General features: G+C 38.5%; 5 protein-coding genes across 7 annotated transcripts; 4 read left to right on the forward strand and 1 right to left on the reverse strand.

Annotated features, from left to right (window-relative positions):
- Window positions 1-87,336: 87,336 nt before the first annotated feature.
- lamc3 (laminin, gamma 3) lies at window positions 87,337-194,394 on the forward strand. Of its 2 annotated transcripts, none has more exons than XM_060863065.1 (28): window positions 87,337-88,218; window positions 101,056-101,360; window positions 121,942-122,072; window positions 126,097-126,263; window positions 129,061-129,249; window positions 130,654-130,771; window positions 133,932-134,030; window positions 134,325-134,461; window positions 136,119-136,238; window positions 149,240-149,438; window positions 150,895-150,998; window positions 158,109-158,348; window positions 170,285-170,473; window positions 170,628-170,879; window positions 171,111-171,264; window positions 172,244-172,386; window positions 172,806-172,984; window positions 183,513-183,705; window positions 183,992-184,242; window positions 186,475-186,551; window positions 187,406-187,540; window positions 188,584-188,818; window positions 189,246-189,389; window positions 189,621-189,723; window positions 191,434-191,636; window positions 192,910-193,050; window positions 193,562-193,661; window positions 193,873-194,394. In XM_060863065.1, the coding sequence occupies exons 1-28, from the start codon at window positions 87,840-87,842 to the stop codon at window positions 194,121-194,123; spliced, it is 4,938 nt and encodes a 1,645-aa protein (XP_060719048.1). In that variant the 5' UTR covers window positions 87,337-87,839; the 3' UTR covers window positions 194,124-194,394. The 2 variants fall into 2 exon arrangements, with proteins under 2 accessions (XP_060719048.1, XP_060719049.1); XM_060863066.1 differs by having other exon boundaries at window positions 193,876-194,394.
- A 1,886-nt stretch (window positions 194,395-196,280) lies between these two features.
- On the forward strand, window positions 196,281-213,160 carry aif1l (allograft inflammatory factor 1-like). Its single transcript, XM_060862804.1, has 6 exons — window positions 196,281-196,376; window positions 196,613-196,674; window positions 201,675-201,741; window positions 203,673-203,714; window positions 206,948-207,110; window positions 211,111-213,160. Exons 1-6 carry the CDS (start codon window positions 196,358-196,360, stop codon window positions 211,196-211,198), a joined length of 441 nt encoding a protein of 146 aa, XP_060718787.1. The 5' UTR covers window positions 196,281-196,357; the 3' UTR covers window positions 211,199-213,160.
- A 5,226-nt stretch (window positions 213,161-218,386) lies between these two features.
- gfm2 (GTP dependent ribosome recycling factor mitochondrial 2) lies at window positions 218,387-236,912 on the forward strand. The gene is made up of 20 exons (XM_060863599.1): window positions 218,387-218,584; window positions 218,659-218,728; window positions 219,061-219,106; window positions 219,567-219,664; window positions 221,621-221,746; window positions 222,190-222,278; window positions 222,912-223,000; window positions 224,179-224,239; window positions 224,333-224,518; window positions 225,369-225,449; window positions 227,604-227,752; window positions 229,526-229,666; window positions 229,773-229,872; window positions 230,599-230,791; window positions 231,640-231,716; window positions 231,893-232,031; window positions 232,929-233,117; window positions 234,028-234,143; window positions 236,323-236,505; window positions 236,592-236,912. The coding sequence occupies exons 1-20, from the start codon at window positions 218,549-218,551 to the stop codon at window positions 236,718-236,720; spliced, it is 2,298 nt and encodes a 765-aa protein (XP_060719582.1). The 5' UTR covers window positions 218,387-218,548; the 3' UTR covers window positions 236,721-236,912.
- On the reverse strand, window positions 236,774-254,728 carry hexb (hexosaminidase B (beta polypeptide)). 2 transcript variants are annotated; one of them, XM_060863600.1, is made up of 14 exons: window positions 254,441-254,728; window positions 253,310-253,458; window positions 252,426-252,491; window positions 251,858-251,904; window positions 251,637-251,747; window positions 250,462-250,563; window positions 249,310-249,442; window positions 248,354-248,534; window positions 247,998-248,084; window positions 247,841-247,913; window positions 241,802-241,979; window positions 238,056-238,146; window positions 237,721-237,825; window positions 236,774-237,398 (listed from the first exon to the last, which is right to left on the reverse strand). In XM_060863600.1, the coding sequence occupies exons 1-14, from the start codon at window positions 254,689-254,691 to the stop codon at window positions 237,335-237,337; spliced, it is 1,638 nt and encodes a 545-aa protein (XP_060719583.1). In that variant the 5' UTR covers window positions 254,692-254,728; the 3' UTR covers window positions 236,774-237,334. The 2 variants fall into 2 exon arrangements, with proteins under 2 accessions (XP_060719583.1, XP_060719584.1); XM_060863601.1 differs by lacking the exon at window positions 241,802-241,979 and adding an exon at window positions 246,075-246,249 and having other exon boundaries at window positions 254,441-254,727.
- A 6,302-nt stretch (window positions 254,729-261,030) lies between these two features.
- Window positions 261,031-270,704, forward strand: enc1 (ectodermal-neural cortex 1). Its single transcript, XM_060863241.1, has 4 exons — window positions 261,031-261,298; window positions 262,716-263,015; window positions 263,179-264,688; window positions 269,625-270,704. Exons 2-3 carry the CDS (start codon window positions 262,722-262,724, stop codon window positions 264,658-264,660), a joined length of 1,776 nt encoding a protein of 591 aa, XP_060719224.1. The 5' UTR covers window positions 261,031-261,298; window positions 262,716-262,721; the 3' UTR covers window positions 264,661-264,688; window positions 269,625-270,704.
- The last annotated feature ends 17,654 nt before the right edge of the window (window positions 270,705-288,358 follow it).

Raw genomic sequence — 288,358 nt, forward strand, 5'->3', positions numbered from 1 at the left:
GCACAAGTATTTAAATACGTTTTGAGCTACTGTTCTCTCTGTTGGCTGTGGACATTGGCGAGTCTGTAAAAAACTTAAAAATGATTCTGATCTCTTGGTTACACAATTCCACTTGACTACAAACTGTTGTAGAAAGGACATTATTTACATTTACATTATTTAGGGTCCAGTGTCACAAAAATGAGGATGAGGTTCCCTTCTGAGTCTGGTTCCTCTTAAGGTTTCTTCCTCATATCATCTCAGGGAGTTTTTCCTCACCACCGTCGCCTCAGGCTTGCTCATTGGGGATAAATATTAGACATAAATAGTAACTAAATTTTACATTTAACTTTATTTTTCCCTTTCTTTCACTTCCAAGGACATTCTTCTATCTTTGGTCTTAACCTCATATATCTTCTATGAGCTATTCCAGCCCTCTTCGACAAAAACATCCCTATTCTTTCTTCCCTCTTCGATTATGTTCATCCCCTCCCTCCATCTCTCTTTGGTACATAATCTTGGCTGGCGATTACATTAGCAGCATCTGTTATTTTCTGTAATCCGTCCAGTCTTGGAGCCTAGTTAAGCATCTGTTGCAGAGAATAAGGAAAATGCAGACAAAGGGAGAGAAAAGTGGAAAGAAAGAAAGCAAATTAAGGATTGATCAAAAGAATGACATAAAGTGAAATAGGAGAGAAAGCAGCAACTGTGAAATGCTGTGTATACAAGCGGAAGTTTTCCCTTTGGCTAAGATGAAATCCTCACTGCCATCAGTGGGAAATTGTGATGTGTACATGATATTTATGCTTTATCTTACTGGATTAGAAATGTTCCTGAAGTAAAATCAGACTGTTTTTTGTTTTCTGTATAGTCAAATAAGTACAGAGCCATAACAATGAATTAAAGGTAAATATCTATAGTGGAAATTGGAGGGAAAAAAAGAATCTGAGTCCAATTTTGATGTGTATCCTGCTGAGAAAAATGACCTGTTTTCATACTGTTATTTAACTTTTTTTACAGGTACATTGGCATAATGGAAATCGACGTATCTGATCAATTCAATCTGTATAAACAAACCTTACACAGAGCTTTAGATGCTGAAGATACCAGCTTCAGATTTTCAATGTTTATGAACTAGCACTTAGACCATAGAAGGCTGGGTTAAAAACAGAAATACTTAAGAAATTAATTAATTAGGGGCATGGAAGGCTTTATTATCACCTCTTTTTTTCACACATCCCAACTGATTGGGGTTGGAGCACAGGGAAAAAAGCACATTATCTACATTTATGTTATTTCCTATCCAGTGTCACCCAAATGAGGATGAGGTTCCTGGTTCCTCCTAAGGTTTCTTTTTCATATCATCTCAGGGATTTTTTTCCTCGCCACCATCGACTCAGCAATGAAAGTCAGTCGTAGTAAGACTGAGTACATGTGTGTGAATGAAAGGGAGGGAAGTGGAACAGTAAGGTTACAGGGTGAAGAGGTGAAGAAGGTACAGGAGTTTAAGTACTTGGTGTCAACAGTCCAGAGTAATGGAGAGAGTGGGAAAGAAGTAAAGAAGCGAGTGCAGGCAGGTTGGAGTGGGTGGAGAAAGGTGTCAGGAGTTCTGTGTGATAGGAAAATATCAGCAAGAATCAAGGGGAAGGTGTACAGAACAGTGGTGAGACCGGCCATGCTGTATGGTTTAGAGACAGTGTCACTGAAGAAGAGACAGGAGTCTGAGCTAGAGGTAGCCGAACTGAAGATGTTGAGGTTCTCTTTGGGAGTGACAAGATTGGACAGGATTAGGAATGAGTACATCAGAGGGACAGCCCATGTTGGACGTTTGGGGGACAAAGTTAGGGAGGCAAGATTAAGATGGTTTGGACATGTTCAGAGGAGGGAGAGTGAGTATATTGGTAGGAGAATGTTGGACATGGAGCTGCCAGGCAGGAGGCAAAGAGGAAGGCCAAAGAGGAGGTATATGGATGTAATTAATGAGGATATGAAGCTAGTGGGTGCAAGTGTTGAGGATGCAGAAGATAGGGATAGGTGGAGAGAGATGATTCGCTGTGGCGACCCCTGAAGGGAAAAGCCGAAAGAAGAAGAAGAAGACCATCGACTCAACGTTGTTAATTAGTGACAATTTTTAGAGATGTATAGTAACTTAAATTAAGTTAAAAATGTATCTGTTTCTCTACTTATGTAAAGCTGCTTTTAGACAAAGCAAGTATGCGAATTGTTAAAAGTGCTACACAAATAAATTGAATTGAATTGAATTAAGCCCTGCGTATCTCCTTTCATATGAGCCACTGTCGAGTGTGATATGACAAGAAAATTCAATGCTGAACACAACAAAACGCAGAAATTCCATGTTTGACCTCTGAGAAAAAGGAAAAGAGTTACATCCTAGACATTTTGTACATTTTCTATGTAAATTGTATCCTGTAAGATTTGTACTACATGCATTTGCACTTGTGATCTCCATGTCTAAAGTTGCCCAGACTGAAGTCCAAAAGCTGTTTTGTGTGTTAACGTACAAATTAGCTGATTACACTTGACCACCAATTATTACTTTTGAACGCCTCCGGTGTTGTAAATTGCTTTCCTTTTAAATTGTTTTAAAAATAAGGTGGCATTTTGCATATTAAGTACAGCGTTTATGGCAGAAACAAATGAATTTACACTTGTATAACACGGTTAAAATTTATCTCAGCCTACTTGTGGTTTGAGCAATCAGAATTACATTACAGACAATGAATCAATGACAGGGTTGTGTGTAATGCAATCAGATCCAAAGTGGGGTTTAACCGATAAGTTGACTTCCTATAACTGTAACCTGTAACAATTTTAAAGTGCTTTATTTCTATTATAGTATTTCTATTTATTTCTATTAATATTATTAAAAAGGGTAATCTATTATTGAACATGGTGTCTTGGTTGTTAGCTTGCTTGCCTCTCACCTCCAGGGTTGGGGTTTGATTCTTCCCTCTGCTGTGTGTGGAGTTTGCATGTTCTCCCTGGGGTTTAGTCTGGGTACTACAGGTTCCTCTCCTAGTCCAAAGACAGGCGTTATAGGCTGATTAGCATCTCTAAGTTGTCTGTAACGTGTAAATGGGTGTGTGCAAAGAAAGGCTCCAGGTTCGATATGTGCTGTAACTACACTTTTGGACTTTTTTAACTTTTGGAAGTAACTAGAGGAACGATAATGTAACAGAGTGAACCTGTTAATATAAACCTATTGTTTATATCATAGTTGTAACTGTTTTCAGCAATCTGTATATTTTGAAACTTTTTTTCCCCCAAAAACATTCGCTTGCATTTTTTGAAGTAGTTTATTGTGGAATATCAGGTACAGAATGTTCTAGATTATTATCCTGTTGCAAAAGCCAGTATATTTTCAGCTTAAATTTCCTAACTTACAGAGACCCGAATTTTCTGTTATATACAATGTTTTCCATGTCATGAAGATATCGGACCTTCATTGAGATAAGGCCATCCCTGTGAGGATCCTGAGGCATCTAGAGATGTACCAGCTCCAGTTGGACTTCATGAAATATTCGGACATACTATGAGGAGATGTCAAATACATGTGGTCTTAGAGGACTACAACCTCCTCATCAATACACAATTGTCAGACTGTATACTGTATTTATACTCACACCCTCCAGTGTCACCCAAATGAGGATGAGGTTCTCTTTTGAGTCTGGATCCTCTCAAGGTTTCTTCCTGTTCCATCTAAGGGAGTTTTTCCTCACAACAGTCGCCTCAGTCACCTCTTGGCTTGTTCATTAGGGATAAATACAAGCATGTTTAAATATAAGTCCAACCATAATCTTGTATTTTTATATTATATTAAACTTTTTGTATTATGTTTCTTATGTTGCTTTGAAATGATGTTTATTGTTAAAAGTGCTATACAAATAAAATTGAATTGAATTGAATACTTGAATCCATTCTCTCATCTACCTCGGCAATGTCTCCTGTGCCACTAGTAGCCACACATCCCCAAGACAAGCATAATACCCCCATCTACCCCATTTTTCAGGGTTTTTTTTTTCTCATGAGAAGAGGCCACTTTTTTTGCCCTTCATGGCATTGGGGATTGTGACCAGAGCGTTACAGTTTTACATCATAGCATTTTCCCCCTAAACAGTGTCTGGCTTTTCTATATGTTGGATTTTGATGAAGACCATGGCCCCCAGCACAAGGGCAGTACTTGTTAGTGATGTCGGATTGCTAAATTTTATCTCACAAAGTTTATCATTTTAGTTATTTACCTCTTTTTCTTTAATGTGTTAATTCACCATGATTCAGATGCTTTGTAATTTCATTCTGCTTTGCATCATTTGGTGTGCAGATTTGAATGGCCACAAATTGAACGTGAATTGAATTAAAACTGAATTGAACTGTTATATGGACTATGCATGATAAAGCAAATAATCTAGCTAATGTGCTATTAGTGTGCACATTATCTTCTTATCCTTCTGAGGACCTTCTATAAGGCATAATAATTATTAACGCAGCTTATGATATAAAAGCAAAAAGTTTTTTTTTGTTTGGACCACCAAAAAATAAAAACGGTAGGATATTCCTGTCTATGTTCACACACACACACACACACACACACACACACACACACACACACACACACACACACTTGGCAAGTTAATACTGATTTAAGACCATGCCTCAGCCTTAATTAGTAGTATAAATGGTCCAATTTCCAGAGCTGACAGAGTTTCTCTTTTTTCTCTGTTGGAATATTTAACTATTCCAACAGTGCAGGAATTTCACACATCTGTCTCCTTATCTGGTCTCTGGTATTTGAACCTTGCTAGAAGTTATTGTGTTAGTTCTGGCTGCATGCTGAGTCATTCCATCCCGCTCTGCATTGAACTGGAGCTTTGATAAATATGTAAATTAGACATTTCAGTGAATAACTTAGGATGTTAATGTTAAAAACACATTCTGATCAGTCAGCACAGACACCAAATTTAATCCTTGGGCGTCATCTTTAAAAAAAAAAAAATGTTGCATGTAGCTTACTCGTCCTTCAGTATTGTTAATGAAGACATGACATTAGAAACATTAGGTTCTATTTCAGGAACTGAGATTAAACACTGTTTTGTCACCTGTACACCATCAGACATATGGTACATGTTTTTGTTCAGATGTGAGCCTCCTGTTTTGCAAAATACTGTTATACTTTTTACAGAATGTTATACTTTGCCTTTTAACCATTTAGTACACCGTGTGCCATTTTTCATTTTGTGGGATTTCTTCTGTGTTGTTGCTTTTCATAAAGACAAATGTTTTCACTCACCTCAGGCTGTTTCTAACTGATTCACTGCAAATGCACTTTGTCATATGTTAAACATCAGAAAATGACTTATTGCTATAAAATATTTGGTAAAAGCTTGGTTGCTCTGTCTTTTTCCTCTCTCCCTGTATGTTGAGATAAAAAATTTAAATGTGTGTGTGTTGTTCAGAATCTGAATGAAGGATTTTATCTCTACTGTGTTCAGTGTATAGTTTAGAACCTCACAGACAGTTTCATAAAAGATTTCAAAGTAGAATTGCGATAAAAGCATGTAGAAAAATCCATTGTTACAGGATCACTAAGCTGTTCGATGAAAGGGCATCAAAAAGAATAAGTACTAAGACAAGGAGTCTTAAATATATTCAGCCAATAGGCAGTGAACCTACTCTATGTAGTTTGTCCCCAAACTGGACATGGCTTTGGCTGAACTCCTGATTTAATCTCTTTCCCCAACCACTGGGTTTTAGATGGTTCTCAGAAATTAAGGTCTCAGTGAATCTGTGCCATTTTATAAAGCCCTGACACCCTGTAAAATGAATTGCAGCCCTCTTACAACGTTACTTATATGTCCTTCTGCAGCCCCAAACAGTGAAAGGTGTATTTAATAGAGCACAGTGGCATGACCTGAAAAAAGAAATAAAACTTTCAGAGTCCCTGTTTATGTTCATGCGGATCTCGGTTGTTTTTGGGCCGGCGTACAATAGGTGTTTAATACAGTATGTCTCTCATGATTCCCTGCTCTGCTGATTGTTCATGCCCGCATGTGTTCAAGTTATGTTCCATCCTGCTCTGTGTTTGTTTTCACTGCCACATGTTTTTGTGGTGTTTGCTGTCCTGCCATAGCATTTCCTGTTTCCCCACGTGCCACGATTGTGATTGTTGTCACCTTTTTTTAGTTTAGTTTAGTTTCTGGTTTGTCTGGGTCATGCTTGGACAATTTCCTGCCGGGACATTAGGGGGCATTCTGGCAGTGTGTGTCTCTTGTGCCATGTGTTTTTGTTTATGTTCTGTTCTCATGTATGTTTGCCCTGCCTTAGCCTTTGTTTCTTCCCGCCTCTACACACCTGTCCCTTATGTGTCTTTAATTGTTTCCTCTGTACTGTATATCCTTGTTGTGTTGCATTTTGAAGCACGGAATCCATGTCTCTTGTCTATGTTAGCTTCTTAATTTGTTAGTAAATTGTGTTTTTCTAGCTATCCCTGCATTTGGGCCTGCTTTTTACCCCGAGAGGCAGCAGCATCGTATCTTGCTTGCTTCCTGTCTTCATTCTCTTTGAAATTTTGTTTAGTTTAGCAGTAGCCTAGCAATAGTTCTGTGTATTTAGCCTAGTTTAGCTTCCCAAGCTGCGTCTTTTGCCACGATTTGGATTTTTTTGCCTTGTGTTGGATTTATTTTGTTACAATAAAGAAGAACTAGAATTTCTGCCCTCATGGCCTGCATCTGTTCTTGAGACCAATTGACACAATCTATCTTGTTGTAGTGAAGCCATACTGTATGTTAGTTTATTTAAATAAAGTGTGATGTAAGAGTGAAAAAAATCTGGCATGAACACATTTTCTCCAGGCTTAGTTACCATGTAATGTTTGCAATGTTTCATTCTCATATCTGATGTCAGTATAAAAAAATGAGTCTTATCAAATATTCAGAGCAGTATATTCCATTATTCTCATAGTATATTTTATTTTTATTTAATTGTTTATAATAATGCAGATGACCTCACAATCTGCTTCATCAGTCTACATTTTCTAGCCCCTTTTGGGGCATTTCGATCCTAATTACAATAATCTCCATGGGCCTCTAAAAATATTTATATTTCTATTTACATTTTTTTGATATTTAAGTAACCAGCACTGAATATGGCCAAGTGTATTTATCCTGTTTGAATTCATTAAAATGTTCAAAACGAAAAACCAAATGCATTATTCATGTGTGTAGGATTTAGTCAAAAATTCAGTACAGTGAGATTTTATCTTTAAAGCACCGAAGACGCTGGACAACTGACTCGATGGAAAATTGTCAGTTCAAACACTTGCACGGTCACGCTGCTACTGTTGGATAAGCAAGACCCTTAACCCTCAGTCGCTCAGTTGTATAAATAAGTAAAAATGTAAAAAAAAAGATGTATAAATGAGGTACTGTATATTTAAGTCGTTACGGATAAAAGCATCTGTCAAATGCTGTAAATGTAAGAGTGAAAAATAAATAAATAATGCGAGTCAAGTCAAGAGTCAGGAAGCTTGAGGGAAGAAACATGTCTGTATGTGAGGGCCCGAATGCTTTGGTACCTTTTTACAAATGGCAGGTGGGTTAAGAGTGTGTGTGGGGTCGTACACAATGCTGCCAGCTTGTCCATGATGGAGGGAAGATGATCTTTTCAGCTGTCCTCACTTTTCGCTGCAGGGTCTTGCGGTACGCAATTCACGAACCAGGCAGCCATGCGGCTGCTCGATAGTCCGTCTGTAAAACGTGGTCAGGATGAAGGGTAGGAAATGAGCTTTCCTTACCTGTTGTAGAAAGTAGAGACGCTGCAGTATAAATGTTCAGAGTGTGTTCTGTTATGATAGATTCCTGCCTTGTTTTGAATGTTCCTTGGACAGATTCTGCTTCCAATCGGACCCAATCTGGGATAAACTGAATAGTGAAAATCAATGCATACTATAAAAATACAAGCATGCAAATATACCCCAATAAAAATAGATGTATATTATAACATCTATCAAGAGTATATAATATAGCTAGTATAGGTACAGTATAGGCCTACAGTTGGTTTTGTGTGTGTGTGTGTGTGTGTGTGTGTTTGAGGGGGTTTAACCTCATCTGGTTAAAACATGTCCTTTTTGTCCAAATACAGGTGAAAATATTTCTTTTTTTTATTTTGCAGGTTTCAACAGATTTATTTTCTACAGATTTTTAAACACAAAATAACAACAACATACCAATGCAGCACAAAAGACAGTAAAAGAAAAGTCACAGCTGGATGAATTTGCGGTTTGGTCAATAGGGACAGCATGGCGTGCAAATTGAATTATCAGCAGTGGGAATAAATAGAGCTTACACCAAGACCTGCTGTGTGTTGTGGAACTCTTCAGCTCTATAGATTTGCATGAGGATAGTCGTATAAAGTGCATGTGGTATATCAGAGATGTTTTTAATGCTTCATCTGGACCTTTTGAGGACATTTGAATTTTACTGCACTGAATTTTACAGAAATTAAAAAAAAAAAAAAAAAAAAATATATATATATATATATATATATATATATATATATATATATATATATTAGGGATGAGCGAGTACAGCATTATCTGTATCTGTATCCGTATCTGTTAACCATATGAATTATCTGTATCCGTATCCGTACTCGGAGTGGGTGGGGCCTAACCCGGAAGTCGGCGGGGCTTGTCTTGAAATGGACGGGGCTTTAACCGGTAATAATTAATTTGTAATATTTATAACACTAGCTTACCACCTTTATGTTTTTATGAAATACAGCAAAAACGTGTCAGACACTCAGTGTCTGGTTACTGGTTAGAGACAGCTGAAGGTTTAAAAAAGGACAAAAATCTCTGACAGGCAGAGACGCAATGCGAGTCGCATTCTACCAAGCAAGCACCACGTCTGAACGAACCTACGTTTACCAGAACTCTACTGGTTAGTAAGTACCCTAGTAAGAAACCCTAAACGTTAACGGAAAAGACCCGCGAACCCGAGTGACTGAGGGAGAGACAGAGAGCTGTTCTGTGTGTGACTGTGAGTGAGCAGAGCGAGACACAGCAACACAATACATCTGTATGTGTGTAGGGGAGGGGCACTGTGACTAGCCTATCACAGAACGCTGACACAATCAGATACCCAATGATGATTTTCATTCAATCCGAGCACAGATATTGACTCGTATTATTCGTATAATACTCGTACTCGGCAGAAGTGCTTTATCCATACCGGATACTCGTTTCAGCCAAGTATCCGGCTCATCTCTAATATATATATATATATATATATATATATATATATATATATATATATATATATATATATATATATATGTTTCTGCAAGCATATTACTTTAACACTGCATTTAAATCTTGCATACTTTTGTTTACTTTCTCTGACAGTCATACAAAGAATTTTATATCATTTGAATTATTATAGATTGCTATTTGGACATCAGAACATTAATAGTGAAAACACTGAAAATACTGAAAACATGCTGTCATTGTTGTCACATATTCTATACATATCATAGAAAATGCAAACAATTGCTCGCTAAATTAGCATGCAACACACAGATATTGCATCTGCATCTGTGCCAGTATTCTGACACATACACACACACACACACACACACACACACACACACACACACAAACACACGTACTTATCACATTTGAGGCATCTGTCCCTATGTTTCAAGAACAAATTGACCTTGTTTACATCTTTAGCTGAAATTATTCATGCGGCCATGTGTGGATGTGACCTAGAGATATAACTGTTGATGTTTTACAAACAGCACAAAAAAAACCTGTCCAGTGTTTCGTAATATTCCTACTGAGGAGTTTAATTTGTGTGTATGATTACACATTTACGACATGTATGTTTGTATGTATTTGAGCTCTATTTTACCATCACTTCCTACCTGATAAAACTTTAAATGAATTGTGTTTTATTTCCAGAGCCATAATGTCTGAGTGAGGTATCCTGTAATGCAGAATAATAGTCCTAGGTATGTGGGCCTGAAAAAAAAAGAGATAGAGCAGTATTGGCTTTGCTCTCTGAGTCATTCGGCTTTTCCGTCTTCCTTGTCAATCAAAGTGATGCCAGTCAATCATGGACATCTGTGAGTATTTTACTTCAATGCAGTGTACTCACTTTAAAAAACAAGCTGCAAGAGACGCAGATAAACAGGTAGGGATGGCTGCAGCTAAAGATTTTACTTTTATGTAATTCATTTATACAGCACTGTTGAATGCTCTAAGCTAATTTGTCAGAAGGTATTGACTAATTCTCTATAACGGCACAGCTGTGACAATTGCATCAGCCGCAATTCAAATCACAGGTCGATATCCATGAAATTGTTATAAAACATTGTTTTATTAATAGTAGAATCTAATTAACAATGGTATTGTATGTACATAATGTAAGCCTAATAATAAGCCTAATAAAGATTTCTTTAACGTTTATAGAAAGCATCAGCATTAGCATATTTTTAGTGCTTTACTTACAGTCAAGGAATCTCTAAAGGCAGAAGACAAACAGTGTTAAAATTTTCTTATAAAGACCAAAGAAAGTTAAGGAAATCTGTTATAGCGGCTAAAATGTAACTAATATCAGGTATCTTCCTGAACATTAAATATATCTGTACATAGAATAAAAGGAAAGGCAAATTACTAAAGGAATAAAATACTTATCTCCTGGGATTTTCACTCACAACAGTCTGTAGAGTTTTGGGAGAAAGGTGTGAAAAACAATGAACATCAAGCGAGCAGCAGTTCTGCAGGTGGAAACACCTCGTTGATGCGAGAGGTCAGATGAGAATGTCAAGACATTTTTAAGCTGACAGGAAGTCTTCAGTGGGGCAGTAAAGCATCCAGTTCAAACTCAGAGGTGGTGCACTACTATCTAGCAGAAAATTACTAGCTCTGGATTTCATTTCTTCCATCCAAGAACATGGATCTGAATTTATATTTATACTGGACACAATGTGTTTTATTAAAGGTGCCAATAAATCTGGAAAAACAGTGTGAACCTGCATGTTGATACAGATATCTGATCAGCCAATCATGTGACAGAAATGCAGTGCATAATGCAATGCAGAAACAGGTGAAGAGCTTCAGGTAATGTTTATATCAAACATCAGAATGAGACGAGGATCTGTAAGATAAAACATCATGTTGATTAGAGAGAGCAGAGAAGATAGAGTAGCTCGGTCTGAGCTGACAGGAAGTCTATAGTAACTTAAATAAACACTCTTTACAAATGTAGTGAGGAAAAAAAATTATCTCTGAATTCACAGCACATCAAACCTTGAGGTGGATAAGCTACAACAGCAAAAAAAAAACAAAAAAACAAAACAAAACAGCTCAGGTTCAACTTCTATGAGACAAGAACAAGAAGTCTGGAGTCTCCCAAAGACTGGAAAAAGAGAAGATGATTTTTTTTCCTAATAATCAGTTTGACTGAGTCACTATTGTCTATTGATAGCCTCCAATTTCTGATCTTGGCTGACAGAAGAGGAACCTGATATGGTCTTAAAGGTGGGGTCTCTGTTATTTGAGAAATGCTTCAGAAAACTGCATTGTTAATATAGGATCAGCTTTCCAGCGCTGGGCAGAACTAGACATCTTCCGCATCAAATGGAGATAAACCTTTCACTGTACAACACACAGTACTACAAAAACACATTTGTATTACCATAGTATTAATCATTGAGTTCATTTATTGATAAAAATACATCCTCGGTCAGCTGCCCCAACAGGTTCCGCCATAATACTTGTCTGGGTTATACTTGGGTTATACGTGTCTGGTGTATGTGTTGGGCGGAGCTATCAAAACAGGGGTGGGACCTATTTAGGTTAGGGGCGTGTTTGTTTTCGTGTTTTCAAATGTCAACATTGGCTTTCAAACAACGGAGAGCCCACCTTTAATCAAGGCTTGACATTTTTATAATATCCTTTCTGGCAGCTTGAACTAATCTGACCATATTCCTCTGACCTCTCTTATGAACAAAGTGTTACCACCCACAGAACTGTCTCTCAGTCTTTTTTTAAATTTCACAGAATTTTCACAGAATTTTCTTCACTGTAAACTCTGGAGACTTCTGTATAAAATTCCCGAGAGATCTGCAGTTTCTGAAATACTCAAACCAGACTATCTGGTATAAACAACCATGACCCAACCGTGAAAGTCACAGAGATCTTTATTCTGATGTTTGATGTGAACATTACCTGAAGCTCTTCACCTGTTCCTGCATGATTTTTTTTTTTCCACTGAGCTGCTGCCACATGATTAGCTGAATAGATAACTGCATGAATGAGCAGTACAGATGTTATTAAAGACTACGGTGAGCTTATATAAATATGTATATCACAGTATACATATAAGCTCTGTAGCAGCACCTGAGGTGTTTTTTAAGCTAGATATAAAACTCCAAGTTTGGCCTCAATGTCTAAATTCTGCTGCCTCTTTCTGAGGCAGCACACTGACATGATTGTTGTTTCGTGGCCTAAGGGTCACCAAAATAGAAACTATAATGTCTATTTAGATTCAGATAATTACAGCAGATATGATGAAAGACATATAAGTAGGTATTGTCTCTAGACCTGCATCATTTTAGTCTCAGCATGCTTCTGCTGTTAGCATCTCAGCTGTTGAAGCTGTTAAAGTGGATCAAAGAAATAGCTTTATATAAGTGATGTGAAACTGACATGTTCATTGAACCACTTAAAGCAATCTTGAATCACACATAATCACTGCCATTTATTGAGAAGTTTGGCCTTCTAACAAATACTAAGATATACACTTGTATCTAAAGTGGAGCTTTAAAGATACGTCTTTACAAGTGAACAATACAGTTTACTTACATCTGTAATGAAACTTGGAAAAAAAAACTGGCTTTGACATTAACAGTAAGTGCATTAAGGTTCACAATGAAGACAGGAGTAAGTAATTGATCGTAGGCTGGTATGAATTTGATGTGACTTCCTCTACCTATTACCTCTTAATTCAAATACCTTGAATATCTTACATTAAATCTGTATAACAATGTATGCTATAAAAAGTAAGCTATTAAGCGTTATTTACTGTTATTTACTCTTTAATACGGGATTATGGTGAAGAATCATATTGTGTGGCAGAAAGCCATGTCACTGGGGCACATTCATGCTGGAATAGAATGGAACTTCCCCAAACTGTTCAGAGTTGGAAGCATAGCATTATCCAAATTGTCTAGGTATGCTGAAGCATTAACATTTCTCTTCACTGGAAGTAAATCATTATCATTATCCCTCCTCCAACAATCTTTACAAATGGCACAGTGTTGTCAGGCACAATGTTGTCATCTGCCAAACCCAGACTTGCCCATTAGACTACCAAACAGAGAAGCATGATTCGCCATTACACAGAACACATTTCCATGACTTCAAGGTCCAGTGATGGCATGCTTTACACCACTCCATCCTAAGCCTAGCATATCACTTGGTGATGTGAACATTGTATGCAGCTGCTCGGCCATGGAAACTGATTCTGTGCTGAAATGAATGCCAGCGGAAGTCTTCAGCTATGGAATCAGCAGAGCATTGGGGACTTTTACACACCATGCACCTCAAGACTCTGTGACTGCTCTGTCACTTTACATGGTCTTCTGCTTCATGGCTGAGTTGCTGCTGTTCCTAAACATTTCTACCTTCCAATGATACCATTTGGAGTTGACTGTTAAATAGCTAGCAGGAATGAAATTTCATGAACTGACTTATTAAGGTGGCATCCTGACACAGTAGCATTCTTGAATTCACAGAGCTCTATACAATGACCCCTTTTTTAATGGTTGTGAATGCAGTCTGCATGGTTTGATTTTATACACCTGTAACATTGGTCTCATTGAAAACACCTGAATTCAATAATTAACAGGCGCATCCCTGTACATTAGTCTATAGAGTGTATATATCAGTATTTCAATCAGACTCATTGCCACAGGTGTATAAAATCAAGCATACAGCTATGCAGCCACAACAGCAGTGACCATGGGAAATCTAATGTTTTTAAAATTAATTTATAACCCTCCTTTGATTGATTCCTTACAACAAGTAAGATCGCATGCATGCTTTGTAAGCTGATTGTGGACCATGGCTAAACAGATAGATGAAACTAAGGAGATGAAATTAAAAATTTTACAGAAACAGATGATCTATTTGCAGTTAATCAAAATTATTTAATTGATGCCAGCTGTATGATCATTACTATAAACCTAAGATTAAATGTGATTGGTTCATTCTAAATGCAGCCACATCCATTATTATAAAAGGGTGTGCAAATTTATGCACCCAGGTTATTGTAACTTTTTTCAACAGGGGTGTGTACACTTTGTATATCCATATATAATGTACTTAGAGCTTTACTAGGCCAATAGAATACCATATGAATTATCATTACATTAGAATACCATTAGACCAACCATCACCCAACACAATCCACTGATGGAGCAGATAACTAAAGATTAGTTGCTATACTTGATGAATCCTCCTTAGCAACACAAAAACAGGAAAGAACAAGGCATGGAGGATGACACAGCAGAGAGACTTCCTATGTGCAGTCACATCCATGAGGCACTTGCCAAGGAAACTGAATGCTCCACTATGACTAAATGAATCATGTTTTCTTTCATGCAATAAAAGGAGAAAGTCATAAATTAAGTGCAATTTTCTCCTGCTGTTTTCACATCCAACACAATATTAATGGATTCTGCTCAAAGGAAATAGAGTTTTAAGTTATGAATGCTTTGCAACTACATATATGCCCTGTCACTATATGATGAATTGCACTGATTGGGTATGCTACATAAAACCTTTTAAAGAGCACATGGGATTAGAATAATGCTGCCAGTCTTCTAAACAGTAATATGCTGTAACATAGATAACAAGGTCCCATAAAGAAGAACTTGAAGCAACTCTCTGAAGGTGATTGATAATTGTATTTGAATGGTCCCATATTGCGCACTTCATCACTGTTGTTTTGATATGCCCTCTGTTTAATTATATTATGAGATATTGCTAGAAAGGGATAAAAAAAATTATGGTTTGCTTTGATGACTGAACAGCAACTGACACAGTATGAAAGAAGGTATAATTTTGTATTGTTATACATAGTTTCAATGCTATATCAGTGATTTCCAATCATTCTCCACAATGCTAATCTTATACTGGATCACAGGGAACCTGGAGCCTATTCCAGGAGGCTCAGAACACAAGGCAGGGTAAACCCTGGACAGGATACCAGTCTACTGCTGGGCACAATCACACACTCCAGACAATTTAGAGATGCCAATCAGCCAACAATGCATGTCTATGGAATGTGAGAGGAAACCAGAATATACAGAGGAAACTCTGGAAACATGGGGAGAACATGCAAACTCCATACACATGGTGGATCCAACCCTCTGTTAGCCAACGTACTAAATAGCATTCCACTGCTCTAAAACTAGAGCTACAGTATAGTAGAAAGCAAGTTCTTGAAACCTGCCACTTAATACCGTGTTTTGAATAAGATTACAATCAATAACAAATAGCAATGATATCCTTTTTTTTTTACTGTGTTTATATGAACATATCTTACAGGTTTACAAAATTATGTGCCACCAACTAGAAATCAAATGTCATTCCTGAAAATTTGATTCTCCTCAGAGATCAGGGTGGTCTAATGGCCAGTTCCCATCACAGTGAACAAGGGTGCAGGCATGTAGGTTAGATAAGTACTCTAGATGTTTTGTGTGTAGTTTTATTGATATAGCAGGCCTCTTCACTGCCATGAGTAAAGGAGAAGAGCCCCACATCAAGTAGATGTCAGGCATTTGACACCCTAAAGAAATGATTCATCTTGGCTTTCATAATTCCTAATCCATACCTAATTCAGCCCTTCAATGTGAAAGTGTATGTCTCTGACACCAGTGTCATAGCAATACTTTACACCCGAAAGATGCCAGCTATTAATAAGACTTGACACTTTTTTATACCATGAACTCATCCCTCCATAACCAGGAACCAGAAACCCTGTGGCCATCAACCCGACCCTTGTTGCAGTGTGGCAGCCGACCATTTAAAACTGCTCACCAACCATAAGAACCTCCAGTCAAACATGGAGTTCTCTTCTTCTTTATTATTAAATCATTTTAATAACATGTATTTTATTAGCATAAACAGAATATTTTAATGAAATAAAAAAAACTATTCCCATTAAAACTTAACCAGATCTTTCTTTTTACTCTAATTCACATTTGCTAAAGCATTAGCCTTATGCATCTACCTTGTATGCATTAGTCACAATATAATTTCTGGATAATTTGAAGAAGTAATTGTTTGTTAAAACAATAGATAGATATGCGGAAAGTTAAAAAAAGTTATTTGTCTGTAATATTTGTTTTGCGGAATAAAACAAAAAAGCCTCCATGATTTAATTCTTGTACATTCAAGATGGTTACACGACAAAGCAAATGCATTCATACTGTATATTTATGTCTGAAAGTGTTGAAATAGGAAGGCAGGTTCTTCTCATTTTGCTATACAGTAAAGACAATTGGGTTAAAGAACAACAAATGAATAGATAGAATTGATTAATATTTACATCTAGATGTGCTAAACATCTTAGAACATGAGAAGAGGCTTTACCTCCTGAGTAGTTAAAGTTGGTATACATCTGAGCACCAAAAAAACTCAAGGAAATGGTGGCAGGCAATATTAGCGATGAGTAGATGGGAATAGAAGGATTATAAGAAAAGGCACCATACCTTAGATAAAATGGTGGCCTCGGTGAAGTTCAGGAGCCTAGGACCACAGAGGGGTACCCAAGACCTTATTGGGCCAACAAGTCATGGTTATCTAAATGCACAATGGCACACAGACCGCACCCTTGTGCCTCCACTATAACATCGTTCAGGCTTTGTTAGATTAAGGGAGAACGAAGAACTGATGACCTTGTCTATCAGTCCCTTTTATGGTTTCTTGTGTACACAGAGCTTTCTGACATGTGCCTGCTCCCAAAGTATGGGTGGGCAAAAACAGGAGGCATGAGACAATTGGGGTGAGCTAGCACAAAGTGCAAACCTTACCCCATTCAATGTAAGATAAAGATCCCTATTGGAGGAATTATTTGGCAGTGGCCTATTGAACCAGCAAAGTTTACCATTCAATTAAGGAGGAAGTAGCCAAGATGCTGTAGGAGGGAAACATTGAAGAGTCTACCAGTCCCTGTCCCAGCCTCACTGTGATGGTTCTGAAGGATTATTAACTACACTTTTTTAACTATGTCCAAAGGATAAACCAAGTGATTATACAGTATTCAACAACAATTCTCCCAGCTAAGAGCATGACCTTGTGAATCACTTATGGAGATCCTGCCTCATCTATACCCTTAAACTGACAAAGTTGTATTAGCTGGAAATTCCTGGTTATCTCCTGATGAATCACATTTTCCTTTAAATTCTGTGCATGGTCAAACATGCTTGTGTCACTTACCTTCAGAAGAGATGGTATCAGGGTTCACTACAAGAAGAAGACATGCTAGAGAAGGCAATGTGATGCCCTCGGCAATGTTCTCCTGGGAAACTGTGGGTCATGGCATCTATGTAGGTTTTACTTTGAAATGTACCACCTATGCATTTGTTGCTTTACAACAGAGGTTTTAGACTGATGGTATTCTTAGTCCCTGACCAAATGAACCATTATCAATGTATTCATAATCTTCAAAGGACTACTGTAAGTTGGATAAGGGCATCTGCCATATGCTGTAAAGGTAAAGGTAAAAAGGAGAAAAAAAATGTGACTCTGTTATGTTGGGGGTAGAAGGGCAATTTAAACTATTCAATTTAAATATGGATTGTGTAGGTGTGAAGGTGTAGGTGAAGGTATAGTTTTGTGGTATGGCAATTTCTCCTATTTTTCATGTCAGTAAAGTCAAGCTACTCAGTACTGCTCTTCATAATATTTTCCTCTCCCTCTAATAGTTAGCTTCCTGCCAAAGGGGTAATATATAGATGAGAGCACTTTAGAGGGCATCAGGAGTTTATTCATAGAGAAAAATGTGATAAAATAAATGGTGGCTTAGTGGTAGGCATGTTTGTCTAAAACCTTTGCAGTTGTGTAGTTCAATTCCTGACTCTGCCCTGTGCATAGAATTTTTGTGTTCTAACTATGCATCTGTGGTTTCCTTTAGGTAGTCTGGTTTCCTCCCCAGTCCAAATACATGTGTTGTGGCCTGACTGGCATTTCAGAGTTGTCTGTAGTGTGTGAAGAAGTGTGTTGTGTACTGTTACAGGTTGGTACCCCATTTAGGGTGTCTCCTGCCTTATGGGTCCTATGGGTTAAGATCCAGAAACCCTGTGATCCTGTGGTACAGAAATAGAATAAGTGGTACAGAAAATGTATGAAGGCTTTTCCTGCAGCAGAATAAAGCATACCTTATTTATTACCTTTACTGTACATGCCCACAAAATACATTTATTTACTTAAATATAAAGCAAATAGAAATGATAAAAATCAGAAATGGAATTAAGGAAAATAAGCTTAAAAAATAAGAGATATCATGCATGCATTTGCATTCAGCATGCATTGCAATTTATGCAAATTCTATGTGTGAATGCTTTCATTTCAGAGTTCTTTTTATTATGCAATCCTGCTTAAAGCCAGTGATTTGAACCATATTTGCAGCATTTCAAGCACACGGTAAAAATCATTTGCTGGCCCTAATTGCATAGATATTATATTCAGAAAGGTCAAATGAGCTTTTTCTTCTGAGACCCATCTGTCCAATGATCTCTGTGTAATGCGTTCATAATTCTGTGGACTCCAAGTAAAAGTCAGTGAAATGAATCACTGAGTGTAAGAAAAGCACTGATCGCTCTTCTTTGCTCAGGCCGACAAAGAAAAAAAAAAGAAAAGAATAGAGGCAGATAGTAAGGGATTAGGCATTCTATTAAGAGTGATAGAGCAGAAGACTGGATGAATGTGCTATTATCCTCTGTTTAGCCACAGACCATGGAGGAGAGAAAGGGACCAGTTTGACTCAGCTGTCCTTTTACATGCTTGAAGAAGACCATATGTCTATTGCTTTTGTATACTACTACAGATGATCGGACATCTGACAATATGAGATTTGAAGCATAACAATTGAACAATTATAATCCCATCAGCTCCTCAGTTATAAGATTAGTCAGTCATTAGCCAATATCCATTTTCTTAAAAAAGAAAGCATTAAATGTGCCAAATATCTCAGTGCCACTGCATTGACTTTTTATAGTGAAAGAGCAAATGGTAAAGGCATCAAAAGGCCCAATAGTCACTTCTGAAATTCTATGAAGGTCGTTATCGCCGGCTATCTTGTTCTGTCAGCTCGGTGGCGTGTTCTGATGTCGCAGAATAGACATAGATCATGACATCTGTGATCAGGTCAGCAATTCACATACTCACCACTGCGCTCAAAAATAGCAGGTTATCTGACTAGCTGAATAATTAAAATCATATTTATAAATATATTAGATAATGTATTATGTAAATGTATGTATGTAAACCTTAGATAAGGTTTAGTTTCTTCCCACAAGCCATCAGACTTCTCAATAACTGAGCTGAACTGTACTGAGCACAACATACACACACATCATCTGTATGGACTGCACAGACCTACACCAAACGCACACACTGACACATCAAACTGTTTACATGTTGCTTACATCCATCAAACTGTTTACATGCTGTTTTGTTCACTTTTTTGCTCTTTTGCACAAACTGTCCAATATTTCAGTTGTTCTGCACATACTGTCCAATATTTCAGTCGTTCTGCACATACTGTACAATATTTCAGTTGTTCTGCACATACTGTCCAATATTTCAGTCGTTCTGCACATACTGTACAATATTTCAGTCGTTCTGCACATACTGTACAATATTTCAGTTGTTCTGCACATACTGTACAATATCTCAGTCGTTTTGCACATACTATACAATATTTCAGTCGTTTGCTGTTTTTGCACAATTCTATACATTATCTCAAGCACCTGCTGCTAAAAAACTGGGTTCATTCTAGAATTACTGCACGAAATATTGTTTGACCATTCAGTATTCACAGACAGTATTTACACTGGTAAAGTTTATTATCTTTTGTGTATTGTATTTTTTTGTAATTTTTGTATTGTCTTGTAACTTTTTGTCCGCACTGTCTTTTGTCCTGCACTGTCTTGTCTGTTTTGTGTGTCTTGTCCTGCACTGTTTGCACCAGGTTGCACAGATGCACTTTATGTGGCTAGGACTACTTACAAGTCCTTAGCCCTGTCTTTGTTTAATGTAGCACCATGATCATGGAGAAACGTTGTCTCATTTCACTGTGTACTGCAACAGCTACAGTATATATGGTTGAAATGACAATAAAAGCTTCTTGACTTGACTTGACTTGACTAATAACAACAGAATAATTGAATAAATGGAAAATTTTAATGACAGTAGGAAAACGATGTTTTTTAAACTCTTCATAAATGCGTTTGATGATCGTTTAGTAGTACTTATTTGTACTTATTAATTTTGTAGGTAACATCCACAGACCTGAATTGTAAGAAATCTCAACTTTGTTAGTACTCCCAAGTTGGCATTTATATTGAACAATATAGAAGTTAGGGTTAGAAGTAGGTTTAGCTATTATTATCAACTTTATTTGGATAAAACAAATAAATAAATAGAAGAAAAAAATCTCCCTCATTTACAAATTATCATACAAATTATTCTGGACAAGACATTCTGCTTTTTAATATCTAAAAAGTCAATATTTTGTTTGTGTTTCATTCCTAAATTTCAAAAAACTATTTTCAAGTGCTAAGGATATTAAGGACCTCTGTGAACCTTGGGAAGATATAAGATTCAATGTGCAGGAGGTTGTTTAAATGAATACAGTAGTCTACAATCTAGAAATGAACATGAAACAGACCAAGGTCTAACATTATATTCTAGATTATAATTTGAACCAAGGAGCACTGAAAGAAGCAAGGCAAAGCTTTGGACAGACAATAAACATGTGGCTTACAGAGACTAATGAAAGTGAGTCCTTGGTATTCAGGAGGCAAGGTCGTAAATTGTCCAAAAGCGATGTGAAAATACAAGCCAGAAAAACAGAAAGCTCTACAGCAGATTGAGGGGAAATGGAAAAAAAGCTATCTAAGAAATTAGGCAACTCAAAACACAGAATACAAATGCAATCTTTATACATGCAGAATGTGAGAAACAGACAAATATTTACAGGTTAGTAAATGCTAGTAAACAATTGCTAACACTGCTCAGGTGCATACACAAAGCAGACAGGGAGCAGGAACATCTCATTTATACTGTAGGTCCTTATAAAGTCCTAAGCACATCATTTAACTGAAGTAGTTTAGCAAAATGTTTTGAGAAATAATTACCATACACAAAACTGTCTCACGTTAACCATCATACACTATTACATAAAGACATAACGGTAAGATAGACATACTAAACTGTTTTATATCTAATATATTCTTATGTCATATAACATTTTCATTAGATATATAGATGTAGTGATGTTGCAAATACATTTATATAAATACACAACAAATTTCATGAAGCGTCTGAAAAGTTTTTTTTAATTCTCAAAATAATTGTCTTTTGTAATTAATGTGTTCTTTTTTGTTTATCAGTAACATAATAGTAAGGTGCACAAATACTGCACAAATACAAACACAGGCAAACAGCTGAGGACGTGAGAGATATGAAATGTAAAGAAAACCCAACAAGTTGATGCGTCACCATAAGTCGCCAGAGCTGCTTAAATGCACCTTGGTATAAATTATGCCAATGTATGGAACTGTAGTGGAGGTACAGAAGACCAAAAGTAATTTCCTCACTTCCTCATCGTGTTTTGACGATGACATCAGTCGAAATAATCTCTCACTATGCTGAGATCTGATAACTGTAAAGTCCGTAGCACATTTGGATCAGTAGTGATATCATTTGCATATTCATTAACCAGTGTTCTTCAGTCCTGGTCCTGGAATGGTCAACCTGAAAGAAACCACCCCCTGAGGATAGAAATATCAATTCATTATCTGCCCTTAAATTCTTCTATTCTTTCTCTTTATCTCTCTCTGACTCCATTACTTTACTTCTGTGGAGTGTGAATAATCAGCGAAGGTCTCGTGAAGAAATTGTTGCTTCTCTTTATTTATTCAAAGCTATGTGAAAAGAAATTTTTGAAAAAAAAAAAAAAACCTGATATTTGTTTATATTCAATTTGCTGGGGCCTGATTTTGGCAGAAAGTATTAATGTGAAGAGAATTTCAGTGAAACCACTTTAAAAATGCAAATTCAGTGCCGTGTTTTTTTTTCCGCCCATTTGTTCGTTTGTTCATTCATTCAGACATCTTTTTTCTTGTAAGGGTCATGGTGGATTCAAAGCATATAATAAAATAATTTAGTGGATACTACCAGTTGTTTTTGGACTGCCTTTTCTTTTTTGTTCTGAGTTCATTCTTTGGCTGTCTGCTTTGATATTTTTAATAAACCTGTCTGTATCATAACACTGTGTAGCATGTAATTAAAACGGTTTTATTATTTCATTACTGATCAAAATGAGTTTTTTGTTTTTATGGTTGATAGCAGTTCAATGAAATTGCAAAAAATATTTTTTAAAAAGTTTCATTTATTTAAAAGTATGATATACAATCACCAAGCACCCGTTCATGTACTCATTCATTCAATTATCTAAAAAGCCAATCATGTGGCAGCAGTGCAGGATGTAGGTAATGTTACATCAAACATCATAATGGGAACAATACATGATTGTTTGTGCCAGATAGACTGGTTTGAGTAGTTGACTATAACTGCTAATCTCATAGGATTGCCACAGACAACAGTCTGTAGAGTTTACTTAAAGGATCCAGTTCTGTAAACAGAAGCACCTTGTTGATGAGAGAAATCATTGGAAAATGGCGAGACTGCTTCAAGCTGACAGAAGTCTACAGTAACCAGGATAACCACTTTGTACAGTTGCAGTGAGCAGACTACTACTGTACGAACCTTACGAAGGGCTACAACAGAAGAAGCCCATGTTGGGTTCCATTTTGTCAGCCAAGAAAAGAAAGTTAAAGCATTGGGCACAAGCTCAAAACTGGACTGGAAAAAACTTGATATAATGAATTTTGATTTCTTCTGATGCACACAGATGGCACCGACAGCATGACCTTACTTGCCTTGTGTCCACTTTTAATAGTCCAGGTGCTGGTGGAGGTGGTGTATTGGTGTCATATCACATAGCAAACTGTGTTAGAATTTCCAGTTTGATGCAGTTTACTACTTCTCTACTATGTTTTCTTCTTTTTCACCAGAAATACCTAAGCTAGCCATGTATGTTGGTTTAACATAACATACAGTACGGTACAGTTTACTAGGCAGCAGTTGAACCTTTCAGGTCTAATTGAATCTGAAAACATACATCTGGCCCAAGAGAGGGATACTAGCCATGAGATGGCTTACATTTAAATTGGAAATCATTGAAATGATTTTGTAATAAAATTAAGTATAGATTATTTACATTCACTGCAACATATAGCTTGAGGTCATGTCTATTGAGTGTGCTCACACTGGTCTCCGAACCCTCAAATTTACATAGCGACAGCTAAAATGGCAGTATATGGATCCATAAATCGGAACTCATTATTGAACTACATCTTTGAACCTCTTTGCTGCAGTCAAATTCCTCACTGATGTATGGATTCTTCCTTTATTCCTACACTCATATTTGACCTTTATATTTTCCTTTCTTTCCACACTGAACCAATGACATATTAATTCCATCTTCAAACAGAAAATGGAAGGATAAAACTGCTGATGGATTAGGGCTCTAGACACACATTTGACCACATTTGTGCTGAGTGAGAATCTGGTGCATATGACAAAGTCACAGAGAATTAGATATACTGTACATTCCATTATTCCATTCCCTCCTCTTTTCATCTCCTTTCCTTCTCTCTCTCTCTCTCTCTCTCTCTCTCTCTCTCTCTCTCTGTCTCTCTCTCTCTCTCTCTCTCTCTCTCTCTCTCTTTCTCTCTCCCTCTCTCTCTCTCTCCCTCTCTCGGACACACACACACACACACACACACAGACACACACACACACACACACACTGTCACATGCATTTGACTCCAGGTGCACTGCAGCATAGGCAGAATGTTTCCTGAACTTTCTGAGGTTAGGCAATTTGTTGCCAGGATACATAGATTGGCCAGAATATTTGTATTCAGAGAAAGTGCTCAATAGATGAATGTGTGTGTGTGTGTGTGTGTGTGTGTGTGTGTGTGTGTGTGTGTGTGTGTGTGTGTGTGTGTGTGTGTGCGTGTGTGTGCGAGAGAAAGAGAATCTTGGCTACAAACACAGCTACTCCCTGGTGTTAAGACAAGAGCTCAATTAGCTTCCAAGGGCTTCACTTCCTTTTATTTACAGGCAAAATCATAAGGTGGTTAAAATTAGAATTCATAACACTGTGGTTGTAATCCCTGCATACCCTCATGCATACCCCTGTGTCTTCAGAGCAGTCTACATTTCCTTTCAGAGTTTTCTGTGTTTTCAATCCATTATATGATTCAGTGTAAACTGATTTCCTAATGCTACCAAAAGTAACAAGAATAAATTACAAAATAAATTAACAGTATTAATAGCACATGCATTCACCTTTATATAATAATCATACATTCTTATTTAACTGGTCTCTCAGATGAGCCCCAATAAGTTCTATCTGGAACTATACATGGGCCCCTGTGTATGAATTCACACACTATAAAAATTCAATAAATCTTAATTTTGCTTTTGTGGTACTTCTGGTTTGAGTCAAGTATTTACAATATAACTTTCTCTTTACCTTGGAAAGCCGTGAACCTCAGTTTTTGCACAGCACCAGTTTGTGGCAACAGTCCACATACTTTGGCTAAATACTGTATATATGTTATAACTTGCATGAAAGGTGTACAAGACAGTAGTGAGACCAGCTATTCTGTATGGGTTAGAGACTGTAGCAGTGAGGAAAAGACATGAGGCAAAGATTGAGGTACAGAGATGAGGATGTTGAGGTTCTTTTTAGGAGTGGCTGGGATGGACAGGATTAGAAACAAGCACATCAGAGGGACAACTCAGGTTGGCTGTTTTGGGGAGAAGGTCAGGGAGGCTAGACTAAGGAGATTTGGACATGTACAGAGGAGGGAGATGGTAATATTGGTTGAAGGATGTTGGAGATGGAGCTGCCAGGTAAGAGGTCAAGAGGAAGGCCAAAGAGAAGATATATCAATGTGTTGAAAGAGGATAAAGTTCAGGATACCAAAGATAGATCTAGGTGAAAACTGATGATTCCACTTTGGCATGAACGGGAAAAGCAGAAGGTTGAAGAAGATATAACTTGACCAAAGAATTGGTTAAGCCTAGCAAACCAGCCTGGGGTTTCTGTAGCAGAAATTCAATTGTAATGTGATGTCAAATCTAAAGATATATATTTTAACTATGTCCCTAATCAATTAAAGGTTAAGAGCTATCCTGGAAGACGATAATTTATGGCAAAAAAATGAGGTGGAAGATCACCCTTTCTTCTTAAATACCATCCATTAGAAGTATGTTTTCTCTCTAATTAAGTCCATGTTACGCTCGAAGTCTTTCATCAATCATGGATGCAAAGACTAATTAGGATCACCAGCACTGGCTACCTTTGCCTGGATACTGCTGAGATTTTTGTGCAGTGGCAACCAGATCTCCCAGCCAGCAACGATAAGGCAATGAAGAAAAACAAGAAGAGAGAGCTAGAATCTGGATTCATGGATTGAGATAGATAGATAGATAGATAGATAGATAGATAGATAGATAGATAGATAGATAGATAGATAGATAGATAGATAGATAGATAGATAGATAAAAATATCCACAAGGTCTTCTCTAGTATTAAACTTGGTCTATAAGTCAGAGGTTTCTGCTAGGTCAGGACAAGTTCAGCAGTTTCAGTTTGTGTTGTCTGGTTTGCTAACTCATTACAGGTTTTGTGACAGTCAGGACTCCTTGAATTCAGATCTCCATTGTGTCAGGATATAGAATTTTGTGAGGACCCAAGCAGCTAATGCCCAGAGCTCTGGGGTTATGAAGAGATTGTATTCAAGTGCATTGGAGCAGTGATTTGAGTTACATTGCTCTTTTTCAGACATCCATCCTGAGCATAGATACTGTATCAAGTGAACATTCCAAGAGAACTGGAGCATATTAAATTGTTTGGCTATTTTTTTTATATCAATGAGAGATTTCCTAAAATTTGGTAATGGACATCATTCAGGTTAACCTATGTTGAATAGTGAAAGAAGGTCAATTTAATTAGCCATGACTTGATAATGTTTGCATTTGTTTTGTCACACAGAATAGCTTCGGTTATAAAATAAGTTACCTGCAAGCGAAGATCAAAAAACTAACTACAATTACTTAAACCACACCAATTCACTCTATAGTGAATTTTTTCAATAATCAGTCATGGTGTGGAATATCCTGTAATAGCATATTCCTGTAATTCCACAGTGCACTGAAGTGGCTTAGTACTCAAATGACTAATTATCAGAGGTTATCTGATTATTTAAGTCCTGTCCTCTATTCTATGCAGATGTTGCCTTGTGTTGGAAAAAAAAAAAACATACATTTAACTGCTGCTAATCCACAAGATATAACACTGCCCAGTTATAATTTGTGTTGAACTGAAGTAAGAGGCAGCATGTACTAATTCTCTACCGCATTGCCTCTTCAACCATTTGGACACCATGTTGTGAATGAAGAATGATTGTCTGAACACATCTGACACAAACATCTGGGTTCATACAAAACACAACCCACTAGAAAGTCACTCCTCCTGTGGTAATTTTATTGCATCTGGATGCAAGAGCACCAGAGGAGACTTGTAAAAACCTTATTATAGACTTCCACCTGATAAACAAATCTAATTCAAATAAGCCTTCAGACTTGCATATGCTTTAAGCGAATGTATACATTGCCTCATGCTTGGTCACACAGCTTGTGTGATTCCTCAAGGCAAAATACCATGGAAAATATAAGCATAATGTTGTGCTAATGTAGAGACAACAATAAGCTATTCAAGTTTATATTGTGTCTGAAGAATTAATTAACATTCATAAGTGGTGACCAATGCAAGATTTTTCCAGAGGTTGAAGACATGTTCCCTCAGCTGAGTTGTGTCAGGTTAGTTACCTATTTTGAATAAATAATTACTTCAGCAGACCTACCAGTCAAATTGTTATTGCTGCTGTTATACGGCATCTTAAGACTGAAAAGTCTCAGCTCCTTTGGTGTATTCATTGAATTAGGAAGTTAACTTTGCAGTTAACTTAATAATAATCACTCAGATCCTGTTCACGCTTTCAATGTCTGTCTGAGCTTCTGAGACACACCCTGGGATTTATCTACAAGGTAGATATTATCCGACTAGCGAACTCTAGGTCTCACATAGGCTTGTACAAAGTCTTGGCATCTTTCAGTAGTTCAAGTAGTTCAACCCAATTGATGTGACATCATCTACTAACATCAACACAGTCTTCCCTCTAAGGACAAAAGCTTATATGAAGTAAACATGATCACATCTAGAGATTGTATACAATGCATAGGTCCAGCAGATCCAGCTCTCCACACATTCTTTTTTATTATCACCATCATGCAATGTTAAAGAATTTTAGAAACATGTCTTTATCCTCCAGAGATGTCCTAAATAAAAAAAAAAAAAGGTTACAATAAAAATTGGAATTTACCTTTACAGCTAGCCAGTATAAACATATATTTGAATATGAATTTAGATCACCATGGCAATCGTATTGAATTTAAATGCAATATATGCAAGATGTGCTGTGCACCATGCGGTAGAGGTAATGGGTATCGCACAGACCAGAAAAGTCAAAGTTATATGTGTTTTCCTGGTTCTCATTCTGTCAGTGTTTTTCTTCAAGGAGCGGAAGTGCTTCCCTGATCGCAAAAGTCCATGAATGCACCACCCTCTATAAGACCTATCCTGCTTGGTGCCGTTCCCAAACCAGTTTGTGATGCTTCATGTCAGGATGCTCGAAATGGTGCAGGTGTAAAAGTTTCTTAGCACCTTAGAGGTAAGCTTAAAGTCTCTTAGGCATCTGAAGTGAGAAAGATGTTGATGGGCCTTCCTTACCTGGGTGTTAATATGACAGGATGATGACAGGTCCCATGCAAAGTGAACAACAAGGTACACGGAAATCATTCTGCAAGTCCCAAGACTCATTTAGTCAATAAGAGGAGAGTAATTAGCAATGGCATCAACCTTGGCTGGGTCAACAGTTCCAAGAAACGTAGTGTTCCCATTTAACTTAAACTGTGAATTGAAATTGTTAGATGTGGCACTTCTTAATTCTTGAGGACTGATAAACTTTCTGGAAGACCTGCAGATTCAGTTTGTGGTACTGAGAGAACACAGATATATAGTCAATGTTCCTCCAACACATTCTCAATTATTTACTGAAGGGAAACTCAACAATTTGATACTCATTTAGGCCATCATTATCCTTTCCTCATTCAAGGCTACTTGCCAGTTACCACTCTTCAAACATGTGCACCATGGACTGACTCTAAGTTTATACAGACACCTAAAAGAAGGTTCTTTCCTTGACCACAGGCACTACCCAGGTAGACCGGTATGCATTAATGACACGTAACTTCTGGTTGATGTTTTTGACTAAGATGGGTCTATTTTGTGCTATCTGTTTAACAGTTACAACAAAACAACGTAGCATGTCTGACCGCTATTTTACACAGTGTGTGGTAGTCAACTGTAAAATCCCTCACACACTGTGATGGAGAGTGTAACATGTGCTGTCTGGATACACAAAGTAGTAGTAATAATAATAATAATAATAATAATAATAATAATAATAGTAATAATAATAGTAATAATAATAATAATAATAATAATAATAATAATAATAATAATAATAATAATAAAGCACTTGTTCTTGCTCTCAGTGCCGCTGCCCAGGTTCAATTCCTGGGCAGGGAGCTAAGCCAGCCGCTGAAGAGTTAACTCTCAGTGCTGGTCCCAAGCTGGGATAAAAATGACAGGGTTGCATCAGGAAGGGCATCAGGCATAAAACCCGTGCAGGGAGCAGCCAATAGAAGAAGAAAAAATGTTACATAAAATATGAAATTTTAAGGAAATAGGCAGGTCTCTGTCATGTGTCCATGGATGTGCCATGCAGAAGGAACACTGTATTCCTTCTGGAATGTCATATTCTTTAAAAGACTGACTGAAAATGTCTCACAGTTTTGCCAATGTCATTTTCAGTCATTTGCCTGGCAAGGACATGGTCTCCAAATCTAATAGTAAGGAGAAAGAAAGGATTTATATAATTATAAAGGGGTTGAAGCCAGAAAATCCAAAACACAGTCCAGAGAATACTCACACAGATATCAAAACAATAATGCAAGCAAGATATCAAGTAAAAGAGTCTGAAAACACAAAATGTTTTCATGAGATTCATCAGAATCTATGAGGTTTGAAGACAAAGCTTAATGAAAAGCCCGTGTGTTTTTTAAAATGTGCAAACAGGAAATGGTTAAGATGGAAGATTTCTGGGGAGTGTGGATGTTGGATGTTACAGGTTGGATGTTACTGTACATGCATTTTGAAGCATTTAGACAAGATGGGATTTCAAAGCTGCCGTGATGTGAATTTAAGGCTTGGGAATAATCAGGTTCCTTCTTGATCCTTCATGAACAACAATAATGTTTAATTAAACTGTAAATAATATGTATGTCTGTTTTTTATTCAAGAGTCAAGAGAGATTTCAACATTCACATTTCAAGCATATAAAGCTAATAAAGTACACATTAAAATGAAACAATGTTCCTCTGGGTCTCTGGTGCAACATACAGTATAGACACAGAGCTACATAAGACTACAAAGAATTAAGGGCTAAAAAGTCATATTAACCCAACCTAAAGTGCATGTGTGGAACGTTGTGCAAACAGTGCAAGGCAAAAGACAGCACAAGACAAGAGACAGTGTAATCAGACAATACAATATGCTACAAGTCAGATACATAAAATAGCACTGACTAGTATACAGTCTGTGTTCAGTCACATGCTACACACTTACACGCATTCTGTTAATTGCTGTCATAAACTAAATGCTTTTGTGTACATTTAAATTGCAGGGCATATATACAACACCAATCTACCACTTTTGGGCCCCTGTCCAAGGCCCCTAACATTCAAATGCTTTGCTGTATAAATGAGATAAATCTAAGTCCCTCTGGATTTGCAAAATGCAATACATATTTTGATTTATAAGCTATAGCTTAAACTATGTTTAGTATAGCTTTAGAATGTTGTTGTCCTTGAGCTGCTCCCTTTTCAAGGTCATCAATACAGATGAATGAATTACTTATACATACATAATGTTGCCTATTACCATTTGTGCCTCTACAAGTACTGTAAAGTGATAAATCAAAGCATTTCTTTTTATTAACAAACCTGAAATATTAGATAACAATACAATTAGATAACAATAAAATACAATTGATAAGTAGTCCAATTTATTTATATGTTTATAAGGGCCATAAGTCAATGCTTTATCACATTAATTTAATATATAAAATAATTAATGCTTCTCTACTGAAAAAGTACTGATTTACATAGTAGGTGATTATACTGTAGTAGTTAAGTGAATGAGACTTGTGAGTAAGACTGTTAATTTTGCCAGGACTAAAGCATAAATAATGAACGTGTATAAATGAGTACTCATTTTATTGACGTCAGTAACTTGCAATTTATAACTTGTCATTTTAGTAACAAAAAAAATGTGTAATTCTGGACATTTTACACCAAAAACACGTTGCTGATTTGTTACTTTATAATATTTCGAGGCCTGCACATCCGTACAGCATCAATGGTGCCAATTTAGTCATTTCATGCTTACTGCACTGGATTCAAGGTCAAGTGTAAAAGCCAAATGCCAGAATCATTTTTTTCCCTGTAGGCACAGAATTAATATACTGACAAAAGAATTCCTTAAGAGAGACACTTGGCTCTTACTATTTTATCTCCATTTCTCAATTTCAGCCTGTAAAAACGAGGACAACATTTTATTAAGAGCTTCTAAACTGACTTGGTAATTCAGTGGCAGCTGAAGAGTGTCAATGATGAATAGCAATGAGATATGGAAGAGCATGCGGTTTTGAAAAAGAGTGAACAAGAGAGCATGAAAGCAAGAAGCCAAGTAGGGGTGCTGCATTTGATTCGAAATATTCAAGGTTGCATTATCAAACATGATTTGTGTGTTTGTAAATTCATGTTGACACTTTCATGTTGAGCTAAAATTATTACCACTAATGATCAGCAAGATGCCTAAAGACAGTGGAATATTAATATAAAACATCTTAATAAAAATCTTTTTTTTATTATTTGTTTTATTAAATCACTGCAAAACCAGTATTACTATGTGCTTCTAAAATGTAAGCAACAAGACTGAAACAAGACTTTCTAACAATTCTAAATTCTCCCTGTGCTGAAAGTGTTGGTCGTAAGACCCAGGATGCCCAATAAGGCATCGACGTTAGCATGTATCTGTTTATAAATACAAAATAACAATAAAACGTTTTAGAATTAGTCATGGATTGTTGATGCCAAGAAGTGATTTTCATTAGAAAGATAATAGAATAGAAATTAATTAGAGATTTCTAAGTCTTAGACACTAATTTAAGAAAACAGCATAGAAATGCTATTACTAACCAGTAATATGCCAAATGTTAAAGCTACTTAGACCAAGTAAAGTATGATGCCCACAGTGAGATATATCCAGTTGTATCTCTTTGTATTAAACCACAATGATGGTCTGTTTAAGCTTTTGAATAACAGCAAATTACACAAATTGTATTACCTTTGTTGTCTTATAACTCTTTGTACTCTTATGGACTGGAAGTAAGAGTCCAGGAGTGATCCACGCCAAAACGACACTGACGACACTCCACAGTTTTTGCTTGGATCTCAGCATGTCTGGCAGACATATCATCATGAATGACAGCTGATCATTTGAAACTCAATCCCATGAAAACCGAACTGCTGGTCTTCCTAGCTGATTCATCCCCAGGTCATGATCTTGCGATATCCCTGGGCAACTCTCTGATCTTCCTTTGGGCCACTGCTCCCAATCAGAAGCTGTGCTTTTCCTCATATGTTGCTAATGCAACCTGCATCATTGGCCATTTCCATGTTCCATGTTTAGTCTCTTGTCATTTCAAGACTGGACCACTGCAACTCTCTGTTGGCAGGTCTACCTCTGAACACATTTTGACCATTGCAAATAATCTAAAATGCAGCTGCCTGACTTGTTTTCAACCTGCCCCACCCCACTGCTGCGCTCCCTCCACTGGCTTAGAGAAGCTGCATAGATCAGATTCAAAACACTGATGTTTGCCTACAAAGCCAAAAATGGACCAGCTCCCTTTTACTGGAAATCTCTTATCACTCATCGCACTGCACCTCGCTCCCTCTAATGTTCTAGCACTGCTCGACTGGTCCCACCGTCTCTCAAAGTATATTGTAGGTACTCACTGAGACTCTTCTCTGTTTTGTAACTTAGGTGGTAGAATGAACTTCCAATAGATGTCAACAGAGTTACTGACTGACCTCAAACAACAGGTCAAGACCTACTTCTTCCTGAATTGCTTAAACATACTTATTTACTTACTTTCTTTTTTCCCTGTTTGTTTATTTAAAAAAAAGCTCTATTTCCTACCAACAGAGTTTTCAGACTGATGGTTTCCAGGGGAAGTCATGGCCTAATGGTTAGAGAGTTTGACTGCTAACCCTAAGGTTGTGGGTTCGAGTCTCGGTCCAGCAATACCACGACTGAGGTGCCCTTGAGCTAGGCTCCGAACCCCGGGCCCACTGCTCCGAGTGTGTGTTCACGGTGTGTGTGTGTTCACTGCTGTGTGTGAGCACTTTGGATGGGTTAAATGCAGAGAACGAATTCTGAGTATGGGTCACCATACTTAGCTGTATGTCACGTCATGTCATTTTGGTATGTCACATCCTGAGTCTGTGTCCTACTGAACTAGTATTGATGTCATTCTGGACTATACCAACTGCAATCCTTAGCTAAGTCACTATCTTTTTGGTTGTTGTTACCTTATGCTGTGTTTGGCATAGTTTAAAAACACCTGTTTCCTTTGTTCTCTACAAAGTATTCGTTTTTTTCCTTGTGTCTGTCAACATATAATATATAACAATACTATATAATCTCCTACAAAACACAGAGTAGATACAATAGATTATATACATTGCTTTTTAAAGGCATTGTGGCAATAAATAAAGGTATACATATAAAGAAACATAAAGATAAACCACAATTATAACAGTTATTATATTCATATCTTCTCTTATATTTATTAAAGGCACAGCGGTGCAATAGGGCTTTGAGACACCTTACAACTCCAGGGTTGTTGGTTTGATCTTGAGCTTGGGTTTCTGTCTGTTGTCAGGTGGCAGAGATTCTGTACAAGTGGAGGGAAACATGAAGTAAAATTCAGATTAATACACATGCAGTAGTCATGCAATTGGCAGCGTCAGTTGTGTGTAGATTGTGCAGTGTCAGTTATTAAGCCCGTGTGATCAGTAGGAAAGGTGTGTGTGATCAATAGGATAGTGGCAGTGAATGTGTTGGCAATTGTAGTTTGTGGTGGCCATGTTTGTAGGGAACATTGTGTTCTGGGAGTTTTAGTGAGATGCCGATTCCATCATAATATGACATCTATGTGAGGTGTCTCATGTTCTTATGCGAGGGTTTCCACTGGTTTCTCCTTTTAAATTGTACAGTACCTCACAAAAACACACCAGTAAATGGATTGCTACATTGACCCTTGGTGTGAATAAGTGTAAATGAGTTTATTTAAAATGGCAAAAAAGACGTTCTTATGATAGAATCTGGATTGATCCTGATCCTGCCTATAATTATTTATCATTTGAATTCAATGAGTTTAATTGAAACAAATGGCAACCTCTGCCTACCATGTTTAGTTACTGTATGGGAATTTCATGTATAATACATTTCTTGGCACCATTAAATAGACAAAATATCTCATCCAGCCATCTATCTATCTATCCATCCATCCAATCTGGAGTCTATCCCAGGAGACGAGGGCACAAGGCAGGGTACACTCTGGATAGGATACCGCAAAAAAAACACTCTCACACGCTCATTTACACAATAAATGAGATGCCAATCAGCCTACAACACATGTCCAGGACCAGGGGAGGTAACCAGACTACCCAGAGGTAACCCTGAAGGAACGGAGATAATGTGCAAATCCCTAATCCTGAAGGTGTGAGGCAAATGTGATAACCACTAAACCTCCATAGACAAAATATTCTTACACATAATGTACACATAACAAGGGAGACTGCTTTCCTTCAAGTGTGTTACACCGACCTATGATGCATCATGAGCAGCAGTTCAGAGGCTGGTTTAACGTTTCCCAGAGACTTCACTTTCCTCAGCTGTTAGTGTGATATTAGCTAGTAGATGGGTATTGTCAAACCCCAATATGAGGGAAAAAAAGAACAGAAGAGCACTTGTTTAACCATCACCTTTCAATGTTGACAGCTTCTGTGATACCCAGAATCCTTGTCGCATCTCTGTGGATCAGAAATGTGGAGATATTCTGATTTCTGCTATTTTTAATACATAGACAATGGCAAGATACCAGACATTTTAGGTTAACACAAACGAACACACTGCTCAACCACCCACGTTGCAGTGTTTTGTGCATGTGGGTCTTTAAATATGTATTAAATGAAATTGTATTTGAATAATGACATTACGAAATGTAATAATATCTTGCCGAACATGCGTTACACAGCATCCATCCATAGCTCCATAAATGAATTCTGTATATTCCATTAAATGTATCAATGGTCTGTGCTTGTTATGATTTCCTCTATAGAACTGAATATAGCTGTGGTCATCATAAAAATAGTATCCTGTATTCCTATAGAGCATTAGCTTAACATGCCAGACTCGCTCTCTCTGTGTGTGTGCGTGTGTGTGTGTGTAAGATGAGAGAGTGAGATGAAGAGAATGAGAAGTGAAATGGATGAAGCCTTGTCAGCATTCTGTTAGTGCTTGAAGTTTTATAGGTTGCTCATTCGCTTCACGTTAGCACTGACCTCTCCACTCTAGCTCTGTAGGGTATAATAGAGATACATCACAAATATTCAAAATATCCAGATCCACCTATTTTCTTGCAGGTCATGGAAAGGATATCTGTTCAATTGTGCAGGCATTATTAGCAACAAAAAAAAGCCTGTATATTTTCAGCCTCCAAGCACATTTGCACTTTTTTTTAACTCAGATATTTAGATATTTATAAATTGATTGATGGTTGATTAATATATTTTCAGACAGGCTTCTTGGAGAACAACTTGGTGATCGTCTCTTCAAAAATGAGCAAGATATGCTTTCGAAGCTTTGCTGTCCTCCACACAAACGCTTCAGTGTGTGCAGGAAAGTGAACGTGATTAGAACTCAAATCTGGCTGTTCACAGCTCTTCATTATAAGCAGTGACACTAATGAATGAATTAACCACACAGCAAAGAGTCTGTCGGAGCCGTTCATTCACACATGTCTTTGTCAGTTTGATGTGGCTGTGGTTGTTTCTCTGAATAACTTTCCGATTTTGAGACACTGACATAAAAAAGAATTAGATATAAGAAGGCAGAAGAGACAAAAATCTGTATGCCTGTAAGTCACAAATTCATTTTTAGTATATTTCTTCTGTTCCCAGGAGAATATTTTTGGTTCTTTGTCATGCTACGAACATACCTGAGCAAACTGGGGACCCTCTGTGCTACCCTGCCATCTTTTTATGTTGTATTTATGTTAGATTTCTGTATCTTATCCCTCTGAGAGGTTTCTAGGGAACCTAGAAAGACCTACAACTGCAGGAAAAACTGAAGAGTTGATTGGATAAGTTGTGTCAGGCATGGCTGGCCTATGTAGTATCTGAACATCTTGAAGCACATTGTAGAAGTACACTGCTGAGATGGGAGCATTAGATGGACCTGTAATTCACAGTGTCTGAGCTTTGGTGAGGAAATATTCAGAACCTTAAATTTCTATTTCAGACCTTGCGGCCATGTCTATTCAACTTCTTCAGCTGGAGGATGGTGGAAAGACTAGCATGCACACTGTGATAGTGGAGAAGGACACCGGAGCACATTCTCAGCTGCTTCCTGAAGGATATAGGAGATCAAAGGTGATGAAGTTGGTAGCCGAATCCATCTAAAATCTATCTTTGTCAGAGAAGGGGAAAACCTCAGAAACAGAAAAGCAGAAAAAGGAAAAAAGACATCTCTACAACCATTCTTAGGCCAGTTATTATCATTGTGTCCAAAATATCAACACAGTTGGAAATACGATAGAATAAAGATCGTCTCATTTGGAAAACGAATGTAGGAGGTCGAGATTCATTGTCAAGTCGTCATAAAGTGCTGATGTAAGCAGGGGAAGGCCAGATCTGTTTTCTTTCTTGCTTGCTTGCTTTCTTTCTTTCTACTATTTGTTACTATGTTATCATTCTATTTAGAATATTATAGTATAATATCAGAATATAGTATTAGGATACAGTAGTTTTAGGTGGATTTATTGTTTCAGTGCTAGGCTTAAAAAATACTATTTATTGAATTAAAACAAGAAAAACAAACAAACAAAAAACAGCAGCTCTCGGGGTAGATCACAAAACAGCCTTCAAAATTACAACATATTCAAGCATAACATAACTCAACAGCTTAACAATAATAATAATAATAATAATAATAATAATAATAATAATAATAATAATAATGAAACCTTGCTTAAAGCAATCAAAAGGATTTTATGGAAAAAGTACGGTGGCCGAGAAGTGCAAAACAAATTAACAAATCCGAAAACACATTAACAAATCCAAAAACAAAACAACAAATCCGAAAACACATTAACAAATCCGAAAACAAATTAACAAACTGAAAACAAATTAACAAATCCAAAAACACAACGACAATTCAGACAACCCGGAAAAGGTAGGTATAATTTGTGAATGGAAACTTACCGATCATCGGACGAGACACCTTTCATTCACCTGTATATCTTGAATGACAGGTGTCTTGTCCAATGATCGGTAAGTTTCCATTCACAAACTATACCTACCTCTTCCGGGTTGTCTGAATCGGTGCACAAAACACATTAACAAATCCGAAAACACAACGACAATTCAGACAACCCGGAAGAGGTTGGTATAGTTTGTGATTGGAACATGTACCGATTATTGGACAAGACAGCTGTCACTCAAGGTATACATGAAGTTCAACTGTCTGCCGCAGGGAAAAGTTGTAATGGATGGATGGAATGGATTACTGTGGATTAATTTGTTATTTTCTTATATTTAAACGAACTTTACACATTACACATAAGATTCCACACCTGTATATCTTGAGTGACAGGTGTCTTCTCCAATGATCGGTAAGTTTCCAGTCAAAAATGATACCTACCGTTTCCGGGTTGTCTGACTTGTCGTTGTGTTTTTGGATTTGTTAATTTGTTTTCAGATTTGTTAATTTGTTTTGCACTTCTCGGCCACCGTAAAAAAGTAAGCAGAATTGATTCCTGTAATGTTTGTGTAGTAATATACTTCATGAGTGAATGAGTAAATATACTTCACTTGATACTGAATCTGTTATATTAAATTGTATGTGGTTAAGGTAAATGCAAAAATTGTTTGTTAAGCATTTTTTATAGTAGACCTTACATGCATTCTGTTCTGTGTCTGTTCCTCTGTTGTAAAGGGTTTCTCTCTCTCTCTCTCTCTCTCTCTCTCTCTCTCTCTCTCTCTCTCTGTCTGTCTGTCTCTGATAGCAATATAGTTTAATAAAATAATTTTGTAAATATCTTTCTATACTAGAGATTCTGCAAAAGGGGTAAATGTAAATATAAATGCAATGCATTTTGATTACGAAAAGCAATATATTTTCTTTTTAATACATGTCTACAGTGCACATTGTTTGGATGACCCGCATCTGAGTCTTTTTCACAATGTGACATTGTTTGCTCACAAACTAAGGCAGATGTTTATTCTGATTATGCCTGTACCCATTTCTAGTTGCACTTTATTGTGACCTCCATTTCCACTGTTATGAATGTCCATGTGATAAACTAGTCTAACACTATCAGACATTTTTCTCAGGGTTTATTTTCCTAGCCTTGGGAATTCTTCATTCATGAACTGCAGCTGCGGTGCACTCATGCATCAGTAATTTCATAAAGCATTTTAGTGTGTGTTGTGTTCACAAAAAAATCAATTACCAAAGTTAAAATGAGTTCATAGTTAGGTGAAAAAACTTTTGGATATTCAGATTTTACTATACAGATGTTCAGCTTTACTTCCAAGGTAGTCTATTAGATTAAATGACCTGCATTTATTGCATTGATTTAACACCTCAGGGGTTGTTAAATGTTAAGGAATTGGGTGACAAATAAATAAATAAATCATAGATCATCCAAGCATTGATAAAGCAGGGGGAAAAAATCAGATAAAGCAGGAAAAACAAATCAGGCAACAAGTCCAAAAGATGCTGCAGTATTGAATATCTTATAATAATCATTTAAGTAAACCTTTATATTAGAAGAATCCTAGCTATAATAATCACATTCATTTGCAATATTTTTAAATTTGCACTAATTCATCCACTGTAGTGTCTATTAAATAGATTTTAATTTATTGGATTAGTGTCTATTAAATAGATTTTAATTATTAAATTTGATACCACCGCGTTATACAACAGATTCTAAAGATAATGGAAGTAGGCCAAACAAAGAAGGTTGAACAAGAGGCTTTCCACACATTGCTGTTACCAGCATTGAGTTCTCCTAGGAGCAGGGAATACTTGCATGCTAGTGCTACATTTTCTAAAAACATATTGTTTAATTGCTGTAAAGCTTTTGGAGGTTGAAAGACACTGACTGCTGTTGCTGTTGCTGTTTAAAGTGTATGAAAGATGAAATAAAAAAAGAATAATAATTAATTCATTTACTATGAATTAATAAGCAAATGTACTGTATTGCTAGCAACTTTCTGTATATATCATTTGCTGGTAGTTGAACTATTTACAAGTGTATCAGTGTCAGGATTCAGCCTGGACTTTTGGCCATGTTCTGTGTCACGTGTCTGCAACCCCCTTGTTCATTCCTCCCTGTCTCTGCACACCTGTTCCCTGTGTGTTAATTGTCATTAGTATTTCCTGTGTAGTTTCATCTGTGTATTTTATTTAATAAACCTGTTTATTTGAGCTATCCTGTATCTGGGTCTGTCTTCCTCCTCCCATTGTGACAGAAGGATTCCGCCTAAACTCAGACCCAGCAGGATAGCTTCCAGCTTGGACTGACCTTTTTTAAAAGTAAAAGATAGAATACCGTAAATTTAGGTCCATAAAGGCAAGGTTTCCCAAAGCTGTAATAAAGGAACTTGAGTGGCCTACACAGAGCCCTGACCTCAATTTGAATTGAAACACCAGCTCCATGCTGTCCTTACCCAACATCAGTGCCAGACCCCACATAATGCTCATGTGGATGAATGAACAAATCCCCATAGTTACATTCCCAAATCTTGTACAAAGTGTAGAATAGGATGTTCAACAAGCACATATGGATAAGCTGTCTATATATACAGTGATGGGGGGGGCAGTGGTGGCTCAACTGGTTAAGGCTCTGGGTTGTTGATCTGAGGAATTGGGGTTCAAGGCCCAGCACAGCCAAGCTGCCACTGCTGGGCCCTTGAGCAAGGCCCTCAAACCTCCCTGCTCCAGGGGCGCTGTATCATAGCTGGCACTGCCCTCTGACCCCAACCTCCTCAGTTGGGGTATGTGAAGAAAAGAATTCCACTGTGCTGTAATGTATATGTGGCAATAATAAAGGCTTCTATGCTTTTATATAAATTTGACCATATAGCTTATATTGGCTGTGTATTATATTAAATATAACCAGGTTTCCATACCAGGTTTAAAAGTTCCCAGTCCAGGTTTGCTTTTTTTCACTTAGTGTCAGAATGAGTTGACATATTAGCAGCAATGAATGTTGAATCAGTCGAATCTTCCAAATAGCCGATGAGATGTAAGATTTTAAAATGTCAGCCTCACTGGTAGAAAATGCTATGGCAAAATACTTGTGGAAAGAAATGTCATGGTGAGTCCTTCTGCAGCACAAGGATTAATCTACACACATTCATTCAGTGTTCATGGTGTTCCAAATACCACAGCACACAGGGAGTAAGGACATGCTATTTAGTATCGGTAGCATGCGGTTTAGGATGCCTCCTTCTATTTGTGCATCTGAGAATATATGTATATATACTGTATATATAAGAGGTTTTGTGAGAACAACGAATCTTACAGTCAACAAGAACAACAGCAAAAAAACAACTCTCCAACGGGGTGTCAATACAAATTCCACAAGAATAAAACAAATGACTAGTTTCCCTTCGCTTCACAGCAATTTAGAGTACAAATAAATATAAATAAGGATGAAAGATAAAACTCTATCACACTTTTTTCCCAAACTGCACTCTTACTCTCATTCTACCCTGATTAGTTGCTAGCTCATGCCTATTAACATTTCGTCAGACTTTTATAACTGAAATAGAGACAATATGCATAAAACATTCCCAAACATGACACATTAGTATTACAAGATTGTTGGGGTGACTTACAGCAGCTCAAGAACCTCATCGTATGCTTTTAAATAAAACACATGGAACAGGATACTTCATATTAAAATAGCAGTGCTCCTGAAAAATATTCATTTCATCATGCATTATCACTCCCTAAAAAGGTTTGTAAAAATAAACATGTACTTCAATGATGCAATGAACGTGTAACATGCAAGCTACAACTTTTTTTTTTTACTTTCTATGTATGCAATGATATGAATAAGCTAGAAATGTATGAGCTTGAATTTATGAGCAGGGAAAGAATTGCATAAACTATATACATGACTGAATAGAAATAAAGATTAGTACAAGGTGCAGTCACATAGTTTAGACACAGCAAGAGAAGCAGCAGTATTAGTAGTAGTAGTATCACAGGTCCGTAGCCAGCCTATTGAAAGGGGGGGCTCTTTTTTCAAAAAGTGGAGTGCAGTTTTTCTCCTCCTTTTGTGTTTAATTATGAGGTTCAAATACTTCATTTTGGTGACCTTTTATGCACTAATTTGTGCTGGATTAGCTTGTCTGCTGGTATCTTAACGAGCACGCTTTTTGATGCACCTAAATTATTTACTGCATTTTATCAAATTGCTTCCTCATGTACCATCTTGTCAGTCCATACACAGTTCATAAGTTTAAAGACCACACTAACAACAGAATAGATTTAATGAACTTTACTAAGTATTAATAATAATTATTTTCAATATCATTTCTTGACTCTCTGCCATTTCCATTGGCTCCAGTCTGCCGGTATTGGCCAATCACAAAAGTTGATATTGCACAGCCAATATCAATGAATATCCCACTATGTTTTATTATCTACTACATTTATATGGATATTATATTGTAGACTATTGAGTGGATAAAATATAGAAATCCTTTTGATTAAAATATATATATATATATATATATATATATATATATATATATATATATATATATATATATATAAAACCCCTCCCCGTCATTCAGAGGTGATGCTTCACCTTTGCTTTGAAAGGTGTATTGCGAGAACTCTTGCTGAATTGCACGCGTGGCACACACACACACGTCCAGCTACAATAATATATCATATTAATTTGAAACAGCAACCCAGAATATTTGTCACAAGCATTGATTAAAACCATGATGACAATAATCACATGAAAAAAACGACGTAAATTCTGGACCTTTGGCAGTGAGGGGGAACCCCCCTGCCTACGGGCTTGTATTAGTAGTAGTAGTAGTAGTAGAGGTAGTAGTAGTGTAGTAGTAGTAGTGTGTTTGTGTTTGTTTCAAATTAAAATTTTGTCACATCATACACATATAGAACACATACTACATATAGAAATAACCAATTAACACTAAGGTAAATAATAAAAATAAGGTAAATGTTGTAAACTTTTTCCAGAGAAGACCAGGAGACTTGGATATCCTTGTGCAGTAGTCTTTATTGTAGATACACGATGAAACGAGTCTGCAAGTCAGAGTGTACTGGCACGGGCGCTGCAGTCATCAAGTCTGACTTAAAGTTGTAATACATTGTAAATATACACATTCTGGGGGGACAGTCCCATCAGATAGAGACAAAACACTCAGGTGACAATCAAGGATGTAACAGCCCCACACCAGGTCCTGGAATTTCACCCTTAATCCCATTAACATAACAGTCTTTCTCAGACCTTGAATCAAATGGCCACCTTAAACAATGGGACAAATGGCACAAAGAAACAGATGATATCCTGAGTTACCTTGCCCCTTTCCTTTCATATTAATGAGATACAGGAACCACAAGTCTAATGTAAAGTTTGAATTTAACTAGCATTGTAATGCATGGTGGCTTAGTGGTTAGCATGTTCGCCTCACACCTCCAGGGTTGGGGGTTCGATTCCCGCCTTCGCGTTGTGTGTGTGGAGTTTGCATGTTCTCCCCGTGCCTCTGGGGTTTCCTCCGGGTACTACGGTTTCCTCCCCCGGTCCAAAGACATGCATGGTAGGTTGATTGGCATCTGTGGAAAAATTGTTCCGTAGTGTGTGATTCTGTGAGTGAATGAGAGTGTGTGTGTGCCCTGCAATGGGTTGGCACTCTGTCCATGGTGTATCCTGCCTTGATGCGCAATGACGCCTGAGATAGGCACAGGCTCCCCGTGACCCGGGTAGTTCGGATAAGCGGTAGAAGATGAATGAATGAATGAATTTTCCCCACTACTGTACTTTGTAATTTTTGCCATTACTTTGCCACTACCCAAATGGCCTCCTGCACCCAAAACATGGAAGACGCATGCAACTACCCCACACTGAAACAAGAAATCCTTGTATGCTGTGGATGGTCCCCAGTAAACACAAAGAGTTCCATAAGTGAAGCCAACCAAAGAGCGCAAAAGGCCTTGTTGCTGCATAGCACCCCACAATGTCTCCAACCAGAGCAATTAATGCCAAGTGAGGTGGTGAAAAGGCTTGTCATGGATTGTTTCCTGTGTTTCCTGTGGGTGCTGCTTCCAGCGTCAAAGCAGCGGTCGAAGAGAGGAGTGGCGGTAGCAAGAGAGAGCTTTTTCAGAGCTGTCAGTTAGGTTGTTTTGACATGGAAGCTCTTGGCCAGCACTTGGGTCTCCATATGTTGCTGCATACTGGTCTCAAACAGATGCTTGAGTAACATACATTGAGTGAAGATCCTTGAGCGACATAAAGTCTTCGAAAGGTGGCACATGTGCTATGCATTTGCGATGACATTTTCATCAGTTCTATCACACTGAGGGAACATATCCAGCCTGTTTATCAAACTCTGAGCTCAATAAACTGGTGTGGATCCATGTGCAAAACACAAACATTATCAAACTTGATGAAACATATCAAAGCCAGGAAACCCGACTAGAATCAAGGTAGTACTTCTCTAATGTTTAATGTTAACACTTCACAAAAAGCTCAGAAACCATAAGGTAAGGTAAGGTAAGGTAAGGTAAGGTAAGGTAAGGTAAGGTAAGGTAAACGTTTATTGTCCCCAGTAGGGAAATTTGTCTTGGGCCATCACCCATGCTGCAGCCAATGTACACACATTATCCATCCATCCATCCATCCATCTTCTACCGCTTATCCGGGGCCGGGTCGCGGGGGCAGCAGTCTGAGCAGGGACACCCAGACTTCCCTCTCCCCAGACACTTCCTCCAGCTCCTCCGGGGGAATACCGAGGCGTTCCCAGGCCAGCCGAGAGACATAGTCCCTCCAGCGTGTCCTAGGTCTTCCCCGGGGCCTCCTCCCGGTTGGACATGCCCGGAACACCTCCCCAGGGAGGCGTCCAGGAGGCATCCGGAACAGATGCCCGAGCCACCTCAGCTGACTCCTCTCGATGTGGAGGAGCAGCGGCTCTACTCTGAGCTCCTCCCGAGTGACCGAGCTCCTCACCCTATCTCTAAGGGCGCGCCCAGCCACCCTGCGGAGGAAACTCATTTCGGCCGCCTGTATCCGGGATCTTGTCCTTTCGGTCATGACCCAAAGCTCATGACCATAGGTAAGGGTAGGAACGTAGATCGACTGGTAAATAGAGAGCTTCGCCTTGCGGCTCAGCTCTTTCTTCACCACAACAGACCGGTATATCGACCGCATCACTGCAGAAGATACACCGATCCGCCTGTCGATCTCCCGCTCCATCCTTCCCTCACTCGTGAACAAGACCCCAAGATACTTAAACTCCTCCACTTGAGGCAGGAGCTTTCCACCAACCCGAAGGGGACAAGCCACCCTTTTCCGGCTGAGAACCATGGCCTCGGACTTGGAGGTGCTGATTCTCATCCCTGCCGCTTCACACTCGGCTGCAAACCGTCCCAGTGCACGCTGAAGGTCCTGATTTGAAGAAGCCAACAGGACAACATCATCTGCAAAAAGCAGAGACGAAATCCCGTGGTCCCCAAACCGGACTCCCTCCGGCCCCTGACTGCGCCTAGAAATCCTGTCCATATAAATAATGAACAGGACCGGTGACAAAGGGCAGCCCTGCCGGAGTCCAACATGCACCGGGAACAAGTCTGACTTACTGCCGGCAATGCGAACCAAACTCCTGCTCCGGTCATATAGGGACCGAACAGCCCTTAGCAGAGGGCCCCGGACCCCATACTCCCAGAGCACCCCCCACAGATCACCACGAGGGACACAGTCGAATGCCTTCTCCAGATCCACAAAGCACATGTGGACTGGTTGGGCAAACTCCCATGAACCCTCCAGCAACCTGGTGAGGGTATAGAGATGGTCCAGTGTTCCACGACCGGGACGAAACCCACATTGTTCCTCCTGAATCCGAGGTTCGACTATCGGCCGAATTCTCCTCTCCAGTACCCTGGCATAGACTTTTCCGGGGAGGCTGAGGAGTGTGATCCCCCTGTAGTTGGAACACACCCTCCGGTCCCCCTTCTTAAACAGAGGGACCACCACCCCAGTCTGCCAGTCCAGAGGCACTGTCCCCAGCCGCCACGCGATGTTGCAGAGGCGTGTCAACCAAGACAGCCCCACAACATCCAGAGACTTGAGGTACTCAGGGCGGATCTCATCCACCCCCGGTGCCTTGCCACTGAGGAGCTTCTCAACCACCTCAGTGACCTCAGCTTGGGGGATCGATGAGTCCTCAACTGAGCCCTCTGCCTCTGCTTCCTCAGTGGAAGACATGTCGGTGGGGTTGAGGAGATCCTCGAAGTACTCCTTCCACCGTCCGAGAATGTCCCCAGTCGAAGTCAGCAGATTCCCACTCTCACTGTAAACAGTGTGAGCAGGGCACTGCTTCCCCTTCCTGAGGCGCCGGACGGTTTGCCAGAATTTCTTCGAGGCCAACCTATAGTCCTTCTCCATGGCCTCACCGAACTCTTCCCAGACCCGAGTTTTTGCCTCTGCAACCACCCGGGCTGAAGCTCGCTTGGCCCTCCGGTACCTATCAGCTGCCTCCGGAGTCCCCCGAGCCAACCAGGCTCGATAGGACTCCTTCTTCAGCTTGACGGCATCCCTTACTTCCGGTGTCCACCACCGGGTTCGGGGATTGCCGCCACGACAGGCACCAGAGACCTTACGGCCACAGCTCCGCGCGGCCGCGTCGACAATGGAGGTAGAGAACATGGTCCACTCAGACTCAACGTCTCCAACCTCCCTCGAGATCTGGTTGAAGCTCTGCCGGAGGTGGGAGTTGAAGATCTCTCTGACCGGAGACTCTGCCAAACGTTCCCAGCGGACCCTCACAGTACGTTTGGGTCTGCCAAGTCTGTCCAACTTCCTCCCCGGCCATCGGATCCAACTCACCACCAGGTGGTGATCAGTTGACAGCTCCGCCCCTCTCTTTACCCGAGTGTCCAAGACATACGGCCGGAGGTCAGATGAAACAACCACAAAGTCGATCATCGACCTCCGACCTAGGGTGTCCTGATGCCATGTGTACTGATGGACACCCTTATGCTTGAACATGGTGTTCATTATGGACAAACTGTGACTAGCACAGAAGTCCAATAACAGAACACCACTCGGGTTCAGGTCGGGGGGGCCGTTCCTCCCAATCACGCCCCTCCAGGTGTCACTGTCGCTGCCCACGTGAGCGTTGAAGTCCCCCAGTAGAATGACGGAGTCCCCGGTCGGAGCACTTTCCAGCACCCCTCCCAGAGACTCCAAGAAGGTCGGGTACTCTACACTGCCATTTGGCCCGTAAGCACAAATAACAGTGAGAGACCTCTCCCCGACCCGAAGGCGTAGGGAAACGACCCTCTCGTTCACCGGGGTGAACTCCAACACATGGCTGCTGAGCTGGGGGGCTATGAGCAAGCCCACACCAGCCCGCCGCCTCTCACCGCGGGCAACTCCAGAGTAGTAGAGAGCCCAGCCTCTCTCAAGGAGTTGGGTTCCAGAGCCCAAGCCGTGCGTGGAGGTGAGCCCAACTATATCTAGTCGGTATCTCTCGACCTCCCGCACCAGCTCAGGCTCCTTCCCCCCCAGCGAGGTGACATTCCATGTCCCTAGAGCCAGATTCCGTGTCCGGGGATTGGGTCGCCGAGGCTCCCGCCTTCGACTGCCACCCAATCCACATTGCACCAGCCCCTTACGGTTTCTCCTGCAGGTGGTGGGCCCACAGGAGATCGGCCCCACGTCACTCTTTCGGGCTGTGCCCGGCCGGGCCCCATGGGGTAAGACCCGGCCACCAGGCGCTCGCATGCGAGCCCCAACCCCGGGCCTGGCTCCAGGGTGGGGCCCCGGTTGCGCCATACCGGGCGACGTCACGGACCTTGTTTTATTGTTCTTCATAAAGGGCTCTTGAACCGCTCTTTGTCTGGCCTGTCACCCAGGACCTGTTTGCCTTGGGAGACCCTACCAGGGGCAAAAAAGCCCCAGACAACATAGCTCCTAGGATCATTCAGGCACGCAAACCCCTCCACCACAATAAGGTGGCGGTTCAAGGAGGGGTACACACATTAGACAAATACAATTCACAAAATACACAGAATATTGAATAAATAAAAGATGTATCATTTAAAAAAAATAAAGGCAATCACAAAGAATGGGATTAAAGTACCAAAGTAATACAGTGTTTATGGGGTCTTTTGGTTAAGCAGAGCTCAGAGCAAGTGTAGTAAATGATCATGATTTTATTTAATATCCATCAATCTCAAACATTTTAATGTCTAATTTATACCCTGTGCTTATAATACCTTTCCAACACATAGTCTTCTATTTTTCTATCTCCTTCTCTCTATTCAGAGAGTCTGGAAGTAGGATGCAAATGCAAGGCATTTTAATAACAGAAATTTAAAAATACCAGACACTCTCTGGTGAAATAGGTTAACTTACAGTGTATATATAAGGGCTATTAGTTTTAGTTCTAAAGAACATGCCACTAGGCAGGTAAACTGGTGATTTATCCTGGATATATATATTATTTGCATTAACAAAAAGTACATGTATGCATGCCAATAGAAAGATCTCCCCCTCATATATTTTATCCTGGAAAGTCTTGCTACAACTGATCTGTTACAAACCACTTATGCTCCAGCAATTTAATTAACGGTGACCGTGAGAAGATGGCCCTTGGGAAACTTGTTTTTCTTTATCTTAGTCTTTTCATTTTATCATAATTTATTGTTTACTGTTGTCACAACCGGGGATGGAAGGAGACAGACCCGTACGCAGGATAGCTTCAAATGAAGGGGGTTTAATAAATAAAGAAGACATAGACAAAATGACGATAACTAAAACAATACAATAACGACATTTAACAAAGACTAGACATGACGAAGGGGTAAACGTAACTAATGATCCGCGCTGCATTCAGCAACGTGGCTAACTTAAATACAATTAAGACAATGATGACAATGAGGAGCAGGTGTGGTGACAGGGAGGAGCAGACGAAGGCGGGGCAGACACGTGATGAGGAACGACAACACTGGCACATGGCCAAAAGTCCGGGCTGAATCATGACAACTGTATAGAAATGTATAGCATAAAAGTGGCTCTGTTTTTATACTGCAGATTATTTCTTGTATTTCGTTTAGCTTTTCATTTTAAGCACACTAACTAAAAGTGTGTCAATTTATACTGCAGCAAACATTTTCCTGGTTGTAACTCCTAAATCAATTTTTTTTTAGGTTGGTAGATAGGTAGCTGCACAGTAAAATTAAATTAGGGGAATTAACTTAATTAAATCTGTATCCTGAATATAATAATATACTTGATTGCATGCTTAGGTAAAAATATCAACGTGGACAATAAATGGATCTGAGTATGTAGCATAATAAAATACGTCTCATACCTTTAAACATTTATACATTTAAGTACTATATACATTACAGACACAAACTAAAATCATAGTTAACCTCTTTCCATGTATGTGTTATATAAATGTAAGCATACGTATAAAGAGTAGAAAAATCCAAGTAAATGGACTAGTACAAATGCAAATTGTGCAACTCTTTACAATATATTAAATCTATAACAATAAGGACTTACCAGGTGAGTTTGGATCTATGTGTAGTGTATTTTATAAGAAAAAACCTAAATAAAAACACAGAAGATTTAGAGTTTTGGTTCAACATTTAGCCAGAAGATAAATACACATGAAATTTTGCAACAATAAACCGATAAAGAATAGATCATAAAACATCTGAATATGATTGAGACACAATTTGGGAGACAGTAAGGTAAGTGACTGAATGCAGTTATATATATATATATATATATATATATATATATATATATATATATATATATATATATATATATATATATATTTTTATTTTTATTTTTTTTCTAAAACAAGGGGGCTAATTGTGACTGAATGAAAATGTCATGATGGTATGTAACCTCAGCTCTCTGAAAGAATAAGTAACATGCTCTGATGATGCATTGTCATGAAGGCATGTCTGGACATAAATGAACATAATTGACTGTAAAATCAATAGAGAAATGCATTATAAATCACATAAGTCTTCCTTTGTGGAGCCTTATACTGTATGCCAATTACTTCCTGACTTCATACTAAAGAAAGTGATAGAACTGTTGAGGCACTCACTGAAAAGAAATGGAAATTCTAAACAAATTAGTTTTAAACATGGACATTCAGCAACATACAAAGAAAAGGATCAAGGACGGTTAAGAATGGTATTTAAACACTAAAGATGTTTCGGAGGCAAGTCGATGGGTGTTCTGAAAGAAATGGTGTAAGTTTAAGAAAATAAAAATTGCATTCTTGCGTGTGTCATTCATGCTGAATGCTAAATGAGGTCATGGTGGGAGATGATGATGATCAAAGCAGTTACTTTAAGGAAATCACACATGGATGACTTGAAACTGCCTACAACGGGGAATATAGAGTACCTTTAAAATTGACCCAGCCGCTGATACACGTCTTGTAAGAAAGACTTATAGAGCCACACTGTGATTGCTTGTGGTGACATTAGATGAGGTTAAAGTGCTAAAGTATAAATAACTATAAATAACTTGCCAATTAAACTATTAAGGTTGATTAACGCATTATTTGCGGTAGATACAGACAGATAAATATATAGACAAATGCATAAAGAGAGCTGCAGTATTGTTTTATCATGTTTGGTGTGTTCCATAATTCTCTAACGGAAGGGTTTCTGCTTTCTTGAAGTTTTCTGTTTCTGTTTTAAACTAAAAAAACTCTACACTTCCAGTTCTCTCATATGTCCTTATGTGTAATGTGTGCTTTGAATGGATAATGTGTGCTCAGTCTATAAACTTTCTTCTTTTAGGGCAAAGTGTAGTAGAATGCACAATCGACCTCGTTTGCATTTAATTACACTCCCGACTGAGTCCATAACAAGACATGTTATGGACGTGTTATGTAGGTGTCAATGAAGTGGGCTGAAAAATATCAGCCGAAATGGAGATCAAATTTAGTGTGTGTTTGATTCTGCGTAATCACCTGACATGCCTGTCACTTATAGACTCCTTTTAGCTACTCTGACTTTGTCCCAGTCTAATTTTATTTTCCTTATGACTGTTGGTGGTGCTGTTTTACTTGGTTCTACAAAATCTCCACAATAACTTGCTTCAAGACATTTATAAACCATAAATAATCTGACACTGGCAAAACTGACACTGCATATCAAAGTTGCTTTTTTTTATCTTTAAAGACAGGGGATTAGCCTGCTAACCCCATGATACCAGCCTTCCTTGTGTCAGAACAAATAAATCTAAGCTGAGGAAGACTTTGACAAGAGAAGAAGGACAGCCCCAGAAGTAATCTTATAAGTAAACACATTATTTTTATTATCGCTATTTAGTGGAAAGGGCTGCAGGTCCAAATGATTAAGAGTTGACGTAAGAGTTAATATGGTTGGTGGCAAGGCAATCAACTTACAAGGGAAATCAATATTTGTTCAACAAGCACAAGCATAAAACAAAGGGATTTCTAAATTTGTGATATTTTTGTGCAGTTATTGATCTCCCAGTTCTCCACACTAGGCCGGGCATCCACGTTCCAGCATGACCTCACCAAATAGAAGATGTTTAATGGACAATCAAATGTTTGAGCTTCGAACAAAGCTGTTTTTACTATACAGTACATTGGCAACATATAAGATGGCAGCATGAGCAGGTTACACATTGTCACGGAGTCACCAGGTCCTTCTCTCACTCACCAGCACTCACATTCCCCTGAGTACTAATCAGCTTCACCTGCTCCACATTCGTCAATCAACACACACACCCTATATAAGCCACTCTCAGTCACTCAGTCTTTGTCTGGTCTCGTATGAACGAATGAGATTTATCCCCGCAGTCATTCAAGCTCCAGACTCCCGTTTGCTTCACAAACAACCGGCTCTCCTTCCTTCTCGCCCGCCTTCGGGGTGATAGGATTACCCTTCTGCTACCACTAGTTCCCGTCAAGGATCCTGACTCTCTTCTCATCTGTGTTTTTTCCCCAGCGTGTGTGATCCAGCTTGCTACAACTTCGTTGTGCTTCATTTGCGTGCTAAGTGCGATACATCTGTTCACGGACTTCAATAAACGTTACTTTGGTTTCACTTACCCCGGCCCGTGGCGTGTGTATCATTACAGAAGACCAGACCATAACCGGAAGCACGATGAATGTTCCCGCGTCAGATCCCATTCGCGAATTGGTGCATCTTCTGCGCTCCTCGCTACAATCCGGCACCACCGCACCAGTCACAGCACCGTCTTCTTCGGTGGCCATAGTCGCATCTCCCATGGCCAGCCCAGCGCCCTACTCTGGTTCGGCGGAGAATTGCACCGGATTTCTGCTTCAGTGCTCCCTAGTATTCGAGATGCAACCTCACCAATATCCCACCGAACACTCGAAAATAGCCTTCCTCATCTCTCATCTCCGAGGAAAGGCTCTCCAATGGGCCGACTCGTTGTGGCAACAGAACTCCCAGACGGTACAGTCATATGATTTGTTTGTCTCTCATTTCAAAGAAGTATTTCATATTTCTGATGCTGATTCCTCAGCGCGTGACGAGCTGTATCACCTGCGACAAGGAAACAGTCACTGACTATGCCTTGAAGTTTCGCACCCTAGCAGCTGTGAGTGGCTGGAATGAAGCGGCGTTGATTACAGCCTTTCGTAATGGATTGGATCCATCCTTACGGATACATCTCGCCTCGTACGATGATCAAATGGGATTGGAGCGATTCATTCAACTGTCCATTCGCACGGATCATCGCCAACTGGGGTGCCTAACGACGGAAGGCTCACTACCCAGATTTCCCAACCGACCAGTGTTCACTCCTCCGGAACCCACACCCATGCAGGTGGACTCCATGCATCTCTCCCCGTCAGAACGTCAACGGAGGTTTAATCAGAGATTGTGTCTGTACTGTGGAGCTTCGGAGCATGCGGTCTACTCATGCCCCATTCGCCCACCACGACACCCGGTGAGTGCTATCCAATCTGAGCCCCCCCTTTACTCACCCTTACAAACTCAAGTGTTGATAGCTTTTCTCCATCATTCTATGTCGGTTTCAGCTCTCCTCGACTCCGGTTCGGCGGGCAACTTCATCTCCTCGAACCTCTGTCACGCCCTTCAGATCCCCAAGACCAGAATACCGAGGACACTCCAAGCCCAATCCATCACCGGCAAACCACTAAATAGATCCAACATCCACCACAGCGCAGGACCAGTGACGTTGACCGTGGGAGCGCTGCATGTGGAGGACATCACCCTTCTGGTCTTGGAAAATTCCACTTCAGACGTCATTCTTGGGCGTCCATGGCTCATACAACACCACCCGGAGCTCTCTTGGGAAACCGGTGAGGTAAAGAGATGGAGTTCTCACTGTTTGTCGACCTGCTTCCCTCAACTGCCTTTGCTGCGTAGGCCATCAACATCCAGAGTACGAATATGTACCACCTCCATTGAAAGCCCTCACCAGAACATCCCCTCCAAGGTCCCGGTCCAATACGAGGAGTATGCCAACGTATTTTGTCCCAAGAGGGCTTCTCAGCTACCTCCACATAGACCATGGGATTGTGCGATCGAGCTCCAACCAGGAAAACCAGTGCCCAGGGGACGGATCTACCCGCTCTCCATTCCTGAACAAGAGCCCATGGAGGAATACATTCAAGAGGCTCTTGCACAAGGCTACATCCGTCCCTCTACCTCTCCTGCTGCTTCCAGTTTCTTCTTTCTAGCTAAGAAGGACGGGGGCCTCCGACCCTGTATTGATTACCGATCGCTCAACAGTATCACCACCAAGTTCCGTTACCCCCTTCCACTTGTCCCAGCGGCCCTGGAAGAATTACGTGGGTGCAGAATCTTCACAAAGCTTAATTTAAGAAGCGCGTACAACCTAGTCCGAATCCGTTCTGGGGATGAGTGGAAGACATTCGTGACTCCGACTGGCCACTACGAGTATTTAGTAATGCCGTATGGTTTAGCGAATGCGCCCTCGGTCTTTCAAGACTTTATGCACCAGGTGTTCCGGGACTTCCTGAACCGGTTTGTGATCGTCTATATTGATGATATCCTCATCTATTCCAAATCCATGCCAGAACATATTCAACACGTCACAAAAGTCCTAGGGAAGCTCCGGGAACACCAGTTATACCTCAAGGCCAAAAAATGTGAGTTCCACACCTCCCAGATAGCCTTCTTAGGTTATGAGGTATCAGCGTCCGGAATCTCTATGGATGAGGAGAAGGTAAGAGCGGTTCAGAACTGGCCTATTCCAAACACCATCAAGGAGCTTCAACGCTTTTTGGGATTCGCGAATTTCTACAGACGATTTATCCACAACTTCAGCCTCATAGTCACACCCCTCACTTCACTCCTCAGGGGCAAACCGAAATCCCTGAGATGGTCTCCCTTGGCTACAAGAGCCTTCGATGAGCTGAAGGAAGCCTTCACCCGAGCTCCAGTCCTCATCCATCCCAATCCACAACTCCCCTTCACCGTAGAGGTCGATGCCTCCACTACAGGTGTCGGCGCGGTTCTTTCACAACCTCACAGTAAGACCCAGGTACTCCATCCATGCGCCTTCTTCTCCCGCAAGTTCACCCCGGCAGAGGCCAATTATGACATAGGCAACCGCGAACTCCTAGCCATCAAGCTTTCTCTTGAAGAATGGAGACACTGGTTAGAGGGTGCCAAATCCCCATTCACTGTTTTCACGGACCACAAGAACCTACTATATCTCCGAGACGCTAAAATGCTGAACCCTCGTCAAGCCCGATGGGCCCTGTTTTTCACCCGCTTCAACTTCTCCATCACCTACCGTCCAGGGGTAAAGAACAAGAAAGCTGATGCCTTATCCCGCATCCACACGCTTGATGAGGAATCTGACCAACCCGAAACCATCCTTCCATCCTCCATGATCGTCAGCCCAATTCAGTGGGCACAAGACAGAGCGAACACTGTCCAGCCACCACCAGAATGTCCGGCTGAGGTTCAGTTCATTCCTTCCTCTCAACGTATGCCCCTCATCAACCAAGTACATGCCTCAGTTGGCACTGGTCACCCAAGCATTAGCCAAACCCTCTCCCTCCTCCAGGGGAAGTTTTGGTGGCCCGGTATGGCCCGAGATGTCAGGAGGTACGTGTTAGGATGTTCAGTCTGTGCTACCACCAAGACCCCTAATCATCTACCCGCGGGCAAACTTTATCCTCTTCCCATTCCTAACCGCCCATGGTCACACTTGGGGGTTGATTTCGCAATAGACCTACCTGCCTCTGAGGGTAAGACCTGCATTTTCTATGGAAAATGGAAACGGCAGGACTCCTCTTTGAGCATGTATTCAGGTATTTCAGTGTTCCTGAAGACATTGTCTCTGACCGTGGTACTCAATTTACCTCCAGAGTCTGGAAGGCTTTCCTCAAACGCCTAGGGGTAGCTGTCAGTCTATCCTACGGATATCATCCTCAGTCGAATGGTCAGACGGAACGGAAAATTCGAGACGTCAGCAAGTTCCTTCGAGCTTTCTGTCAGCTCCACCAGGACAGCTGGGGTCGGTACCTCCCATGGGCCGAGTACGCACAAAACTCCTTGAGACAGCAAACCACTGGCTTGACGCCTTTCCAGTGTGTACTCGGTTACCAGCCACCTTTGTTCCCCTGGTCTGATGAGCCTTCAGATGTTCCGTCGATTGACCACTGGTTCCGAGAGAGTGAGAGGGTATGGAACTTGGCGCATCATCAGTCGCAGGGACCCGTCAGGAGACACAAGAAGGCTGCCGACACCCGTCGTTCGTCCACTCCGTGTTACCAAGTGGGTCAGAAGGTATGGTTGTCCACGAGGAACATCCGTCTTTCTGGGTACATTGGGCGTTTCAACTTGAACTCGTAATCGTATACACCCTGTCTTTCACGTGTCTCACCTTAAACCGTATCACTCACCAGTCTCTCTCCCCTCTCTCCCAGGTCCTGGTGCTGACGATGTACCCCCCCTACCTACCCTGGAAGAGGACACCAGGATCTACTCGGTGAAGGAGATCCTGGATTCCAGACGCCGAGGTGGGGCTCTCCAGTATCTCGTTGATTGGGAGGGGTATGGACCTGAGGAACGTTCGTGGGTGCCCCGGAATGATATTCTGGACCCCAATCTTCTCCGGGAGTTCCACGAGTCTTGCCCGGACAGGCCTGCACCTCGGCCCAGGGGCCACCCACCTCGGCGCTCTGGTATTCGTCGGTCCTCGGGAGCGGACTGGGGGGGGGCTACTGTCACGGAGTCACCAGGTCCTTCTCTCACTCACCAGCACTCACATTCCCCTGAGTACTAATCAGCATCACCTGCTCCACATTCGTCAATCAACACACACACCCTATATAGGCCACTCTCAGTCACTCAGTCTTTGTCTGGTCTCGTATGAACTAATGAGATTTATCCCCGCAGTCATTCAAGCTCCAGATTCCCGTTTGCTTCACAGACAACCGGCTCTCCTTCCTTCTCACCCGCCTTCGGGGCGATAGGATTACCCTTCTGCTACCACTAGTTCCCGTCAAGGATCCTGACTCTCTTCTCATCTGTGTTTTTTCCCCAGCGTGTGTGATCCAGCGTGCTACAACTTCGTTGTGCTTCAAGTGCGATACATCTGTTCACGGACTTCAATAAACGTTACTTTGGTTTCACTTACCCCAGCCCGTGGCGTGTGTATCATTACACACATTCACCCAAGAATTCGAACTAAACAAGTTGAAAATGTATCTGAACAAATCTTTAGGCCAAAAAGATTCAGTTGAATTGAACTGAGGAGCAGAACAAAATTTTCAAGTGCTCTATCACCATATATCAGCATAATGATATCACCATGCCAACACACCCACAGCCATATCATCAGCATCATCCAGCTCACTAACTGTAGCATCTACAAAGAATTTCTCCTTAAACGCCAAAACACAATGTGGATAAAATTATGCGATTCTAAAATAGCAATACTTTTTTGCAATTAATGTCACATTTTATGTTGTGTTCATAGAATTTTTATGTTCTAAACGAATAATATTATATTATGAACATTATCACTTCTGGATACCAGATTTTATATGTTAGAAAAAAAAACCTTATTAAACAGTAGAAACACTGTTCCAATGACAATGTCCAGAAACACATCCGTGTTTCTTCTACATTCTTTTTCCAACTTATTCCATTCTCACCTTTTTATCCCCGCAGCCCTCTCTATCTTCCTTCTCATCTTTGTCTTTCTCTATGATCACAACCTCTCTCTCTTTCTCTCTCTCAGAAATCACAAGCCTTCATTTTTTGTTTTCAGTGAAAGTTTCTCTTGCTGTTTTTCTCACACTCTCAATGATCACAGACTTTGTCTTTCTCTCATTGAACAGTGATCACAGCCCTTCTTATTCTCTTGTTCTCAATGATTGCAAGCCTTCTTCTTCTCAGCTCTCTCTCTCTCTTTCTCTCTCTCTCCCAGATTATTTCATGTACTGCAGCTTTCTATTTTATTTCTATCAACTTCCTTGCTGATCTCCCACAGTCCACCACTATCAATGATCATGGATCATACAGTAACTCTCTATGCTTTATCCATCTCCCTAGCCTGCTCGCACATTTGACATGACCAAATTACTATTCAATCACATTTTCCTGTACTTTGGCCTAACTGAGGCCAAAGTTAGTCATTGTGAGATACTGGTAGTAAACAATACCTCCTTGAATTCAGGTCTTGCAAATCAGAAGATTAGTTTTTTACCCAAAAGGCTGGTCCCAGTTTCCAGTTCCCACTTCCCTGAGAAGAATTTGCCCAAATTTTCCTCTGTCACTTTTTTAATGTGTTCTCGCCTACCAGCTGACTGACATAGAGGACCTATTACACAGTTCCAGCAAAATTACCGGGTAAGTCTGGCAACTTTAGACCTCAGGCATTCAGACACTCAGCCGCAGGTATGTTGGTCCTTTCTGGATCAGTAATCTCATAGCTCTGTCATTCCACATTTCCCACCTAAAACCAGTGGTAACAAGCCCCCTCACTATTCATCAGCATGTAGCTGCTCCTCCTCCCCTTGACAGTAAAGGACATCTGACCTTCCTGGTAAAAACCCTCTCCTGCCTCTGCAATGCAAATATTCTATACCTCCTCTAGTGGAGTGTCAATGGCAGAAGAACAGAGTTTGGTTCTAGCCCAGAATGTTCTTTCTCATCCTCCACCTCTGTCAAAATGCCCACCAAACACCCAGAACACACTCGGACGTCCTTATTCACAGTCACTGTCATACTAATCACACACCCCGTTCCTAATCACCTGCACTCACAGCCACAGCACAGAAGGACACAGTTTCACTCAGTTCTTCACAACATATAACCTCAGTTCAGGATGTAATTTATATATTTTAATTCACATTGTTTTTCTTCACTGTAGCACAAGTAGAAAGACAGAAAAGCATTATCTGTTGATAAGATTAAGAAGGATGAGATGCAGAATTTGGATTTACTCAGTCAACCAGAGCAGGAAAGGACAATCCTGCCAGGCCTGTCACATTCTTTTGTTCCCCACCTCACACATACAGTAAGTATATAGCATGAAATTTATATGTACTATATATATGATAAGAAAATGTTTTGCTAATTTTTTTGCTAAATCCCTACCAATAGTGTCTTTTTGAGTAAATTTCCCACAGAGTAAAAAGTAATACGGTGACTGTAGACGTCTCATATATGCTTTAATGTTGAAATAGTAAATTTCTAATGTCAACCTATTATTATTTTGTCTAAGAACAATGCACTGTCACTTTAATTCAGCATGTGCAGCGTAGCAAAAATAGACTCAGTGCCGAAACAATTGTGGCACTGCTTCTTCTTCTCTACTCCTGCTATGCGCTGCCATGCCGCCTCTGCATGTAGTGTGAATGCACTAACCTGTTAACATAGGCGGCAAAAAAAAAGTGCTGTTTCTGACCTGCTCACACAGCCAGTGTGAAACCGGCTTTACGCACAGCTTACTGTCTTTCCCTCTTTGATGGCTAAGAATTAAATGTTATGAGAATGTTAGGCTCATAAAAAATGGTTGGTAACCCCAGTTTCATGTCAGGTTGCACATTTTCCAAAAGAAAACTGCAAAGAAATCTGCCACCAGATTAAATCCTTCAACAAAATCAAGCTTTTCTCACTCTGCGATTGTCTACATATTAGTTCTGTTCTCCTTTAGAAATGTCAATTTTACTATTCACTTCCATTACGCAACAGTTTGCTTTTACTAGAATATATACTATTCTATTAACTGCTATTTAGTCTCTTAATTTGGATTGACTTTGGACTGAAAAAATGCCGTCCCATGCAGTTTAAAGCAACTACTTTCTTACGTCTAAGACCAAGAAAGAGGGATAAGGAGAGGGAAAAGGCATCTCTTGTTCCCCAAGCCTTTAAAGACACTGTGTCATTTGTCATTAGTTTGTCGCAACAAACCTTCGAGAGCAATAAAAGAATTTCAATGGAAAGAAAATGAAGTAAGAAAAACATTTCCACATTCGATAGTAGATGCATCCAGACAGTTTAAATAAAAAGCATAAGGTCACTGCTGACACAATCATAGAAAATATATATTACTTAGGATATGTATTCACCAATGCATTTTGACTAAAATCAACAGAATATGAGGACTATTTTGTCTATTGATGTTATGATTGATGTGAAAGTGCTTTAAAGGAATCGCGAGTATGATTGTTCATGTCTGTGTAGATATGTGAATGTATTCTCCTGTGTGCTCAGTAGCATATTTATATAATCTTAACATTGTTAGAGATTTGGGACTATAGTTCTAGACTATATCTCTAGTCTCTTACAAGTGTAATGTGTGTTTGTACGAGAGCGTGTAAAATAAAGTGTTGTTATTTAATATCTGTTTGCATATGTTGCTAAATATTAACCTGGGCAACATTCCACTTGCTGCAATATTGCCTTGCAGAGCAAGTACAGATACATTCAAATGGTTTAAGATTTAATTAAGGAAAAAAGATCTGTACTCTAAACAACAGGAGATTTAGGTGTGATACACAGCGGGCCTCTTGGCTCTTGAAGACAGGACGCTTAAGAATAAATTTTATTTGTGCACACATGGAGCAGTTTAATATCTGTAATAGGCATACAGAAAGACTATCTCACTATCTCTACCTTCACCCAGCATCTAATTATTCCTCTGAGATCTGTTTATTAGCAGGTTTACACAAAAGCTTTGGCTCCTTTCTTTGAAACAGATCTTCATGCATTAAACAAGATTACACATTTGAATTATTGTAGATAGGTACGATAATTGTAAAGGGGAATAATATCGCATGGTACGATTCAAAATCATGCTTACAACTCATGCTTACATTTTCAAAGATAATGGCGTGCAAAGAGTTTTAATAAATTATGTCTGAACGGATGACAGACAGATGCAGTTCGAGATATTTATTTAAATAATCCATATTAGAGAAACTAAAGGATCTGGGCAATTACCGACATTGTTAGAGAAAGAAGTCTAACAATCTTTGAACAGGCAGTGTGGGTAATTGGAAAAGAAAGGTCAAAGCAACTAGACTAAACTGGTATGTATACAGTTCAAAAAGGTCACAGCCAAAAGCCGGAGCAAAGACAGAATTAAAGTCAGAAAGCAACCATAGAAAGTCCATACAGACAGTAACTCAAGCTCAAACCATTTACCCTGGGGCTTTGTGCTCTGGGCTATTTTTTTTTATTTTATTTTATTTTTTTTAATAAAAACCTGATGTGGTGCTTGTTTGTAGCAGTAGTGTGGCAGGTTATTAAAACCGTGTAGGCAAATCTCTCGCCATTATTTGTAACATAAACAGTATTTAGCATAAATGCCTCACAACCAACTCTCTGGGTTTGGGAGTTTGATTCCTGCTTCCACTCTGTGTATTACTTCCTCTGGATACTCCAGTTCCCCCCCCAGACCAAAGACATCCATTGCTTTGAGATGGTTCGGCACCTTGTCCACCCTGCCCTAAGTCCCCAGGGCTCCCTGTATAGGATAATCAATACAAAAAATAGGTGGATAATCTTTGAACATTCCAGTATACAGTCACATTTACACAAACACACGTACAGGGATTGGACAATGAAACTGAAACTCATTGTTTTAGACAACCATAACTAATTAGTATGTAGTAGGGCCTCCTTTTGCAACCGTCAATTTATTTTGGGAATGACAGATAAAAGTCATACACAGTGGCCACAGGGATTTTCAGTGATTTCTTTTGCAGAACAGTGGACAGGTCAGTACCTGATGCTGGTGGAGAAAAATGTTTCCTGACTCGCTCTTCCAAAATACACTAAAATAGCTCAATAATATACAGAACTGGTGACTGTGCAGACCAAGGGAGTTTCCTTTGTTTCGTGTTCATCAAACCCCTCTGTCATCACCTCTCTAGCACTATACGTAGTGGGCCTAGGGAATGCCATGATATTGCAGCCCAAGCTGTCACTAATCCACCCTTGTGCTTCACTCTGGGCATGCAACAGTCTGGGTGATAAGTTTCTTTGGGCTTTTCCACACCGTAACTCTCGCAAATGTGGAAATCAGTTAAGGTGAACAGAGAACAAAACATGTTTCACATTATTCACAGCCCAAGATTTCTGCTACTGGCACATTTGAAACCAAAGTTTTGGCTATACTGTAGCAGCCCAACCATATTGCAATTAAAGAGCTCTAGACAAACAGTTTTGGGTACCCTGGGTACCATGACTCTCGATACGCCACAAAAACATGCTTTCCTGGTCACAGATGTACCAGTGATATGTGTGCCAACAATCATTTAAACTCTCAAATGTTATGTTGTGTGGATTGCAATAATTTATTTACAGCTGTGCTATTGAGCTACTACTATCTCACACACTCTTTTTTATGGAATGTGAATACAGTGAAGATTGGCCACTGGTGGTTGCGGGGATTTGGGGGTTTCTCTTAAAAGGGATCTACAATGAGTGATAAAGTGTTAACCATGCTTTAGCACTCACCAGAGGAATGAATAAAAAACATTGCAGCCAGAAGTAAGCTTTCTGATTGCATAGTAACACTGGATGGCCTTTTTATATAAACATGTGCAGAAGTAAAAGACCTTGGTGCAATTATTAACTCATTTGAAGCCGATGTAGGTAATATTACTAGGGTAGCCTTTTTTATTTCAGAAATATTAGCAAGATAAAAAATACAATGTCAACACATGATGCAGAAAAACTAGTTCATGTATTGTTAACTCTGGGTTCGACTATTACAAAGCCTGACTTTCTGGGTCATAAATAAGCTTCAGTTAGTCCAGAATGTAGCAGCCAAGATTCTTTACTAGAACCTGAAGATATGAGCACATCAGGGCTGTTTTATCAAAACACTGCACTTTAACTTCTGGTCTTTTATGATTCACCATACCTAACAAAATACACTGCCTACTAAAAGCTACATACTGTAAGGGGGCAGAGATTTTTCTTACACAGTTATAGAACAGACTTCCAATTAGTGTTTAGGACTCAGAGAAAGTTTAAGCCTATTGGGTTCTAGAGTGTCTTGGTATGGGATGGGATGTTTTAATGCTGTGGTCCCCCACTCCATCTCTCGCATGTTCACTAATATAAAGGCACTGCAAAGTATCACCCTGTGTTATCTGCCTGTCTTTCCAAGCATTAGTTACACTGCCTACTTCTCTGGTTCATGGTCTTATATCATATGTATCATATATCAGCATGTCAGGATTTAGTTTAACACTGGAAGGACAAATAGCCATTGACCCTTATTTAATCTGCCAGATGGGCAAAAGGAAGTAGGTACAGTAAGTGTCTGAACAATCATACAAAGGACTTACAAATGGAATGATTTACTCTGGGCACATTTTAATGGGACACAAATCTTCTTTTCATCTGGTCCTCAAGTTTCTAGTGGCATTTTTATGGCATATGTCAAATAGATCTGTAGTTTTTGTATATCAAATAGTTCTGTAGTTTCTGTGTGACCTTTAAAAAACAGTAACCTCAAATTGTTAGAGACAGAAAGGCAGCATCTCCGTCTTTCGGTTATTTGGACTTGCTGTTGAGGAAACATTTATTGAATGACTCATTCAGAGGTCAATATCAACCTTCAACTTCCCATCCTTCTATTGAGAGAGAAAAGACAATGTTGAATAGCCCCTAGGCATGAACAGAAGATACAGTTCTTAAAAAAGTATGCTTAATGATAACCAAAACAGTAATTATGTTGACAGTTGAATAAGCAGATTACTATAATTAACAGATGAAGCTAAAGTTATTTTGCTAGCTAGCCAGTCTTACAGTTATTTCAGCAAATACGGCAAATAACTCCTGAAATAACTCGACACTGCACAGCACTGGGCTATCAAACATCTAGCTAATTATAGTAAGATTTAACTTTGTTCCAATGAAATTTAACTTAGCTTTGTGCGTTGATATTCATCAAACAAGATGCTGCCTTAGAGTATTCAGTGGTATAACATAACACAAACAGTTTACAGGATATGGATGTTCTTGTGTATTTATTTTCTGCATAAGGTGAAAAGAACAAACGTACAGTCACTTCAATGGTTTCTTTAGATACAAAGGTTTTAACCAAAGCCAAGGAGCTTCTTCTTTTCTAGGAGACAGATGAAGATCCTCTGAGGCATCATAATAACATTAAATATGAACATTCACAGGGGGGCACGGTGGCTTAGTGGTTAGCACGTTCGCCTCACACCTCCAGGGTCGGGGTTCGATTCCCGCCTCCACCTTGTGTGTGTGGAGTTTGCACGTTCTCCCCGTGCCTCGGGGGTTTCCTCCGGGTACTCCGGTTTCCTCCCCCGGTCCAAAGACATGCATGGTAGGTTGATTGGCATCTCTGGAAAATTGTCCCTAGTGTGTGAGTGCGTGAGTGAATGAGAGTGTGTGTGTGTGCCCTGCGATGGGTTGGCACTCCGTCCAGGGTGTATCCTGCCTTGATGCCCAATGACGCCTGAGATAGGCACAGGCTCCCCGTGACCCGAGGTAGTTCGGATAAGCGGTAGAAGATGAATGAATGAATGAATGAATGAACATTCACTATTAGCATATAACATTAAATAGCATACATGCTATGATAAAGATAAAGAGCATTTTTGTAAACCTTTCTAACAGGCTGAGTCCTGAATGCTGAAAATGTTGATACACAAACAGGACAACAATCAAATGGTTTGGATCTAGTTTTGCATCCTGATATATCTGATTTCATAAATTGCTGTGAGCAACAAACACATATAAAATATAGTGTGGTTGTTATGCATATGAAAATCTGCAGAGAGAACTTTCGTTTTTGGGGCAAGATGGTACGCCATACCTCACACCAAGACTGAACCTTGCAATCTCCTACTGATAGGATGGTTTTCAGGTGGTGGATGCTGTATGTCAGCCACAATCTGTTGGTGAGAGAGAGTAAGTACAGTACAATCAATTATCCAAAAGTGTTTCTGCCCATCAGGTGGGTGTTCCTCAACCTCCAATACTATCTCCTGGGATGGGACTTCACTTTCTGCTCCAGTGGATCCACCCCATGAAGCATGCCAACAGACAGATCGCTTGTTGGTATCTGGAACTATAGCTGTTTAAGTTCGAGGTGGTCCATGACCTGAGTGGGGTGGTGGAGGTATGTGGAGGAGAAGCGTGAAGGCGTGAAGGCTTCTATTGTGGAGGTGGACTGGGAAAAGAGAGTGCTTATTATTTACTACTTCTACAGGCTCGTGAGAACGTGTGTTTCAGTGAGAGGAAGTGAGAATAAAGTGGAGAAAGACAAAGAGCGCTTGTGTGAGTGTGTATTTATATATTAGTTGGTAGTAAAATAAGTGCTGAAAATGAGGACAAGAGTTTTCCCAAGCCTGCATTCATCACCTCATTTCTAAACCCTGTGATGTGAGAATTTCTGCCTACTCGTCATATTCTGATGATTTTACCATGATTACAGTTAATTAGCAAAAACATAAGTGTCAGCCAAAATAGTCGTATAATCTGTGCATAATTCCTGTTTTTTCATCATTTCTAATTTTTGTCATCATCCGAATGACTTCTCTAGACATAAGTAATAAATCTCTCTCTCTCTCTCTCTCTCTCTCTCTCTCTCTCTCTCTCTCTCTCTCTCTCTCTCTCTCTCTCTCTCATTCTCTCTCTCATTTTCTCTCTCTCTCATTTTCTCTCTCTCTCATTTTCTCTCTCTCATTTTCTCTCTCTCTCTCTCTCATTTTCTCTCTCTCTCTCTCTCTCTCTCTCATTTTCTCTCTCTCTCATCTTCTACCGCTTATCCAAACTACCTCGGGTCACGGGGAGCCTGTGCCTATCTCAGACGTCATCGGGCATCAAGGCAGGATACACCCTGGACGGAGTGCCAACCCTCAGGGCACACACACACTCTCATTCACTCACGCAATCACACACTACGGACAATTTTCCAGAGATGCCAATCACGTGCTAACCACTAAGCCACTGTGCCCCCCTAGTAATTGATTTTATTTCTAATAATAAGAGTACTTGGGATATCTTTAATCAGGTCAAAAACATTATTTAAAACCTTTGGTTGTCATGGTTAGAGGCACAGATATAGTATCAGTGTTGATGAGCTAGAGTGTATTCCTCATTACAATGATATATGTACCATTCCTTATCGGCTAGAGTAGATTGATGTCTGAAGAGTGTCCTCCTTTTGAATTACAATTAGTGTTCCTTAGACTTTAATTGAAAAAAGTGCTGATATATAAGGTAGCCTATCCAACCTAATTGAAGTTTTTGAGAAGAAAGTGTTTCCAGATGCATTTTACGTGGATGTAGTTTTCAGGCAAGAAACCACTGATATCTCTTTCATGTAGTAAATGTAAATATGTTCTATTTACCTATGCTATCTTGCCTTATTGTGTGTCTCCACTCACATATAACAAAGTCATGCCCATGCTAGTTTATGTAGACCATCATGATGCAGTTTTATAAGAAAAATAACTGGTAAGACTTAAATCCTCAATTGTTGTTCTGGTTTCTGTGTGTGTGTGTGCGCCCGTTTATTTACACACTCTGTACAATTCCACTGCAAAGATGGTTTCTACATTAATTTAATGCGTTTATGTCTCACAGAAGTTCACAGAACCAATATTTGCAATTCCAATTAGGGACAACAGGCAAGGAGATTATATCCTTAGGCTAGTAAAGACCCAGCTCATCCCTCTTCACTAGAAAAAAAAACAAGAAGTTAATGCTTTTGCTTTATCTGGCTTTACTTGCCTTTCCACCTTTCCTGGCAGTCCAGGACCATGTATATTTGCTTCTAATTACATTATGCTCTGTTCATGTGTACTCTCATGTACTGCATTGTGAGTTGTGTTTCCCAATTCCCAGCATGCATTTGAGCAAATTCATTTCTAGTGCAGACTTCACCACCTTGCATTAGGCAGCTTGGGATTGAAATGCACACTACAGCGTTTGATTCCATAGCACAATTTCAGATCCAAACTGCAGGACTGAATAGTATAGAGTACACTTGTCATAAATGCTTCCATAAAGTAGATCAGTCTCTTTTATTTTTGCCAAAAATAAACAATTGACTGACTGTAACGATTTCTTTATTTGGATGAAACAGCAAGCTGATCAGAGATGTAGAACGAATCAGACAAATATTGCTCTGTGTTTTAAAGAGTTTGCTGAAAAGTTCTGATGTCAAACATGTCATTTATCATGCAGATTTCACAATATCTGTCTCAAATCAAGCCTCCACTACTGATCAGTTATAATTACTGGATTTTGTGCTCTTGCCAAAGCTGCCTGAGGCTGTCTTTCTGTGGACAGCAAAACATCATTTACTGCTCTTCAAAAGTTTTGAGTGAGAAGAGGAAAAGACTGTTGTGCCAGAAAGCAAAAATGTTACTCTTCAGAAAGACTTTAAATCTCAAGTCAATGCCTGTGAGTAACCCCTAAAGGCCTACATCAAAATAAGCCTGGTGGTTTATTTAAATTTTCCCCTTTTTATCTGCTTCCGTTTTTTTATTCGTAGCTATCATTTTTAATGTAGATGTGATGTGTTCATCGTGTAGAACGGAGGTGTGAGGCGTCACTTTGAAAATCAGTAAACACAGTCAACATAGCAACAAGACCAAAGAACACAATTCAATACCAGAGACCAGAAACACGGAACAGGGTCAAAAACACAGAAAAACAAGCACACTGCTCGGTATGTAGTAGAACTAACAGTATTTCGCAGTGAGTTTGTTCTTTTCCAGTATGTACGTGATCCCGTACGTAACTTTGACCCAGAAATGAATCCATATTTAAGTGAGGGCTCTCTCTGGTGCTGTGGAGGAGGAACTGCAGACAAATCTGTTACAGTCTGACAAAAAGTATTTAAAAAATATTTAAAACATTTAGCTAGTTCCAAAAAGTGTCTTAACTGGAAGAACATTTGGTGCAGTTGGTAGCATTGTTGCCTCACAGGCCCATGTTCTCCCTATTACGTATGTGCATTTCTTCCAGGTTCTCTGATTTCCAACTACATCACAAAAAGCTATATAAAAAAAGTTGTAGGTGGAGTGGATAAATTGCCTCTAGGTGGGAATCAGTGTGTGGATGTGTGGATATGCCATATAATGGACTAGATGGGGACGTGGTAGCCTAGTGGTTAAAGTGCTGGACTACCAGTCGGACTATTGTGAGTTCAATTCCCATGTCCACCAGGCTGCCACTGCTGGGCCCCTGAGAAAGGCCCTTAACCCTCAGTTGTATAAAATGAGATAAAAATGTAAGTCGCTCTGACTAAGAGCGTCTGCTAAATGCTGTAAATGTAGATTGCCTACCTCACTCCCACTTTTTACAGGATTCAGTGCTTCTTTAAATCCATTGCTTAAATCCATGACCACAATAAAGTGTTTAATGAACATAAATTACTGAATATAAAACATATTCAATTTTGTAAAGTATTTGTGTATATATGCCAAATGTATAGCATATTGTTGAGTTGTTATGCTTCACAACAACAATGGGAATGTGGTAGCCCAGTGGTAAAGCTGATGGACTACCAATTTTGAATCCCCTGTCCACCAAGCTGCCACTGCTGGCCCTGTAACCCTCAATTGCTCAGATGTATAAAATAAAATAACAAAAAATGTAAGTTGCCTGCTGAATGCTGTAAATGTAAGAATGGCAATGATTTTGTTGATTTTGAACATTATAAGCATCAATTACATGCTTGCTTTATTAAATGCATTTCCAGATTGCTCACACGAACACACATGATAAAGTGTTGTAGGTCTCATGTATACAGCCCCCATATGCCTTTGCAATTGTGAGTTCTAACAATTTAACTGTTTTAGTCTTACTTTATGATTCTGCTTTCTATTCTGCTCAGGCAGCTAAGGTACCATCAACATTGCCTTTAATTTACTAGGAAAACAATACAAAAGTACAATCCTTTTGTTCACACAACCCAGCTTGGCAGAAAGCTGTCAGAGAAAAGGATCAGCCATAGTCCAGCACCCACAGAAAAAAAAAACAGTTGAAGGCTATGCTCCACGACCCAGCAGTGGCAGCTTGAAATTGCAACCTCAATTTTTGTAGCCCAAAGGCTTAACACCTATCATTTCCTTCTGAGTGATTGTCACTAACAATCAGCATAAATGCAGTGCTTTGTGAAAATGATTTTTGTTGTCCTCCTGTACACCTGTAGATATTGGCATTTCATACCTGTACCAGTCCAAGATGACTGATAAAAGGCAAAATCCTGAAGCTTTATTATAGCTTGGATAATGTGAGTGATCTTTGAGAGTGGATGGAAAAATATTGTTTATATGTCAGTTGGCAGAACAGAAAAGGTTCCTAATTGTCACTTTAAGTATACAACTATACCTTGTGGTGGACTGATTGATTGTATGTAATGTGTGAACTAAAAAGATGTGTGCAGGTTCCAAAATAATATCCCAGAAGAGCACTTAAAGAATAAAGCAAACTTTTATATATCCTCAATCATTCACCCTGTAACCATGCGTGGGAACATTGCAAGGGTTGGGAAATTAGTATAATTTTCAGGATGTGATAATGAAGTTATGAGAAAAGAATCATCAAATACAGCAGGAGTAAAGGCTGAGCTAGACTATGGAAAAGATGTTTTCATTCATTCTTTTTTAGCCATGTGGCATCTTTCAAAATGTATCTTCGAATTTAGAGCTTCTCCTTTTCTTGTGTTTCTTGGGCTTCTTTAAAAAAAATGTTTGAATAGAGGGTTGGGATGAAGTAGAGAACTGTTTGAATTAAAAACTTCCTGAGCACTGTTTCTTCAGACACCCCAAAAAATCGATCATTAAGCTTTGGCACCCTGCAGCTACAAAACCAAGAAAGCTTGTCATTAACATAAAACAATGAAACCCACTTACTAGAGAAGCTAGCGGTTTTGAGTATCAGAGGATGTTGCAATGTGATGTAAATTTAACATTCTTATATCTTGGTCCTTGTTAGAAAGAGCTTAGTTTTACATCCTGTGTTGATATTGCTGATGTTAGTTTTAAAGATATCATATATTGTAATATTGAAAGTAACTCAGGTTTGCTGACTGTGGAGAGGTTGGATGTCCCAGGATGCCCTCATGTCTGTGTCACCTTCTGGCTCTTCCTTTTAGTTATGTTGTCGTAGCTAGTCTAGACGGAGTCCCTGTATACACTTTGCACATAATGTACATTGTTTTTAACCATGACATGATTACAAGCATAACTAATACATTTCTCTCTCTCTCTCTCTCTCTCTCTCTCTCTCTCTCTCTCTCTCTCTCTCTCTCTCTCTATACTGAGCTTCCAGTGTTCTGAGTTCCTAGTCTGGTTGCTTCTTCTTTCTGGACCTACCTGATCCATCCTGATGTCCTACCACTGGTTGGAGTCTCATCACCTGGTGCTGGTATAGATCTACATGGACAGAACATGTGATTGCTGTTGATAGACCCACATGGAGACCGATCTTTGAACTGCCACCGTGTCACATCTTTAAACTGCCACCGCGTCAGGCTGCTTTGTGCTCTGGTCTTTTGAATCATTAAAACATTTGAAGACCTCAGCAAGAAGGAATTAGTGTTAAGTCTATAATGAACTCAGAAATGACATTATTTCTTGTCTAGTGTCACAAATATGAGGATGAAGACTTCCGAGTCTGGTTCCTCTCTGGTTCCTCATATCTTTTCAGGGAGTTTTTCCTCACCACCGTCGCCTCAGGCTTTCTCATTACGGATAGATAGGATAAATACTTAATACTTAATTGTAAATTTATTCTGTTTTTATACTTTTATAAAGCTGTTTTGAGACAATGTACATTGTTAAAAGTGCAATACAGTTCAATTTAATTTAATTTAAAATTGAATATAAAAACATGACATGCATACTCTTCATACTACTATGACTAATGGCTCAAAGGTGTAATAGGAGGCAAACAGACAGTATAGTACCACTTTAAAAACAAGGCATTATGTGCTCAGATGTTTACACAGATAATATCAGCCTCACTCATTAGTCTTTTGCCTTTGGTAATTGGTTTTTCGCCTCTGGTAATTAGTGTTTTTGCCCAGAAATCCTCCAATTAGCCATGTAAGCAATCTAGAAATAATCAAGTCAATGGTAGAAAGGAAGATAAATTAGAAAGAAAAGCCAATGCCAGGGTGTCCATATTCCTTTAATATTTTACACCATACTGCTTGTGATTCATAACGCCAGTGTCACAAACAACATAACATTGTCATCATCTCTTATTGCTTAGCCTTTGTCACAGTCCGGAGACTATCCCAGGAACAGCAGACAAGTCCATCACAAGGTATGCAAATACATTTCCATGTAAGGACAATATTAACAAAGCCAATCCACCTACCAGCATTATTTCAGGAAATTAGGGTATGGGGGAAAAAATTTACTCCAGGCTCCACACAGATATTAATCTAAGCTCAGGCTTAAAAAAAAGACCCTGGAGCTGCACTACCATGTCATCTTTCCATAAAACATGCAGGCTCAATTACTCAGCAAACTAACGCCTGAGAGCTTTCAAGAAAATGTTAGTCAGTAATTGAGGGGCTATGCAAGATGGGTTTGATGTAGAAACTCCTCTAAACTCACTCATTATTCAGTAGGGTGAAGCTGAACTATGGTTAAATGCAGAAATTGGTCAATATAAGTGAATACAAAAAGGATATAAATGGTAGCTAACTGTAAATCATAAATTTACATGGAGGTCATTGTCTTGGGGAATTGTGGCAGAAGGTGCCTTTTCCCTTTCAGATAGGCTATAATAATTATTTCATGAGCCCCTATAGAAATTTTATAAATGATATTATAGTGAACTGTAATGGCTAACACATACAAATTAAATGTAAATGGGGACATGTTGATGGCTAGCAGACGCTAAAACATGGAACAGATTTCACTTTAAGGATTGCATGACCCATGAACTAGGGGCTTTGGTTTCAAGAGTTTTCAGGACTGCGAGGTCATAATCATGTGTGTTTACTTGCCACTGGTAAAGAGGTTTCCCTGAACCATTCCAGACAAAGGCTAGATTTTGGCTACCATATTCAGGTGCAGTTGTTTATCCTAACAATATCTAGTGCCATCTTTTATAGCCCTGGCAGATGAGTTTGCTTTTGCTTAGGCTAACTTTGGATGGGTTAACTTTCTATTCAAAATTCTATTCAATTTTATTTATAGAATAAAGTGCTGATGTACACTGTCACCAAGTAGCTTTCAGAAATCCTTATATGAATTTAGATTTAATGAAAAAATATCTCTGAGATGACGGAGAGGAACCAGATTCAAAGCCAACCTATACTGGGTGACACTGGATTGTGTAATTATGAGTGGTTATACATGCACAACTGTATACTATGAAGTCAGGCAGCGCTGAACGTGCTGTCATTTTTGATTTTGAGTTTTTAGATGTAAGTCTATAGAATAGAGGTAAGGGTTTCTACTGAATAATGACTGAGATACAGTATGAGCATAGACTGTTTTCAGTAGGTGCAATTTTTAGCTAGCTAGACAAACAGATATACAAATAGACAAATAAATTTACAAAACGATAGATAGATAGATAGATAGATAGATAGATAGATAGATAGATAGATAGATAGATAGATAGATAGATAGATGAATGCCCAGGGGCTTTTGGTGAACTCTGTAAATATGCATATGTAAACAGCTTAGCCATGCTAAATATGGCTATGCTGGTTGAAAAGTAAGCAGATTTTTCTGCTTTATAATAACAATGTTAGAATTTACATTTTTCACACCTATTTAACATTTTTATTAAACCAAAGAAGTGCTCTTTTTTTTGGTTGATATTGTTTAGTACAGTAGATTGCCTAATAAGTATACTTAACTGATATAAACTATAAATTTGTCTGATATTTTTGTCTGTTATTACTTCTTTAACTACTTTGACAGGTTCTCCACCTAATAATTGCTCTGGGTCAAAAATAAACTGATCTAATTTAGCCATACTAATAAACTCAAAACTTTTTTATTTACTTCGACAGAACATTTCTATTTCCGCATGTTGATAGACTCGTCTGTTTTTTTTAAATACACAGAAAAGAAGTTCCTACACAAAATATGTCAAGGTTGAGAGTTATTTGCTAATTACAGGTGGAGAGAAAATAAATAATGATTAATGAACTATTTAAGTAAGACTAATGGGTGCCATGGTTGTTATGGTTTTATGGTGTACTCTATTTATTTTGAATTCACTTTTTTAAACTTCTATCTTAATTTCATTCATTGGTTTGCCTTTAACTTACCTTACCTTACCTTACCTTACCTTACCTTACCTTTCCTTGCCTTGCCTTACCTTACCTTACCTTTCCTTGCCTTACCTTACCTTGCCTTACCTCTTACTTTTATTTTTTATTTTCCCAAGATAAAGCATTCCAATTTCTCTTCAAAGTAACTAACAGGCTTAGCACAAACCTGTTCAATAAGACAGTGTCCCTGTGCACAGTGCAAGGTTAGTGTTGAAAAACCTGAGTGGGCTGCACAGATCTATTCAAGAGCCATGTTACATTGTACTTCATCTCTATGAGGAATGAAATCTTCTTTTAACCAAATGTTTTCACAATACCAAAAATAATAATAATAATAATAATAATAATAATAATAATAATAATAATAATAATAATAATAATAACCACTTATTCTTTTTCAAATGTTTCTCAAGGATTTTAAATTTCTGTTGTTATTAACCCAATTAAACCATCTGATCTATAAAGACGGGAAGAATTTTTTGGAACTTTTAGTTTGTGCTTTATTATTTTTTTAGGAGTTATAAAGAGTTATGAATTACACTTCATTACATTATGTTATCTGTTATTTTTATAGTTTAAACACGATTTAAGTGTCTCTAAATTCACAAATATGGTTTTGTCCTCCATCATTTGTTATACTAACAAGTTCCTTTTTATGTTCATCCCCGGATGACGTGCTATAAAAGAAGAAACACACACACCCACACACACACTCACACACACAATGTTCTATGAACCCTTAAATAGAGTATCTTTCATTTAAAATGCCAGTCAGCGAGCAATGGCACTGTTCTGAACAGCATGCATTCACCCAGATACATCTTTTATGTGAAGAAGTAATGAATAACCTTCTTACCTTGGCCATTCTAAGAATTTTAAGCATACTAGCTTTAATGTATTCTCTGTCCGTTACATACACAGCTATCAAAGATGCATTAGTAAGGCTTTAGCGTTAAAATCCCTATGCACAAATAACCAGCAAAGAAGTATAAGTGAAAAATACGCAAGTAAAATGTATAATTGAAATGATTTTGTATTAAATGTATTTCATGTAGGTTTGTGTCTTTGTATAAATGTACATGTTGTAAAGCATTTTATGTTATTTTATATAAACAATATGCCCATACAGTCTATATTCTGAATTTTTTAATTGACAAATTTATTTATTTTTTTTTCAAGTTTCAAATGACTTTTCTTTTACTTTCACACGTGAGAGTACATGAACATCATGTGGTTTGTGATACAATTTATGTTCTCTAAGTGTACAACTGTGGCAAATTGGATTTGCAGTTTCCTCTGTGAATGTAAGTCTCAACAGAGTAATAAATATCATCCAGTTTTACTTGTCACATGTAATAGATTCTGGTAAACTGTGCAACCAGCAACTCCGAGTAAGGTTATACAGTGTTGTAAGGTTATACAATGTTGTGATGTTGTCGTAGTTATTCACATTCCAATAGAAATTGCTTTGCAGTTAATATATGGTGTGTAGGGCTGTATGAATGATCAGGATTCAGTTTCATATGAATCTCATTTGCTTATTTACATATCTGTCTAAAACTGTATGGACTTAAACATTAATAGCAATACCGACTACAATAACAGCAATAGCTGACATGAAAGTACATTTGTATTATGACTAAGACATACTAAGACTAAGACACCTTTCAGGTAATGATATGAAACAGCTTCAAACTGTAAAAAGTGTAACTATTTTTCTTAATGTATTAAAACAAAAACATTATAAATGGGTCTGTTTGCATTCACACGTACTAGACCTAGAATGGACATAAACGCTGTCCAATAACCAGGTTTTAAAATCATAATGAAATTCAGAATACAGCGCTGAGGGTGTGTAAATAGAAATTAGTGGAATTGACTGGATAGACTAATGTTGGTATAAAATCTTCTAATGCATGGAATTTATGTCAAGAAATCTGTGATACCTAGAATATTGTTATACTGTAATTAATTGTGACCCTCTCCTCCATTGCCAGTTAGAAAAGACTAGCTTCACATAACGCTACATTCTCATTTGCTTTGATCCACATATCTGTTAAACAGAATACATTACAACTTCCGATCTATAAAATTTTTATGAACAATAATTAATTTAGATGCAAAAGATTTAATACAGTATATAACCATCCTAGCGTCCTATTAAAGGTTCAGGGTGTGCATTCAAAGTATAATCAAAGTGTCTCTACATTTTTATTTAGCTCAGGGAAGAGAAACAATCTCAGTATGATGAAACTTGAGTTACAACAGCAAGCAGGTGGTTGGTTTAACCTGCTTGACTGCTCCCTGGCCTTGCCTCTGGATTGTCACTTATTAACTAGGTTTATAAGTAATGCTGCAAGAAAAGAAAGCAGCACCTTCCCAATTGGGGTGGATATGGTTCCACCCTAGTAAGACAGCCTTGCTTCTAAATCTACTCCAATTATTAATAAAGTCTACAATTTTTTTTATTACTGAGCACCACCTACAAGGCCATGTTTGTAGGCAGTTCTGTTTACATTACATGGCTCAATTAGTAGATTTCTGTTTATAGCTTAAATTTTCTTACAAAAATGTAAAAAATACTGATTTTCCCACATCCTTTTTGTGTATTTATTGACAGCCTCAAAACCCAACGTGCTTAGGTGCATTATGTTAATTATTAGAGCTAAAAGGCAGAAGTTTAAATTATTTTGTCTTGATGAAGGATGATGGGAAAAGCTGAAAGACAGAAATAGATGTTATTTTGACTCACCATAGGAGGTACTAGTATGTGGCTATTGGTTATTGACCATCCTCTGTATATATAGTTACATTTCACTTGATAGGCCAGTGAAATGAATTGTGCTTTCTATATATTTTATATTATGTAATTACAGACAATAGTATAAAATAATTGATTTTCAAAAAAATAATCTTGACCCTATTTACCCAATGCTTAGTCACTGAGCTAGTGAACAAGTATGTAAAGACTACATAACACTTCTATAATTCACTTTGGATGTCTGCTAAAAGTGTTAAGCATAACAAAAACATTGCTGTGCAGTAATCTATGAAAAATGATATGATCTGAGGTCAATTAAGTCTTGATTTACATTAGTTAGTACTCTTATGCATATATATACACACACTTAAGAGCTCAATGTAAGATTGTTTCTGAATTTACATGATGTATATGCATACAAATTTCTTGTGTATGTTTGTATATATGAATGAATTACAAATAAATCCATCAAGCTTGACGTAAGAGTCCCTTTGTATTTAGTAGTGAGAGTGTGCGGTGAGAAGTAAGCTCATGTACATCATCTGAGCCCTTCTTATACAGTAGCTCAGGATTGAGGATGCTATGTTTACAGCAGTGTATGGGAGTTTTATGCACAAAGATATTAACCCAGTCATGTTTAACTCCAGCCTTTGAGTACGATACGAGACCGGATCAGCGTCTTTGAACTGTCACGTGCTGCTGTCATGCTCTAGATAAATGGGATTAGATAGTGATTTGCCACAGTTACAGCACCACAGCACACTTTTACAAAGATCTGGTCATAACAGTCATTATGCTACAGTATAAAAAATTGTTGCAAAGGACAACAAAAGTAGCTTTGGCAGGAATTCATTTATGAGTAGACAGGAGACAGATTCAAATAAATTAATTAATGAAAATAAATAATGCAAACCAATACCCTTCATACAAATTGATGCCAAACAAACACACACAAATTCTTTTTTTTTATTAAGGGATAAGAAATATAAATTGACAATGAATAGAACCAGAATAAAAAGGAGAGTGGGTTTAAGGCCACAGTTTTCCTCTATGCTGAGACTAAACAACTATTGAGTCAGCTTGATTTGTGTTGCACATTCAACACAGCTGTCTGATAGCACTTCTTTTAAAGTGCTGCAACTGACTCATTTTTTTTTACGTGTCTTTCTGTTAACAAAGATGTGTTTTTGTTACTTTTGTTTGCCAGATTTTTGCCTCCTGCAAAAACATATAATTCCTATTACTGCATAGCTAGACAATAAAGCAATTGCTTCACCTTGCAGATGCCTGAACCATTTTCACAGAGTAAAATGAGATTTTTTTTTTTTTTTTGCCTTCGTGAAATTGCCATTCCAACATTCACCTATTCAGTTAAATGGACTCAACCCTCTTTCTAATGCAAGTAATCAGAGACCCCGAATGACCTAGCAGTCAATTCATTCGTTTCAGCATACCATTTTCACTCTCTTTTGCCTTACACTTACTCATCTATCAGACTCAGCTGGCATTCCAACAAGGCTCACCTGCAGGATTGGATAGATCGTGCTTTTATACTAGAGCTCTGCCTTAAAGCACTTCATCATCATTTGTCTGAGGCTACCATAGACACCCAAATAAGACAGATGAAGATCAGAAAAAAGGTCACCTGGTCTTTTTCCAGTCTTCAACAGTTCGGTTTCTTTAACTCTGTGACTCAGCGATAAACCTTAGATTCTTGTTCTTTGCTTGCAGGAATAGAATCTGATCTGGTAGCTCATCCAACTTTAGGTGTGTTGTGAATTCTAAGATGCTTTTCTTTTCACCACGCTGCTTATTAGAGTTACTATAGACTTCCTGTCAACTTAAACCAGCTCATAAAATCTGCTCATTCTCCTCTGATCAACAAGATGTTTCAGTCTGCAGATCACAGGATTATATATATATATATATATCTTTATGTGTAAACTCTCGAGACCGTCATGTATTGAAATTCACAATTCACAATAGAGATCAACAGCCTTTGAAATACTCAAACCAGCTCATCTGGCACCAAGAACCATGTTTACAGTCAAAGTCACAGAGGTCAGACTTTTCCCCCATTACAGTGTTTGATATAAACATAAAACAAATCTCTTGGCATGTATCTACATGATTTTATGTACCGTATTTAGTCATTGCCACCTGATTGGCTGATTGAACAACTGCATAAAGAGCTTGTTTTGCTTTGAATATTCCAATTAAATTCACTCCATTGTAGTGAGCTACTTGATCTGAATCACATTGTCTGATGCATCACGTGCAGGCTTCTTCAACTAAGTTATTTTAGCTCCCACATGTGACATATGGCATTTTCAGAACAAGGAACATCTGTCTGTCAGTGTTGAAGTGTTAAAGTGTCTCACCACTGGAAGTGTCTGTCAGTGTTGAAGTGTTAAAGTGTCTCACCACTGGAAGTGTCTGTCAGTGTTGAAGTGTCTCACCACTGGAAGTGTCCGTCACTGAAAGTGTCTGACCCTGTAGAAGTGTCTCTCCACTGGAAGTGTCTGTCAGTGTTGAAGTGTCTCTCCACTGGAAGTGTCTGTCACTGTTGAAGTGTCTCACCACTGGAAGTGCCTGTCACTGTTGAAGTGTCTCTCCACTGGAAGTGTCTGTCACTGTTGAAGTGTCTCACCACTGGAAGTGTATGTCACTGTTGAAGTTTTTTCACCACTAGATGTGTCTGTCACTGCTGAAGTGTCTCACCACTGGAAGTGTCTGTCAGTGTTGAAGTGTCTCTCCACTGGAAGTGTCTGTCACTGTTGAAGTGTCTCACCACTGGAAGTGTATGTCACTGTTGAAGTTTTTTCACCACTAGATGTGTCTGTCAGTGTTGAAGTGTCTCACCACTGGAAGTGGCTGTAAGTGTTGAAGTGTTGAAGTGTCTCACCACTGGAAGTGTCCGTCACTGAAAGCGTCTGTCACTGTTGAAGTGTCTCTCCACTGGAAGTGTCTGTCACTGTTGAAGTGTCTCTCCACTGGAAGCATCTGTCACTGTTGAAGTGTCTCTCCACTGGAAGTGTCTGTCACTGTTGAAGTGTCTCACCACTGGAAGTGTATGTCACTGTTGAAGTTTTTTCACCACTAGATGTGTCTGTCACTGCTGAAGTGTCTCACCACTGGAAGTGTCTGTCAGTGTTGAAGTGTCTCACCACTGGAAGTGTCTGTAAGTGTTGAAGTGTTGAAGTGTCTCACCACTGGAAGTGTCCGTCACTGAAAGCGTCTGTCATTGTTGAAGTGTCTCTCCACTGGAAGTGTCTCTCCACTGGAAGCATCTGTCACTGTTGAAGTGTCTCTCCACTGGAAGTGTCTGTCACTGTTGAAGTGTCTCTCCACTGGAAGTGTCTGTCACAGTTGAAGTGTCTCTCCACTGGAAGTGCCTGTCACTGTTGAAGTGTCTCACCACTGGAAGTGCCTGTCACTGTTGAAGTGTCTCACCACTGGAAGTGTCTGTCACTATTGAAGTTTTTTCACCACTAGATGTGTCTATCACTGTTGAAGTGTCTCACCACTGGAAGTGTCTGTCACTATTTAAGTTTCTCACCACTGGAGGTGTCTGTCACTATTGAAGTGTTGAAGTGTCTCACAACTGGAAGTGTCCGTCACTGTTGAAATGTCTCTCCACTGAAAGTGTCTGACCCTGTTGAAGTGTCTCACCACTGGAAAGGAGAAATCCTTCATTCTGATAATGCAAAGTTGTTTAAAGGTGCTTTTTTTGGTTTCTCTGATGTACAGATTGATTACATTTCTTATACTATTGGGAAAAAAACAACTGTTTTTTGCACAAGGAGAGCGATGAGGCACTATATCTATGCATGAGTAAAATATAACCACCCCAACCGCTGAGGTTAATGTGCTGGTTACAAGCCTGGATAAACAGAAAGTGAATTGCATCCAGCGTAAATCCTGTGCCAAGTCAAGTATCTGGATTGGACGATCTGCTGTGGTGACACCAAATGATAACAACATATCAGTCTCAACTAAACAGATTATTTTTTGCATACCTTTTAGAAGTAAAGTGTTGGTTATTAAAGGATATATTTCAGGCTGTCTTTTCCATGCAGTCACATTCGGGCGTAAATGGGGTGAGTGCATTCGGCTAATGTTGCTTATTTTAAGTCCCTACACTTTCCCTCAACTAAATGAATACTAATAAGTTATACATACACAGACTCAAAGTAGAGATTTACACATAAATCTGTCATAAGAATATGTTCCAAGCAACTATAGTCAATAAAAATAATAAATATCATCATAAATATTTTCTTGTTACTACTGCTGGTGGGCTGTACCATAATGTCAACTCATAGTTGGAGGTTACAGTTTTATGTGCAGCACAGCACATTGTCTTCTGAAACAAGGCACTAAGGACTAATGACTGCATAGTAGCGACATCTATTTCCAATAGTATTCTCCAGTGGACCTCTATAAGTGTTTATCTTCACTTCATATTGAACACAATCCCACAGCCCACTTTGGCCTCTACTCTTCTTTAGTTTTGTGCACCAGCCTCCTGTTATCTGTGTGTGTTTGTGTCAACTGGATTTTTATCCAAACCTTTCTTCTTTCTCAAATCTATCTGGTTCAATGAACAGTCTTAAGTAAGTGTCAAAGATCTGTACCTGTAGTGTCAAATAAAAATGTGGATCTACTTTTACAGGAGCAAATAAGGACCTTCGATCAAGAATATCTACTGCTAGCATAGTTTTAGCAACTCTGTTTACAGAAATGCTGTACAACACTGTTATGAATTTGCCCAAGTCACTTAGGCTTTTCACCTTCTCAGTCACCATTGAATTTATTATTGGTCTCCTTAAAGGTCATACAGTTTTGTTCTACACTAGGTCAAAAGTTTGATTCCTGTAGGCTTTTACATACTTTAATTGAAAGATTCGCCACACTCTGTGTACTGTAGGAAAGATAGGAATCTGTTAGCTCATGTATACAAAGGAGAGCAGGTACAGCTCTTGGATTTCAGTTTGATTTTTACATACAGTAATGTATGTATCTTGCATCAGCAGTCCATGACCACAGATTTTATTGAAGCAGGATAAGACCAATCATGAAAACTAAATCAAAAGGCTATCATGCTTTTGCTATTGGCTATCTAGTGACCGATAATCAGTAATCTAACAGCAGGAGATACTCCCCAGTCTACATCAATGGAACTGAGGTAGAGAGGGTCTGCAGCTTTAAGTTCTTAGGAGTTCACATCTCTGAGGATCTGCCCTGGCACCAGAACAATTCAGCTCTGGTTAGGAAGGCACAACAACGCCTGCACTTGAGGAGTCTTAAGAAAGCTCATCTTTCCCCAGAGATTTTAACGATTTTCTACCGCTGCATCATCGAGAGCATCCTGACCAACTCCATCACTGTATGGTATGGAGGGTGCATGTGAACGTAAAACCCTGCAAAGGGTGGTTAAAATTGCCCAACGCATCACTGGCACCCAACTACTTGTCAATGAGCATCTTCACCACAGCAGATGCCTGCGCAGAGCTCACAACATCATCAAGGACTCTTCACATCCCAGTCAAAAACTGTTTAAAATCCTTCCATCAAGAAGGAGATACAGGAACATACACACCAAAACAAGCAGGTTCAGGGACAGCTTTTTTTTATCCACCATCAAACTACTGAACTCTACACTACACTGTTAGAACACTGTAAAATTACTGTATATAACTTCTGTATAATTATACATACAATGTACATATCACATATTGCATTTTTTATACTCCTCATTCTCTACACATATTGTGCTTTACATACATCTGCACTATTTCATTTATGTGTATCTTATAGCGTTTATATTCATTCACTGTACATATGTTTACATATATATCTATATATATATTACATGCTGTACATATGTTATATATTTATCTGATCTTGTCTATTTGCACAGTTGCTACTCTTTGCACTTCTGGTAGATGCCAAACTGTATTTTGTTGCTGTGGACCTGTACTATGCAATGACAAAGTTCTATCTATCTATCTATCTATCTATCTATCTATCTATCTATCTATCTATCTATCTATAAGTAACTTATAAGTTATAGGGATTTATCAATATTTTTACATTGTCTATTACTTTCACTTCTTTCTACTTCCATATATAGTCTACATAGTCAATTGCTCTTGACTATATTGTACACAGTCAATGAAAGGAAATTATTTATAAACACGTTAACCTGTGCCACCCATGAGGATGAAGTTTCCTTTTGAGTCTGCTTCCTCTCAATGTGTCTTCCTCATATCGTCTCAGGGAGTTTTTCCCTGCCACCGTCAACTCTGGCTTGATCATTAGGCATAAATAGAAAAAGAATTGTATTAATTATTTATCTGTGTGTGTGTGTGTGTGTGTACACTAGAGACACTCAATTAAAATCACAAGAGGGTGCCTCCATTTCACAGTGCAGGATCATTTGAGTTGGCTTCCATTTTCATCTTGACCTACGGATACTAGCAATCCATTGAGCACATCAATACAGACATTGTCATCTAAGTACAGCTTCTAGCAGGAACATTCTTACAAAGACACAAATTGTTATAAAGAAAAATGTTTGAAAGGTGAATTACATATGGAAAGGTTGTAGTACACTTAGTACAGCACACACACACACTCACACACATGCTCAAAAGTTTTTTTTTACATTTTTTCTCCATTACTTTTCCAGTTATTTTCTTGTCTCCTTTCTTTTCCTCATCTCTCAAAAACTTTTATCACCTGTCTTCATTCAGCCCCTTTCTCTCTCTCGCTCTCTCTCTCGCTCTGTCTGTCTCTCTCTCTCTCTCTCTCTCTCTCTCTCTCTCTCTCTCACTCTCTCTCACTCTCTCTTTTCTCGTTGCCTCCCCTTCAATTCATCTCTCTCTATATCTCTGGATATCTCATTTGTCTGAAACCTTTGTGGCCTTCTTTGAACCACCCTCTTCAGTATGTGACAGTCGGGTAGTACGATTAATACCCTACACACATGCAATCACACACACACAAACAGACACACACAGAAGTGTTCCTGTGCCTGCCTTGCCATATGAAATTCAAATGAACAGGAAATCTTATCCATATATCAAAGCTTCATTAGTCATGCAGCATCTTTGTGTCTGTGTTTGTGTGTGTGTGTGTGTGTGTGTGTGTGTGAGAGAGAGAGGGGATGCAGGTCAAAATTCTCATGGCTCATTTCCCTTTAATAACATAAAGATTGAAAATTTAAAATAGTCAGGTTTACTTTCGCCATTCATCTCCAAGCAAAATGACTACATTACCGTGAACTGTCCTTAGATGCTCTCTTCTCTGCAGTGCCAGCAACAGAGATTCTGCTCATTTAAACATACCTGCGATATTAACAACAATTAGCTGTAAGGATACAGAGGTCCAGACCTCTCCAGTTGTCAAATTCATTAAATAAACAGTAGCATAGTCTTGATAACGTATTGGCAAAATGTAGTCTTCTAGGTGCAAAACCAAGCATATATGCTAAGATCTTACATATCTATTATATAAATGGGAATATATGAGACAAATTCATGGTTTGTTAAATGCAAACTTTTTTCTTTTTATCTGTTTGCTAGTTGTTTGTTAGCTGTTTGGCTTAAGCTACAGTCTCCTTAATTTGCTTCAATGTGTAACTCATTTCAAGTAATGGTGGCATAGACAAATGCAGCTGAACTGTTTTAATGAAACGACCGGCGATGGTAAGGAGAAAAGCAAATGTAAATTGGATAAATTTGTCAGAACAAGCAATGGTGAATATAACAGGTCAGCCTATGATCAATCTAAATAAACAGCCTGGTGTATTTATTTGCACAATACTGTATAAAACTTCGCAATCTGCCTGTGAATGAAAGTCGTATAAAGTCTCTCGAGTTACTGTGTTTGTCTGTGTGATCATAAGCTTGATGACTGTGAATGTGAGTGCTCTGGGGAATGTAGCCTGGAGCATTTAGTTCACATGACAACTTGGTTAAAATTTAAACTGAGTATTTGGTGTAATGTTAATACTACCAAATAATAACAAATAACATATTACATGCACAGTTGTTGTTGTCCTTCAACAGCTCCCTGATCGGGGTTGCCACAAATTTTGATTTTGGCACAGGTTTTACAACAGATGCCCTTCCTGACACAACACTCCTATTTAATCCTGGCTTGAGACCGGCACTGAAAGTTAACCCCTCAATGGCTGGGTTGGTTCCCTGCCCGGGAATCAAATCCAGGCCACTGAACCACCAGGGACTATATTACATAGTACCAGTCTTGTCATTCTGTCTTATAAACAAAAATATTTAACTCAATACCTACATTCAGCAATGTGATAAATTAACTCTGACACATTTCTCATTCAAACTTAAACCCTGCCTGTGGTGTCTAAGGGTGCTAATACATATGCTACATTTAGTCCTTTTTTAGTCCAGAATATCTGTGAGGTGGTCTCAGTCTGGGTTGAATTCAACTCTAGAAGAGTTTGAATGCAGTTACTTATATTCGCGTACTGTATGCTTTCAGACCTACATGCTCATTAGACAAAAGTATGAATTTTGCTCTGATTCATGCTTGGCAAAGAGAACAGCAGGTGTTGAGGCACCCTAAGTGGTGCATTTAAACAATATTTACACACTCACTCACTCATTTTCTACCGCTTATCCGAACTTCCTCGGGTCACAGGGAGCCTGTGCCTATCTCAGGCGTCATTGGGCATCAAGGCAGGATACACCCTGGACGGAGTGCCAACCCATCGCCGGGCACACACACACACTCTCATTTACTCACGCAATCACACACTATGAACAATTTTCCAGAGATGCCAATCAACCTACCATGCATGTCTTTGGACCGGGGGAGGAAACCGGAGTACCCGGAGGAAACCCCCGAGGCACAGGGAGAACATGCAAACTCCACACACACAAGGCGGAGGCGGGAATCGAACCACGTGAGGCGAACGTGCTAACCACTAAGCCACGGCGCCCCCATATTGATACAAATGTTAACTAATATACATGATACAGATGGTACACGGTACGTACTCTTTCCATACAAATGTGCACATTAAAACAACACAAAGTTAAATACAGCTTTTGAAATGAACTTCACAAATGAAGTTCCAGACTGATTACTTTCATGTGGTTAGCAATCCTCTGTGGTCTCTTATGTACATGACTTGATCATATATGAACAATTTGACTATGCATAATTAAAAATATGATGTTACAAATACTACATTCTTCTTCTTCTTCTTCTTCTTCTTCTTCTTCTTCTTTCAATTTCCGTGGTCACCTTGTAGGGCAACAGTGCCGGTGGCGGTCGTTTAGATACATATACTACGTTAGTACACCAATATTAATCAGTACTATTTAAGGCAGTTTAAGTAGTGTGTAGAATGCATTTTTTTTAGACAATTCATTTTTATTGCATTTGTATTGACTTAATATTTATACTTAAATTTGAATATATCAGTTGCCTGAATTTACGTACCAAAAAAATCATTCATTAGAACAGTACATGGCACATTTTGATCAAAGCTAATTTCATGTCCTTGTTCCTTCATGGCAAAGCTGCAAGAGTTTCCGCTTAGTCTGCATCTTAGAACTAAGTGGTTTGGTCCTGACTGGGTCATGACTCAATGGACACATTTTTCTGACCACCTCAGCAATATTAAACCATGCATGCTCACTTATTACTGGGCTAAATTAAAAATATGACAATTATATTGTGAAGCTGGGAATAACAGATGAAAAAAAGAAGTTGAAGATGAGGGTGGGGAACATTTTAATTAAGGCATTATACGGCTGTAATAAGTTCCGCTCTACCGCCTTATTTAATTTCATCGAGTTCCAAATAACCGAGAAAGAAACAACTAATGTAAAAATTGTAACACCAGGTCAGGACATTATCCCTTAACCCCAGCAGGGGTCATCCTCTCCAGAGTTCTAGTGTGACTTCTGACCCCAGTTACCTTTTGACTTCCTTATTTAATGTAAATGACTTCATTCTTGCCAATTCATAGTAGTCAAGACTGTTTGTTTGTTCATTTGAATACTCTTTCTATTATTGTCTGGTTTTGTTGTCTGACACCTAATCATACAGTACTCTAACTTTTGATTGCTTTATAATTGTGGGATTTACAATTAGTACACAAGGATGCATATACCTAATACATAGCTTAGGAACATATTCTACGAATACAACTCCAAAGATTCATACAAATTATTCAAAAAGATCTCAATAAAGCTGGAGACAGCACAACGAGGTATTTGGGGTATTTGTGCCTGGTCTGGGATACAATAAGCTGTATTGTGGGACGAACATTAACATATAAATAAGTATTTATAAAGATCTCACACATGACTAATGCTTCAGTATTGTACTCTACTCATACACTGCTGAAACTATGTTACTGTATTACTTTCCAAAGCATAGTGTAACCGAACCATAATCGACATTCAGTTGGAAGTTAGTTCACTGTTTATTATAAGGACGCTCCAATTAAAGCAGTGCCATAAATTAGTTAAAACACCAGAATGATTTATAACATCAAAAATACATAATACAAAACCTATCTTTAACTCTTTCTTCTCCTCATTGCTACAGTAGACAGATCCAGGGTCTAAGTGACCAACATTTCAAAGTGCTTTCTTCTGCCTTTCATTTTTAGAAATGCTTTTTAAAGAATGATAGGAAGAAAGAAATTAAGCTCAAAATGTGCCATCAGTTTCAACATGAGATCAATACTTAGTGTCCACTCAGCTGCAGAAAATTGTTAGTGGAGCCCCCGTTGAGATGCCAGCTCATTCATCTCAATTTTTTTTGACCATCTTAACGGTTGTGCTCTGATGGACTTGTCAATCTTCACCACCTACAACCGGTTCTACGCAGTAGGGTGCAGCCCATTAGGGAGACATTACTTCACTTGCACTCAACTTCTGCAGTTACTCTAACAAATGAAATAGTACTCTCTCTCTCTCTCTCTCTCTCTCTCTCTCTCTCTCTCTCTCTCTCTCTCTCTAATTATTAGTTATATACACAAAACATATGTTTCAATTGTTTGTGTCATTTGTTGAATTTGTTGTCATCGACCGGAAAATTTGTGCTTAGTCAATTTACTTCTGGTGTCTCGTCCAAAGGAATTTTGGGGGAAAAGGATAAAAAGTCTATAAAAAAAATGTACATTTTTACGTTTATTACACTTGCTATTGTACTGTATTTCATGCTGTCACATCACACTATGGAAATGAAACATTTTAAACAGGCTAATCGGTGTACAGTAAAGAGTTAGTATTTTCTGTCATGTAGCTTCTGAAGTACAGTACTAAATGGGAAAAATAAGACCTTTAAACAAAATAATAACAATTTACACCTATCACCCTATTCAAAGTTTTATATCCCTTTGCTCTGTAGGCAGTGATGGCTCAAGTGGTTAAGGCAGTGGGTCGTTGATTGAAAAGTTGGCGTTCAAACCCCAGCACTCGCAAACTGCTCCTTTTGGGCAATTGAACAAGCCTACCTCCTCCAGGGGCACTGTATCATAGCTGCCGCTGTGATTTGACCCTCCTTTGGGATATGTGAATATATTAGCCAGAACATTTAATATATTTCTAGAAATAACTGCTTTAAAATGTTTTGTTTATCATATCAGGTATTTATTTATCTATTCATTTTGGCAGGTCCCAATATGCAGAGAATGAATGCCATTTCTGCTGTGCTGCATTAACAAAATACACGACATGCTCGGTTCATGTGATTTAAGATTTAATCGCATTCTCACTGCTATCTAATTGTGTTAAGAGTAAACATGGAAGCAGACTGAGACCAAAATTAAACTGCTAGAATGCACCAAAGTATGATTGCCAACACAAGGTTTGAATTCGAAGATTTTGCGTATTTGAGAATTTTGAATTTTAAGATACAACAAACATAATAGGCAGAGTTGCCTCACACCTCCAGAGGTACAGGTTCGGTTCCTTCCTCTTGCATGCGTGTGAAGTAACTTGCATTTTCTTCTTGTGGGTTTCCTGCAGGTATTCTGATTTCCTCCCCAGTCCAAAAACATGTGTTTTAGGCTGATTGGCATCACTAAATTGTCCGTAGTGTGTGATTGTGCCCTGCGATAGACTGGCATCCTGTCCACCTTTTGCCCTGAGTCTCATGAAATCTAAAGTCTCCAGGTTTTCTGCAACCCACTATGATAAGCATTGTACAGAATGAATGCATAATAATAACAATACTGAAAAAAACCTTGTGATTCTGGGGTTAAAAGGAACATTTTAGTGGTTTAGGGACTAAATACTTTGAACGTTCTTAAATATCTGTAGAGAGTAGGTTCATTTAGATGGACTGCGTTTTACTTTGAATGAAAGCATCTGGTAAATAAAATGTGGGAAAAATCAAATGCAGAGAACTGATAAATGAATCTAAAGGTTTAATACATCAACCTAAACTGCAATACTAGTCCATCCAAAAAGGAGGCGCCGCTCCCCCAGACCCTTTTATCTCCACACTTTCATCTCATTTTACCCCTCCTCCTTTAGTCTACACCCCATCATGCTGCCTCTCGCCTAGTTCTCCCTTCCTTCTCATCTGTGCCTGTGTGTGCGAATGCACTCGTCACATTGAACGTATTAGATTGGAAACATGTTTTGAGTCTTCAGGAAAGAAAGGAGGAATGAAAACGGCTCTGCATGAGAGCCAGAGGAAACTTTCCAAACTTTTCACAACTTTTTTTGTTCCTATCACATGCATGTGAGTGTGTGGACCTTATTTAATTTTTTTATATTCCTTTAAAAAAAGCATCACTTGTACGGCATGGCACTGCTCATTTCTAATGTAATGCATGTTATTTAGTTAGAAAGTATTTAATCTTGTTCTTTGTTCATTTTAACATTCTGGGTAAATGCTCAAGCATGCATGCGTGTACATCTGAGGGTGTGTTTGTACTCATAAATATGCTGTCAATCATCAGACATTTAGTTTCATGCGCTTGAGGCAGGTTTAATTATCTTTTCCTTTTCCTATTTCTTGTGTGCACTAATTCACTTACAGTTCTATACCTTATTTGGCCACTTTTGCTGCAGCATAAAGCATGTACTCCACTACATTTCCCTCTGTCGTCTCCATCCTTTTTCTTTTATCCCTCTCATATTCATATGTTTTTGCTGGGATGGACTCCTGCTACAATGAGGAAGGCGCACCAAGTGTCTGCATGCCTAAGTTTGAAAATGCAGCTTTCGACCATACCATAATCGTTTCAAACGTGTGCGGCTCTCCACCTGAGGACTACTGCATGCAAACGGGTTCCACACGCTCCTGTCGCCATTGTGACGCTTTAGACCTCAAAACAAACCACAATGCCACCTATCTGAATGACTTCCACAGCGACGAGGAACCTACCTGGTGGCAAAGCCAGTCCATGTTCTACGGAGTGCAGTACCCCAACTCTGTCAATTTAACACTACACTTAGGTAAGACTATTTCATAACTATGAGCATCTTTGACTATTCCTAGGTTTCATAGAAAGTAATTACATACTCTCTTTATTGGTAGATGATTAAAAGAAGAATCGTATTCTTTGTTAGCCATTCCCAGATCGCGATAGATTTAGAAGTAATGAATGAACTTTGTGCACTATTACTCAAAGTAGATTCTGCTAAACGTTACCACAGGCTTCTGTTCAACGATTCATATTTTTTTTAGGCTGCAGGTTTCATTTTGCAACAGCAATGAACGAGAAATATTTGCTAATCAAATAGTGAAATGAATCACTCCCTGGTGTTATGAGAAGAGTGTTCGCACAGCATTTAATCTAGCCATCCTATTTCTCCTACACTAAAGAGTCAGCTTCAGTTTGAACTTGCTTGAATGCTGCTATTTCAGTTCAGTTCAGTGATGAGTAGAGTAGACTGGACTAGTGAGTAGACTATCAAGCCTAGACTAGACAGCCTAAAAAAAATTACACACTAAAGAAACATTTAGACATATTAAGTATTTGTCTATCCCACCTCCGCCTTGTGTATGTGTAGTTTGCATGTTCTCCCCGTGCCTCAGGGTTTCCTCCGGGTACTCCGGTTTCCTCCCCGGTCCAGAGACATGCATGGTAGGTTGATTGGCATCTCTGGAAAATTGTCCGTAGTGTGTGATTGCATGAGTGAATGAGAGTGTGTGTGTGCCCTGCGATGGGTTGGCACTCCGTTCAGGGTGTATCCTGCCTTGATGCCCGATGACGCCTGAGATAGGCACAGGCTCCCCGTGACCCGAGGTAGTTCGGAGAAGCGGTAGAAAATGAATGAATGAATGAACGAATGAATGAATGAATGAAAGTATTTGTCTACACAAATTAATTGAAATATTGATTATATCTAGAATTTTATCAAATAAAGTTTATTTAAGCTATATTGCTATTACTATTATTATTATAATCGTTCCCAATATAAGACTGGTTCATCCTAATGTCTCTATAACGGAATATTTTGGTGATAGTAGATGCAGATTTTCCGAGAATTTACTGCTGTTGTTTTATGTGTCATTCAGGATTTAGCTGCTTCCTGTGTTGATTTCCTGTGTTTATTGGATCCTGATCTTTCTAGCTTGTTGCAGTTCAGTGTTGTTTCTATTTCAAAGACTAAACTAACCCATATGCTCTAAATGGCTTATTAGCACCTTTTTTTAACCAAACTCAAGCAAGCAAGTATCAAGCAAAGTATCTAAAAATTCGGGAGGTTCAAAGGCATTGTGTATTAACATCAAGAGTCGTATATATCACTGATTGGATTTGTTTGGCCTTGTGACTGGTCAGTTATTTATATTTGTTCTCTGAACATTTTCTTTTCCATAACTGAAAACAAATGAATGCTTGACACGACCTAAGTTTACTCTTAACGTCATTATAAGGTCTTCCTTATGAGTGTTTGATTGCATTAGTGCGCCACGTAACAAAAAGTTTAACTTTGTTCTGATCTAACAGGCTAAACTGTTAACTGTGAGGATGAGGAAAGTGTTGTTTTGTAATAATATCGCTGGTAGTAACCATTATTGCTTTCCTTTTGTACAAGTAGTTGGGATGTGGTAGCCTAGTAGGTAAGGTGTTGGACTACTGACTTGAAGGTTGTGAGTTAAATCCCAGGTCCACTAATCTGCCACTGCTGGGCCCCTGAGCAAGGCCCTCAAGTTTCAATTGCTCAGTTGTATAAAATTAGATAAAAATGTATGTTGCTCTGGATAAGGGCATCTGCCATATACCATAAATGTGCCAAACCCTTTGAACTGTAGTGGCATGCCAAGTATTTTAGAGAACCTGACAAACCTAAACTCTCAAGCATTAACCTTTTTACCAGTGGTTAACGTGGTTGTCTTGCCTGGATAAATGTTAATGCCACAAATCCTAAAAATCTATGCAGAATAAAATTGTATAAAACAGGGCTATTAAAATGGATTATAAAACATGAGAACTGGAATCAATAGAAAGTCTCTTGAAAAATATAATAGTCTTTGACATTTTCCAAACAAATTTTTTTAGATAGATAGATAGATAGATAGATAGATAGATAGATAGATAGATAGATAGATAGATACTGTAGATAGATATCTCTGAGTATTCACAGGATCATGCAATTTTTGAAAGTTACCATCGATTTTCACTATATTTGCACTTATTGGTCGACAACTCACGTTTGTTCAACCTGAGTACAGCTATCATAGAAATTAATTAAATATTCTCTTTATTGGTACGTGTTTAAAAGATGAATCTTGTGCTTGTGCCAATTCAAAGTTTTCCACAAAAAAAGCACCAAAATTTCAAAAAAGCTGCAGCAAAATCAAGCATGCAACAACCACAAAAGAAATGATTATGACTCATTATGGCAAAGAGGTTAAGACAAAGCAAACGTGAGAATATGCACGAACTAAAGCTATTACCAGATATCACTAATAATAAGCATTGTAATCATTTTTGAAAGAATGAATATTATGTAGCAACTTTAAAGCTAGAGGATATAAGATTTTTGTAGGATCTCTGGTAGAAAAATTATACTTGTGAGCTACTGTTTATATCAAATTCAGTTGAAAAATCTTCATTGTTTCAAGTTTGTACCATCCAAAGTAATCTCAGGTATCTTTAGGCTGTCCATGTGGGACCGTCCCCAGCAGCATCGAGTGGTTTCAAAGTGATGAGAATTCCAACCAGAAGTAGGGCATCAGGTGGATTAGGCAGGGAGAGAGAGCCGAAATGGTCAAGATCACTTGTACCTCAGGAGCAGCATGTGTAGCTGAACAGATAGAAAGGGAGAAGGAGAAACAAATGATTAGGTATGCTTATTGTCATGTAATGGCTAAGGACAATGTTTATTGTGTGCAGAGTGCAAGCAGGAACATGGGCAAGACCAGCTATGCCAGCATAACTAAAAGGAGCAAGAGCCAGAGGAGACACAGACATAAGGGCACGCTGAGACATAAAGAGGCCAGTCACGCTACCAGAAAAAAACCTGAGTGATTGCCAGAGAGTGGGGAAGAAATCCAAACATCCCAGTTCACCAAAACACTCTATGCCCATGAACGTTCCAGATCTGCATCTATACCAAAGAAAAAAATGTGAAAAATTGAAAAAGATTTGACTAAACAAATAACTTTTCAGATAGACTTAACCACTGAGACTGTGTCTGTGTCCCAAACATTACTTGCAAGGCTTTTGTACTGTGGAGCTTTGTAAAAAAAAAAGTTGCTGTAGCTTTCACTATTGGAGGTACCAACAAATAGCCTGCGCCTTTTTTTATTAAAGTAGGCAGACCATAAAAAAATTGCAAGACTTTATAGTTCAGTATACTACTATAGTAGTGTTTTATAATCAATGCAAAATATGAAAGAGAGCCATTGCAGTGGGGATAAGATATGAGTGATTTGTACATATCTTCTAGTTAGGATTAAAGCTGTTGCATTTTGGACTAACTTAGGCCATGTCCACACTAATCCGGATATATTTGAAAACGGAGTTTACGTCTAAAAACGCTCCGCGTCTACATTATCATTTTCAAACGTTTTCCAAAAGTTGCTCATCCACACTGAAATGTATGAAAACACTTACATCTACCTACTGCGAATGAGTAAAGCTTCGACCTGCGTCATTTCCGCTAGGTGTTTATTTACTTTCAACTGCATCACATGACTAAAAAAGCATCATAGTATTCAAAAGCCTCTGTCTTCACAGTCCACTCTTATGCGCGAAGACGGCATTTGCAAATTTATCCGCTTTGGAGAGCGTCTTCCAACAGCTACATTTTCGTTGACTTAAAACGCTGTCTCAGTGTGGACGAAAGGCCAAAACGGAGAGAAAAATGGACATGGCCTTAAGCTTGTTTATGCAGCTACTGGAACATCTAGACAGTAAGGCATTACAATTATCAAACACAATTATTACCAAGAGGTACAAAAAGCATGAACTAGTTTTCCCTGCATTGTGTAGTGACTTCATTCTTCTTATATCCTATCAATATTTCTGAGATGAAAGAAAGCTACCCTTATAACAAAAACTAAATAGTAAGGCCATCCAGACTTATGGTATATTCCAACGTCTTACGTCTAGCTGCATGCGGTCATAGTACAATAATGTCTGTCTTGGCAGAATTAAGTAGGAGGAAGTTTTGTCCTTTATAGTGTCTATTGTCCTTTAGACATTCCTCAACTTTATTAAACTGGTGACCCTCATTTACTGGATAGTTGCTCAGGATAGTTTTCTAAAAAATGTAAAGTTTACTGGTGCTCTGAAAACGGTTATGAAGCTGAGCTCCCAGAAGCATGTCAACTGTTTAACAAACCCTGACTAGTACAATATTGTCTTTATAAGTAGCAATAAGCCACTATAGATTTGAGATTTTCTCAAGGAACAGACAACCCTGACGCTAAGACATGAATCTCTGAACAGGAAATCATGAGAGAAATTCTACCACGTCTGTCTCTTTCATCTTAGGTTCTACTTTTTCCTTTTGATCACCGGATGGCTTCTAGTCAGGGGTCTGTGTTCAGCTCTCTCTAGCCTCCAAACCAAACAAATTACTTCCTAGGCTCAGACATGCATCAACACACACGTGTGTGTGAGAGACGGTAAACAAAACACTACGAGGAAGAAGACAAACACAAAAAGCAGCAGAGGTCTCATTGCATAGATTTCAGGTCAGGTCTTTCCCACACACAGACACATACACAAAAACACACACACACGCACAAACTTTCAAAGAATACCTCAACCATCTGGTTTTCATTGTAGTTTTCCCTCAACGACCTTCTAGAAACCAATATGAGACACAGATGCCATGTGGTGCTTTTGAAAAATTCAGACAAAGAAGCAGCACGTTATGCAATCCTGACAAAGTATCATACCCCCCCTCCCCCACAGGCATTGTCCAAGGAACATTTGTTCAGTGGATATCCAAAAAGTCTCCAACATTATAACTTCAGGATACTGTTTTGTATAGAAAGGTGCCAATATATAATGTTTAATAAAAGCATTTACAAGTTTTGATCCCAATTCACCAAATGGGACTTCGAAGGACATGAGCTGTGAAGGATGACTTCGCTTCTGGATGTGCTTCCTTTCAACCTATCACGTATAAATTGGCAAACTTCCATCTTGAGAGTCAATAATAATAATTGTAAAAAAAAAATGAAGGCACTAGTAATTATTATGGATGATTAAGCTAGCTAGCCAAAGATACTAAAGATACATTATCTTCCACATGCCACAATGACAGGCTGCAATCAAGTCATCTAGCGTACAGCATGCAAAATATCTGATCTGGTGTGACAGTGGCCTTTAGATTATACCTAGGCAGAGCTGTGTAGCTGGATGCTATCATATGATCATTTACATTTACATTTACATTTACAGCATTTGGCAGACGCCCTTATCCAGAGCGACGTACATAAGTGCTTAAATCTCTAACATTGAATACATTAATGCTGGATCACTAAGTTACATACTTAAGATACCATGAGTTTAAAACATTTGTTCAAAGTTACAATGAAAGTGTCAAAGGTGTGTTTTTTTTTTTTTTTTTTTTTTTTTTTTTTTTTTTTTTTGATCAGTTAATCTAGGTGCTACCAAAAGGTTATTTCTTGTCCTTAGCGACAGAAATTAAAATAATTCTATGCAGAAAGGTCGAACGTTCAATAATCACAGGGTTGGCACTGTTTTATAAGACTTCATGAAATGTACTTGTTTAAATCATTACCATCTCTGGAGTGGCAGATGTGAAACTCCAGCTTCAGATGGAGCTCAGACATATTTGATGAGTTGGTGATTAATGTATTTGGCAACCGAATATGCCTATAACAAGCAGATGGGAATGAGTTGTAGATGTTTATGTATTCCCTTCTGCTTTAGATATAAAATGAACAATATTATGTTCCAGCATGTGCCACTCAGAAATACTTAGTCTGGTGGAACGCAATTAACGCAGACACTAATATATATAGTAGCTGAGTTCCTCAAGTTCATTGCACAGACAGGATGGTTTAGTCTACTGAATCATAAAAAAGGATTAGACGCTCTGACGCAGTAGTTGGTGCTCGGTAGACTTCAAGTGCTAGATGTTGTAATCATAACACACAAGAACACACAGCTCCCAATAGTAGGTCTCATTTATCAGGCTGGGTATTTATTTGTAAATTATTTCTAGGAGCATTTACACAAGAAAGATGGTCTTGTAACTTCTAAAAAAGTTTGTATCTATGGAGAGATCCTGAGTTTGTGTAATTGTATACATTTAAAAGTAGACTCATGTGAGCCATCGATCAGATTCAAGTCATAGTATTGGCAATGAGTTAGATTGCAATGTTAGACATGGATTATATTGTTGACCCTGGGGTTCATTATTGGTGTTTTTTATTAGCACTACAGGAAAGAACAAACAACAACAACATGGAAAGCCTTTAAACATATCATCTTTATATCTATCCCAAACAATAAATATAACATTTTGGATTAATGTTTACATTTACTAGATTTGAATGAACAATGAAAGTGTCGTTCGTTTTGGGGATAAAGTTCTAATTTGTGTTAATATAATTACATAATACGTAAAATGGATGTGGACACAAGTCAGAATAACTTTTACTTCTGTTTAGGAGAAATCCCTTTTTTTCCATTTTGACCTCATTTAGCTTTTTCAGCCGTCTGTGAGCTTTACCATGTATGGAATTTTATGAGTGTCACTAAATGCAAATGAGCTGTTGGCATTTATGGTCTTAAAGATATGAATATGAAATAAATAAGTATTACTGAATCCCTTGTCGAGCATTTCTACCTGAAACTAACATCCCTCCTGATGAAAACTGGACTGTAAACTAATGCTGTGGCAACCTGCAGATTCTTATTGACTTAAAAACAAATCACTACAATGATAGAAATTCCTTTTAAAGATTTAAAAACCGTTAGTATGTTCAATGTAGGAAAAAAAATAAAAAAGGGGGGGAAATGCAAACACCAAATCAAATTAAAGGCAAAAAAGAAAAAAAAAAATACTTTTTTTTTCATGGCTTCTTCCTTCTGTATTACCAAAAAAGGTCAAAGAATTGCAGAGTCACAAATGACCTTCAGGATAGCACAGATGTTTTAGCCTGTCTGCATCCACTCATCCGTCTCTTACGTAGCCTGAGAAATAGCTGTAAACTTTATTTAGTGTTTATTTAGTGTTATATAGTGTTGCTACACTGCCTCTTAATGTCCTCTGTTTTTGTTGTTAAAGTATTATGTTGTAAGTAAACATGCACGTACACATGCACACTTAAAGCAGCTGCTTTTGTTATTTATTCATTATTTTCCCTATCTGGTTTCGTGATGTGTTTACCCCAAAAAAACGTGTCGTTTTTTTTTTTTTTAATAATAATTTCCAAAAATCATTTGTACACATTCTTATATATCCCATACATATCACATATGACATGTCTTCTTTCACCACTGAAGTCCCAGTTCAAACAAATCGTTCACGATGTATTCCTTCGGTTCCTGCTGAACCACATGTTCAAATTTGTAAAGAATCAGTACCAGTACCAGTACCCAGCTTCATTCAGTAGGAGACATGTTGGCTCAACATCTACAATTAACAACATGCGCATTCAAAGCTCACGGTCAGGAAAAAGCTGCCAAAGCAGTTACATAGTTTACACAGATGGGATTAAAGTGAACGAGAAATATGATTCAGTCTATGAAAGTGATCCAGAACGATACATTCATTCAAAAGAGTCATTCCAAAAAAACGTCACTATCCCTTTTACTCAATTGTGTCTCAATTTATTAATCCTTTCAGATTAGACGTGTTTACGTCTTTCTGTGTTTCCTGTTTATCATTTCATTTCTGATATACTGTCTGGTTTAGACCAGAGTTGTTTTGTTTATTTCTTGATTACACGATCATTGTATTGTATCTGTTATGTGGTTTGCTATCTATTTGTTAGTCATCAATCATTTTTGTAAAAACTGGACAGCACAATGTATACTCGGAGGACATACAGTGGTGTGAAAAAAAGTCTTTGCCCCTTCCTGATTTTTTATTTTTTTGGCATGTGTCACACTTTAATGTTTCAGATCATCAAACAAATTGAAATATTAGTCAAAGAGAACACATGTAAACACAACATGGGGTTTTTAAATGAAGGTTTTTATTATTAAGGGAAAGCAAAATCCATATCCACATGGCCCTGTGTGAAAAAGTGCTTGCCCCTAAACCTAATAACCTAAACCTTGGGCCACCCTTAGCAGCAAGAATCAAGCATTTGCGATAACTTGCAATGAGTCTGTTACAGCACTGTGGAGGAATTTTGGTCCACTCATCTTTGCAGAATTGTTGTAATTTAACCACATTGGAGGGTTTCTGAACATGAACTGACTTTCTAAGGTCATGCCACAGCATCTCAATAGGGTTCAGGTCAGGACTTTGACTAGGCCACTCCAAAGTCTTCTTTTTGTTTTTCTTCAGCCATTCAGAGGTGGACTTGCTGGTGTGTTTTGGATCATTGTCCTGCAGCAGAACCCAAGTTCGCTTCAGCTTGAGGTCACAAACAGATGGCCACACATTGAGATGTTTTCTGGCAAATCTAAGATGAGCCTTTATGTTCTTTTTGCTCGTCTTGTAACTCTGCCATGCAGGCCATTTTTGCCCACTCTCTTTCTTATGGTGGAGTCATGACCTTATCTGAGGCAAGTGAGGTCTGCAGTTCTTTGGATGTTGTTGTCGGGTCTTTTGTGACATCTTGGATGAGTCGTTGCTGCGCTCTTGGGGTAATTTTGGTCAGCCGGCCACTCCTGGGAAGGATCATCACTGTTCCATGTTTTTGCTATTTGTGGATAATGGCACTGACTGTGGTTCGCTGGAGTCCCAAAGCTTTAGAAATGGCTTTATAACCTTTTTCCAGACTGATAGATCTCAATTACTTTCTTTCTCATTTGATCCTGAATTATTTGGAGCTCGGCATGATGTGTAGCTTTTGAGGATCTTTTGGTCTACTTCACTTTGTCAGTCAGGTCTTATTTAAGTGATTTCTTGTTTGCAAACAGGTGTGACAGTAATCAGGCCTGGGTGTGGCTACAGAAATTAAACTAATATATATATTCATTTTTTGTTTTTATTTTTTTCTTACTGTTCCACGTCTTAGGTCTGAGCCGGGGACAGAGGGGTTTAAATTTAATGCTCCATCAACATAGAACAAATTACAGGAACACTTAAACACTTAAACCATGTTGTGCTCCCTTTGCAAGTACAATTTATGGCACTTATAAATAACTTTGAGTACAGTCATATTTTAGGTTGCTTCTGCAATATACTATACATATATATATATATATATATATATATATATATATATATATATATATATATATATATATATAGCAGAAGCAACCTAAAATATGACTGTACTCAAAGCTATATATATATATATATATATATATATATATATATATATATATATATATATATATATATATATACTAAATTTGTGTTGTGTTAATTGTTGTGTCTTTGTTGCCATCTTTGAAAGGTCTCTCTTGTAAAACACATTTTATCTCATTGAGTTTTATCCTGGGTAAATAAAGGCTACTTACTTGCTTACTTGGAAATATGTCTCTTGTGAATTAAACTATGGTACTGACAACGTTCTGAACCTGAGCCTGCTTAATGATCTACATTCCTCTCCCATTCATAGCACCTCCCAAAAGATTTGTTCTGCCCATTCAGATTTTCGAAATGGAGACAGATATATTTAATTTACCATTCTTTCATGGATAACATATAACATTTTGTGAAGCCTGGGAGGATAAACCAAAAAAGTGCAGATGTTCTGTAAATCTTGAAAGAGATTTATTTACAGAGAGGCATGTCCGTTCTTACAGGAATGTAGTTATGAAGCAAAGAACTTATAAACATGTTTTTGACTGGAATTTAAGACTGGAATTTAAGAGGAATTAATAAATGTTTAAACCAGACATTTGCATACATTTTGCCTGTCCTGGTGTATTAAGTCTTTTTTGCCCATTCCATTCACATCCTTGTCAAATCCAGTCTTTCGGAGAACTCTGTTGTTTCAGGCGTCTTCTGTGGACATATAAAAAATTGACTCATGACATTTTTTTTTAAAGGTTTACAAAATAGTGAGTCATAAACCTGTCAATTTTGTAATACCACTGATTTGCCCTGCATGACCCTCTTACATGATGATGTTATGGGAGTTACAACCTCATAGAATGTAGCAATGAACCACACAGAGAAGTCATATATTATTTTATTGAGCTGAGAGCCTTGGGATACAGAAAAAAATTCAGAAAAAAAAGATATTCTATATTTTTAACATAGAATGGCCAGCTGATGTTTGAATTGCATACAAAAAAAAATCTCTTTATATATGTTCCCACTCTGTCCTCTGCTTACAACCGTTTCATGTCAATGGCCACTCACCAGTTAGAAACTCGCCAGCAGTGTTCGGTCAGCAGATAAAGCAGATCAACGTAATCAAAATGCTAGAAACCAAATATAGCAAGTATATTAATCTTTATAATTAACATGCCATCTTCAGTGGACTCAAAGATTTAGTTATGCCTTACTCCATTACCCACAATGACTACCTGCTGATAATGTTGTCAGTGGGAATTAGCCCTCACTTCATTTCTAACTAAAGACAGCAAAGTAGGAACATTAATGTATTTTACCACCAGATCAGGTTCCAAATCTTTGATGCTAATACCATATAAAGCCATCCTGCTTTTAGTTTAGCTAACTAGCCGTAAATCAGTCCCCAAATCACATATCCTGTTAATCCCTTATATTTGAGATCAGTATATACTATATATATACAGGAACTTTTTTCACCTGTTTTGATGTGCTCATGTTCAGCATTGGATTTCTTGTCATGTCACAGTCCAAATAATGTGTTAATGGTTCATAGAAAAGTAAATAAATGGGTCTTTTTACGAATCTGAATTTTTTTTCATGTCTTTCTGTTTATACCTAATTTACTATCAGCAATATATATTTATTGGAAAAAAAAATTTTCTTCACACAAACGTTTCTATCTTCAAAATAAATAAACCACTAAAATTCTGTGTCAGGTTATCCAACAGAGGCAAAAACACTGTTTTCACACTGAAATACAACTGACTCGTTTTATATTGTGGCCATAAAATCATTCTTTTATACAGCTCGAAACTATCCTATAATTCAATTTCATGGAATGGCAGTATACTGGTAAAAAGGATTAAACACCATTGTAACTGTGCTACAAATGTCAGAGTGACAGACAGCCACAAATCTTTCCTGATAAAATTACATCAAGATTTTCACCAGAATCTCAAAACATTACATAAATATTTCACTACAAAAATATTTATATTTTATTTCATGTTTTACTGTGGACCTTTCAAGGTTTTCCCAGCATAGAGTGCAGACAGTGTCACTCGGGGGTTTTTTAGTATAAGGCCACATACAAGAGACATTATAGAAAACTTGTTGATTACATGCACCATAAATTCTGATTGGCTGGTGAATTTGTTATTTTTATTAACAATTAAAGTTGTCTACAATATTCAACACATCAAAGCAATAAAGTGATAACTAGATAAGTAGCAGAACTGAGTTACTAAGCTCTATATCTTAAAGTATATTGAGACATTACTAATACACTTACAGTATGTGAGCTTGTTGAATATCCCTTTCCAGTTATAAGTTATAAAAGCCCATGCCCCTATTATCATGTCGTCACCAAGCTTTACCGCTGGCATTAGGCTTCCCAGTTGGTAGCATCCACCAAACCCTGTTTTTTTTTATCAGACTGCATGATTCATCACTCCAGTTTCCACTGCTCCAATGTCCAGTGGCTGTCTGCTTTAGAAACCCTAGCATTGTGAATAGAGATCTTAGGATTTTGTGCAGCAGCTCGGGCCATGGAAACCCATTTGTGAAACTTTTGACATACAGTTCTTGTGCTGATGTTGCTTCCAGAGGCAGTTTGGAACTGTAGTACATGATACAAGAGCTGAAAGGTGATTTTTTTATGTACAGTAAGACATGCTTCAGCACTCTGCATCCCCGCTCTGCTTTGTGTCTGAAATGTTGTTGCTCTGAGACATTTCCATTTTACAATAATAGTACTTACTTTAAGTAGGGTATTTAGTAGGGTATGTAGTATTTAGTAGGGTAGAAAAGTCAGTGAGCTCTTCAGTATCCATTCCACTGCACAATGGTGCTTGGCTTTTTTGTTGCCTTCTTGACCATTGCCTCACTGGAGAACAGCTACAGTACTGTAATAAGGTGGTTTTGATATGTGTGTTTGCACCATTAGAAAATCGGTGAGCTCAGATCTTTACTCAGAACTTAGTGTGATAATTGTCACCAGGTACAGTACAATAACTTCCTTTTAGACAGATAAAACTAATCTCTGATCTTTTTGACCGTACTGTAAATAAACGACAGTTTATTATTGACCCCAAGACTCTCTCCTTGTTTACTTTTAGTTTGTTGTATTTCTATCCTAAGAGAACATTATTTAAATACTTACCAACATTATTTAAATACTGCTTTGGGCTAATTATGTAATTACGAAGCTTTGTTGGATTGTTGAATCTAAATGCATGCTTTGCTTCACTGACTTCGATAGAATTGAAAATGGTTTACAGGTAATAAGAATCAGTCAGCACAGCCAACCAAATTAAGAACACTCCACACAAAAGAGATAATACCAAAAGAAAAAAAAAGAGACTGCTTGGATTGTACTGTATCCTCTTTGACTCATGGGTCACTTTGTACATATTGTCCTTTCTTCAACAGGTAAAGCCTATGAGATAACATACGTCCGGTTGAAGTTCTACACTAGCCGCCCAGAGAGTTTTGCCATTTACAAACGTACAAATGAGACAGCACCTTGGCAGCCATACCAGTACTACAGTGCATCATGCCTGAAGACCTATGGTAGAGACACCAAGGGCTTCATCAGACCTGGGGAGGAGGAAAGAACCGCAACCTGTACAGATGAGTTTAGCGACATCTCTCCACTAACCGGAGGAAATGTAGCTTTTTCTACGCTTGAAGGAAGACCCAGTGCCTACAACTTTGACCAGAGCCTAGTACTACAGGTTTGCATAATTACATTTGTAATTCCTACATTCCTAAAGCAGGGGGGTCGAATATTGTCAGTTAATGGCTGGTGTGGGTGCAGTTACTCCAGACCAACTGGAAGCAGTGAAGAGCAGATAAACTTTGAGTAGATAAACTTCACATTAGAACTGATCAGCTACATTAATGTTAATGGTAGTTGGACTCTAGAACAATCCTTTTGAGAATGTACAGCATGAAAATTATTCGATTTTACATTTACATGAATAACATTTGGCAGAACTGTTGAAGCCTGAAGTCTCTACTGATGAATACCTTGATTCTGGTTCACTAGATCACTAAGAATACCATCAGTCTAAAAAAAGTCTGTTGGGGGTTGATTCTAGCACCAATAGTAAATTTTTAAGTGCTAGTTTAAGTACTTCAGGAAGAGGTAGGTCTTTAAACTTTGTTTGAAGTCAGGCAGTGGCTTGACTGTTCCGACATTTTTTATGTCCAAGTTTATTCCACCACTTAGTTGCCTAAAGGAGAGTCTTGATACATGCTTTCCTTGTAACCTGAGGGATGGTAGGTTCAGTCAAGCAAAGCTATAAGATCAGAGGAAGCATAGTGCCACGTGGGGTGATAAGTGTGATCAATTGCATGACTTGCAGAAGTATAACAATGCATACAATAACGTTAAGAAACAAATTCAACCAATCAACCTTATTTTAAAGCCGGTTTTAAACTGTATGACTTACTAATGATTGTCACATAAACATAAACATTCTTCAAAGTGAACTTGATGTAATAATGATAGTTTTATTCATTAGCATATTCATTTTAGTTGTTTTACTACTGCCACCACCATATTTGTAGCTGTCTTGTGAGTTTCACATAATCCTATGATACCCTTCTATTGACAATTTGACCATATATGACCATTGTAACAGTGCTCACACATGAAGATTTGAATTTATAATTTCTTCCAGAACATTATTGTTGAAGGTCTTTAGTCATAAATCGTAAAAAAAAAAAAAAAAAAAAAAAAAACAAGGCTGCCGGTTAGTTGTATTATCTCAATTCACAACCAAAATAGTTCTACATTCTTTCTCTTGATGAATTCGTACTGTTTATAGGTGTGTGTATGTGTTTGTGTGTAATTGTTGTCAGGCGTATGTCATTTTTCTCCACCTGCTGTGCAAATCTTTCTCTAATCTCTGAATACACACAAACACATCAAGTTTTGATATGAAATTGAAGTTTTATTTTGTACCTGAGGTAGGCAGTTACGTAGCTCATCTCTCATTTTTCAAAAAATCTTCACTTTGAAATTTCAGAGAAAATCACAGCAATCAGTTTTTTACTATAAAAATTCACAGTATGCAAATGACAGGGCATGGTGACAGTAAATGGTTTGAAATTATAAGTAGTTCTGCAATTGTCGAAACACACAACACGTTTAGTATATGTGAGCAGAGCGTACCGCATGAGAGAGAGATAAACATGTATGTTCGTTGAAGTTAACTCACTTACACACTACATCTGTGATATTTTTCAGTATAAGAGCAGTGAGTTCACCACATAGCAGGTGGATTCTTAAATCTGGTTGATCTGATTGGTCAGATGATTACTTTTTTAACCTCATGTCTCCAGCAGTAAAACAATCAGGTTATACGAATGCACTCGTTCTAATACATTATTGTTTTTTAGTAGCAGCTCATACACAGAGACTCATATGGTGGATAGTAATGAAGCTTTTTGTCTGAAATGTTTACATGCCATTTATGGAAGGAATCTCAGATGTTGGTAGAAGGTTCCAGGACAGAGGAATTTACTTTCTTCTTTCTCAATAAATGAATAGTGGGCATTTATTTCTTGTTTTCATTTTCATCAAGAGAAAGCAAAGGACAGAATGATACATAGGTTAATGTTGTTATGTCACTGTAAGTGACTTCTCTCATGAATATTTAATTAAATACATATCTAACTAAAAACTGTTCAGATGTCTGAAAATGTAATAAATACGTTAGTGTCATTACATAATTTTCCTCTGTTGAACTACACCTCCATCCATCCATCCATCCATCCATCCAATCTGTATCTACAGGTATCTAAGCATTTGTGATCAAATGATTCTTTCATTAAAACAAATTACACAGGTCATAATGAATGCACCTTGTCCCAGATTAAAACTTATACACATCACTTCTAACATGTCAGTGGTAGCTATTAAATCTGATTTTTTTTTTTTTGCAAGAGAAATGTCTGCTCGTCTCTGAACAAATGTCACAACGCCTCGTCCATTGTAAACAACCTTGTTCACTTTTAAAATAAAAATGTAGCTTACAAAACACAGATCAGTTTTTCACTAAGTTGTTATATTGATAGTTAAGGCTGAATGAATGGCGATGAATTAGCTAGCTAGTGTCGAGGAAATTCTATTCTATTGATCAGAAATAATAGTTCATAGTGAACTTTTCCTAAGTTGCAGAGAAGAACGCAGCAGAGTCCTGTGGAATATCAAACTTCTTTATTCAATACACTTGCAAGTGTGAAGTCAGTCTGTCCCGACCTAAGTCTGAACAGACTGAGTTAGTTTGCTTGTAAAGCAGTTCTCTATTTATACAAGATGCTGGCCCCAAGGTTCATAATCATGTGTCCGTGTTGCATCTTCCACTGATCTTGTCATCCTCTAATCTTGTCGTTGCACAGGCAGGGCAACAGTCACTTATTTCCCATACTGTACATCTGCAAAGTTCTTATCTTTTAAGCTTAGTGTGCAGTTTGGAAAACAGATCAGTCCCATTTGTTATCTTTGCTGTTCCTAATTTCAGGTGTGTGTGTTTATTGGTAAAGAATGTTCAATGTTCATTTTTGTTATTCAAAACATTTTTCTATTACAATAGCTACAATATATGTGTGATATATTGAGTATCATTAACTAGATTACTCCGTATTTTCCTTCCACCTTCTGAGTATATTTACTCTCCCTCTCTGACTAGCGATGCAAAATAGTCTGCTAAGAAGCGCTTCTCTTACCCCTGTGCTTCTTCAGTCACATGGTAGCAATCAGGGCGTTGTCTTGCAAGGCAATAGTTAGGCCAATAGTTGGCCGCAACCGAGAGAGGCTTTTAATATTTATTTATTCATTTATTGTGAGAAAATTAATTTGAACAGCAATAATATTCTAAAAGCTGTGCCCCTGTATCAGTCATTTGCTACATTTTTATAATGAACATTGCTGCCAAAAGTGGAATAACTCACTCCAGACTGTGCGGATCCAAATATCTGCTTTTCATTTGGGCCAATATTTTCCACCATGGTCTGTCATGAATTATTCCTTATATCACTTCCTTATCTCATTTGTGTGCATGGATTCGAGTCAGATGTGCTATAATGTTTACCAAAAAATAAGACAAAGCTAGAAAGATTTCTCAATCTTTTTCATGCATACAGAAAACCCCATGTTGCAAACAGTACATATGAAGTAATATGCGCCCCCCGCCGTTCTACCCTGTATTTCTATGGTTTTCAATCTCTTTGCCGTATCTCAAGCTCTTTCTTCTACTATTAATCCTTTTCCTGCTTCTGAAATCCCTATCTCTTGTTGGTCTTACTGCCCCTTTTCAGTGGATCTCCTGTGCATCACAGCTTCATGTGTGTGTGTGTGTGTATGTGTATGTGTGTGAGAGATACCATTTCATTTCAACATATGAACAGCACTATATTATCATGTGTATAACATTTTATTTCTATTATAATAAATCGATATTTTTTTAAAGGGACAGATTAGAAAATAAAAGAAATGGAATGCAGGAAAGAAATTATGTAAAAAAGTAGAGGAAAAAAAGCAGAGCTAAAAACATCAAAGATAGAGTTATCCTGCCATTAATCCTAAAGGCATTTCAACACTCTTGACTTAATGACCTGACAATCTTTAATGTACATCAAAGTTAGAGCTTGTCTTAAAGATAGACAGAGATACTGCTAACCTTTTGCCTTAACTGTGGAAGAAACCACTCTCGAAGAAGGCGGCGAGTCTTAAAGGATCCCTCTAGCATTCAAAAGAGTTTTATTCACATTAGATATTAGTCATTAGTCACGTTACGTCAGTCGGCCGTCCAGAAATGTAATGCCAACAAATATGCGAGATTCTGTAAAAGCAAACAGATCAATTGATCACTTGCTTTGTTTTTTGGAAATAAAATATATGTACCTATAATAAAGATAGCACTCCATCCAAAATGATGTGTTTCATATGATACCATCACATTTCAATAGTGGAAATTGCTTCAGGCTCATAGCGATGAAAATGGTTGTCGTTGGAATACATTTCATTTCCAAATGTCAGATTTTAAACCTTCCACTTTGTTTCTTGTATGAGATTACAAACATTATATACTTATTTAAATGCATTACAATATGAATTCTTCTTCTACTGAAGAAATAGTGATAATGAAGTGTGGAGGCAAATGAAGTATGTAGACTGCTTGTTTTTTTTTTTTCCATTTCATTTCATTCTTTCTTTCCTCTCTATCTGCTCTTGCTTTTCTAAGCCGCCTATGAACAGACACCTTTATTGTGCAATTGCATTTAGGTTTTTAATGCTTTGTTCAACGCATTACCCAAAGGTTTTAGTTAGAATCTACAGTGCGCTAAGTCAACCTTGGTATTAATGTTTTCACAAGAGTTATCACAATATCACTTTTTCTTTTTTTCTGTACTGATAATTGAGCACTTTATCTTTCTTTAGAAATTACAAAGCTGCCAAATGATTTTTTAGCACTTTTATTAAAAAATACATTAGCGTTAGCAGTTCAGACAAACAAAATGGCATACACTGCAAACACTGATTGTTATTGATAATGTTTGGCCACATGTCTACTAAATGGTTCTAATTCTAATGGGGATGTGGTAGCCTAGTGGTTAAAGTGCTGGACTACCAATTGAAAGGTTGTGAGTTCAATTCCCACGTCCACAAAGCTGCCACTGCTGGGCCCCTGAACAAGGCCCTTAACCCTCAATTGCTCAGTTGTATTAAAATATAAGTCGCTATGGATCAGGGCGTCTGCTAAATGCTGGAAATGTAAATGCAATTATTTAATTAATTCCATCCGTTCGCTATGCTGGTTGTCGAGAACCTGGAGATCCTGGATACAAGACAAGGCAGGATACAGCATGGAAAGGATGCCAGTCAATAGCAGGGAACAATCATACTCAGACACTACGAAAAATTGCATACATGGCTTTAGATGGGGCTGAGCAGGGGTTGGGAACAACTTACACACTCCACAAACATGGCAGTGGCAGGAATTGAACCATGGAGGTGTGAGGCTACCAAGCCACTGTGCCCCCTTCATTAATTCAAATACTGGCTGTGGGAGTTCACCCTGGATGAGACACCATGAACTTATTCACACACTCATTCACACCAAGACTAAATTAACCATAGTTAATTATCCTGATACAATTTTTAAAGGAGGTGGGTGGAAACTCAGGACTCTAGAGTAACCCCACACAGGCACTCAGTAACCCGAGTTCGTGTTTGGAATTGGGACCATTAGAATTGTGAGACTTCATCGGTACCCGTTGCACCGCTGTTCCACTCTGATACTAATCAATACTGACTAATTCCCATGGCTGTGTATAATGTCAGCTTGATCTGTAAAATCGGTGTATGGCATGACAGCCTGCAAACAAAGATAGTTTATTGGTGTCTGCCTCTAAATGCTTGCTGAACAAGCAACCACACATAAATAGGTGCCATGCCAATCAATGTCTCGTATTATTATGTTCAAAGACCGCTGATCCATTCAGTACGTTAATTTTTCTGCATCCAGTACAAACTAGGATGAATAAACAAGGAGCGTTGTTTCTCTTTCCCTTCAACCCACAATGCCACATTTAAATTGAGTTATTTTGTTTGATTCTTTGTTTATTTTTTTAATAAATACATTTTATTAAGCATTAATGGTTAAGAAAATTCTTTGAATGAATACTTTACACTTTTATCTTCCTCTAAAATCCCTCTTAGGCTTTTACCTAATAGCCTGCTATCTGTAGAGTTTTCTTAAGCAAGCTTCTCATTGACACACCGATTACAGTGCATCCTCCGATCAATGAGCCAGCCACTTTACACCAAGACATGTGAGTGTGTCCAAGATTTTTTTTCTAATTGCCAAATCATTTAACAAACAAGACAGGAGGCTTAAGATCAGCCATCTACACCACTTTCCAATATAAATGAGAGGGAGATAAGTGAAGTAGAATCTTTTTTTTTTTTTTTTTTTTTAACACACACCCCACTTCATCCCTCTTAGGCTAGATAGAAAATTGCAACGCTTCTATACGCCGATCTGGGGTAACATTTAACCCATTGAGTGGTGAAGTGAATAACAGTGATTATCTTGTTTCATTGGCAGTGAAGGTGATGTGTTAAAAGAAAGAAAATTGGGCAAATTGTGATGGATAGACGACTCGGTCGGAGCATCTCCAACACAACATGTCTTGTTGGCTGTTTCTCCTACTGTATATGCAGTGGTTTGAACTTACCAAATTTAGAAGACATAAACACCCAAGACGTGTGTGAACTGAAGGGCACATAACTACTAAAGCACAAAGTGCTTAAGATGTTAATGCTGGGTATGATGGGCGTATAGAGCTTCATAGCAATAGAATGTAAAATAAACTTATTGGAGGATTATAGACTTTCCTGTGTGTTCAGCTATTTTTTATGGATATCACATAACCTCTGCAGAAGTAACCGTGAGCAACAGGGCAGCAGGGTGTTCGACATGTGGAGTCTGTCCTCAATTTTTCATAATGTAACAGAAAAATCAAGCACAGAAAGAATGTTACTGTTTAAATTATATATTACAGGACAGGTACAAAAGGAAATGATATATGTGTGAATGAAGCCATGAGAACAGCATATTTAAATACATATGCAGTCAATAGCATAATGCAGTCTGTTTTTTTTTTTTTTTGTTTTGTTTTTTTTTTTAGAATAGAAGGGTAGGTGGAACATTCATTCATTCATTCATTCATTCATTCATTCATTCATTCATTCATTTTCTACGCTTATCCGAACTATTCTCGGGTCACGGGGAGCCTGTGCCTATCTCAGGCATCATAGGGCATCAAGGCAGGACACACCCTGGACGGAGTGCCAACCCATCGCAGGGCACACACACTCTCATTCACTCACGCAATCACACACTACGGACAATTTTTCCAGAGATGCTAATCAACCTGCCATGCATGTCTTTGGACCGGGGAGGAAACCGGAGTACCCGGAGGAAACCCCCGACGCTGCAAGTATTATAAGACCTCATTAAAGGTTACATATTTTCTCATCGCTGTGATGTGTACATGTATTCTGGATTATATGAAAAGAATAATTTTTTTTAATTGGGAATTTTTTTATTCTGATCAGATCAGATTTTATTACAATTTTAAGCACATATTTGTATTTTGTCTATAAAATAGCTCTATAAACTCTCAACAAAAGCCAGGAGAGTAGAAAGATGTTTGAATTTGGAATGACAGGATATACAAGACCCCCTAGGTTTCGCTTCAATAACACAGTTATACTTAGTTATAACACAATAATTTTAATTCTTTTTCATTTTGTCCCTTAATATTGTTAATATCAGTTTATTTTTTGACTTGCTGGAGTTCCTGTAATCCTCTCTACTGTTTTTATTCATCTTTCTTCAGCTACTATTGTTTATCTTGAGAAGCTGGGAGTATGTGGGCTAATGCGTGTACTGGGTTTTTTTTTCCCCTCACTTCATCATAGATAAATAAATTGGCTGAAATAACAAACGGTCACCTTGTAACCCGGCGCTTACATACTTCCGGAGAAGTAATGGATTACCTCAAAGGGGACCTGTTTTCCAGTTTGTACGACATTATTATAAGGTTTTTTTATTCCCATCCATAAAAAAATATGCACCAAAGATGAAAGCTGTTCCGTGAATTCAAATTTAATTTGTTCAGTCGTCTATTAAAATGCTGGGTATGTTCTCCCCCTCTGCCTTGTTCTCACTCTCTTTCTGAGTGAGCATGAAGAGCTGGGTGTTGAATTGGAAGGCCAACATTGAAGGAGAATGAAAATGAGAGTGTACAAAAGATGCCAAGGCAATGTGAACTGAAGCAATCAAATTAAAAAAAGTTATTAAGTTTTTACCGAGGGATGAGCCTCTACACTGCACTGTATAATTCAGTTGCTTCACCAAAAATCTAAGCTGGAATGATAACTTGATGGAGAGATTTGTGGTAAAGGAAGAATAAAAAATAACAAGGACGCGAAAATCAAATAATGTTCTTTTGTTATTCATTTATTATAACAATGTATGGTTGTACTTAATTATTATCTGCTCATAAGGTTTACATGCTCATAACATGTCCCTTATGGAGTCTACACCGGTGTGAGGAATTTAAATACAGTAACATACCAATAAATAAATAAATTAAAACCCAGAAATGTCATTAATATTTTTACCATTATAGGTTTTAACATCTACAGCATTTGGATCCAGGGCGACATACCTATTTACCTCATTTAATACAACTGAGCAATTGAGGGTTAAGGGCCGTGTGCAAGGGCCCAGCAGAGGCAGCCTGGTGGAACAGGGTTCAAACTTCCAGCCTTCCAACTTGTAGGCCAACACCTTAAACACTCAGCTATCACATCCCTCACAAACTTAACTTAATCTTTTAAATAACGTAGCTTAATCTTTGCTGACAATGGAATGCAAAGTCCTTAAAAATTACAGGATGATTTCAGTTGGACCAAAATCCCAGAGATACACCAGTAATTATTACATTACTCCACTTCCCTATGTAAATTTAAATTACCATTTAAATGGTTCTTATGGTAGAGATGTTGGCTGCATAAGCAGACGCACTGGTACTGCATTTTTAAAAGGAACCTGTGATGTTTTTCTAATCAATAACTGTCCAGTTTTAGTTAACCTGTGCTCACTGATGAGCTGTTGTAGCCTCTCTGCATCATGGTTCAACATATTATACATTCTGAGATGCTTTTCTGCTCACCATGGCTGTATAGAGCGATTATTTGAGTTACGGTTAACTTGAACCATTCGGTCATTCTCTTCTGATCTTCACCTACAGCATCATTATACCATTCTGTGTAAACTCTATAGACTGTTCTACATGAAAATCCGAGCATTTTAGCACTTTCTGATATACACAAAATTTATGATTTGGCAACAATAACCATACCGCAATCAAAGCTGCAGTAAGGTCACATTTTTTCCTATTATGATATTTGATGTGAAGATTAACTGAAGCTCTTGACCGTTACTGTGAGATTTTATGCTTTGCATTTCTGCCACCTGATTGGCTGATTAGATAATTGCATGAAATGCATGAGTGGTACATCTCTGTGACAATTACTGCATTTTGTTGCCTTGTACTTGTACATGTGTAATGACAATAAAGTTGAATCTAATCTAATCTAATCTAATAGTATAATAGAAAGCTCTGAGGAGAAGAAAAATTAATCTGACATTTCTACAGTACACTTCTACTTACATTAATAAAAGCTTGAATCCTGATAGGTAAGGATTACACCAGAGTCTTCTGTTCCTGTAAATTTTAGCCCGCTCTTGCACTATATTTGTGTACAATCCAGATAGAGAGTGCTTATTTTGAGGTGCTGTCCAAAATAATCCCACAAGTTTTCCGTGAGATTGAGGTCTGGTGATGTTGCAGGCCAGTCAATGTGTCACAGTGTTCCATCATGCTTGTCAAGCAAGTGACACACATATTTGGTCGTATCCATCCTGGAATGTAGGAGAGACACTATTGTGGATGGAGATGAAGCAGAAAATCCAGAATCACAACCTAGACAAAAACTAATTATTGCTTATCTATATGCAAACTATTGACACTGTTGACAACTATATACAGTATGCAAACTATTGACACTGTATTTCTAGTGACTTCTTCAAGTAAGCAATTTACTATTCTTGTTCAGCTCACCCTCTCAACAATTAAACAGGGCTAAATAATGCATATTGGACAAACAGGCTCAGAATTTATTCCAATGGTTGTCTGCAGGGCCTCCTGGTGGTCCAGTGGCAGGATTTTGGGCTCTCGTTGACTTAGCTCGGGTTTGAATCCCAGGCAGGGAGCTAACACAGCCACTGAAGCATTAATTCTCAGTGCTGGTCCCAAGCCCAGATTAAATAGGTCAGAAAGGGCATCCGGTGTAGAACCTGTGCCAAATCTAACATGCCGACCACATGATCTGTTTTGGCGACCCTGAACAGGAAGCAGGCGAAAAAGGGAAAAAGAACTGGTTGTCTGCCATATTTACTTAAACTCTTACCATTGTGTCATCTGTCCTGTCATGTATTTTGATTGAACAACCTGTGCTTAGTTCCTTTTATTCTTATCTTGTTTTTCATTCATTACCAAGTGTAATGATTTCATTACAGTTTCTTGTGCCTTCACAATCACTGCTGATGAAATGTTAAGTATATGTAATTTATCTAAATCTAAAAAAAATATTAGCACCAATACAGCCAATTTATTTGTGTTTTATACTATAAATAACAATATTTATATATATGTATAATAACAATAATTCTCATTTATATACAGTAGTCGGGTTTGTTAAAAGTCAGTAATCTGATGTGAATGCCATTGACGAAACCTTATGAAGTCTTTTTATCTGTGAAAGACAGAGGATAATTAACTGGAGTAGCCGTTCATGCCAGCGTCCACTGGTCTGGGTCAGTATTAGTGTGAACTGAAATAACAAGATTTTTGAAATATAAGCTACTACAATTGAAGCAAAAGTGAACCAAAACCATGAGACATGCAGTTTTCACTTGGACAATATTTCATATTCTTTTGTGTGATAGCTTAAAGATGCACAAACCTAGTCGTACTGTTCTGCTTGTACTGTTATACTCAGTCTCCAAGGAGATACAGAACGCAAGTGAGTGAATGAAATATATAAGGATGGAGGCAGAGGGTGAAAAAAATCAGAAATGTACTCAAATACAATTAAAGGGAAAGCAACAGACAAAATCTGTGTCCTCTCAAGGTTTTTTCACAAATATCGTGTCAGATTTTTTTTCTCTGCCATAGTTACCTCAGGCTTGCTCATTACTGATAATAACTAACAAAAAGTTATTAAATTCAAAATAATAAATAAAAATGTACTGAAAATTGACTAATGAAAATATTTCAATGCTTTAGAACTGTGGTTCTTTTGTTCTACTCAATCTGGCCTGGACAAAAATGATGGCACCTATAACCAAATATTTTGTTGCACAACCTTTTAAGGCAATCACTCACTGCAATCAAGCAATATCTTAAAACCCCTGCACCTCTCGACAGGTATTTTGGTCCACTGCTTTTTTTTTTTAAATTTGTTATTTCCGTTACCATTGTGGGTTTTTCTTTCTTTAATGGAAGAATTTTGTCCATGTGTGTAAATGCTGTGTATTCGGACACCTCTGTGCAGTTTTCCTGATTATAAAATATTAAGTACGTCAGGTACATTGATTTGCATTGATTTGTTCTTAAAGTACAAACATTCCAGGGAAGGCTTTTCAACATCTAAATGCTTATTTAAAGACCTTTCCTTGCCAAATAATTTAATAGTCGGACAGTTGAAAAGTGCAATAATTTTATAACGTTCATCTATCATTTAAGAGTCCAGCGATCATGTTAATAGATTGCACACCAATCATGTGATTTTTTTTTAAAATAAAATTCTACACCTTAATATTTCTATGTTTAAACATGCACTATATTATTTTTCACTATTCCTCCCAAGTGTGTATGCTCAAAAGGAAATCTGAAGTGTTTGCCATCAAACCTCTAGTTGGTGACTTTAATGAACCTATTAGGAAAATGAGCGAGTGAGAACAAACATTAATTAAGCTTTTTGCTGCCATTTGCACAATAAGCCAATAAGGCTAGTAATGATTAACCTTTCAACGATTGCTTTCATTCTGTGTAGTAAATTATCATTTAAAGAGCAACTGGGCCAGACAATTAGATATAATCAAATACAAATGAAAGGATAGGCCGTTTGTTATGACCACAGTGACCTGTGACTTGTTTTTGTCAATAGCATTAAGGTGTAGTGATGAGGTTGATCAACTGCACAAAAATTTCAGTATTTCAAATTAGTATTTCTTTTATAAAATCCCCAAATAACAGAAAAATCATGGACAAACATTTTGCATGGGGTTTCACCTCTTGCTGCATTCTGAAAACGTAGGAGTTTGTGACTGAATTAGATATGACAATGTAATTTTTTAAAATGTCTGTATTCCAAGGGGCAATGGTTTGGAATATGACGGACAAAGGTTTAGAATTGAGGGCTAAGATAGAAAGTGATGTTTAGCAATAAACTTACACTGCATTTAATTAAAGCTAGTAGAAAACAACCCGGAATTCCTGTTCAGAAAGACGGTATAGTCTTCTCAACCCCAAGTTCAACATATGACATTTTAACACAGTTAACAGAAAATGTCACTGCACTACTTTTAAGAATTTTAGTAGTGTTGACGAAATCTATAACATTAACCACACACTTCTCTGTTTTGAGAAAAATCGTTCAGCAATGTTAGCTGACTAGATACAGTAGTTGCTTACAAAACACAAAATGGAGGTGTTTTTCTCCCCCTACTTTTTAACATTGAGGTTGCACATTAGTTAACACAGTAATATACAGTATTAAAATAACCAGCATATAGCCTTATTCGGATTCAGATTTTATTAAACAGCATTTTTGTAGCGCAGAGTCAAAATCTAATATAAAATCCATCCAATCCCATATAAAAAAAAGAAATATCATAGAAAATCATAGACATTTGTATCCGGAATGAATTAAAACAATCAGATAACCTCATAGTTTGGTGAAAAGTATGAGGATTATTTATTTACTGTTCTTTTAATTCCACATCAACATCAATGGCTATTTTCATGGGAAGATAAAAAAGTAGTTTAAACAGGATATACCATTTCTTAAAGTACAGTATACTTAAAGTATTATAGTATTTTCTCACATAATGTAGCACCTGTAACTTTTGAAATGTCCCATGTAAATTTAATACTGTCCAGGTGTTTTTAATTCTAAGGTAGCCGACATTACAAGTAACTGTTTTCTTTGCTGCATGTATATCAAATGACACATGCTAGAACTACAGCTCGGCTACAAGAAGCACTATTGCTTAAATGTTATTAGGACAGCCGTGAAAACGCTGTGTCTCGACATTAAAATAGGACTAACTCAACAGAAATTTGTTTTGCTCCTCTTCATATAAAACGTGGGCTACCTATGTTTCAAGACATTTCAAATAAAGGCAAGATAAAAGAAGGGTTTTTTTTTGGTTCAGAAATCAGGTCATCAATAACAGGCACTTTGAAAAACTTGAAGTGGGGCCAAACAAAATTGCATTGGAAGGAATTCAAAAATGTTTCTGAAAAATTTCTTAGAAACTGCAGAGCACCAAAGAATATCACGCTGGTTAACCAAATGCTTTAAACATACAAAACCATTGGGTGCCGAATAAATTTTTTTTTGTTATTTTTTTCTATTATAATGTCGGATTATTACTGCACAGAACAAAGAATAATTTGACCAAGAATAATTTTGTGTGGAATCTAATATTTAATAAATAAAAATAAGTTTAATTATCTGTTGTTCCTTTCCAGTACCCAAGGTTACTGCTTTTGTTGGTTAAAGATGCACAAACCTAGTTGTATTGTTCTGCTTGTACTGTTATACTCAGTCTCCTAGGAGATACAGAAAGCAAGTTAATGTAATATTAGGACTAATAGGAAATACTTAAAAAATTAACAAAAAAGTTTTTAACTGCTATGATAGTATTCTTTACAGTGCAAGATGAGCACCAAAGTTTTTACGTGAGGACATTTGGGTAGGAGATGTTTGTGGTAAGTGTGATCTTTTTGTGGTCCAAGTGCAAGCATCCAGAGCACGTTTTAGTGTTACCCATGTACGGCCATTCCCAGGAAGTGATTCATAAATGCAGGAAGCTCCAAGCAGAATTAATGCATCAAGTCTGGAGGGTAAATTGAATCACCAAGGCTTCTGATTCTATTTTTATTATACAGTTGTTCATACACAAGTCTGAAAGGTCTTAAAATAATGACCTATAATTCATAAGCAGCAAGTTTATAGATTTTCATTGCTGGAAGGATGAAACATACATTGCCTAGCATGTCACATCTCAAACTCCAGAACCATTTGGTTGTAGACAAAAAAATTGTTTAGCAACAGCCCTGCAACTATATCTCACCTTCCCTGATACCAGTGCATCAGGAGAGCATTTTTTTTCCAAAGTAACTGCGCTTTTATTTAACAGTGGGTCTTTGAAGCTCAAATAGCTTCCAGGAGTAATCAGAATCACCTGGAAACTGCACAACCTTTCAACAAAGTCACATAGTGACGATTCAAAAAACACAAAATGAGTTGTGAATGATTTACATCCCTACCTACCTTCAGAGACCTGCAGCCATGTATGGCATGGAGGACTAGCTGGCTAATGTTTTAGAGAAATCTACCACATTCACACTTGTCACACGCATACGTATGTAAAGCAACTATACTGCTATAGAGTGGTTGACGGAGAGAATATTGAATTTCATTTCCATCCCTTAAAAGGCAAACCTTAGAAAACATTTGTGTTTGGACGTGATAAGTGCAGGAAAATGATAAGTACAAGCAAGCATGCCTTATATCACCTTGCTTTTAAAAAGCCCTTAAGGACAAACCTCACCCCCTTCTTCACCACCTCCCACCACTTGCTTCCTTAATTCAAGGCTCACCTTGTCTGGAAAAGCACCCCGATGCCTTAACATGTTCTTGAGTTTTATGCGACTTTGCGCAACCTGGGCTCAGTTAACGGCCGATGCCTGGTGGTGCCTATTCAGCAAGACATGAGAACCTTTCCGAACCTTCAAACTGATGGTCCATCACAACCTCAATCTAGAAACCAGAAGCAGCCACTTTCAAAAACTAAACCATAATTTGTCCACACTCCTAACCAATCACTAAATCTGTCAGGGAACACAGGGATAAAAGCAGACCCATACACAATGATAACAAATTAAAGAAAAGATTTATTTACAAAGAAACAGACAGGAAAAATAAATACACAATCACTAGAAACTAAAACCACACCACAAACGATGGGAAAAGAGGAACACAAGGATTCAGCAAAAAAAAAAGATACACAAGACAACCGGTATAAATAGGGGTGACAATCATTGAAACACAAGGAACAGGTGTGCAGAGGTGGGAATGAATAAGGAAAGGGTGGAGCTGTGGCACAGATAAACAAAGCCTGCCAGAATGTCCCCCTGGTGCTCAGGCAGGGAAAAGTCCCAGCCATACCTGACACAATCAATCAATCAATCAATAAATAATTTTACTACCTCTTATACCTTTATTTTGCACTTTGCTCCTTTAGCACTTAATTAAAATTGCATAGTCACATGACTTGTATTGTCCTGTTAATCTGCATGTAAATGTGTATCAATTTCCCATCAATGTGAACCAGTTCTGTTGGCATGACTTGAACCACATCTAAACTACGTCACCCAGTGCGCCAGCCTTTCCTTTCTGGTAGATCAGCAGTTGTTTCCGATGATTGGACTAAATAGTCTCAGTAGTACCATGGACCACATTCTGAATACAGTCAGTACAGTCAGTACAATAATTAGTGAGTCTAACCTCACTGACAATTCTAAGTTCTGCTGTGAGAGGTGTTTTGCAAAAAAAAAGGACACATTTTGTGCTATACAGTATTGTGCCAAAACCAATCCTTCTCAGGCTGCCAGAATTGTTTGGACTAGTGACTATTACCAAGCAGGGACAGGCCCAAACTATTCATTCATTCATTCGTTTTCTACCGCTTATCCGGACTACCTCGGGTCACGGGGAGCCTGTGCCTATCACACAGAGATAATCTTTTAAATACCATACACATTTATGTATATGTATATTTATACATATGTATATACATTATTTCTTCATCTATATTTTCATATTTTTATATAGTTTTTTTTTATATAGTTTATACTTTTTATTATTTTATTCTTATTTTATTTCTTGCTTTTTTATACTTTTTATATTTTTTTATTCTTATACCGGACAGTTGCAGAAAGCATTTCACTGCATATCGTACCCTGTATGTATGTGTATGTGACAAATAAAATTTGATTTGATATCTCAGGCATCATTGGGCATCAAGGATACACTCTGGACGGAGTGCCAACCCATCACAGGGCACACACACACTCTCATTCACTCACGCAATCACACACTACAGACAATTTTCCAGAGATGCCAATCAACCTACCATGCATGTCTTTGGACCGGGGGAGGAAACCGTAGTACCCGGAGGAAACCCCCGAGGTACGGGGAGAACATGCAAACTCCACACACACAAGGAGGAGGTGGGAATGGAACCCCCAACCCTGGAGGTGTGAGGCGAACGTGCTAACCACTAAGCCACCGTGTCCCCCCAGGCCCAAACCAATTCTCAGTCAATAGCTAAAGACTGGAAGAATTTCGTGGAAGAATCTCTAGATTCTTAGCACTCTGTTGATAAGGAATGTGAAGGATAACTAATTATTTGGGTAAAAGGAGAGCTTTTTGTAGAGTCCTGAGACGTGCTCTCTCTCAAAGCAAGTATTTCCAAAGTGTTGCACTTTTAGAAGTGACTCAAAAAGGTTTTCATAGATCTTATTTTGCTTATAAGTCAAAGCAGGCTACGGGATTTGACAAGACAGATTCGACTCTAAATCGGGGTCTAAATCTGTATGTAGTCATAGCTGAGCAGTCAGCCCAGGTACTGTACATCTAGTTCTACCATAACTAGTACAGGAATCGAACAAATATACCTCAGTTAAAAAAAAAAATTTATAAAAAACACATGTCCCAAATTATTACACAATTAATCTTCACAATTAATTGAATGAATGTTTGTGGGAATGAATTTTCCCACAAACGATCTACATTATTTGGGCAGTTTGTTTTTATTTTTTAACTATAAAGCTAAATTGTAGAGTCAGCCCTCCTGATTCGTTCGCTCTCTTTCTTTTACTTGATTTCCTCTTCATCTGCTAACCTCCTGAGGTTATTTATCTTTAGATAAGATAGGTTATTTATCTTATCTAGTACGCCGCTCTGGATAAGGGCGTCTGCCGAATGCTGTAAATGTAAATGTATCTTTGTGATTCATGGCATGTTGTCCACCAATCCAAAGAAAGGTTTCTACCTGATGCACAGAGCAACATTCAAAGAGAAAGAAGGAAGCAGGTGAAAAAATAGAAAAGTGAAAGTAGAGAGAGGATGAAGTTTTTTGCCAGGCAGGAGGCAAAGAGGAGATATATGGATGTAATTAATGAGGATATGAAGCTAGTGGGTGCAAGTGTTGAGGATGCAGAAAATAGGGATAGGTGGAGAGAGATGATTCGCTGTGGTGACCCCTGGAGGGAAAAGCAAAAGAAGAAGAAGAAGACACATTGTTTTGAATAGAAAATTTTTATTCTTTAGAAAAAACATTTAACCATCAGGGCGCTATAGTATTGTCCCTAGGGTCCTTGTTTTGTAGCAAGAAATATAAATGGAGTCAGTATTTCTGCTTGTCCAACTGAGTGTAATCTCCATTAATGAGAACAATACAGTGGCTAAAAGGTCAGACAGTGATAAGGAAGCCTTTCTTTTTCTCTGTTCTTCATCCACAGCCCAAACGTTCATATTCGGTTAAGAACGGTTAGGTCGCCGTGTTCCGCCTTTTAAAGGCTAGACCTTGAATCAGCAATATTACTTGAAATGTGGCCATTCAGCAGTAGATAGGCTGGGACATATTCCCCAGGGACAGAATGGTTTCTAGAATGAAGATATGGGAGTTCAATTGTTCTTACTCTGTGCTCTTTGCTAAGCTAAATGCTGCTTCGGATTCACAGTCATGTCAGTGAGCTAAATCACATTATTTAGGGAAAATAGTAGTCATTACTTAGGATTACTTAAAAAATCAATACTGTAAATATTTGTCAAGGGAGCGTTTGGGATTCTTCAAATTGGTGCTATCAATTATCCAAATTATTGGATTATGTTTATATTATGTTTTATTTTTCTTTCTTTTCTTCCAGAAAGCATCACACTGAAACTAGATGCATGCGTCAGGACTGGAATCCTGAAGGAGCAAATAAATACATTGTGCAAGTGAAAGGTTCACTTTCACTTGCACAATGTGTTTCAATTAACACATTTTGCTAATCAGGGACTTAAAATATCCTATCAGTTTTATTTTTCTGTTCTTGTTTTTGGGGCATCATGTAGTACAATTGTGTAATATTATGATTATCTTTTAAAATACCCCATAGATGAACTGCCTACTTTCCAATAAAAGACATCCCATGGAGAAAGGAATCTGTGCAAAAAGGTATCTGTGTCAGCTCCAAATGGCCAGTACAGCTCTAAATAGCTCCTAACCCTAGCCCTAGACCTTTTAGTCACTTTGATTCTTTCCTAACCTTCGTTTTAATGACCCTCCTGAGAAACAAGCATCTCGTACTTTGAAGCCTCTGCGTACTTGCGGTTTAAGACCTTCTCACGATGAGGCCTCTTCTCTGCAGATTCACATTTGAACTGACAAGACATAAATGTTAATGACTGCTCATTTGGCAATTCTTGCCGAAGGACACACGATCATTTGAAATCTTTTCGATATTTATTCACAAAGCTGCCAAATACAGAAAAAAAAGCTTTCAGATCAATACAGGTATTGCATTTGAACAATGGTGAGCCCTGAAATTAATATACAACTCGCTTCTCCTGAACTGGTATGCCGTGTTTCTTACAGGCAACTTTTAAATATTACTTAGAAGATAATTACCACTTACTGCACTTTTTCAGGAAGTACAGTACATGTGTTTGCTAATGTCCATTCAATGCTCATCTTATTGCCAAATGACTGATAGTGTGCTCAATAAACTTGACCGGGAAAGGTAGGTGATAAGACAGAATTGTGTACAGGCATTCCTTTACAAAGACCGAAACAGTTCACCCCATCTCATCCTTTCTTTTTTCCTCTCTTTGCTTCAATCCCTTCATGCCCTACAGTACGTCAGGCATTAATCCAGTTATGCCAACTTTCTGCCCCAGCACCAGCAGCAGCTACCGCATTTCTCTCTGAGGAAGAGTGCATGTACTCAATAAACTTTATTATTGATGAAAACAGACAAAAACGTAAATCCAGAAATCAGCTAACAAGGGTCAGGGGAAAAAAAAAAAAAAAAAACATGAATAGCAAAACTAGATCAAAACCAGAGAAACAGTTAATGACTTAATCAGCTTGGGATAGACTGGCACAAAGAAACACACAATAAAAATACAGACAGATAGTTTATACTCTATATTATACTTGTTTACACAATTTACCATTTAAAAATCTAGTACAATTTAAAGATCTAGTACTGGACCTCTCTCTCCATCTTCACTGTTTTTCTGCACACCTTTTTTGCACTGTCACTTTAACTCTGGACTGTCACTTTAACTCTGGACTTGCACAGCACAGTGCCACTTTATACACTATATACACACCATACTGCACATGGATACTTTAAAGACAATCTTTAAAAACCATACACATTTATGTATATTTATGTATATGTTTATTTTTGTATATGTATATACATTATTTTTCCATTTATATTTATATTTTTATATTTTATATAGTTTTTTATCTCCTTTTGGTTCTGCCTTCTGTTATTTTGATTCTGACAGCTCTTCAGTGCCGGTCCCGTTGCATTATGGGATAGCGCTGCAATCATTGGCTCCATACTGCAGAACCTTAGCAGGTCATATGGGTATTTCTCACCCATTGTTTTATGAATACCAAGAATTTGGACATACGGTTCCTTTGGCGCACTGCCTTTCGCCTACTGTATAGTATGATAGTAGCAATATTCAGATGTAGCTTGTGTGATGTAGCTCTCAGCAGCCATGTTTGTAGGCTGCGCTAAGTTCTGGGAAGCATGATCAGACACTGAGTCAGGCATTACCATGACATCTTTCTTCCTCAGCTACAGCATCAATGCACAAAAGCTTAACATATTCTGATATCAGAATGTTATTATACAGTAAGCAGTAAGGGTTCATTTATTTATCTTCAGTAACTGCTTTATCCTGCTCACGATCAAAAGTGAAAGTGGTAGCTATTCCCTCTTACATTAGCTCAAGGTGGGAGAATTCAGTCCAAATGGGACGGTTGTTGTTTCTATTTATTAAATTATGCTGATGTTCCACATTTTACTTACTATACAAAATAAATTCAATTTAAAATCTTATTCCAGGATGAGGTGAGAGTTAAACCATGACGAAAATAGCACAACAAATTTGAATGTATTCAGCTGTAAACATGTTTATCATAAGATGGCGTCATGCCGCAGAAGATTCCAATCTTCAACTCATCAAGAGTGTATTCATGCCTCATTCCCTGAGTTCTCAACCCACTAGGACCCTCATAAAACCGTGTCTAAAAATAAATGAATAAATTTACATCAAGTTCTCTCGTTTCTGTCTATCCTCAGGAATGGGTGACGGCTACAGAACTGCTGATCTCTTTGAACAGGCTGAACACCTTTGGAGATGAGTTCTTCAAGGATGCCAAAGTGCTACGCTCCTACTTTTATGCTATCTCTGACTTTTCTGTGGGGGGCAGGTGATGTTTCATACACTGACACACAGACATAGAGACACACGGACACAGACACACAAACACAGACACTAACATACACACTGACACACTAACATACACACTGACACACTAACACAGACACTAACATACACACTGACACACACTAACAGACACTAACATACCCACTGACACACACTAACAGACACTAACATACACACTGACACACACTAACACAGACACTAACATACACACTGACACACACTAACAGACACTAACATACACACTGACACACACTAACAGACACTAACATACCCACTGACACACACTAACACAGACACTAACATACACACTGACACACTAACACAGACACTAACATACACACTGACACACACTAACAGACACTAACATACACACTGACACACTAACATACACACTGACACACTAACACAGACACTAACATACACACTGACACACACTAACACAGACACTAAAATACACACTGACACACTAACACAGACACTAACATACACACTGATACACACTAACACAGACACTAACATACACACTGACACACACTAACACAGACAGACACTGCCACAGACACACACTGACACAGGCACTAACACACACTGACACACTAACACAGACATTAACATACACACTGACACACACTGACACAGACACTAACATACACACTGACACACACTAACACAGACACTAACATACACACTGATACAGACACTAACATACACTGTCACACACTGACACAGACACTAACATACACACTGACACGCACTGACACAGACACTAACATACACACTGCCACAGTCAGACACAGACACAGACACTAACATAGACGCTGACACACACAGACACTAACATACACGCTGACACACACTGACACAGACACTAACATACACACTGCCACACACAGACACAGACACTAACATACACACTGACACACACAGACACAGACACTAACATACACACTGACACACACTAACACAGTCAGACACTGACACTGACATACACACTGCCACAGACACTATCATACACACTGACACACTAACATACACACTGACATACTAACACAGACACTAACATACACACTGACACACACTAACAGACACTAACATACCCACTGACACACACTAACACAGACACTAACATACACACTGACACACTAACACAGACACTAACATACACACTGACACAGACTAACAGACACTAACATACACACTGACACACACTAACAGACACTAACATACACACTGACACACTAACATACACACTGACACACTAACACAGACACTAACATACACACTGACACACTAGCACAGACACTAACATACACACTGATACACACTAACACAGACAGACACTGCCACAGACACACACTGACACAGGCACTAACACACACTGACACACTAACACAGACATTAACATACACACTGACACACACTAACACAGACACTAACATACACACTGATACAGACACTAACATACACTGTCACACACTGATACAGACACTAACATACACACTGACATGCACTGACACAGACACTAACACACACTGCCACAGTCAGACACAGACACAGACACTAACATAGACGCTGACACACACAGACACTAACATACACGCTGACACACACTGACACAGACAGTAACATACACACTGACACACACTGACACAGACACTAACATACACACTGACACAGACACTAACATACACACTGACACAGACAGAGACTGACACAGACACTAACATACACACTGCCACACACAGACACAGACACTAACATACACACTGACACACTAACACAGTCAGACACTGACACTGACATACACACTGCCACAGACACTATCATACACACTGACATACTAACACACACAGACACTAAAACTGGCATACACACAGACACTACCATACACACTGACACAGACACTAACATACACACTGACACAGACACAGACACTACCATACACACTGACACTATCATACACACTGACACACACTAACACAGACACTGACATACACACTGCCACAGACACAGACACTATCATACACACTGACACATACTAACAAAGACAGACACTATAACTGACATACACACTGACAGAGACACAGACACTACGATACACACTGACACTATCATACACACTGACACACACTAACACAGACAGACACTGAAACTGACATACACACTGTCGGACACTAACATACACACTGACACAGACACTGACATAGAAACACACTGACACACACTGACACAGACACTAACATACACACTGACACAGACAGAGACTGACACAGACACTAACATACACACTGACACACACAGACACTAACATACATACTGACACACACTAACACAGTCAGACACTGACATACACACAGACACAGACACTAACATACACACTGACACACACTAACACAGTCAGACACTGACACTGACATACACACTGACACAGACACTATCATACACACTGACACATACTAACACAGGCAGACACTAAAACTGACATACACACTGACACAGACACAGACACTACCATACACATTGACACTGACACTATCATGCACACTGACACACACTAACACAGACAGACACTGAAACTGACATACACACTGTCACAGACACTAACATACACACTGACACAGACACTGACATAGAAACACACTGACACACACTGACACAGACACTAACATACACACTGACACATACTGACACAGACACTAACATACACACTGACACACACTGACACAGACACTAACATACACACTGACACACACACAGACTGACACAGACACTAACATACACACTGACACACAGACACAGACACTAACATACACACTGACACACACTAACACAGTCAGACACTGACACTGACATACACACTGGCACAGACACTATCATATACACTGACACATACTAACACAGACAGACACTAAAACTGACATACACACAGACACAGACACTAACATACACATTGACACACACAGACACAGACACTAACATACACACTGACGCACACTAACACAGTCAGACACTAACATACACACTGACACTATCATACACACTGACACACACTAACACAGACAGACACTGAAACTGACATACACACTGTCACAGACACTAACATACACACTGACACAGACACTGACATAGAAACACACTGACACACACTGACACAGACACTAACATACACACTGACACAGACACTAACATACACACTGACACATACTGACACAGACACTAACATACACACTGACACAGACACTAACATACACACTGACACAGACACTGACATAGAAACACACTGGCACACACTGACACAGACACACACACACTGACAGAGATACACTGATACAGACCTTGACATAGGCACATTGACATAGACATACACACCGACATAGAGACACACTGCCAAAGACAGACAGATACAGGCACACACAGTCAGAGACAGACACACTTACAAGAAAACACGTACACAATGGAATACTGACAACACAGAACCACAAAAATCAGTTGTGACTGTGAGTTGATGGCATTTACATGCAAATACACCCACACACACACACATTCTTCTGATTCACACGCAACACAAACAATTATACATCTGTGGAATATGGAGATAAATGTGATGAGAGACAGAAGGTGAAAACCTACAATCTGCTCTGCAGCAGGAACAAAGCTTGTTTCAGTTCATGTTTTTACAGTGTAAACAGGATATTGTAAAGGGGGAATGCTGTGTTTGGTGAGAAGGAGGATGTGTCTGAATTTGTGGGTGTGTTTGTGTGTCTGGGTGGTCGTTTAGTTTAGACAGCTAAACATATGTGTATAATTATCTTGAATTAGTTGTTGATGGCCTTGTGACATTATGAAAGAACAAAAAACCTTCACCAATTACTTTTCCCAATAGTTTCCCAAGAAATGTTTATGCTTGTTCTTCTGTCTCTTTATAAAGAGTGTTTAGCATCAAATGTAATGTTTTCTACTCAAAAAACCATACTATTCAAGATCGTGGTCTCTTTCTCAACCTCCAGATGCAAGTGTAACGGGCATGCCAGTGAGTGTGTGCCAGACGAGCAAGGCCGTTTGGTGTGTGTGTGTGAACATTACACTGCTGGGACAGATTGCCAACACTGTGCCCCTTTCTACCGGGACCGACCATGGGCTCGTGCCACTGCAGACTCTGCTAATCAGTGTGTTAGTAAGTAATCATTAGTGCTTAAAAATAAGCAAATAAAACCAGAAATCATACCATGAGTATATCCAATAAATTGTGTAATCATGATGTCAAACATAAAAGCGTGTTATGAGAAGACTGCAAAATACACTTGATCATAATTTACTATTGTTCTGGAGGAGATTGCATGAAACCTCTGTATTTTCAACACGGAACATGGAAAATTCTCCTAAAGGCTTTTGTTTTATGCAAATGAGCAACTGAAGCCAGTGATTTGAACTCTCAGATTTAACTGATGCTTTGTCAATCTCCTCCTCCCCCTTTTCACATTAGTACTGCTATTTGTCACAAATACATTACACCAAAGTACAGTGAAATTCTTTTTTCATATCTCCCAGTTTGTTAGGAGGTTTTGGATCAGAGAGGGTTAAAGCCTTGTTCAAGGGCCCCAACAATGGCGGTTCTGGGGCTCAAAATCCACAAACTTCTGATCAGGAACCTGTAATCATAAATTTAAAAAGAAATTCAACAAAAAATTCAACGTCGTATGTTTGTCCTGTGTTGGAATTTCTGAGTTGAACATCATACTAATAAAGGCTGTAAAGTTCATAATAGAAAACTCCTTTTAAAATGGTTCTATTTTAGATACTATAATTAGCCAGTTAATAATATACAGTAAAAGTTTGGGCAAATGTTGTGACCTGGCCTATTTTTTTATTATTATTATTTTTTTAATTACAGTAGTTTAAATACGGACACATTTTTGTTGTCGTTCTTCTACTTGGGTAACAACAATAACAGCAAACAATGACTGATCTGATAAAATACGAGACAGAAAGATGCAGCAGGTTAATTATTTTAATTAGCCTTTCTATTAGCAACGTGTTGTTTTAATTGCCTTGTATTACATGTCCAACAGATGGCTTCTTCCAAGTGACAGTTGTTCTCCAAAATAAAATAAGTCAATTACACTATGGTTAACTAATGCACTGCTAAATGACAGCAAAGGCGACAAAGTGAGCAGTTGGTGTATTATTTGCAATATATAATAAGCTTATGGTGACTGCCATATGTCTCTGTTTTTCTGACCAACAAACAAATTAATTAATAAAGAACATTTTGGTACTTTAGTCCCCAGTGTGTGAAATAAACTTAAGCGAATCAAAAACATTCAAAATAAATATATAGGAATGCTTATTTTTAAAGGCCAATTTTAAGAAAGAAAGAAAAAACATACATAGTTACATGTTTATTACATGGCTGCCATACAGGTAATAACAGTAATAATCTGGATGCTTGGCTTCCTCAATCAAAAACAAGATATTGTATTCATCTGACATTGTGTCAAAAAATTGTGTCATTATAGTATTTATTTAAATATATGGTGACATGGATGGTGTAGTCACACTATAATTGTCCTCACACTTCTAAATCATGTCTGCCTGATAAAATACTGGACTGGCTGTATCATGGCTGACTCTGTGCTCTAACCCACCAATAAAAGAACGTCACTGTGATGTATCGTATATGTAACAAATGAACAGGTTGTTATATACTATCGGATAATTTATTTGCTGTATTAACAAAGAAACTAATCTGTCAAATCTGTCATAAATTCACCCTCTAAGCACGTGGCACATTCCTATGCTTCCGACTTAGTCATGTGCATTTATTTATAGTTTCTTGAGTTTTAGCTCATGTTCTTCATTGTTTTTGGCTCATGAATTATGGTCCTTCACCCCAGCTATGCTTCATGACCACATATCTTGACCTTATATAATAAAATACCCATCAATTTTATGCACTTGCATCCTGCCTCCCATACATAACAGTATCTTATAAGATCTACTCTAGAGGTATACAGTCATATTCACTAGAAATACATTTCCTAATTAGATTTGTAAAGTTCGTTGCGACAAACTTTGATGTTGGCTTTGACGGTGCAAGTATTCGCAAAGGCTGAGGCACAACCAGAAGGCCAGTCGGTACACCAATTTAAAACTTTGTTCAGGGTATCACCCTTAAAGAGCTGGCTGAGTTTGGTGTAGATAGTTTGAAAGCTTGCTGAGTTAACAACCTCTAAAGTTTATAATGGGAGTCTATGGGGAAAAAAGGCCATTTTGGGACCCGGTACCGGAAGTACAGGTATTCGGATCACTTAGAAAAGTAATAGAAACAAACTTCAGACCAGGGTCTACAACATATCTGAATTTGGTGCATGTGGCTCGAAAGCCCTAGGAGGAGTTACTCTTGATAAATCTTTGTCTAAGCTTAAATAGGAAAACAGAATGTTGGCTTCTACAAAGCCAACATAATTAGATACATCAAAGACGTTGAAGGAGATATTGTGAAGGAAGGAACCTAAAATACATTCATGAAGTCTTGTTATGATTTATTAAGTACATTAACAATAAGCACGTGGACTATAAAAAACCTTCCGCAATGTAACAAATGCAGCCACGGACATTACAGCACACAGGAGAAGTCATATTTGGAATTACACGGGTCATTTCCCGTAATTCCCCCCAAGGTGGCCGATGCATTTTAAGCTGTTTTTTATTTTTAAGGATTGTGATTGGATGGTGGAGATTGAATCATCTGCGTTTGCAAAAATGTGAGTTTATGAGGTGGGGAACCTGCAGGCTTGTGTGTGTGTGTAAAAGACAGGGTTAGGAACAGTTGTGTGGCATAAAACTGCTCCAGTTGCAATTGCTTCATTTAGTTCCATTATCAATTTTTACCCTTTTTACCTTCTCTATACCTTCTCTATGTCACTGATTTCACATAGCACCTCTCTCTCTCTCTCATTTTCGTGGACCAGAGTGCAAGTGCAGCGGTCGTGCGGACGAGTGTGTGTTCGACGCCGAGCAGTACCGCAGAACAGGTAGTGGTGGACGGTGTATTGGCTGTAAGGACAACACAGCAGGGTCGCACTGCGAACGATGCAGAGAAAACTTCTACAGATCGTCTGCACTGCTTCCCTGCAACAACTGCAACTGTAACACTATGGGTGAGATGCAGACATGTGAACACAGAGACATACAGTAAAATGATGAATAGAGAAAAGTGCTGCATAAAATGCCCCATGCCAACATCCAGACCGAAAGGAAAGTTTCATGGAAAGTTTCACTAAATGACCTGTACATCAACATTCAACATTCATTTTGGTTTCCAGTGTTTGTCTACACACTGATCCATTTTCCAGTAGTAATCATCCATTGCTTTATCCTTAGAGATTGATGCAGCAGAGCTTAATACCTTAAGTCTGTCCATCTCTCTAACCATCTCATCTATAGATCGCTAACTAGCTTATCCAAGTCTCTGCCGTAACTCAGTGCAGTATAACTTTGTCATAGATCCTGTACATAGTTGCACTGAATTCCTTAATGTTGAGTCTAACATCTCTACTCCATCCGCATTGGATTTCCAATTAATATGATATAGAAGAATGCTAATGGTGAGTGATGGTGCGTGTGAAACCTGATAACAGAGAACTAGAAGATTTCTTACTCGAAACCGCTTTGTAACTGCACGAGAAATCAAAAACAACTACGAAATGTCTCCAACGAAAATACAACAAACACTTTACTTTCAATTTCCACTGTATTTAATATGTTGGATTTTTTGCTTTAACCTTTATAACTTGCATGTGTTGTTTGTTTAAGTTTTGGAAAAGAAACCTTTATTTGAAAAGTGTCACTATGTTCCCATAAGACTAAATATACAAGTTTTAATTGGAACATTTCATCCCCACAATACACTAACACACATCCACTAGCCTATATGTCACTGTTGCTAAAAAATTTTATGCCTGTAGGTTTTTTTTTTACTTTAACCTTTTAGGAACTCGTGGCTCTTACCATTTTCCCCCTTGTAAAATCTGTGTTCTGTATAAGAACAAACATGATTTATTACTGGAACCGGCAAAATGACCCTGAAGCAATAAAATATTCATGTTTTCTATTCATTGTGTGCATTTGATTCAAAAAAAGAGTGTAAAGTACACAAAGGCCCCCCAAGGAATTCAGAGGGTTTTCTTTAAACCTCTGCTGTAAGGCAGCACCTGAATAGCAATAACGTTCATTCCCAACATGATCTATCCAAAATACACAACACCACGTCATATCAACACTTGACAAATTAGTAATTAGTATCTGTTTCCTATATTCCATAATACACTTATACAATACTGTTCCATTACTTCCACTGAGCTCCTGTTTAGAATAAATTCTATTAAAAGTATCTCAGAAATAGCGTCAGGCTGTAGGCTATATAAATAAAATACAAATCTAAAATTTGTAATCGAACATGTTTTTGAGCCGATAATCCTGTTTCAGCCGTGGAAGCAGACATCTATGAATTATTTTAGGGGAAGGAAAAAAAAAACACATTCTCCTTCTCTACATTTCTTCAGGCTCTGTGAGTCTGCAGTGTGATGAGGAAGGAGTGTGTCTCTGCAGGCCGAGCGTAATGGGGGAAAAGTGTGATATCTGTAGACCTGGCTTCCATTCCCTCGGACCAGGGGGCTGCAGGTAACATCAATGCTAATATGTCAATGCTGTTACTCAGATTTAAGAACATCTATGGTTGAGTATAGTCAAACGGAAGTACATTAATTCTACATGAGCAATTTCCTCTTATTCCTCTTATTTTTAGTATAAAAAAGAAAAAAATCAGAAGGTTGTTTCTCTTTTGCTGGATTCACAAAGAAACAAATACTAAAATAAAATATCTGCCTTTAATAATTTACCAGCAGTGTCAGTATTTTAGCTGCAAGCTTGATAAATTTGCTAGCTAGTTTTATTTTGTAGTTAGCTTAGCATCTAGTTAAAGAGAGTAAGCAAGGCGCTAGTAAACAAACAAATGTATGTCTGGATTATTGTTCTTTGTTATGTTTAGTTTCTTTATGGATAGATAGATAGATAGATAGATAGATAGATAGATAGATAGATAGATAGATAGATAGATAGATAGATAGATAGATTTAGTTACTTTAAATGCTGATCTTTTTTTACTTTCACATAAGTAGATTTTTTGCCTGCTGGTTGTCCAGCAGCAGGATCCCATGCTCTCATTGCTACGCCCTGGGTTCAATTCCCGGCCAGGAAGTCTAGTTCTCAGGGAAGGTTGCATCAGGAAGAGCATCCGGCATAAAACCTGTGCCAAAATCTAATACACGGACCATGTGATTCGCTGTGGGGTTCCCAAAAGAACAACTACAAGAAACAACAACTAGTATTTTTTAACTCCATACTTTTACTCAAGTATCAAGTACTGTATCTGTACCTTTTTCCTTGATCGTGACCATATCGATATCATTTGTATGTGACATTTCCACGTGGCATTTTGAACTTACTTTACTACAGCATCACTAAGCCAACCGTCACCTTTAATATTTTTTCTATTTGCAGATTCTTCTTGAATCTGGTCCTTAAGGCCCCTTACTGGTCCAAGGTTCATGTGGGTACAAAAACTTGCCAAGTATCCACATATACATGCACATTGCAAGATGTTGCAGCTAGTAAACATACAAAAATGGTTGTGGATAAACATGGATAGCTTTTTGGATTTATTATTTAAGTATTAATTTCCTGGTCCAGGAGTCCAGGAATGATGATCAGGAAACGGATCAAGACAGTCTGGGTTCTTGCAGGCATATACAAACCGTTAGGTCAAATAAACAGAACTTTAGCTATAACGCAAGAAACGATAGAATGTCGCTAAAACACACAGCAGGCACAGACCCTTGGAGGAACAAACCAATGGCATGAAAAACATGAAACAAAAAAAAGAATTGGTAAAACAAACAAAAGCACATGGGGAAATAACAAACACATGCCACTTGCCATGCTAGGAACAGTGCTGCGTGCTGAGGGGGGGAAACGTGACAGAATCAAAGACAGATGAATCACGGAAATGAATGTCTGGATGATAAAAACTGAGGAGTCCACAGCCACGTCACATACTGGGATAGAAAGAATTGGAAGAGACCGAATGTTGATCGCTTCAGGCGTCCGACAAAGAAGCCTGTTGCTTGAATCCAACTCAAGCAGTATCAGACATATCCCACTGAATAAAGACCCCGGGGCAGACTGAAGATCTGCTGAAAAGATTGTATCTCACTGTTGGTTTACAAATGTCTGAAGATCCCATAAGATAAAACTGGAATCTGTGGTTAGAGGGACAGAGAAATCTGAAACTTTCGTGGCATTGTTGCATGAATAAAATGGATGAATTTATAAAAGTTGATCACCACATACCTTTAAAATAAGGTATGTGGCAAACGCTTACTGCTCATATATTTTTGTCTGACGTATTCATCCATGATCCATGCTAGATTAAAACGCTCCTTTTCATTCTCTTAAACACATTTTTCTATTCTCTTATACACATATCGATGCTGCTTTCCCAGACAAAATGTAAATATTTCTTTAAAAAAGAGATTCATTCTGTATATATCCTAATAGTTTTCCAAATAAGTAACTCTAATTTAGAGTTTAGAAGTCGCAGTGAGGAGCTCTGCTTATTTGCAAAGCTTCTTGGGTAAAATCCCCTCAGGAAGCTAGTTGAGAAGATGCCAAGATTGTGCAAAGATTCAACGAGAATATCATCACAAATTTAAAGTTTAAGAGTTTTGTGTATTAAAAATAAAAGTTTTATGAAGAGAAAGTAGTTTTCTATCTATGTTAATGTCTTAATTAATTATTTGTTTTACCATAGCATGAGCAAATGACAAATGTGTGAACTTTTTGTGTAGCAAATCAAACACAAACACTGACTCTCTCTTTTGTGGCCCATATGAGTCAGTATGCTGTGGTGTGAATTAGCTGGTTCGGTGGAGCAAAGCAGAATAGACCAAAACTGAGAAAAGGAACAGAGGTATGAAAGATAGAGAGAGAGACAGAGAGAGGGAGAGGAGAATGCAGAGAGAGAGAAAAGACAAACCAGGCTAGAATGGTTGTGAGAGACAGAGAGAGAGAGTGAGAGAGAGAGAGGAAGCATGTGTGTGATAATTGAATTAAAAGTAATAGAGAGCTCATTGAGATGCTGGATTACAATGATAATCAGAAGGCTTTGTCTGAGTCACCTCAAACATGTAAAAGACACTACACAAATATTATACTATGTTATTTATATTCAAAGCAGCTTCAGCATCCAACTTAACATCATTTCAAATATATGCAGTAAAGCGTAATACATCTAAATCCAGCTCAGCATTCTTTACCAAACAACTACAAAAAAATAGCATGTGTAAAAGTGAACTGAATGTGATTAATAACAGTAAATCTAATAATGAAGAGTTTTGTGGTAATTGAAGGACTATTTAAATATTAGGAGGCATAAATATTCCTCTAATTATACTTCTTCAAGTCTTTTGTTGAAATTGATTCAGTGAGACAGCATTGAAAATCAAGTCTGTCACAAATTCATTCATTTCAAGTATTTGTTATTACTTCTATGCTTCCTAATTGGTGTGTGTGTGCTTGTGTGTGTGTGTGTGTGTGTGTGTGTGTGTGTGTGTGCATGTGTGTAATATATTAAATTGTGGCATGTAGTAGATGTACAAATGTATGCTATTTCACAATATACAGTAATCAGCTTTTTGTGCATGTGTATGATTCTGATATTAAATCTGGGTAATGTGTGTAGATAGTGCAAGCCTTTATATGGGTTTTGTGTGTTTGTTGTTAGGTTGTGTGAGTGTGATGAAAGGGGCAGTGAAGGTGTGTGCTCAGCAGGAGATGGGAGATGTCACTGCAAATCCAATGTAGAAGGACACACATGTGACAGGTGACCTTTTCTCTCACTCTCTCGATCTCGCTCTCGCTCTCTCTCTCATCCACAAACACACCATGCTAATATAATAAATATATGCATGTCACAAGCCTATAATTTGACTTCCTGTTCATTTTTTTAATGGTACAACACCTCTAAATTTTAAATAATGTATTTGTTTGTTTTTCCTTTATTCATTCCTATATTTATTTATTAATTAAACTCGTTAGTGGACACAGGTGTACACTACTGTTTCAGATCAAGATGTGATTTTACTTTATGTGATGTTTGTGTGTTTGTGACTGTTAGGTGTAAACCTGGCTCTTTCAACCTCCAAGCTGACAATCCACATGGCTGTCAGATGTGCTTCTGCTTTGGCCACTCGCTGGCATGTTCGTCCTCCCATCAGCATGTGGCCTTTAACATTACCTCCAGCTTCCTTGAGGGTAATCCATCAGGCAACATCGGCTTTGATCGGCTAGGCTACAATATCGTGAAACGATATATAATGATAGAATCAAGTCAAAACTTAATTTTAGTGAGGTCAATGGAGACATGACCTCACTAGACTCCAGTGTCCTGCAAAGATCCATGCCCTTAACCCCACTGCACACCTTTGGGATGAATTGAAATGCTGACTGTGTTTCAGGCTTCATCATCCTACACCAGTGCAGGACCTTATTAATGTTCTTGTGGCTGAATGATCAAATCTCACAACCACACACTAGTGGAAAACCTTCCTAGAAAGTTATAATGACACAAACAGGGACAAAATGTTAAAAAGGATATAAAAAAAAAGGCTGAAATGTTATAATCAGGAGTCCACAAACATTTGTCCATAAAGTGTATGATTATGAAATAGTACAGTGACCTTTATAGTGTTCAATTATGATTCAGAATTGTTAGAATATTTATTTTTAAATATAATCTACCAGTATGTTTATGCTTCAGTGGCTTATCTAGATGATGGAAAAAATTCTGTGATACACCTAGAATTTTTGTTTTCTCAGTATCTATATAGGAATAGATCAATATTTAAAGGGGAGAAGTATTAGCTCAGTGGTAAAGACGTTGGACTACTGATTAAAAGGTCATGAGTTTGAATCCGAGGGTCACCAAGCTGCCACCCCTGAGTTCCCAAGCAAGGCCCTCAATCCTCAGTGGCTCAGCTGTATGAATGAGATACCATGATAAAGATATTTTCGGGCATAAATACAGCTAGGAGATCTGTTTTTTTATACCTTTTTTAGACTTGAAGTAGTCTTGAACACTAGCCCCTGAACAGTGTCATACTTTGGTCAACCATTTCACACCAAAATGACATGAGCTCTTCCTATAGATCAATCAATGCAATAAAGTCAGGTCACTTTCCTGCCAACATTATTTGGTGCGGTCCTATTGAACTTCTTCAATTTGACACATTTGGAGACTCCACCTGGACTCGCATGACCTATCGAGGTGAAACAACCTCTCAGAGAACCAATAAGAAGTGGCCATCAAAACAAACAATCATGACCAAACAATCATGTGCAATCAGTTTGGTGCTCTTGAAAATCTTTGCAATATTGCTTTGTTTTATGACCTTTCCATCTCTAACAAAACTTGTGGTAGCAAACTGCCTCTCCCCAAAGACAAATATGGATTTTTTAAAATTGTTTTATTTAAGAATGTCTAAAGCAGATCAATGTGCACACATTTTTTTGTTTGCATTAAGTAGCGTAAATAAAATTTAAGGAATATTTTATTATCCTAATAGACAATAGCAATGGGTCTAAAAGACCTCACATAATTTTACTTGACCATAAACTACAGGTAATATAGCATTTATAAGTTCCTTAATGCACTTGCATGACCGGGTGGGGATAAAATATAAACTTTATGTGAGCCAATAACAAATGTTAATCAATGCACAATTTCCAGCCAAATCAAAGATAATCTGGGTGAGCAAACGATTTTGTGTGCAATGGGAAATAAACCGAACCAAGCAAAAAAAAAAAAAGAAAAAAAAAGTGCGATATAATAAAAGAGGTACAGCAAAGAAACTAGCCACGAAATCAACCGTATACAGTCATACAGTATATGTGTGTGTGTGTGTTTCCTAAGATACTGACGGCTGGCTTGGCGAGTTCTCAAGACAACAAGAAGCCTCCTTGATATGGAAAGAGGGAGAAGTCTATCTGCTACCATATAGCGAGAAAGATCTTGGCTACTACAAAGCACCAGGTAGATCATCCCATTCACTGTACATTCAACCGCAGCTATAACTGGATTCTAGAGAGAATTGTGATTCAAAATTGTGTGATTCAGTTTACGTGAACTTTCTTCAGACCAGATCATGATTTAGTATTACAACATGCACCAGCATTCAAATAAAAAGACAAAACATGTCAGTTATGAAAATAATCTACAATTGTGTGATTTAAGCAGTAAAATGACTTGGCCAGAAACTTGGAAAAGAAAAGCACAAAAACCTAAGCAGTACATATGCAGTAACTAGGGTGAAATGAACTAGTAAATGTCTAGTAGTTAATTAATTGAAAGCATTTTTCCAAACAGCCTTCATGTGGCATAATGTGGCAGCAGCACAATGCATAAAATCCTGCAGCTACAGGTCAAGAGCTTCATTTAATGTTCACATCAATCTTCAGAATGAAGATAAAAATGTGTCATGGTACTGTAGTTAGTACCAGATGGGCTGGTTTGAGTATTTCACAAATAGCTGAGGCCATCCTTAAAAATGTTCTTGTTAAAAAATTCATTAAAACAGCTCGACACCGCTTTAACTTGGCACGAAGTTCTGGAAAAACTGTGCCCAGCATCAAAAGAAGGTTTGCAATGATGCACCCGAAGACACGGGTTGAAGACCCAGTCAGTGACTTCACAATATGCTAATTTGTTTAAAGTCATACCTACGTAATCACCATCACCAAAATTGTTTTATTGAAACTTGAAAAAAAAATATAGACCTACCTACCGACCCTTTTTTTTTACTGTTACTGCAAACCAAAGTATTTTTAAGGATGGCCTGATCACCTGGAGTCAGGTCAAGTGAAGTCAAGAAACAAGAAGCTTTTATTGTCATTTCAACCATATATAGCTGTACACATTGAAATGAAACAACATTTCTCAAGGATTTGTATCCGGAGTGGCCGCCGCATGCTACTACCGTATCACCATTTGGACCATCAACTGATACATTAAGAGTTTACGTACACCGAGTGGTGCAAAAAACAAAAAACACTGAGTACGTAACAGTTTTGTGGGTGGAATAATGGCCAGAATTGTTTAAGGGAAGGATAAAGCCACTAACTCACTTATATTCACTCTTTCCTCTAGTGAGCAGAACACTGATGCAAGGTCAATAGGGCTGACATGTCCACTGCTGAAAAAAATATTTTCAATATCAGCTTTAAAATAAATGTGGATTTACATTCAATTTTAGAATGAGGATCTTGGGAATAACTCTCCCTAGAATTAATTACATACTGCTACTAAAGTAATGAAAAGGGAATGCATCACTTCAGGGCACTTGAATAATTACAGTCAAGAGACTGCAGAGCCAAGTCCAAAACTGTCTTAGAGTGGATTACATCCACTATATGATAAACATTATAGGACAAAACAAAAACACTGTATTCACAACAAGTGACAAATCACAATCAACTCAGTTTACATTTACATTAACCCTGTTTCACTAGGTTACAGACAGGATACCATCAACCTAACTAAATTCAGGGTTATTTAATATACACATAAAACAAACATGGAAAAGAATTGCTAGTTTGTGTTTCTGGAAGAGGTACAGTAGGTCTTTATTACACCCCATAACAAAAAATTATCAGATTTCAGAATCAAAACAGTGATTTTTGTCAAAAGGTGACAAATTTGCAACCATGATAGAAAACCACCTCGGCATACACAAAACATTGAATCTTGAGGTGGATGAGCTGAAGATCACATGCTAAAGATCACAGCAGAAGATCAGGTTTTTGTTTTGTTTTGTTTTTCTCCAGTTTTCGGCTGTTCAGTTTTGGCTGGCAAGAGTAGAACTGGATGGTTCTCAAGTTTTGATGTGTTGATGTGATACTTTTTTCTCCACATCACGGTTGTAAAGAGTGATTTAAGTCAACAAGGTGTTTCAGCCTGCACATCCTGTTTTTCCAACCATCCAAAAACTCAAACCAGTCCATTTTGCACTGACAAGCACACCATGGTTAACTGCTGATTGTGTAAAGGCAGAAATGGGCTCTATTTTCTATGATGTCTTTTTAATAAAAATCCCTTTTTCCTAAAATCTAAGGAATTTCCCATATGATGTTGGGTTAGATCTAAACAAATTAATTGAGGCAACTAACCAGGAAAAGCTCTAGGGATGTAACCACATGCAATTTTTTTTACAAATAAAAAGGTAGGCAGATATGAGTTGCCTTGGACAGAACTACTGTGGTTTAATTAGGTTAATAGTTTATATTGTAGTAAGTAAAATCAACTAAATTCTAATTCTATTGGGAAATGTGCAAACAAAAATAATAAGTGAGCAAATAGGATTAATCAGTTATAAGCTCCAATGATGTAACTGAGGCTGAGGATCTGTCAGAATTCACACACTAAATTTACAGTGCTATAATTCCTTATCTGTTTTTTTTTATTATCATTTCCTGGGGCATAGAATTAAATTTAGTAATAAACTAATAAGCATGATACTAAGAAATAGTCAACAACCAGGGCCTAGTTTCAGAACTTAAAATCAGCTTTAAAAGTGTAGACATTAGTCTAAAAGGCTATTTTAGAGTCCCTGTCCTCATTGTGCAGCAAGTGCTAAACAGGATGAGAAACTTGGCTACCCTGAATCAGTTCCTTTAATACTGTAATTTAGCGTTACTGTGAAACACTTGCAATCATCTCAGGCTGATCACTGTAGGAGCAATCCTGTTACAGCATATCTCTAAAGCTTCCAGTCCAAAGTATGATCAAAGCACATCCTACTCAGAGATACTGCTCCAGGCTAAATGGCTTCCAAATGTGCACATCAAAAAATAAAGCTTTTGGCATGTGCCTTAGTGCACAAGTTTAAGGACAAATGATTAAGAGAACTCTTTCTGTACATGGTCAGCGTACATCTGTGCTGCAGACCCATCCATCTCTGTTTTCTCAATCCACCAGTCTGTTTTGCAGCAGTTTTGCAGCCTTTGGAGCACTTTGTGGCATTTCTCCTTATCACCAAGCCACAGGACTCACTTGTGTTTCTCTGGACGCCAAAAAATGGCAAAGATCAATTGCTCCCACACCGCCATTAACAATCACATTTCTCTCATCACCTCCCTCTTATAACTCCCTGTGCTCAGTTCTCCTTCCCTGCATTGGTTTTCTTCAAAAGATTAGACTACAGTAGCACTTTTATCCTTTTTTTTTATTTCCTTTCATTTTTTTTTTTTTTTTTTTTTTTTTAACCAATTTTTAATTTGCTTCCTGCGCTCCCATTGGTAAAACTCCTTAAGTCTCCTCATTTTCTTTGATATTTTCTAATCTGCATATAACATATTTTTAAGGTGGGATTTATTGAAAGGTATGTTCATATATACTGCATTGGCACTTTATTCTTTTTGTTATCTACCATAACATGTAATACATTTATTAGCAATGACGGAATAAATTAGCAGGGAATGCAGTGAGGTTTTTAGTTTTTGACACTAGCTAAGCCCTTTCAGTTCGGATGCTGCCAAGAGAGGCAACAGGCAGAGAGACACCAAAGCATCCCAGCCAAGAGTTCATTCTCTTCTGGCCAAATCAATTTGTGCATGTGTGTGTGTCTGTGTTTTTCTGCAGGTCAATGTGCCCATGTGCCCTGTAGTGAGAAAACAGAGTAGAACATTTATCACAAGTAGAGTCATTAAAAAAACATGCACACAACTTGTGCTAGTCACACAAACAAACACACTGAATCTAGTCAAAATCTGACACAGCCCGAAAGAGAGGAGTGTGCTAGGGGGAGGATGGGAGAGAGGGATGAAAGGAGGTTGAACAGAGAGCTTTTACTGAGACCCTAAGGTTAGGATTCTCGATCCTCTTAACGTTGGCCATGCTTTCAGATATACCCATAAATCTCAAGGCTGAGAAATTTTTTTTTTGGCAGCAAGGATATTTACTTACAAAACTGCTGTTACTTTTATAATACATATAAGAAACAATATTGCACTAGTCCAAAATCAGGGACACAAGGATCATACATACATACACATTACACACACACAGACACACACACACATACATATATATGTCTTTACATTTACAGTAAGTTAGTAAGTCTTCATCATATAATCTGTTATATAGTTCCTATTTTGTCTTGATGCTTTGGGAACAAAGATTTGCCCAGAAATATTTAAAAAAAATTAAAACAGAATTGAAACACACAAAAGCAATTGGAAAAGCTCCCTGAGATGACATAAGAAAGAAACTGTAAGATGAACCATGTATAAATGTGTGATTGCCCATAGACAGCCACAAGTGCAGAAAGCTTCAAACAGAAGTAGAGCATTCGAATGAAACAGGATGAAAAGGTCCCGAGGGCATAGAGCCACAACAATAGAAGTATGTCAGGAACCAGCATCCCATCAAGCAGGTCTGAGTTCACATGCAGCTTGACAAAGCAACAGAGCACAGATTCATTGGTATGCTATTAAACCTTAGAAATTGTGATCAGAGTGCAAGCACAGACTCTAGCAGCATTAGCTCTGACAGCTAAATGAGAGATCCAGGGTTGAGGGCAGCCTCAGACATAAAAGCACCACACTAGCAGTTATGCTGCTCATGGACATCATAGATCTGCTAATCGACACCCTTATCTAGAGCGGCAGCTTGGTGGCCCTGGGATTTAAACTCGCAACCATCTGATCAGTAGTCCAACACCTTAACCACTGAGCTGCCACTTCCCCACATTTACGAAAGAGAACAACTATTTAACCAAATACCAGAATAAACAAATATGTTTGTTTACGAAACCTATAATTAAAGCTGTCTGAATCCCCACTCACTTTGAGTGACAGTACAGGCCTGCTGAGCTGCAGTCTTCATTATTCTAGATACTGATAAAGAACCTTCACCTTTTAATTAAACCAGTCATGGTGGCTCATAATAGATAAGATGTCACTCAGTCTTCAGAAAAGAGGATATGCTACTTATTTATCTGACCTAAAGTCCTTCAGTGCTGTATGTGATGCAAACGACACTGTCATTCAGGTTACTCCATAATGAAAACACAACTGCCTGGGGCTCAATTAGGTGTTCTTAAAAAGTTTGCTGTCAGCATAGTGGTGGAAATTAATACAATTGTAGTAGTAAGTAGTAGTAGTAAGTCATTTACCACTTTAACCAGTATTCTCAAAGTACTGTGATGAGGACAAATCCAGAAACATTCAGGCTACAAAGGGGGAAAAGTAACTGCCCTTTAGCTAACTGACGATAGGGTTCAGCTGGACTAGGCACAGTGAGGCCAGTACTACTAAATTTAAACATCACATAATTAGATCTTTCCTGCAATATATCAGTCTGGTAAGGTTTAATCAAGAGGCTCACCTCACAAACTGATGACTCGCAAGACTTTTGGAATATGTTCTGTGGACTGATGTATCAAAAGTGAAACTTTTTGGAAGACAGAGGTCCCAATATATCTAGAATAAAGCTAGCACAGCATTCCACAACAAGAACTTGTTACAACAATCAAACATGTTGTTTGCAAGAGCAAGTCCATTTATTAATGGTACAAAAGAAACAAAATCAAGATTTTGGATTGGCCTAGTGAAAGTCCAGACTTGATCGTCATTGAGATGCTGTGACAGTACCTTACAGTATATGGGAAAGTTCATGCTAGAAACCTATTTAATTTGGTTAAAGTATGGCAATTATGCAAAGATGAGTTGACCAAAAGTCATCCAAAGAAATGTGAAAGACTTATCTTGAGTTAATAAAGGCATTTTATTGAAGTTGTTGCTGCAAAATGTGGCAGTTATTAAGTTACTTTTCCCACATGGGTCATATCAGAAGCATCTTTATTTCCCAAGTATACTCAAGTGTACAAGGAATTTCAATGTTGATGAATAAAGCCTCAGACACAGAAAAACACAGAACATTAACATTAAAAAATATACTATAAAAAACTTTTAGATGTTGTGTGTTTCCTCATGTTTTTCTCGTTTAAGAATGTGAATCCATTTAGTGAGACAAAGAATACAGGATATCAGGAGGGGGCAAATATGTTTCCACTGCACTGTATTCACTATAGAAAATGTCAGAATTAGTTCATGCATGTGTCCTGTGTTGAGTGGGCCATTTTGTCCTCTATCTTGCCTATAGATACAAATGCCATACACAGGGCGCCTTGTAGATTTTTTCAGCCTCCAAATATGACTGCTGTTTCTGGAAAACAACAAGATTTGAGAGAAAGACTGGATGGATAGTTATCACACCCTGTGCTTGCCTAATACACTAAGATTACAGTACATAGCTAACTACAGCTGCGGATGTCCCCAATGGCCTAGCTAATTTGATGTTTGATATTTAACAAGCAACCCAGTAAGCCTCATTAGTTTGGGGCAAATAGTTTCATTGTGTGGACCAAATCGGTTAGACATGTGAATCAGTGAAAACTAGTGCTCTGGTGGCCGGGACTTAATGTTAGCATTGGCTTTTCAATGCTGGTTCTAATAGTTCTAATGCTGGAGTTGGGGGTCACTTTCTCTACCTAATGAATTCAGAATGTCCTTTATTGAATTTATACTATCACCTCATTATATTGGCCATGCCGAAACAAAATGAAAAAATGTTACTCACGTTAATGGCAACTTCACAAAGATGGATTCAAATCGAGTAGCCTAGCAGATAAATTATTTATCTGTTAAGTTTAAAACATAAAAAAAGTCATTCTTAAATAAAATAAACCGAGCTCTTAGACTTAAGAGAATATATAAGTAGTTTAGAGAATTATTATAAATCTTTATTCTTAAATCATGGTTATGGATTGAAGGGCTAGCAGTAAACAACATACCAGTGTTCTCTTGAAACCAGTCTTTGTGATGTGGTTTGAGACCCAGATGTGTCCAGTGTGTGAGCACTTGCTTCAGGCATTTGCAGCAATGGCAGCCGTTAAGGGTGAACAGCTCGAGCCAGAAAGAATGATACCAAAGCAAACCTAAAGAAAAATCTTTGGGATCACAGTTGGGACCGTTAAAGTAAAGGCTGATTCAGGCATTGGAGATGGCAGTTGCTGCACAGCACATAATCTTTAATGCATCACTTTCTTATGAGGTTTTTCAAGAGTCTGTTACCAGCTCATGAAGCACTTTTCTAGCCAAAACAAACCAAAGGTAAAAATCCATTAGTTAAAAATTTGGTAATATACTGTAACAGTATTAGACGTATTTTTCCAGCAAATGACACAGTTTAGAAGAATTTGTATGATTAATATTTTTTGTTTGTATACATAATAGACCATGAATTTAAATTGATGGATCTGTATATTGAATCTTTCTTTTTTAATAGGGGCCAAATTTTAATTTACAACATATATCATTTTGTGTTTAAAAAAGAATGGTCAAGTGAAACAATTTTTATAATTTGATTCATATTTTGCATTACTGTGAGTCACTGACACACAGTCAGTGTTGTGTTAGGGCTGTCAGGTCAGAATTGGCAGGAAATCTAGATATACAGTAGGTCATACAACAATTCAAATATGTCAAACATTATCATGCGCAAATTTCAGGTACAGAAATCATGGACTATATTGAAGACTTTCCCAACTTATCTTCGAGGAAGGAGTGCAGCTTGAGACATGGCCTTGAACAATTTTAACTGCGGTACCACTGTTATGAAATGTTCTGGATTTTTATATTTTATGTGGTCTACTAGGTATTTCAAATGCATATAAATATTCTGAACCTTCACCATTGTTATTCAGTGTCCTTGCACATGTTAGGCCTTCAGCTACATTTTTGACACACATTTACTACTTTCCTGCACATGAATATAAAATGCTAAAATGAAAACTTTTAAAGGCCAATTATTAGCTATGCATACAAAGACAGTGTTATTATGGCCACCATATCTTGCCATCAGGTCAGCAGCTATAATAATTGAGATTACATTTTGTGAAATTATGATAATTATTCTGAGCAGTGTACATGAATTTCACAACTGTAATATGATTTTGGATGAATATGTGGGACACATAGACCAGTGAAAGTGAAGTTTTGTCCTTGGCAACTTGAAGTTAGAAGGTTCCTTTTTGTCAGAATTTGCCTTTGATTTCTTGCTAGACTTATTTTTCATACCATCTTGTCTTGCCGAATAACACTTTCAAACAGCACTCTCAGCAGAAAAGTATAGCAAAGGACTCCTTCAGCAGGATTGTTTCCTAAGCTACATGGTTGTTACATTCCCCAGTAACCATCTGCATTTTATTTCCTCTTCTGCAGTAGCTGGATTCCTTAAAGTATTCTACAGATAGCAGATTGTAGCGGACAAAAGTAGCATCTATATGTACCTTTGTGCTCTGGGTTTCCAGGGTTTAACTAACGACAGGTTTGTACAGATTGTTTTCTAATATCACCCACCGTTAGTTGTGAGTGATATACTAGGTTGCAGAAGATGGCCTCAAAATTGAAATTACACAAACCTATTTACTCCTAGGTGTAGTGTCATTGGCAAGGTAAGCACAGATCAGGTCAATTTATATGTCTACCAATTTCCAAAATATTCCAAGAGAAAAAAAAAGCTAGTGTTATCTTGTAGTGATAAAACAGTTATGCAGAATTTTCTCTAGCCTAGATGACCATAAGCTTCATGTAGATACCCCTGCAGCTGAAACAGTTGTAATGACAAATTTCCAGTCATATTTGGTCCACATAGACATTTACTCTGTCACTAGAAAATCCCAGATGATGCTTGATACCCGAGAGACAATCCCAACCACACTGGAAATGCTAGCCTGAAGGTAATGGGGTGAGAAGACTTATGCTTTCTAGAGTATAGAAAAATAGAAGCAGATCCAAAATATGAGTAGATTATTAAACCATGTAATTCTGAGTAAGCTATTATAGGAAACGTTAATGTAAGTTCCACATACGAGGAATTTAGCTTTTTAAGAGGGCATGTTACATACAAAAAAAAAGATATATTTATTCTTTATATCAATATTTGAAAGGCTTCTATCAGTAGAAGGGGCTGGACATTATCACATATTTCTTTGAGCAAGAGTAAAAACTACTCTCATAAGCAAATTATATTAAAGAGCCACTTCTGCTTGATATGTTTTCTACAATACTTTAAACTTCAGGAAGAAGTGGCTCTTTGTCAAACATTGCTTTGGGTCTAATTGCTCAGAATAGCAGTGTGTTTAGCTGTCAACATGTGTAGGTTATACTTTTATACTTTTGGGGTTTGTATTTTTCACTGGACACATTTAGATGTCTACAACCCAAGAGTATAGCTTATGTGTAGTTATACATTCTGATATTTCTTGATGGTAGGACAGAATTCAGGTTTTTTGGTACAAAATCATGATAATGTGATTGTTAAATGTATTGAAGAATTTGTTGAAACCAGAAAAAAACATTTAAATCAGCCTAGTTATAGAACATATATTTTAACTATTATCTTTTATCAGAGGTTTTTAATTAAAAAAATAATATCTAGACAACGTACACCCTCAAGCAGCAGTGTGAAAACTATATCAATGAATTTGCTGCTAGTGAGATTGCAGGCTAAGCTCAGACAAAGTTCAGTAAATGTCATCAGGTTTCATCACTTTGGTGACGGTTAATTTGTCTGATGAAGAGAAGGTCAGCACCTGTGTTTCATCACATTTGATCTTGAATAGCAGAGAGAACAGAACGTGCTCGAAGTCAAGGGCCTCTTCGGTTCTGTTTCACTCTCTTATCTTTCAGATAAAGTTTTAGTTTTTTTTCTTCAACCCCAATGGCTGTAATTTCTTTTTTCTGCTCTACCTATTCCCTGTCAAACCCTACGTGCCATGAAAAACCAAATAACTACCCTCTATGCTAATGGCCTAGCAACACAACAGTGCAGACATAGATATGATGGTATGTTTCATTCTGCATGATTTTACAATTTTACATCATCAAGATTGCCATAGTTGTAGCAATTTAAGCAATATTATTATGTCTATTGTATATTTATATTCAGCTTTGCATTTTAGTTTTGGTTTGGTTCGAACTGGTTAATGTTCAGTTTTTGTATGATACGTATATTTACAGTGCATTGTGTGTGGCATTTTCCAAAAATTCATCATTTCTTAAAATGGCCAAACACTGAGGTTAATTAAATGTGGGTAATATCTGCCACAATGAAAAAACAGTTCATTTTTTTCACTTCATCACTTTACCTAACCTTACATACCCAATGTGTCCAAAAGTTTTTGCATAACTGACCATGCCCTTTTTGAAATCCGTTCCATATTTAGTCTCCTGTTGCTGTATTCTGCACTTTTCTTAGCAGGATTGCTATAAGATTTTGGAGCATGGCTGAGTGGACATGCTCATTTAAACTCAAGAGCATTAGTGAGCACTGACTGAGGACTGGGGTGCAGTCAGTGTTCCAATTCAACCAAAGGTTCAGTAATGTTGAGGACAGGGCTCTGGGCAGTCCAGTAGTCCAAACCTATCATGTCTTTATGGTTCTCGCTTTGTGCACATGAGCATTATTGTGCTGGAATGTGAGTTGGCCCATTTTTAGTTCCAGTGAAGAGAAATTGTAAGTGGTAGCTCAGTAGTTAAGGGTTCAGACTACTGAACAGAAGGCTGCCACTCCTGGGCCCCCAAACAAGGCCCTTAACCCTCAGTTGCTCAATGGTATAAATGAGATAAATGTACTGTATGTCGCTCTGGAGAAGGTTGTCTGCCAAATGCTGTCAATGTAAAAGGCGTCCTATACAGTGGAATGTCCACAATACAAGTTTGCTGGCTTGATGTCAAAATATTTTGGGCTATATAGTGTATGCACAATCAAGCATAATTAATGCTAGTCTATAGGTAATGCTTAGAATAATGTGAAAAAGGCATCTTTGCTAGACTGGTAACTATGGAGCAAGAAACATGCATTAGCTAGCTAGCTGACTAAAAAATCCAGAATGCTACTGAAACCACATCAGCATTTGGCTGCGCTAGTAGAAATATTTTAGATTAGATTAGAATGCTTCCGATTAGTTGTGTCAGTTGTAGACACGTACAAAAGAAACTAAAGTTGGTTTATTTACTCTATCCCTGACTTGAGTAATGTTACTGCTATTTTAGTGATGTAGTAATAATGCACTTGAGAAATGTAAAAGAAAATGACTTGTTTACACTCCTGTTTAAACTTAAATCTTGCATAAAAGTATTTTGGGCTGCTTGCAGCATTTCTGGCATTACTATTCATCTCTATGAACTAATTTACTCTGTCGTAAGGAGAATTTCCCATGAGAGATGTTTGCTTTTCAAGTAGAAAAAATGGTCTATAAAGAGTGTGTTTAGGTCAGATACCATGTTCCAGTCTGAGAGCTCTGAAGCTATGAGGTGCTCAGTCCCATCCTCTTTCATTTCACAGATGAGTCATGAGCCTCAGTTCCTCAGGTAGAGCAGCTGGGGACAGGAAAGAAAAACACACACACACAGTATGTGTTTAACAAGACTTTGTTTTGTCTTTTTGTCTAGGATGAGAATGTTTTGCAGCGTTTTGTCTCTGGCAAGACATTTCACAAACTTCACTAAAAGAAATTCTCAGCTGTATAAGATGAAGAAGATCAGATCTGATATTTCTGGTAGTCTCCAGGACTGTCTGATCTGGTGCAGTCTCAGTCTTTACTGATTTGTCAGCATAGAGTTGATTGATGGACTTTATAATGAAACATTACTGACAATATTTATCAAACTTGAATACATAGAAGACTTCTATGCAGCACTTTGCATGAATAAGTACATTAAATCCAGTTGGGTGAAGCAATGAAATCAAGCCTAGTTCATTACTATAAAAATGGGATTCTTATCCAATTATATGTAAGGTGAGCATTTAGCATATATAATATTTTTATTATATATTTTTATATATAATATATATAATATATATAATTGTGTGCCAATGTTTACAATTTTTATGTATTAGAAAATGGCTTGACGTGACTTAACTGTTTATAGTTAATATTTCTGTATTTAATGTTACTGTAAAACATAGCTTCTGTTATTGCTTACATTATAGCAGCTATAAACACTATAGTCGCTCTAAGTCATCGCATTCTGTTACATACAGTAGTATCTTTTCATTCATTATGCTATTTGTTCATGAACATTACAAAATGGATTCCTGAAATTCTTTCTTACAAATAATCTGGCTGCTATGTAAATGGCAGATTAAAGCGACGAGACATTTTAAGTGCTCCCTGTGTGTTGTTTAGGACCACCAAGCTGTAAATGTTGCCATTTGCTGACTGAAGTGAACGTTAACAAGAGTCTGAAAGTCAAAGACAATAACACAGACAACTGCGTTTTCAATTCTAGTCATTACTTTTAATGCCACCATAAAGACAGAGCATTAGAAGTAATGAAAAGCTTCAATCTCATCAAACGGCTAAATAAAGACAGACACTGTATTGTTACCCAAACGGATTTGCATGCTAATGAATAAACAATATTTCATATAATGAGTTATATACGTTTGTGTATGGCCACGGTTTTAAGTCTTAAACCTCAAATGTTTTCAGAGGAATATGAATATCTGACAATTTTAATTTTGTGGGAACATTTGGGTGGTCTCAGAAAGGATAGTCAAATGTTTGTGTGTGTGCATGTGTGTGTGTGTGTGTGTGTGTGTGTGTGTGTGTTTAAGAGCATTCTGTGGGGGCTTTTTGAAGTCTTTAATGAGGGGAGATGAGATGAAAGCCAATTACAAGACTGTCCACATACACTGCTGCTTCAGCAAACATTGAGACTGAGACAGGACATCAGAGAACCCTTCTACTTGTCTTCAGAGCAAAGATGTAGCCTTTATTCCTAGTCTTTCTCTCAGTTGTGGGATTTAGATTTCCTGATTAAAGTCTTTATCACACTTCTATACTTCAAATCTTCCGGCATACATCATTTCCCTACTTACAGCTACATTGTGCTAAGAACAATCTCTGCTGAAAATAAGTCTCTTGAAGAAGCTAATGAGGAGGATTTTTGCTTTGTTTTGTCTAACAGCAAAGTTTCTGGGGAACCAACTTCTAAGTTATGGCCAGCATCTTACCTTGTCATTTACGGCTGAATCACGTGAGCTGTTGCCTAAGATTGTCACCATGGTTCTTGAAGGATCTGGACTGTCAGTCAGAGCTGACGTGTTTTCGACGCAGTATGAGGACAGCGAGACTAGCCACAACCCTCATAACTTCTTTACACTCAGGTAAGTGTCTAAGAGTTTATATTATGTATGTGTACATTGGGCTTCATATATTAAGCAAGATATGAATGAATTTATTTGAAAAATCAGTTGGCATTCCTTAAGCTTGAAATTTACACTCAGATTATATTGTCAAGCATAAGTTAATTTCAATAACACACATTTAATAAAAACTACTAATCATGTGACCAAGCTGGTACTTCTCAAGCTATAATGTGCCCTTTTCACCCTACTGTTCATCACATAGTGTGATTTTTTTTCACTGCATATTCCAACATGAAGAAGTGCGGTTCAAGTGCTAGATTGATGCACTTATTTAACCAAAAAAAAAATAAAAAAGTGTGGAATTTTAAACACTTTACGCACCCAGAAAAGGGGCGGGGATACCAGACACCAACAGCTATCATTGATAGTTTCCTACATTTACATAAGGCTTCTGTGCACATAATTTGGTCTTCAAGAGCCCGCTTTATCACATCCATAAATTCAGAAGTTACTTCTTTTCTGTTTACTCAGACTCTTTACTTCCGACCATGATCGCAAAGCATTTTTGGTACATTATATAAGTTAACCTTCTTATTCCGGTCTGAATTGAAGTGGATTTCAAGGCTATCCCAGGAATGCTGAGCATGAGGGAGAACTACACACTAGAAGAGACACCAGTCCATCACATAATACAACATACCCTCATTCACAAATACATTCACACCTAGGGGGCATTTAGACTGGCCTGAAGCAAGAAGTGTATTCAAATGCTGAGGGAGCAGCTAAGAACTCCAAGAGTCAAAGAACAACAAACCAAGTGATAGTGTGCTAAGCTTCTCGTCAATCTTGTACTGAGATCAGGACAAATGTTTGTTTGTCTATAAAGTTAATTTAAGCACAGCAGGAAACAAAAAAAATTATGAAGACTATAGACCTTTCCCCAATCCAAGACCGTCATAGGTTTGCTGCCTGATTGTGTTTAGCTGTTTCTGTCTAGATTTTTGTTGATTGTAGTGACATGCTCTTGTGTAAATATGCTTTCCATTCATTAGTTTGTTGCCTGATTGTGTTCACCTGTTTCATGATGGTTCTTGGTCAACGTACCATTTTATATTTTCTGAACCACTGATGATATGATAATCACCACTAATTCCTTATGACGCATGAAGACTTATGCTTACTAGACACTGTAAAGCCGAGCTTTATTGTCCATGTTATAATGCATTTCATTGCACTTTCTCTTTTGCATTTCTGGTCCTTAATTCTGCATTGGCCAGTATTAAGCCTGCCTTAAATTCTATACAAAAACACAACATCTCATCACCATCTCAAATCTCTTTTTATGCAGTCTCTGTATGGAAGTACTTTGCAATAAAAGCATCACTGTGTATCCTACGCATGGACATGAACACAAACCACACACTCATGGCTATATGAATTTTCCAGATTTTAATGTTCTCTTTTTAACTGATAGGTTAACCGAAAGCAAGGTGAATCCATCTCTCACGCCATTTGAGTTTCGACATTTGCTCAGCAACATGACTGCACTACACATCAGCAATGTTGGAGGACAAAACTGTGAGTGTTGATTTCTTTTTCTATTGAGTGTCTGTTTTTGCAAGGGTTTCCAAACATAATAAGAAAAAACAATGCCTACATGTGGTATCCTAATAGATATATTAATAAACTATTAGGATCATTTAAGTCTATTGGAATATAAACATATTTTACTCGAAGCCTTAAAGTAAATTCTGTGTTGTTTAATATAAAATGAGCCTACATTATTTGTGCATTAAACATTTTCTAGCGAACGTCAATAATCTGGAAATGAATTAGAACATAGAATTAGAACTCCTGGACTAAGTTTGGAAACATAAACAGATTCTGCAGTAGGACTACAAGCTGTAACATAGCCCACTGGCTGTTTTGTGGTCGGTCTGCACATCATTGCATTTTGTAGTGATTTCGAGCGAGAAACCACCAGCATGCCGATTGCAACAAGCAGCAGAATAGACTCAAAGGATAAAAATACACACGAGCATGCACAGAGCTAGTCTTAAAGGCTCCAATGCCTGATATAGAAACTTGCTATAAGTAGCATTGTTTCTAGTTCTGAGGTAAAAATGGCTTTAAGGCAGGATCCAAGCCTTTAGGTGAGCGGTGGATGGTCAAGCTCTTGATCAGTGGTCCAACAGTGGCTACTAGCACCTGTGAGCTAACTCAGAGCTTGCATTTTGATCCAGCCTTAATATACAGCCAGTTGCCCACAGACATGCCTCAAAGGTTGTGCCTCAATAAGCAGTTTCGAATGTAGTGTAGGGGCTCTCAAACCTTTTTGAGCAAGAGACCCTAACTGATTGAGAATTCTGAACTATGACTTCCATTGCTGCAACTACAAAAAAGAATAAATAATACCCCCATCCCAGACCTCACTCTGAAAAATCGTTGGGATACAGTTACAGCTCAAGTATTTTTTACATTCTCAGCTGTAAAAGATGCTCCGTTTACACCTAAATGTAAAACTAAATTTCTTAATAGAACCTTTTGACTCAAGACCAACATTTGTGCCCTTGCTCACTCTGAACTGCACTAAAAATAAAGAGAACTCATTGTCAACAAATAACAGAAATATGTGCTTCATGTGTTCACACACAGAAACACATAGATGTGAGAAGGAGGAAAGTACTAATGGCGCGTGTCCCAAACAAATCCTTGAACAACCTTGTGAGTTCACATACCACCCAAAGGCTTTGGAAGAAAAATAATATTAGAAAAGAATAAGCTTCTATGTCTCTCCCACTGGAAATGGATTATTAGGCCATTATTATTCATTTGTCAAATGTCCCATCACAACCCTGGCTGCTTTGTTTTTCAACACACACATGCACACTGACAGCTTGAGGTATTGCTGCATGAACACTTCCATAGAGAGATGTGCTGCTGTGTGTGTGTGTGTGTGTGACTTTCTCTGCGAGTTCCTATGTGCAGCAATGTCTAGGAACGATCCCCTAAAGGTTAGATATAGCATAGCATGGTAAAATGGCTCCACAGAATGTGTACATCTATGTTGGTATGTAGCCATATGTAAACATGGTGTGTGTGTGTATACCATAGATATTAATATGCATAAGAGATCTGGGTACTTGAGGGAAAAAATGTCTCTCCTCCCCTATGTTTCTCCTCTGCTCCCCTTAGCCTATACTGATTAATTGATCTCCACTTCTTTTATTTATATACATGTTGAAAAATTCACTCTGCCAGCATCAGTAGGCTGAACGAGAGAGAGGTAAAAAGAATAAGAGGGTTAAAAAACAACAAGAAAAGAGAGAGTTGAGAGTTGGCATGTTGGTTATTCAATAAAGGGCAGAGATTTGCAAAGACTGAAAGTTAGAGATAGGGAGGAATTATAGAATACATTACAGAAACTCATTAAAAAACCAAACAAATAACAGCATTGAAAATGGCTGTGGATTCCTGCTGCTTAAGTGAAGTTTCAACATATAGAGAAAATTCACAAACTTAATGCATGTATCATGGAATACTAAAGGATTTTTTTTAATTAATTACTATATTTTTGCTGTTATATATATATATATATATAAATTATATATTAGGTTAATATATTAAATTTCAAAAACAAATTTCAATATGTAATCTAACCAAATGTACCAAACAAAATCTATAATTGTTTCATAAATTGAAAACGTGTTAAGAACTTTCAGGCAACAATATCGTTATTCACAATGTTTTGCACTTAAATGAGTAAAAGGGGTGAAAATAACAGAGATGTTTTTTTGCATGAAATATGGCTAACTAGCATCCATGCCAAGGGGGCATATCGGCTTGGTGATTACCAATTTTGCCCCTCTCCTTTGGTGTTGTGGATTAATTTCCTCCTCTTGTCAAGTTGGCATGTTCTCATACTTCTGGATTTCCTCCAGGTTCTCTGGTTTCCACCCCAGTAAAACCACCTTATAAATATTTCACTTTCCTCTATTTTACCAGTGAGGAAAAAAGCAAACTTCAAATATTTGAACTTACAAGATTCAATCACTTATTCTTTTAACAGAAAAAAAGGTTTTGTAAATAATTTAATACCCGACAGTAAAAAGTGAGGGTTCAGGTATCATCTGGATATGTATCTGTATTTGCTGTTCCACTACCTTCTGTTCTGGCTTGAGCCGTAGGGGCAGCCATCATAGTTGCTCAAGTGGGAGTCAGTTTATTTCCCTGCAACCAACAATTGGAAAAAGTCTGGAGGGCTACCTGAAAGGGGGCCTAAAGCCAGACCTTCAGTCTTTGGTCTGCATTTTCTTAAATTTAGCCTGTTGGACTAATGCTTTGTAGAGTATTGAAGCCAATGTTTCCATGTACATGTGACTGTTGGTGAGACTGTGTTTTTGTCCATTGAGGTATGGATGGCTTATGGATTAGCTTATGATTGGGCTATGAAATTCTGTTGTTGCTGTTTTCTTTATAAGAGGGGCTGAAATATAGCGTTTAGCGTCAGTTCAGGCAGGCCACATTGTCAAGCTCGGCTATCAGCTGATGTCAATTGTATAACCATGCCCATCAGCTGATCTGATTCCTAAGCGCGCTATTAGTCCCTTTCAAACAGGGCACCCTATTTAAATGCTTTTTTTCAGTCTGTCTGGTTGGCTGTTTCCTCTGCATTGCTGCAACCCACCTCCTCCCCTAGCTCCTCCTTGAAACTTTGTGTTTAACTTAATCAGTGTCATTCTGTTGTCACTCATGCAGGCTCTGTTCTAAATGGGGGATTTTATCTTGCTGCTTTCCCAGTTAAATGGGAGATTGTCCCCCCACGAAGCTGCTGCTGTTCCCTGACTAGCTTTCATGGAGCTCGTGAAAAGGATGGGGAATTCAGAACAGAGCCATACCGCCAAATGTAAATTTTATAAGCTTGCAAATCAAAATTTTAAATATGTCAAAGAATTGTCTTTATTTTGACTCAAGTGGTCCTGACTGAACTTACATTAGATGCAATAATTGCTTTTGGTTAATTTATTTCTTGGTTCATATTTAATCATTTGCAATGTTTGGTGTTCTGGAGTTTGAGCTATGTTTTGTACTACATATATAAGAACCCTAATGGTAACATGGAATAGGCAGTGAAACCTGTTACTGGCTTTTATCTTGTATGCTAATACCACTATCAACACTATCATCCTCACCATCTTGTAGATTACTAACTAGTTGAGTCAAGCCTGCATCATATAGATGTAGTGCATTCTGGAATTTTTTCTGGTAGTGTGGTTCTTCCATGTTACAATTTTCCGATAGGAAAATGGCGAGTGACAAAAGGAGGATGTACGCGTTTGAGCATATGCGCAGTTGCAGACCATCTGGAACTGAACAGACCAGTTCCAGACCATCAGGTACAAATGAGTACTAAAAAAAAAACATACACTAAATGGACAAGTGTATGTGGACATGATCATCACACCCATAATTGGATCTTCCCCAAACGTCACACAATATTGCCTAGAATGTCTTCAAAGCACATATCACGTGTGTGACGCTCGAATGTCCAAACATTTGACCATACAGAGTGCTTAAAGTATTACCACCCTGAGTACTCCACCCTGATACATATAAGTTTTAGCAACTGCACATTTTCTGATTCTTTTTGATAGCAAAACATGATAGCATTTCGAGTACCAAAATAAACATGTTGCCTTAAGGGACAATTACACATATATGCTGCAGTGTGCGACTCTACTGCATTATCATTATTAGAATCATTATACCTGGCTATGACTTACATGCTTATTCAATTATAGTAACACAGCTCAGGTCTGATTGTCATTCACATAAATCAAAGCTGCCGGAGTGTCACTTTTGTTGCTGTTACCACGTCAGCAGCTTAAGAGTTTACGCTCTTCACGGTCGTATCACAGCGTGACATTTGGTCAAGGTGACTAGTGAAAAATGACCTAATATTACATGATTGTTTAATATTCTTTCATACACCCTTCTACACCACCATCACTTCTTTACACATTTATTCACTCACTACCATTCACGTTTCAGACATGCCAGCAGGGGTTTGCTGGCTCTTGTACCTACTGTATTTCTTAGAGAACCTGCAGCCTATTTAAACATATTACATCCCGTCATACAGTAGTTCAAAGGCACAAAGGTCTGTTGTAGCTCATGGCCTTTATGACTAACTACAAAAACACAACTGTAAACTGAACCTAGTCCTAACGTAACAATTAGTTCTGGTTATCAGAGAAAAAAAGTTTTCGCAAGATACAATTTGGCTTTGATAAGCTCTTAAATCAACTTTTCGCAAAACATACTGACATTTGACTTTTTTCCACAGCTGCTAGAAATTGTATGAGCTGTCATTTTAAACTGTAATGAAATTACTTTTGAATTTTTCAATTAAATTTTTCTGTTACAGACAAGTTACCAACTAAACGATTGTTGGTTTTTAAATACTTGGACGGACAGAATATTTATTATTAAAAAATAATAATTGTTATTTAAAATTGTCAATCAAACCTCAACTCAGCAATCATAGGCATTTTAGTATTTAAAGATGGACTTTGAATTTCTTTAATAAATGTAAATTCATCTTTCTTTAATAAAGAACCAAGATTTGTTCCCATCCTACTCAGAGGTAAGGGATATTGGGCATTGGGGAAGCCAGTATTAAAGAATGTGACATTTCTGGCCATCGTATTGATGTGTGAAAATCAAATCAATAAACCCATCTAGAAGATGGTTGTAATTCTTAATACCCTCTGCCACTGAAATGTAACATGCTTGAGTAGATGATATTATCCTCAGTTGGATTCATAGCATAAAGAGTGATGTAAGGTTGACTTTGTGGAAGTTCTGCTGGATTTCAGCAGCCTAAAGTCATATTTTGATCTTTAGAGATAATTCTTTCAACTTAAGTGCTTTTATAGACTGCTTATGAATGTGGCAGATTTTTTTCATATTTGTCAAATTAGATTGTTTTTAAAAATTCTATGGTTTATATTATTAACGTTATGTAGTACATCACCTTTCCTGTAGGATTGGAATGTTTTATCAGCTTATAAATTGTGGGGAGGGGAGCATGTCAATTTTACATATAAAAGATGTTAGCAATCCCCCAGTAAGTTGGCACTTTGAAAGAAATATCAATGATAATCACTAATCTAATTTGTTTACTTGGTATAAGTAAACGCTAGCTTGACTGCTGTATCTTATGTTAATGCCTTGGGCTCTTTAAATTTTCTGCCCTGTATGTACTTGCTTTTCTTCATGGGAAGGATCAATATCAAAAGGGACCAAACTGGTCCAAAGTCAATTAAACTCAAAATGTCTGTCACCGCACCTGAGACAACCCAACCATTTAACCTTTACTCTGATGTATGAATGCTTTTGCTTAAAGGAATGGCCTAATATATCTTCCGCTACACCTCGTCAAATGAGTGTCATTAATCTTTGAAATGTACATGTTCTAAAAACATGTTAGTTTGAAGGTAGTGCTTTGCAGTCCTCTTCCGCAAGTATCCCCATACTGCTAACACGTCTGAATAACCAGCAAATAAATGATGCTTATATAGAAGCAGGAAAATGTGTGCTAGTGAATCAGCTCTGGGAGTTCCTGGTCTGAAAGGACACATCAACATTTTTCCATTTCCTTTGCTTAATTAGATTTTATGAAGCAAACTATAGCTGCGTCCCATAGACCATGCACTTAATTGTCTAGTGTATGAATTTTAGAAGGGTAGTACCATCTGGATCACTAATATGAAATCACACACAACGCTGGCATCTTGACATTTTTTCCTCATAAACAATGTCAGCTCTTGGTAGCCTTTGAGTGTCCAACTTTCCACATATGTGAAGTGCATCATCCAGGTACCTCACACTATTTATACTACAAAATGCCAAAGAACAGTAACTTAGTATGTAAACTGGGATGCACTTTGAGCCTCTGTATGTGTGTGAAGGTGGCTGACATAAGCACACAAAGTATATTCATTAAAAACTGTAATTCTAACCGCCATTTCAGATCACAGAACATTTGTCCACCAAGCTAGGGGGCAATGGTAGCTCAGTGCTTAAGGTGTTGGACTACTGATTTGAATGTCCTGAGTTTAAATCCCCAGGCCACCAAGCTGTCACTCCTGGGCCCCTAAACAAGGCCCTTAACATTCAATTGCTCAGCTTTATAAATAAGATAAATGAGAAGTCACTCTGGATAAGGGTGTCTGCCAAATGGCTTAAATAACAGAAATATGTCAGAATCGGCAGTGCATTTCAGCCTGCATAGCTACAGACCGGTCCAAGTGTGCATGTTGACCTCTGTCTGTCAACAAAATGGGGACTTAAACAATATTAGGTGGTTGGATTGATGTTATGGCTGATCAGGGTAAATAAAAGAATTAAAAGTAAAAGTTCTACTTTGTTTATTTCTGATGCTGTGAGCAGCCATGCTGATTTGACATCACAGCGTTAATGAAATAGAAACTTTATTATCTCAGTTGCAGTGGCTAATATTTAATGAACATACTGATACTGTTTAAAATTTGATCGTCTTGAAATTTGAAAATTTGAAAATTTTGAAAATAAAAAATGAGAATATTATCAGACTGAAAGGTAAAAGTTGTCTGTTTAACATTCTGTTTACATGATAAATACATTTGACCTTCTCTCCATCCACAGATACCTCCCAGCTCTCTGGTGTGACATTGAACTCTGCGACATTGGCCGAGTCCTACTCCAACACCCTCCTCACACCACCTGCCCCCTGGGTTGAAGTGTGCACCTGTCCACTGGGATTCATGGGACAGTTTTGTGAGCTGTGTGCACCAGGTTTTACCCGAGATCGTCCTAATGGCGGACCATATTCCCCCTGTGTTCCATGTGACTGTAACCAGCATGGGACTTGTCATCCAGAAACAGGTCTGTGAGAACAAAATCCTTTAATTTTTTTTATTAATTCAAATGACTACTTTCAGGTCAAAATGACCTGAATATAATCTTGTGCTTATTTTTGCTTGTTAATTAGAGAGCATGTGACAAATGCTGGAGCTTTGTTCCAATTTCAGTAAAACTTTAAAGTGGGTCAGTTTGTCCAAAACAGGACACGGGGTTAGAGGCTTTCAGATTGTGTGCAAGCACGTCCAATCCGTCAGCTAAGTACAGGATGTCATATATTCTTTTTTTTTTTTCGCACCTCCATCCCTGTCTAATTTCCATCTCATTTTGCCCTGTCATCTTGTCTTATTGTTTCACCTGCACTCCCTCCCTTTACCCCATTTAATGGCCTGCATAGCAAGATGATTGCCTGCGTAGGTGAGGCCGAGTTCACTACCACCTCTATCTTTCTCATTAGCTCTGTTAACCAGCCCCTGGCTAATTAATGATAATATAGGCTAGACCTGTACATGTGCGAGAGTGTGAAGCGTACATGTGCGAGAGTGGGAACAGTACGGCCAACCGCTGCACCACACTGTCGCCCTATTTTTCTGACATTAAGCAAACCTTTAAAAGTCTTGCCCCATTTCCCAGTTATTCAGACATGCCGTCTAAATCACCCGCATAAACCTACTTCAGTACAAACAGGGTACTTCACCCAATTAAACTGACACAATTGATAAAAACGACTCTATATATATAAAGCCACATATTTAGCTGTAGTAAAGGAGTACTGTAGTGATGGCAAAGTGATTACTTAAAATATTCACAGAATAGAGGCATTAGGATACGGATACGGATCAATACAGAACCAATATATTAACTACAAAAAATAGATAAAACCCAAATAAATACCAGAATAGCTTATCAAATTTAGCCAGTGAATGGCATTAGAGGCTATGAGCCTCTGTGGAATTCGTCTGTGTGCTTGAGTGAGCAGCAAAAACGGCATAACTTCAGCCAGAAACATCAGCAAGTGTTATTTCTTCAACTTAAATTTTAATGTGGAATCTATAGAGCATCAGCGAATCTGAATCGGATTATGAAAATGTCACCGCACTGGATTTGACAGAAGATTGAATATGACCTAACCATAGCTCTTGATAATGTATTTGCTGGAACTCATCCACATTTTACAGGTTACTGCTTGCACCAAATGTCTGAAAAGTACATCAAATATAGCTGAAAATGTGACACGTGCCAGTTCACTGAATTTTATACTTTGTTGTGCTTGCATTATGCTGGTGAAAATACTACCTTAACTTCCATTAAATTACCACAAGTCTGTTCTCTTATTAAAACCGGGATCCATGGCTAGGAGTTAATTTAGTAAAAATTGGCAATGCTTGCCATGCATGGGTGGGAGAGATGGCATTTCACAGAAGAAAGACTCCTGTAAATAATAGTGACAACACCCAATCATTAGCTCATGTATGCGGACGAGGGCTGATAGCACTGTGTTACGCTGCCCTGACATGCAGCATAAGCAGCAGTTAGCTGCATCCGGTTAGCTTTAGTGATGTTTAGCTCCTTCTGAGTGAAAAAGCACTTGAGGTTCGAGAACAAAACCAAGAAACAGGTTATTGACATTGGTGAACAAATGAGAACTTGACTCACCGATGTCGGCTTGGTCAATAAAGGTACATCTTTCATACAGTTCGTAAGGTTACTGTAAGAAAAAGACATCAAATCTATCTGATTATGTGTCAGTGCTGTGATTTTGTGACCATTTGTTGTGCTAGCATTATGATTGTGAAAAGACTGTCTTAACTTTCCAAGGTCTTGATTCACCTGTGAGTGTTCTTCTTTCAAAACAGGTCTATTTGAAAGAGAAAGAAGGCGACACTGTAATGATGAAACTTACTGAAAAGTCAGGTGAACGAATCAGTGAACGAATCTCAACGAATCAGAGTAAAATGACTTGACTCACTGGAATGAATCAAAATGTCTGTATATAGTTAGTGCTTATATGAGAGCTGAATGGTAAGTGGGACGTGAAAGGTGACCAAAAAAACCCACATAGCTCCCTGTTCCCTTTGTCTTCCTAATTGTTTTTTCTCCCCTACTTTCTCTGACACTTACCAGGAACTCAGACTCTTTTAATGTGTTGCAAATTAAACCTTCATAGTTCCCTTATGAGCATAAAAAGCGATTAGTTCAGTGCAAGGATTTTACGCTGCAAATTAATGTCAAACACGAGCTGATATGCTTTAAAAGAGAGAGATAATTGTGAGGCAAGAACCAGGGAGGTGTTTAATAAAGCACTTTGAGCAGAAAGGAGGAGAGGGGCGATGGAAAAGGTCAGGGCACGTGAAAAAGAAAGTTGTAAGAGGATCAAAAGCAGAAAGACGAGCGAGGGAACGAAAGGAAAAGCCTTGGTCAAGACATTTTTCCGTCCCAGGAGAGGAGGAGGAGCTCAGTGCATTTATTTATTCATGAATCTGTTTAACTTCAAAGTGCAATTGAATGCCAGTTGCAATAGGCGCCGTTCAGGGCCATTTAGCTGCTTAAATCCTTTTCAGGTTAGTAAATAGAATTAGGCTTGTGACGAATCCCTGCTGAAAGTAGCTTTGCTCGGCATTAGCACATACACATGCCATTCTTCATTTTCCTTGTACTACAAAAGTTTTTCAAACTCATTCATAGCCTATTAGAATTTTAAGGATTTTTTTTTAAGGCTATTCAGTTTAGTTCTCCCTGTCGGAAAAGTTTAAAGTGTACAAGGAGAGCTGAAAGAAAACACCTATTTGATTTTTATACGCATGAGCTGGGTATTTTGCTGGACTTGCACATGAGGTGCAATTGACTATTAATTGGCTAATAGCTAATCAATTCATTCAGCCGAGACTAGCAGCAAGAGCAGAGAAGCTGTGTTTCTGCCTGAGCGCTGCACTATTGTGCTTTCATAATTGTGATTTATTAGATGTTCTCCAGATTGTGTCACTGCCAGCGACAGAACAGATTGCGAAAACGTTAATATTTGTGGTGGGGAAGAAACAAAAACGGGACGCTGCTCATCCAACAACGAAGGACTAATGAAGTCAAGCATATGTCCTTCAGATGCGTGTACGTTGCGCTTGTGCCTCTCTTTTGCTGTGTATTTTTCTTCTCAAGTGTTAATTTAAGACTTGCCATCCATTAAATTAGAGTATGCAGGAAGGCGTGGGAGGGGTGTTTGGGGTGGAGAATGATGCAATAAAACACGGCATAGAGAAAACACCGACTTATTATGTGAACGCCTTCGTTAACGGCAGTGTGCACACGTAAATTTATCTTTTAGGTAAATAGTTTGTGTCAAGCTCTTTTTTCAGTCCCTCCAGCTCTCTAGACTCCTCTTTCCGCCTCTTTCCCGAGCTCACGAGATAATTCGATTATACTCCATGCACGTGAATTAAGCCATGAATTATAGAAAGTTGCACTGTATAGATAAACACATCTTCAAAACAGCCATGTATCATTTTTTCCCTGTCATAAATCTTTCACGCAGTGTTCCTTGTAAATACGCCTAACACTTTTTTTAAACCATAGATGCAATTTCCCCAGAAGGTGTAGTGTTTTACCCTGACGGCCACCAAATATTGATGTCGTATAATAATCGTGGAGACCAGCCATGCTATATAATACATTATTTTTTCCCCTCCATATTGTGGCTTCATATTGTTAGTGCTTACAACAGTATGTATTTATGACCACCATGTAGCTTATTGAAACCCTTTCCTTTCTTAAGGACAGGTTGAAGGGCAACATTTGCAAGTAAAGCAAGATGAGAAAGTACGGAACGGAGAGGAGGCGAATGGAATGAGAGAGCGAAGGCCTTCACAACTCATAAGTCATAGAACGTCTGTATTTTTATTTCTAAGGTTAGATCTAAGGGCGAAGCGCACAGCTTTAGAATTATGTGCAATATGCTGTGCGGTACAATCGCTCATTCCTGAATTTTCAAACTTTAGGCTTTAAAACAGCCATTATCCATTCTGAGGGAGGAGAAGAAAATGAGACTATAACCTAGTGCAAATTACATTGAATCTTTCATTTTTCATCGAAATGACATATGGAATGAAAGAGAATTTAAAAAAAAATAAAATCACAACAAAATGAAAAAGAAAGTAGGTAGTCTTTTGTGGCCAAACCTTCAAACTGACAGCAGAAGGTCTTGACTCCATAGCAGCTTTTATTGGCCACAAAGGAGCACCCAAGAGGATGTCTGACTGACATGTACAGTAACCAATCACAGTTTGGTTTGTTCAGCATCATGTTTAGGGGTGTGAAAGTGTAAAATCTATGTCCCTACAAAAACAGACCATAGATCGTTCATTTAAGAAAGTTGTGCAAATGAATGAGTCTGTACCATGAACTTCACATCATTTAGCGTGATCGTCATAAGCGCTCAAGGTCACAGTTCCTGTAGAATCTGTTGAATTAGAATGTAATAGAATGTAATCCTGTAGAATTAGATGACTTGCCATATACATCAGACATCCAAACCACACATTGTGTAGCTGAAACTACTACAACTTTGTTAAATATATATGTAGCACAATTACTTGCACCCATTTAGTCAATACACACAACACACAAACAGAGAGAGTAAAACCAGTGGTAATAGGAAGCAGGTGAGCATATTAGTGCAACAACATAATGAAGGACAGAGGCCGGATCAGGAAGTAAATAAAAATAAAAACGTGCCATAAATCCAAACAAAAATGAGAGCAGCACTGGAACATCCTGCATTGTGTGTTGCTGGGGATTCGTACACGTGACCAATCAGAAGTCCCTTCTCTTAAAGGGCACAAAATACCTCCAAGAGCATAGCAGCTCCACCATCATTATTCGGATGAGTCCCGAGTTTCTACAGTAGCAGAATTGGAGAAAAAGAAAAATTAATTGTTAGATAGTTATACAAAGCATCTTCGTGCACAAGTTAACACAAAATGGTGTAGAGCAAGAAAATAAAAACAACTGCAGGTCTTGTAGACGAGAGAGGTGGAGATCAGAGGAGATGATCAGAATGGTTCGAGCTCTAAGGAAGGCTACAGTATGTCAAACAAGCACTCTTTACAGCCGTGGTGAGCAGAAAAGTTTATATATAGAAGGCTTTATACATTACTTTTTTTAATTAAAAAATTGAAAACGTGTATTTAAGGAATAAATTAGCCACTTTTTCATAATTGTAAGTAATATGTCCATTATTTTGATTTCAAAAGCCTGCAATAAAGCAGAATGATGTATGGGGTTTTCTGTGGTATGTGCGTAAGGAATCGTTCTGTCGAACACACAGAGCCGAAGTCTGCGTTCCTGTTATCAGGACACTAAACCCAGTAGTCCCTCACATCTGCATTTTCAATGATTACTTTGTATGAGAGTAGTTCAAAAAGAAGCAAATGACATAACAATCACAGGTTCGTATTATACAGAGAGAGACACGCTTCCTGTTAGAGCACTGGTTCAAAAGGCTAATGAAAGTGCTTGATTCTGTTGCCTTGAGGCGTAAACATTATGGCCATGTTGTCTGTGGAGAGCAGTAACTTGTTGATTAAGAGGTAAGTAGCTGCTCAGAACCAGTTTGAACCTGGTGTGATTGATGAAGTACAGTATGACATCTCAAGCTGAATACGAGTCTTCAACGTCAAAAAAGGCAACTCATCCCATGGAGTTTACTTTTAAACAAAAATTAATTCTTGAGGTCTAACAACAACGTAGCATGAATTTCAGTCTATAATAATGATAAGAAATGATTTGTAATTTATTACAAATATATTAAAGAAGGCTTAATATATTATGTTTTAAGTAATAAAGTGTTCTGTATGACACAATAATATAGTATTGTTTAATAAATAAATGCTAATAGTCAACTAGCATCACTATAAATGTGCGTATAAAAGGAAAGAGCATTGTGAATATGCTTTCTGAAGAATAAAACATATTTTTCACTCCTCCATTTACTGCCTAGCGTCATTTTCCTTTTCTCCGTTTTTTTTTTCTTCTGTTTCTCTCGACTGAAAGAGCTGCAAACAATAAGGAGCTGTTCTGAGGTGCTGACATTTAGCCATGCAAAATACGGTGAATAATTCAACACGGCGAGACATACAAATGTCAGGAAGAGGGGAATAGACTTTGCCTGAAGAGAGTTGAGAGCGAAAATAAAGTCAGGAACTAAATAAGGACGGACACCCGCTGAGCTTCAGATGCTGATATGGTAATCTCGAGGCCCCTTTGGACAAGAGGGCGGCTTCCTGTTTCATGTTGTGTTAATGAATATTTGGAGTTTAGGGTTTGGCTACAAAACATTCGGTAGTCTATGGGGTGCACGATCCCTTGATAGAAAATCAATAGAACTGCATGGATCATGTATAATTAGGCTTATGACTTTTCAGAAGAAAAAAAAGTCAGGCTTGTTCATTAAAGATAAACGTTAGAGATAAAAAGTAGCTTCATTTTAAACTTTACAATTTGTATTCTGCCTCTATTCTTCTATAAAGCTGCTTTGAGACAACGTACATTGTTAAAAGTGCTTTACAAAACTGTATGAGAAGCTTTCCTTAAAATAACACTGTTCACACTATTACATGGTTGGTTAGAATATATTTTATATATTTAATGGTTATGGAAGAACCATTAAATATATAAAAGCTGCTGGTGATTATTAATGGGGTGATCCTTAAGCTATCAGATGTCGCTGTAGGTAAATTATTACCCAAATGCAAATATATATGCTTGGAAATCTCTCTTGGAGGAAAACAAATATTCATCCATATGACACAGAAATCTTTAATCCTATTTCGAGGCCTGCTTTATTTTCTCTCTCTGAGAGTCATGCTGGGTGAAGAGCCAGGTTTAACAAATGCAGCAATTAAAGCAGTCAAGTGTGTCTAATGGAGCCAAGCCAAGTGTGTTTTTCTCATGATTTGATCAAGATTGTTAGATGTTCTTGTATTAGACGTAAGCTTAATCACTTCAGTTGGTTAATACAGTATGTCTGATGCAAACACGTCGTCATAAAAACTGAGACGAGCTCCGACACGATCTGTACAGAAGACCGCAGAGAACACATTTAATGGTCATTCTTTGTATTAGTATTTTCTACTCTCTCTATCTCCATTTCTCACTTCTCTTTATTGGTGACTCTCAATTCATCTTCTTTAAAAAGGAACAAAAGAAAAAAGGGGAATACCCTGGTCATTTTCTCTCCATCTCTCTTACATTCTATTCTCTTCTCTTCATCAGTCTCTTTCACTAAAGGAAGGTAATGGTACCTCCAGGAATATTAAACTAATGAGTTTATGTATTTCGTTAATGCGTGACCGACATAATTAAGCTTACTCCTTGGTGCTGATGTGCCTTCACTTAGTAAAACGGTAATCCGGAGAGATGTATAGAAGCGCTTTATAATCGCCGTCAAAAACTAATTAGCACAAACAAGTCAGGATCCTGTCAGGCTAAAACCCCGTTAGACAAAGAGGTCATAAATAAGTACATAAATAAACAGCATGTAGTCCACATTAAGTGCTGGCTGAAGACGTTGGCCTTTGGTTTTCATTTGAAAGACAATCACCTGAAGGGTTAGGGTTAGGGAATCCTAGGGTTAGGATTAGGGTTAGGGAATCCTAGGGTTAGGATTAGGGTTAGGAAATCCTAGGGTTAGTATTAGGGTTAGGGAAGTAGATTCCACCACCTGAGCACCAGAGTATGCTAACTTTTATTCTTTTATTCCACCCAGAGGCCAACAAATGTCCGTGTTCAGCATTGAATTTCCTTGTCAAGTCGCATTCCACAGTTGTGGTTAATATGAATCTCATGTGAAAGTAGACATGTTTTATGAATTTGTACAGGTTCATAACTATTTATTTTTTTAAGTAGCCTTCAATGAGCAATATATTCGTGGAGAAGCACAGAGAAACCTGTGTAACTTAGTCAGTTAGAAGTGTGAGAGAAAGCTAGATGAGTAGAACTACCACAAAGCTGCGTGTGTTACTAGAAAACCTTGTCTTTTTCATTTTACCCTGAATGTTCTTCCTTATTTTGTTTGGAGAGAGAGAGTACGCCAGACAGTCAGCCAACGTTGCTCTCTTGGACCACTCGGCCGCCTGTCCTCTGGTTTCAGCGTGTAATACTTCCCCCTTTTTGCAGTTCGGTTTAGAATTGTGCAGAATCACTGGTTTAAATTTGTCATCTTTAGGTAACCTTTCAATTAACATGCTGTTATTAGCCGTGATTTTATTCAGCATGTTGCTGCTTGTGTTTACAGCTTTGAAGATGATTCGTATTTGTCCGTCCATTATGTGCTGACTTCTGGGGCTTTTTTTTCTTTTTTTTTTTTAATCCATGTATTGCCCCCCAGTATTGCTTGGTATGGTTTGGTCTGCACATGCTCATATGTAGAGAACGACCTCCCAAAAGCCTGCAAAATCAAATACCTCTTAAATCTAATTTAGCAGAACAAATAAACTGAAATAGTGTGAGATGCAGGAAAGCGGGAAGTGAGCTGTCCCCCCAAGCTCCGATTTTTATTTAAAGACCTGAGTCTTCCTGTGGAACAGCTATTTTTCATTAAAGGCAGTCTCTCACACAACTCTGCTTCCACCTTCGACTTTTTTTCCTCAGCCTTAGATCTGTCAGGTATGGTCAAGAGGCTTTCAGCGTTCCAGAGGCACCGTGTGTGTGTGGATAAGAAGGTGAGAAAGTGCATTAAGTGTGCACTCACAATACCACAACATTCAAAGTGCCAACATGAGGGGGAAAAAAAAGAAAAAAGGTTAACTTAGGCTTTGAATTAGACTTGGACTAGACTAGATGTTTACGTTTGCTTTAAATTATAAACACACATGCATATGAGTCACAGATGTTCCAGAATATCAAATGTACCAATAAACTTCATGATAAAGTATTAAAATATTGTGATGTGCTCACTCTCTCACTCACTCATTTTCTACCGCTTATCCGAACTACCTCGGGTCACGGGGATCTCAGGTGTCATCGGGCATCAAGGCAGGATACACCCTGGACGGAGTGCCAACCCATCGCAGGGCACACACACCCACTATCATTCACTCATGCAATCACACACTACGGACAATTTTCCAGAGATGCCAATCAACCTACCATGCATGTCATTGGACCAGGGGAGGAAACCGGAGTACCCGGAGGAAACCCCCGAGGCACGGGGAGAACATGCAAACTCCACACACACAAGGCGGAGGCGGGAATCGAACCCCCAACCCTGGAGGTGTGAGGCGAACGTGATAACCACCGTGCCTCCCTTGTGATGTGCTGCTGTCTAAAATCAAATCCACTGTTCAAAAAAAATTATTTCTGGATAACAAAGGGAGAAACACAGTTAATAACAGTCTTAAGGCCATATGCTATGCATCATTATACCCAAGACAATATTAACAAATAACTAACGTTCACTGCCGCAGTCAGGGAATAAAATAATAGTCACCTTTGGCACTCTTATTGCTACAACCTCATATTTCATTAAGCTTTTATTTTAAATTTTACTTATTTGTTGGATTGCTTGCTCGTTTGCTTTTTTAAGCCATTTAAGCCTAGTCTATTTTTTGTTCACTAACAATGTGAAAGTGATAAATATTTTTAAGATGCATTTATCCGATCAGCCAATCAGGTGGCAAAAGCAAGACAATGCAGAGAATCATACAGATGCAGGTAAAGTCCTCTAATTAAGGGTTAGATCAAACATCAGGAAGGGGGAATGTGATCTCAGTGACTAGCCGTTGTTGCTACCAGACGGACTGATTTGAGTATTTCAGAACCTGCTGATCTCCTGGGATTTTCATGCACAGTTGTGCCGGCAGAAACACCTTGCTGATGCGATAGGTCAGCCGAGAATGGCCACACTGGTTCAAACTGACAAGAAGGCTCTAACGTTTTGTTTTTGCAATGGTTGGTTATTTGAGTTGCCAAGCCTTGAGGCAGATGGGACACAACAGCAGAGGACCACATGGGGTTCCACTCCTGTCAGCCAGGAACAGTGGATCTGAGGATGCGGTGGGCAATGACTCAATGAAACCGGGCAGCAGAAGATTGGAAAAAATCCAGAAAATGTTTTTCCAACAGCTGGATAATTACATGATGTGCAGGTGTTCCTAATAATATGGAAAATTTATTTTCAAGTAATTTGATTTGTATAGAGCTTTACTGAAAATCCGAAGCACGTTTAGATCCCTAATGAACAAGCCAGAGGTGACACAAAGAAACACAAAGAAGATTTTACAAGCTAAATAAATTAAGGCAAAATAAAGAAAGCTTTGCGATATTCAGAGGATCAAAAATAATTGCAGATTTTCCATAGATTTCGGTCTGTTGTGTGCGGACATCACAACATACATTCAGCCAAATCCCTGTTCTGTCTTCGGGCTTCACTGGTAGTAGTTTAATACAAGAATCCTCTGTATGTAATTTCACCAATTGTAGTACTTTTGTGCAAAAATCACAGAAAACCATTCAAGTTGAAAAGAAGCCTAAAATGAAAAATATGAAACCTTTGGAGAACCCTGCCTCTTCTGGGTGACATCAGATATGGAAATAATAATTTATTACTCTTCTACAAGTAAAGATGTCTCAACTGACATAAGCATATTGCAGACAGGAGTCCTGAGATAAGTAGAGGAAATATAAAAATATTTGAATCAATATACTGATTTCAGGGTGTATATGAATTCTGCTGATGATATGGACTTCACACAGGAACTCAGTAACCAGATTCATTCAGGATGTATGATGGTATCATGTACTGTCTAATACAGTATATACAGCTTCCGGGATCAGCATCTCTCTCTCTCATTCTACTTTGCTTTTTATTTGTTCATTCGGAAAATGCTTTTCCCCCACAACCCGCTGCAATGCAATCCAAGCCTATAGCTAAGCAGTTTGAGCAGGGGGTCTTGCTCAAAGACCAAACGTCAGCTCTGTGACAGTCCTGGGATTTAAACTCAGAGCCACTGAACTACCATCAAAGCATCCGGTCTCTCTTTAGATGCTTAACAAAGTCACCAGTGTGTCGTTCAAGCATCTACAGTTCAGGGCTTTATGCAGTACTAGCAGAGCATACGGATTTGATTCTGACACACGTGACTTAAAATCAATTTTAGCACCCTGTCCGTAAGGAAAGAGGAAAACAAGGTTATAAAAAGAATGACGTTTGGGATGTCTTTTCCTAAAGCGCTTTCTGATATTGGAATGAGGCATGGGACACTGTTGGCCCAAGGGGTTTGTGTGATGGCTTGTTTGTCTGTAAATTTTTTACTTTAGCATTTTTACCCTTAGATTCTTCTTTTCTCTAAACACGTCTCTAAAGCAATTACAGTCGGGCTGGATTTAGATTCTGAATTGGCCACACATGGGTTTGCCTCACTCACTAACTCTCTCTCTATCTACATCCCCTTCCCCCACCACTTGCTCCTTTTAACTCTTTTTTTTTGGACAGTAACGATACATTGCCCTCTACTGTTGAGAAAAGGTGGTACACGCTCTGCCCTGAATCTGTCAGCAATAGAGCGTCAATAAAGCGTTCCCTTGTCAGTGATGTGTTCTGTGGTGGTGTGTGTGCATTTGCTTGTAAAGTTATCTGACGTTGTGTAAGGATGCGGTCAGAAACCAAATGGATGCCACATCCATGCCCAGTTCCACATTTCTAGGCTGCCCTGACACACTTCGATTTGTCTGTTCTTAGAGAAACTCATAATGTATTCACCAGGCTCGTGCTCTCCTGCAAAGCTTGTATGTGTCAGGTGTTTTTGTGCCAGCTCTTCTCAGTGAGTGTAAGACTGCAGTGTCACCCTGGGCATGAAACAGTGTCTGTAATGAGCGAGTGGGTATACAGGGTATGCGGTATTTTGGTCCTCCGATGTGCAAGTCTGTATTAATTCATTAAAGTGTGTGTGTGTACGTGTGTGTTGATCCAGGTGTCTGTGACTGCACAGACTTCACAACCGGTCCCTCTTGTGAGCGTTGTCAGGATGGTTACTATGGGAACACATTGACTGGCAGCCCAGGAGACTGTGTGCCCTGCCCCTGCCCAGACCGTACCACTTGTGCCCAGGTGCCAGAGACAGGCGAGGTGGTATGTACCAACTGCCCAGCAGGACAGAGGGGTGAGTCACAGTTTTTTCAATTTTTACAATGTGCAATAAATCCAACCATTCTAATAATTGTTTTAATGGTTCTGAGGTGAGATTATGTTAATTGCTACGTGCCAAAAAGAACAAAGGTCATGTTATTGTGCATGCATGTTCAACGGATTTACAGGAACCAGATGTGAGTTATGTGAGGACGGTTTCCACGGTGATCCACTTGGCTGGCATGGTGAGGTGCGGCCATGTGTAAGGTGCGAGTGTAACGAGAACACGGACCCCAATGCTGTAGGCGTGTGCGATCACGTGACCGGCCGCTGCCTCAAGTGTTTAGGACACACAGACGGGGACCGATGTGAAAAATGCCAAAGCGGTTACTATGGAAACGCTCTAGATAGAAGCCTGCGGCCTTCCCAAAAGTGTTTACGTGAGTGTGTCTGCATGTGTGAACAGATTGATTTTGAAAATAAAGTCATTATTATTACAAACAGCAAGCTGCTGTAATATAAGTGAAACATAACGGTCATGATGATATAGTAAATAATCTTCAGGATGGTAACAATAACTCAGTTTCACTTCAGCTTACTTCAATCTTTGCTAAATGATTTTAGATCTCCGGATCATACTGAACTAGACATGTGTGGTCTGTAATTTTCAGCCTGTGTCTGTAACCCCTCTGGCACTTTGGGGGCAGTGGATGATTGTGATCCTCACACAGGAAGATGTCTGTGCTTAAGACATGTGACAGGAAGAGACTGTGGACAGTGCGAGTTCGGTTACTTCAACATGCAGCCAGGGCTAGGCTGCAACAGGTAGTTACACACTTGCCTTTATTCATATATCAATCTGTCCATCAAGCACAGCGGGTCCCAAACTTTTAACATTCACTTCTCATTACAGAAATAGATATATTATAAATTCAGGGTATACATGTTAAATGTATAAATCCATCTTTAATGAGCAAAGCAGAGGCCATGGTGGCAAAGAAAAACTCCCTGAGACAATTTTAGGAAGAAGGCTCAAAAAAGCCTATCCTTATCTGAATGACACCAGATGCAGTGCAATAATTTGAAAGTGACGTGAAAGTGGCGTGACATACGGCTAAGTTTGGTGACCCATACTCAGAATTTGTTCTCTGCGTTTAACTCATCCAAAGTGAACACACACACACACCATGAACACACACCTGGAGCAGTGGGCAACCATTTATGCTGCGGCACCCGGGGAGCAGTTGGGGGTGTTCGGTGCCTTGCTCAAGGGCACCTCAGTCGTGCCCGGCCTGAGACTCGAACCCCCAACCTTAGGGTTAGGAGTCAGACTCTCCAGTCTGTGCAATTGTGTTACCTGGTTTGTCCATCAAACGACTGAAGAACTCTCAATTCCTTTCTGCATGGTCTTGACTGTTGCCGTGAGCTGTATCTCAAATTAAAAGTTCTGTCCCTTCATTTAAAAGTATTTCAAGAAGGCTACAATGCAGGACAGATATTTTAGCTAAATGTCAGACTTGTCATATTTGTTGAATTTGGTTAGTTTAGTTATCTTCTGCTCTAACAACTTCAATTGAATTTTTTCTTCCTTTAAAATTCATACAGTTTTGTTCCACAAAGAAACATGCGCTGTTTATGATACCCTGTTGTTGTTTAAGCACTTATACTTCCTACCTTTGCTACAAGAGACATTCTGTGAACATGTTCAATAATTAATAAATGTTAAAAAATAGTATCAGATAATTTCAACTGATCAATGAAAATCTGGAGCAATTCATTAGCTTGTTTTATTTCTTCTCTACAGTTGTAACTGCAATCCAATCGGCTCCTCATCCCCAATGTGTCACCCAATCACAGGCCAGTGTACATGTCGATCAGGTATCGAGGGCAAAATGTGCGACGTCTGTAAAATGGGATTTTTTGGCTTTTCCTCCAGAGGCTGCAGAGGTACACAATTTTCAACCCACTTAAATTAAAAGATCAGAATTGACCAAATTTCTGTACTGTGTAGTACTATAAGTAATCATTCAATTGGTGCTATGGTAAGAACCAGTTTTTCTATATTGTGATATATTGAGAATGGAAATCAACTGTTTTCATCATATGCAGATATCTAATCCATGACATGGAGATCATTATGTTGTGTAACACAATTAATGCATGTTGTACAAATAAAGCTTTATTTAATCTTCCCAGACCTCAGAATATACCAATATAAAATGTTGGCTTCATTAAGCCTTACTATGCTATAAACTATGCGAATAGGAAAAGCATGAGATACAAACTTGCTGCAATATCTTGGAAAAAATATCTTGGAACATTTAATGTGCATCCTTGTTTTGTCTCTCTGTCTTCAAAAACTGCAGTCTGTAACTGTGACCCAATGGGATCAGTGTCCATGCAATGCCACGCCAACGGGACGTGTCCATGCCGCCAAGGATTTGTGGGTTACAAGTGTGACAAGTGTGAACTTAACCACTACCAAAACCCCCTGACCCACCAGTGTGAGGAGTGTCCTGTGTGCTACAGTCTCATCAGAGACCAGGTGTGTATGTGCATGTGTGTGTGTGTGTGTGTGTGTGTGTGTGTATTTCTGTTCTTATAGCAAATCCAAATAGTCATTTCGGGTTTTACAACAAATGGATACATGTTGTCCAAACTAAGAAGCATTTAACAAGGAAGAATCATAGAGAATTTGAACCCATATTACCAGGATTTTCAAATAACTCAATGTACTTAAACAGGCACTGGTCAGTGCACAGGCACACAACCACAGATTAAAAGGTATACAGCTTGTGCAATAAACAGTACAACAATAGGAACCTCTGTACATTGGCTCATTTATGCAGGTATCTAATCAGCCAATCATGTGACAGCTGGACAGTGCATACAATGATACAGATTGAGGTCAAGAGCTTCAGTTATTGTTCACATTAACCAGCAGAACAGGGGAAAATTATAATGTCTGTGACTTTACCTGTGGCATATGGTTGGTACCTGCTGGGCTGGTTTGAGTATCTTCAGAACTGCTGATCTCCTGGGAAGTTCACAACAAACAAGAAATATACTGTGAGCATAGCATGATCCTGCAGACCATGTTGATAAGAAGGAAGAGGAGAGAATGTTCAGACTTGTCTGAGCAGACAAGAAGTCTATAGTAACTCAAATAAGAACTCCATGGTGGGGAGAAGCACAGAACAACCAACAGGGGTGGTTCTAGAGGCAGGGCCACAGAGGCCCTGGCCCCTGCTGAAATTTGATTGGCCCCTGATTGGCCCCCGTTCCATCAATCGTCGACGAGAAGAGAAACCGGAGAATTTTTCACATCACAGATCACAGATGCAATTCCACCCCCAAACAATTGGCGGCACTCGAGCGTTTGAAAAAGGAATGACTGCCGAAATGTATTTGCACCAAACTGAATAAATTATTTTGTGTGCTTGGATGTACCCTGTACTTGGCCCCTGAATGTAACATGTGGCCCCTTAATGGCCCCTGTTACAGAAAATTCCTAGAACCGCCACTGACAACCAAGAAGGTATCATAGGCAGATACACCCGAACTGGACAGACTGGAAAAAGACAAGGTGACTTTTTTAATAACCATCCAGTTTTGATGAGTCTGTGCTCATGATAGCCTCAATCTCTTGTTCTTGACAGGAACCCTATGTCTTCTGCTGTTTGGAGTGAACAGATAAAGCTCAGCTGCCGCATGATTGGCTGATTAAATACCTGCATAATCAAGCAGGTGTTCAGCTGTTCGTCTTAAAGTGGATGATGAGTGTATACTATAGCAAATGAAGAAAACATTAAGGCAGTAAAGAATTTGGCTTTACAACTATACTGAGGAATACATGAAACAGGAATTAAACTGTAGGCAAATGTTGGAATCAGCCTAGTGTTCAGGAGACTGTGACTTCCGCTGGCAGACAGGAGGAACGTTTAGAGCTTCTGACATGAATATGAATTAACACTCATTTACTAACGTCTTGATTCATTCATTCTTAGCTTCGCAAACAGAAATGGATAACAAAGAAGCCACACTCGCTTTACGGCATGTCACTAGCTAGCTTGTGCATTTTTTAAAGGCTCTTCTAGTAAATACTTCTTTCCTGTTATAAGTGTTCATATTTTAAGCTAAAGGTTATATAAAAGTAGTGTTTGCCATTTTCGCTGATGATGTTGCCTACACTTACCGGTTTGAAATTTTATGTCACAAACGCAGGCAAGCTGAGTTGTGCAGACAAAACGTTCCAGTGCTGTTATTGGAAATGATTGCTCAGTCAAATTAGTGGACTGGAATCTATTGTTGTATAATGTATTTTGAACAGATAGTTGAAGTACTTATATAGCCATTTATTCAGCATGCTACTGACTGGGTGCGGTAAGTTTAATTTATGTGTAAAGAGTGTGATTACTACAGTCTTTTTAGCTTGGCAAAAATAAAAATAGCTAGCAGATTTAAGGAGTGAATAAAAAAGGCCTGTATAATAAGACTTGTCTGTAGATTATCATTGGCGCAAAGTACTTGAATCTTCTAGAAACTTGTGCGTGTAGATCTCCATCTTGAATTTTTTTTCCTCAGACTTGTAACTGAAAACAAAATCTAAACAAGTTTATACAGGAAAAATGAACTTATATCACCATTTAAAAACTTATGTCACGCCAGTACTCACAATTCCAAGCTCTATAAAATACATCAGTAGATGGTGTGTATAACCAGAACAATCCACTGAAATGTTAAATTACAGTGAAATGCGCAGTTGTTTATATGTAAGTAGCATGTAATAATTCACCAAATGTCCGTTCAGCATTATTTTTATCCATAATCTCTCTCTCTCTCTCTCTCTCTCTCTCTCTCTCTCTCTCTCTCTCTCCACCAATGTGAGTTCATGACAAGGGGCATGGCTAAAATAATAGTGTTCACAATCCTAATTGCCAAATTTTAAAGTGACAGTAGATCATTTTTTATGCAGTTGAATTAAAAGTGAAGTAATTAATCTGGGTTACACACACATTTGTTAATTTGCTGTTAACGACAGTACAGTTGAGAAGTTTTTTCTTAAGGGACCTTTATGGAAGAAATATCGGCTGTGTAAATCAACAAAGAAGTTTGTACATACTGTGTTTACCTGTTAAATGACAAACAGAGAGAGAGAGAGAAAGAGAGAGAGAGAGAGAGAGAGAGAGAGAGAGAGAGAGAGAGAATGAATGCTGGTGAAGGAACGATTGCTGTATTATTGCTATGAACATAAGTGAAAACAGGAACTTGTATGTTGTATGTAGGACATGTGACAACAAATCTATAAACCATTAAACCAAGAGCTTGATATGTCATTATTATTAAGTTAAGTACTCTAATTGTTGGAAAGATTTCAGACTACTGTTACACAAAAATAATATAGTTCAAACTATTCTGAAAGCATTTACTTTTTCTTTATCTTTGGGCTAATATACTATATAAATCTGTCTAGTTTTTTAGTGTATAGTTTTTATTTTTAAGTCTTATCCCTGACAAGATTTATACAAAATTCATATTCAAGTCCTTTAGCTTAGAAGAAACTCTGAAGACTTTTAAATGCTTTTAGACTCAAACGAACCAGACTTATACCTGTTGCTTTAATAAATTCTTCTACACTATTTCAAACATCCATAGCACACATTCAGTGCTGTCTCCTGTTTGTGTATTCTAGCTTACCACTGCACTGTTCTGATGTCCCGCTATCACAGGTTGCCAAGAGTGCTTTCCAACCATGCTCATTTTACTCCTAACAGTACAAAATTACTGAGGCATGTAGCATCATTTCTCCATTCAGAGAGAATAAGCATGCCATGTGCCATGCTTGTGTTTGCCAAAGAGAAAACAGAAATGTAAAGCTAGAGACACAACAGACTTTACGTAGAACACTGAAAATGTATTAAAGGTGATCCAGCTTTCTAGATGCTTGAGAATGAAGACACAATAGAGGCATTGGTTTGTATTAAAGAAGCCAGTTCAGGATAAGGTTTAAAAAGAACAGTGTGTATGAATAGAACTAGATGCAGTTGTTGAATTTTTAGTTACATTTCATTTGAAAATGGGATTGAAACAAATATCAAGATTAAATTATTTTTAATGCATCTTCATTAACTCAGAAATATTAAAAATCACTTTGTGGATAAGGGAGTTACTTGCTGTAATAGAAGGTAATTTTGGAGAGTTGTTATATTAGAGTAAACTCTGGGCCTGTAGAAACATGAATATACTGTTTGTTAACATTATGTTTGTGTTATTTACTTGGTAATATAGCAGTAATATGTTCATAGCAGTAACATATATTTGGGAAAGAAATGAAGCTGTATAAGAGAAAAAGATATCCATACTTAAACTGATAGATTGACTGAACCTGTCAGATGAATACTGGATAAAGCTTCATACTGTACATGTTCATTCTCAATGAGGCTGTCCAGCTCTGGCCTCAGATATTTGTTCTTGGCTGGTAGGAGTGGAACCAGATGTGTTATTCTGCAGTTTTGATAATTGTGCATTCTGAGATGCTTTTCTGCTATATATACAGTTGAGGCCAAAATTATTAGCCCCCTTATGAAATTAGACAAAACTCTTGATTTCTCCATGGAAATGACCATTAACAACAAGTGTTTTATAGTGTATTTGTTTCCAAAATAACAAAGACAAAATCTCCACTAAGTTTGATTAGGATATTTAATTGAAATAGTGAGTTGAAACAAGAAAGGGCAAAAATGAAATGTCCAAAATTATTAGCCCCCGGTCATTAATAGTCAATAGTGAACCCTTTCTGAGCCACAACTGACAACAACCTCTTAGAGTAGTTCTTTACTAGGTTGGCACAGGTTTCCTGAGGGATTTTAGCCCATTCTTCCATTGCAAATTGCTCCAGCTGGTCCAAATTACATGGCTTCCGAGCATGGACATTGACTTTGAGCACTCACCACAAATTCTCAATAGGATTGAGGTCTGGGCTCTGTGCGGGCCACTCCAGGACCTTGGTTTTGGTATCCTTCAGGAACTGTTGGACCAATTTCGATGTATGCTTTGGGTCATTGTCTTGTTGGAAGACCCAGCGTTGACCTAAGGCTAGACTACGAGCAGATTTCTGCATATTATCCCTCAAAATGTCAACATAATTTTCTTTTTTCATGATGCCATGCACCCGAACAAGGCTCCCTGTGCCTGAAGCTGCAAAACAGCCCCACAGCATGATGCTGCCACCACCATGTTTAACAGTGGGAACTGTGTTCTTAGAGTTGAAGGCCTCACCCTTTCTTCACCAAACATAAGCAACATCCATGTGCCCAAACAGTTCCAGTTTAGTCTCATCAGACCAAAGCACAGACTCCCAAAACTCATCTTTACCTTTCAAATGTTCACGGGCAAACCTCAGTCTAGCTGTGATGTGCCGCTGTTTGAGTAAAGGGGTTCTTCTGGGACGATGGCCCTGAAGCCCACCACGATGAAGAGCCCTCACAACTGTGTTCCTTGAAACATCAACTCCAGAAGAGGCCAGGTCAGCAACAATCATCTTGGCAGATGTCCGGGGCATCTTGCTGATATCTCTGACTATTTTCCTCTCCAGGGTTCTTGAAATCTTGCGCTTACGACCACGCCCAGGTTTGTTTCTTACAGAATTTGTCTCCTTGTACTTGGCAATGATGCAACGTACGGCGGTTCTAGACACTGTGAAACGCTTGGAAATGGCAGTATAACCTTCCCCCTTATCATGAGTCTCCACTATCTTCTTTCTGAGCTCAAGACTGATTTCCTTTGTCTTTGGCATGGTGAGTAAAAATAGTCTCTCCCAATAATGTGTTCAAGTGCCCTGTTCCTTGGAGTCCTTTAATGCTGATTGAATGCCCAGGTATTGTTAGGAAGCCAATTGACTGCACAGGTGTGGTTTGAAAACTGATTGATTAATTTGGTGTGTTTTGAAAGCTGATTGATTAATTGGGTGTGTTTTGAAAGCAAATATTCACAAGGGGCTAATATTTTTGACCACCCCATTTTCACTATATTTGATTATAAAGCAAGCCTATAAATGTATTTTATATTTCAAAATGTACCAAAAGCTACTAAATAGCACTGGTGAATGTTTGATTATATCAAGTTTTATCAATGCTACAAAAATTGGAAAGATCTTTAGGAAAATGTTCCAAAATTCCTGGGGGGCTAATAATTTTGGCCTCAACTGTATATATATATATATATACTTTATTAGGTACACCTTACTAGTACCGGTGTGGTCTTCTGCTGCTGTAGCCCATCTGCCTCAATGTTTGACGTGTTGTGCGTTCAGAGATGCTCTTCTGCATACCTCGGTTGTAACGAGTGGTTATTTGAGTTACTGTCCCCTTTCTATCAGCTTGAACCAGTCTGGCCATTCTCCTCTGACCTCTGGCATCAACAAGGCATTTGCGCCCACAGAACTGCCGCTCACTGGATATTTTCTCTTTTTCGGACCATTCTCTGTAAACCCTAGAGATGGTTGTGCGTGAAAATCCCAGTAGATCAGCAGTTTCTGAAATACTCAGACCAGCCCGTCTGGCACCAACAACCATGCCACATTCAAAGTCACTTAAATCACCTTTCTTCCCCATTCTGACGCTTGGTTTGAACTGCAGCAAATCGTCTTGACCATGTCTACATGCGTAAATGCATTGAGTTGCTGCCACGTAATGCCATTTGCGTTAACGAGCAGTTGGACAGGTGTACCTAATAAAGTGGCCGGTGAGTGTGTGTGTGTGTGTGTGTGTGTGTATATATATATATATATATATATATATATATATATATATATATATATATATATATATATATATATATGAGACAAATTACATGCAGCAGAAATATAGTTCAATTATATGGTGAGAGAAGCCAGTATATATATCTTTTAATAATGTCACTTTATTTACTATAACTTAGACTAATTGTTATTCCAGCATGATATGTTTTCCTCTAGAACTAAAATATAAATCCCTTTTTGTTCAGATATGTGCTAAGTCACATATTAATCAAACCTCTGACATCTCAATTTCCATTTATAATGCAATATTGTGTTTCACAGCCATCTGAGATTGTATTGAGGTGAACTAAAATAAATCTGTCAACATGTCTGAATAACAGCACCTCAATAACTTTGCCCTTGGATTTAATTATCTTTTATAACAAGAAACATACCTAGCTATTAAAATCAGGCAAAAAAAAAACAAGTATCCTATACTATAAGAGATAGATAGTTTGCTGAGAAAAAGGAGATAAATGTCAGTGAAAGGAGAAGGACTCGGGTCTCAGGTAGACAGATATTCTTATGAGCTATCATTTATTAAGGCTTCACACATTTTACATACAGTATGTGCACTCTCGAGGTAACTCTATATCATCAGGGCATGATTTATTTCAAATTTATTTCAATTTATTTCACTTGTTTAATTTTGGATGTGGTTAATTTTTCTACATGGGGATTTTGAAGGAGTCTCCAGTGTGAGGAAAGGAAAGGTACAGCAGTAGCTTTAGGTTAAGTGTTCATTATAAATTATGTTGTAGTATCATACCTTCTTTGAACCAATGTTGTGTCAGTCAGCTGTATGGTCTGGTGTTTATCAGTAATCACTGACAGGAAGGAATTAGTGTTGGGTCTGTGGTGAACTCAGAGTTTATGATGACCCATTAGGTCCTCAGGAGCTCTCGGGTGCACTATTATAAACTGTTGTAGAAAGGACATTATCTACATTCACATTATTTCCTGCCCACTGTCACCCAAATGAGGATGGGTTCCCTTCTGAGGCTGGTTGTTCCTCATATCATCTCAGGGAGTTTTTCCTTATGCTGCAGATGGTGTCACTGTGAATCGTTCAACAATTTAGCGCACTTTGCACAAGGTGAAGCTGTACGGGATATAGTATTTTTTAAATTTTTCATTATTTTTTAATTAAATTTAAAGTTTAATTGTATGTGTTAATTTATTTGTTTTTAATTCTTATTTTTTATTCTTCTTATTATTATATATATATTTTTTTTCCTCTTCTGTTTCTATATTTCTCTAAAGCTGCTTTGAGACAATGTGAATTTTTAAAAGCGTTATACATATAAACTGAATGCATTCATTCAGCTACATCTGATTCCACCTGTTTAGTCAGTTTCAAAAACATGATTTTCATTTATAAATATTTGGGTGTTTGGATCAGCAATTTCATATTGATCTATCAAATAACTGAAGGACACAGTAATATTTTAGTAGGGAAATGAGGTTTATGGGATTAACAGAAAATGGAATATGCATCAAAACGAAATTAGACAGGTGCATAAATCTGGGCACCCTTGCCATTTTATTGATTTGAAAACCTGTAACTACTTAGCACTGACTAATTGGAACACACAATTGGTTTGGTGAGCTCATTAAGCCTTGAACTTCATAGACAGGTGCATCAAATCATGAGAAAAGGTATTTAAGGTGGCCAATTGCAAGTTGTTGTTCTCTTTGACTCTTACGGTGGCCGGGAAGTGCAAAACAAATTAACAAATCCCAAAACAAATTAACAAATCCCAAAACAAATGAACAAATCTGAAAACAAATTAACAAATCCGAAAACAAATTAACAAATCCCAAAACAAATGAACAAATCTGAAAACAAATTAACAAATCCGAAAACAAATTAACAAATCCCAAAATACATTAACAAATCCGAAAACACATTAACAAGTCAGACAACCCGGAAGCGGTTGGTATAGTTTGTGAATGGAAACTTACCATCATCGGACGAGACACCTTTCATTCACCTGTATATCTTTAATGACAGGTGTCTTGTCCAATGATCGGTAAGTTTCCATTCACAAACTATACCTACTGCTTCCGGGTTGTCTGAATCGGTGCACGAAACACATTAACAAATCAGAAAACACATTAACAAATCCGAAAGCACATTAACAAATCAGAAAACACAACGACATTTCAGACAACCCGGAAGCGGTTGGTATAGTTTGTGATTGGACAAGACACCTGTCACTCAAAGTATACATGAAGTTCAACAGTCTGCCACAGGGAAAAGTTGGAATGGATGGATGGAATGGATTACTGTGGATTAATTCTGTTATTTTCTTATATTTAAACGGAGAACTTTACACATTACACATAAGATTCCATACCTGTATATCTTGAGTGACAGGTGTCTTGTCCAATGATCGGTAAGTTTCCATTCAAAAACGATACACTACCGTTTCCGGGTTGTCTGACTGTCCTTGTGTTTTCGGATTTGTTAATGTGTTTTGGGATTTGTTAATGTGTTTTTGGATTTGTTAATTTGTTTTGGGATTTGTTAATGTGTTTTTGGATTTGTTAATGTGTTTTTGGATTTGTTAATTTGTTTTGGGATTTGTTAATGTGTTTTTGGATTTGTTAATTTGTTTTGGGATTTGTTAATTTGTTTTGGGATTTGTTAACTTGTTTTGGGATTTGTTAATGTGTTTTCGGATTTGTTCATTTGTTTTCGGATTTGTTAATGTGTTTTGGGATTTGTTAATTTGTTTTCGGATTTGTTAATGTGTTTTCGGATTTGTTAATTTGTTTTGCACTTCCCGGCCACCGTAGACTCTCCTCTGTAGAGTGGCAAAATGGAGGCCTCAAAACAACTCTCAAATGACCTGAAAACAAAGATTGTTCAACATTATGGTTCAGGGGAAGGCTACAAAAAGTTATTGCAGAGATATAAGCTGTCAGTGTCCACTGTGAGGAACATAGTGAGGAAATGGAAGACCACAGGCACAGTTCTTGTTAAGGCCAGAAGTGGCAGGCCATGTAAAATATTGGAGAGGCAAAGGTGAGATGGTGAGAACGGTCAAAAACAGCCCACAGACCACCTCCAAAGACCTACAACATCAACTTGCTGCAGATGGTGTCACTGCATCGTTCAACAATTCACTTTGCACAAGGTGAAGCTGTACAGGAGAGTGATGCGAAAGAAGACTTTTCTGCACACATGCCACAAACGGAGTCGCTTGAGGTATGCAACAGAACATTTGGACAAGCCAGCTTCATTTTGGAATAAGGTGCTGTGGAGTGATGAAACAAAGATTGAGTTATTTGGTCCTAACAAGGGGTGTTATGCATAGTGGCAAAAGAACACAGCATTCCAAGAAAAACACTTGCTACCCACAGTAAAATTTGGTGGAGGTTCCATCATGCTGTGGGGCTGTGTGGCCAGTGCCAGTACTGGGAATCTGGTTAAAGTTGAGGTCACATGGATTCCACTCAATATCAGCAGATTCTTGAGAATAATGTTGAGGAATCAGTCACAAAGTTGAAGTTACGTTGGGGCTGGATATTTCAACAAGACAACGACCCAAAACACTGCTCAAAATCTACTCGGGCATTTATGCAGAGGAACAAGTACAATGTTCTGGAATGGCCATCTCAGTCCCCAGACATGAATATCATTGAACATCTGTGGGGTGATATGAAGCAGGCTGTCCATGCTCAGCAACCATCAATCCTAACTGAACTGGAGATGCTTTGTAAGGAATAATGGTCCAAAATACATTCATCCAGAATCCAGACATTACAGGCTATAGGAAGCGTCTAAAGGCTGTTATTTCTGCTAAAGGAGGCTCTACTAAATATTGATGTGATTTTTCTGTTGGGGTGCCCAAATTTATGCTCCTGTCTAATTTCGTTTTGATGCATATTGCACATTTTCTGTAATCCAATAAACCTCATTTCACTACTGAAATATTACTGTGTCCTTCAGTTATCCGATAGATCAATATAAAATTGCTGATCCAAACACCCAAATATTTAGAAATGAAAATCACAGAAATTGTCAGGGGTTCTTAAACCTTTGCATACGACTGTATATAGGCTGCTATGCATCATCAGTGGTTTTAGACATACTATAATTTTTCACTTTTATTAAATTTATTATTTATTATTTTATTATGATCAGAATTGCAATCACCAGCCAAAGGAACGCATACGAGAATTTGTAACTAATAATAGATATGTTTTATAAGAAGACACTGCAGTCAGACTCTCACACAACTGTGTTTCTTTTACTTTTTTCCCACAGGCGACTAAACTCAAAAGCCAGCTGCACACTTTAGAGAGACTGCTTTCCAACTACGACTGCAGGAGCTTCAGACACAGAGTCTACGTGCGCCCTAGTCACGTGCGCCAGCATCACAGGCTCGAGAATCACTTGCATCAGCATCAAGGCGAGGATTACTTACCTAATGCACTGGAGGATTTTCTGGCCATCCAAGGTAAAAGGCATTAACAGAGAAATTGCTTCCATATTTTAGAGTAACCCACAAATGTGTGCCTAGAAGGTTTTTTTAGTCATCCTAGAGCTAAATTCAAGTTAATACATCAGAGATACTTCATTTATTTCACAGGATTTGTGAGTTAATTAATTACAGAAGAATTGTATAATAAATGTATTTTTACTGATTATTACATTAAAAAGGCAAATTTTCTAAGCTTTAACAGCCTCAGTGCAACAAAATTAATCATAAAATTTATTTATTTATTTATTTATTTTTTGTGCAGAGGCACGGGAAGCTTTCATCAGTCAGTTCACACAGCTGGAAACATCTGTTCAAGCCCTACAGATGCAGCTGTACAACTTTGCCAGCATAATGAACTGCAGCCTTCTGAAGGAAGAAGGAAGTCCAAGCAGCAAGGAAGTAAACACGACGCCAAAGGCGACAAACGAATGCCGTGCTCTCATGGACACGTTCGCTGCTGTCACAGAAACACAGGCACAGCTTCAGAAGATGACCTCTGAGCTTAACAGTCTAGTAAGCATGCCCAGTTTGTCAAGCCTACATGTTACATACTAATACATTCCCAATGTTTCAGCACTAAACCTTCAGCTAAAAATTCCGAGCATGGTTTATCAGGCCTATCAGGAAGGCTGATTTTAAGCCAGAACTGTCCCAAATCCAGCTCCAGGTGATATACTGCTTCTTTAATAAAGCGTATGTTTGATGGACAGGGGGGCACGGTGGCTTAGTGGTTAGCACGTTCGCCTCACACCTCCAGGGTCGGGGTTCGATTCCCGCCTCCACCTTGCGTGTGTGGAGTTTGCATGTTCTCCCTGTGCCTCGGGGGTTTCCTCCGGGTACTCCGGTTTCCTCCCCCGGTCCAAAGACATGCATGGAAGGTTGATTGGCATCTCTGGAAAATTGTCCGTAGTGTGTGAGTGAACGAGAGTGTGTGCCCTGTGATGGGTTGGCACTCCGTACAGGGTGTATCCTGCCTTGATGCCCGATGACGCCTGAGATAGGCACAGGCTCCCCGTGACCCGAGGTAGTTCGGTTAAGCGGTAGAAGATGAATGAATGAATGAATGTTCGATGGACTTCTGGCCAACACATTGCAATTTTGTCTTTCACCTAGAGAGGGCATCAGACTGTGTTAACACGGTTAGCTAAACTGCAATAGCCCTTTTGTTTCCTCAGAATTACACCTACAATTTAATTAACATGTCAATCCAGGATTTTTTTATTTATTCATTTATTTATTTATTTATTTTTTCAAATTTTGTGATGCAGTTTGGAGATTTTGGTGCTTTTTTGAATTCAAAAACTACTTAAATTGTGAAATTGCAGGCACAGGATTCTTTCATTAAACAGGATGTAATTCTTTGTAATGTGAATAGATGGATGCTTTGGTTGAATGCATGTTGTGATGATGTTGCAAGACATGACATCTGTGGAACATCTGCTCCTCCAGATAGCACAGATTTTTCTTGGTTATCAGTGAGAGAGGGGGATTGTAAAATATCTGAAATCCACTAAACATGGAAAGACTTGACGGAATTTCTAACTAAACTGATTTAACTAAAGTGAACTTGCAATCAAGTACAGTTTAGAGTATGATTATGCTAGTTTGTTCGAATCATTTTGGATGTTTTAGGCGAAAAAATGATTTGTTATGCAATTTCAGGGAATAGTATAGTAATGCGTAAATAGTCTTGTGGGGTGTTCCTGGTATGCAGTAGTTAATACTTACCAAAAGTGGCCCAAGGAAGTATAACCAATGAAACACCAAAGATGCTTATTGGGAGTGAATGCCAGCTCATCAGGTCCAATCCCACAGAAGAGCTAATGTAGCACAAATTGCTGAAAATGTGCTGAAAAAATGCTGCATATGGTGTGTGGCTACAGACTGTGCTGAACCCCTGACCGCTGCCAAAAGCAACTACAATAGAAGAAGGTGGTCTGTTTTTTTACATCAAGAGGACGTCTGGGTGCATGCGCATGGCTTGCCTATGGAAGAGATGACACCAGGATAAACTATGGGAAAAAAGCAAGAGGCAATGTGATGCTCTGGGAAACTAAGTCCTAGCATTCATGTGGATGTGCAACTTATCATACCTAAACACTGTTGCAGTGCAAATACCTCACATCCTGGCATCGCTATGAAATATGGATGATGTTTGCATGGATGGATATTTATCCCCTTTTTTGTCTGTTAAATATATGTTGAATATTTTAAGTCTTACTTAAGCTTAATGCCACAAATAGTACTATTTAATCCAATTAGTCTGTGTCTGTCTGTGTATGTGTGAGATGTCTCTTCAGACTATTTTAATGTTGTCCTGAGGTACATTTGTTTGGACATGGTGTACCCATTTTGTGTCATCAAATTAGTTTCCCACCACGTTTTTAAAGGATAAGCTGTCCGCTTTAACTCGCTTTAACTAGGTTCATGATTTTATGGGAGTAATTAAAGTGTCATAAAAGCGAGTTTTTGATAGAAGCATTAGCTCTGATTAGGATGTTTTTGCCAAGCTCCACTGTGCAGTCTGTGCAGGGTTCATAGTCTGGACATTCTTTGAACTGTTTTTTCATAATAATATGGTTATATTTTCTCAAATGGCATCATTGTGCTATATTGTGTATGAATTACTGTAGTTACAACAAATTACCATACAGGACTCTTAATTTTGAATACAGCCCTTAATGAAACTTTGTGGTTTGAATGTGAAGCGTAATAACCGTGTTGACTTCTCTCCTCCTGTCTCAGGTAATCCCATTCATTATCCCAAAAGGACCGACAGAGTGGAACGCCTTTGTGAACGAATCGGAAGCTTTGGTTAAGAGGTGAGTTAGGAAATTACACTGCAGTCCTGTCAGCTCATTATGTGTCTGCTGGTCTGCAAGAGACTAATGTAGAAAAATGAATTGTATGGCTTGAAGTAATGAAGTCGATAAGGGTGCTTAAAACTGGTGGTTTCACAAAGTGCTAAATAGGAGGTTGGAGGATCTTAACCATGCATAGTTTTTCGAATTCAATTTGAATCAAATGGCTCGAGAGTGAACATGGTGCCATGTTGTTAGCTGATTAAGTTAACCAGTGCTAGAAGTGTCTAATAAAAGATTCTGCACAGTCACCTGAAGGTTAATTGACTATAATGATATAAGTTTCATCGATTTAGCAGCAGTGCAGAGGGTTTCATTGCTGTCTCACACTTCCAGGGTTCTTGGTTTGTTCTTATGGGTTACCTCCTGGATCTGTCCAAAACATGCTGACTGGACATGCAGATATTTGAAATATCCTTCAGTGTGAGCGTGTGCTGCAGTAGACTGGCATCCTTGTAAATCCCATCACGTGCACCATGCACAGTGTTGGTGGAATAGGATCCAGGACCCTGATCAGGATAAAGCGGTTACTGAAGATTGAGTCATTTATTTAGCACCTTTAAGAAACCAAATGCAATGTAGGACACAAAGCAAGAGGTTGTACATCTGTATAGCAAATATGAATACATTATTTAGAATGAATAGCAAATGAAATGAGGAGAAGTTGAGTGTGGTATCTAATTATATGTCCTGGAAAGCACAAACTTTGATGCATTTGAAACCTTCCACATTAAAATAATTAGGATCTAAGCATTGGGACCATCAGATGTAACTTACTGATGTTAAAAAGTCATTTCTGTTGTTTTTTCTTCCAGTCACAAAGAAATGGCTGCTCATATTGAAGTGCTAGCAGGAGAGGCTTTAAAAGCATCTAACAAAACTTATTCCATACTGCTGGATCTACTAGAGGATAACTCCGCAGAGCGCCATTTACAAGAGCTTACTGAGCGGTGAGTAATAATGTGTGTACGTCGTATAAAAGCTGAAATGTTATGGGAATATTTTGATGATGCCTAGATTGTGAATAGTGAGCCCACTAGCAAGCAGACTGTTTTAAGTTAGTCTGTTATAATAAGCTAATATTTCCATTGACAATAAATATTCAAGATTATAATAGTTACATAGTGAACAGTTTTTGAACAAATTCTTGGATTGGATTAAATTAAATAATGTGCTCCTAAGTCACCACATAGGCCTAGGTTTACTGAAGTTTGCATCTAACAGCATCTACAGGGCATTGTATCAATCAAAGGAGCAAAATATCTTTCCTGGTTTCTTTAACTCAAGTGGAAATTTGAATGGAGGACTTCTATTTACAACACAAAAGTCTGTACAGGACAAACTGTATGGCACAGTCAGAAATAATAATAAAAGAAACTCAAAACATTTTTTGCACAACTTGGATATCAACTATATGACAAAATTAAAGCAGCCAAAAAAAGATTACAGAGCTGTGAACGATAAGAATACCTTCTCAGGCATAGAATAGTAGACCTGTTCAAGACCAATCCTTAAAGATTTAGGCCAAGTGTCCTCCCTATTATTTTTCACTGATGTGAAAGTGCAAGACAAGCTTATTTAAAGTGTTTGTGTGTGATATTTATCTGAACATGGTTGTTGAAAGCACAAATTTTCACTGACCTACTGGAGGTAATTAACCTATTTCAAGTGTAAAACATTTACAGAAATTGGCAGATGCCCTTATCCAGATTGACTTACGTTTTATACAGCTGAGTAGTTGAGGGTTAAGGGCCTTGCTCAGCAGCGGTAAGTTTGGTGGACCTGAGATTTGAACTCACAACCTTCCAATTGGTAGGCCTACACCTTACCCACTAGGCTACTACATCCCTTACCCAGATTCCCACTGGGCTACCACACAAAAGCTCTTGGGTCTTCTTGATTACAACGTATTCTGTGTCTTTGTTTATTTTATTTTATTTACTGTGTAGAGAACGAAGATGTCATGGTGATTGTATGCGTATGTGTGTGTCAGACTGTCAGACTTGCAGCAGCTGAAGGAGAATCTCACACGGCAGGCGAACGAGACCCGTGCTGCCTACCTGTCAGTGGAGGAGCAGAACAAAGAAACAGAGGCCATTCTACAAAATGTTACCTCCACTCTCCCCAAACAGCACAAGGACATAAATAACAACCCCCTGAACACCTCCTCCATTGAGCAGCTCAGTGAAGCAGATAATACAATAACACAGGATCCGCAGCTGATTCAGGTCTACACACCACTCACTTTAGAAGGCCAAAATACACAACACGTTGATTAATTAATCAGACTAATAGGCGTGCTGAATTATGAGCTGTACATGCATGCAATATTAATAAGAGCCCTTTAACTGAGGCAGGCAGAGAGAAATTGATCATTAAAAGCTTATAGAAATATGATGTTTCTAGCAAATTCAATTAATTTCACAAACTAGAGCCATTTTCTCACAGAGAAAAATTGGAGACATTATGTACATCGATCCTCAAAACCAGATAAATACAATAATCTGCTAGGATTTTTTTCCCCTGTATCTTAATAAACTGATAATTAGAATGCCTTTCCAAAGATAAACCTATGGCACATAATATGGTTAACAGTGTCTTTAAGAAAGAGGCTAAACTTTTTTAAGCCTGAAAATGCAACCACTTTGATTTCAGAGTCTAGACCTGGCCAACAGGACGGCTGAGTTGGATTTGCTGATTCAGTCCAAGGAGCAATTCTTCAATAAGAGCAGAGATGAGTTTAAATCACGGCTGGAAAACACTCACAACAATCTGAACACCACGGAAGAGTTCCAGCAGGTGAGTTTAGTAAAGAAATTCAGTTTGTAGTAATGTCAAACGACACTCGACTGCTTATGTATACCTCAAATATACCCTTTTATTTTTTTGACTTTTTTTCCCTTTAAAAGTTAACTTGACGTTGGAATGTCCTTTTTGAACATTTACACAACGTGTATTTCATTTAAACAGTACTGTAATTATAGTGTATTACAGTGTAATGATATCATATCTGTCTCTGTCTTTGTAAAGCTGACAACACTTACACAGGGGCTCCGAGAGAAAGCCCTTGCTTCAGTAGTGGAAGGAAAGAAGATTGAATCAGAGGCATTTTCTCTCCATAGACAAATAGAAGGTAAAGCTTTTAACCATAGAGTCATCACACAAATCATTATTTATTTATCTGAATCCATCACAACACTTTAATGTCTCCTTAGTTCCAACATAATGCCCAGTAGTCTCTTTATACAAAAAAGGAGTATACAAAAAAAGGAGTATACAAAAAAATTAATCACATCATTGAAATTGGAGTAAAAAAAGAATAAAAACAGAAATAGAATAGATAATTTATTTTATTAATACAACAGAAAGATTGAACAGATTATACTTTACTGCTAATAGTATTAAACGAGTGGGTAAATATAAAAATACTAATTGATTAGAATAGAAATAAATTAGAAATTTCTGAATTCTACAGAGAAAGAAATAGTGTGATGTATTATAGTATAAAGAAAGTTTAACAGAAGGGTTGAGCAGGACAAATAGTAGGGTATAAAAAAAGCTAAGGAATAAAGTAGGATGTAGCATAATAATCAAAAACAGGGTAGCAATACAATACCAATAAGATCACATGATCATACCACACACCACCATAAGCATCTGAATCATGTTTCTTATTTAAAATAGTACCTGTCTTGTACAGCACTCACGGTCTTTTGTTACGGTTGTAATGTTACTATGCAAATCTCGCTCTTGTTTTTCATCCTAGTTTACAATATATATTCTTACATCCTGCATTCACTCCAACCCCAGATTCTGTCGTGACAATAGTGTGATGCAGCCCAGCATGAAGCGTAGTTACTGTTGCTACCCTGAAGCTATTTTTTCCCCTAATAACAGCTGGCATATTTATTTATCAAACATTTCAGCTAGCATTTTTTCTTATTATTAAAGAACGACACGTCCTACATTTTATACCTTTAAAATTTCGTTAAGTTGACTATAAATAAAAAAGTTTCAGTTATCGCTTACATTATGGCACCTACAGCATAAACTGTTGCTTACTCACCAGCTAAGAGACTTTTAAATATAAATCTGTCTATAGTAACTAATACTGTGTCATATAAAGCAAGCAATGAAGATACAAACACAGATAAGGCAGTTTTAATGAAAAGACTGCAGAAAGATCCAGAACATGAGGCGAAGGCAAAGTAAGAGTCAGGTGACCAGCAGATAGTGGCAATAGGACTAGGCAAAGTCAAACACAGTACAAAATACTTCACAATGAACTGAGGGAATGAGTAGGAAGGCATCTGTACCTGGAAGTGTGTTTGTTCTGGGCTGCGGCAATGTTGGAGATTAGACTCAAACTTGACACACAGGGACTTTATATGGAAGCCAAGAAGGTGATGCCAAGTGTTGGGGGAAGGGCTGTCAAACAGGGCTGTCAATGTGTTAGGGACAATGATGGTAGGGAGTGCCTGTGAGAGCGTTCCAAAAATGCCAGACCAGTAGCCTATTAGCATCAGGCACATCCATATGAAGGTGATCAGCTGAAGATAGTTTGCATCTGTTACAAGCATCACTTCTGCTGGGAAACATTTTAGCCAGTTTAGCATTAGAGAAGTGAGCAGTTTCAGCACTTTTTAACAGTCAAAAACTACTTTAAAACTATGCATTATCCCATATTACAACATTGATTATTTTCCTTTAACAGAGCACTCCATTATGTTTGATTCCTTAAATGCAGACTAGAAGCTGCAGGGCAAATGAGAATAAAGCAGAGAATAGAATTAATGATAGAATAGAATAAACAAATTAATTGTCATTCTGTCCTCTACAACAGGCTTAGAAAAGGATTGGCCTGTTGTGCGCACTCAGACCCTGGCAGCTTTGAAGAGAGAGGGCATTGTGGAGGAGAAGGTCCTGATGGAGGTGAAGAAGAAGGTGAGGCATGCTGAGAGAGTGCTCAGACCTGCGCTGGTGAATGCAACGCAAGCAAAAGAAACAGCCACACAGGCTCAGAAGACAGCTAATTCCATTGCTAAGGTAAATTTGAATTATTTTGCTTTAAAAGATAACGAGAGCAAAACATGATCAAAGCCTCGGCAGGTTTTCAGTCATATGATCGATTCAAATATAAAGAAGTAGATGGTCAAGATGACTGTATACAGCCACCATTCGTTAAATTAGGAAGACCTGTAAACATGCACTGAAAAGTGAAACAGAAGAAACATACTGAGAGTAGTGGGTTTGCAGGATGAAACAATAGAATGACCGAAATGATTTAAGTGGACGGGATGTCAGTAGAAACTCAATCACTCTTTACATCCATTGTGAGTGTTTTGTCAGAATGTCAGAAACATTGAATCTTGAGGTGAAGGAGCTACAACAGCAGGAGACCAGATCAGGTTCTACTCCTCTCAGCCAAGAACAAGGATCGGTGCTATCATTGGCACAGACTCACTAAAACTAGACAGATGAAGACTGGGTAAAACACCTGGAATTTTTTGGAGAAATCTTGAGAAAACCTCAACCTCAAGCCTTAAATCATTGTTCTGGCTGACTGGAGTGGAACCCAATGTAGTCTTCTGCTGTTACAGCTCATCCACCTCAAGATTTGATGTGCATGCTGAGATGCTTGTTAAGGGATTATTTGTAAGAAAGCATTTACATTATATACTGTACAGTGTCACCTAAATGAGAATGAGGTTCCCTTCTGAATCTGGTTCCTCTCAAGGTTTCTTCCTCATATCATCTCAGCGAGTTTTTCCTTGCCACCGTTACATCAGACTTGCTCAATTAGAGAAAGATGTTAGAGATTAACATTAACTTCATTATCAACTTTAAATTCTTTCTGATGGCTCATGCCAATTTGGCCATTTTCCCCTGACCTCTTTTATCTATTATCAAGTGTTTCCACCTACAGAACTGTCGCTCAGTTAGCGGCTTCTGTTTTCACACAATTGTATATAAACTCTAGAAACTTGTGTGTGAAAATCCAAGAAGATCGGCAGTTTTAGTAACAAGCTACCCCATTTTGCACCAACAACTTTAACATGCCACGGTTAAAGTCACAGAAATCCCACTTTTTCTTCATCATGCTGAACATTAACTGAAGCTCTTGCCCTGTATCTACATCTATACATCTGTATCATTATGCATTATGCTGCTACCACATGATTGTCTGTCTGCATGAATGTACAGGTGTTTCTAATAAAGTGGACGGTGAGTGTACTGTGTGTCTTGAGATACAACTCCAGTCCTTTGACATACTGGATGAAGAGAAGGGAATATAAATCTGTATGCTAATCCCTTTTAGGATGCTAAGGCTTCTTTGTCTAAGGGAAAGCAGACAAAGAAGGTATCTGCTGAACTGAAGACAGTCGTGAATGCAGTCATGCAGCAGCTGACAGAGCAGGAGAATTTAGCTGCTCAGGCAGCAGGCAATGTGCAAGACGAGGTAAAACAAATCGTGTTCTGGTACTTGTTTGTATTTCTGTCAGTTTAGTATTACTTGTAAAACTGGTGTGGGCAAATTTGGGTGTTGCCCACCCAATCAGTTTGATTTGATTTGAAAAGAAACACAAAAAAAAAACAACATTGATTACTAATTTCTGATTGGGTGAGCAGCCTACAGCCAATGGACAATGATCTGTCTGCAGCAGCCCCAAACGAAGCCCCACCCCTGAATGTACTGACTTTTTTTCTGAAATTTTATCTTCTTTTCTCAATTTGTGATTGCTATGCATTAGCTAACAAATGTTCATAATTCTCCTTAGAAACCTTACTGATGTTTTAGATTTCAAAAATAAACTTGATCATACTTGATATGGTAATGCTTTGTTTAAAAAGATAATAATGGTAATAAAAGTTATAGAGGGAGTCTCTAGTACCAGCATTTTATATCAATCAGTAAGTATAGAAGACTTTTAAGCCCTTTTATGAATTTGCTCCATATTTCTGCTCCACAGACTGATGTTTCTTTAAAGGGAGTGATGGGCAGCATGGAGATAGCCAAGAGCCAGCTAGAGGGTTTCACACACATGCTAGACGAGCTGCTGGGTCAAATAGGTATGTTCCTAAACCCTTCTTTAACTTTGAGTTTTCTTTTCTTCTGACTTTCCACCTCAGTATTTAACATTTCTTACCATTCTGCACCTTGCTTTTCGTAACATTTCCTTTGCTGTATCTTCCTGTGATTCATTTTTTGTATTATTAGTATTATTACATTTACATTATACTCGGTCTGTCTTTCGTAACATAAAACTTTCCTTGCACTAAGCAGAAAGAAATACAGATATGGAGAAGTATGACCACGTGCTGACCGAGACAGCCACACGTCTTCAAATCCTCCGGGGAAGCGTGGAGAGCCAGGCACTGAACAAAAAGTTTCAGATACTCCTTGGAGCTGCTGAGGCTCAAAAAGAGCAGCTAATGGAGCTTGAAAAAAATCTGCTGGACATCCAAGAAGAGCGGGACAGCCTGACGGATATCGCCCAGAATCTACCTAAAACATGCCTAGAGAGGAGCTAAAGTGAAGGAATAAAAGAAGAAAGGGAATATAAAAAATATATATTTTGCATACTTCTTCTGAAATATGAGACTTAAATATATTAGTTAGAGATGTGATCAATGAGAATTCTTTGAGCAGTTTCACATTTAACCACACGGTGTCGCCAAATTACACGCTATAATATAAATCTGGTTTCTGAGATTACATATAGGATACAACCAAACACTTTTGAATTACTGCCTGTGTATTATAAACCATGATGATGTCCAATAAATCATTTGAATGTCTTTATTATGTATTTAAATTATTTGTGTAAATGATACCATTTTGCACAATTTGGTCACAATTCATAACATTTTAACAAAATCTATACTTCAATTCAATTCAATTTATTTTATTTGTATAGCGCTTATAACAATTTCCCATTGTCTCAAAGCAGCTTTACAGAAGTATGGAAACAGAAGAGAGAGAAAAGGAAATACATATATAATAATAACGAGAAGAAGAATAAGTGAATATATACAATTGAAGTTTTAAAATTAATTAAAATGTATGATACTATATATCTATCCCTATCCCTAATGAGCAAGCTGGAGGCGATGGCGGCAAGGAAAAACTCCCTAAGAGGATATGAGGAAAAGAGACCTTGAGAGGAACCAGGCTCAGAAGGAACCCACCCTTATTTGGGTGACATTCTACAGTAGATAGTGTTAAATGTAAATAATGTCCTTCCTACAACAATATGTCTATAAATATCTGCTGGAGCTCTACTGGCAGGGTTCTGTGCAAAATCTAGATTTAAAATCCAGTCAAAATAGGAATCAAATGTGGTAAATAAATAAATAAATAAATAAACACCTTGAAAACATTTTAATTTCTTAAAATGTGGTTAAAGGTTTTAAAAATCAAAGGATCTATAACCTCTGCCCTGAAACACTAAGGATAGGGTAAGTAATGTGTGAATTAGATCAAATGAGAATAATAATAAGAAATGAATGCTTGTATTGAATAATGCATAACTAAATGCTTCCTTTAGTAATCAGTTATTTAGGAAGGTAATTATTCACTGTACAGTATACCTGCAGCAAATAAATGAAAATTCTTATTTATGTGGAATGAGTATCTGATTTTTCTTTGCTGTCTAATAGATTTGAGATTTAGATACACAGTATAATCTGTATATCTATGTATAAAATTATAGTATAAAATGATATCGCACAGTTCAAAGCTCAAAAAGACTTGTAAACAAGATAGTGTAATAAACACAAACAAACAGGTGATAGAAGAAAGGTAAAACAGGTGGCTCTGTAATGCTGTGGGATCAAAAAACGGGTGTAATTTCTTATTGATCATCTTGTGATTAAAGATTTTTCCCCTAATGTTCACTTTCAGGATGACAAAGTCCCCATCCACAGATGAAATGAGTTTGAAATTGAATAAATAATATTTAAACTTATCATCTAATGTTTCCTTCAATGCATTACCATTTTCATTACCTTTTCTAGAAATAAACAGAAACAAAAAACAATTGCATATTACAACAAAGCCATATACAGGATAGACATGATAGGCATCAGACCTTACATGTAAAATGCTAAATAGTTTCTCACTATGGTTGAAGAATTAGGAATGTTTTGTTTTTTTTAGTCTGTGGGATTGCGATTCCCCTTTTGGCCGCACGATGGCGCCAGAAGATCGATTCCCGCTGAAGAGTGAGTACAATGGTTATTATGAATCACTTAACGGGTTTGATTCTCGTTTTAAAGAATCGAGCTTCGGAGTGTTTAATTTAGCTGGTAATGGCTAATGGGTAGTACGAGTCACTTCACGGATTCGATTCTCATAAAAATTAACCGAGTGTTGGTGTGAGTCCTTCATTCATCCCCATTCCCGCTAAACACATAGCGAAGGGTATTGAGTCACTTTACAGATTCGATTCTCGTTCCAAGTAACCTAGCATATAAATTTCGGTTAGATTTAGAAAATTACAGTCGTTATTGTTTTTATTTACAATACAATTATTATACAGCATTCACTTTTACGGTTAACATCATAAGGTAATTTTGCTATTCAAACATTTGATTGGCTTGTGTTTGAGAATCGGTTCTCCCGAGTCAACACATTGAGTCGTTCAATTACAAAGAACGAGTCATTGTCGGATTCGCCTTGCTGAACTCCTGCGACTTGTGTTCATTCTCCTCCGCCTCATCACGAGAGAACAGGATTCTCCGCTCCGCATCGTACCTGTCTCATCATGCCGTCTAATGTACAAGGTAAGTATTATGTTATACGTTTTACCTAAATATTTAAAAAATGAATCAAATTGATCCGATTTGATTCATTTTTACCGTTAATTCTGTGTCTTATTTGACACGCGCGCGTTTGTTTTCTCTGGAACTCTGTTAGCCTGCTGCTCTTTATTACCTCAGCAAGTGCACGTCAATGAAAACGCGTCTAACGGGAGGCTTTTGTAACGAGGATTGTGTTTGTGTTTGTGTTTATTTTCCAGGTGGAAAGGCATTTGGATTACTGAAAGCCCAGCAGAGAGACAAGCTGGAAGAAGTGAACAGGGTAAATAAATGAATTTTCATACCGTTTTTTGTCTATAATGCGTCTCGGCTGCTGTTTGTCTGTGAAAAACGTTAGCTAGCTCAGCTAACTGCACTTGGCTTTGACCTTTACTGTTCATGGAGTACAATAAAGTGTATAAAAAAACTGTATAAATCAAAGACCATGGACAATATATGCCGCTGTTTTAGCGTCTGAAAGCGTTTGTATTGTGTTGTTTATATATTTAGTGAGCTATAATAGTGTCCAGACGGCGATTAAAAACTTTCCCCAGGCGAGAAAAGACTAACACAAGCCATTTATTTAAATACACGGAGTCATTTTAAAAGCCGGTCTATTAAAGGCCTGGTTGTAGCCGTGTTTAGATCAGGTGTGTCTGGCTGTATGAATGAGACCGTTGTTGCCAGCGTTGAAACTCTGTTCAGGGGAAAGTAGCTTATTGTGCGCTCGAGATGCCGCCGAGCGACGTCACACTCACGTTTGCATATTCATGAAGTCTTCGTGGTCATTTGCATACCAAAACGTGTTACACGAAATTTTCCCAGGAAAGATTGATTATAACGGGTTTATTCAAGAGTTTTTAGTAGACAGTGTTTGTTGCACCGCAAACTAACGATACACACACAAAAAACCCACAACCGCGTGTCTGCACACAAATGAAACCTATTTGTAAGGAGTAGGTTGATTTTCTGTTACTTGTATGTTTTATTATGTAATACATTAAGGAACATTTGTGCTGTGGGCACCAGTACATTGTAAATTTACAGGTTGTCATGACATCATCTTTTAGTTAAACTTTTTCTTCACGTATGCTCAGAGAGAAGCGTTGGCCATCATGCGTCGCCTCGGAGAAATCTCTGGACTGAAATCGCAGCACAGTACCAGTTGGCGAAATTCTAGCTACATGAATAATTCATTCATTCATTCATTCATCTTCTACCGCTTATCCGAACTACCTCGGGTCACAGGGAGCCTGTGCCTATCTCAGGCGTCATCGGGCATCAAGGCAGGATACACCCTGGACGGAGTGCCAACCCAACCCATACTGTTAATAAATTGCCCTTCCATCAAAACAGTGATTAGTGTGACCCGTAGAGCTCTATCAAGTGTAGGACATCACTAACGTCTGCTCGAATCCTGGTAATGTTGGTAATCAGACAGTTGGCAGCAACCATTGACTTTCATAGTCTATATTTTTTCCTACTGTGAAAGTCAATGGGTGCTGCCAACTGTCTGATTACCAACATTTTTCAAAATATCATCTTTTGTGTTAAACAGAAGAAAGAAACTCGTACAGTTTTAGAATAAATTGAGGGCGAGGAAATAACACAATTTTCATTTTTGGGTGAACTATACCTTTTAAGAGCTACATTTAGCCTTAAATGTTATATGAATATGGGACCTGGAGCACAGGTTTTATCAGCTGTCAATTTTCAATGTACATTTAAGAGTGAACAATAAACATTTGTTCAGTTCTATCACCAACACTCTTTCATTGCAGAATATTATGAACTGGTAGTTTTACAAAGCTTTCCAAATACATTTGTACTCGGGCATCTGAGGAGTGCATTGCCTCCTTGCTTGTGTGGCAGAGCGATGGCTTCTCAACCACCATAGCATCAGCCTAATTTTCTGGATTTTCTGTAACGTCCGTGTCATCTGCTGCAGCTGAAGTGTCACCCGAAGCTGCTGTAGCTTTAGGCGCAGGCTTCCGAAAACACTGAGTGTAGTTTGAGTCTGCTTTTGTTTCATATCTTCTTTTACATTAGTTAGTTAATTTCAAGTTTGCGCCAAAAAAGACCGCCAAGCAACTGATTTTCCTCCTTGGTAGGTGACGTCAGATCAGGTCACAGGCCACGGAAGCCCCAATGGTCCAAAAATGGTCCTCACGCTTTTTAGTGGGTATACGGAAATCCTTGGCCTTTCCTAGTGGGTATACGGCGTATACCTGCATATCACGTAGACTACACCAGTGCTGGACACGTTTACACGTGATTCTGGGCCTCGTCGTTTGGCTGGGGCTTTCACTGAGGCGTTTAATGTTTAATCGAAGAAAAAGTTCAGTGAACTGAAACACAAGGGATGAATGTTCGGTTTCTCTGTAAAGGCTGCGAAGTATTCGCATGTTTGCATGGATGTTGTAGCTTTGGAAGCTGAACAGTTTGAGCTGCATCACAGCATTAAATTAATTCAGATTTATTTCTCATATGTAAAGATGTACCATACACAGTCCGGGCATGTAGTGAAATGCATTTGGACTGTCTGTGACGTAAAAGTAGAAAAAAACGGAACAAAACAAAACACACAATGGATAAAGATTGACGTGCTGATTAAAGAACGCAAAAAAGTAATTGAAAGCCAGGTTGTTTCTGAAGCTGCTGCCTGTTATTGTTGTCTTCTTGTGCCAATTTCCAGGGCATGTTTTTATTTCCCTTGATAACACGATCCCAGAAAGTAGTCCACTCCTGTTTCTGGATTAAACAGGCAAAATGCACATAACGCATCCTAGAAAAGATTGAACAATAATATTAGGAATAATTACAATCAGGTCTGAACACTGAGGTTAGCCACTCCAACAGGCTAAAATAATAAAGTCTAAAAGTTGTTTGTGAAAGCAGACAAAGGTCAAGTTTTCAGAATGCTAATGAAGATTTGTCAGTGGTATGTCAGATGTTCTCCACCTCTGTGTTGATGATTAGTTAGAATAAATCTAGGGTGCAAAACATTTCATCAACTCGATGCCCGCAGATACAAGAACATTCCCATAGTGCTTTGCGGTCAAGTCAGGTTTAGCCCATTCGCATTGCTTCCCACTTCCTGTGACCTTAATCTCAATTATTTTTAGTTTCCATTCCTTCAACTACACTTTATCACTCTTCCACATCATGTTCTTTCTTTGTCCTGTGCTTGTTTTGCTGCACTATAAGGAATGGCTTGATTGTAGGGGTATGGGTGGGGCTGAGGTGTCTGAAATTGTGCCTGACTGTTCCCTTGAGAAAGCAAAGTTACCATGGAAACTCTACCAGTAAATTACATAATTTAATGTTAATGTACCACAGCATGTTGTGTGTTAAGTGTGACCTTATGATCTTTGTGACAGCTTAGTGGTTAAGGTGTTGGACTACTGATCGGAAGGTCATGAGTTCGAATCCCAGGTCCACCAAAGTGTCACTGCTGGGCTTAGGCTCTTAACCCTCAAATGCTCAGTTGTATATACTGATATAAAAATGTAAGTTGCTCTGGATAAGGGTGTCTGCTAAACGCCAGAAATGTACATTTTAGAAGGTATGAAGTTTTAAGTTTCGCACATGTTTATCCTACACTGTAAAAGCAAAATCTCACGATCTTGTTAATTCTACAGGAGTTGAGTGGCCGTGTAAACAGCTCATTAAACAAGAACTCTAACTAGCAAACATAAAAACTCTCACTCTCTAACTACAGTAGATGACTTCTTCAGCTTGTATCAGGCTTGTATCCCGCTTTGTTGGTCAGATGAAGGCAGGTAAACTGTATAATTCTACTCGTTCCCTAGAAATCCCTACATAACTTTTGTTTAGTTTTACCTGAACATCTCTGAGTTTAGCAACAAGTTTGTTTTAAGGCCAATTTGCAGAAAGACGAAACGAGAGTTCAGAAACTCTATCCTGTTCTCCTGGTATATCTAGTGGCACTAGTTTAACCAAATGAAGCAGAGGTGTTTAACAATTATGCATAAGACAAACTAAACACAACCGTATAAGGCAGCAGCTGTTAGCTTTTAATGTTTAACTGTTCATGGTTTAGTTTCTATAAATCAATATTAGTTTCACATATCAATGTCAGTTTGAAGTTGTGTTTTGTTCGTACTGGCTCTTTAAAAGCTTTAGGTACAATAGTACATACAGACAACCTGAAAGATATGTAGAACATTATGAGGGGGAAAACAGTGGATTAAGTTGTGGCCTCAGCAAAAAGTGAAAAATGAAAATAGGCCAGAATCATTCAAATATCTAACTCCTTGCTTAAAACCTAATATTTGAGGGCAGAAAAAAAGCCTACTCTTACCTGATGCATCTCTTTGTCAAGCAACACAGACTCCAAATTCAAACTAACGTGCCTAACTAATGTGCTCTTCAGTTTAAGAGCCTTTTTTAATCTTTTACAAAAGCAGATTTTAAGAAATTGACTTTTATTTATAGTTCATCATTACAGGGATAGAAGCTTCGTCGTCCAGTGAAATAATCTCTATAGCCGAATACGCTCCATCCCTTGCTGTACACTAGTAGTGTGTTGGCATGGTTTGTCACGCTTTTTTATTTGTTTGTTTTAGTTGTGCATCTTCTTGCACACTATTCCCTTGGAGATGAAGTTTGTTCAGTTTGATGAAATATTTTACAAGCTATGGTTTCTTGAGCATGAACATGCATTTTACAACACTGTCAGGGCTTTTTTTAATCAGTAAGAGAAAATAAAAGGCCAAAAAATGTCTGTCACTGGCAAAGTCAACATCTGTTGACAAGTTGCTAATCAGACTTGAGAGTGTCATTAAAATAACTGTTTCTAAAACTAACTGCTCCAAAACAATTTATACACCTTGATTAAATCACTTGTTTTGGTTGCGTATACTAGCTATTTGGCTTGCTGTACTGCTATATATGCTCTCAGCAGAAGGCCCCAAGGATCTCTGCTGCTACCTTCCAAGCCTTTTTATCCTGGTGTCAATCTTTTTTTAAGCAGGATAAGATGAAACCACAGTTCTGGGCTTTTCTTGCATTTTTGCACATCAGTGAGTAGGATAGTGGGAATGAGCCAATAAAGATGAGCTGGGAACTGAAGTCCTCTGAGCCAGTTGATTGGATATGTCCCTTGTGACCGTTACCTGCAAATCTGAACGTAGGGTTCTCTGTCTGCAAACACATCCTCACTGTTAGTCTGTTTACTCAGTGCTGTGCTTACACAGAAGCTTAGAGTCAAAACTACAAAAAAAAACTTTCACATCATTTTTTCCCCCCCTTCCTCTGCAGGAATTTATGGAGGACCAGAAGTACAGAGATGAAGAAGATTTGGAAGAGAAGCTGGATTCTTTCAAGAGTAAGTACTACAAAGACTAAAAGCTTTAACATGTAAACGTCCTCGCAGGTTGGCACCCGTGTGCGATCTGCATGCATGTGATGTTGTGTTTGTAGAAGTGTAGCCCTGGGTGTGTGTGGAGGAGCTTTGTGTGCTGTGGTTCTCTAGGAATGCTAACTTGTTTTTTTTCTTTTGAAAGAGAGAGAGAGAGAATTCTTTTGGGGGAGAAAAATAACTGAGCATGTCCATGGATAAGGGAGTTTATCGCGAATGCCTGAAATAGATTCTCAGTCATGCAGCCCAGATCCTGTCTCTTTCTCTCTCTTTCTGTCTGTCTTTCTTTCTTTCTTTCTTTCTTTCTCATCTCTCACTTTCTATTCCTGACACTTGAACTCTATACTCAAGAGCCTTGAATTCCTTAAGCTGTTTACCATCCGTCCAAGCTTTGTTTTTATGCGCATGCCTTTGTGCGCCTATCTTGAAATTAAGACCATGAATACCCTGAAAGAACAAAACCATGACACAGCATGAAAGTTAAGTTCAAATCAAACTGGAAGAGAGAATCCTAGACAGGATCCAGACCAATTGAAATAAAAAATCCTGGTTTTGTTTCACTTTGTTTCATGCAGAAACATACACACTCGGTCTTACTCGAGACCTCGGGCCGACCACAACTTTAACCACACAGAGGTGCCTCTGTATTCTGTATTGATTTCCAGCACACCCTGAGAACCCGAATTTTAACCCTGATGGTGTCTCAGCAGTCTGTAGTCAGGCACCCACGAGAGCTTAATTGACCCAATCGCCCAATTGAGTCATTTGCCAGTTGTGGGTGTCTATGAGCTCATGCATGCGAAAAGGACTGGACAGCACTTTTCTGTTTTATGCCACCCAGTGACACAGTTCAAAAAGAAACCAAAGCATTTCTTACAGGAAGCACATGGTAGCTTGCACGTTCCCTGGTTGCTTCACTATCCAGCTGTGTTTGCAGTGTGTGTAGTTTCCACTGCCAGTAAGGGACTATTATTGTTATTACTTTCCTTAAACCTAAAATAGCAGAACTGCTTGTTTTCCTATCCTTTTAAGCGCTTTTTATTACACGGTAGGTCATGTGTGTATTAAATAATCAGCATCACACAATCCTACTCCAGGACTGTTTATGGTCTGTGTGTCTAAAACCTCAACTACTGCTGTGGCTTTGTGGGGATTTAAAAGCATCTGCAGTGCTAAGGACGTACCGTGTTGGATGCCAACATCTATCCACAGATTAGCATGATTATTTGAGATTATGGAAGCAACTGAAATCTGCGTTTCTCTGCTAAGGCAGAGGTCTCATTGCCAGTGTCCGACAGTTTTTAATGGATTACCCCGAGCTTATGTTTTTGTTAGTGCTCTTCGGAGTTAGGGCCCCAAAGCAAGCCACAATGTCTGTCTATTCCATTCTCTCTCTGTCTCTATCTCCCACCCCAAACCCCCCACTTTGCTCTACCTCCCTGCACAGTTTTGTTGTGAATAGTCATGAGTTTCAGGGGAAGGCATTAACAAGGGGGGCCATTGTAACCGTCGTCTCTCCTCCTCTCCCAGAGACACGGTTACAATCCCCACTCCAACAGAGCTGTCTTTGTGATGCGGACACAAACAGAGATGGAGACAGATGGACAGACGCAGTGAGTGTGGAGTAGTTAAAGGAGGCACAGAAACCAAATCCTTGAAATGATTTAAAGCTAATTGAAAGTTTGACCGTTTTATTTTAGCCTCAGCACCGAGTTCCACCTGCTACGACCCGTTTCTCTGAGCCAGCTCCAGCTGTCCTAATAATGACCTGGCCTTCTACTCTCACCTGTTACACCAGCTGTGTGTGTGTGTGTGTGTGTGTGTGTGTGTGTGTGTGGTCTACAGTGTATTTGGCTTCATTCAGGTTGATTTGAATCATTTTTATATTTGTTTTGCAGACAAGTATGCAGAATTTGACCTGAACGACGAGGGAGAAATTGGTAAGTGTGTGTGTAATTAAGACTGAATGAGAGTCTAGATATCATGTTGCATGTGAAAGTGACACATGAGTACGTGTTGACAGTGTATGACTTGCTGTAAACAAAGTGTGTAATCTCAGAGGAGTCCCACTGTTAAATTCTTAGAAAAGAAATATTCTATATAGTGCTGCTGAATTCTTGATTCTGATTGGTCAGATCATTCTAGGCAACAAATGTAACTTGCCTAGTAGGCCAGCTATTAAAATTCCTGAATGAACTACATATAACATTAGAACAGCTACTTAATAATAATAATAATAATAATAATAATTTTTTATACATTTATATTTATTATTATTATTATTATTATTATTATTATTATTATTATTATTATTATTATTATAATGATGATTATTATTAGATGCTGGTTGCTTGTTTTGGGCAGCTTCAATACATGTACATCGGCCACATTTATTGTTTGTGCTCGTTTCAGTTTGTCATCAACATAAAGAAACCTTCCCAGGAACTTCTAGTTTGACTGTGTATCAGTTTCATCAAAGCATGAAAGAAAACAAGCAGCCAAAAAAAAAAGCCAGCTGGCAGATGTCCACACCGCCTGTCCTGTAGAAAACAGCTGCATATGACAACTGTCCAAAACACACACACACACACACTCATCATCTCCTTCAGCTGTAACCTTCTAATAGGAGACTTAACAGCAAGGTTTCAGATACACTTCAGAAGTCACTGGCATTGTTGCAAACATGAAGCCCAGTCAGCACCAGAGCTGAGTGATTGACAAAAATGAACATTAAAACAATGAACTTCTATCAGTTGATCACAAAGTTTTCCGTATGGTGTGTATAGAAATCACCATTATACATTTTGAAATATATAGGATATAAATAAATATATTCTAATTACTTGTATGTAATTCCTTCTTTCAGGAAGCACAAGATTTTTAAATACTTAATTGAAATGCTTTAGGGCTGAAACGCTAAAATGTCCTCCTTTTATCAGAGCCAATTTCTTACCTTAACTAGCAAATGTCAATGTTTTTAAAAAGTACAGTGAAAAGTAGAATATTTCTACCTTTTAATTAAAATCAAAAGAAGGGATCTGATCTGAAGGGATTAATCTTCTCTGGACGTCAGCGCCCCATGAAGAAGCCGCTAATTAGCAGAGGACTTGGTTAACTCCCTGAGATTGAAGTGTTGACTAAATTTATTATATATATATATATATATATATATATATTTATTTTTTTTTTTTTTTTTTTTTTTTTTTTTTTTCCTGCTTTTCCGCTCTCAGGTGCATTCAGGTGAATTACAGCAGTGTATTTTACACCACAGTATACACTTGACATGCTGAGACACGTGGACTGTGCTTTTCCTGGGATATTGTGCGCATTTATCTACTTGTGCTGTGCCATATTTAGCTCTGCTTTCCATATAATTACATATAGTTTTGAGGTCGGTTAAATCAGGTTAAATTGTGCAACATTAGCGCTGTATAAAACAGCACGTTATTCCAGTTTCCTTGCAGTGACTAATTACTTAAGAAACAACGACATGAATATTGATGATTTGAAATGAAAGAATGAGTTGAAGTCATGGCAGCAAAACACAAAGCTCACCAGTGACACATCATGCATCCAGCTTGTTTATCAAGTCTGATCTTAATGGGAGTTGCTTTGCTTAGGAGTTGCTTTCTGCAGAAGAAACATGGTCATGACTAATTATGTATACAGCTATTAGCATTGCTGCTTTCCTTTTGTCTTTGTGAGGACACAGTGCATCTGACTGCAACTTTTAAGACTTAATAGAAAGTTCTAGATTAAAATGGCAGGATTTAGACCCAGGCTCTTAAAGCCGTGGGCCGCGGGCTGAACCCGACTCACAAGGTACACACGTAGCCTAGTGTGATCGACATCTCTATAATAAATTAGTTCAGTCAGATAACGGACCCTACAGTTATGAAGTGAGGCGCGTCTGTTCCATTTCGATTCGCAGTACAGAGCAGGAGTCACGTGATGTTAGGCCAGTGGCGTGAGCAGCCTCTCCTGTGAGAAGCGATGACAGACAGGACGATGACAGATGAAAACATTTGTTAGTATCATTTCTTCTGTTCATTTCTTTCTATAGTATTTTTCACAAAACCACATTAACCCTATTCTACTGCCCTAGCTCCTCTTACACATGTGAATCGTCACTCACACATTAAACCAAGTAATCACACGTCTCTCACAGCCCAGATCCTGCATCACTGTATGTGTACTGCACCGACAACATACTGTACACAATCGATTTAACTGCTCTTGTGAAAGCTAAAAAAAAGACACATCTCTCATTAGAAGGCAGCCTTAATGTTTGTCAGTTATTTAGATGGCTGTTGTAGTCCAAATAGGCAGAATAAAATCATTTATTTTGACAAAAAACATATATTGTTGTTGTTTCATCACTGATATTGTAAGGATGCTTTAAATGAACTGGCCTCCATGAGTATTGCAAGTACAAATGTATTTTTGATTCATTTTAATTCTCAGAATATTTGGAACAAAATTTGGATAAAGCAAAATGAATGAAAGGGCTGTTTTTTTCCATTGTTTGTTTTTATTTCTAAATCATAAACCATGCAAAATGATGTGCATTTTTGTTTGTATAAAACTCACTAAATATAAAAACATGCTATAAACAGAAGTTTATAATATAATATTATAAGTATATAATATAAATATAATATATAAAATATTTTAAACAAAATATAGTCTATTTCTAAGTTTTTTGTTTTTTTTTTTTGTTTTTTTTTAAAGATTTTTATAAAATAAAATATATTTATTAATAAAAAAGATTTCCCCCAAAAAAATGTTTGAATAAGCAAAGTCTCATGAAAAATGCTCGAGTGAAACATCCTGAGCGCTGTGGCATCGGCCTGAGGCATCGTTTTAACCAACGATGGAGCTGTAAACTTGGTTACGTGATATAATTTTACTCTGGGTTTCAAAGTCAGAAGGATGTCTATATTGCAAGGTTTATATTAATTCATTCTTCCTATCTTGTTTACGTTAACAGCATTCAGCCGTCATCGTCTCTGTAGTCACACAGTACAATGAAATGTATCCCAAACACTACACCAACCAGTACTTAGGACTGATACTAGGAATTAGAACTATGTTTGTTTTAGTTCTCAAGCCAAATGCACTCATCCAGTGTCATCATTTTGATCAAATTGTGCGTTTTATGTTTGTCATGCAGATATGATGGGTCTGAAAAGGATGATGGAGAAGCTCGGTGTCCCCAAGACCCACTTGGAGATGAAGAAGATGATCTCTGAGGTGACTGGTGGCTCCAGCGACACCATCAACTACAGAGACTTTGTGAAGATGATGCTGGGGAAGCGCTCGGCCGTGCTCAAATTGTAAGTTTGCGTGCTGCGTGGGCAGTTTGTTATCGTGCTGACAGGTTCTGCTTCGACAGGGCTATTAATAGATAGCGTACATGTTTAGTCGTGTCAGCAAATCTACTGCTGATCCACAAAATCACAACAGCATATCAAGGCCATTATATCTCAGCGCAGGATACGGGATGTCATGACGCATACCATCATTCACAAGCCATTTCTGTGGAAAACCAATTACATGTTATGTTTAAAAAAAGAAAAACATCAATTACAGTTTTTTGTTTTGTTTTTTTTAAGCAAGAATAATAAATATCAGAGTTAGACGTCTGTTAGTTTGTTGATGTTGTAGAACCAGACTCGGATATTTGCGGGTCTGGGACCTTTTTTAAGCACATTAGGATTCCTTTACTCTAAACCTGCTTTGCGCATTTAAATAAGCAAGACACTGTGTGTGTAACTCTAGTTTACAGAGGGTTGAAGGATATCTCACACACACACCATTTTCTAACTCGTCTACGCTCGGTTGGTTGGTTATGGACGTCCTCCAAGTTGGCCAAAGTTGTTCCACCCTCTCTGTTTTTTTTCCACAAGGGGAACAGAAGAGATATCAGCAGAAATCACCGGCTTTAGCGATTCAGTGTTCTTTTCTTTGGCAGAGATAAGAAAGGCTTGGCGACGGCGTGACTTGCAAAAAAAAAATTTGTTGATTTTCTGAAAACTGTGAACTTATGCCAAGTTCCTCAGCTGCTGAAGCAGTGTTGACCGTTTCTAATGCAAGCGCTTGCCCGTGTTGATGTCTGTCTCAAGCTAGACAGCGCCTGCAGAATACAAGACAAGGTGTTCAATTTGCCACGTAACACACAAGTTAATGTTAAGTGTTCTAACAGGTTGTTAAGGCAATACACTGTAGTGAAGCGTTCTAAGGTGGTGATGAAGGTGGTGATTATGATTACATTCAGTTTTTGTGGAGCTTGATTCATACAGTGTCTTTTAGGCAAAAGTACTACGGTGTTTATGAAGATGTGAAGGGGAATTGGGACGTGTCTACAAACTGACTGACAACAGGTTTCAAAAATGTTTTGTTGTTGTTTTTTTCCAGTTGTGTAACACTTGTTCTTGCTTTTTTTTTCTTTTATTTCTTTTCATTTATTTGTACTAGTAATGAATGAATAAGGAGTATGGTGTTTATGGGTACAGAGGAAGACCTGAGGGGAAGGTGGGAGCTTCAGGCACAGGTTTGAGTCTCTGCAGCTTTTCAGAGCAAACAAAAGACTAAAGGCTGTCACTGTATTTTTGACCAAAGAATGAAAAGAGGTTTATTCAGATTGCTCTGATTTTTTTCTGTTAGCCAATATCTATGTAAATATTTCCTTACAAGTCAGTCAAATTTTAATAAAATGGAAAAAAAAAACACTTGTGACGCACAGCACCGACTGCAGCGGGGCGAAGAAGGTCAGTAAGCAAAAAAACAACCCATGGGATTTTTCATCATTTCTACCTGAATGATTGAGTAAGAGTAAATCCATTCCCTTGGCCATCATGACGGTAATATGTCAGATCCTGTGGCGTTGGTCCTTTAAGAGGAGTGAACTAGGACAGAGAGGATATTTAGGACAGACTTAAAGTAGCCCTGAAGGGCTGGAAGGAAAAAAAAAGGGACACTGACACAAAAGCTATTATTAGGGGCAAATAAGGCATGTTGTACTATATGTAAAGAATAAAACATAAGGTTCGTTTTGTTCATTGCTGAACAACACATGACGTTTTAGCCATTTATGGGTATGATTTAATGTCTTATGGCAAGTTAGTTCCTGTATTCACTTGTATTGTAACAGTTATAAACAATAGTTCTCTGTCTCTCTCTCACTCTCTCATGAGATAAAAATAACAGCTAAGCATAGAGCTGTGAAACCACAAAGTCCTCTTCCCATGGCAAACCACGTACTGACAGTTACAAAGAACTGACACTGGACACTCCTATAAATGTTAAATAAGCTTCACCATAGCTAAATGTAAAGGCTTTTGTATAATCACATGTCTTAAATACAAATATAAACCTGACATATGTATTCTCAGCCACCACAACAGTCTGAGCAGCTGTTGGTGAAAATGAATCAGTGCCTGTTGATCAGTTTGACTGTTTTTATGATATAAGATGTGTTTCTCTATTTAAAAACAGGTCAGTTAAATGAATCCTGAATTATCTATAATTATGTAATAGAGTTTGGTCCCAGCTCTGTAGTACTCTGGGGACATGATCTATAAACCAAGTAGAAAACAGCATTGAGGTCGTCTTTTGAGGAAGAAGAACTTTCTCACACTCTCAGTCTTTAAAGTGGGTTCACTTATTCGTTTGTGATCATGTTGGGTGAGGGGCGAATGCTGCTAGGACAGTACAGCACACGGCTTGTGCACAGGGCTTCAGCAAGAGCTTAGAGGAGCTTTGCATTGATTAACCAGAAAAGGAAAGTAAAGACACTTCCTTTGAATAGATCTGTCACGAAAGCTTCAAGTCTTCAGTTACACTGTTCACTCAGTCTGCGATTTCAGACATTCAGTTTGTTTCAGAATGTGTGGTGGTGATAAGTGACACTTGGGTGTAGTTTTGTAGCTTTCACTGCGCTACACTATATGCTAGTTCTATATGGTACAAAAGTTACTTTCTGGTTACATGGTCAAAAGTTTATGGACACGTTACCAGCACAACACTCATACTTGGTTCTTACCCAAAGATTTGGCTCCACTGTTAGAAGCACACTATTGTAAAGAATTACTTTATTTAGTGTAGTTCATTGGAAATAAGGAGCCCCAACATGTTCCAGCATGACAGTGCCCCGGTTAACAAAAACTAAAAAAAAACCCATCCCCACCCTGACTGCACCCCAGGCCTACTCAACTCAACCCAACATCAGTGCCTGATTGTCTCTGATGGTCAGGTGGTGACATTTGACCATTTAGTATAGAAATGAATGAGAATTTCCCACTGAGCAGAATCACACACTGGTAAATTTATACATAAGGTGGCATGCAGATGGAAAAAAATACACACAAATAAAAGCTTTGTTTTCTCTCTTAATATATTCTTGTATACCTAATTTACCTAGTTACCTAACCCTTCTTAATGAACTATGCATGACCTGGATGTCTGCAAACTAATTGTCTCGGCCTTATTTAGGACTAATATTGTCTGAATAGCGTCATTACACTGTCTCTTGACAATGGTATGTTGTGTTGCGGTCATTCTATCTCTCGGTCTCCCTCTTGCTCATTTCCTGTTTTGTCACTCAGTGGGGTTCTGTGCTAATCTGGGCCAGGGTCAGTGCTGCACATGAAACTCCCGCTTTTCCCATTTTATGTAATTCTGTAAGTTCCTCATGGCCAGGTGTGCAAATCAAATCCAAAGTAAGACAGCAGTTGCTTAAGGTTGAACATTAAAGTGGACAAGAGCATTGTGCTAAAATTATCTGTGTAACCACTTAGTTCTCTTTGATCTGGTCACATTTAGTTCTCAGTTCCCGCATCAAGTAGCAGTGCTGTGGTTACGGTTAAAAGGGGAAATGTTCGATGAGAATGCTGAGATGTCTTTAACACACTAACATGGCAGCTTGTTAGACATCCTCATTTCAGAGAATAAATCAGAAGCCAAGAAAAATACAATACAAATTTCCACTTCATATTTACACACACAACGTCTTTTGTATTTTCTTCTTGTACTTTATATGAACAACAATGGACAGAGGAGTATTTGTGGTTCCACTGATGGGGATGTTTAACGTGCTTGTTATGGCACTGTATCTATTGCCGTTCAAGTGAGGTATGATGATGACGAGTACGATGGCCAGCTCCTTCATCTTTTGTGATTCCTAAATGATCATGATTAATTTTTTTGTTTCCAGTTAATAACGTAGTATTTTTGTGTCCTGTTATTTAGCTTGAAAACTGCCCAACGTTTTTGGATCAGCATCATGTCTGAAATGATTTCCATTCAGCGCATGACTTCTTTCCCTTTTCGTTTTAGGGTGATGATGTTCGAGGACAAGGCTAACAGCCCCGCCTGCAAACCAGATGGACCGCCACCGAAACGCGACATCGCCAGCCTACCCTAGAGAAATCATGGAAGCAGAGGCCTCCCATTCCCACCTATTTTAAATCCAGTGAGCTTAAGTGTACATACTGTAGGGGAAATTCCCAAGGGAAAAATCAGAGATGCCGAAAAAAAACATACATTTGCTGTGAAGAGGTCAAACCATGCAGATTCGCTTTTTTTTTTTTTTTTTTTTATGAGACAAGAAATGTATATATTTATATGGAAATAGGTCTTTTTGAAGTGTACTTATTCCTTTTTATGGAGTCATTTGATGAAAATGAACAAAGTGTGTTTGTTAACAGTGCGGTGTGTGTTTAACATTTGAACGTGGATTAAGTGTAGTGTGGAATAAGAGTTTTATTTCCGAGAAACATTACAATATTTTTAGAACTAATATTAAGGTGTTTGTCTCTGATTCCATGCCTTTGCATTAGATTCAGTTAAATAAAGTATTTGGTCTTAAATGATCAACAATCTTTAGCTGCAATGTCCGGTGAAGTAAGCTGTAATCTAATGCCAACTATACCTACAGGCAGTTGTATAGCAGGACAGCTAGAGGCATTTACATTTGTTGCCACTTTAATAGGAACATGTGATTTCAGTTTTGGTGCCTTCGCTGGATTGACATAAGAGACCAGAACAATCAAGATGACAGGAAGGCAAAAGTGACTCAAGACCATATTGGATACCTCTTTTGGACAAGAACACGAATCTGAGGCTACAACTGAAACTAAACTGGGGATGTTTTTCCTAATCATCCACCCAAACTATCCAAATTTTGTGCCTGTGCCCAGTGTGGTCTCAGATTCCTGTTAAATTCTCAGCAATGATGCCATGGGCAAAATCACTAAGACCAGTTTTTCCCTATTCTTAAGCAGACGCGATCTTGTTACCTGCGTCTGCTTGATTTTATTGGAGAATTTTATGAATGAACATGATTCTATGAAAGTGGACAGTGAGTGTATTTAACCATTCGTGTTCTTTTAATATTCTAGGGATCTTTTTTGTGTGTCCGCTCAGAATTCCCATTACAGAAAGGGGCCAAGAAAGCAAAGGAGGAGGATTCACAAGCTTTTACTTAATTAATAAGTAGCAGGTTTTATTCCTTCTACTTAAATACCTCATACAGTAGCTTTCCATTTATTGTTCATCCTCATTTAGGTGTTTTTTGTTTTTTTCCCCCAGTCTGTGTGACTTTTCTCGGTTAAAATGTGATTAGTATTTTTAGTGAAACACTGTTAAAAACAATGTATAGTTTATTTCACACATCTAAGGACCATTTTATATTCGAGACCGATGCATCCCACTTGGAAGAATGCCATATTTGTACATGCATTTAAAACAGGGTCACCTTCTGCTTACTGTAAATCGAGCTGAAGTCAGGCTTTCCAAGTGCCTCACGCTGTTCCTATGTACAGTAGCCATTGTAATCTCCGTGTGTGGCGTTTTGTGCAGAAATCATTTTCAGTCTTATTCTTTACTCCCACATGCATCTTCTGTTCCACTTACTGATCGTGACGTTCTCAGACAATTCATTCTGTGCTGTTTATTTCATCGTGCGCTACATTATTTATCAGTAACATCTAGCTCAGTAAGTAATTGTAATTAAAAGCGGCTGAATTTCTGAATGAACTGGTCCCCTCCCACCCCCAATTTATTTCAAATCATTTTATAATTTTATTAAATCTTTGTAGAAATTGTGAATCTGTTTGGATTTTTTTATTTGGATTTTTTTGTTTGTTTCATTCCTGTTTAAGCGCAAAATTTGAAAATATGAATTAGCAGTTGCACTGTGTTTTTATTTCGAATTTTTAGATTAATATTAGTTTGTTCTTTCAGCATAATAATGAATGCAGGCATTTTTTTTATACTGTAGATCACACAGGGTTTATATATATATATTTTTTTTGGTTGGTTGGTTTTTTGCTTTGTTTTTTTGCAAACACCAAAGGAAATAAAGATTATATGGTGACACCGGAAATTGCTTGTGAAAGTCCCTTCATTGTGTGTGATGTCTGATCTTAAGGTTGAGATCAAATCCCAGTGCCGGCAAGGTGTAACTGTTATCTTTAACAAAGCCTTTAATCTCTGTTTAAGACAAATGTGTGTCGTTTTTTGGAATGGATGTAAAAATGTAAAATGGATATAAAAAATTTGCTAATTTTTTTTTCCAGCCCAGATTTAATTTGCTATAAGGCCGATTTATTTAATCCAGTTTCGCTGACACAATCATAACATCACATCAGTAGTAGCAAAGAAGGTTTACTAAACATAGATAGATAGATAAATTACCTTCTCACTCATTTCTCTTCATCTTTTCACCTAGAAAAGGCTTTATATTAAACTATAAAGGAAAAATGAAGTGTTGTGCTGCTCTCTGGTCTCACTCAGGTCATGGTCACTTGTGTAATTTATAGCCTGCTCTCGTGATTTAAACCTGAAAATATTTCATAACTTGGGACAGCCATCCATTTATTTGTTGTATCATTTATAATACACAGTGTCACAGTTAACCCATGGTTCAATCACACACACGTTCACACGTCTATTCAAACACTATAAAGGATGTAGAGAAACCAATCAGCCTACAACACGTCTGTGGAGTGATGGAGGAAACCGGGTCACCCGGAGGAAATTCCCAAAGCACAGGAAGAACATATAATGCCCACAAACACTGGACAGAGGCAGGAATCAGACCCCTAACCCTGGCGGTGCGAGGCTAACCATCATTTGTCCACCACTTGTCTCTACTGTCCTAGCAAATATAGCTGCTGACTAAGAAATTGCTCCCTGAAGCCTACACTTTCAGAAAAGGTCTTGAACTGAAATTATTACGATATTTGTGTTTTTTTATTTTGTATTAATGATCAGAACATTGCAATTAAATTATATATTTTTTTTTATTTAAAAAATATAATAAAAGTATTATGAATTAATTATGAGTAAAAAAAATATATTTTATTATTTTTATATATTTATTTATTTATTTTTGCATTTGTTTATTTCTAGGTATAGATGTCTAGCTCTTCTTCCTGAGCTTGCTAGTTGACAGCTTAGCTTGCTGAACAATATTCATTTTGTTGACCTGATTTTGAACAAGCCTCTGATTCTTTTACATACGAGGAAAGCCTGAGAGTTAAACATCAGGCCAGACCAACAGCTGAAAAGAATAAAACAGGACACAGATACACTTGAAGTATCTGCTCAGCTCTATTGCTACAGGTGATGTACCAAGCCTTTTCACACTGCCTGATGCATTTACAGCACTCATTCATTCATCCTTAGTAACTGCCTGATCAGAGTCAGAGTTTATCGTTTGTTTTGTGTTCAAACAGAATGGCAGCCAGATACAAACCATATTAGTTCCTGTTTGAATGAGAAGAAGTCCTGACACACCAGAGCACAGAGACGAAGCCTGAGGTATGCTGACGCTGCTGCCGTTTCTACATCTGGGTTTTTCTTCAGCCATAGTGATCGGTTGTTTTTTAACAGAAGTTGCACTACAGTTAGCAGTATTGCATTACTGTGCATTACATCTGTATTCTTTATACTGTTTACATTACAAAAACATGACGCAAACATTCTAAGCACAAAAGTCCAGTATTTGTTCATTTTCATTTTGCATTAAGTTGCACAACATCTCCAAAGTTCTCAAGCATGCTCTAGCAATTCTGAGTGACTTCTTCCAGCTTTGAGCTGTTATTCTCTCACTTCTGCGGTTAAGGCTGAGCTTCTTCTTTAAACATATGTGTTGTGCTTCAAAAAGAGGATGTGTTCTCAAATGTCTTTGTTCTCTTTTGAAAGTTTGGAGTTTTTCTTCCTCAGTTCGATTTCCAGGTACAGGTCTCGGTGACAATGAACATGAACAATGAGAATTGGAAGCACAATAAACAGTGTGTTAGTTGTGGATTGTTTATGCAAGCGAGCATTCAGACATGGGTATGATAACAAGCATCTGTGTGTGTTTGTGCATGTGTGTGTGTTTGTGCGTGTGTGTGTGTGTTTGTGTGTGTGTGTGTGTGTGCGCTGTGTTGTGTTGTGTTGTGTTTGTTACATGCTGAGTTTCCTTGTTCCATTCTCAACCTCTCTAAGGACCGTGAATGGAGAAAGAGGTGAGATGACTAAAGGATCAGGTGGGAATTACTACAGTGAGTGAGAGAGTGCTTTATTTAATATGTGCAGTAATCACAGTGGGACTGGCCCCAACACTACACCACTACTGGCCCCAACACTACACCATTACTGGCCCCAACACTACACCACTACTGGCCCCAACACTACACCACTACTGGCCAGAACACTACACCACTACTGGCCCCAACTCTACACCACTACTGGCCCCAACACTACACCACTACTGGCCCCAACACTACACCACTACTGGCCACCACTACACCACTGGCCACCACTACTGGCCAGAACACTACACCACTACTGGCCCCAACACTACACCACTACTGGCAAGAACACAATCAGAGCAGAGTGAATAAATCACACTCAAACTCCACAAATACTGGTACATCACTTAACTGTAAAATACGTATATGAGATATATAACGGGGGGCACGGTGGCTTAGTGGTTAGCACGTTCGCCTCACACCTCCAGGGTTGGGGGTTTGATTCCCGCCGCCGCCTTGTGTGTGTGGAGTTTGCATGTTCTCCCCGTGCCTCGGGGGTTTCCTCCGGGTACTCCGGTTTCCTCCCCCGGTCCAAAGACATGCATGGTAGGTTGATTGGCATCTCTGGAAAATTGTCCGTAGTGTGTGAGTGAATGAGAGTGTGTGTGTGCCCTGTGATGGGTTGGCACTCCGTCCAGTGTGTAACCTGCCTTGATGCCCGATGACCCCTGAGATAGGCACAGGCTCCCCGTGACCCGAGGTAGTTCGGATAAGCGGTAGAAAATGAATGAATGAATGAATGAATAATAGCTGAATACAATTACTACTACAACTATTACATTATTACTACATACCTGGACTCCACTACACCTATTTACACACACCATCACACACACACCACCTATTTACACACACACACACACACACACACACACACACACACACACACACACACAGTATCTGAAGTATCTGCTCAGCTATATTACTACAGCTGATCTATCAAGACTTCTCATTCTGCTAGTTTTGACCCTTTTTTAACCCGTTGTGTGCATCACCTGACCTCACAACTCTCTTTCCACATGATTAAACTCTAGGAGCTGTTTTTGTCATTTCAATAAAAACATTTTTCGCAAGTCACTGCCTCTGCCACCTGACAATCACATCACCACTTCTAGTAGGTGACTTTTTCACAGAATTCAAATTTATATCATTTTATACGAATAAAAACAATTCAAAAAGGACAATGTTTAGAATTCCAATTTATAATTAGACCTAATGAGCAAGCCAGATGAAAGAATTCCCTGAGACAAAATGAGGAAGAAACCTTGAGAGAAACCAGACTCCAAAGTAAACATAGAATATAGAGTTTACAGACTTCTCTAAAAGAGATCAGATCTCATTTGGATCCCTTTTTCTGTCAGCAAAACAATGCTGTACTGTTGGTCTGGTCTTTATCAGCAATCAGGTCTCTGCTGAACTCAGAGTTCACGATGGCCCATTAGTTCCTCAGGAGCTCTCGGAGGCACTATTATAAACTGCTGTAGAAATGACATTATTTACATTTACATTATTTACTGTCCAGTTTAATTGTATATATTCATATATTCATTTGTATTCTTATTTTTCTTTTTATTATTATTATTATTATTATTATTATTAATAATAATAATAATAATAATAATAATAATAATTATTATTATTTATTTATTTTTCTCTCTCTTCTGTTTCCATGCTTCTTTAAAGCTGCTTTGAGACAATGGAAAATTGTTAAAAGCACTAATTTACAAATAAAATTGAATTGAATTGAATATTGAATTAAATAGATGCCAGTGGACAGCCAAAGCACCCTCAATGGTTAACTGCTTGTTTCCAAAACCAAAATAGACTCCATTACAGACTGTGATAGCTATGCAAATGAAAAGCACGTTATAAAAATTCAACTTTTATCTTATCACCACTATATAAACAGATCTGATGGATGTTTATAGCTCACCCTGTCTGGCATATTGTACATACTACAGCTGAAATGAAAGCTCTGACAAGACTACTATATAGACTAAAACTGTCAGCTCTTATTTTTATTGTACTTCCTGTTTTGTTATTCTCAGGACAAATATGATGAACGTCTCTATGTAGCTGAAAATGTATAATCTTGGTTGAATATTAGCAAAACAAAATCCAGTATCTAAGTTGCTGTTTAGAAACTTGTTTATTGCAGACATCTTGTATTACTGTACTTTTACTTGGACTTCAAAATGATTCTTTTTCACTCAAACAGAACAGAAGTTTTCAATTTAGTCTAACAGCCCTTTGTTCCAAGCTTATAATATGATGTTAAACTTGTCAAAATGACCCCCCCCCCCCCCCCCAAAAAAAAAAAAAAAAAAAAAAAACACAAAAAAAAACACACTGCCATTTTTCAACATAGTATTAACACATGGACAGTGTTACCATAGCAACAACCAATTAACAGGGACTTCCATAATAATCTACATTAATCAATTATGACAAAATTAATTATAAACCCACTTTTAATTAGCAAACTTTTATTTATTGTTAAAAGTAATGACATTAAAAGTAATGACAGTTTAGAATCTGCTGTAACTTGTATCCCAGATGTCCCATTATATTAAATAAATCTATACATCTTTTTATTTAAATTTTTAAGTAAATCTTACAAAAAAAGGAGGAAAACTACGAAGGAAAAAATCTAGACTAAATGTCAAAACTTTGTAGAACATTTTGATGAAATCTGTAAACCCTGCTTAATGAAACACAACATGCTCTGAATCAGAAGGTTACAGTATATTACTATAGATATCTATGAGTATATTACTAGCAGTGACGTGCTGCCCCCTGCAGGTGACTATAGGAAACGCACGTTTTCTTGCAGTTCCAAAAACTAGAAAATTCATTGTTTTAGTCAAATAATAACGGTCTGAATTTTCTCTTGAATGTTTTTTTTTGTTGTTGTTGTTTCCAAACCAGTGTTTAATGTACGAGTGAGTGTTCTTATACGATGCAAATACATAGGATAGTATCACGCTTAGCCTTGTTTCCCGCGGACTCATTTAGGTGATGCACCATCCCATGTGCAATAGAGCAAACAGCATGTTATGACATAGTTAAGGCAAATAGACACAGGGAAGAAAAACAGTAGCTACGATTCACTGCTGTAGTCTTTACGATTTAGGGGACACAGTGAAACGGATGTGATGTAATCACAGGTTATATTGATGTCAGATTGAACAATGCTGCTTGCAGTGAGGTTCAGCTTCCTTCATGGGGTAAGATTCAGTCATTACACATCTCTCACCTGACTGTTTCTGTACTGCGTATTAACCAAAGTGTCCATTTCTAGCGTGTGAGACACTGTTTATCGTCTCAAGCACTGAGTACACAATGGAAAAGGAGCTACAGTTTCCCTCAAGGTGATGTTTCTTATTCTGTTACGTCATCACTGAATGCTTGGATCTGATTGGTCAGGGGGAGGTGACGCAAGCTCATGCTGCAAGGACCATCAGCTGTTAATGTGATAAACCTGTGGGGAAAAAACTTCTTTCATCTTCGTCTATGAAAGAAGAAGAAAAAGAAGAAGCCTTTGTTTTTTTTTTTTTGTCACATATACATTATGTGCATGTACATTATATACATGTCCAGTTGATTTTTTTGTTATAACACCATGAACTGTCCTGGTTTATCTTTACTTAATGTCTGTTATGACTATAAATGATTGACTTTTTGCATTCACACTGATTCGCAGACAACGTTAAGTCGCCTCGAGCAGTGGTCAACCCGGACATCTCAAAGTAAGACACTGATTTTTTGAGGAGTTTGTTGATGACAACCTTACGGTTCTTTCTCTAACTCTTCTACTGACGCTCAGTGCCACATATAAAACACTTGTGATTGATGAAAGTTGTGTGAAAATTCAAATGAAAGCTCTGACAAGACTACTAATCAAACCGTGACACACATTCTTCGTTATTTATTTGAAGAAATCTGTTTGAAAAATCTTCTATTGCATCTTCTCTTTATCTGTACACCAACTATTTATTTCTATTATACTTCTGAGTTAAAATCTTTTCAAAAAAATAATAAACCTGACAAACAAAAATGTGCATAAACAAAAAGAACAGCAGACACACGCGTGGCTTTCTGAGAGGAAAAGAAAAGCTGTAGTACAATTCATGTATTCACTCATTCACTTATTTTCATATCTGCCCTAATTAGCATCTTAATTAATTCTGCCTGTGTGTTAATATACAGAATCCGTAACATCGGCATCATGGCCCACATCGATGCCGGGAAGACCACCACCACGGAGAGGATGCTCTATTATTCTGGGTACACGCGTGCTCTTGGCGGTAAGCTCGAACATCAGCTTAAAGCTGCTGTAAGCATTAACCTTTTCCATGCTATGCTACTTAAACTACTCTTCCTGAGGAATAGTTTTAATTTCGTCACCTATTTTTAATTTAGTCTTTGTTAGTTTTAGTCATATTTAGTCATTCACATATCTTTTTTGTTAGTCTTAGTTTTAGTCGACTAAAAGTCTTGTCATTTTAGTCTAGTTTTAGTCAAAAGAAAACTCAAGGTATCTTAGTCAAGTTTTAGTCGACTAAAAGTCTTTTAATTTTAGTCTCGTTTTAGTCAAAAAAATTGTAGCTTGACCACATCTGGAATCTATTGTAAGAATAAATACAACGAGGCCTCATTAAATGCAATAATATCAGCAACACAAGTGTTATAGTGGAAATAAATAACTTAATGAAAAGCCTAAGATCAAAACTGTAGGTAAATATATATATATATATATATATATATATACGTATATGTATAATAATATATATATATATATATATATATATATATATATATATATATATATATATATATTGTGTGTGTGTGTGTGTGTGTATTGCACACACCATTATTGATGATATTTGGAGCAATATTACATGTAATTGTTAAACTTGATTCCCTTGCATATACATTTGCTTTGCTTTTAAGCCTAATTATTAATTTTGATTATAATGTGATTATGACAGGGGGGGTGGGAAGAGGTTTCAGGTTGGGGGTGCTGAGTTTTTTCTGTTACCACCTTTGAATAAGAAACAATATCAAGGCTATAAAACTTGTCAAAACTCCACGAATCACAAAAGTATCAGTGAGAAGTTGAGAACACACGTTTAAACAGTACATACACTCGAACTTGACTGCACATCACATTTTTTACTTTAATGATACTGCTTTTAATCGTAATGCAAAGACCGGTAATCGGGACATAAGCTGTCATGTACAATAAAAGAGCCTGAGCAGCGACAGGAAATATAATTTAACACAAAAAGCCTGACTAGACCAGGGGTGGACTTGTGCTCAGGAGTTTTTTTTTTGAGTGGCGTGTAGACGAATTGTTTCTACGCACACACTATTTTATTTCTTGATAACAGACTGCTGCGAACTATAACACACCGTTGCCATGGACACCCAGGATTCTAATCGTAGAGACGGAGCGCACTATTTTCTTTAGCGGAAACAATACAATTGTTTTTAAATCAATAAACTTCTTTTTAAATCATCATTTTGAGTCAAATTATTGATTTATTTGGTAGGTAGCAATATAATAAGCGGGATCCGCTTCGCGGACCTGTAACTTGAGCAACAGCGCGAAGCCGCGAACTCGTTGTGAATATTTTAAAGGCGTAACAGCTGATGAAAAAGCAGAGACAATTGTAGACGAATATGAAGAGAGATTTTATCTTAGTTTTAATTTTATACAAAACATTTTCGTCTCGTCTTTTTTCGTCAACAATAATGCATGTTAATTTAGTCTTAGTCAGCGTTTTTGGACAGTGGTGCAGTCTTGTCATCGTCTCGTCTTAGTCATGAAAAAAAAGGTTGTTGACGAACATATTTCATCTCGTCTCGTCTGACGAAATTAACACTACTGAGGAAAACCTCCGAGACTGTTTGCTTATACCCGAGACTGTTTGCTTATACCCGAGACTGTTTGCTTATACCCGAGACTGTTTGCTTGACAATATATTAGTTAGTTATTCTCAAACACCATTAATCATAGGCATTACCGCCTCATGAGCAGAATTTAAGTAAGAACGAGCGGTCATGTGAAATTTGCTTTTTGTTTCATATCTCCAAAAACACCAAACACTAAAATAGACAGATATTTACTCTTGGTAAAATGGCAGAGCTCTGTGTTTGGATTACAAATATTGTTTATTCCAGTATTCCTCTTCTTTTATTGAAAGCTTTAAACAGAAAATGAGGGTTTAGTTTTTAAATAGCAATGTGTTGTGTTATAGACGTGGATGATGGAGACACTGTGACTGATTATATGGCTCAGGAGAGAGAGCGTGGAATTACGATCCAATCAGCTGCAGTCACCTTCGACTGGAAAGAGCACAGGATTAACCTCATTGACACGCCAGGTAGTCACGTACACACACACACACTTCCCTGGTTCCTGTACATACTCAGCAGAGACTGGGTTTTGTTTACTGATTAATTTATTTATTGTTTAAGCAGTATAAAGAATTGGTTTTCATAACCCAGTCCATCCTGACTGCCAATCATACCTCTGTTGTTCAGATACAGTAGATGGATGGGTGGATGGATGAATGGGTGAATGAATGGGTGGGTGGGTGAATGTGTGGATGCTTTAATGAATGCATAGGTGGATGGATGAATGGGTGGATTGATAGATGCATGGGTGAATGTATGTATGGATGAATGGGTTAATGAATGCATGGGTGGATGAATGGGTGGATGGTTAGATGGGTTAATGGATGCATGGGTGGATGGATGAATGGGTTAATGGTTCGAAGGATGGATAAATGGATGGGTTGATTGATTGATGGATCAATTGTTTCAGGCCATGTAGACTTTACTCTGGAAGTTGAGAGAGCTCTGCGTGTGCTGGATGGAGCAGTGGCTGTGTTTGATGCCTCAGCAGGAGTGGAGGTGAGTTTTTTTGTTTGTTTGTTTTTAAATGGTCCGTTATGTCCTTCATATTAAACTGTTCATATCGTACCTGAAATGGCAGAAACATGGGCTTATTAAAAAGTTCACAATTCTTGCCCAAGATATGTGAGAGCCCACTACAATGCAGCACACTATTTGCTGCAGAAACAGAAAGTCCAGTAGGTGGAGTCAGACCTTCCACTTCTTCCTATTGGCTGAAGTGGAGTCAGGAGTCTGGATAAGTGTCCACTCTCAGCAGCGAGGACTGTCTCCTACAGTGGGCTTCTAATCTCAAAGACAATTTCGATTGTAATTTTTTTAAGGAATAAAACATGAGGCATGTGGTAAATATATGGTGAATATAACCAGCTCTGGAGAGGTGTGATCCTTTCAACAATATTTTCTGATAACGGCACATCCCGAGTGTTTTGTTCAGGAGATATTTTTTCTCACTGATGAGAAAGCGTAAAAAGTCCTGATCATTCTAATAATCACTGAACAATTTGACCATGACTACGTTTATTTGTTAATGGAAATCTATCGACGCGTCAGATAACATAATACAAACCCTTTCTGAGAGCCTCAACATGGATTATGTGTGTGTTTGTGTGTGTTCTCTTGAATGATTTACAGGCGCAAACCATGACAGTGTGGCGACAGGCAGAGAAACACAACATACCCTGTGTGTGCTTCCTAAATAAGATGGATAAACCTGGAGCCAGGTAACACACAAACCTGCACATGAAATAGTTCACTCTTTTCCGTCACTCGAGTCATTTCTCTCTGTTCATCAGTTTGTTCAGTTACACCAAGTGTGCAGTCTTAGAAAGCAGTGATATAATCATCACTGTAGCTTTATTGTAATCATTTATTTATTTATTTATTTATTGTTTAAACAGTATAAAGAATTATTTTTCATTACCCAGTCCAGCACAGTGCACCACTGTGTGTATTGAAAATCCTGACTTCCAATCATTGCTCAAATACATTAGATGAATGGGTGGTGCATGAAAGGGTGGATGGATGGATGGGTAGATGGATGGGTGGATGGGTAGACTGATGGTTGGATTGATGGATGGATAGATGGTTTGATTGTTGGGTGTACATTTTGATGGAGGCATAAAGTGATGGATGGAGGGATGGTTGAATGGATTGATTGTTGGGTATAAGCATTGATGGAGGCATAGATTGATTGATGGATAGATGGTTTGATTGTTGGGTATACATATTAATGGAGGCATAGAGTAATGGATGAATGGATTGATTGTTGGGTATACGGATGGATGGAGGAATAGATCGTTGGATGGATGCATAGATTGATGGATGGATGGATTGTTGGGTGTACAGTAAGTATTGATGGAGGCATAGAGTAATGGATGGCTGGATGGATGGGTGGATTGTTGGATATAAGTATTGATGGAGGCGTAGATTGATGGGTGGATGGAGGGATGGATGGAATGATTGTTGGGTATAAGTATTGATGGAGGCATAGAGCGATGGATGGATTGATTGATCCTCAAAGGGACATTTAGTTTTAAGAGTTTGAATAAAGTAATCCTCGGTCATGACAGCAAACTCACTGATCGAAACATTGAGTGAATCTCAGTCATAATTTTATCTAATTAAATTCACAGATCGTTAAAAACAATGGCAGATTAAACACATAAAGTAATTAAGAAAGGAGAAAGGAGCAAATATTGACCGCAAGGATTCAGTGATATCGATTTGGTTAGTAATAGTGAAACCCATCAGTAGCAACAGAATGAAAGTACTGACTGTTTGAGTGGCAAAAGACTGAAAGGAGGAACCTCTCATACAAGTCAATGATCTGAACAACCTCACAGTTTTCCCAGGAAGTAACTCACATTTTCAAAATGTTCTTTCTGATACTTTCTCCCAGCATGAGTTACTCTGTAGAAAGCATCAGGATGAAACTGAAGGCCAACCCCATACTACTTCAAGTGAGAGTCTTCTCCTTTTCAATCTGCCTTTAATTCATGTTCAAATCAATAGTCAATAAACTCATGGATACTTTACTTTAACTACGTCTTCAGCTTCCCGTCGGCTCTGGAAAGGGATTCATCGGATTGGTGGATTTGATCACCAGGCAGCAAATGACATGGCGGGGAACGTCGTTTGCTGATAACGGGCGGGCTTTTGAGACGAGATCACTCCAGCCCACAGACGACCCTCAGTTCCTAGAGGAAGTCAATCAAGCCAGAGCAACTCTTATAGAACAGGTACAGTGCCAGTAAATACAACGTTCAGCTAAACTGTGCAGCGTGAAAAGATGGACTTCCTGCTTACTTTCCCAACCAGGCCATCGCAAAGTCTTTTATTTCTCTTATGTCAATGCATTTTTCTAACAAGGCTAGCAAAATGTTTTTTTTATTAAATAAAGCCATACTTTATGGTTAATGTTGTAAATGCCAATAGTGTTTTTTCTTTCTCTGAAAGTTAAATAAGGCCAAAAAAAAAAAACCCTACTTTGTTTTTTGATCAAGAAACGCTGACACTTGAGTCCTGTACTATAAAAATGATGAGATGTTAGAACAAATCCATACCTACTGTCATAGCTGCTGTTGGGGGAAATTGATCAATATCTTCTGACCAATCAGAATTGATGTTTGTATGCAGGATTAACGTCAACGAAAAGAGCAAACCCTAAGCAAGGCATTCAATAAGCATGTCTTTGTGTAACCTGCTTTCAGTGCAGCTAAACCACTCTTTTATTAAATTACTGTAACAACATGTTCTAACACAGTCCTCTTCGAAAGTATTGGAACAGCAAGGCCACTTCTCTTGTTCTTACTAGACACTACATACATTTCGGATTGAAACATGAACAGATAGACCTGCCAATCTTTCTCTGTACAAAAAGTATTGAAACAGATGAAAGTAAACCTTCATGTCTTCAGTGAAACACAAGATAATTGAATTTGCTGTTCCAGTCCATTTGGAGGGCTGCTGTGTGTGTAACACATTTAGGTTATGTTTCGGGTTTGGTTGGACTAACCATTTTACTTCACTAATTGCAAACAAAACCACTTTTACACCATAATAGAGATTTTTTTTCTTCATGTTGTGCAGGTTGCAGATTTGGATGACGAATTTGCTGAGCTGCTCCTTGGAGAATATGGTGACAACTTTGACTCGGTGCCTGCTGGGAAAGTATGTTATCATATATACACTTGGATAAGTATATTTGTGTGTGTGTGCATGTTTTTGGCAGTTAATTTAGCCCATCTTGAAAAATTCTGTAGTAAATAGAAAGAGAGACAAACATGTCAAACTTTAGTGCACCAGGTTCTTCTTGAGGTCTTGTTTCAGGGATCAGGGCTAACATGCATGTAATAGATATTGAAGTCTGGCTTGTGTGTGTGTGAGAAAGTGTGTGTGTGTGTGTGTGTGAGAGAATGTGTGTGTGTGTCTCTCACACACACACTTTCTCTCACACTCACACACACACACACACTTTCTCACACACACACACACACTTTCTCACACACACACACACTGTCTCACACACACACGCACACTTTCTCAGTGTGTGTGTGTGAGAAAGTGTGTGTGTGAGAAAGTGTGTGTGTGAGAAAGTGTGTGTGTGAGAAAGTGTGTGTGAGAAAGTGTGTGTGAGAAAGTGTGTGTGAGAAAGTGTGTGTGAGAAAGTGTGTGTGCGTGTGAGAGTGTGTGTGCGTGTGTGACAAAGTGTGTGTGCGTGTGTGACAAAGTGTGTGTGCGTGTGTGACAAAGTGTGTGTGCGTATGTGACAAAGTGTGTGTGCGTATGTGACAAAGTGTGTGCGTGTGTGAGAGTGTGTGTGCGTGCGTGAGTAAGTGTGTGTGCGTGTGTGTGTGCGTGTGTGTGAGAGTGTGTGTGTGAGAGTGTGTGTGTGAGAGTGTGTGTGTGAGAGTGTGTGTGTGAGAGTGTGTGTGTGAGAGTGTGTGTGTGAGAGTGTGTGTGTGAGAGTGTGTGTGTGAGAGTGTGTGTGTGAGAGTGTGTGTGTGAGAGTGTGTGTGTGAGAGTGTGTGTGTGAGAGTGTGTGTGTGAGAGTGTGTGTGTGAGAGTGTGTGTGTGAGAGTGTGTGTGTGAGAGTGTGTGTGTGAGAGTGTGTGTGTGAGAGTGTGTGTGTGAGAGTGTGTGTGTGTGTGAGAAAATGTGTGTGTGAGAAAGTGTGTGCGCGTGTGCGAGAGTGTGTGCGCGTGTGCGAGAGTGTGTGTGCGCGTGTGCGAGAGAGTGTGTGCGCGTGTGCGAGAAAGTGTGTGCGCGTGTGCGCGAAAGTGTGTGCGCGTGTGCGAGAAAGTGTGTGCGCGTGTTTGTGAGAGTGAGTGAAAGTGTGCGTGTGAGAGTGTGTGAGAGTGTGTGAGAGTGTGTGAGAGTGTGTGAGAGTGTGTGAGAGTGTGTGAGAGTGTGTGAGAGTGTGTGAGAGTGTGTGTGAAAGTGAGAGTGAGTGTGTGAGAGTGAGTGTGTGAGTGTGTGTGAAAGTGAGTGTGTGAGTGTGTGTGAAAGTGAGTGTGAGAGTGTGAAAGTGAGTGTGTGTGAAAGTGAGTGTGTGTGTGAGTGAGTGAAAGTGTGTGTGTGTGTGAGTGAAAGTGTGTGTGTGTGTGTGTGTGTGTGAGTGAGTGAGTGAAAGTGTGTGAGAGAAAACAAACCATTTTTTTCCTTTTTTAACCTCATCAAAGAATCCAGAATAATGTTGACTTCAGCACATGCCACAGAACAGTATGGAACATTGTAGTGTATGTGTAGAGTTAATAAAGCAAACTGAGATGTATGTGTAGAGTTAATAAAGCAAACTGAGATGTATGTGTAGAGTTAATAAAGCAAACTGAGATGTATGTGTAGAGTTAATAAAGCAAACTGAGATGTATGTGTAGAGTTAATAAAGCAAACTGAGATGTATGTGTAGAGTTAATAAAGCAAACTGAGATGTATGTGTAGAGTTAATAAAGCAAACTGAGATGTATGTGTAGAGTTAATAAAGCAAACTGAGATGTCTGTGTAGAGTTAATAAAGCAAACTGAGATGTATGTGTAGAGTTAATAAAGCAAACTGAGATGTATGTGTAGAGTTAATAAAGCAAACTGAGATGTATGTGTAGAGTTAATAAAGCAAACTGAGATGTATGTGTAGAGTTAATAAAGCAAACTGAGATGTATGTGTAGAGTTAATAAAGCAAACTGAGATGTATGTGTAGAGTTAATAAAGCAAACTGAGATGTATGTGTAGAGTTAATAAAGCAAACTGAGATGTATGTGTAGAGTTAATAAAGCAAACTGAGATGTATGTGTAGAGTTAATAAAGCAAACTGAGATGTATGTGTAGTTGCAGGAGGCACTGAGGAGAGTGACGACGTCTCGTAAAGGAGTGCCGGTGCTGTGTGGAAGTTCACTGAAGAATAAAGGAGTTCAGCCTCTACTAGACGCCATCACAGCATACCTCCCTTCTCCTGACGAAAGGAACCACGACCTGGTGTGGGTCTGCTGCACTCCTCTACTCTCATTTCTTTTTCTTCTTCTCTGAGCCAGCTAATCTCTGGTTTTATTCCCATTCCTACGTATGTCCGACCGCTTCAGACGTCCCACTGAAACAAATATATGTAGCTTTCCCTTGTTAAACTGGTCGTATTGGTGTGTGATTCACTTCACAGTTTAGAATTCAGTTTCAAAAAGTTTTGTTTAAAAATATAACCAGCCTCATGAGCTAATGAGGCTAATTACAATTACAATGAGGTACAATGTGAAACTTCCCTTTTATAGCCATTTAAACAGGGTTCCCATGTCCTGGAAAACCTGGAAATCCTGGAAAATTAATGACCAATATTCCAGTCCTGGAAAACACATGGAAAATGAGAGAAAACATAAATTGTCCTGGAAGAAATCTTGTTGTCCTGGAAAATTATTATTTTTAAATGTTCTTGATCATTTAAAGAACAGTTTACAACTGGTCAAAACAATTAACGTTAGTAACAGAAAGCGCTCTGTTCAGGGACGCTGAGTTTTGACGGGTTTTTTGTTATGCTGTTTAATCTCGCTGTGACGGATGACGCTGTCTTGTGTTGGCGGTTTCAGGTGCTAGGAATGGTTTAAGTGCTCGAATGTTTTCAGCAAATGGTGACGCGTAAGCAGGTTATATTAACCTTGAAAGGAAAGGGTATTAATATGTGCGGTCTTTTTATTTTATAAATGTTGAAATTTCATTCACATGACAAATTGTCTTTAAAAGTATAGTTAAGTAATAGCCATAAAGTGTACGTTGTTTTTAAGACTTCTGGAGAGAAGAACATATTACTTTAGGCTGTGAATCTGTGATCCTTGTCTTTTTTTTGCTAAATTTGAAATGTCCTGGAAAAGTCCTGGAAAATGATCTCTGAAAAAGAGTGGGAACCCTGTTAAACCTCTGTGTCTTAACCTGTGTTTATAATGTGGACAAACTTTTCAACTTTTGTTCAAGTTTGTTTAGGTGATTTCATTTATCATTAGATTTTTAAAAAAGGAATCAAACACTGAGATCATTAATGACTTCATGTGACCATTATCCTTAAGTAAGAAAAAAGGATTTTGCATTATCAGTCATATTTTCCAAATAAATAAATAAATGTTTAACTTTTTCTTTCAGCAAACATTTGAGCACAACTGTATAACTCGCAATGCGTTATATCTCATACTACTGTATCTGGTCATGATTTGATTCAGGGCTCGATTTTGGCATCTCAGTTTTGATTATAACAAGATTTTGATTGGCGGTTTGGAAAGTGATGGACTGAAACATGAGCTCAGCAGCAGAAACAGAGCTCCAACGTCGGCTAAAACGGTTGATTTCCGTGGCTTTTGGTGGTGATTGAAAGCCTCTGAAGATGTAGTTTTAACAGTTAATGTAATAATGTGGTGTTTTAACTGTATAACGTCTAATGCACGCAGGATCTTTGGGTTTCATATCATGCACCTTTATTGAAACTTTATTTCACAAAGTTTACTGAGCAATGAACATTTTGTTTAGTCGGAATTTAGTTATTTGTAAATCTGCCACACTTCTAGATCCCAGACTTCCACTGAGGCACGTGAAGCCAGCTACCAAATGTGTTTGTGTAAATAACAGAGCTGCCACATGTGCATGGATTCTAACCATTCTATTGTCCATACAGGAGCAAACACCAACAATAGTTCAATCAGAGCCTCATAGCTCACTGAATAGGTCTTTTTTTATGATTGTGATTCTTTTTTGTTTGTTTGTTTGTTTGTTTTTAGACGCTGGTACAAGGATGACTTGTGTGCTCTGGCGTTTAAAGTGGTCCATGACAAGCAGAGAGGTCCTCTGGTTTTCTTGAGAATCTACTCCGGCTCTATGAAACCGCAGTCAGCGGTGTACAACATCAACCGTAACGGAACGTAGGTCGATCCCAAAAAAAATGACCCACACACGTGCTTCATTAATCACAATCTGAGCCACTCGCTACATCTGGAAATCACAGGAAACCTTTTCTTTCTTTTTCAGAGAGAGAATGAGTCGTCTCCTGCTGCCGTTTGCAGATCAGCACATCGAAATCCCCTCGGTGTCTGCAGGGAACATCGCCCTCGCTGTGGGACTCAAACAGGTACACAAGCAGCCTCAGCTACACTTTATCATGTCACCCATGACTAGGAATAAAAGGTATCTAAGTACAGTGCAAAAAAGACAGCAAGTGCTATCTTATAAGAAATAGATCATTTTGTAGATCTATGTATAAGATTATTACAGTGTAAGTGGGTCCATTACTTTATTTTTATAGTTTAGGATTGATGCTTTTTCTGTTAATAGTTATGTTTTTGTTTAAAATTTAATTGTGGAACTCCAGCAAGACAAGTTGCGGTTAGTTCCAGTCATCACTAATGTTACAGCAGCATCAGCCTCTCTGTTTTTTTTCCCTTTTTCTTCAAGATATTAAGGTAAAATATGTAAATGGAAAAAAATGCAGCTTTTCCTTTTGTGAAGGAAACAAAATGTGAAGTTACAACAATGACACTAGAGACTCCTTCCAAAACGGCTAAAAACACACATCCTGTCCGAACACTTTACTTAATTCATGTTACCATGGAAACAGTAAGCATCTTCTTCATCTTCTGAACAATGAAAATCGAGTACAGTTGTAGAAATGTATTTGCCTGTGTTTTCTTTTGCTTTCTCTTACATTTGTGTACCAATTTTTTTACTGGCCCAAGTATTTTACCTTTAAAATATGACAATTTTTTGAGTAAGTTGAATATTTTTTATCAGTCACTTTTTCATGTGTCTGATAAAACACACGTGGTCACAAGTGGTATGTGGTCCTGTGCTCATTCAGACGGTGACGGGTGACACCATTGTCTCGTCCAAAGCCTCAGCAGCGGCCGCCGCGTGCCGGGCGCACAACAAGGCAGAGGTGAAGAGAGCTTCTAGCCGAGAGTCGCAGAACAGTCTGCTACTTGCTGGGGTTGAGGTGCCTGAGCCTGTCTTCTTCTGCTCTATAGAGCCTCCTTCCATGGCCAAACAAGCAGGTACACGTTTTAACTCCCAAATACACAACCAGGTAAATTAAGACTTCAATCTCACTTAACATATCTAGAAAAAAAAAGATTCACCATTAGTCCACCATTTTCAGTGGAAATGATAATGAGCTGTATTCGAATATAGAATCACAAATTCCACGGATTCAGAGATTATGCGCTTAAAGGCTGCTAAGTTTCATGTTTTCTTGTTTGTTGACATTCAAGACAGCATCCAGAAAATCTCATAGTAAAAACATAAATAAAATAAAATGAAATAAGTCTTGTTCTGTTGCCAGATATTGTTGCTCATTTTAAGTGTTTATTCCTAGAACAACGCAAATGTATCTTCCAATAGAATAAGATTATAAAATGAGTATAAAAATGTCTGAAATATTCATCTTAATCTTTAATAACTCCTATTTGGTTCTACAGTACTAGAAAAATTTTACTATACTCAAGGTTTTTTTTTTTACTTAGGTCACTTATTCTTATAACTCTCTCGTGTTCTGCTGATTTCTTTGATACCCGAGTACAGAATAAAAACGCTGGGGTCCTGTGGTTAGGGAAAATTTTCATCAATGTGGCTACTCTTTTTTTTTTTTTTTTTTTTTTTTTTTTTACTGTACTTTAAAGAAAGAAATAGAAATGGAACTTTGTCATGCACTAGTGTCCTAGTATATAGCCTAATGGTTAAGGTGTTGGACTACAGCTCGGAAGCCTGCAAGCCCACCAAGCTGCCAATGCTGGGCCCCTGAGAAAGGCCCTTAACCACCAGTATACCTGTATAAAATGAGATAAAAATATGGGCGTCTCCCAAATGCTGTAAATGTAAACAGAATCATTATTTCTCACTGCAGATCTTGAGCATGCTCTGAACTGCCTCCAGAGGGAAGACCCCAGTCTGAAAGTCAGGACAGACCCAGACTCTGGACAGGTACGTGAACATTTTGCTACTACAAACTGTTTATATTTTAATGATAAACAGCAGTCATTCTAAAAGTGAAATTTATCTTCTTGCAACATTTACAAACACACGAATGCCTAGTCACATCGATACATGTACATGTCTTCCTGTATCAGTGTTCTTACACATATAAATCACTCGTGTAGACAGTTCTGTGTGGTATGGGAGAGCTTCACATCGAGATTCTGCACGATCGCATTCGGAGAGAATACAAACTCGAAACGCACTTGGGGCCTCTACAGGTTGCCTACAGAGAGACCATTAACCAATCAGTAACCACGACAGGTAAGTCTTCTGTATGTGTCCGTATGTTGAGTACAGACCTGTAGCACTGCCTGATTTCTTTTTCCTCAGCACACCTGACTCGACTCATCAGCTTTTTTCCAAAAAAAAAAAAAAAAAGTGTCTCTGAGAAAAGACACGTCAGGACAGAAAAGTTGGAGCATCAGGCAGTTTTTACTTTCATCGATGAAGCTTGTAGGGCAAAGAAAGGCTCTGTTCATTAACATGGGAATATAGAGCTTTCTTGCACATCAGCTCTAAGTAACTGCTTTATCCTGGTCATAGTGAAAGCAATTCAATTTTCAATTCCATTTTATTTCTATAGCGCTTTTAACAACAGGAAAAAAAAAACTTACTTTAGATGGAAGAGGCAGAAACCTTGAGAAGAACCAGACTCAAATGTGAACCCATCCTCAACGGGTGACACCATTGTTTGTGTGTGTGTGTGTGTGTGTGTGTGTGTGTGTGTGTGAATAATTCTTAATGTATAATCATATACAGACAATTTGGAATTGTGTAACCAGGAGCTCCTGAGCAACTCATGAATTAACTTAGTTCAGAGTATAGAGTTCGGTATAGATTCAACACCAAGTCCTCCAGGCCAAAGCCTTTAAATGCTGTGTACAAATTGTGTGTGTTACAGTTTTCATGATACAAGCTATTCAGTTGTTAGTTTCGTATTGAAATCAACCCCACACCTACTACAAGGTAGAAGGTTAAAGGCCTTTCTGGTTTACTGTGATATCATGGTTTATGGTTTAACCGCAGAAGTTTCAGTTTCTTCTTGAGAAGAGATTTTACTGAGTTACTGAGCAAAAAAAAAAATCTGCTGTACGTGTTGTGTTTCCAAAACAGTGAAACAGGTAGAAAGCTTTAAGCTGTTCTGTTTTTATGTTTCAGACACTCTGGATCGCACGCTGGGTGAAAAGAGGCACATTGCGACTGTAGAGCTGACCGTGAGTCCCTGGGAAGCGTCCGCTCCAGGCACCTCGTCATGTCACGTGACTTACGATGAGGAAGTAGAAGCACAAATCTCTGCTGACGTTAAAGCGGCAGTGGACAGTGGAGTTCAGAGTGCCTATCTCCAGGGTAAATATTATGTATCCACCTGTTTTCATGCAGCTTAATTGAGCTAAAATGTTGATTAGTAGTACAGAGTGGAATAAGAAACTGACAAAGTTGCTAGATGGATTTCCGGTCGGTAACTTTTATATGATAGTCGAGCGCTGTTTGTGGTTTGCTGGTGGCCAAATTAGGCAGAAAACAGAGAAAACACTATATATATATATATATATATATATATATATATATATATATATACATATTTTCCTGGCACATCCAACCAAACAAAGCAATCTTCATTTCAGTTTAGTTTAAAATAATTGGTCACGGTTTGCTTTGAGAGGATGTTGGTACAAACCTGCTTATTATTAGGGGTCAAGCCCTGAAGGGGCGTAGACACCTATTGTTATCGTTAGTTTTCTTCTTCTTCTTCTTCTTCTTCTTCTTATTATTCTTCCTCTTCCGCCATTGAAGTCAAAAGGAAAGTTATGAAATTTGGCACACATGTAGAGGCCAGTCTTAGACATTACGATAGCAACTTTGGTGTGTCTAGCTCAAACCCTCTAGCGCCACCAACAGTCCAAAAACCCAATTTTGTGCTGACTCGTAAGGCCTTGAGGCAAAATTCGTGCAACATCAGAATCAGAATCAGAAAGGTCTTTATTGTTTTCACATACGAGGAACGCACACACACACAGGCACACACACACAGACACTCACACACTCACAGACAGACACACACAGACATGCACACACACGCTCGCACTCACACACACGCTCGCACTCACACACACACTCGCACTCACACACACACACACACTCACACACACTCACACGCATTCCTCCATGCAATGCCATATCGCTACGGTATGGTTCATCAGCGACATGTTCTGAGCGCATTTGATTGGCTTGACCCCAAATTGTCTCTGTTCTGCAGGTCCTGTACTGGGTTACCCTGTGCAGGGGGTTCTCACCGAGATCCACAGTGTGTGTGTGGAACCAGGTACCTCTCTGGCCATGGTGTCAGCCTGTGTGTCTCGCTGCATGCTTAAGGTACCTCACCTAAACTCGGTCTCATGCACAATACACCAGCGGTTGTCATGGTAATAAAGCAGTATCTGGTTATACATACAGTGCATCTGGAAAGTATTCACAGAGCTTCAGTTTTTCCACATTTTGTTGTTACACCCCTATTCTAAAATGGATAAAATTCATTATTTTTCTCAATTATACAAACAATACCCCATAATGACAATGTGAAAGAAGTCTGTTTGACATCTTTGCAAATTTATTTAAAAAATACTTAAGTATTCACAGCCTTTGCTCAAACTTTGTTGAAGCACATTGGCAGCAATTACAGCCTCAAGTCTTTTTGAGTATGCTATAAGCTTGGCATACCTATTTTTCGGCAGTTTCTCTCATTGTTCATTGCAGGACCTCTCAAGCTCCATCAGGTTGGATGGGGAGCGTCTGTGCACAGCCATTTTCAGATCTCTCCAGAGATGTTCAGTAGGGTTCAAGTCTGGGCTCTGGCTGGACCACTCAAGGATATTCACAGAGTTGTCCTGTAGCCACTCCTTTATTATCTTGGCTGTATGCTTAGGGTTATTGTTTTGTTGGAAGATGAACCTTTGGCTCAATCTGCGGTCCAGAGCGCTCTGGAGCAGGTTTTTATCAAGGATGTCTCTGTACATTGATGCATTCATCCTTCCCTCAAGCCTGATTAGTCTCCCAGTTTCTGCTGCTGAAAAACATCCCCACAGCTTGATGCTGCCACCACTATGCTTCACTGTAGGGATGGAATTGGCCAGGTGATGAGCGGTGCCTGGTTTCGTCCAGACATGACGCCTGCTATTCAGGCCAAAGAGTTCAAAGTAATTTGTTTGAGTCCTTCAGGTGCCCTTTGGCAAACTCCAGGCAGCCCATCATATCCATTTTACTGAGGAGTGTCTTCCTTCTGGCCACTCTACCATACAGGCCTGAGTGGTGGAGTGCTGCACCGATGGTTGTTCTCCTGGAAGGTTCTCCTCTCTCCATAGAAAAATGATGGAGCTCTGTCAGAGTGACCTTTGGGTTCTTGGTCATCTCCCTGACTAAGGCCCTTATTCCCTGATCACTCAGTTTGCCTGGGCGAATTCTGGTGGTTCCAAACATCTTCCATTTAAGGAGGATGGACGTTACTGTGCTCATTGGCACCTTCAATGCTGCAAAAAAATTCTGTACCCTTCCCCAGATCTGTGCCTCAATACAATCCTGTCTCTGAGGTCTACATACAATTCCCTGGACTTCATGGCTTGCTTTGTGCTCCAACGTGTGCATTGTGCACTGTTAACTGTGGGAACTCATAGACAGGTGTGTGCCTTTCCAAATCATGTCCAATCATGGGCGTAAATTCCGGGGGGGACGGAGGGGACATGTCCCCCCCAGCCGAGGATTGTCCCCCCCAAAAAAATATTTAAAAAATATCGCACTCTCTATTATGAAAAATATATGTATGTATACCTAAATAATTGTGTAAGTAGAAAAAAAACAAACCCAGACCCACTGCCTGATTCCCAGTTCATCTCACCTACTCTGCACACACAAGTCAATTAATGTTGAACTCCATTATGTAGGGGATTTTGTTCACTTTAAATACAGTGATTCTCTTTAATGTAGTTGATGCAGATTCATTCATAAATTAGTTGTGGCAAAAATGCTGATTACCGATGTAATTTTCCATGAATCTGCTATGTTAAGCGATTAAAATATTACTTATATAGTTAACGTTAGCTTGTTTACAATAGCTTGTTGTATATAGTGCACTGCAACTAACACGCCAAAGCCGCTTCCCGTGCATTGTTTTATTTGGGACGACTTGGCATAATGTTGTGCAATCAACTAGATTTACCGCAGGACTCCAATCAAGTTGTAGAAACATCTCTAAGATGATTAGTGGAAACAGGATGCACTTGCACTTAATTTTGAGTGTCATGGTAAAGGCTGTGCATGTACATGTGATTTTTTTTCCATTTTATTAATAAGTTTGCAAAGATTTCAAATAAACGTGTCACACATTGTCATTATGGGGTATTATTTGTTTGTAGAATTTAGAGGAAAATAATGAATCCATTTTGGAATAAGGCTGTAACATAACAAAATGTGGAATAGGGGAAATGCTGTGAATACGTTCCTGATGCACTGTATTACATATTATAGATTATGGAAATTGTGTGTGTGTGTGTGTGTGTAGGGGCTGAAACAGGCCGACGGGCAAGTCTTAGAGCCTGTGATGTCATTAGAGGTGACCGTGGATGAGGAGTACCTGAGCTCTGTGCTTGGTGACCTTGCTCAGCGCAGAGGAACAGTCCGAGACATCCAGAGCCGCCATGACAGCAAAGTACTTTTGGCTATTGTACCTCTTGCTGAGATGATGGTGAGTGTTCGTTTTAATAAGAGATAGATAGAAACTCCTCAATGTGAACATGTATAATAATGAGTTTTATCTGTGTGGTGTTAAAGGGTTATTCCACTGCACAGCGCACTTTGACGTCAGGAAATGCCACCTTCTCACTCGAGCTGGCCAGCTACGAGCCCATGAACCCTCAGGACCAGAATGCGCTGCTCAACAAGATGGCTGGACTGGCATGAGAGCCCTTTCTTTTGGACATTTGCAAAAGAGACTTTAAACAGAAGTCAATGAATTTTATTAACTGATTTCTGTTTTTATTTATTCGTTTACTGAACCGATATTTGTTCCAATTGCTTACCTGTTTTATGTGAAAGTCTGTGACTGAGTCTCATAAAAAAGTGCACATTAAAATAACACTTCTTAAGTCTCAAGTCAAATCTTCAAAGCAAATACAAATAAAGCAGATCATTGTATTTTCATTTACAGCATTTAGCAGAAACCCTTATCCTGTGTGACCCTTATCCTGAGTGACTTTCAGTTTATACAAGTGAGCAATTGAGGGTTAAGGTCCTTGCTCATGGACCCAGCAGTGGCAGCTTGGTTAACCTGGAATTCATGAAAAGTAGTCCAACACCTTAACCGCTGAGCTACCACATCCATTAAACCTATTCAAATATGATCCATTAAACATTTTTTGTAAACAAACCCCAGATCAAAACAAGAAAATTGTGATTAAAAAGTGATAATCAGCCATTTTAAAGTCAACCGTGAAAAAAAAGAAAAGTAGAAATATATTCCTGTTCAGCATGTACTTGTAGAATTATCAAAATGTAGGTATTCAGTCTTCCAGAGCTCACAGGCCGCCGTATTCATGAGGACAAAAGCCCACAAACAAAGGCTCTGCAGGGATGCCTCTCCTGAAGGGGAAAAGATGCGTTTTTTGGTATTTTATAATAATGACCTGTTTCAAGGATCACTTAAAGACTCAGAATATGCTGCAAGGCTTAATTCTAGGGAACAATAAACCAAGACTCAGTCACTAGTACAATTTTATACACACTAGATGTGCCTGCAGTTTGTAAAAAAAAGTTAGCATTAGGTTTAGCCACACACAGGTTTTGGGTGGTAGATGAACAGGTGCTTTGATACATGCATAAACTTGCCAGCTCAATTTGTTCACAGGGAAAATCTTTAATTACTTTACATTTGTATAAATCCTTATAAAGGTGTGAGACTCACCTAAGCATGCGGCAGCGATGTTTGACCAGCCGTGTGTAGGCGTTGACGATGTCGTTCACATTTTCGTCACTCCACAACCTTTCAGCTACAGCGCTGGCCCGTGGCCTGGGAGTGGTTAACATACATATGCATCAAATTCTTCCCAAAACACAAAATTAAATTAACAACAGACTGCAAAGACAGATCTTATGTACGGGGTTGAATGCATTTACTGAGTGGATGCTGAACATCCATGGGAGAGCACATCTTTCAACACCCATCCACCATAGCCACTTCATTTATATAAAACCCAAGAATGGTGAAACGGATCCGTTTTTACTTTGAACTGGTTTTACCATAGACGTGGGGTGAGGTTGGTGGCATCCACATACTCCCCCCAGAGACATGCCTCCCCACCAATCACAAGCTTCTTCTGCTCTGCTGTGCCTAAAGAATGAAAGAAAATTCTTACATATAACACTTTAAGAAAAAAAAAAACATATACCTTATAAAATGTGTTACGAGTTCACTCTCTTGGTAAAGAAACACTTGAGATTTAGCTCGGTTCACTCAACAGGCCTCAAGAGTATGAAGCATTCGTGATACACACAACAATGTTTCATAATTTAGAGGGGTTGTTTTGACTAGTTTGTACTATATACAGTGTCACTTGAAAGTTTGTGAACCCTTTGGAAATGTCCCATAAGTTGACAAAATGAACAGATCAATCCAATCAAACAGATCAGACAAATATGTAATATGTAATTTTTTGGTAATTCTTTTATTCAGGAAAATGTTCAATATTATATATCTGTGTGAGGCAAAAGTATGTAAACCTCCTGGTTTAGTATTTAATTTCAAGGTCAAATTAGAGTCCATCTGATTTCAGTCAATGAGATGACAATCAGGTCTTTGAGTGTCCTATTTTATTTAAAGAACAGAGATATATCAAAGTCTGATGTTCATGATATGTGTTTGTGGAAGGGGATCATTGCAAAAACAATGGAGATTTCTGAGGACTTCAGAAAGAGTGTTATTGTTGCTCATCAGGCTGGAAAATATTACAAAATCCCCTCAAGAGTTTGGACTCAGTCATATACAAATGGAGGAAAGACCATTGGTACATTCCTTGACGTGTTCAACCAACAAAGATCACTCCAAAAGTAAGGCATGTAATAGTCTGTTGGGTCAGAAAGGAAAACAGTAACTGCTAAGCAAATAAAGGCTTCTTTTACTTTGGCTTATGTGAATGTTCATGAGACTGCCATTAGATGAACGCTGAACAACCTTGTGTGCAGGGCAGTGTTGCAAGTAGAAAGCCACCACTCTCCAAAAAGGAACATTGCTACCCATGAGGTTTGCTGAAGATCATGTGGACAAGCCAGAGGTCTATTGGAAAAATACTTTGTGGAGGAATGAGTCCAAAATAAAACTTTTTGTTTTGAAATTAGAAACATTATTTTTGGAGAAAGGAAAATATTGTATTCAAGCATAAGATCCTTATACCGTCTGTGAAACATGGTGGTGGTTGTATCATGCTTTGGGCCTGTATCGCTGCATCTGGACCAGCTATCATTGATGGAACAATGAATTCAGGATCGTCAGTGATCTCTAAATGAAAATGGCAAAACATCTGTCCATAAACTGAATCTCAAGAAAAAATGGTTTGTACACCAAGACAACGAGCACAAGCACCCAAATCTGTCTACCAAAGAATGATTAAAGAGGAACAAAGATAATGTTTTAGAATGGCCAAGTCAATGTCCGGACACCCACTAAAATCCAAGAGTTGAAGCTCTTCTGTACTTTAGAATGGAATAAAGTTCTTCTAAGCTGTTGTGCAGAACTGATCAAAAGTTACCGGAAACTTTGCTTACAGTTATTGTTGCACAAGGGCTCACAACAGATACTGAAAGCAAAGGTTTACATACTTTTGCAAGTCACAGATCTGTAATGCTGGAACATTTCTCTCAATAATTAAATAAAGTATAACATTGTTGGCTCGTTTCTTTAATTGTGTTCACTTTGTTTACTTTTAAGACTTGGGTCTTATTTATGCAGGAATATAGGAATTTCTAAAGGGTTCACAAACTTTCAAGTGACACCATGTGCTAGATTTAAGAGGAACATCTTTTTGGAATCATCTACGCTGGTATGAAACTGAGACGATCCTGTAATTACTCATACTGGCTCGATACAGTGTTGAGGTGGAAAGTCTATGCCAGATGCCATCCAGAAATAAATGTATTGTGAAACAGCACAAGCTTTATTTCGTTTTGTTGTCTTGGTCAGTGACAACAAAGGTTCAAAGTATACTCAAGGGAATAAAAAGGTTGTAACTCAAGTTAATAGATATATAACCCTTGCATAATGTACAGGGGACTTCTATCTATCTCCTACACAGTGTTGAAGAAAGACTTCCATTTTCTATCCCTCTTCCACACTACTGCACACACAGAAGAAGTGAGTAAACCCCTCACAAATTTTTGTAAATATTTTTATAATCTTTTCATGCGACAAGACTGAATAAATGACACTGTGCTACAATGTAAAGTAGTGAGTGTACAGCTTGTATAACAGTGTAAATTTGCCGTCCCCTCAAAATAACTCAACACACAGCCAGTAATGTCTAAACCACTGGCCACAAAAGTGAGTACACCCCTGGGTGAAAATGTCCAAATTGGGCCCAATTAGCCATTTTCTCTCCCCGGTGTCATGTGACAAAGTTGTGTGACAAAGTTAGTGTTACAAGGTTTTAGGTGTGAATGGGGAGCAGGTGTGTTAAATTTGGTGTCATCACTCTCACTCTCTCATACTGGCATGATGTTCACTGGAAGTTCAACACAGCACCTCATGGCAAAGATCTCTCTCTGAGGATCTTAAAAAAAGAATTGTTGCTCTACATAAAGATGGCATAGGGTATAAGAAGTTTGCCAAGACCCTGAAACTGAGCTGCAGCATAGTGGCCAAGACCATACAGCGGTTTAACAGGACAGGTTCCACTCAGAACAGCCCTTGCCCTGGTCGACCAAAGAAGTTGAGTGCACGTGGTCAGCATCATATCCAGAGGATGTGTTTGGGAAATAGATGTATGAATGCTGCCAGCACTACTGCAGAGGTTGAAGGGGTGGGGGGGTCAGCCTGTCAGTGCTCAGACCATACAGCGTACACTGCATCAAACTGGTCTACATGGCTGTTGTCCAAGACGGAAGCCTCTTCTATAGATGATGCAAAAGAAAGCCTGCAAACAGTTTGCTGAAGACAAACAGAAAATTACTGGAACCATGTCCTGTAGTTTGATGAGACAAAGATAAGCTTATTTGGTTCAGATAGTGTCAAGTGTGTGTGTCAACCAGGTGAACAGTACAAAGAAAAGTGTGTCTTGCCTACAGTCAAGCATGGTGATTGGAGTGTCATGGTCTGGGGCTGCATGAGTGCTGCCTGCACTGGCAAGCTACAGTTCATTGAGGGAACCATGAATGCCAACATGTACTGTGACATACTGAAGCAGAGCATGATCACCTCCCTTCAGAGACTGGGCCTTGGGCAGAATTCCAACATGATAACTACCCCAAAACGACCACTGCCTTGCTCCTGCAGAAGCTGAGGGTAAAGGTGATGGACTGGCCAAGCATGTCTCCAGACTTAAACCCTATTGAGCAGCTGTAAGGCATTCTCAAACGGAAGGTGGAGGAGTACAAGGTTTCTAACATCCACCAGCTCTGTGGTGAAGAGTGGAAGAGGACTCCAGTGGCAACCTGTGAAGCTCTGAGGGTTAAGGCAGTGCTGGAAAATAATGGTGGCCACAAAATATTGACACTTTAGGACCAATTTGGACATTTTCACTTAGGGGTGTACTCACTTTTGTGGCCAGCGGTTTAGACATTAATGGCTGTGTTTTGAGTTATTTTTAGGGGATGTTATACAAGCTGTACACTCACTAGTTTATATTGTAGAAAAGTGGTAATTCTTCAGTGTTGTCACATGAAAAGTTATAATAAAATGTACATATATACCCAACCTACTGAGATGTACCTAAAGGCTGAACTTATTTATTACATTCTCTTCAGTTTCAGTTACAGACACATACACACTCACACACCATCGAAACTCTGAGGGTCAGCCTTGTAAATGCCTTGCCAGTCTTGGCCATAGCTGATCCGGTTCAGATACCAGGGAGTAGAAAGTAGGGCATGAAACCCAGCTGCAGTTATTTTGGCCATCTCACTCTTGTAGTCTGGCTTCTCCTTCCACACGTGGATCTGTGTGTCTGCTTTGAGCTATGCAGAAACATACACAGTCACAATTGCTTTTGCAAAAATCATGCATCTTCTTGGTCCAAGCAAAAGCACTGGGATGATGTTTAGAATACACCCATGAATATGGATGAAAGACTGCTTAGACTGTTTTGCATATGTGGGAGAATATTTTTTCTTTTTACAAATAAAACAGTTTTGACAACTGATATAGCCACAGAGCATGAATGTGCCCACAGTGTAAAATGAATCATCAGTTCTAAAGTCCTAAAGAAAGACAGATGCATACACTGCCTAACTGCCTAACACCACATATTGACCACATGCAGCAAGTGTGAGCGATTAGTGTTGACCAGGGTGAATGTATTTTGTTGCTACTCAATAAGGCATAACAGTGAATTGCATGCATGAGAAACAGCATCAGTTCAGCGCAACAAAAAATATAAATAATACTCAGCCAAAACCAAATGATCTACATTAACCTTTAATCTACACATTAACTTATTGCAGCATTTCATGGCCCTGAGCACAAAGCAAGGTCCAAAAAGGCATGGTTTGGAAGCATTCAACCCGATTGAACATCTTCGGGCTGAATTGTTATGCCAACGCTACACCATCCCAACATCCATCAGTGCTTAGCCAGTAACATCAGTAATGAAATATATTTCTGATATTTCTCCTGACTAGCAGGGGTGGTATGAAACATCTAGATGATCTATACTGGAGGGTGCTAATAATGTGATTAGAAAGACTCAATTTTGTGTTCTGAAAGGTGCTTAGAGATGAAGACCACACCAATAGGTCTGACATCCATAACAACAAACAGCTAGTTGGTTAAGTGCTATTTGATCCAAACAAGGCAAAGCAAGAAATAGCGTGTTTGAGAAGTCTTTTGATTTTGACAAGTATGACAATCGAGGAATTTCAGTAACAGGGTTGCCTAAGAGTCATATAGTCACATGCAAGGAAAGCTTACCTCAAAGCAACTACACAACATTTAGTGCAAGAGATTGCTAGCAAATACTCTATATTGCCAAAAGTCTTAGAACGTCCGCCTTTAGGACGTCTGCCTTTACATGCACATGAACCTGAATTTATTCTTAATCTTAATTCTCATTCATAAACATTTGCAGCTATAACAGCTTCAACTCTTTGGGAAAGCTTTAATTCATCCCAAAGGTGTTCTATAGGTTCTATAAAATAAGTTACTATATATTTCTAACATCTATCTCTAATGTTAAACTTTAACATTTTTTTATTCTCATTATATGTTATCTGTGGAGCTGCTTTGAGGCAATGTGAATTGTTGAAAACGCTATACAAATAAAGTGAATTAAATTGACTTCTGCGCACTGTAAGCCTCAGCATGCGCTGACCCAGCTTTGTGAATTTTACTTGGCCTACCACTTCATGGCTGAGCTGCTGTTGTTCCCAATTGCTTTGGGAATCTTTTCCCAGTCTTGTTACAATACCACCAACAGTTGACAGTGGAATATTTAGTACTGACGAAATTTCACGAATGGACTTCTTGCACAGGTGGCAACCTATCACTGTAGAACGCTTGAATTCACTGAGCTCCTGAGAGCGATCCATTCTTTCACAAATGTTTGTAGACTGCATGCTTCGGGGCTTGAATTTACACACATGTGGCCATGGAAGTGACGGGAAACACCTGAATTCAATAATTTGGAGGGGTGTTCCAAAACGTTTGTCAAGATATTGTATGAAGTTTTCAGAGACCCACCACTTCGAATCATCCTAAAGCAAAGGGGTGGTGGTTGGGTGGCATCGTCTAAGGAAATCCAGCACAAGGTAAAGGGCATGATTCCCTTTAGAATGTTACTACTAAGTCCATGGGACCCTAGAAATATATTCCACAGTGCTATGATGCTCTGAGATTTGCTCTAACCAGATGATAGATATAGCAGACGGTCATACTATTCTGTGAGCAACGCATGGCAATATTTGAGAACCAAAAGAAACTTTAGGACCAAATGGATAGCCAATTGATATGTACTGTAACTTATACTGAGGTGGCCACAACTCCCTAATACAGAGGGGACAACAGTGATTGCTGCAATGATAGCTGCAGAACTGCTTATATGTCCTGCAAGTCACATTTGATGCATGTGAAGAAGTATGCACTTAGGTAGCTGACAATTGCACTACGCGTGTGCTTTGTCTGAGACCACAGCAATGAGACCACAGCAACATAGCAGGGTCTCAGCAGTGATGAGACCACAGCAACATAGCACCAGAAATATCAGCAGGCTTATGTGCAAATATAACAAACATATTAGCTAGAACCCCCACCATGCAGCTTATACACAGGACAGCATTAACATGGCTGCCAGTCAGCCAGTCATGTGGCAGAAGTACAACGCTTAAGAGCATGCATGTACATTTTTACATAATGTTAACATTTTTTCTGCTAATCTCCTGGGCTTTCTGCAGTTTAGAGTTTACACAGAATGTTGTACAAAACATCCTCTGAACATTGGGGCATCTGCAGGTTGAATCACCTTGTTGGTGAGAGAGGATTCTACAGTAACTTAAATACAAAATCTCTGCCAAGTGTGGTAAGCAAAAATGCATCCCAGAAAACATCATCACATCTTGAGGTGGATGAGCTACAAAAAACAGACAGACTCACCCAAACTGGACTGAGGTGCTGAGATGTTATTTTGCTCATCATGGTTATAAAGACTGATTTATTGTTTCTTTTCTGGCAGCTAGAAACAATCTGTCTAGTTTCCTCGCTTTATCTAAACAACAAGGTGTCTCCACCCACAGTACTCTTATTGCCCCTTTTCCACAGAGGAAGTTTGAGTGCTGGTTCGGAGCCAGAGCCTAATTTAGAACCAGTTCTTTCTTTTTCGACAGCCAAAGTACTGGCTCTGAACCAGGAAAAGTGGTTCTTAAATAGCACCAAAACGTTGCTGGTCTAGACTTAAGAACCGCTTGTGTCGGGGCTGTGGGCGGGGCTACTGTTAGCGCATTTGATAATGTACCTTAAGTATACTAATGTTTAATACACTTTTACTTTACCGCAATATGATCAGTTATCAGCACACATGATAGTAGGTAGCTACATGCTAAGGCTAACTTTTTTCTGTGTTAATGATAAAATAATGTTATGTACTTTCTTGAGTGCAACCTCCATTTATACAGATTACATGGAGCTGCACGTACACATAGGATTTGCCACGTTTGGATGCCAAATCCTATGCCGATCCGATGCCAGGTTCACAAAGCCATGAGCATTAACAGTAAAGCAACATCCGCCATTGTTGATGTTGTGTTTGCCGCTGTCGCACTAACATTGCTGGGAAACGTGACATGTATACAGTGATGCCAGACTTTGCTCTGTGACGGCTCTCTAGCTGATGGAAAGGCAAACTGGTTCTTAGAATGTTCGTCAGTGGAACCAACTTTGAACCAACACCAGCACTAGCTCTGAACCAGCACCCAGTTCTTTTTGGTGAAAAATTGGTATCACTCACTCAATGAGTTTTTTGTTTTCCACACCATAGGTTTTAAACTCTAGGGATGTGTGCATATCCCAAAAGATCAGAAGTTGCCCAATGGCACCAACAACCATGCTAGAGTTAAAATCGCACACATCATCTATTCTGATGTTTCTTATGTTTGATTTAACATTAACTGAAGCTCCTGACCTACATGATTTTATGCATTGTACTGCTGGCATGACTGGTCGTTCAGATCATTTGTATTTGTAGTTGACATGGGTCCAAAATGTGTACATGTAGTCAGATACGATGGCAGTATTTAATGCAAATATTGCATAATACATCACTATGTGACCTATGCATGCCACTAATAATAACAATAATAATATATAAAATAAATAAATAAAAATCAATTTAAACCATTAGGGTGCAGCTAAATTGTTTAGAAAAAAAAAAGAAAAAATGAAAATGATGCAGAATAAAGCTTCTGCAAATGAATCATTAACCTGAGGCCTGTGAATGAAGCACACCATTTCCTCCACTGAGAACAAAAGGGATCACACTGAATCCTAATAGATATTTCCAAACCTAAATCTAGCATAGCAACTACTGGATGATGACAAATAAATCTTCAATCAAAAAAACCAACCATCGAAACTGAGCGGCTCGACCTTGTAGTACTTCTGCCAATCCTGTCCATAACTAATGTAGTCCAGGTACCAGGGGGCAGAGAGAATGGTGCTGAAACCTGCCCCAGTCACACTCTGAAGCTCCTTTTCCACCTGGTTGTTGATCCAAACTTCCACCACTGTGTCAGCTTTTAGCTGCAACAAGTACACAACTCATTTGATGGTTTATAAAACAAGTCCAACTCATTTAAAAAAAAAAAAAAAAAAAACATTGGCCTATTGGTTGAGCGAGCAAAAATGCAGATCAGTGCAGGCCAAGCTAGAGCAGCAGAAGGGATAGCACTACACAATAAAAGTCAATTATTATTAAGCAAATCTTTAATTGAAAGTGAATAATTAACCCTGAATTAATTTCTCACAAAAAAAAAAAACTTTACAGGGTTTCTGCAGGGTTTAATCAGTCTTTAATCAAATTTAAGACTTTTTAAGACCTTTTTATGACCATTCTGATTTGAATTTATGACCTACACGAATTACGACAGAAACGGAATCCCGCGCTGTACTTGACCGGGTAACGTTAGTGACGGAGCCGAACAAAACTGACGGATCGCCTGCACCCGCTGCAGGCCTTTTACAGCAACGATATGCTTTTCCGACTTTGCATGCGACTTCAAGGCTTTTATGCCTAAACTAGACAGCTCCAACGTCTTCTTACACAGAGTGCAATAGGCTTGATACCGATTGTTAGCGACGGGCTTGAGCCAGCTACTAAACGCACCGTCTTCGAGCCACAGATCGTTAAAGGTACATTTTCCCATTGTGATAGCCAGGATGACTTCAATTAAACTAAGCAGTGACTCAGTATGATACAGTATGTTCGGAGTTCGCGCGGGTTTCTGTGAAAGTCCTTCCGACAAGTCTGTATGCTGCCGCATGGACCTTGTAGTTCTGGAACGCTGTGATACCAGTGTGATACCACCCAGATTCCTCATACAGAACTACAACAGGCGAAACAAATGAATGCCATTGCCGCCGCGAGCGCATTTTGATTGAAGAACAAATTAATGGACGAGCATATCAATTTAAGACGTGGCTAAATGTTTTTTATAACCTTGTATGGAAAATCCGGACGTTTTTATGTCTTTTTATGGCCTTAAATTCTTATTGTTAAATTTATGACTTTTTATGACCCCGCGGAAACCCTGCTTTAAGCTACTTGTTCTTTGTATCCTTGGTCTTTGTCTGACTTGATAATTGTAATTTTTGTTTCAAATTATTCCTTTCATCAGATGAAAGATCATGGGCAAAAAGTGATGTCAATTGTGTATTTGAGCATTGGCTTGTGACAATATTTCAGCATTTTAACACAACAAATTGTTCCTGTTAAAAGCTTGACGCTTCCCTAATCCAATAAATAAAGTTATGCTATTCACTACATGTGCTCCCTACATAGGCTAGAGCTTTATAGAACTGTACCCATGTGGTGCACTATATGCTCAATAAAACTACAGTAAGAGGAACCAATGTCAAACTAAACATCAGCAATAAAAAAAATGCCAAATTTGCTCATTTAAAATGTCCTTTTAATTTTGCCATTCATGAACATCACTATGCCTTGCACCCATGACACCACCTTGCATCTTCTAACATACTAACAAAGTCTATAACTACATTGAAACCCAGTGATTTTGCTTGGAGGAACAACATTAGCTTGGCATTTTGTTGCTTTTTTTTCTTGATTACCTAAGCAAATTCTTGATTTGAGCAAGAAAAAGCCATCTCTTACCACAACACCATTGTCAAAGACCTCTTGCCAGACCATGTAGCCCTTATTGGTGGCTTTTACAATGTCAAGGATCCTAAAGTTAGAGTTGAGTTGCACGTTAACGGCATTGGTTTGGAGGCTTCACATGCTGAATTTTCATGAGAACAAGCTCTCTTACCTTTGAATATAGTAGGATTCTAGTTTGCTGTAGTCTTGGCCAAAGCCTTGCTGTTGCATAAACTTTTGAATGTCAGGGTTTGATTTCCTAAAGGAAGAAAAAAAAACTCAACTGTACACCCAGCTTTGGTTGTAGGAACAAAACAATTGCCTAAAAACTCAAAAGGTTATAAATTCTGTGCCTAATATTTTCGTGCAACATTTTCCACAGGAATTACGCAATTTAGTTTGATTAAACAGAACACAGTAGAACTGAACATTCAAAAGAGAGTACAACTCAATGACATCACCATGCCAGTTAACTTCTACTAAGGTGTCATCTTTTCCACCACTGTTATACTGTACTTCTGTTCTCACCAGCAGGAGAAATCGACCTCGTCTCCCCCAAGGTGGATGTAGGCGTCAGGGAACACTTTGCTGATTTCTTTGAAGAAGCTGGTCATAAAGTCGTATGTGGAGTTGAGGATGGGGTTCACAGGACCAAAGGTACCTGAAGGAGTGCTGCCTGAGTAGCATGGAGTCAAAAGTTTGGACTGACCTAAAAATAAACAAACAAACAAACAAACAAACAAACAAACAAACAAATAAATAAATAAACAAACATCAGCCATTCATTTCTAGTATCATTTTAGCTTGGTTTCCTAAATTTGTAATCAATTTTAAGTGAATGAAAAATGCTTTAAAAAGACATTTAATTTGCTGCAATTTACACTGGAGGCTTTCAGGAAACATGGTGGGGTTTGGGAGAAAACTGGTGGTGGGATTTGGGAGAAAACTGGTGGTGGGGTTTGGGAGAAACTGGTGGTGGGGTTTGGGAGAAACTGGTGGTGGGGTTTGGGAGAAACTAAGGTACTCTGGAAATAAATAGTGATGTTTCAATGAGCACAATAGCACAAATAACCTGCACGGTCAAGTTGCCATGAAAAAGCTGTTACCGCACCCATGCCACAAAAAAGGCCTACCTTCAGTACACCAGACAGCACCTAGACAAGCCTCACAGCTTCTGGAGCAGAGTCATTTGGAGTGATGAGACCAAAATTGAACTTTATAGGTCACAACCATAAACGCTATGTTTTGGAGAGGAGTCAACAAGGCCTACAGTGAAAAGTACACCATCCCCACTGTAAAGCATGGTGGTGGATCTCTTATGTTTTGGGGTGGTGTGACCTCCAGTGGCACAGAGAAGTTAGTAAAAATTGATGGCAAGATGAATGTAGCATGTTATCAGAAAATACTGGTAGACTATGATAAGAAATAATACTGGCAGAAAAATGATTACAACCACTATATAGCTCACATGACTTTTCACTGACCTTTCCCCCATGACAGGGTGTGGCCTGGAGTGTCGAACTCGGCAATGACTCGAATCCCTCGCATACGAGCAAACTCGATCACCATTTTCACATCAGCCGGTGTGTACACATGTGTGTATGGGTGATAGGCTCCCTTTTGGTGAAACAAAACATAACGCACAGGTAGTACACGCTATCCTAATTGCAGCTACAATAAAGAGAACTAGACTATGGAATGATACTGACAAGAAACACAGAAGAAGAGAGCACCAGACCAGGGAGGCTACTCCAACCAGTGTTATTAAAAAAATTCTGTAGCCTTGTTTATTAATGTTTTCACCTACCCGCTACTTCCAGGAGAGCAGCCGAAAAAAATAAGAACAATTTTTTTAACTAGACAGAAATTGTAGCTTTAGTTATATATAAAGATGGATGGATTCTAATCTTGGTTAGTGAATATTTGATCCGATTTTCTCTACTTAAGTAAAAGTATGGAAACGTAAAAAGCGACTGTTGTAAAACCTCAGAAAGCAATCATGCTTCATTATGGTGACCCAGCCCATCATTCACACAGGTCCTGCTAAACCTGCTTTCCTGAGTAATTAATAAAGTTTTGAGTTAACCGTCTCATAGAGGCTGCATTATAATTATTGTTGAATACGTTGATGTGTTTTATGAAGCAAAACTATCGAGGCTCCACTTAGCTTTTAGTCATATTAACACACTCGCTATGTCGCAGTAATAATTAAAATATGCTTCATGATTAAGCTGGTAAGAGACAAAACAACGAGGTGAAAAATGGTGACGCTTTCAGGCTTTTCTCCAATTACAACACCTTCCATTACACAACAGTTATTAGAGCTGTGACTGCATTTCAGCGTGACTACTGCAACATACTGATGAAAGTGAAAAGCAACCCGAATGGTAACTGCAGTCAGCACTTAATCTTAAAATAAAGACTAAAGACATTGTGAGATTATGTGAGATAAGTGCAATGCAGTGAAGGTTTTGTGGAACTTGAGGTGCCTTACAACTACAGGTCTGTTTCCCAGACCACTATAGAACACAACCTGAAACAATTTAAAAAACATTTGCATAGAGAAATGTAACTGGGGAAAAAAAAAGGAAGAGAAAACGGCACTTTTTTGGAGAAGACAGTATGAGACAGCTTACACGTTGGCTGAGGTCTGGGAAAGTCTGACTCAAGAAGGGAAAGGAGTGATCATCCACAATGTGCCAATGGAAAACGTTAAACTTGTTCATCGCCATGGCTTCCTGCAAAGACAGCATTTGGTTACACAAAGCATTCTGTGAGGAACTTTTTCAATAAGAGCTCATGCATTTGCAAACCTGTTTGCAGTAAGCACGTTATTTACAGATACAATACTTGCTACAGTTTCTGACCATAAACTAACCCTCATTAGTTGTATTACTTCCTGAGAAGTATTCAAGTTTGGACATGACAGTTTGGATCATTTATCTGTCACTTCGACAAGTTTCAAATATTTATGGCTAATTTTCTTCTAGCATGAAGTTATTAAACAGGTAGACTCCAATCCAGATCCCGGCTCATGTAATCTGATGTACGGGTTATATTGCAGTTTATACAGTACATGGTTCTTTCATGGTCTTTATATATTTGCCTTGTCCGGTGGTTTGAGGAACTTTTCTTTCCTCATTTGTCATTTCTCAGGACAGTTGCTTGAACATCTGATGGTAGATTTAGATCCTTATACAAGTTGAACTTTGCTGCTTTGACAGCTAGCAGTAGCCAAGCACAAACACTGACACTGCAGAAACCAATTCTGACTTCTTGCTTAGATCAAACTTCAGTCTGGTTTATTTATTGTGTAATAAAACCCAGATCATGTGGCCATGAGAGCCATAATGGCAGACATGTGATTTTCTAGATACACAAGTGTCAGCAGTTCCTTAAATTGTTCTTTCAATGTGGAGCAGACCATTTATTCCATGGTAAGGGAAAAGTTGAGAAAAAAAAAACAAAAAAAAAAAAAAACACCAGAACCAGTTTAACCAGTAAATGTACTCCACCCATTGATGTAAATAAACCAAAACAGCACTGCTGCACACTATACATGAACAGTAATGTAATCAGGATTGTGCTCTAGATATTATGGAACTGAGAACATGTTAAGTAGAACTACACAGAATAACAGACAGACAGACAGACACAGCACAGACAGACAGACAGACACCGTCATTGCATAGCTAGAAAACTTGAGCTGCTGTGTGTGAACGTAGCATAACTCTGGTGAAGGTCTACGAGATGATATAAAACATTACACATCACATTCAACCATTTAAAGAGTTGAACTGCTTGAGCTTACCAAATTGGCCAGAATGACTTTGAGTGGCAGATAGTGACGAGATGTATCCAGCAGGATGCCTCGATGAGCAAAGCGAGGAAAGTCAGACACGTCGGTCTTATTGATCGTGACCTTGTACAAAGTGAAATCAAACGTGAACAATCATTTCCCATTTCCAGGTTATCGTCATTGGACTAAACACTAGGATCGAGTGCAATCAACTGTATGGAGAATGAACTTACAGCTCCATAATTATCTTCATACACCAGCTGGCTGAAGGTCTCAAGTCCTTAAAAAAAATATATATAAAATCCATAAAGGAGATTTGTACAGTGTGTGTAAGAAAATGTACCATTACAAACACTCTATGGCCTCTATAGTGTCTATGAGAGTCTATTTTGCCCTCCGTCTGTCTGTATGCTGAATCAATATAGGAAATGAAGTTCAAGACAGGAGACACAAAGTTTTCTTTAAAAATTCACAAAAGGGCAATTTTATAAAGCCTAATAAGAATTCTATTTGCCTGCATGTTAAGAGTTCTGTCTGTAAATGTAAAGCTATCACAGCAATTACAGTCCTAATCTATTGTAGGAAAACGTATCTATTGCAATTCAAAGCCATATTCATGTCATCAGCCCCAGTAATCTCATGTATCATAAAGCTGGGGCAATCATCCCCATGCTCATATAATCAAAAACATTTCAGGAATGGCCTTTTATTTCTCACAACCTTTTAAAAGCACGCAATCTCATAACATGGTAAAATAATTTGTTTGTTAATACGACAAAATAGTAGCAGAGATTAGCTTACCTCTCAATGCTCCCCATACATTTGAGGCCTTCAGGACAGCTGTGGGTTGGTTGACTGAAAGCTTATCTAAACGGCAAACAAGAAATTATATTAAAATGTATAATTAAACAGGTGTAGAACTCTATTTATATTAACCAGCACTATTTATTAATCTTGGGCAACTTCCATGACATACTATAACAAACACACAAAGCTATAAACCTTTCTTCGCTTAACCAGACTCTCATTAGTCAAAGCCCTCAATCTTGAAGACGTTCCTTGGGTCTCAGAAAAACATAAAAAAGTGACGTGACATATGGCTAAGTACGGTGACCCATACTCAGAATTCGTTCTCTGCATTTAACCCATCCAAAGTGCACACACACAGCAGTGAACACACACACACACCGTGAACACACACCTGGAGCAGTGTTCAGCCATGTATGCTACGGCGCCCAGGGAGCAGTTGGGGGGTTCGGTGCCTTGCTCAAGGGCACCCCAGTCGTGGTATTGCCGGCCCGAGGTTCGAACCCACAACCTTAGGGTTAGGAGTCAAACTCTCTAACCATTAGGCCACGACTTCACGTTAAAGGAACAGTGAAACCGGAGACTCCTTCCAAAAATGTTACTGTACATTAACATCACCTCGCAGAAGACACCACATCAGTTATCTCACTCCTTTTTATGTGGTAAATCCACAAAGTCAAAGTCTTTACCGTAAATACAGTAAGTCACCTCTGCGATTCTCAATTGTGTTTATTTGTTATGTATGTAATGCATCGGAGTCAAGCTATTGGGTTTTCTTTTTTGGATGTTGTAAGAAGGTAACTCAAACAAGAAAAGAAGAAATAAAGAAGGTATGGAATGTTGTGTAAAAATAGCATGAAGGAAGAACGGGAACTCACAGGATTCATCTGTTTTTAGACTCGGATATCCGTCACACTCCGGATCAGTGGATGTGATCCAAACCTGAAGCTCCGTCAGCTCGAGATCTGACACTTTATCTTGGTCCGCACTGTGCTTCTTGACGTAATCAAAGATGTAATTAAAATATCTGAAAGAGAGAGAATGTGAATGTTAAAAATACTATTCTCTGAGACTTATCCAATCATGTGACGACTTCTAGCCCATTAAACAATATTCAGGTCTGGGGATTAAAACAATAGTTCAGAGGTCAGACAGGTGACAGCTGAAGAAAGGAAGATGGAACTGTTCCCAATCAGTGCATTTCATTTATAACAACAAACACTGTCTCAGTAATAATACATACATAATTAAACTTGAACACAGATTTTTTTTTTTTACATCCCTAATGAGCTACACAATTGAAATTAAAAAGCATTACTCTTCTACTACCACCTGCTACCAAGACAAACTACAGTATAGTATGTGTAACGATCAGTATTATATAAGTATATTGTAACAGCCCTTGGATCAGAAAAAGACAGATGAATGAATAAATGGCATGATTTTGTGTTTCACACCAGCACAAAAGCTCAAAGACTTCCTTGAATGACTTGTATACAGTTGTAATAGAGTATGATTTATTTTACATCAAAAACATTTCCAGCATTTAAACCTTTACACCTTCATCCTGAGTGACATTTTTATTTCATTTACATTTACATTTACAGCATTTAGCAGACACTCTTATCCAGAGTGACTTACATTGATTATTTCAGTTTATACACCTGAGCAATTGAGGGTTAAGGGCCTTGCTCAGGGGCCCTGCAGTGGCAACTTGGTGGACCTGGGATTCGAGCCAGTGATCTTCCAATCAGTAGTCGAACACCTTAACCACTGAGCTACCACATCCCACAGCAGTGGGATTTCAATTTATACAACTGAGCGTAATTGAAGGTTAAGGGACTTGATCAGCTTTGGTGGACCTGGGATTCGAACTCATGACCTTTCGGTCATATGACAATACATCTGGCTAAAACGTACTTCCTGTTTGCCAGAAACCCTGCGTTTCTTGTTGTTTATTGGGTCGTAAGGTGTGTTTATAAAGACCTACATATAGAATTGTAAGCTACCTGCGGAAGGCATTTTGGAGCAAACTGCAGCTCGGTCCTGCGGTCGAATCTTTAGCGTGAACGATCTGAAAACTGGACGCGAGGAGCTTCAGTGCAGTCGGAGTCGTCTGATATTTCTGTGGCAGCGGCCAAAGCGTGACGTCGTCTGTCTCCTGATATCCGTCTCCAAATCCCTCAAACAGCCGGCCGTTACAAACGGAAACCGCTAATAACAACAACACCGCAAAGACTGACAGCGTTAGCGCGCGCATTCTGCTCTGCTCTGTGAGCTCGTGCTGTGTCAAATGACTTCAAGCACGCGACCGGGGGTTTGTAATAGCGCCCAAGCACAGCCAATCAGAATCCTCGGTATCACGTGACCAGGAAAAAGGGAATTGTTGAGACAAAGCAAAACACTGTAAACCTCGCCGCCATGTTGGAGAGGGCAAGAATGGAAGCTGGGCTAAATGATGTCAGCTTCCACGGGAAAAGTCACTTGTTAAAACACTTTCAGCATTATGTAGTAAACTGTGGAGACTAAAAATGATGATGATGATGATGATGATGATGATGATGGGAAATGGTACATACATTCAATCATAAGATCTTATCAACTGCTACATAAATTCATTCTTTTCTTTATTTTGTTTTGCAATTTCCTACATATGGAATTAGCTGAATATTGCACGATATTATTATTTTCACTTCCCACACTTTATGTACATAACTGATCAGTCATATATTCTGTCTTCTTCTTCTTTCGGCTTTTCCCTTCAGGGGTCGCCACAGCGAATCATCTCTCTCCACCTAACCCTATCTTCTGCATCCTCAACACTTGCACCCACTAGCTTCAAATCCTCATTAATTACATCCATATTCCTCCTCTTTGGCCTTCCTCTTTGCCTCCTGCCTGGCAGCTCCATGTCCAACATTCTCCTACCAATATACTCACTCTCCCTCCTCTGAACATGTCCAAACCATCTTAATCTTGCCTCCCTAACTTTGTCCCCCAAACGTCCAACATGGGCTGTCCCTCTGATGTACTCATTCCTAATCCTGTCCAATTTTTCAGCATGGCCGGTCTCACCACTGTTCTGTACACCTTCCCCTTGATTCTTGCTGATATTTTCCTATCACACAGAACTCCTGACACCTTTCTCCACCCACTCCAACCTGCCTGCACTCGCTTCTTTACTTCTTTCCCACTCTCTCCATTACTCTGGACTGTTGACCCCAAGTACTTAAACTCCTGTACCTTCTTCACCTCTTCACCCTGTAACCTTACTGTTCCACTTCCCTCCCTTTCATTCACACACATGTACTCAGTCTTACTACGACTGACTTTCATTCCTCTTCTCTCCAGCGCAAACCTCCACCTCTCCAGGTTTTCCTCCACCTGCTCCCTGCTCTCACTACAGATCACAATGTCATCTGCAAATATCATCGTCCAAGGAGACTCCTGTCTGACCTCCTCTGAAAACTGGTCCATCACTATAGCAAACAGGAAGGGGCTCAGAGCCGATCCCTGATGCAGTCCCACCTCCACTGTAAACTCCTCTGTCTGACCTACAGCACACCTCACCACTGTCCTGCTCCTCTCATACATGTCCTGCACCACTCTGACATACTTCTCTGCTACTCCTGACTTCCTCATACAGTACCACAGCTCTTCTCTTGGCACCCTGTCATACGCTTTCTCTAAGTCTACAAACATACAGTGCAACTCCCTCTGACAATCCCTATACTTCTCCATCAACATTCTCAGAGCAAAAATTGCATCTGTTGTGCTCTTTCTGGGCATGAAGCCACACTGCTGCTCACAAATTTCCACCACCTTCCTTAACCTAGCTTCCACTACTCTTTCCCACAACTTCATTGTATGGCTCATCAACTTTATCCCCCTATAGTTGCTGCAACTCTGCACGTCACCCTTATTCTTAAAGATCAGCACAAACACACTCCTTCTCCATTCCTCAGGCATCCTCTCACTTTCTAAAACCCTGTTGAACAAACTAGTTAAAAATTCCACCGCTGCCTCTCCTAGACGCTTCCAGACCTCTACCGGGATGTCGTCAGGACCAATTGCCTTTCCACTTTTCATCCTCTTCAAAGCCTTCCTGACTTCATCCTTTCTAATCTTATCTACTTCCTGTTCCACAGAGTTCACCCCTTCTACTCTTTTTTCCCTCTGATTTTCCATCAGCTCCTCAAAGTATTCCTTCCATCTCCTCTGTACACTCTCCTCACTTGTGAGCACCCTTCCATCTCTATCCTTAATAATTCTAACTTGCTGCACATCCTTCCCATCTCGATCCCTCTGTCTAGCTAACCTGTACAAGTCCTTCTCTCCTTCTCTAGTGTCTAACCTAGTGTACAACTAGGTTCACTCTGCGCTGTAACTCCTTGTATTCCTGTCTATTCTCTTCAGTCCTGTCCATATCCCACTTCTTCTTGGCTAATCTCTTCCTCAGTATACTATCCTGAACTTCCTCATTCCACCACCAAGTCTCCTTATCTTCTTTCCTCCTTCCAGATGACACACCCAGCACCTTTCTCCCTGTCTCCCTGATCACTTCTGCTGTAGTTTCCCAGTCATCCGGTAGCGCTACCTGACCACCCAGAGCCTGCCTCAACTTCTGTCTAAATTCCTCTCAACATTCCTCCTTTTTCAGCTTCCACCACTTAGTTTTCTTCTCTATCTTTGACCTCTTCCTCTTACAGACCATCAGAGTCATCCTACACACCACCATCCTATGCTGTCTGGCTACACTCTCTCTCACTACCACTTTACAGTCACTAATCTCTTTCAGATTGCCTCTTCTACAAGGATGTAGTCTACCTGTGTTCTCCTACCTCCACTCTTGTAAGTCACTCTATGTTCCTCCCTCTTCTGAAAATAAGTGTTAACCACAGCCAAGTCCATCCTCTTAGCAAAATCTACTACCATCTGTCCTTCAAGGTTCCTTTCCTTAACTCCAAACTTGCCCATCACCTCCTCATCACCTGTGTTCCCCTCACCAACATGTCCATTAAAATCCGCTCCTATCACCACTCTCTCACCCTTGGGAATACTCTCAATCACCTCATCGAATTCACACCAGAATCTCTCTTTCTCCTTTAACTCACAACCTACCTGCGGGGCATAACCACTAACAACATTCAACATCACCCCTTCAATCTCTAACTTCAGACTCATCACCCTGTCTGACACTCTTTTCACCTCCAGAACATTCCTCACGAACTCCTCCTTCAGGACCACACCTACCCCATTTCTCTTACTATCCACACCATAATAAAACAGCTTGAATCCTGCTCCTATACTACGAGCCTTGCTACCCTTCCACTTGGTCTCCTGTATACACAGTATATCCACCTTCCTTCTCTCCATCATATCAGCCAGCTCTCTACCTTTCCCTGTCATAGTACCAACATTCAGAGTTCCTATTCTCAGTCGTACACTCTTATCTTTCCTCTTCTCTCTCTGTCTGTGCACTCTCCTCCCTCCTCTACTTCTTTGACCAATCAGTCATATATTCTGTATTCATATTTAATACTCATACTGTCTATTGCATCACATCTGCCTTGTCTTGTATAGTCTGTATTATCTTGTCTTGTATAGTATAGTGTTTTTATGTCTGTACTTTTGAGAGTCACAAACAGCTGGAACCAAATTCCTTGTGTGTCAACACACTTGGCCAATAAACCTGATTCTGATTCTGATAATAATAATAATAATAATAATAATAATAATAATAATAATAATAATAATAATAATAACAATAATATTTTATATTATTGTTATTATTATTATTATTATTATAAGTGATTCATTTGTCAAAGCACATAGATTGGCAACTGATTCTGATAATAATAACACTGATAATAATAATAATAATAATAATAGACTGCATCCTCATGTGAAGAGGCCGATTATATTCAGGTCTGGAATGTTGTCTGCTTAACTATGGAGCCATGCACAAAGCCATATAAACTGTGGGAATATTCATTCATTCATTCATTTTCTACCACTTATCTAAACTACCTCGGGCCACGGGGAGCCTGTACCTATCTCAGGCGTCATCGGGCATCAAGGCAGGATACACCCTGGACAGAGTGCCAACCCGTCACAGGGCACACACACACTCTCATTCACTCATGCAATCACACTACGGACAATTTTCCAGAGATGCCAATCAACCTACCATGCATGTCTTTGGACCGGGGGAGGAAACCGGAGTACCCGGAGGCACGGGGAGAACATGCAAACTCGGAGGCGGGAATCGAACCCCCAACCCTGGAGGTGTGAGGCGAATGTACTAACCACTAAGCCACCGTGCCCCCATTGACTTGACTTGACTTGACATGACTTGAAATAATGTAAATGTAAATAATGTCCTTTCTACAGCGTCAACGTCATTAATGAATTTATTACAGACTTAACACTAATTCCTTCCTGCTGAAGCCTTCAAATGTTCAAATTATGAACACCCGAGCACAAAGCTGACCAACAGACTGGCAGGTCAAAGATGGCATGATAGTCTCCAAATGGTTCTATCCACAGCAGTCTCATGGGTTACGTGCCGTCTTACGTGGTAACAGGGCATCAGGATGGATCAGGTGAGTGGCTTGTACAGCTCAACAGATAGAGAGACAGAGAAAGAGAAAGAGCTGGTTACACAATTCTTGACTATATACAGCTGTAGAAAAGACATTATTTATAATCACAGTCTCTGTGGTCTCCCAGATGAAGATGGTTTCCCTTTGGAGTCTGGTTTCTCCCAAGATTTGTTCCTCTTAAAAGTGAATTGAAACGAATTCACAAACGTTTTACATTATATCCAGAAGATGGCGCTGTTACACTTTAAATAAGAGGAGTCAACACTAAGCTGCAACCAAAACGCAACCTGAATCCAGGTGATTAAGTACATGCTTGGTTCCATTGTTTGTGTAATATTGGAATGATTCTGGCTCTATAAGGATTGTATGACCCTGTTCTGAATGTTCCCTTCTCTTACACTCTTGCAAGTTTGCTTAGGAAAAGGAATACAGCTAGTCAAAGGAGTATTGGACCTTTCTGTACTTTATTATATACTATAATAGACAGAAGCTGGATCAACCAATCTGAATGAACATTATTCATTTAGTTCACACAGAGTAAATTTATTAGCTGTCAATTTATTGTGCTTTGGATATCATGTCATCATCTCATTAGTCATCAGTTGATCCTCATCGTTCATAACAACAAATGATATGCAAAGTAAACATTTGATATTAGCTCAATGTGAAGAAAACGGTGCCCTGGAGAGTCTTTGGGAAAATCTAATACCTCTTCATGCCAAATGAACAGAAGTCTCATGAGACCAATTTGCAGTTCTCTAAACAGTGAAATAAAAAAAAGAAGAAACCAGGATGCAAAAACTGAGAGTAATTGGAGATATTACTAAATTTACTGACTAAAAACTGTGATATTACATACTATTAATAATATATACACATAAGAGTACAAACTATTATGCATAAACATAACAACACACACACACACACACACACAGAGTGAAAAACAGATAATGGAGTTGCGTTTCTGCTTTTTCTGTATTCTGTGAATCTCCTGTTGTGTCTCCTCCGACGAGTCGGCATGCTGAACAGAAAAACAGACTGATAGAAAAGTGTCAAAATAAAATATAAAGAAATACAACATTCTTGACAGAAAGACATAGCTTAGGCCTGCTAGCCAATTTCTCCTAGCCAGTCATGCTAGAACAAGAGTTAATGCAATAGTCTTCAAGGTCTGCTTGTGTAGACAAAATTTTGTCATTGAGAAAAAAAACAACAACAAAAAAAACATTCCTCAAACTTCCTTTTTATATCTTCAGACAGATTACTGTATTCTACTCTAATTATTACAGTAGCCTTATTCCATAACTATACACTATTGAAACCTACACAAAACATCTCTCAGAATTCAGCTACTTGTCACTGAATACTACACTCAGGTCATGTGCGAATAAATAAGTTGAATGATGGGGGTCTACTTCTACTTGCAATACTTTCTAAAAGATGTGTATTTTATATAGAAACTGAAGGCAGTATCATGTTGGATATTAGATGTCATTTTATGAAAACCTTCCTTTTGATGCTCTATTGGGACACAGATAGATAGATAGATAGATAGATAGATAGATAGATAGATAGATAGATAGATAGATAGATAGATAGATAGATAGATGCTTTCAATCACAGATCAGAAATGTCTTCTTCCAAAATAACAATTATTTCACTTATTTAATATTTAATGTTTATATGAGCATTGAATTTGGGAAGGAATTTGAACTCATGGGGTTTGAACTTGTGCCCTTTCAGTCAAATACACCTGTCTTTAATAGCAAACTAAACAAAAATAAATAAAAAGAAAAAAAGGTTTTTGAAAGTACAACATATATTTTAGTTGAGACTAATATTTTTGTAAACTTTCTTTCCGGCAATTTATATTGTAGAATAGATAGATCTCTCTCTCTCTCTCTCTTTTCTCCCCCCCACCCCCCCCCCCCCCCCAGCCCCGCCTACCAGTGTAGATTAAAACACACCCCTTCTGCCGTGCGCTCACACACACACACACACACACTTCCACGCGCTCGGAGACAGCAGAAAGTGTTCAGCAGCACGAGCTCGTCATAAGCGCGAGACCAGAGCGAAAACTATATCTCGAGCGATTCCGGACCCTCACTGTACTCTACCGCTTATTACATAGTGCACGTGCTAGACTGAATACTGGCGCACGAGGATTAAAGAGCGACCGCATCGTGGTTCTGTACGGGTTGGAATGCACGAGGACTGAAACGGAAAACGGACAGAATTGAACTCCTGCTTTGTCACAAAGAGGTATGTATGTATGTATGTATGTATGTATGTATGTATGTATGTATGTATGTGTGTGTATGTGTATGTGTATGTGTGTGTTTGTGTGTGTGTGTTTACTTCTGTTTTAATTTCACTCATTTTTACTGAGCGACTGAATTCTACATGCCATGCAACGTGCATTTTATTGAAAACACTTACAGCATTTAGCAGACACCTTTATCCAGAGTAACTCACAATTTATACAACTGAGGGTTAAGGGCCTTGCTCAGGGGCCCTGGGATTCGAACTTATTACCTTCTGGTCAGTAACACCTTAACCACTAGGCTACAACATCCCCAAATGCACTTAATTCCCATTTCACACACACACACACACACACACACACACACACACACACACACACACACACACACACACACACACACACACACACACACACACACACACACACACACACACACACACTCTTCTATTATAAGATATTCTTGTATTTATTGTACTAGCCTATATGTGCCCTAATAAAAGGCTGTTTTAAAGGCCAGAATAATTCATATTCCTTTGCAGCGTCAACCTATTTAATTGCATTATCAGACAGCATCAGGTGGCATGTACTAACTTTGGTTGTATGGCACCGAAGTAAAGCGGTTAAGAGCTACATTTGGCTTGTGTACAGCACTGACAGAAACACAATTACATCCACCCCGGAGGGACGATGACAGCCGGCAGGGACCTAGGGATCCATATCAGTTACATAGAAATGACGACAGATTGAATTTGAACGTGCATTCTACTTGCAACCAGATGGCAGCTGGTGACACTGACACACTTATTGTTGACTTTACACCCAATGCCTTTTTCCCCCTTATACTTTGTGATGCAGTGTTTACTTTTAAAAAATTCTGTCCTCTTTCCCTTTTTCTCTTTGCGTCTGCCTTTGAACACCTGGCAATGATTAAACTGGCTCACATTCCAGGGGCCTAGACATCAGAGAATTAGTGTTATCCAGTGTTTTTGTGCGTGTGTGTGTCTGTGTGTGTGTATGAGAGTAGTTCGCAGAATGACATCATGTTCTGTAGTCTTTTCCTAATCTGATTTTTCTGATGTTGATCATTTAATGAATTGTTTCATTTCACTGCGTACTGCGTCAGCTGCATATGGTTGAAATGCCAATAAAAGCTTCTTGACAAATGTAACCATATGTGACTAATTCTTTTAATAAGTAGTCTAATCTACAAACCTAGACTCATTTGCTACACTACAAGAAAAATCAAGCTTGATGAATAAAGCGCCTTTGTTTTATTTGTTTACTGTGATCCCTGTTCTGTTCGGAGTTGTACATCCATTTAACAAATACTACCTTCCTTGTTCATTAAGGAACAATTCTTTCTGTATTGAGAAGTCATGTGTTCTGACTGCAGCTGTTGTTTCTGTCTTCTAGGATTCAATGAAAATGTCTGTCTGTGTCCATGAGAACCGCAAGTCACGAGCCAGCACTGGCTCTATGAACATCTACCTTTTCCACAAGTCCTCATATGCCGACAGTGTCTTGATGCACCTGAATGTGTTGCGGAAGCAAAGGCTCTTCACAGACGTTTTGCTACACGCAGGCAGCCGCTCTTTCCCATGCCATCGCGCTGTGCTGGCTGCCTGCAGCCGGTACTTTGAGGCAATGTTCAGTGGCGGGTTAAGAGAGAGCCAAGCCAAGGAGGTGGACTTTAGAGACTCCATACATCCAGAGGTACTGCAAAAAAAAACAAACAGTTCCAGATTTTAGCATTACTTCCAGTGATTTGTTATTGTTGATACACAGATAACTAAGGAACAGTTAAAGATTATGCAAGTCTTAGACATGTAGCTTTTTTCTGTATAGTCTAACATTAATGTTGCTCTGTGTGAACCAGGTGTTAGAACTGCTCTTGGACTACGCTTACTCATCCCGGGTAGTCATCAACGAAGAGAATGCGGAGTCTTTGCTGGAGGCAGGTGACATGCTAGAGTTCCAGGACATTCGTGATGCCTGTGCTGAGTTTCTGGAGAAGAACCTCTACCCATCCAACTGTCTTGGCATGCTGCTTTTGTCTGATGCCCACCACTGCACCCAGCTGTCTCAGCTTTCCTGGAGCATGTGTCTTAGTAATTTCCCAGCTATCTGCAAGACAGAAGAATTCCTGCAACTGCCCAAGGACATGATAGTCCAGTTGCTCTCGCACGAAGAGCTGGAGACGGAGGATGAGCGGTTGGTTTATGAATCTGCATTGAACTGGGTGAACTATGACTTGGAACGGCGACATTGCCACTTACCCGAGCTTTTGCGGACTGTACGCCTGGCTCTCTTACCCGCCATCTTCCTCATGGAGAACGTCTCCACAGAGGAGCTTATCAACTCACAAGTCAAAAGCAAAGAGCTAGTGGATGAAGCAATCCGCTGCAAGTTGCGTATACTGCAGAATGACGGCGTGGTCAACAGTCCTTGTGCCAGGCCACGCAAGACAAGCCATGCCCTTTTTCTTTTAGGTGGTCCTACCTTTATGTGCGACAAGCTGTATTTAGTGGACCAGAAGGCCAAAGAAATCATCCCAAAGGCAGACATTCCCAGTCCTCGAAAGGAGTTCAGTGCTTGCGCTATTGGCTGTAAAGTCTATGTGACAGGGGGTCGGGGCTCAGAGAATGGTGTGTCCAAGGATGTTTGGGTGTACGATACCTTACATGAAGAGTGGTCAAAAGCAGCTCCCATGCTAATAGCTCGATTTGGGCATGGTTCAGCCGAACTGCGCCACTGCCTGTATGTGGTCGGAGGTCATACTGCTGCAACTGGTTGTCTTCCAGCCTCACCATCTGTCTCGTTAAAGCAGGTGGAGCAGTTTGACCCAGTTGCCAACAAGTGGAGCATGGTCGCACCTCTGCGCGAGGGTGTCAGCAATGCAGCAGTAGTCAGCGTTAAGCTCAAGTTATTTGCTTTTGGAGGAACAAGTGTAACCCATGATAAACTACCAAAGGTACAGTGTTATGACCCAGTGGAAAACCACTGGACTGTCCCAGCATCTTGTCCACAGCCTTGGCGCTACACAGCTGCTGCTGTTTTGGGCAGCCAGATCTTTGTCATGGGGGGCGACACTGAGTTCTCAGCCTGCTCGGCATACAAATTCAGCAGCGAAACCTACCAGTGGACTAAAGTAGGCGACGTTACAGCTAAGCGAATGAGCTGCCAGGCAGTAGCCTCCGGGAACAAACTGTACGTAGTTGGTGGCTATTTTGGAACACAACGCTGCAAAACGCTAGACTGCTATGATCCCACACTGGATGCCTGGAACAGCATAACCACTGTACCCTACTCCTTGATCCCCACTGCCTTCGTTAGCACCTGGAAACACCTCCCAGCCTGACAACTGCATGCCCCTTTTCGTCTTTAAGGTAGGTTTGCTACAAACATCAGTAAAGATTCATGTCTGGAAAGGTACAAGTTACAATAACAGTGTTTTTATTAATGGAAAGAGAAAATCTTGAAACATCCAATCATGTGGAAAAATTTAAGAATTCCTATTAATCTACTGTCGCTGATTTAAAATGAGATGAAAAAGATGTGGTGTAGATTGCTCCTAATAATAAATGTTGTTTATCTTTCTGGTTATTTTAACCTGATTACTTACAGTATTTTTCATAGCTCTTAGGCTGTGTTTCAAATTGGAGTAAATTGTTACTTGAGGTACTTTATTTTTGGAAATTCTACCTCTACCTATGAGTATAGAGGATCCAGATCCAAGCATCCAGATGTTTAAGGAGATGATAGCATAGCTACGTATCTAGTATAGCTATAATTTACTGGGGTTCGTTCTTTAGAGGATGCTACACACTATAGTTAGTGTCCACGGGTCAGTTAGATGTTAGGATTGCACATATATGATTTAAGAAAACACACGCGACAATGTTGTATGCTTGAACTCGCTGCTTGAATGCTCGCGTTATGGAGCGGCAGACAAAAAAAAGCTTGCAGCATATGTTTTTCAGTCATTTTTCTTATGTGTTGAGAATTTAGTTCAGTTCAGGGTAAATAAAATCTGTGTGTGTGTTTGGTAGATGTCCCCAGTGATGCTTGGACAAATTATGACTTTGCAACATGGGGCATAGCACCAAAGGTAATTGAAACAGAATAGAATAGTTTTATTGTCCCTGAGGGGCAAATTTGTCAGAGGGTGTTGAGAGAAGGGAAGTGCTGGCGAGAATAGATAAAGACAACAGAAACAGATACTTAGAACTTCCTTATCAATTTGTTAATACACAGCATGCTGGTAGGAGTTGTAATGCAGTGATGCATCTGATTTAGAGAAAGAGATATTGGACATTAATTCTAAACAAAGGCAATGGGACAAGAGGGAAGTACAAGAACATCCATAAAAAGGAACCAAGGTAGTGCATGTTCTGCATTGCTTGAGCTGAAAGTGTGGGGTTCATCTGCAGTAGAAAGAAAAAAAAAAAGCAAGCAAGATGAGACGAAATATTCTGGATGAGTTTCACTTCCACAGTGTCTGAGCACGGTAGCATATGGACTGGAACCGAAACACATGCGCATGAAGACAGATAAAAGCAGAAGAGCTTAGTTATTCAGACAATTAAACCATACTGACATAACAAAAAGAACAGAAAGAGCATTTTTAATTTGTATTGTGTCTCTGCATTTGTATTTTCCCCCACACGGCTCATCTGGCTGTAACAATGATGATGAGTCATATGCTGAAGCAGATTTGAATGTTTAGGGAGTTGCAGTCCAGTAGACAAAACAAACACTTATTAAACCCCTACACACTGGCTTGATAACAGGGAAGAAATCGAGTAGGTGTGAGTGAAATCTAAAAAAAAAAAAAAAACAGGGAGGGGAGAGGAAGGCGTGAGACCTCCAAGTGTGTTTATTTTATTCCTGACCCCCTGATGTCGAGCCTTCAATTCGTCATTACACTGTGACCCGGTCGGTTAGTGTGGATCTGTAACTGGAATGCCGCCCACCTCGACAGGGCAGTTCATTTCAAAGTGGAGGTCCTTTCGTTGCTTCATGGGGACATTCCTATGCATTTCAATTACCATGGAGTGTTCTTAGCAGCTGCCCCCAACCCCTCAACAATAAAAGTGTTTCACCACTGGCCAAAAGAGTGGGAGGAGAGATGGAGAGAAAGAAAAAGAGAGTGAGATGGGAGGATAGGAGGATGAGTTGAGAGGGGGAGGACTAGAAAAGGATGAGTAAACAAACCATCTTCTTTGCCGTTTCCTGTGCTTACAATCTTAGTTTTTTCTTCCCCTTAGCTGATGACAGGAAGATGTCTACAAATGTTTTTTTGCCTTTCCTGCTCCAAAAAAGCAGTATATACTGGTTAATGTCACACACCCACACAAAGACACTCGCATCTTCCGTACATCTTGTATTTCCTTTAGGTGTTTGGTCTAGTTCTCACGGCGTATGTATAAGACACCCCATGCTGTGAAAGTTGAGTTCATGAACCAGTCAGCTGTCTTTGTTGTTCCTTCTTATGGGTCCCTGTCCTGCCAGAGAAGAAAAAATAATTATTGGACTTTATAGGATGATGGTTAACTATAGCAGCACTTATGCTACAGTATGTTCACATGTTTGCTAAAACTAGCATTCCAATTGATGATTTTATTTTTATTTTTTTGCTGCTAAAATGGAAGATTTGGCATTTCTATATAAAATTCTGCAGTGTATATTTGCATCCTATCAATTCGAGATGTGCTTTTTGCCATGGATCAGGTACATTCTCCGGTCTTCCCTCCCACTGGTACTCGTTGTACCCTTTCTTCATATTCGCAGTTTCTGAACTTATTAGTGAGTGATATTTTAGATTAGTGATATTTTAAGTTTAATACGGAGTTTAACACTACTGGCTTCCCTGTTCATGTGTCCACAGTGTTGGATGTTGCTGTGAAACTGCTGATGACTGCATAGGTTTTAGCTCGCATAATGTGCAGCTCATTATCATGCAGATTCCTTTGAGGGATTTTAAAACTGAAAATACCTGGTTAATTGGGCCATAAATTGCATATGAGTTTGCATTTTAAAAAAAAGCCAACGTATGCAAGGCATGCACCCGAGGGTATAGGAGGAGAACGGCCGTCATTAGTCCCAGCCCCATTCCATTGACACAAAGTCGCCCCATGCTGTCTTAAAGCAGGGCTCGTGCTTGAGGGAATGCTTTGTTTCCGGTACAATCCTTGGGAAAGCAGCATTGGATAATGAGTGGGTGAAGAAACTGATGGATACGAAGGTTTTTTTTTTTTTTTTTTTTTTTAAATATTCTCAGGCTCTTGCAGTCATCATGGTGATTAAGAAAAGGAGGGAAAAACCTTTAAATGATAAAAGTATATATAATAAAATGAGAAATGAATTATACTGGTGTAGGTTCCTAATCCTGAACCCATTGTAGTGTGAATGTTTTGGTTCGATTGGTTGGAGGAAGTGTATTATTGCAGTCCTGTATCTGAAGTGAAGACAGCCAGACACAACGGAAGAGCTTAATTACTAAACCTAATACTACGAAAGCTTACTTTCACCTGCATAATAACTGTTTATAAGGATTTGTGCTGCAACGCTGAAGGTTTCTGCGAAATGCGATCTCAAACACAGCTAATACCTGCAACACCTGTGACAGTGATAATAAACTGAACAGGATATGAAAAAGGTGTATGAGAAATGATGGGAATAATAATAACAAAATGAAATGTTACATCATGAGAAATATTTTTAAAGTAAATAGGAGATATAGAATTGTTCAATGCGAATTCCAACAAAATGGTGATACTGCTTTATTATAATCACTAAAGTTAGGTTTGGCAGCATATTCCACCACCATATTAGTTTACTGGCGATCACGTCGATCGATATGCCTACAATCGGAGTGTCACTTGATTGCTAGTAGAACAGAACGTGAAAAACGCTTAATCCTGATTGGTTAATCCTGTTCTTACCCATAACAGCAGGTTGGCAATAAAATAAAGCAATTTATCAAACTAAACGACAGCTGAGCAATCATTATAAAGCAGTAAATAATGTTCATAGATAAATTTAAAGCATTTGGCAGATACCCTTTTTCCAGAGAGACTTAATTTACGTCAGCTGAGCAGTTGAGGGTTAAAGACTAGCAGTGGCAGCTTGTTTGTACATAGATTTAAATTCTCAACCTTCTCACAACCTCAGTAGTCCAGCCTCTTAACCATTGAGCTACCACTTCCCTCATATATGGTATAATCATCTGAGATGTGCGTGAGTTGTGTTAGAAAATCCTCCATCTACACAGCTGGGTCTTTGTCCGTTCACAGTTCCGCAATCTCCCTACCATTTGGATGAACTCGTGGTCTGAAATCTGACTACTTATACCAAACGGACATTGGTGACATACAGGGGGAATGATACTTTAAAAGGGAAAATTAAAAAAAGCATATGATTATTTAATAATGTCTACCAGTGAGGCAGGAAAAAGAGAGGTCCGACCTCAGGTCAACGAGACAAGTAGTTCTGTGTATGGTTGGACTTTAAATGTACTAATGACTAGGAAATAATCAAGAAAAAATCAACAAGGATAAGCAGTCAGTTAACAAAAGAAGCAATCATTGACTAATTTGGTGCTTACTTGATATTATTGTTTTTATTGCCATTGTTTTTGCGCTTCTCAAAACTTAATGGCGTAGAGCTTCCAGTTAGCACCTTTTAACTTCCCCCTTCACTGTGAAGAAAAGAGTACAAAACACACTGCTATCTGCAGTAATAATTCACTTCAGTAAAAGCATGGTGGTGGTGTTTAAGGAGTTTAAAACATCTTAATTAACAGCAGCACACAAAGAAAATTCTTAAAAGTCATTTTAAAATATCAGAAGCTCTTTATGCGTCGTGTGCATAGTGTAGTTTAGTTTCCACCACTGTTCTTGTAGTGGCTTTATTAAGGCTCTTTGTCTGCAGAGAGCTAGAATTTTCTAGGTGTTAGAGGTCACATGACCATTTTTTTTAACTGCCCTTGCACAACGTTCAAACAGGTGCTAGCACATAACCTGTCTTTCTCCAACTGTTTTCATTTGAGGATGACAGGAAAAGTAGGGGAACAAATGGCCAGTCTAGGGAATGAGAGCATCTGGACTTTATCTTTGAGACGTGTTATTCATTTATTTTTTTCCCTGCAGTACTTGAGCAATCAAAATGTTTTGAGGAAAATTCCTGCTCTTCATTGTTTGAGGCCATTAAGCAGAAATGCAATCTGTTCTGTCGGGACGGACAGATTTCATGCCTTAATAGGAATAGCAACTTGAAAATGAAATGATTTAAATGCTTCTGTGTTGTCTGCTTTCTTTACAGAATTCCTGTGCGACGTACTGGATTCCAGCTGTGACGATTTCCTGCTTTCTGTGCAATCTCATCAAAAGACGACGACGACAACTTCGTCTTCCATCAAAAACTCAATGGTAACATCGAAGATATCCTGCAGCGAGTTTTGCTTTTGTTTTAAACGTTTCACTGTCAAGTCGTTTTTGTGGAGCTTTGACAACCAAATGAACCGACTGCTAATATAAAAAGGACAGTTAGCGCCCGGCATGTTTCGCTGTCATGTCTGTGTTGGCGCGTACCCACTATTTTGTTCTGGGATGAAAATGGTGTGGTAGCTAAAATGCCTTCTCTGTGCATCTGGCAAAAAGAACTTCAGCTAGAGAAACTGACCAATTTCCAACTGAAAGCATGAAGACACCTTCTGAATATATATATATATATATATATATATATATATATTTCACTGTGCTTTGCTTTTCTGCTTCAGGACTGTTTCACAGACCCAAGAGAGACTTATTTATCCCAAAAATTTTATTCCACAAACTACCTTTTATTTTTTTCCTGTACACATGAAACAGACAAGTTGTTTGTGTCCCATGTCTGACTCTAGTCTGTTCCTGACAAACAAACCACCTCAACCTGGTGTGAAACTTGCTGTGAGAAGGCATCCTGAGGTGAACCGCACTGCAGATGTATGTTTGTGTATGTGTTTGTATGTGGAAAAGATCAGCATGTTCCAGCATGTTTTTTCTGAGCGAAAGGATACCGCTGACCGTAGTATATTATTCATTTTTCTTCCAAAAAAAAAAACAAACAAACAAACTCATAAACCTAAGCATGCCCACTGAGAGCTTGTATGGATGAAGCAACTGTTGTTTCTGTCTCAACAGAGAGACTGTCATGTTTGTCAACGCCTCCGAAAGACTTCTAGACAAGAGATTTTTTTGGTATAAAGTTAGGCTGCTTAACTTTGTGCTGAGTGTTCCTGTTATCACACATACGGCCTCAATATAAATGTGAAAGGCAGAATGATGGAAAGAGAGAGAGACAGAGTGACAGAGAGAGAGAGAGAGAAAAAAAAAGGTGAGAGTCATTCTGTCTGCAGGAGAGGTAATGTCTCCATGGCAACAAACGAACAACCTGAACTGAAAACTAAACGGTCTATTCGTAGTCTTAATTTATGAGTTTTTTTCCAGTTGTTAATTTGACCTGTGTATAAGTTTTGTATTTATGGATTTAAAAAATGCTTGCATACATATCCGTCTATCTATCTATCTATCTATCTATCTATATATATATCTATATATATATATATCTATCTATCTATCTATCTATCTATCTATCTATCTATCTATATATCTATCTATCTATCTATATATCTATCTATATATGTATATATATATATATATATATATATATATATATATATATATAATCTCCAGCTGTACAGAATTTGGTGTTTTCGTGCTACGCATGGCTCATACCGCTCTGTGTTCCATAAGAACTGCTCTTTTGCACACGTCTGCGTCATGCCGTAGCCGCAGCTGAATTTGTAAAGTGGTCAGAGAATCCTGGACCTCTAAGTTTGACTTGACCTGTAAAGGCAGGCTTGGGGTCTTAGGTCATCAACCTGGATAAGAATGGGAGGAATGAAGCTGTAGGATCAGATTACCCAGGATACAATGGAGCAGTTGCTTTGGGAAGCCATGGGGGGAAGGGCTGGGGGTTAAGGATTCAAACTGTGATATAGTGCCAAAAAAAAAGTTCTTGTTATGGCTTAAGAACTATACTATGAAAATGCTAGCAAGTTATAGTTTGTGCAAGAATCAAAACCTGCTCAAGAACATAAATTGCTGTTTTTTTTTTGTAATTAAACCTACACATATTTACAAAAAAAAAAAAATCAAATTTCAATCTGCAATAATTTGAACCCACTGAACTACTATGTTTATTGGAAGCCTCTGCCTTTAACTGACACTTTCAAACTTGGTCTCAGTCTAATTTGATATGGCTGATTAGGAAATCAGTGGCACGGGAGCGAGAAACGTGACCTCAGCAGCTGCTCCAAGAACAGCTGGAACTGTCACTGTTGCCCCTGAGCACACTGACAGGTACTAAATATTTTTATTATTAACACCCTCTGAATAGACGCTCTTTTTTTTTTTTTTTTTTTTTTTTTTCTTTTTCTTTTTTCTATTCGAAAGTCTTAATACATTGAAATGGTCCTCGGACTGCTGTTAGATGACTTTAGCACAGATATTGAGAGTGGCATTGGCCTGTAAATTTGCCTTTCCTCAGGGTTTACTGTACCACCAGTCCTAAATGTTATGAAGGTTTTTTGTTTTTTTTCATAACATTTCTAAATCTTGCTATGTTTGGTGAATAATGCTATATATACTCACAGCAATGATGCTACATTCCGAAGGTCATGCTTGTACGTACAGTAAGTACCACAGGATATCGTCTCAGCGGAAAGTCGTACTACGGTTTTGCGGCATGAAGAGGGTACATTTAAGTGAAATCTTTTGTATGCTTTCTTTCTTTGTCAAGCTAGCTTTCTTGATCGCTATCAAACCAATAGGGGAGAACTGTTTGAATTTGGTTTCCTTCACAATGGATTGTGAGATAGCAAAAAAAGAAAGAGAGAGGTCAAGCTTCACATTCCTTCCCAGACCTTCTTCCTTCCCACCTACTCCTCTTTTTCACTGAAGTGCTGCTTTACCCTGCTGCCTTTGAAGCTCCCATGTCTATGCTTTGAACAGAAGCCCGCTCTGTTTTTTTTTCCAGTACACCGCACACACAGACCTCCAGCCAATCAGATAGCTCATTTTTGCCTCGTCTCAAGTAGCGTTTCCCAAGCAATGGTCAACAACCCCCACCCCCCCACCCTTCCCTCTCCTGTCCCCCATCAACACACACCATTTGAACTGGTAGCTGTCAAGTGTTTTTGTTTTTCCTCTCTCCTCTTCTATTCCCCCGAATGGAAGATCAAGAGCCGAGTCACAGGCTTGCACGTGGCATAAAACTCTTAATCATTGTCTGCCTTTGTCTGTCAACACTGTCAATGTTGGGCTGTACTGTACTGTACTGTACTATTCTGTTCTGTATGTCCTAGTGTGTTATGGTATTGAGTTGTCGCTCTGTCAAACCACGGCGGTTAACATTATTTTGTACAAGTCATTTTTTTCACAATGTGAAATTTATGGTGAAATAAAACATGAGTTTTTTCCTCTTGATTGTTAAAGGAGTGTTGACCTTCTTGAGCCTGTGTTCTTCTCAACCAATCGCAAACGTTACATATCTCACGTATTTGGGGCAGACAGGAGCCCTGTCATCTGAAAGGAGTATTAGATGGGGTGTGTATTCTTAAGGGCTTTGCTTAGATGTGTGGGAGCGTCGTGTGTGTGTGTGTGTGTGTGTGTGTGTGTGTGTGTGTGTGTGTGTGTGTGTGTGTGTGTGTGTGTGTGTGTGTGTGTGTGTGTGTGTGTGTGTGTGTGTGTGTGTGTGTGTTTGTGTGTGTGTGTGTGTGTGTGTGTGTGGCACAGGATGAACCACCCCTGCACAGTCCATCAGATACTTTCCCTTTTACACTTGTGTTACCATGGCAACTGCTCCCTTTATCTCCAAACTGTGGGAGCTGATTTGGAACAAGACCATTTAAAAAGACCTCCTTTTACTCAATCCCTTCATTAATCCCTCTTTCTTCTTTCTTTCTCAGTCATTTATTTTCTCTAGCCTCTCTCTTCATACAAGACAATCAAGATTAACTTTAGCTAGTGTATTCTGTGTCCTGAAGTTATTTTTTAACATCACTTAAGTAAACAGGCACACAAACACCTATTATAAAATAAATGAACCTATTATTTTCATCCTTGTGGAGATATCTGGTTCTCAGCAAGATATAAAATCATTCTCACACTCACACACACACACACGGAAGTAAATTTCCCAGGGACAAGACAGTTTGCATTCCTGTGATAAAACAACTCCCTTGCAGCAGGTTCAGAAACACCAGTTTTACCGGCTTCATGAATGCTGCGTTACATTTTACAAGGTAAGCGCACACATTTCACAAGAAGATCAAAAACGACTCACTCTGCATCCTGAGCTCAGTGAATGGCCTAATAAATTACTGCTTATGCATAATGTCATTTGTCATGCACAATGATGCTGATATGACTGTAAACTTACTTATGTAAACATTGAGTGGACACACACACACTCTCTCCCTCTCTTTCTGTTTCTCCCTCTCTCTCTCTCTCATACACACAACCTACATGTTAGAGCAACACAATATACCAACACGCTCCTGTTGCCAGGCAACATGTGTGGCAGCTCTGTTGAGATTGGCACACTCTATGTGCGATTCCTGAGGTCCCCTGAATTCCCTCGCTGTTATGGAGCCAATTGCATGGAGGGATGTTCCACTCACGCACAGCTAAATCACAGCAGGTTCCTCTGCATTAATGAGCTGTCAAATGTTCCAGAGAAAGGTTTGCTTCTCCTGACCAGCTCTTAATTACATGTCAGCAGCTTCATAATACAATTTGCAATGATAATCATCATCATCATCTTGTATTTGTATTGCAGTAAGTGGTGGCTTGTCCATTTGGTTCTGGTTTGGAGGGACGGAGCTTTTATTTCAGCTGTTATGTTAATCCTCTTCAACATTAATCCTCGTTCTGTACTCCATACATTTTAAATGATGCCAAAATCCTAATGTCATCTTTTGAGTCACCATTTAAAACACGTTGCTGCGGAATTGCTCAACATTTTAGACATCTAGAGTTATTATTGCACCTTAGTGGTGAAAAATGGGAACTGCAATAAACGCTATAAATAGAGAGTCACTTGGGGCAGGATTCATGCAACCCCATGTTCTCTCTATGAAGCTTTTCAGTGGAACAGCACCAGCAGACAGAACAGTTAATACCAGGGTTGCCAGATTGTTTTATAATACTCTGTAGCCACCAAGACTTAGGAATGAATGAATGAATGAATGAATGAATTAATTAAATAATTAATTAAACAAACAAACAAACAAACAAACAAACATGCAGGACCCAATCTTCATGAACTCTGTACGTGTTTTATTAGCGATAATCAAAGCCACAAATGAAAATCTTATTCCATAAACAGCCAACCAAGGATAATCCATACTCAGAAAACCAATGCAAAATGACAAATCACAAAATGCATAAATAAAGCTTCACACTGAAATGATGAAACAGGCTTAAATACTTAAACAAATTAAGGGAGGAAGTGAAAAAAGGTGTGCCTAAAAAAAGAGAGCAATGGCAACACCGAGATGGAGATGCGACCTGGATCATAACACATGGCTATATAAATAAAGAGGTACAAAATAAATCATAAACAGCGGCAATAGAGTTCATGACTGAAGAAAAAGGCCATGTGGATTAGCCTATAGCATAAGTCAAGTGTGATGACGTGTCACTGCCATCATTAACGTCAATACAGTGAAGGACATACCACTGCTTCCTCACAGCACCAGAGTTCTCAGGTCCATCTCAGCTCAGTTCTCAGGTTACTACAGTATATCATATTTGCCTGGGTTTTCTCTGGGATGGCTGGTTTCCTCCTGCTGTCCAAAAGATGCATTAGCTACTCGAGGTATGAATGAATGAAAGTGTGAATGTGTGTGTGCAGCCATGGGGAAAATCTCCCATCTTCTGGTAGCACCAAGTATCTGGATCCCGCAAGAGGCTTTTGAAGATGAACAAATGATAAATGAAGATGTGCTTCTGTCGAAAACACACATGAAGACTTACAGAACAAAGTATCCAGGACTTCCAGCTGTAAATCACTGGGATGTCTCACACACACACACACACACACACACACACACACACACACACACACACAGAGACTGGCCTACTAAAGTGTCTGCTTGTGATTGAGCACACCTGTAATACATTAGAATATAAGAGAAAGTGAGGGAAGATCAGTAAGCCATGTAAACACAGGAGAAGAATGTAGTAGAAAAGAGGTGAGTCTTAAGGGGCTCATGATTTAGACCACACACACACACACACACACACACAACCTCCCTTTTTATTTTCTCTTCACTTTTGTTAAAAAAAACAACAAAAAAAAAACACTCTAGGACTGGCACAGTCACCTATTTTCCAAATTTTTTTTTTACCAGAGCATTAAACTGTCTCAATTTAGACTAATTATGTAGAGTAGTACTCCATATACATACTCGTACTGTATATTTAATTATAATTACGGCTAATTACTGTATGTCAGTGTAAAGCAGAAGCACTTCATTAAACCTGTGTATGCTGTAAAACTTGATGCTGGTAGATAAGCAGTGCTGAAAGATATTGAACCTGATGGTCATTTGTTTCTGAGTTGTCCGTCTCCACCGTCCTCCATCTCTGGCAATGATGTGGAAGTGAAAAATCAAAATATTTCCATTTTTGTTTCCGAGAATGAGATTTTACTTTCTGCTCACTGTCTTGTCTTGACAGAGGTCATAGGCATGGAATCTCACCATCTCTCTAGTTTTTCAGGGGGGGGGGAAAGGGAAAAAACCAATAAGGAGTATGCCTTTAAATCACTTGTGGCATTCTATCTCTCCAATACTTTCTTTATTTTCCTCTTCCCCACCCAAAACAGACTACTGTTCCTACTTCAGCTTGTGGCATGTTATCACTCAGATAAAACAGATAATAACTATCTGTCTCTTCTTTACTTTTTCTTTTTCCTCTCCTTTCCATTATTTTTCCTTTTCTTTTTTCTTCTTTCCTATTATCAGCTATCTTGTTTCCAGACTGTTCTTCCCCAGTTTGTGGCATAGAATCTTATCATCCCTCTATTTTTTTTTGTGTGTGCACACACTTTACCACATGCATTCCAATACATTTATTCATTCTTTCACAGTAAGATAAACACTCAGGTTAAATAAATAAGATTATGATAGGTGTGAGAGAAAGAGAGAGAGACAAAAAAAAGAAAAGAGCAAATAAATGAAAAACATTTAAAAGAACGACTAAAAGCACTGGGCATTGTTTAAGCTGTATTTGTTTGCTTGTTTGCATGAGCTTTGACTACCTTCCCCACCCTCCAAATCTTCATATAACCTTGAAGAAGGTCTGGAACCCATTTTTGAGATCCAAATTAAAAAAAAAACTGCAAAACATGTTTGCTTTATAGTCCTTTAATTAAAGGAAAGGAATGTGTAAACGCTTAGCTGCTTCCCTTCTCTAGACCCCAGAGATTCTGCATCAAAACCTTGTTCTCTAATGAACAAGAAGAGTAATTACCAAAGCTGGGAACGATATGGATTTATTGGGTCCGAGGCAGATTTGAGGAACGTTACATCAATTAGAAGCGAATCCTGAGGAGAAGAACTGCTCCGTACTTGAGTTTTATGTGTGGTTTTGCTGTTTGAGAAATTTAGAGAAATACGTGTGACTGAAAAGTAAACAAAATCTTAATTTGGAATTAAAAAAAGAATAATAAGGAGAATAAAGTGCTGATGCAAGCACAAGTCTCCAGAGTTACAACAGAACGGTGATGTGGAAACTGCTTGTAGGACTGGCCATACTGGTTGGAGATGACAGGAAAATCTACAGTAAGTCAGATAACCGTGTTGAGTTGAAAAGCATCTCAGAATAAACAACCTGTAAAAGATAGTAAGATCTTATCACGTTTCCCTCCTGAGGTTACAGCGATCACAGGGTAAACTGGACAGGTGAAGACGAGCAAAAGATCAGATGTTGTTCCTGCCTTCAGTGACACTCAACGTCCACTACGTCCTCTGATTTCTGTTCATGGCTTGGCGACAGTGTTTCACAACAAGTCAGCAAATATGTCGCAGAGACAGTGAGAAAGCTGCTAAATTTGGTGCCAAAAGAAAAAAATGTCTGATGATTTGACACATTACTTTTAGAATACATCTATGATAAGTGCAGCATGGACTGAGATGAATGAAACCGTTATTGTGTGTGTGTGTGTGTGTTTGTGTGTGTGTGTGTGTGTGGGTGTGTAATTACAAGTTAGAAATGGGTTGATGATATAGTGAGCTAGTGCAAACACAATTCATTAGGAAATAATAAAACACAGCACTCTGAGGTTCACTCAGCAGAAGCAGCAAAGGCTTGAAATTCTTTAGCTGGAAGTCTGGGGGCCTCGTCCTCTATCATCACTTAAATTAGATTTTCTTTAATTGAACAGCATGTGAGCAGATGGTGTGTGTCTGTGTGTGTGTGTGTGTGTGTGCAGGGAGGAGGAAACCCACATAGTTTATAATTAGCAAAGAGAAGCAGCACATTCAACAGCTGTTTAGAATTTTTATATTTTTATACCCTGCTTGACCGACTCTGTTTGTGTGTGTGTGTGTGTGTGTGTGTGTGTGTGTGTGTGTGTGAGAGAGAGAGAGAGAGCGAGAGAGAGAGAGAGAGAGAGAAAATGGCCTTTTCCATAACAGCATATAATATGTAGATTTCCACCATTGCCAGTGGCAGAGCTGTAATTCTCTCTCTCTTTCTCTCTCTCTCTCTCTCTCTCTCTCTCTCATTCCAGATTATATTGGTTTAGTTTCCTGGTCTGTTTTTCTACAAAATCTTTATACACACACACACATACACACACACAAAGAAAGAGAAAGAGAGAGAGAGTGAGAGAGAAAGAGAGAGAGAGAGAGAGAGAGAGAGAGAGAGAGAGAGAGAGAGAGAGAGAGAGAGAGAGCACAAATCCTGGTCTTCAGTTTGAGACCACACGCATAGAAACAGGAAAAGGCACGTGGCACACATAAAATGAACCCCTCAACACACACACACACACTCACACTCACACTCACACACACACCCTCACTCCCAACTTATTTGAGGATGTGAAGCACATGTGTGTCTGATAACATACCACTTCAAAGACTGGCCTGGTTTCCCTTTTAAAAGCCAGCACAAAGCAGACAGTGTGATGTTTGGTATGTTTGGAACAGGACATGGGGGAGACTTTAAGCCTTAAATCCTACAGAGGAAATGACATCACAGAAAACAGATATCTACTGCTACAATGTGTGAGATTATTAGCTGAGAGAATGCTGATAAGGAGGAATTTATTAGAAGCAGAGAAGAATCTTCAGGGACTTTTAGAAGATTCAGCCATCGGGATGTTTGGGAACTAAAAATTCTTTTGGTTGATGAAATGTTTGAAAGCTTCTTTTATTATTGATAAATACAAGCGCAATCATTTGTTAGTTTAATATGTTAATCGTTAATGATAATGATATCCTGATTAACCAACAACAATTAAACAGTGAGGGACAAATCCTTCATATTGTGTGATATGATGCAGATATACACTGACATGTCAAGTAGAATTCTAGCTGTGCCACCCACTGTTTAACATTATTACTATAGCAACCTGTAGAAGCACCTCCCACTGATGACATCATAATACAGGAAATGGGAACTGACCGTGTGTGTAGCCTGTGATCGTGTGTTTGAGAGAAAACGGAGAATACAATTCAATTCAGTTCAAATCAATTTTATTTGTATAGAGCTTCAGATTAATTAATTAAAAAAGTGAACCTCATCCTCATTTGGGTGACACTGGATTGTGTGATTATAAACTGTTATAAACAACAGAGAGTGTTATTATGAATAATGTCCTTTCTACAGTAATATATACATATAATATATATATAATCATGTATAGTGGGATGTGGTAGCTTATCGGTTAAGGCGTTCGCCTGATGATCGGCAGGTCCTGAGTTTAAATCCCAGGTAAAAACAAGTGTCCACTGCTGGGGCCTTGAGCAACGCACTTAACCCTCAATTGCTCAGTATGAAAAAATGAGATAAAAATGTAGGTCTCAAAAACATCACAGTCCATCAGGTCCTCAGGTCTAGTCATTAATCAGTTGGGATTTGATACTCTGCAAACCATGTGTATGTGTGTGTGCGTGTTTGATGCACATAGAATTCTTTGCATCAGCAGATGAGTGAATTACATCATTTAGCTGAAAACTAATTGTAACACAGCATAGGTAACAAAACACAATGAAAAGACAGTGAGGTTTGCGGTTATCACTAATATTTATAGGTAAATTAGTCAACAAATCAACAAATATATACTGTGTGGATACTTTATACTTAATGTAGGATCTATGAATAGATCTCCTTTCCTGTATCTGTTTCCAACACAAACATATACACACTCTGCCTCACATCCGTACCTCTGAGGCTCTGTAAAGTTTAAGATTACCAGTGAAACTTTTCTTGGATTTATCGTTCTAAGAGATTGTAGGAAGTAAGTGTGAACAGTTGTGTCAGCAGTAAGTGAGGGAAGTATATGTAGTGAACTCGACTGAACAGAATAAATACAGCGTGTGTGTTAAATATGCATAGAGGCTGAAAATCATAGAAGTGTCAAAACAAACCTAACAGCAAGAGCGTTATATTCTTGGTGTTGTTCGCTAATAAAGTAATAAATAAAAAACAAGACAATTTAAAGCTTATAATTGTCTAGAAGTTACCTTAATATCAAATTTTAGATTAATCTAAATTCATAAAAAATATATATATAATCCACCCCCCCACCCCCAATTCTCTCTCTTTTTCTTACCGTATTAGTTCCTTGTTAGCTCTTAAGAGACCTTTATGACTGTGTAACAGAAGAGGACTATAAAACCTGCCTTTCTGCTGTGGTAAAATAATATTGGACAGTTGTGAAAAACTACTACCAATTTGGTTTGTGAAAAATGAAAGGATTTTTTTTTAAATATTAATTATTGTTATAATTATTTTTAAGTAGCCATTTATTTAATATAACTCTTAATGCTGACCAGTCAGTAAGAAAGATGTATACAAAATTAGCTCCAAACTGGTTATTACAGTATATAATTATAGCATTTATTTCATAAATAACAGTATTTGTATTTTTATAATTACTGATGTGTCAGTTAGATATATGGTCTGGTGTTTATCAGCAATAATTTTTGAAAAAAAAATTTTGACAGGAAGGAATTAGTGTTGGGTCTGTGGTGAACTCAGACTTTGCGATGACCCATTAGTTCCTCAGGAGCTCTCGGTTGCTCATAAACATCATAAACTGTTGTAGAAAGTTTGGTTCCTCTCAAGGTTTCTTCCTAATATCATCTCAGGGAGTTTTTCCTTGCTGCCATCACCTCAGGCTTGCTCATCAGGGATAGATATATATATATAGTATTCAAACTTTTTAATTATTTTTTAAAAATTAATTTTAAACTTTAATTGTATGTTTTTGAATTTATTCTTCTTCTTATTATATATATTTATTTATTTTCTCTTCTGTTTCTATACATCTATAAAGCTTTTAGACAATGTGAATTGTTAAAAGCGCTATACAAATAAATTGAATTTGAATTGTGCCATCAACAAACAAACAGCAACAACAATCACAACAATAATCAGAACAACAACAAAAATAATCAATAGAACCACATCAATCATCAGAACAACAACAAAAATAATCAAAAGAACCACAACAATAATCAGAACAACCAGAACTATAATCATAAATACAACAGTCAAAGCAACAATAATCAGAACAACATCCACAACAATAATCATAACAACAACAACATCAATAATCATAAAGACAACTATAACAACAGTCAAAGCAACAATGACAATAATCATAAACTATAACAACAGTCAAAGCAACAATGACAATAATCATAACAAACAACAACAAGAAAATAGTCTACATAATTTGAATTTATGTTCATTTGGGTGACACTGGATTGTGTGATTATAAACTGTTATAAACAACAGAGAGTGTTATTATGAATAATGTCCTTTCTACAGTAATATATACATATAATATATATATAATCATGTATAGTGGGATGTGGTAGCTTATCGGTTAAGGCGTTCGCCTGATGATCGGCAGGTCCTGAGTTTAAATCCCAGGTAAAAACAAGTGTCCACTGCTGGGGCCTTGAGCAACGCACTTAACCCTCAATTGCTCAGTATGAAAAAATGAGATAAAAATGTAGGTCTCAAAAACATCACAGTCCATCAGGTCCTCAGGTCTAGTCATTAATCAGTTGGGATTTGATACTCTGCAAACCATGTGTATGTGTGTGTGCGTGTTTGATGCACATAGAATTCTTTGCATCAGCAGATGAGCGAATTACATCATTTAGCTGAAAACTAATTGTACCACAGCATAGGTGACAAAACACAATGAAAAGACAGTGAGGTTTGCGGTTATCACTAATATTTATAGGTAAATTAGTCAACAAATCAGCAAATATATACTGTGTGGATACTTTATACTTAATGTAGGATCTATGAATAGATCTCCTTTCCTGTATCTGTTTCCAACACAAACATATACACACTCTGCCTCACATCCGTACCTCTGAGGCTCTGTAAAGTTTAAGATTACCAGTGAAACTTTTCTTGGATTTATCGTTCTAAGAGATTGTAGGAAGTAAGTGTGAACAGTTGTGTCAGCAGTAAGTGAGGGAAGTATATGTAGTGAACTCGACTGAACAGAATAAATACAGCGTGTGTGTTAAATATGCATAGAGGCTGAAAATCATAGAAGTGTCAAAACAAACCTAACAGCAAGAGCGTTATATTCTTGGTGTTGTTCGCTAATAAAGTAATAAATAAAAAACAAGACAATTTAAAGCTTATAATTGTCTAGAAGTTACCTTAATATCAAATTTTAGATTAATCTAAATTCATAAAAAATATATATATAATCCCCCCCCCCCCCCCCCCCCCCACCCCCAATTCTCTCTCTTTTTCTTACCGTATTAGTTCCTTGTTAGCTCTTAAGAGACCTTTATGACTGTGTAACAGAAGAGGACTATAAAACCTGCCTTTCTGCTGTGGTAAAATAATATTGGACAGTTGTGAAAAACTACTACCAATTTGGTTTGTGAAAAATGAAAGGATTTTTTTTTAAATATTAATTATTGTTATAATTATTTTTAAGTAGCCATTTATTTAATATAACTCTTAATGCTGACCAGTCAGTAAGAAAGATGTATACAAAATTAGCTCCAAACTGGTTATTACAGTATATAATTATAGCATTTATTTCATAAATAACAGTATTTGTATTTTTATAATTACTGATGTGTCAGTTAGATATATGGTCTGGTGTTTATCAGCAATAATTTTTGAAAAAAAATTTTGACAGGAAGGAATTAGTGTTGGGTCTGTGGTGAACTCAGACTTTGCGATGACCCATTAGTTCCTCAGGAGCTCTCGGTTGCTCATAAACATCATAAACTGTTGTAGAAAGTTTGGTTCCTCTCAAGGTTTCTTCCTAATATCATCTCAGGGAGTTTTTCCTTGCTGCCATCACCTCAGGCTTGCTCATCAGGGATAGATATATATATATATAGTATTCAAACTTTTTAATTATTTTTTAAAAATTAATTTTAAACTTTAATTGTATGTTTTTGAATTTATTCTTCTTCTTATTATATATATTTATTTATTTTCTCTTCTGTTTCTATACATCTATAAAGCTTTTAGACAATGTGAATTGTTAAAAGCGCTATACAAATAAATTGAATTTGAATTGTGCCATCAACAAACAAACAGCAACAACAATCACAACAATAATCAGAACAACAACAAAAATAATCAATAGAACCACATCAATCATCAGAACAACAACAAAAATAATCAAAAGAACCACAACAATAATCAGAACAACCAGAACTATAATCATAAATACAACAGTCAAAGCAACAATAATCAGAACAACATCCACAACAATAATCATAACAACAACAACATCAATAATCATAAAGACAACTATAACAACAGTCAAAGCAACAATGACAATAATCATAAACTATAACAACAGTCAAAGCAACAATGACAATAATCATAACAAACAACAACAAGAAAATAGTCTACATAATTTGAATTTATGTTTTTTCTTTTTTCTTTTTTCCTCAATTCATACTGTATAAACTTCTAAAATATCACATTTTGTTATGCTGTCACTGTAAAGTAAAAAAAATAGCTGTTGTCACTGTTGTTAACGATACATTCACAACTGACATAATACGACCGCATGGCAGCTCTGAAAGAGACTTTAAACTGCTTTTTTAGCTTCTTGAAAAGAATTAATCAAGCATGAAGGAGGGAGACAAACTGAGGTAGACTGTGATTCTTTCTGAATAGAGCCAATTAAACCCATTTCCTCTTTGAATCGGTGCAATCAACACTTGTGGCTTGGGCCTGAGTGTTTGTCTTTGGTCAGAAAACAAATGTCTCCTTCTCTGTTTGTGCTCACATCAAGACCATATTATTAGTAATTACATTAAGTAATTACATCATCATGTCTCATTATGAGGATGCCTACTTTAGTACGGTAGTCAAGTGGAGACACTCTCATTATTACAATATGTGTTTAATTGGTTTAAAACACCTCAAAGAATCAGGTTATATTATAAGTAGAAACATTCGTATCCAAGATACTGCTAGAACAGCTAAAGACAGTACAATACGTTGAGAACTGATTTCTAGTGTGTTTCTCAGTTAATTATGTTGATTTGCATATGTAGATTAGCAAGACACTTGTCAAATCTAAATGCCTTTCCAAAATCGCTACTACTCTATATTTAGACTATGTGATGTATGCAATGACAATACCACAGACACTGTACCAAGAACATCTTGCAAGCCTTAGGACGCTCATTAACTGAGCAATAATGAGCTTCAAACCACCAAAGTCAAGGTCAATTTGGCAAAATTATGGACAGATTCCAATTACATTTCTGGTCTTTAGCAGACACACTTATCCAGATTGACTTACATTTTATTTCAATTCATACAACTGAGTAATTGAGGGTTAAGGGCCTTGCTCAGGGGCCCAGCAGTGGCAACTTTGTAAACCTTGGATTTGATCTCATGACCCGATCAGTAGTCCAACACCTTAACCACTGAGCTACCACTTCCCTCAGTTCACATCAAAGGAACATTGATCCAAACCATCTGAAATAAAGCCAGAATAGAAACTTAGTAAGATGTTCAATAGCAGGGTGTAAGATGGAAAGGATGCCTACCAAGTCCAAAGAATGGATTTACCAGCAGAGCGTCCAACCAAGGATCCTTTGTTCATTGCATTCCCATCTCCACCATTTCAAACTTACAGTTTCTCTGAAATTTGCTTGGCATGCTAAGGAGTCTCAGTAGCATTTCCCTTAGTGGGAGCTGCACAAAGCTACAATTGCTTTTGAGGTTCCTGGAAAAGACATTGAAGATGACATAATCAAGACAGATGATGAAGTACAAGGTGTCAAGTCACACAAGTGATCCAGGCAGGGGTGTTATAGAGAAATAGAGAGTCTCACAAGCAGTGACAGCAGGGATAGAAAGATTATAGAATATGTTCAATGCCCAGGTATGATACCACCAATGGGAGGCAAAAATAGGTCGAAGACAGCAGTGGACCAGCAGTGCAGTTAAACAGAAGCAGAATGATGCTTGGCCCATGAGGGAGTAGACATACAGGATAGATAATATCCCATTCATGGATTCCCAAACACATCAGCAAGACAACTCTTGAGAAATGACATCACACTGGTCTCTGACTAAACAAAGAATATCATTTTACTGGAATTGATGTGAGGCCATTGCTGGAATTGATGGTGCAATGGGAGGATGCCTGAAGGAGGAAAAAGCATGTACAGAAATTCAGCACTGCGACTTATTGTTTTTGTTGTTTCAAATTACCCATTCACTCACTAACTCACTTAACCAATTAACCACTTCATCCTGATGACTTTGGACCCAAAGCCTGCTTAAAACAAGTTTACCAGTTGGTTTATGTATGTATAGCTTTATAAAACTAAACAACATATGTTTTCATTACCGTTGCACTGTACCTCGGCATAATCAACCTTCTACAGTATATTTGAAGAGCATTTCCAGTTGCTATCAACATTACTCTCTGAAATAAATCATTCTTGGCACACATCATGACACTATGTACGGTAATTAATAGTAGAATCTAATAAACATAGGCCTACATTGGAATAACCTAAACCTTTGTGTGAAATACAGGGAGTGCAGAATTATTAAGGAAGTTGTATTTTTGAGGATTAATTTTATTATTGAACAACAACCATGTTCTCAATGAACCCAAAAAACTCATTAATAGCAAAGCTGAATATTTTTGGAAGTAGTTTTTAGTTTGTTTGTAGTTTTAGCTATTTTAGGAGGATATCTGTGTGTGCAGGTGACTATTACTGTGCATAATTATTAGGCAACTTAACAAAAAACAAATATATACCCATTTCAATTATTTATTTTCACCAGTGAAACCAATATTACATCTCAACATTCACTAATATACATTTCTGACATTCAAAAACAAAACAAAAACAAATCAGTGACCAATATAGCCACCTTTCTTTGCAAGGACACTCAAAAGCCTGCCATCCATGGATTCTGTCAGTGTTTTGATCTGTTCACCGTCAACATTGCGTGCAGCAGCAACCACAGCCTCCCAGACACTCTTCAGAGAGGTGTACTGTTTTCCCTCCTTGTAAATCTCACATTTGATGATGGACCACAGGTTCTCTATGGGGTTCAGATCAGGTGAACAAGGAGGCCATGTCATTAGTTTTTCTTCTTTTAGACCCTTTCTTGCCAGCCACGCTGTGGAGTACTTGGACGCGTGTGATGGAGCATTGTCCTGCATGAAAATCATGTTTTTCTTGAAGGATGCAGACTTCTTCCTGTACCACTGCTTGAAGAAGGTGTCTTCCAGAAACTGGCAGTAGGACTGGGAGTTGAGCTTGACCCCATCCTCAACCCGAAAAGGCCCCACAAGCTCATCTTTGATGATACCAGCCCAAACCAGTACTCCACCTCCACCTTGCTGGCGTCTCAGTCGGACTGGAGCTCTCTGCCCTTTACCGATCCAGCCACGAGCCCATCCATCTGGCCCATCAAGACTCACTCTCATTTCATCAGTCCATAAAACCTTAGAAAAATCAGTCTTCAGATATTTCTTGGCCCAGTCTTGACGTTTCAGCTTGTGTGTCTTGTTCAGTGGTGGTCGTTTTTCAGCCTTTCTTACCTTGGCCATGTCTCTGAGTATTGCACACCTTGTGCTTTTGGGCACTCCAGTGATGTTGCAGCTCTGAAATATGGCAAAACTGGTGGCAAGTGGCATCTTGGCAGCTGCACGCTTGACTTTTCTCAGTTCATGGGCAGTTATTTTGCGCCTTGGTTTTTCCACACGCTTCTTGCGACCCTGTTGACTATTTTGAATGAAACGCTTGATTGTTCGATGATCACGCTTCAGAAGCTTGGCAATTTTAAGAGTGCTGCATCCCTCTGCAAGATATCTCACTATTTTTGACTTTTCGGAGCCTGTCAAGTCCTTCTTTTGACCCATTTTGCCAAAGGAAAGGAAGTTGCCTAATAATTATGCACACCTGATATAGGGTGTAGATGTCATTAGACCACACCCCTTCTCATTACAGAGATGCACATCACCTAATATGCTTAATTGGTTGTAGGCTTTCGAGCCTATACAGCTTGGAGTAAGACAACATGCATAAAGAGGATGATGTGGTCAAAATACTGATTTGCCTAAAAATTCTGCACTCCCTGTAGTGTGGTTAGGCAAAAGATCAAGTTCGAATAAAGTTTGAAACTTCATTAATAGATTTCACGGTAAAATAAGTAATAATAGGGTGTCACTGCACGCATGCAACAAATGGTTACTGGACTCTCTGATAGCATTCTAAACATCATTGTCAAGGTTATGAGGCCCCATTCTATTGTGGAGGTGGTTCTGTGACATGATTAACACATTTCCCAGAGGTACACACTTCACGACCTACTTCACTACGCTGATGGATAGGAAATGTGAGGAGACCCTTGAGAGAGTGAAAGCTTCACTCACAGAGGTCAAAACAAAAAATCCCTCTAAACACAGATGCATGGACATGTATTACCACTGAAGCATACCTGGGTATCACCTGCCATCTTTATTAATGGACTGGGAGCCAACTTCGTATAATCTAACCACAATGCCACTGGAATAGCAGCATTCAGCTGAATATACTGTATCACTACTTGGGTGACAGAAGCAGCTGAGAAATTTGGTATACCAATGACTAAAGCAACTATTGTTGCTGCTTAAAGGATTTTGGAAGAAAAGAATAGGGTTAGTTCTCTCAGGTGCACTGGCTATACACTATAGTTGTCAACCATACTCTGAAGGATGCATACATCAGCAAGGTCCTTGGGGTGGCAAGATGCCTTGTTGAACATTTTAGAAAAATGAGCTGGCCAGGAACATGCTGAAAGCCAATCAGCAACAAATGGATATTCCTAAGCATAAACTTAAACAAGATACCAGTAAGATGGAACAGTTCTCACGATCAGCTACCTGCTGGAATAGAGGTGATTGTGACATTAACCCTTTCAGAACCTGAAGTCACACATCAAGGGAATTGCTTCCTGGATTTGAAAAGTAATCAATGGAACCTAACTAAAGAACTCTAACAAGTCCTAAAGCCTTTTTAATGTGCCACTGAGTGGAGAGACTTATGTCACTGTTTCTCTCTACCTCTGCTGGTGAAGGGCCTCTAAAAGTCCACACAGAATCATCATTTGAGACCATGCCTGTCAAGGCTTTTCAGACTCATGAGCACAGGAGATGACTTCAAGATGGGCGCTAGACACCGCATTCAGAGATGATGCACAATATGTATACATTATTGCAGCTGCCCTTGACCCAAGATTCCACAAAGT

Source organism: Tachysurus vachellii, chromosome 26 (assembly GCF_030014155.1).
Source record: "Tachysurus vachellii isolate PV-2020 chromosome 26, HZAU_Pvac_v1, whole genome shotgun sequence".
Taxonomy (NCBI): domain Eukaryota; kingdom Metazoa; phylum Chordata; class Actinopteri; order Siluriformes; family Bagridae; genus Tachysurus; species Tachysurus vachellii.

What these genes read in the sequence shown, in the direction of transcription:
- lamc3 (XM_060863065.1), top strand. Translation starts at nt 87,840, where the DNA reads ATGTACTCCACTACATTTCCCTCTGTCGTCTCCATCCTTTTTCTTTTA. An exon ending in TGGCTACTACAAAGCACCAG is followed by an intron (nt 136,239 to 149,239) that starts GTAGATCATCCC and finishes TTTGTCTAACAG; the next exon opens with CAAAGTTTCTGGGGAACCAA. An exon ending in CCTCTGAGCTTAACAGTCTA is followed by an intron (nt 184,243 to 186,474) that starts GTAAGCATGCCC and finishes CTCCTGTCTCAG; the next exon opens with GTAATCCCATTCATTATCCC.
- aif1l (XM_060862804.1), top strand. An exon ending in GAAGCTGGATTCTTTCAAGA is followed by an intron (nt 201,742 to 203,672) that starts GTAAGTACTACA and finishes TTTGTTTTGCAG; the next exon opens with ACAAGTATGCAGAATTTGAC. An exon ending in CGCTCGGCCGTGCTCAAATT is followed by an intron (nt 207,111 to 211,110) that starts GTAAGTTTGCGT and finishes TTTTCGTTTTAG; the next exon opens with GGTGATGATGTTCGAGGACA.
- gfm2 (XM_060863599.1), top strand. Translation starts at nt 218,549, where the DNA reads ATGCTGCTTGCAGTGAGGTTCAGCTTCCTTCATGGG. An exon ending in GAGCTACAGTTTCCCTCAAG is followed by an intron (nt 218,729 to 219,060) that starts GTGATGTTTCTT and finishes ACTGATTCGCAG; the next exon opens with ACAACGTTAAGTCGCCTCGA. An exon ending in ATGCCTCAGCAGGAGTGGAG is followed by an intron (nt 222,279 to 222,911) that starts GTGAGTTTTTTT and finishes AATGATTTACAG; the next exon opens with GCGCAAACCATGACAGTGTG.
- hexb (XM_060863600.1), bottom strand. Translation starts at nt 254,691, where the DNA reads ATGCGCGCGCTAACGCTGTCAGTCTTTGCGGTGTTGTTGTTATTAGCG. An exon ending in TCCCAGACCTCAGCCAACGT is followed by an intron (nt 249,443 to 250,461) that starts GTAAGCTGTCTC and finishes TTTCACCAAAAG; the next exon opens with GGAGCCTATCACCCATACAC. An exon ending in AACCTCACCCCACGTCTATG is followed by an intron (nt 237,826 to 238,055) that starts GTAAAACCAGTT and finishes AACCACTCCCAG; the next exon opens with GCCACGGGCCAGCGCTGTAG.
- enc1 (XM_060863241.1), top strand. Translation starts at nt 262,722, where the DNA reads ATGAAAATGTCTGTCTGTGTCCATGAGAACCGCAAGTCACGAGCCAGC. An exon ending in GAGACTCCATACATCCAGAG is followed by an intron (nt 263,016 to 263,178) that starts GTACTGCAAAAA and finishes TGTGTGAACCAG; the next exon opens with GTGTTAGAACTGCTCTTGGA.